The sequence below is a fragment of the Chamaea fasciata genome, unplaced genomic scaffold (assembly GCF_029207755.1).
Source record: "Chamaea fasciata isolate MVZ Bird 193981 ecotype frontalis unplaced genomic scaffold, bChaFas1.0.hap1 SCAF_3, whole genome shotgun sequence".
NCBI classification, from domain to species: Eukaryota; Metazoa; Chordata; class Aves; order Passeriformes; family Sylviidae; genus Chamaea; species Chamaea fasciata.
In genome coordinates this window covers 27739698-28028055 of record NW_027094088.1, presented here as the reverse complement: position 1 = coordinate 28028055, position 288358 = coordinate 27739698, and the positions used below count along the sequence as shown (strand labels likewise).

Below are 288358 nucleotides of genomic sequence, written 5' to 3'. Positions count from 1 at the left end.
AGCTGGGAATTGATGAGCTGGACCTTGGCCTCCTGCAGGCGACCACGTGAACCTTGAGCTGTGAGCAGAGAAAGCAATAAGCCCTCAGCACCCCCATGTCAGTTCTCCTTCCCCGTCTGAGGGGAATCCCTGTCCCTTGGGCACGGCTTTCCCTCCGCAGAGGCGCTAGGGCACGGTGTCCCTGCTTCCCGCCTTTGGGGAGCAGGCCAGGCCCATCTCTGCACCGGGCTACGTCCTTCAGCCTGGCTTTGGACTCTGCTGTGAGGAAGCCCAAACCCTCTCCCCACTGCACTTAGCTGGAACTCACATCTTGCAGTGGTGGAACCCCAGCCAGCGATCCAGCAGTTGTTGAGCTTTGAGACTTCTAGGGCGGGGTCAGCCAGACAGGCCAGCTGGATGTAGGCGCTGCACTGGACAGAACCGTCCAGTTGCAGCAGGGCAATGTCGTAGCTGAAGTCGGCACGCTTGTAGTAGGGGTGAACCACCACCTGCTTCACGTTGCGAACTACGGCCCCAGGGCCCGGCTGAGTGAACTTGGTAGCTCCAAGCACCACATACAGCATGCTGATGTCACTGGAAAGAAGATGGAGAGAGGGCTGAGAGGGAGCAGAGCCATGTACCACAGCAGCCCAGCAGCTGCCTCTCTTCTGCTTGGCAAGGCAGAGAGGGAGCAGTGCTCTGGCAGGTGTGAGTGCCCTCACACACATGAGGCTGGGGGAATGTCGAGCTGGAGGCCGCTAGGAAGCCTTGGCACAAGCCCAGGCTTCTCCTGAGCAGTGTGGCAGCTGGACTGCCTGAGAGGAAAGGGGACGGGAGTAGCAGGTGGTGGCTGCTGACAGGGCACCTGCTGGTGTAGCGAGGGTGTCCCCATTCCCTGGTCTGCCTTACTCAAACTTGTCGAAGCAGTGGGCCGCCGTGAGGACCCAATCTGCAGTGATGAGGGACCCTCCACACCAATGACCCAGGTTCGGTGAAAGGGGATGTTGGATGCTGACGATCCAGGGCCAGGATGCTTCCAGAGCGCCTACTCCACCCACAATGCGTGTCATGCCGAAGTCGTAAGCTTCGTTGCCGGTGGAATAAGTCATGGGGTAGTAGTCAGGTTGCGGAGCGCGGAGGCCGCAGGAACCTCTGCAAGCAGAAAGTCATTTCCATGCTGCTGCGTGGCCTGCTGTGGCTCAGGCTGAAGCTCAGCCCTGTGCCCTCCCCACAAGCGTTTGCAGGCCCAGCAGGCCAGGGAAGCCCATGGGATGTTTGTCTGTCCAAGGAACGGAGGCTTCCCCATGGTGGGTAGGAAGCTGTGGCCCAGCCACGGGGGACAGGCGGGTCCCCTCCAGGGAAGGCCCCAAGTGTTGCCACGGCTCCCTCCCAGGGCCTGGGGCCACTTACCCGCAGGGGTACTGTATGCCGTGGGCCAGCGCGGCCACGGTCAGCAGGACGAGGAGGCCGAGCCGATTCATGGCTGCCAGAGGCACGTGTCAGCTGCAAGCACTGAGGGCTCCGTGCAGCAGCACAGCCACAGCCGCAGTGCCCGGCAGCAGCCGCGCTGCCCGTGGTGGCCCCGGCCCCGGGGCTGATGTCACTGAGGGCTGGGTTCCGTGTTTGGGGCGCTGTGGGGGCCTGTGCAACCGGGGCCCACTGGGGGAGGGGCAACACCGAATCCATGGGCCGTGGAATGGTTTGGGGTGGAAGGGACCTTGGAAATCACATAGCTCCGACTTCCTGCCATTGGTAGGGATGGATAGTTTGTACTGGAGAAGTTTGCTCAGAGCCTGGCTCAGAAGCTGTCGTTGGACAATTTGAGGGAGGATGGGACATTGAAGTACAAAGTCTTTATCAACAGGACCTGACTGAGGCAGGAACCAGAGCTCTTGATCAAAGGTTGGCCTCTGCGTGAACCTTCCAACCAAATGTTGTCGAGATCCGCTCATCGGCAAAACGTGGATTTGCCTTTCGCTAATCAGAAACTGGACAAGGCCACATCTGGCCTTCTTTTGGGATGTAGGATCACAGACAACTTCCTTGGTTCCTCCTGGAGTCCTCCAAGGCCTGGGGAGCATCCCAAGAGGAGAAAAAAACCAGATGATCCTGCACTAGAAGTTCTGGTAGCTTGTTTATTCAACAGCATAAAGATGGGCCTCTCTCGCAGCCCAGTCAGAAACCTCATTGCCTGGAGGGGAAGGCACCTGCAGGATTTCCCAGTTGCTGGCAGTGGTTCTCCAGTCCTTCACTGTGACTGACACTGGCTTCCCCCCCCGTTGATGGGCAGACCTGCATGATGGTCAAGGATTAGGGTAACTTGTGATGTGTCTCCCTTCATCACTGTAGGCAGTCTTTTACAGTAACGATTAGATGCATTGCTTAGCTTATCCTTTTCCCATTCTTTGCGGTTTTGAATTACAGTAAGTTGCATTTATTCCTGAAGTTGGTGTCTGTGTCTTCTGTGCTGACTTTGCCTACATGAAAAACAGGCATCCGCAGCTGCTCTGGGCAACCCGTGCCAGTATGTCTGCAGCCTGACAGTCAAGAATTTCTTCCCAGTATCTCATACGAAGCTACCCTCTGTCACTGTAAAGCCATTGCCCTTGTCCTTTGAGGACCTGCCCTTGTAAGAAGGGCTGCTCTCTGCTGCTTTCTTTAGGCCCCTCTTCTTGCAGGATGAGGCTGTGCAGTCTCTGAGGCCAGCAGCTGCTGAGGAATCCATTTGGGGCAGGGAGCTGGTTGTGCAGCTGCAGTGCCAGCTGCAGATTGAGCTCTGGCTGGTGGGAGTCTGGGACCAGAGACTGCCACCCTTTGCATGACAGAGGGCACAGGGAGCTGTGGCACAGGCCAGGGATTTGAACGGACCCTGAGTGCTGCAGCAGGAGCCGGTGGCTCTTTCTGGAATGTGACATCTGCGAGTCTGCTGGGGGAATGAATCCTGAGGTTGAATGGGTACGGATACCCGCTCTGACTGGCTGAGAGTGGTGTGGGTAGGGAACCAAACGGGTCACCCATCAGCTTGTTGGAGTCACCTGTGCCTCTGGAATGGTCACACAGGGGAGATTCCTCAGCATTTTGGCAGCCCAGATGGGACCTAAGGACAGTACTGCTGGAGCCTCCGTCCTGAAGAGCAGCTACTGGTGAGTTCACCTGGGACCTTTAGAGCAGGAAGGAGCCACGGGAGGAGTGTTATAATTCCATGTGCAGAGTCTGTGTAAATTATAAGCGTGGAATTGAGCCTCTCTATTGCTGTGGCATTTGCCGCAGATTCGGTGAAGTCGTGGGTAGTGGGTGGAGAAGGTGTGCGCAGCACGAGCGGTGTGAGGTGGCCACAGAGGAGTTGTGGAGGCCCCCGTAAGTTGTGAGGTAGAGGGGCTCGAGTCTCTGCTTGAAGGCTTTTGCACACAGGCACAGGGAGAACCTTGTGTCCCTCATGCCGCACAATGGGTGCCAGAGCACACACAGAAGGGGGTGGAAATCCCTTCTTGGCACGCAGAAGAGGGCTTCACATGCACCAAGGTGTTTGACGTGGTGGGAAATATCCCTGTTTTAGGTGAGGACGTGTCTGTGGCCAAAGTTGTAGAGAACTGGGAGAACTTCTTAATGGGCAGCAGAATTTTGCACACTAAGGTTGTGCCAGGATGATGGGGCAGCTCGAAGCTTGTCTCCCCTCTGGGCAGGGTAATGACCATCCCCAACCCTGAGTGACACTCTTGGACTCAGTGTCTTTAGTGAGCGGGCAGCCCCTGAAATTTACTTCAGTAAATATTTGAAGAAGCTTATGCCAGGCTGGCAGGGGCAAGTACAGATGTGGGATGATTGCTCTCAGCACAGCCCACCTTGATTAATACAAAGGGAAGAATGCCACATGCCGTGAGACAGGACTCCATTTGCCTGGAACCCAAGAAGAATATCCAGAAGCAGACGGAGTGACACCTAGCCCAAGGCATTTTGAAGCCTTCCATTAATGCGGGCGTTCAGAGCTGCAACGGCTAGCTCGGTCCTGAACACGCATTAATTGGTACAGCTCCGGTTCCTTCTTGCTGTGTGAGCCCTGGCCCTCAGGTAGAAGTGTGGCTCCGGCGTGGAAGACAGGCAGACTCTCACGTGGGTGACAAGATAGGTTGATTGCTGCCAGCTGGCCAGGTGAAAAATGACTTCTCTGGGCTCTCCTTGACCTTAAGTACCAGGGGTGTGGAGAGGGGCAGGGATTAGCCCAGGACCAATACCATGGGGGGTGGGAGTTACCAGGACAAAAAGACAGTAAGCAGGGCATCTGATACACGCTACAGGGCGGAGAAGTCATAGGCTCTGCCAATCACCCCAGCCCCCCACCAGAGTCTGGGCAGGGTTGCAGGGAGATGGACAGGAGCCACAACTAGGGAAAAACCAAAGGGGTTGGAACACGGGGTAATCTGGAACAAACCATTCTACGTAAAGTTGCAAAGTAATAATTTTCACACCGCAACATTCCAGTATATTTAGAAAGTCAGTGTTCACTTGCCTTCACCTGGAAAAGACAGCAACTGCCTTCAACAACTGTCTTCCCCGTGGCATTAGGCTGTCATTTTTTTCTTTGCCCGTCCCACCGCCCCAAATATTGAGGTTTGATTGAAAAGAGTATAAATTCTGGGGCAAATTTGTACAGTTTGTAGAGGATTTGTTAATTAGTGAGTCGAGATAAGAAGGTTCTTGCCCATCCTGTGGTGCTTATGTGCAGCACTCAGACAAGGAAGCACGGCAAGCTGCAGTTTGTGTCTGTGCAGCTGGATCTTTGACTGCTCCTTCTCTCCATTTGCCAGACTTACACAGCAACCTCATCTTCCTTGACTCCTCCCTGTCTCTGCCTTTGTCTCCTCCCAAATTTGGAGCCAAGCCCAGGGATCTTTTTCCCATGGCTCCCAGGCTTGGCCCTCCCTGCCTGTGAACAGCCTCGGTGTTGCAGCTGCTGTTGGCCCACTCACTTTGGCCTTCCATGGCATTCCCGGTGTGCTCTCCTACTGTTTCTGCCAGGTTCCTCTCCCCAGAATGAGCCCAGCTCTTCCTTTGAGTATCTGTGAAGTGTGACCGCCCAGCACATCAGTCCCCCTTTACTACCTGTGAACTCTGGCCCTGCCTTAGGGCACTGGTGACGGGCCTTAAGCTTTAGCTTTCCTAGTTTCAGATTCTGTGCTGCTTAGGGGTGTAGTTCTGAGCCTCGCATTAAGTGCTAGTAGGCTCTTTTCATAGAGTAAGTAGACAAACAAATCCTTTTCCTGCTGAGGACCAAGGACAACTTTCAGGCCAACAGCATAAACAACAGCGGACTGAAGAGAGAAAACAAGAAGGATGAGACCCCACAACCCGAAGCTGCAATTGGACAATTAAACCCCAATATGCAAATGGACCAAAACTTAATAAAAACTTAAGATCTTGTGACCCGGCAGCCATTTTGTGGCCATTATTTGTCCAACTTGTGGATAGCCCTGATCAGGCTCCTGTCCTGGCCAAGGTGGATTCTGGAGGCCTTTCAAAAAATACCTACTTCCTTTTTTATCTCTGTCCAATCTCTGTTTCAGGTCAGCCCTCCCAAGCCATCACTGGCAGTCCACTCAGGAGGCAGGAGCTTCCCTTGTCATGCTTGGGACTGTCTCTGGTCTGTTCTCTTTGCCCAAGCCTACACCAGGCCCTAAATCATCAGCCCACGGGCATTTGAGCACTGTCCCCAAGGTGTCTGCTTTTGTCCTATCCCCTTCCTAGGCTTGGTGTACCGGGTTCCTCCAGCCCATGGTGGCTCAGGGCACTCTCCTCTCTGACCAGGCACACTGGTGCTCTCTGGAGCCACTCTGTCCCTTTGTGCCTCAGGCTCATTCTGCAGGTGCCGAAGGTGGCACTTGTTGCCCTTCCCAGGAATTGGAATTACACCGAAAAGATGGTTCCCTGTGAACAAAGCTAGCTTTATTTCAACAATTAGATCAACTCCAGTGTTTGCCTGCACACCGGAGAGAAATGTGGGTGGGACAGAGCAGGGTTTTGACACTGAGGCTGCCTTTGGATCAGCAGGCATTGCCCCAGCAGGAAAGGGCTGTGGTGCACTGCAGCCTGCCCTGGATCCTGCCTGTCCTGCTGCTCAGGAAGCACTTTCAGCGGTGTGGTATGCACGCATGTTGTAGTCAATCCAGTGATAGAAGTGCCGAGTGGAGATGTAGATTCCAGGCTGCTTTGGTCTGGCGCAGCCTTCTCCCCAGCTGGTTATGCCGACAACCCACCAGTACTCGGCGGTGTTGTCCTTGCACATGAGAGGACCACCACTGTCGCCCTGCAATAGAGCAGAGAGGATTAAGGTGGTGTTGAGTGGCCCCTGCCAGCACCGGGGCTGTCTCCTCTTCTCTCACAGCCCCTGCCAGAACTGTATTCCAGGCAGAGGAAGGCTCTCCTCAGAGGCTGGAGCCTCCAGAGCCTTGGCTGTGAATGGCTTGGGGTCCTGTAGGGTAGGGCTCTCTGTGTCCTCTCTGCACAAGGCAGGAGTCCTGGATGTGCAGAGCATGGATGTTTGGCACCCGGATCTCTGCGCTGCCGAGAGCGCTAGCTGGGCTTTCTGGGCTTTCTGGCACAAGGGGGGCACTGGGCAAGTAGGAGTGGATGGGGAGTGTGTAGGAAGCCCCCCCCCCCCCCCCCTCCCAGCAGCTGGGGGGGAGCTGGGGCTGGGAGGGTGACCGGGAGAACTGGCCGGGGCAAAGCAGACCCTGGGCTGTGTTTGGGCAGCGCTGCCAGGGCTGCTGGTGCTGCTGGGGGCTGAGAGGCTCGTGACACATTCATACCTGGCAGGCGTCGATGGCGCCCTGTGGGTAACCAGCACACAAGTTGTAGGGGTGGACTTTCCCTGCATACCAGTCACTGCTGTTGCAGAGCTGGGAATTGATGAGCTGGACCTTGGCCTCCTGCAGGCGACCACGTGAACCTTGAGCTGTGAGCAGAGAAAGCAATAAGCCCTCAGCACCCCCATGTCAGTTCTCCTTCCCCGTCTGAGGGGAATCCCTGTCCCTTGGGCACGGCTTTCCCTCCGCAGAGGCGCTAGGGCACGGTGTCCCTGCTTCCCGCCTTTGGGGAGCAGGCCAGGCCCATCTCTGCACCGGGCTACGTCCTTCAGCCTGGCTTTGGACTCTGCTGTGAGGAAGCCCAAACCCTCTCCCCACTGCACTTAGCTGGAACTCACATCTTGCAGTGGTGGAACCCCAGCCAGCGATCCAGCAGTTGTTGAGCTTTGAGACTTCTAGGGCGGGGTCAGCCAGACAGGCCAGCTGGATGTAGGCGCTGCACTGGACAGAACCGTCCAGTTGCAGCAGGGCAATGTCGTAGCTGAAGTCGGCACGCTTGTAGTAGGGGTGAACCACCACCTGCTTCACGTTGCGAACTACGGCCCCAGGGCCCGGCTGAGTGAACTTGGTAGCTCCAAGCACCACATACAGCATGCTGATGTCACTGGAAAGAAGATGGAGAGAGGGCTGAGAGGGAGCAGAGCCATGTACCACAGCAGCCCAGCAGCTGCCTCTCTTCTGCTTGGCAAGGCAGAGAGGGAGCAGTGCTCTGGCAGGTGTGAGTGCCCTCACACACATGAGGCTGGGGGAATGTCGAGCTGGAGGCCGCTAGGAAGCCTTGGCACAAGCCCAGGCTTCTCCTGAGCAGTGTGGCAGCTGGACTGCCTGAGAGGAAAGGGGACGGGAGTAGCAGGTGGTGGCTGCTGACAGGGCACCTGCTGGTGTAGCGAGGGTGTCCCCATTCCCTGGTCTGCCTTACTCAAACTTGTCGAAGCAGTGGGCCGCCGTGAGGACCCAATCTGCAGTGATGAGGGACCCTCCACACCAATGACCCAGGTTCGGTGAAAGGGGATGTTGGATGCTGACGATCCAGGGCCAGGATGCTTCCAGAGCGCCTACTCCACCCACAATGCGTGTCATGCCGAAGTCGTAAGCTTCGTTGCCGGTGGAATAAGTCATGGGGTAGTAGTCAGGTTGCGGAGCGCGGAGGCCGCAGGAACCTCTGCAAGTAGAAAGTCATTTCCATGCTGCTGCGTGGCCTGCTGTGGCTCAGGCTGAAGCTCAGCCCTGTGCCCTCCCCACAAGCGTTTGCAGGCCCAGCAGGCCAGGGAAGCCCATGGGATGTTTGTCTGTCCAAGGAACGGAGGCTTCCCCATGGTGGGTAGGAAGCTGTGGCCCAGACACAGGGGACAGGCGGGTCCCCTCCAGGGAAGGCCCCAAGTGTTGCCACGGCTCCCTCCCAGGGCCTGGGGCCACTTACCCGCAGGGGTACTGTATGCCGTGGGCCAGCGCGGCCACGGTCAGCAGGACGAGGAGGCCGAGCCGATTCATGGCTGCCAGAGGCACGTGTCAGCTGCAAGCACTGAGGGCTCCGTGCAGCAGCACAGCCACAGCCGCAGTGCCCGGCAGCAGCCGCGCTGCCCGTGGTGGCCCCGGCCCCGGGGCTGATGTCACTGAGGGCTGGGTTCCGTGTTTGGGGCGCTGTGGGGGCCTGTGCAACCGGGGCCCACTGGGGGAGGGGCAACACCGAATCCATGGGCCGTGGAATGGTTTGGGGTGGAAGGGACCTTGGAAATCACATAGCTCCGACTTCCTGCCATTGGTAGGGATGGATAGTTTGTACTGGAGAAGTTTGCTCAGAGCCTGGCTCAGAAGCTGTCGTTGGACAATTTGAGGGAGGATGGGACATTGAAGTACAAAGTCTTTATCAACAGGACCTGACTGAGGCAGGAACCAGAGCTCTTGATCAAAGGTTGGCCTCTGCGTGAACCTTCCAACCAAATGTTGTCGAGATCCGCTCATCGGCAAAACGTGGATTTGCCTTTCGCTAATCAGAAACTGGACAAGGCCACATCTGGCCTTCTTTTGGGATGTAGGATCACAGACAACTTCCTTGGTTCCTCCTGGAGTCCTCCAAGGCCTGGGGAGCATCCCAAGAGGAGAAAAAAACCAGATGATCCTGCACTAGAAGTTCTGGTAGCTTGTTTATTCAACAGCATAAAGATGGGCCTCTCTCGCAGCCCAGTCAGAAACCTCATTGCCTGGAGGGGAAGGCACCTGCAGGATTTCCCAGTTGCTGGCAGTGGTTCTCCAGTCCTTCACTGTGACTGACACTGGCTTCCCCCCCCGTTGATGGGCAGACCTGCATGATGGTCAAGGATTAGGGTAACTTGTGATGTGTCTCCCTTCATCACTGTAGGCAGTCTTTTACAGTAACGATTAGATGCATTGCTTAGCTTATCCTTTTCCCATTCTTTGCGGTTTTGAATTACAGTAAGTTGCATTTATTCCTGAAGTTGGTGTCTGTGTCTTCTGTGCTGACTTTGCCTACATGAAAAACAGGCATCCGCAGCTGCTCTGGGCAACCCGTGCCAGTATGTCTGCAGCCTGACAGTCAAGAATTTCTTCCCAGTATCTCATACGAAGCTACCCTCTGTCGCTGTAAAGCCATTGCCCTTGTCCTTTGAGGACCTGCCCTTGTAAGAAGGGCTGCTCTCTGCTGCTTTCTTTAGGCCCCTCTTCTTGCAGGATGAGGCTGTGCAGTCTCTGAGGCCAGCAGCTGCTGAGGAATCCATTTGGGGCAGGGAGCTGGTTGTGCAGCTGCAGTGCCAGCTGCAGATTGAGCTCTGGCTGGTGGGAGTCTGGGACCAGAGACTGCCACCCTTTGCATGACAGAGGGCACAGGGAGCTGTGGCACAGGCCAGGGATTTGAACGGACCCTGAGTGCTGCAGCAGGAGCCGGTGGCTCTTTCTGGAATGTGACATCTGCGAGTCTGCTGGGGGAATGAATCCTGAGGTTGAATGGGTACGGATACCCGCTCTGACTGGCTGAGAGTGGTGTGGGTAGGGAATCAAACGGGTCACCCATCAGCTTGTTGGAGTCACCTGTGCCTCTGGAATGGTCACACAGGGGAGATTCCTCAGCATTTTGGCAGCCCAGATGGGACCTAAGGACAGTACTGCTGGAGCCTCCGTCCTGAAGAGCAGCTACTGGTGAGTTCACCTGGGACCTTTAGAGCAGGAAGGAGCCACGGGAGGAGTGTTATAATTCCATGTGCAGAGTCTGTGTAAATTATAAGCGTGGAATTGAGCCTCTCTATTGCTGTGGCATTTGCCGCAGATTCGGTGAAGTCGTGGGTAGTGGGTGGAGAAGGTGTGCGCAGCACGAGCGGTGTGAGGTGGCCACAGAGGAGTTGTGGAGGCCCCCGTAAGTTGTGAGGTAGAGGGGCTCGAGTCTCTGCTTGAAGGCTTTTGCACACAGGCACAGGGAGAACCTTGTGTCCCTCATGCCGCACAATGGGTGCCAGAGCACACACAGAAGGGGGTGGAAATCCCTTCTTGGCACGCAGAAGAGGGCTTCACATGCACCAAGGTGTTTGACGTGGTGGGAAATATCCCTGTTTTAGGTGAGGACGTGTCTGTGGCCAAAGTTGTAGAGAACTGGGAGAACTTCTTAATGGGCAGCAGAATTTTGCACACTAAGGTTGTGCCAGGATGATGGGGCAGCTCGAAGCTTGTCTCCCCTCTGGGCAGGGTAATGACCATCCCCAACCCTGAGTGACACTCTTGGACTCAGTGTCTTTAGTGAGCGGGCAGCCCCTGAAATTTACTTCAGTAAATATTTGAAGAAGCTTATGCCAGGCTGGCAGGGGCAAGTACAGATGTGGGATGATTGCTCTCAGCACAGCCCACCTTGATTAATACAAAGGGAAGAATGCCACATGCCGTGAGACAGGACTCCATTTGCCTGGAACCCAAGAAGAATATCCAGAAGCAGACGGAGTGACACCTAGCCCAAGGCATTTTGAAGCCTTCCATTAATGCGGGCGTTCAGAGCTGCAACGGCTAGCTCGGTCCTGAACACGCATTAATTGGTACAGCTCCGGTTCCTTCTTGCTGTGTGAGCCCTGGCCCTCAGGTAGAAGTGTGGCTCCGGCGTGGAAGACAGGCAGACTCTCACGTGGGTGACAAGATAGGTTGATTGCTGCCAGCTGGCCAGGTGAAAAATGACTTCTCTGGGCTCTCCTTGACCTTAAGTACCAGGGGTGTGGAGAGGGGCAGGGATTAGCCCAGGACCAATACCATGGGGGGTGGGAGTTACCAGGACAAAAAGACAGTACGCAGGGCATCTGATACACGCTACAGGGCGGAGAAGTCATAGGCTCTGCCAATCACCCCAGCCCCCCACCAGAGTCTGGGCAGGGTTGCAGGGAGATGGACAGGAGCCACAACTAGGGAAAAACCAAAGGGGTTGGAACACGGGGTAATCTGGAACAAACCATTCTACGTAAAGTTGCAAAGTAATAATTTTCACACCGCAACATTCCAGTATATTTAGAAAGTCAGTGTTCACTTGCCTTCACCTGGAAAAGACAGCAACTGCCTTCAACAACTGTCTTCCCCGTGGCATTAGGCTGTCATTTTTTTCTTTGCCCGTCCCACCGCCCCAAATATTGAGGTTTGATTGAAAAGAGTATAAATTCTGGGGCAAATTTGTACAGTTTGTAGAGGATTTGTTAATTAGTGAGTCGAGATAAGAAGGTTCTTGCCCATCCTGTGGTGCTTATGTGCAGCACTCAGACAAGGAAGCACGGCAAGCTGCAGTTTGTGTCTGTGCAGCTGGATCTTTGACTGCTCCTTCTCTCCATTTGCCAGACTTACACAGCAACCTCATCTTCCTTGACTCCTCCCTGTCTCTGCCTTTGTCTCCTCCCAAATTTGGAGCCAAGCCCAGGGATCTTTTTCCCATGGCTCCCAGGCTTGGCCCTCCCTGCCTGTGAACAGCCTCGGTGTTGCAGCTGCTGTTGGCCCACTCACTTTGGCCTTCCATGGCATTCCCGGTGTGCTCTCCTACTGTTTCTGCCAGGTTCCTCTCCCCAGAATGAGCCCAGCTCTTCCTTTGAGTATCTGTGAAGTGTGACCGCCCAGCACATCAGTCCCCCTTTACTACCTGTGAACTCTGGCCCTGCCTTAGGGCACTGGTGACGGGCCTTAAGCTTTAGCTTTCCTAGTTTCAGATTCTGTGCTGCTTAGGGGTGTAGTTCTGAGCCTCGCATTAAGTGCTAGTAGGCTCTTTTCATAGAGTAAGTAGACAAACAAATCCTTTTCCTGCTGAGGACCAAGGACAACTTTCAGGCCAACAGCATAAACAACAGCGGACTGAAGAGAGAAAACAAGAAGGATGAGACCCCACAACCCGAAGCTGCAATTGGACAATTAAACCCCAATATGCAAATGGACCAAAACTTAATAAAAACTTAAGATCTTGTGACCCGGCAGCCATTTTGTGGCCATTATTTGTCCAACTTGTGGATAGCCCTGATCAGGCTCCTGTCCTGGCCAAGGTGGATTCTGGAGGCCTTTCAAGAAATACCTACTTCCTTTTTTATCTCTGTCCAATCTCTGTTTCAGGTCAGCCCTCCCAAGCCATCACTGGCAGTCCACTCAGGAGGCAGGAGCTTCCCTTGTCATGCTTGGGACTGTCTCTGGTCTGTTCTCTTTGCCCAAGCCTACACCAGGCCCTAAATCATCAGCCCACGGGCATTTGAGCACTGTCCCCAAGGTGTCTGCTTTTGTCCTATCCCCTTCCTAGGCTTGGTGTACCGGGTTCCTCCAGCCCATGGTGGCTCAGGGCACTCTCCTCTCTGACCAGGCACACTGGTGCTCTCTGGAGCCACTCTGTCCCTTTGTGCCTCAGGCTCATTCTGCAGGTGCCGAAGGTGGCACTTGTTGCCCTTCCCAGGAATTGGAATTACACCGAAAAGATGGTTCCCTGTGAACAAAGCTAGCTTTATTTCAACAATTAGATCAACTCCAGTGTTTGCCTGCACACCGGAGAGAAATGTGGGTGGGACAGAGCAGGGTTTTGACACTGAGGCTGCCTTTGGATCAGCAGGCATTGCCCCAGCAGGAAAGGGCTGTGGTGCACTGCAGCCTGCCCTGGATCCTGCCTGTCCTGCTGCTCAGGAAGCACTTTCAGCGGTGTGGTATGCACGCATGTTGTAGTCAATCCAGTGATAGAAGTGCCGAGTGGAGATGTAGATTCCAGGCTGCTTTGGTCTGGCGCAGCCTTCTCCCCAGCTGGTTATGCCGACAACCCACCAGTACTCGGCGGTGTTGTCCTTGCACATGAGAGGACCACCACTGTCGCCCTGCAATAGAGCAGAGAGGATTAAGGTGGTGTTGAGTGGCCCCTGCCAGCACCGGGGCTGTCTCCTCTTCTCTCACAGCCCCTGCCAGAACTGTATTCCAGGCAGAGGAAGGCTCTCCTCAGAGGCTGGAGCCTCCAGAGCCTTGGCTGTGAATGGCTTGGGGTCCTGTAGGGTAGGGCTCTCTGTGTCCTCTCTGCACAAGGCAGGAGTCCTGGATGTGCAGAGCATGGATGTTTGGCACCCGGATCTCTGCGCTGCCGAGAGCGCTAGCTGGGCTTTCTGGGCTTTCTGGCACAAGGGGGGCACTGGGCAAGTAGGAGTGGATGGGGAGTGTGTAGGAAGCCCCCCCCCCCCCCCCCTCCCAGCAGCTGGGGGGGAGCTGGGGCTGGGAGGGTGACCGGGAGAACTGGCCGGGGCAAAGCAGACCCTGGGCTGTGTTTGGGCAGCGCTGCCAGGGCTGCTGGTGCTGCTGGGGGCTGAGAGGCTCGTGACACATTCATACCTGGCAGGCGTCGATGGCGCCCTGTGGGTAACCAGCACACAAGTTGTAGGGGTGGACTTTCCCTGCATACCAGTCACTGCTGTTGCAGAGCTGGGAATTGATGAGCTGGACCTTGGCCTCCTGCAGGCGACCACGTGAACCTTGAGCTGTGAGCAGAGAAAGCAATAAGCCCTCAGCACCCCCATGTCAGTTCTCCTTCCCCGTCTGAGGGGAATCCCTGTCCCTTGGGCACGGCTTTCCCTCCGCAGAGGCGCTAGGGCACGGTGTCCCTGCTTCCCGCCTTTGGGGAGCAGGCCAGGCCCATCTCTGCACCGGGCTACGTCCTTCAGCCTGGCTTTGGACTCTGCTGTGAGGAAGCCCAAACCCTCTCCCCACTGCACTTAGCTGGAACTCACATCTTGCAGTGGTGGAACCCCAGCCAGCGATCCAGCAGTTGTTGAGCTTTGAGACTTCTAGGGCGGGGTCAGCCAGACAGGCCAGCTGGATGTAGGCGCTGCACTGGACAGAACCGTCCAGTTGCAGCAGGGCAATGTCGTAGCTGAAGTCGGCACGCTTGTAGTAGGGGTGAACCACCACCTGCTTCACGTTGCGAACTACGGCCCCAGGGCCCGGCTGAGTGAACTTGGTAGCTCCAAGCACCACATACAGCATGCTGATGTCACTGGAAAGAAGATGGAGAGAGGGCTGAGAGGGAGCAGAGCCATGTACCACAGCAGCCCAGCAGCTGCCTCTCTTCTGCTTGGCAAGGCAGAGAGGGAGCAGTGCTCTGGCAGGTGTGAGTGCCCTCACACACATGAGGCTGGGGGAATGTCGAGCTGGAGGCCGCTAGGAAGCCTTGGCACAAGCCCAGGCTTCTCCTGAGCAGTGTGGCAGCTGGACTGCCTGAGAGGAAAGGGGACGGGAGTAGCAGGTGGTGGCTGCTGACAGGGCACCTGCTGGTGTAGCGAGGGTGTCCCCATTCCCTGGTCTGCCTTACTCAAACTTGTCGAAGCAGTGGGCCGCCGTGAGGACCCAATCTGCAGTGATGAGGGACCCTCCACACCAATGACCCAGGTTCGGTGAAAGGGGATGTTGGATGCTGACGATCCAGGGCCAGGATGCTTCCAGAGCGCCTACTCCACCCACAATGCGTGTCATGCCGAAGTCGTAAGCTTCGTTGCCGGTGGAATAAGTCATGGGGTAGTAGTCAGGTTGCGGAGCGCGGAGGCCGCAGGAACCTCTGCAAGTAGAAAGTCATTTCCATGCTGCTGCGTGGCCTGCTGTGGCTCAGGCTGAAGCTCAGCCCTGTGCCCTCCCCACAAGCGTTTGCAGGCCCAGCAGGCCAGGGAAGCCCATGGGATGTTTGTCTGTCCAAGGAACGGAGGCTTCCCCATGGTGGGTAGGAAGCTGTGGCCCAGACACAGGGGACAGGCGGGTCCCCTCCAGGGAAGGCCCCAAGTGTTGCCACGGCTCCCTCCCAGGGCCTGGGGCCACTTACCCGCAGGGGTACTGTATGCCGTGGGCCAGCGCGGCCACGGTCAGCAGGACGAGGAGGCCGAGCCGATTCATGGCTGCCAGAGGCACGTGTCAGCTGCAAGCACTGAGGGCTCCGTGCAGCAGCACAGCCACAGCCGCAGTGCCCGGCAGCAGCCGCGCTGCCCGTGGTGGCCCCGGCCCCGGGGCTGATGTCACTGAGGGCTGGGTTCCGTGTTTGGGGCGCTGTGGGGGCCTGTGCAACCGGGGCCCACTGGGGGAGGGGCAACACCGAATCCATGGGCCGTGGAATGGTTTGGGGTGGAAGGGACCTTGGAAATCACATAGCTCCGACTTCCTGCCATTGGTAGGGATGGATAGTTTGTACTGGAGAAGTTTGCTCAGAGCCTGGCTCAGAAGCTGTCGTTGGACAATTTGAGGGAGGATGGGACATTGAAGTACAAAGTCTTTATCAACAGGACCTGACTGAGGCAGGAACCAGAGCTCTTGATCAAAGGTTGGCCTCTGCGTGAACCTTCCAACCAAATGTTGTCGAGATCCGCTCATCGGCAAAACGTGGATTTGCCTTTCGCTAATCAGAAACTGGACAAGGCCACATCTGGCCTTCTTTTGGGATGTAGGATCACAGACAACTTCCTTGGTTCCTCCTGGAGTCCTCCAAGGCCTGGGGAGCATCCCAAGAGGAGAAAAAAACCAGATGATCCTGCACTAGAAGTTCTGGTAGCTTGTTTATTCAACAGCATAAAGATGGGCCTCTCTCGCAGCCCAGTCAGAAACCTCATTGCCTGGAGGGGAAGGCACCTGCAGGATTTCCCAGTTGCTGGCAGTGGTTCTCCAGTCCTTCACTGTGACTGACACTGGCTTCCCCCCCCGTTGATGGGCAGACCTGCATGATGGTCAAGGATTAGGGTAACTTGTGATGTGTCTCCCTTCATCACTGTAGGCAGTCTTTTACAGTAACGATTAGATGCATTGCTTAGCTTATCCTTTTCCCATTCTTTGCGGTTTTGAATTACAGTAAGTTGCATTTATTCCTGAAGTTGGTGTCTGTGTCTTCTGTGCTGACTTTGCCTACATGAAAAACAGGCATCCGCAGCTGCTCTGGGCAACCCGTGCCAGTATGTCTGCAGCCTGACAGTCAAGAATTTCTTCCCAGTATCTCATACGAAGCTACCCTCTGTCGCTGTAAAGCCATTGCCCTTGTCCTTTGAGGACCTGCCCTTGTAAGAAGGGCTGCTCTCTGCTGCTTTCTTTAGGCCCCTCTTCTTGCAGGATGAGGCTGTGCAGTCTCTGAGGCCAGCAGCTGCTGAGGAATCCATTTGGGGCAGGGAGCTGGTTGTGCAGCTGCAGTGCCAGCTGCAGATTGAGCTCTGGCTGGTGGGAGTCTGGGACCAGAGACTGCCACCCTTTGCATGACAGAGGGCACAGGGAGCTGTGGCACAGGCCAGGGATTTGAACGGACCCTGAGTGCTGCAGCAGGAGCCGGTGGCTCTTTCTGGAATGTGACATCTGCGAGTCTGCTGGGGGAATGAATCCTGAGGTTGAATGGGTACGGATACCCGCTCTGACTGGCTGAGAGTGGTGTGGGTAGGGAATCAAACGGGTCACCCATCAGCTTGTTGGAGTCACCTGTGCCTCTGGAATGGTCACACAGGGGAGATTCCTCAGCATTTTGGCAGCCCAGATGGGACCTAAGGACAGTACTGCTGGAGCCTCCGTCCTGAAGAGCAGCTACTGGTGAGTTCACCTGGGACCTTTAGAGCAGGAAGGAGCCACGGGAGGAGTGTTATAATTCCATGTGCAGAGTCTGTGTAAATTATAAGCGTGGAATTGAGCCTCTCTATTGCTGTGGCATTTGCCGCAGATTCGGTGAAGTCGTGGGTAGTGGGTGGAGAAGGTGTGCGCAGCACGAGCGGTGTGAGGTGGCCACAGAGGAGTTGTGGAGGCCCCCGTAAGTTGTGAGGTAGAGGGGCTCGAGTCTCTGCTTGAAGGCTTTTGCACACAGGCACAGGGAGAACCTTGTGTCCCTCATGCCGCACAATGGGTGCCAGAGCACACACAGAAGGGGGTGGAAATCCCTTCTTGGCACGCAGAAGAGGGCTTCACATGCACCAAGGTGTTTGACGTGGTGGGAAATATCCCTGTTTTAGGTGAGGACGTGTCTGTGGCCAAAGTTGTAGAGAACTGGGAGAACTTCTTAATGGGCAGCAGAATTTTGCACACTAAGGTTGTGCCAGGATGATGGGGCAGCTCGAAGCTTGTCTCCCCTCTGGGCAGGGTAATGACCATCCCCAACCCTGAGTGACACTCTTGGACTCAGTGTCTTTAGTGAGCGGGCAGCCCCTGAAATTTACTTCAGTAAATATTTGAAGAAGCTTATGCCAGGCTGGCAGGGGCAAGTACAGATGTGGGATGATTGCTCTCAGCACAGCCCACCTTGATTAATACAAAGGGAAGAATGCCACATGCCGTGAGACAGGACTCCATTTGCCTGGAACCCAAGAAGAATATCCAGAAGCAGACGGAGTGACACCTAGCCCAAGGCATTTTGAAGCCTTCCATTAATGCGGGCGTTCAGAGCTGCAACGGCTAGCTCGGTCCTGAACACGCATTAATTGGTACAGCTCCGGTTCCTTCTTGCTGTGTGAGCCCTGGCCCTCAGGTAGAAGTGTGGCTCCGGCGTGGAAGACAGGCAGACTCTCACGTGGGTGACAAGATAGGTTGATTGCTGCCAGCTGGCCAGGTGAAAAATGACTTCTCTGGGCTCTCCTTGACCTTAAGTACCAGGGGTGTGGAGAGGGGCAGGGATTAGCCCAGGACCAATACCATGGGGGGTGGGAGTTACCAGGACAAAAAGACAGTACGCAGGGCATCTGATACACACTACAGGGCGGAGAAGTCATAGGCTCTGCCAATCACCCCAGCCCCCCACCAGAGTCTGGGCAGGGTTGCAGGGAGATGGACAGGAGCCACAACTAGGGAAAAACCAAAGGGGTTGGAACACGGGGTAATCTGGAACAAACCATTCTACGTAAAGTTGCAAAGTAATAATTTTCACACCGCAACATTCCAGTATATTTAGAAAGTCAGTGTTCACTTGCCTTCACCTGGAAAAGACAGCAACTGCCTTCAACAACTGTCTTCCCCGTGGCATTAGGCTGTCATTTTTTTCTTTGCCCGTCCCACCGCCCCAAATATTGAGGTTTGATTGAAAAGAGTATAAATTCTGGGGCAAATTTGTACAGTTTGTAGAGGATTTGTTAATTAGTGAGTCGAGATAAGAAGGTTCTTGCCCATCCTGTGGTGCTTATGTGCAGCACTCAGACAAGGAAGCACGGCAAGCTGCAGTTTGTGTCTGTGCAGCTGGATCTTTGACTGCTCCTTCTCTCCATTTGCCAGACTTACACAGCAACCTCATCTTCCTTGACTCCTCCCTGTCTCTGCCTTTGTCTCCTCCCAAATTTGGAGCCAAGCCCAGGGATCTTTTTCCCATGGCTCCCAGGCTTGGCCCTCCCTGCCTGTGAACAGCCTCGGTGTTGCAGCTGCTGTTGGCCCACTCACTTTGGCCTTCCATGGCATTCCCGGTGTGCTCTCCTACTGTTTCTGCCAGGTTCCTCTCCCCAGAATGAGCCCAGCTCTTCCTTTGAGTATCTGTGAAGTGTGACCGCCCAGCACATCAGTCCCCCTTTACTACCTGTGAACTCTGGCCCTGCCTTAGGGCACTGGTGACGGGCCTTAAGCTTTAGCTTTCCTAGTTTCAGATTCTGTGCTGCTTAGGGGTGTAGTTCTGAGCCTCGCATTAAGTGCTAGTAGGCTCTTTTCATAGAGTAAGTAGACAAACAAATCCTTTTCCTGCTGAGGACCAAGGACAACTTTCAGGCCAACAGCATAAACAACAGCGGACTGAAGAGAGAAAACAAGAAGGATGAGACCCCACAACCCGAAGCTGCAATTGGACAATTAAACCCCAATATGCAAATGGACCAAAACTTAATAAAAACTTAAGATCTTGTGACCCGGCAGCCATTTTGTGGCCATTATTTGTCCAACTTGTGGATAGCCCTGATCAGGCTCCTGTCCTGGCCAAGGTGGATTCTGGAGGCCTTTCAAGAAATACCTACTTCCTTTTTTATCTCTGTCCAATCTCTGTTTCAGGTCAGCCCTCCCAAGCCATCACTGGCAGTCCACTCAGGAGGCAGGAGCTTCCCTTGTCATGCTTGGGACTGTCTCTGGTCTGTTCTCTTTGCCCAAGCCTACACCAGGCCCTAAATCATCAGCCCACGGGCATTTGAGCACTGTCCCCAAGGTGTCTGCTTTTGTCCTATCCCCTTCCTAGGCTTGGTGTACCGGGTTCCTCCAGCCCATGGTGGCTCAGGGCACTCTCCTCTCTGACCAGGCACACTGGTGCTCTCTGGAGCCACTCTGTCCCTTTGTGCCTCAGGCTCATTCTGCAGGTGCCGAAGGTGGCACTTGTTGCCCTTCCCAGGAATTGGAATTACACCGAAAAGATGGTTCCCTGTGAACAAAGCTAGCTTTATTTCAACAATTAGATCAACTCCAGTGTTTGCCTGCACACCGGAGAGAAATGTGGGTGGGACAGAGCAGGGTTTTGACACTGAGGCTGCCTTTGGATCAGCAGGCATTGCCCCAGCAGGAAAGGGCTGTGGTGCACTGCAGCCTGCCCTGGATCCTGCCTGTCCTGCTGCTCAGGAAGCACTTTCAGCGGTGTGGTATGCACGCATGTTGTAGTCAATCCAGTGATAGAAGTGCCGAGTGGAGATGTAGATTCCAGGCTGCTTTGGTCTGGCGCAGCCTTCTCCCCAGCTGGTTATGCCGACAACCCACCAGTACTCGGCGGTGTTGTCCTTGCACATGAGAGGACCACCACTGTCGCCCTGCAACAGAGCAGAGAGGATTAAGGTGGTGTTGAGTGGCCCCTGCCAGCACCGGGGCTGTCTCCTCTTCTCTCACAGCCCCTGCCAGAACTGTATTCCAGGCAGAGGAAGGCTCTCCTCAGAGGCTGGAGCCTCCAGAGCCTTGGCTGTGAATGGCTTGGGGTCCTGTAGGGTAGGGCTCTCTGTGTCCTCTCTGCACAAGGCAGGAGTCCTGGATGTGCAGAGCATGGATGTTTGGCACCCGGATCTCTGCGCTGCCGAGAGCGCTAGCTGGGCTTTCTGGGCTTTCTGGCACAAGGGGGGCACTGGGCAAGTAGGAGTGGATGGGGAGTGTGTAGGAAGCCCCCCCCCCCCCCCCCCCCCAGCAGCTGGGGGGGAGCTGGGGCTGGGAGGGTGACCGGGAGAACTGGCCGGGGCAAAGCAGACCCTGGGCTGTGTTTGGGCAGCGCTGCCAGGGCTGCTGGTGCTGCTGGGGGCTGAGAGGCTCGTGACACATTCATACCTGGCAGGCGTCGATGGCGCCCTGTGGGTAACCAGCACACAAGTTGTAGGGGTGGACTTTCCCTGCATACCAGTCACTGCTGTTGCAGAGCTGGGAATTGATGAGCTGGACCTTGGCCTCCTGCAGGCGACCACGTGAACCTTGAGCTGTGAGCAGAGAAAGCAATAAGCCCTCAGCACCCCCATGTCAGTTCTCCTTCCCCGTCTGAGGGGAATCCCTGTCCCTTGGCACGGCTTTCCCTCCGCAGAGGCGCTAGGGCACGGTGTCCCTGCTTCCCCGCCTTTGGGGAGCAGGCCAGGCCCATCTCTGCACCGGGCTACGTCCTTCAGCCTGGCTTTGGACTCTGCTGTGAGGAAGCCCAAACCCTCTCCCCACTGCACTTAGCTGGAACTCACATCTTGCAGTGGTGGAACCCCAGCCAGCGATCCAGCAGTTGTTGAGCTTTGAGACTTCTAGGGCGGGGTCAGCCAGACAGGCCAGCTGGATGTAGGCGCTGCACTGGACAGAACCGTCCAGTTGCAGCAGGGCAATGTCGTAGCTGAAGTCGGCACGCTTGTAGTAGGGGTGAACCACCACCTGCTTCACGTTGCGAACTACGGCCCCAGGGCCCGGCTGAGTGAACTTGGTAGCTCCAAGCACCACATACAGCATGCTGATGTCACTGGAAAGAAGATGGAGAGAAGGGCTGAGAGGGAGCAGAGCCATGTACCACAGCAGCCCAGCAGCTGCCTCTCTTCTGCTTGGCAAGGCAGAGAGGGAGCAGTGCTCTGGCAGGTGTGAGTGCCCTCACACACATGAGGCTGGGGGAATGTCGAGCTGGAGGCCGCTAGGAAGCCTTGGCACAAGCCCAGGCTTCTCCTGAGCAGTGTGGCAGCTGGACTGCCTGAGAGGAAAGGGGACGGGAGTAGCAGGTGGTGGCTGCTGACAGGGCACCTGCTGGTGTAGCGAGGGTGTCCCCATTCCCTGGTCTGCCTTACTCAAACTTGTCGAAGCAGTGGGCCGCCGTGAGGACCCAATCTGCAGTGATGAGGGACCCTCCACACCAATGACCCAGGTTCGGTGAAAGGGGATGTTGGATGCTGACGATCCAGGGCCAGGATGCTTCCAGAGCGCCTACTCCACCCACAATGCGTGTCATGCCAAAGTCGTAAGCTTCGTTGCCGGTGGAATAAGTCATGGGGTAGTAGTCAGGTTGCGGAGCGCGGAGGCCGCAGGAACCTCTGCAAGTAGAAAGTCATTTCCATGCTGCTGCGTGGCCTGCTGTGGCTCAGGCTGAAGCTCAGCCCTGTGCCCTCCCCACAAGCGTTTGCAGGCCCAGCAGGCCAGGGAAGCCCATGGGATGTTTGTCTGTCCAAGGAACGGAGGCTTCCCCATGGTGGGTAGGAAGCTGTGGCCCAGACACAGGGGACAGGCGGGTCCCCTCCAGGGAAGGCCCCAAGTGTTGCCACGGCTCCCTCCCAGGGCCTGGGGCCACTTACCCGCAGGGGTACTGTATGCCGTGGGCCAGCGCGGCCACGGTCAGCAGGACGAGGAGGCCGAGCCGATTCATGGCTGCCAGAGGCACGTGTCAGCTGCAAGCACTGAGGGCTCCGTGCAGCAGCACAGCCACAGCCGCAGTGCCCGGCAGCAGCCGCGCTGCCCGTGGTGGCCCCGGCCCCGGGGCTGATGTCACTGAGGGCTGGGTTCCGTGTTTGGGGCGCTGTGGGGGCCTGTGCAACCGGGGCCCACTGGGGGAGGGGCAACACCGAATCCATGGGCCGTGGAATGGTTTGGGGTGGAAGGGACCTTGGAAATCACATAGCTCCGACTTCCTGCCATTGGTAGGGATGGATAGTTTGTACTGGAGAAGTTTGCTCAGAGCCTGGCTCAGAAGCTGTCGTTGGACAATTTGAGGGAGGATGGGACATTGAAGTACAAAGTCTTTATCAACAGGACCTGACTGAGGCAGGAACCAGAGCTCTTGATCAAAGGTTGGCCTCTGCGTGAACCTTCCAACCAAATGTTGTCGAGATCCGCTCATCGGCAAAACGTGGATTTGCCTTTCGCTAATCAGAAACTGGACAAGGCCACATCTGGCCTTCTTTTGGGATGTAGGATCACAGACAACTTCCTTGGTTCCTCCTGGAGTCCTCCAAGGCCTGGGGAGCATCCCAAGAGGAGAAAAAAACCAGATGATCCTGCACTAGAAGTTCTGGTAGCTTGTTTATTCAACAGCATAAAGATGGGCCTCTCTCGCAGCCCAGTCAGAAACCTCATTGCCTGGAGGGGAAGGCACCTGCAGGATTTCCCAGTTGCTGGCAGTGGTTCTCCAGTCCTTCACTGTGACTGACACTGGCTTCCCCCCCCGTTGATGGGCAGACCTGCATGATGGTCAAGGATTAGGGTAACTTGTGATGTGTCTCCCTTCATCACTGTAGGCAGTCTTTTACAGTAACGATTAGATGCATTGCTTAGCTTATCCTTTTCCCATTCTTTGCGGTTTTGAATTACAGTAAGTTGCATTTATTCCTGAAGTTGGTGTCTGTGTCTTCTGTGCTGACTTTGCCTACATGAAAAACAGGCATCCGCAGCTGCTCTGGGCAACCCGTGCCAGTATGTCTGCAGCCTGACAGTCAAGAATTTCTTCCCAGTATCTCATACGAAGCTACCCTCTGTCGCTGTAAAGCCATTGCCCTTGTCCTTTGAGGACCTGCCCTTGTAAGAAGGGCTGCTCTCTGCTGCTTTCTTTAGGCCCCTCTTCTTGCAGGATGAGGCTGTCCAGTCTCTGAGGCCAGCAGCTGCTGAGGAATCCATTTGGGGCAGGGAGCTGGTTGTGCAGCTGCAGTGCCAGCTGCAGATTGAGCTCTGGCTGGTGGGAGTCTGGGACCAGAGACTGCCACCCTTTGCATGACAGAGGGCACAGGGAGCTGTGGCACAGGCCAGGGATTTGAACGGACCCTGAGTGCTGCAGCAGGAGCCGGTGGCTCTTTCTGGAATGTGACATCTGCGAGTCTGCTGGGGGAATGAATCCTGAGGTTGAATGGGTACGGATACCCGCTCTGACTGGCTGAGAGTGGTGTGGGTAGGGAATCAAACGGGTCACCCATCAGCTTGTTGGAGTCACCTGTGCCTCTGGAATGGTCACACAGGGGAGATTCCTCAGCATTTTGGCAGCCCAGATGGGACCTAAGGACAGTACTGCTGGAGCCTCCGTCCTGAAGAGCAGCTACTGGTGAGTTCACCTGGGACCTTTAGAGCAGGAAGGAGCCACGGGAGGAGTGTTATAATTCCATGTGCAGAGTCTGTGTAAATTATAAGCGTGGAATTGAGCCTCTCTATTGCTGTGGCATTTGCCGCAGATTCGGTGAAGTCGTGGGTAGTGGGTGGAGAAGGTGTGCGCAGCACGAGCGGTGTGAGGTGGCCACAGAGGAGTTGTGGAGGCCCCCGTAAGTTGTGAGGTAGAGGGGCTCGAGTCTCTGCTTGAAGGCTTTTGCACACAGGCACAGGGAGAACCTTGTGTCCCTCATGCCGCACAATGGGTGCCAGAGCACACACAGAAGGGGGTGGAAATCCCTTCTTGGCACGCAGAAGAGGGCTTCACATGCACCAAGGTGTTTGACGTGGTGGGAAATATCCCTGTTTTAGGTGAGGACGTGTCTGTGGCCAAAGTTGTAGAGAACTGGGAGAACTTCTTAATGGGCAGCAGAATTTTGCACACTAAGGTTGTGCCAGGATGATGGGGCAGCTCGAAGCTTGTCTCCCCTCTGGGCAGGGTAATGACCATCCCCAACCCTGAGTGACACTCTTGGACTCAGTGTCTTTAGTGAGCGGGCAGCCCCTGAAATTTACTTCAGTAAATATTTGAAGAAGCTTATGCCAGGCTGGCAGGGGCAAGTACAGATGTGGGATGATTGCTCTCAGCACAGCCCACCTTGATTAATACAAAGGGAAGAATGCCACATGCCGTGAGACAGGACTCCATTTGCCTGGAACCCAAGAAGAATATCCAGAAGCAGACGGAGTGACACCTAGCCCAAGGCATTTTGAAGCCTTCCATTAATGCGGGCGTTCAGAGCTGCAACGGCTAGCTCGGTCCTGAACACGCATTAATTGGTACAGCTCCGGTTCCTTCTTGCTGTGTGAGCCCTGGCCCTCAGGTAGAAGTGTGGCTCTGGCGTGGAAGACAGGCAGACTCTCACGTGGGTGACAAGATAGGTTGATTGCTGCCAGCTGGCCAGGTGAAAAATGACTTCTCTGGGCTCTCCTTGACCTTAAGTACCAGGGGTGTCGAGAGGGGCAGGGATTAGCCCAGGACCAATACCATGGGGGGTGGGAGTTACCAGGACAAAAAGACAGTACGCAGGGCATCTGATACACACTACAGGGCGGAGAAGTCATAGGCTCTGCCAATCACCCCAGCCCCCCACCAGAGTCTGGGCAGGGTTGCAGGGAGATGGACAGGAGCCACAACTAGGGAAAAACCAAAGGGGTTGGAACACGGGGTAATCTGGAACAAACCATTCTACGTAAAGTTGCAAAGTAATAATTTTCACACCGCAACATTCCAGTATATTTAGAAAGTCAGTGTTCACTTGCCTTCACCTGGAAAAGACAGCAACTGCCTTCAACAACTGTCTTCCCCGTGGCATTAGGCTGTCATTTTTTTCTTTGCCCGTCCCACCGCCCCAAATATTGAGGTTTGATTGAAAAGAGTATAAATTCTGGGGCAAATTTGTACAGTTTGTAGAGGATTTGTTAATTAGTGAGTCGAGATAAGAAGGTTCTTGCCCATCCTGTGGTGCTTATGTGCAGCACTCAGACAAGGAAGCACGGCAAGCTGCAGTTTGTGTCTGTGCAGCTGGATCTTTGACTGCTCCTTCTCTCCATTTGCCAGACTTACACAGCAACCTCATCTTCCTTGACTCCTCCCTGTCTCTGCCTTTGTCTCCTCCCAAATTTGGAGCCAAGCCCAGGGATCTTTTCCCCATGGCTCCCAGGCTTGGCCCTCCCTGCCTGGGAACAGCCTCGGTGTTGCAGCTGCTGTTGGCCCACTCACTTTGGCCTTCCATGGCATTCCCGGTGTGCTCTCCTACTGTTTCTGCCAGGTTCCTCTCCCCAGAATGAGCCCAGCTCTTCCTTTGAGTATCTGTGAAGTGTGACCGCCCAGCACATCAGTCCCCCTTTACTACCTGTGAACTCTGGCTCTGCCTTAGGGCACTGGTGACGGGCCTTAAGCTTTAGCTTTCCTAGTTTCAGATTCTGTGCTGCTTAGGGGTGTAGTTCTGAGCCTCGCATTAAGTGCTAGTAGGCTCTTTTCATAGAGTAAGTAGACAAACAAATCCTTTTCCTGCTGAGGACCAAGGACAACTTTCAGGCCAACAGCATAAACAACAGCGGACTGAAGAGAGAAAACAAGAAGGATGAGACCCCACAACCCGAAGCTGCAATTGGACAATTAAACCCCAATATGCAAATGGACTAAAACTTAATAAAAACTTAAGATCTTGTGACCCGGCAGCCATTTTGTGGCCATTATTTGTCCAACTTGTGGATAGCCCTGATCAGGCTCCTGTCCTGGCCAAGGTGGATTCTGGAGGCCTTTCAAGAAATACCTACTTCCTTTTTTATCTCTGTCCAATCTCTGTTTCAGGTCAGCCCTCCCAAGCCATCACTGGCAGTCCACTCAGGAGGCAGGAGCTTCCCTTGTCATGCTTGGGACTGTCTCTGGTCTGTTCTCTTTGCCCAAGCCTACACCAGGCCCTAAATCATCAGCCCACGGGCATTTGAGCACTGTCCCCAAGGTGTCTGCTTTTGTCCTATCCCCTTCCTAGGCTTGGTGTACCGGGTTCCTCCAGCCCATGGTGGCTCAGGGCACTCTCCTCTCTGACCAGGCACACTGGTGCTCTCTGGAGCCACTCTGTCCCTTTGTGCCTCAGGCTCATTCTGCAGGTGCCGAAGGTGGCACTTGTTGCCCTTCCCAGGAATTGGAATTACACCGAAAAGATGGTTCCCTGTGAACAAAGCTAGCTTTATTTCAACAATTAGATCAACTCCAGTGTTTGCCTGCACACCGGAGAGAAATGTGGGCGGGACAGAGCAGGGTTTTGACACTGAGGCTGCCTTTGGATCAGCAGGCATTGCCCCAGCAGGAAAGGGCTGTGGTGCACTGCAGCCTGCCCTGGATCCTGCCTGTCCTGCTGCTCAGGAAGCACTTTCAGCGGTGTGGTATGCACGCATGTTGTAGTCAATCCAGTGATAGAAGTGCCGAGTGGAGATGTAGATTCCAGGCTGCTTTGGTCTGGCGCAGCCTTCTCCCCAGCTGGTTATGCCGACAACCCACCAGTACTCGGCGGTGTTGTCCTTGCACATGAGAGGACCACCACTGTCGCCCTGCAATAGAGCAGAGAGGATTAAGGTGGTGTTGAGTGGCCCCTGCCAGCACCGGGGCTGTCTCCTCTTCTCTCACAGCCCCTGCCAGAACTGTATTCCAGGCAGAGGAAGGCTCTCCTCAGAGGCTGGAGCCTCCAGAGCCTTGGCTGTGAATGGCTTGGGGTCCTGTAGGGTAGGGCTCTCTGTGTCCTCTCTGCACAAGGCAGGAGTCCTGGATGTGCAGAGCATGGATGTTTGGCACCCGGATCTCTGCGCTGCCGAGAGCGCTAGCTGGGCTTTCTGGGCTTTCTGGCACAAGGGGGGCACTGGGCAAGTAGGAGTGGATGGGGAGTGTGTAGGAAGCCCCCCCCCCCCCCCCCCCCCCCAGCAGCTGGGGGGGAGCTGGGGCTGGGAGGGTGACCGGGAGAACTGGCCGGGGCAAAGCAGACCCTGGGCTGTGTTTGGGCAGCGCTGCCAGGGCTGCTGGTGCTGCTGGGGGCTGAGAGGCTCGTGACACATTCATACCTGGCAGGCGTCGATGGCGCCCTGTGGGTAACCAGCACACAAGTTGTAGGGGTGGACTTTCCCTGCATACCAGTCACTGCTGTTGCAGAGCTGGGAATTGATGAGCTGGACCTTGGCCTCCTGCAGGCGACCACGTGAACCTTGAGCTGTGAGCAGAGAAAGCAATAAGCCCTCAGCACCCCCATGTCAGTTCTCCTTCCCCGTCTGAGGGGAATCCCTGTCCCTTGGGCACGGCTTTCCCTCCGCAGAGGCGCTAGGGCACGGTGTCCCTGCTTCCCGCCTTTGGGGAGCAGGCCAGGCCCATCTCTGCACCGGGCTACGTCCTTCAGCCTGGCTTTGGACTCTGCTGTGAGGAAGCCCAAACCCTCTCCCCACTGCACTTAGCTGGAACTCACATCTTGCAGTGGTGGAACCCCAGCCAGCGATCCAGCAGTTGTTGAGCTTTGAGACTTCTAGGGCGGGGTCAGCCAGACAGGCCAGCTGGATGTAGGCGCTGCACTGGACAGAACCGTCCAGTTGCAGCAGGGCAATGTCGTAGCTGAAGTCGGCACGCTTGTAGTAGGGGTGAACCACCACCTGCTTCACGTTGCGAACTACGGCCCCAGGGCCCGGCTGAGTGAACTTGGTAGCTCCAAGCACCACATACAGCATGCTGATGTTACTGGAAAGAAGATGGAGAGAGGGCTGAGAGGGAGCAGAGCCATGTACCACAGCAGCCCAGCAGCTGCCTCTCTTCTGCTTGGCAAGGCAGAGAGGGAGCAGTGCTCTGGCAGGTGTGAGTGCCCTCACACACATGAGGCTGGGGGAATGTCGAGCTGGAGGCCGCTAGGAAGCCTTGGCACAAGCCCAGGCTTCTCCTGAGCAGTGTGGCAGCTGGACTGCCTGAGAGGAAAGGGGACGGGAGTAGCAGGTGGTGGCTGCTGACAGGGCACCTGCTGGTGTAGCGAGGGTGTCCCCATTCCCTGGTCTGCCTTACTCAAACTTGTCGAAGCAGTGGGCCGCCGTGAGGACCCAATCTGCAGTGATGAGGGACCCTCCACACCAATGACCCAGGTTCGGTGAAAGGGGATGTTGGATGCTGACGATCCAGGGCCAGGATGCTTCCAGAGCGCCTACTCCACCCACAATGCGTGTCATGCCAAAGTCGTAAGCTTCGTTGCCGGTGGAATAAGTCATGGGGTAGTAGTCAGGTTGCGGAGCGCGGAGGCCGCAGGAACCTCTGCAAGCAGAAAGTCATTTCCATGCTGCTGCGTGGCCTGCTGTGGCTCAGGCTGAAGCTCAGCCCTGTGCCCTCCCCACAAGCGTTTGCAGGCCCAGCAGGCCAGGGAAGCCCATGGGATGTTTGTCTGTCCAAGGAACGGAGGCTTCCCCATGGTGGGTAGGAAGCTGTGGCCCAGCCACGGGGGACAGGCGGGTCCCCTCCAGGGAAGGCCCCAAGTGTTGCCACGGCTCCCTCCCAGGGCCTGGGGCCACTTACCCGCAGGGGTACTGTATGCCGTGGGCCAGCGCGGCCACGGTCAGCAGGACGAGGAGGCCGAGCCGATTCATGGCTGCCAGAGGCACGTGTCAGCTGCAAGCACTGAGGGCTCCGTGCAGCAGCACAGCCACAGCCGCAGTGCCCGGCAGCAGCCGCGCTGCCCGTGGTGGCCCCGGCCCCGGGGCTGATGTCACTGAGGGCTGGGTTCCGTGTTTGGGGCGCTGTGGGGGCCTGTGCAACCGGGGCCCACTGGGGGAGGGGCAACACCGAATCCATGGGCCGTGGAATGGTTTGGGGTGGAAGGGACCTTGGAAATCACATAGCTCCGACTTCCTGCCATTGGTAGGGATGGATAGTTTGTACTGGAGAAGTTTGCTCAGAGCCTGGCTCAGAAGCTGTCGTTGGACAATTTGAGGGAGGATGGGACATTGAAGTACAAAGTCTTTATCAACAGGACCTGACTGAGGCAGGAACCAGAGCTCTTGATCAAAGGTTGGCCTCTGCGTGAACCTTCCAACCAAATGTTGTCGAGATCCGCTCATCGGCAAAACGTGGATTTGCCTTTCGCTAATCAGAAACTGGACAAGGCCACATCTGGCCTTCTTTTGGGATGTAGGATCACAGACAACTTCCTTGGTTCCTCCTGGAGTCCTCCAAGGCCTGGGGAGCATCCCAAGAGGAGAAAAAAACCAGATGATCCTGCACTAGAAGTTCTGGTAGCTTGTTTATTCAACAGCATAAAGATGGGCCTCTCTCGCAGCCCAGTCAGAAACCTCATTGCCTGGAGGGGAAGGCACCTGCAGGATTTCCCAGTTGCTGGCAGTGGTTCTCCAGTCCTTCACTGTGACTGACACTGGCTTCCCCCCCCGTTGATGGGCAGACCTGCATGATGGTCAAGGATTAGGGTAACTTGTGATGTGTCTCCCTTCATCACTGTAGGCAGTCTTTTACAGTAACGATTAGATGCATTGCTTAGCTTATCCTTTTCCCATTCTTTGCGGTTTTGAATTACAGTAAGTTGCATTTATTCCTGAAGTTGGTGTCTGTGTCTTCTGTGCTGACTTTGCCTACATGAAAAACAGGCATCCGCAGCTGCTCTGGGCAACCCGTGCCAGTATGTCTGCAGCCTGACAGTCAAGAATTTCTTCCCAGTATCTCATACGAAGCTACCCTCTGTCGCTGTAAAGCCATTGCCCTTGTCCTTTGAGGACCTGCCCTTGTAAGAAGGGCTGCTCTCTGCTGCTTTCTTTAGGCCCCTCTTCTTGCAGGATGAGGCTGTCCAGTCTCTGAGGCCAGCAGCTGCTGAGGAATCCATTTGGGGCAGGGAGCTGGTTGTGCAGCTGCAGTGCCAGCTGCAGATTGAGCTCTGGCTGGTGGGAGTCTGGGACCAGAGACTGCCACCCTTTGCATGACAGAGGGCACAGGGAGCTGTGGCACAGGCCAGGGATTTGAACGGACCCTGAGTGCTGCAGCAGGAGCCGGTGGCTCTTTCTGGAATGTGACATCTGCGAGTCTGCTGGGGGAATGAATCCTGAGGTTGAATGGGTACGGATACCCGCTCTGACTGGCTGAGAGTGGTGTGGGTAGGGAATCAAACGGGTCACCCATCAGCTTGTTGGAGTCACCTGTGCCTCTGGAATGGTCACACAGGGGAGATTCCTCAGCATTTTGGCAGCCCAGATGGGACCTAAGGACAGTACTGCTGGAGCCTCCGTCCTGAAGAGCAGCTACTGGTGAGTTCACCTGGGACCTTTAGAGCAGGAAGGAGCCACGGGAGGAGTGTTATAATTCCATGTGCAGAGTCTGTGTAAATTATAAGCGTGGAATTGAGCCTCTCTATTGCTGTGGCATTTGCCGCAGATTCGGTGAAGTCGTGGGTAGTGGGTGGAGAAGGTGTGCGCAGCACGAGCGGTGTGAGGTGGCCACAGAGGAGTTGTGGAGGCCCCCGTAAGTTGTGAGGTAGAGGGGCTCGAGTCTCTGCTTGAAGGCTTTTGCACACAGGCACAGGGAGAACCTTGTGTCCCTCATGCCGCACAATGGGTGCCAGAGCACACACAGAAGGGGGTGGAAATCCCTTCTTGGCACGCAGAAGAGGGCTTCACATGCACCAAGGTGTTTGACGTGGTGGGAAATATCCCTGTTTTAGGTGAGGACGTGTCTGTGGCCAAAGTTGTAGAGAACTGGGAGAACTTCTTAATGGGCAGCAGAATTTTGCACACTAAGGTTGTGCCAGGATGATGGGGCAGCTCGAAGCTTGTCTCCCCTCTGGGCAGGGTAATGACCATCCCCAACCCTGAGTGACACTCTTGGACTCAGTGTCTTTAGTGAGCGGGCAGCCCCTGAAATTTACTTCAGTAAATATTTGAAGAAGCTTATGCCAGGCTGGCAGGGGCAAGTACAGATGTGGGATGATTGCTCTCAGCACAGCCCACCTTGATTAATACAAAGGGAAGAATGCCACATGCCGTGAGACAGGACTCCATTTGCCTGGAACCCAAGAAGAATATCCAGAAGCAGACGGAGTGACACCTAGCCCAAGGCATTTTGAAGCCTTCCATTAATGCGGGCGTTCAGAGCTGCAACGGCTAGCTCGGTCCTGAACACGCATTAATTGGTACAGCTCCGGTTCCTTCTTGCTGTGTGAGCCCTGGCCCTCAGGTAGAAGTGTGGCTCTGGCGTGGAAGACAGGCAGACTCTCACGTGGGTGACAAGATAGGTTGATTGCTGCCAGCTGGCCAGGTGAAAAATGACTTCTCTGGGCTCTCCTTGACCTTAAGTACCAGGGGTGTCGAGAGGGGCAGGGATTAGCCCAGGACCAATACCATGGGGGGTGGGAGTTACCAGGACAAAAAGACAGTACGCAGGGCATCTGATACACACTACAGGGCGGAGAAGTCATAGGCTCTGCCAATCACCCCAGCCCCCCACCAGAGTCTGGGCAGGGTTGCAGGGAGATGGACAGGAGCCACAACTAGGGAAAAACCAAAGGGGTTGGAACACGGGGTAATCTGGAACAAACCATTCTACGTAAAGTTGCAAAGTAATAATTTTCACACCGCAACATTCCAGTATATTTAGAAAGTCAGTGTTCACTTGCCTTCACCTGGAAAAGACAGCAACTGCCTTCAACAACTGTCTTCCCCGTGGCATTAGGCTGTCATTTTTTTCTTTGCCCGTCCCACCGCCCCAAATATTGAGGTTTGATTGAAAAGAGTATAAATTCTGGGGCAAATTTGTACAGTTTGTAGAGGATTTGTTAATTAGTGAGTCGAGATAAGAAGGTTCTTGCCCATCCTGTGGTGCTTATGTGCAGCACTCAGACAAGGAAGCACGGCAAGCTGCAGTTTGTGTCTGTGCAGCTGGATCTTTGACTGCTCCTTCTCTCCATTTGCCAGACTTACACAGCAACCTCATCTTCCTTGACTCCTCCCTGTCTCTGCCTTTGTCTCCTCCCAAATTTGGAGCCAAGCCCAGGGATCTTTTCCCCATGGCTCCCAGGCTTGGCCCTCCCTGCCTGGGAACAGCCTCGGTGTTGCAGCTGCTGTTGGCCCACTCACTTTGGCCTTCCATGGCATTCCCGGTGTGCTCTCCTACTGTTTCTGCCAGGTTCCTCTCCCCAGAATGAGCCCAGCTCTTCCTTTGAGTATCTGTGAAGTGTGACCGCCCAGCACATCAGTCCCCCTTTACTACCTGTGAACTCTGGCTCTGCCTTAGGGCACTGGTGACGGGCCTTAAGCTTTAGCTTTCCTAGTTTCAGATTCTGTGCTGCTTAGGGGTGTAGTTCTGAGCCTCGCATTAAGTGCTAGTAGGCTCTTTTCATAGAGTAAGTAGACAAACAAATCCTTTTCCTGCTGAGGACCAAGGACAACTTTCAGGCCAACAGCATAAACAACAGCGGACTGAAGAGAGAAAACAAGAAGGATGAGACCCCACAACCCGAAGCTGCAATTGGACAATTAAACCCCAATATGCAAATGGACTAAAACTTAATAAAAACTTAAGATCTTGTGACCCGGCAGCCATTTTGTGGCCATTATTTGTCCAACTTGTGGATAGCCCTGATCAGGCTCCTGTCCTGGCCAAGGTGGATTCTGGAGGCCTTTCAAGAAATACCTACTTCCTTTTTTATCTCTGTCCAATCTCTGTTTCAGGTCAGCCCTCCCAAGCCATCACTGGCAGTCCACTCAGGAGGCAGGAGCTTCCCTTGTCATGCTTGGGACTGTCTCTGGTCTGTTCTCTTTGCCCAAGCCTACACCAGGCCCTAAATCATCAGCCCACGGGCATTTGAGCACTGTCCCCAAGGTGTCTGCTTTTGTCCTATCCCCTTCCTAGGCTTGGTGTACCGGGTTCCTCCAGCCCATGGTGGCTCAGGGCACTCTCCTCTCTGACCAGGCACACTGGTGCTCTTTGGAGCCACTCTAATCCTTTATTCACATTCCTAATGCAGGAAGGGAAGGATGCAGACACTGACGTTCTGTTCCCTGCCCTGGACTCTCACATATCCTGCTGTTGAAGCAGTGAAGCATTAGGATACACCTTGACTCTGTGACAGTCCTTTGGCATTTTCTCTTCAACATTACTTATTTATCACCCCTAGGAGTTAAATAAATGAATGGCATACAGAACAAGTGGGCTAGGGACTGGGGGATCCCACATGCCCGGTCATAAAGATGAGAGAAGACAGCAGCAAGCACCACAGTAAAATTAAGCAAGTATTCGTACTTCACGTGCTTAATGAGGGTAGTTTGCTCTATGTTACAGGTATCTTGTCACTCCTTCCAAAACTGTCCTAGCAGCACATAAGCACAACTCAAGAATTCCTGGGCTAGCAGTTAAGTGGTAGCTCCAGAAGCTGAATTATTTAATCAATGTATTGCTGCAAGCACACCAATTATCTTTGTTAGGATGCAGGTGCTGTGGCATTATGTCTGTGCTTCTCTTGATCTCATCTGATCCAGTATCTCTGCAGATCTAGGCAGTGTACCCTGTGATTTTATCTGCTGCATTACTTGAGCTTAGCAGAGTCTAGGCCCTGCTGTGTTGTGCAGCAGAGATAGTTCTCCAGCTTGTAAAGAGGAGAGTTACTCCTTGGAAACCCTGCTGACACCACAAGCTGCTTTTCAAACCAGTTATCTTTCTTAAGATTTGTAAACTGAAAAGGAGTTCCTCTGGACTGCTGAGAAATGCTGGATAGAACTCTATTCTGCTCTTTTGTATTTGTCTCAAAGACACATATTGTTGAAAATTCAGTACTGAATAGTTCAGGAGTAATCTGAACTAAGTAAGTTTCATATTCTTCATTAATTTGTTAAATTTTTAAAAAAGTATAATGAATGAAACTCATACAAGTGAGTGAATATAAAAGAAATTAGGTTACTATAATGAAATGTGAGAATTCAATCAGACTGTTTAAATCATGATACCTGAGAAAACTTCGGGTAAAGAAGGGAACTCGCAAGGAAGATATTGTGTTCAGTAGCAGTCCTGTTACTAACTGTCATTGAGACTGGTCTACATATTCTAAAAAAGATATGACAGGGAAAGTCAAATTTCCAGACTGGAATTAATGTTCCAAGTGCAGTCTTCTGAAATTACAGGTAATGAGGTTATAAACAATCCCTTTTGCCAGAGACAGGGTTGCACATAAGTGAAAAATCCAGTTAGAAGAGATATCACTTTTTCAGGTGACAGTAGTGGGACATCACAGGATTGCAATTAGAGTTCCTAAGCAGTGAAATGCATTAATCTTTCATACAGCAAGGCTGAGCTGCAGATATTTGCAGTGGGTTTTAATTTTTTTCTGTGACTACAACTATCTGTTTCTGCTCACTAATAGATCCCCACATGATAATGCATTTCTCTCATTCCCCCCATTTCAGATGCAAATCAAGTAGATGTGAGGGAAGGAATTTAAAGGAGGGAATTAGAAAATTAGAAATAAGGAGGCTAGAAAAGGAGATGGACAGCAGGACAAGTGGACAAGAAGTCCTAAGAGGAATTTAAGAGAATGGAAAAGATAAGAAAACACATACACATTGAGAAATACATGTATGTAAGGGAATGATTTAAGAGTGTGCAGAGATAGATGCCAAAACGGGAGCTATTTGTTCTAAGTACTGGGTTTTGCAACTTTAACATAGGGATTTGTTGTGAGGGGAATACCCTACAATTCTGTTATTAAAAATAAAATAAAAGGGAATATTATTATTCTAGAAGATAGATTTGCATGTCCAGTGTTGGGAATTTCAGCTAATTCCCACTGTACCTTGTCACTGATGGTCTTTCTTGTACCTGTCACATTTCCTTTGTGTCTTAAGTCAGTGTATTTCACAAGGGACTATGTTGCACTGCAGAAACAGCTGAAGTTATATGGAGAAATCAATCTCTTGTTAAAACACACTGAAAGTTTAATAGAAAAATTACAATTAATTGAAATTGTGCAAAATCATTTTAGAAACTTCAAGGTCAGGTTTAGGAATATTTGGCTCCAGGTTTCTTGACTTCAGTTGTCTTTTTCAGCTATATCTGAAGTTCAAAGCAAATATTGAAATTAGATATTTCAGTCCCATTTCTCTGCCTTGGCCTTTTTTCCTCCTTCTTCTTTTCATTTTCTGCCATTCTGTGTTCAATCAGAGGGCTCAGCTTTCCTCATGGGTATCTCATGAGTGCTGCATGTGGAGATGAAAGACTTACACAACAGCAAGATGCATACTGTCAGACCAGTACTGACCAGTACTTTGTTGGATACTTTTTGGAACAGGAAGATTTCATCAAGATAAAGCTATTTTCTTCTTTTAAAGGAAAAAAACAAACTTGCAAAGAACAGCAACAGAAAACCCCTTGAATCAAAGTGTCAAGCTTTAAAAAAAAAAGTGAAGATGTTCCACTGGCTAAGACAGAAAGACTTCTCAACAAAAAAGAGCCCATTCAGGTCAGCACCAAATCGGCCTGTTCCACTTTTGTGCTCTGTTTTATAATTAATTTTCTTTACACACACAGCATTTGAAGTTGAAATAACTGGGTCAGTAGACCAGATTTCCAAGTCTGGGATTGCAATGAATACTTCACTATCCACGAGGAAATAAAAGGCCAGTAGAGTGTTCTGTGTGCCTTTTTCCCATGATATAAATAACCCATGCTCATTTCCCCACAACAGAGTATTTCAGAGGCCCAGTGGTCAGCCAGTCACAAGGGCTGAGCAGTGACCACTGTAGTGAAAGGCTTTAGAAGAACAACTACGACAGAAAATAAAGCCTACCCCTCTCTAATGCACTGGGGAATAGCTGTCATAACCTTTGAAACCTCCTTAATGACGGCTTCTCTGAGGTTAGTTCGAGTGCCATTATTCAGACAGCTACATCTACCTCTCAAGGGCTTGATTTTCTGTTATCTTAGAGGTTATTTGTAATCACTGATGTGAAAGTGAGAGGCAAGAATCAGGAGAGCAGAATTCTCTTCTTCTCCAGGCCCACTTTTCTGCCACCTAAGTGACTAAACAGTGCATAACAAAGTAACAATCCCCTCTCCAAAAACTCAAATTAAATTATTCCAAGGCATTGTCACATTTTCACCTTTTTTTTGGAAACAGTTTAGAATCTGGCAATACAGAAAACACTGGGAAGAGGAGATGAGAGAACAGAGTGAATACACAAACAGCTCCTTTCTATTTTCTTCTACAGTATCATAGCCAAAGATGTAAAAGAGGGAAATAGTGAGATTTGGTTTATAGAATCACAATTCTTTATTGTGATTTGCAAGAACTCAAAAGAACTGAAGTGCTTAAGGAATCTGAAATGACAAATAACAGCGTGATGCTAAATCTGGAAGTGACTTAACGGTATCTGGAAAAGTCAAGTCCTTGATATAAGCATTTAGAAAAAAAATGCCAACAGCCCCAAAAGATGTCCTGATATTTTTTGTCTTGTTGTTTTGTTTTGTTTGTTTGTTTGTTTGTTTTGTGTTGGTTTTTTTGTGGCTTGTTTTGTTTTATTTTTTCTTTGTTGTTGGTTTTGGTTGGCTTGGCTTGGTTTTGGGGGTTCTTTGGTGTGTTGGTTTTTTGTTTGTTTGTTTGTTTTTTGTTTGTTTTTGTTTTTGTTTTTGTTTTTTTTTTTAATTTTGTTTTGTTCCAGTTTTCTGACTTGATTTTGTAACATGGTAAGTCTCTTTGGGTAAAAAATAACTTTCTCAGAGTGATTTTTGTTACAGATTCACTTACATTGATTAGATGCTTAGCAGACTGGAAATTGACCTTTTTTACAGCAATAGAAGCCAAGAAATAAGCAGAAAAAAAAAGTCCTCTCCTAGGTAAACTAAAAGCCTGGCTATAAACACTACCACCTAGTTCTGAAAGGCACAATGCAAGGCAAGTATACTTCAGAGCCTTAATGGAACTTAATTGATTTCCAAGTCACATAAAACTTTTCCAGCACAAGAAAGTCTTGAATGTCTGTGATCTTGCTTATTGTTTTGTTGGGATTTGGAGAAGATTTCTTGTTATTATTGATAAAACTTCTTGCTTTGATGTAAATTAAATGAGAAATGCTGAGCCCATTTCATCAGATAATATGTCCAGCTGTTTAACTAAATTAATTGCTCTTCCAAATACAGGGACTAGCTTCAAGAGAGCAAGACAATACCAGTATTGGAAAAGATTTTTTTTCTTTTTTTTTTTCCCATAATGCTTAAGGACCAGTATGTTTCTTTTGGAGCAGTGAGGGCATAATTCCTTCTCTTAGAGTAGATGATGACCAAAAGCTGGATTTGCACTTCAAGGAAGACGGAGGACCATGATTTTTTTTTGTCCAAAATACCATAGAATTCTCAGTATTGTGAATCATCTTTCTGACCCTGTGCCTGACTACTGGAGTGTCAGTTGTGCTACTTCATGGGTGAGCATCACATATAACCAGTAGAGTTAACTTCGGTCCATAAAGTTAAGTAGGATTTCTTTAACATGAAGGGAGCAATGGGAGTTACTCGTGTGGTAAGAGGGTAGAGCATCAGAAGTAAAGGTCATCTGCAGGAAAGGAAAGTGTCTCCTGGTGTTTTCTAACTCAGCTACCTCCTTTTGCTATGCCCTTAAATTCAGTCAACTACAAAAAAAATGTAAGCATGCTAGCGGATTAAACACAGTTCTACACCTGGAGCTGCCTGGGGCAGAAGTAGTCCACCCAGAGTAAGGCTAAAACAATGTATGACTTTGTCTAAACTTTCCTTTGGTTATGTCGATGTCAATCTGATTGGATGGGTGTCTACCTCAATCTGATCAGTTGTCCTGTGACCCGCCATTCATTCTTCTCACAGTTCTCAGGCATTAAACGCAGTAAGCACACAGTTAGACCAGGAAATGTGTTATCAGCCCATGGACAGCCTGTTTACAAGGAATGTTGTGTAAGGGTGGAACTGTATAATCCTGCTCCAGATAAACAGAAGTTTTGCAGCTGTCCTGCACAGAACTCCCAGATTTAAAAAAACAAAACAAAACAAAAAAAAACAAAACAAAAAAAAAACAAAAAAAAAAAGGCAAACAAAGTGCTAACTTATGTAATACTGAAGGTGGGATGATGATATGTCATGTAAAGGAAGGAAGCCAAAAGAGAAGGTATGGTCATGCATAAATGATAAGGTCAAACTCACATCAAAAATCCTTCCCTTCCTCCCTTCCTCTTTCTCTCTCCCTTTCTCTCTCTCTCCCTCCCTTCTTCCCTTTCTCTCTCTCCCTCCCTCCTTCCCTCTCTCTCTCTCAAAAATCTTTCCCTCCCTCCCTCCCTCCCTCCCTCCCTCCCTCCCTCTCTTCTCCCCTCAAAAATCTTTTCCTCCCTCCTTCCCTTCTTTCCTCTGTCTTTTCCTCTTTCCTCTTCTCCCTTTCTGCCCTTTTTTTTCTTTCCTTTTCTCTCCTTTTCTAATTATATCAACCTCTGCTTTTTATGCATTTCTTAATTCCCTTAATCCCCTTATTGTGTGGCTTTGCAAAAGCAAGGAAGAGTAAACATATTCTTTGCTTTTATGTGTCGGATCAGTTGGATTTCTCAGTATTTATACAGCCGTTTACTCTGGATACCACTAGATACCGCTCAAACAGAGAATGCAAACAATCTCAACACTAGGTTTAGTAATATTAAATTTATTTCACTTTTCTCATGGTTGTGAGCAGAAAAGATGAATGATATCAAAGGAAATGCAGCAAAGAAGGAGGGTAATAAGATGAGGGAAGAGAGGGTTTCTCCAGCACATGGAAGGTAAGGATGGAAAGGAGAAGACACCATTGACACATATTTTCTAACCAGCATGGCTGGTTCCATACCAATTATTTTCAATTTGTTCTGATTTCTTCTGCATCTGTGGGAGTGCACCTGTTTTTGTGGCAGCCTTGGCAGTGGGATTTACAAAATCCCTGTTTGTATGTCTGTGTGGTTTGCGACACATGCTTTTTAATTCCATGGAAGCAGCATGTTCTAGAGAACTACAGATGTCATTTTGTGTCAGCTACCAGGAGGAAGCACTAGGAAGGCTCTCATGCCTCTTTGCAATGAGGAAAGCAAACTATAATGGAAGCCTCTGCTGTATCAGCTCCCTAGGATTTCTCAAGTGTAGACATGAGAATCAATATGCAGTGGTGTGCTTTGGACTAAAAAATGCAATGATGATCCTGAGAAACTCTGAGATATTCTAAGGTAGTCATTTGTAGCTCACATGTGACCTGAAGTTTGACAGTGAATCTCTTCGTAGTAGTTTCTTGTAAGAAGGGCCTATGCTGTTCACAAGCAACAAATGTGAAGAGGGATATGTTCTGCTCTTCTGCTCTTGCAAGAGACAGCCAAAACAGTGAGTGTGTCTTGCAAGTTTTGTTATTTCAGGCTCAGTTTGCAGGAGGCTGGACATGGAGGCTTTCCCTTGGCTTACACTCATACGGTTTTTCCTAACAGCAGTCCCAGCATGAGTCCTGACTATGTTCCAGCTCCTCGTGAGGACATGATCAGGTCTTCCACTTTGCCCTGGTTTCTGTTCAGGCATGTAGCCCAAAGTTTCAGAAAGGTGTTGAGTAACTCTTGATGGATGCCTTGTTTCGACAATGAGGCAATTGTGATTCAGTGTGGCAGATGCATCCAGCTCACAGCCTGAACTCTCTCTTGAGACTTTTAAGTCATAATTATTTTATTAGTAACATATCTCTAAAACTTGTTCAGTGCTTATTTCAAGCATGAATAACACTGGAAATAGTCCAACACTTTGCATTTTTATATCGTTTTGGCATATGCTCCCAGAGGATATGGACAGGACTCTGCCCTTCAATTGCCCATGTGGGTTTAACACCCCTTGGCAGGCACACAGACCTTTACAGATGGCACAGTGCAGAGTCTTTTGGGGAAAGTTAGCTAAACCCTGGATGTGCTGAGAGAGACCCACCCCTTAGGCACCACAGGTGAATTCAGCAAAATCTTGAAATAAATAAGACAGGGCTAATCTAGGGTCCCTGGAAGTCAGATAGGAAGGCAGCAGCAGGACGGGCAAAAAATATCTTTCTTTGGAATTTGGACTAAATAATTACCCTGTGCCAAAGACAAGTGAATGTCTTCACAATGTCTAGAAACACCAGAGGCAAGACTTTCCTTCGACTAAATGTCTCGAGTTTCACTAGAGTGAAGTGGTCTTTGCAGTTAGAAGCAGATAGGCATTATTTTGCCAGGATAGAATGTCCCATCCAACTTTGGTTACAACACAAGGGTGACACTGCACAGCATCTTAGGGGAGATACACAAACCTCAAAGCCTTAATTATTTTCTGACTACTAGTCCTTTGGATTGCTGCTGAAAAAAACAAAGAAATCAAACCTTCAGCTGCTGTCTCAGATGCTTACCCTTCATGACCCATGACATGTCATGACACAACATTACCTGACATGACATGACAGTACCCCAGTGAAGTTAAACAAAATCAACTCTTATGCAGATGCTCTTATTTCATCACACTTATTTCATGGCTTCATTTAATGCTGGGCAAGTGTTTCTGAAAACCAGCTGTAGATATTTCTGAGTAAAAGTTTGCCTTTGGAGGTGTAAAAGCTAATTTTATGCTGGTTTAATGAAACATGGCTATATTTGTACAAGCTGAAAGCTAAAAAAATATACGGCTGCAAGTATGCAAAGACAATTAATTTCTTACCTTTCCAGATATGCTGAGCACCACCATATACAACTAGACTGCAGATGCTGATGAAGCAACCAATAGGGTTTTTTTTACTCTTGATGATTTTATAACAATTTTTCATCTTTATTCATTGCACATCTAATTAAACCTCTTTTGCAAGTGAGAAGTTCACTGAATTGAACAATTATTATATTTAATATGAAACTTAAATGCCTTCTGTATTTCAACTGTCAATATCACTTGCTCTTCAAATAAATCCAGAAAATCCTTTAACTACAGTTATTCCAGTTCTAGAGGGAGAAGTGATGCTTGCTAAAGCTACTGTAAATGTCAACAGCGAACTTGTTTCTGCACCTTTTGAAAATTGCAATTTGAACCAATATTTTGTCATTTGTTTTTGGTCTGTGTACATGTTACCTTGACATCACACTGGTGGACATGACTTCAGACTGGATATTTAGCCACACTGTAGATCAGTCAAGTCAGTATTTCTTTTCAAATGGCTTAAGCTTTGGGGGAAAAAACAGCAATATGGCATTAAGTTTTCCTGATAGTCTGTAAGCAGTCTAAAGACTGAATAAAGTCTGAAGTCTAGAGTGAATTGGACAGAAGAAGAGATTTTGCTACAGAGCAAAGATTTAAGTATAACCTGACTAAACAACTGAATCTGTACCAGCACACATAACTTCATCTGGAAATAATGGCTGACACAAGCAATAGTAAGGCCCGGTTAGTTACTGTTGGGGGTTAGGTTTGTTCCTTCTTTCTCTAAAGAATTTTTTCCCCATAAGTTACCAAGGAGACCAAGTGTTGGATACTTGAGAGTACTTAACCGAAACAAAGAGGTGGACAAAGTTGGAAGGGGGAGATAAAGCAGGTAAAAGACAGAGCTTGAGGCAGCTGTGGGCTCTTCTTTTTTCAGCCTTCGGGGAGAGAGAGAACGGCTGTTGCTGGCTGGAAGAGTTTCACTGTGGCCAAAGGGATCCAGTCCTGGGAAATCTACTATCACCGGTTCGGCCTGAATCCTGAGTTTTCTCTGTCACCCGCGGGAGCTGGGCTGGCTCTGCCTCGCCTTCGGCTTCTTCGGCGCTGCTCGTCTTGCTACAGCGTGACCCTGCACCCCCTGCGCTGCCGGGACATCCTGCCCCTGCCTGCCAGGACACCCTGCCATCCCAGCTACCAGCCCGGGACTTTTCCACTGTTTCAGCTTGGTGCTCTTGAGGATCCTGCAGGGACACCGAAACCAAACTGCCCTGGGTTTTCTGAAACAAAGCCCTCAAGGTTCTTGGTACTGTTTTCGTTTGTTATTAACGCTGTAGTTGTTTGGTGGGGTTTTTTTGTGTGTTTGTTTGCTTTGTAATACATACTAGTAAAGAACTGCTATTCCTATTTTCCAAATCTTTGCCTAAGAGCCTCTGATTGTAAATTTATAATTGAAAAAAAAAAGGGGGGGGGGGGGTTTACACTCTCCATTCCAAAGGAAACTCCAGTTGGGTTTTTTTTTTTTTTATTATTACCTGGCAGATACCTGTCTTCCCAAACCAAGACAGTTATTTAAATATTAACAAGTAATGCACAGGTCAAACACTAAAGGATTAAGACTGTGCAGAGAATTGCTAATGTGTTTTCTATCAGTAGTTGCAAATGAAATACCCCTGACAAAGCAATTTTGTAATGGAAAACAAAATTCTTTTAGAATGGAAGTGTGATCATAGAGTAGCATGGCATATAAAATTGTGAGTTTTACTCTTAACAGCTGCACAACTCTCAGTCTAAGAGCAATCAGAGTAATTAAGGGAATCACATGTCTTTTTAAAGAATAGCTGACACGATTCAGGGAAGGAGATGCAGGGAAAATTTGGGCACCCAGCCAAGCACTCCTTTCATGTTTAGAGCATGATCCGAACAAGTGCCTCCAGCTCAGCTTGGCAATGGGCAACCATGCTCTGCAGACCCTCATCTGGAGGTGGACAGCAGGGTATTGGACTTTTCACCATGAGCCTCTCATCTGTGAAACACTGAGAGCATGGGAAAAACTATATAAGACACAAAAACTGAAATACTGCATTCTTATTACCTGTCAGATCCTTTATGCCTCATTTAGTCCCTGTACCTGTCTTCTGACAAGGTTGTACAGATTTTACTTGAGCCTGGTGCTGGACTAGAGTTGCTGTTTCCACCAGAAATGTTTCCCAACTAATGATATTCATGACTCCAAATCATCTGGCAGCCTTGCTGGGATATATACCCTGCGTGCAAGTCCTTCAATGCCCACGTTTCCCTTGAAGGCATCCAGCAGTCATAGCTCAGGCTCTACACCTGGCTCTTGGAGGGCTGAGGTGAGGGTGGGGAAAGGCAGAGAGCAAAAGCTGCGCATGCAGGTTTTCCCCTTGCTGCTGAGGGTCATGGGGCTTGTGTCACCAACAAAGATGGTGAAGGGCCTTTGAGGGGAAACTTTACGAGGAGACTGAGGGGAGACCTCATCACCTTCCTCGTGAGGGGAGGCAGGGAAGCAGGGCAGTCACCAGTCTCAGGTGACCAGTCTCAGACTTGAGGGAATGGCATTGAGTTGTGTCAGGGGAGGTTTAGGCTGGATATTAGAGAAAGGTTCTTCACCCAGAGGGTGGTTGGGCACTGGAACAGCCTCCCCGAGGAAGTGGCCATGGCACCAAGCCTGTCAGAATTCTAGAGGCAATACGCTTGGGCACATGGAGCGACTCTTGGGGATGATCCTATGCAGGGCTAAGAGTCCAACTCCATGGTCCTTGTGGGTCCCTTTCAACTCAGGATATGCCGTGATTCTGTGAATCGCCCGAGACCGCCGCCCCGGGGATACACGGCGGTGACGACGAATCTGCAGGAAACCTCCCTCCTTCCCCCGACCCGCTCGCCGGAGGGGAGCGAACTACAACTCCCGGCGTGCATCACGGCGCCGGCCGCCGCTCCGATTGGCTGCCTCCCCTCGCCCTGCCCGAGTGACGGCGCGGGGCTGGCGGCGGCGCCCCCCGCGCGCTGGGGCAGGGGAGCCGCATGGCGGCGGCGGCGGCGTGGGGGCGGCTCCTGCGGGGGGCGCGCGGGGCGGCCTCGCGCCGCGCCTGCAGCTCCGGGGCGCGCGCCAGGGCCGCCGCGGCCGCCGCGCAGGTGAGGGGGCCCGGGGGATCGGCGGCGCCGCGGGGCGGGGAGGGCTCGGCGCCGGCAGCGGGCGGGGGGCGCCGGGGAGGTGAGCCGCGCGGTGCCTCCCGAGGTCGCGCTTGGGACTTTGAGTGCCGCGCCGGTGCTTCGTCCGTAAGAAGATGTGTTTCGTGGAGGGGCGCTCTGGTAACCGTGGCGGCGCCTGGCGGGGTGACCAGGGGGCTTGGGCACCGCGGGCGGGGGCTGCCAGCGCGTTCCAGAGAAATGCAACATGTCCACAGAATTTTGCAACGTATCCCGGACCTACCGGTGATCTTTGCGATAACCGTGACCTGATTATGTATAGGGGGGAGGGTAGAGTCAAGAAAACATAAAGTAATGCATAATGCTATGTCCTTCCTTTATTGAAATGTCACCCTTACTTTGGAAGTACGTGGGACACCCGGTCTCATGGACCGAGCCGGTTCTGTGCTCCTCCTGCCCAGCCAAAGGAAAGATTACACAACGCTCTTTGATCAGCTTGGGTCGAAACCCGAGTGGTTTGGCAGCTTTCCGTGGTTGTGCTCCGATGGTCATGCGAACTTCGCGCTGAACCTGTTTGTTCTGATGATGGCGCCAAGTCATCTCAAGTGTTGCCCTGATACAGCTTCTCCCGCTTTAACTTCTGGTCCCTCGGGTGGGTTCGGTCTCTTGCTGTCCAAAAGCAGGAGAAAAAGCTACATAGATGGGCAAAGGTTCTGTAACTGACTAGCAGAAATAGGGCATGGCACACAGAGGAGTCCCAGCTGGGACATGATTTATTGAGTTACTTGCAATTGCATGGCTGGCTTTAACAAACAGAAAATAAGCTAAAGCTACTAGTCACAGACTCCGTGTCGCCGGAATTGAATGCATTCACTGCCACTTACTTATTTACAGGAAACCAAATGGATTTGTGCGTTGCTTTATCGAATGCTTACTTGACTCAGAAAACTAGAAACGTTATTGAATTTGTTTTGTTTGTTTGTTTTCCTTGGCCGTGAACATTTTTATAAATTCTGATCAGAATTACTTTTCACTGCTCTTTACATCGGGCGGCTTTAGCAAACATACAGGAATACTTTTGAGAGTGCTTGATTACAGCATCCATCTGAAAGCCCTACCTCCCTTAGGGGCAAAAAGCCACGGTAGCAGGAAGAATGGGATGGGGGATACGCATTTATGGCATAGTAAATATGAGAAGTGTGCCAGGGCACTGGCTCATATCCCGCAGGGCTTGAGAAGAAGGCTAGTGTAAAAGCAAAGGCACTGCAGACTTAGCAATTATACAGTGATAATATACACATTGCTCCTTTCTGTTCTCAGTCTCTCCTAGGACTCATCTGTAGAGAGAAGCAATTAGCGTTACAGCCGTAGGGGACAATGAAGTGTGCTTTCAAATGAGAGAACATTGAACATTCAAACATTCAAAACAGTTGCGAACACTGCTTGATTGTCTTCTGTGCTGGAGCTGCAAGTATTCATGGGTTCTGTTTAGTTTCCTGAGGTTTCGGGGAGGAGGTGTGTGCAAAGGGGAGAAGAGAGCACTAGACTGTATTTCAGTCCCCTTTAAAATGGTCGTTCCAGCTATGGAAGGCAGAACTCTTTAACTCGGGCGGTTCAGCTCAGCCTCCCACAACTGGGAGGCTGTGTCCAAGGCCATCCACTGTAAGCCTTTTGGTTAGGTTGCAAACAGTGGGATTGGCACAGATGCTGTACTAACAGTGTGTGGTGAGTAATTTACTTGTTTGAATATTGATTTTTGGAGATACAGTTTTCAGTCCCAGAGGTGTGCACAGAGTGGAGTTCACAGAGTCTCTTTCTCTGAGACTAGAACAGGGCATGAAGCTACAGGCACTCTGGAAACAACATTTTCACAGTTGTTCAATTGTGTCTAAGCGTTTCTTTGGAATATTTTTTTACTAGTTCACAGTTACAAAGTTTGATATCATCCTGCCATCTTGTACCCATGATAATATATGTCCAGATTCTTTTCTTGAATTAAAACAATCAGATCGGTTGACCTATTTCTACTACAAAACCGGAAATCAGCTTTTTTTTTTTTTTTTTTTTTTTTTTTTTTTTTTTTTTTTTTAAATTCTGCTATGGATGTATCATGTCCAGTAAGGGTCTTGATACAAAGTTTCACTTCATCTTTCTGCATCTGCTCTTGTAGATCCTGTAATCCAAACACAACCACCTGAAAATTTCTGTGGCTGCAATGAAGCCTTCATTGCTGGGATAAAGTGGAGAGTCCAGCTTGCCCAGAAAGACCTCACATGGCCCTCATTCTCAGCCAGTTGTGTCTGAAACTTTCTGTGTACTGCTGCTCTGTTTTGTGGGTTGCTGGTGGCAGTCCCTGGGCAGTGCTCTCTGTGCCAGTACCCACAAGTGGAGCCTGCTGTTCGGGGTCAGCTCTTGGGCAGCAGCTGCTGAGCCCTCACAAAAACATTTGTCTTGGACTTCTCAGCTCAGACCTCATTCTGGCACTTGGCCTACTTAGACCCATTTCAGCCTCTGCGGTTGTCTGATTTCCAGGTTGAACCAAGGACATTATGTCAGCACTTCCCTACAGACTTAAGATGCTAAAGGTGAGGCGTGAAAGAGAAGAGCTCTTGCTGAGTTGTGTCTGAGGCTGCTGCAGTGTTGGATACTGCACTGAGACAGGAGTGCTGTGCACAAACCCAGCAGGATTGCAGGAGCTTGAAGAGCTAGTGGAAGCAGCTAGAGGAGCAGCACTAACAGTGTCATGGGTTACACAGGCTGTGGTACTCCCTGAGGCCTGTGCAGAAGTCTTTGCCAGCTTTACTCTTTTACAGTGCACAAATATCACTGGGAATGAAGTGAAGGTGGAAGAGTAGAGCAAGGGTAGTGCTTGATTAGTAGATAAGAATTCTGTTGTCTGCCCCCTTGTGTTTAACTGAGCCTTTCTAGTATCTGTCAGTTTCTGGTGTTCTTGGTAGTTATTGATACCGCTGCTGACAGCTTCCAATTTTGCTGCATTGTTAGAAGAGTTCTCCTGGAAATCACAGGTGAATTGTCAGGTCTGAACGGTTGACAGCTTGTCAAAATATATCTGCTAGGTGCAGTCATCTAAGCTCTCATTCTTTCAGTACTAGTATAGAACATGTGATTGACAGCCCAGAGAATGAACCTGTTTCTTTCATGGATCAGATAAAGCACACTGTGACATGACAGGGCATACTCCTCCCATGTGCAGAAGTGTCTTCTGTCGACTATGGAGAGAGGGGACTGGGGACTTGTGGGTTATAGACATCCCTTTTGAGTGGAAAAAATTATATAATTGGGCACTGATATGTTAAAATACCAGTAACCATCCACCTCGTCCTGCTTCAGGGAACTGAAGGAACTGAATAACCCTTTTCCTGTAGCCTGGGAACTGTAGCAGGCTTTTGCTTTCTTCTGTTTCAGTAGCTCTCACAGAGGCTGCTGGTGACGAGGTTCAGCCTCAACCTGTTCTTCCCCTTCAGAGAATCCTACTTACACAACAACCTGAGAGAATGCTTCATCCTTGCCCTAAGTTACCAGGAAGGCAGCTGAGTTTTCATTCATTCTGATAATTGGCCTTTTTTGTGGTATTGATAAAAATACGAGTCAGTGCTGGGTGCAGTAGCAGTTTTGGTAGTAGGGATCCACCTCTGCTGGAGTTCCAGCTGATGGTACTGGCTTATGGGTATCTCCTAATTCCTCTGTGCTGAAATCTAATTGCTCAGAAACTGAATAGCTTAAAAATTCCATCTCCTGTCATTCTTCCCTCCCAGGCAAACCCATTTCTGTACACAACAAGAAAATGATGGAAAGAAGTTCTAGTAGCTGTGTAAAACATTTTTCTTTGCCCCATTCTAAAACGTACTACTTTGCAGCAAGAGTTAGTTATTTCAAATAGAAACTTTAAAGTTGACTGACGGACGCCAATTTATTGCTGTGTGCCTGTTCTTTTAATGCTGCTTCTTTACAGTTCACTTTAGGGTGATTAATGAAGGGCAGTGTTATTCCTCTTACTTTAGCTACCTTACCTATAGCAGCCATGTAGCTGGATGACAGACCAGCAACAGAACTGGTCTCCTGTGTCTTACTCCAGTGGTGACTCCTTCCTGAAAACAGGAAATTATTTTAAGCCTATTTCTATCTTTGAAAGTATGCAGTTTTGTCTTTCATTACATAAAAGCATTAAAGTGCCTCTCATTTGCCCCCACCTTTCTTCCAGGGAGGACAACTTTTCCCTTTTTTCCCTCCCTGTAATGCACACTCTGAAACTGGGAGGCAGGAGGTTTATCCTGTTCTGTCTTCAGGTGGAGTGTTAAGAAAGCTCAGTCCTGAAAAAGATGCAAAAAAGAGTTACTGGGAAAAAAACAGCAGACAAGGGCTCCCACAAGAGGGGCTCAGATAATTTTAATAAACCTGGGAGTGCTTTCCGTCTCAAATGTGAACACCTTTCCAAAATAATAGGAAGGAGAACATGAGATATCCAACCAGGCCAGAAAGCAGCATAGTTTTCAAGAAAAAACCCACTTTTTTGTGTTGTGTTTTTTCTGAGTTTGGCAGATTTAAAATATCCTTAGATTTAGTCTGTTCAGGGGTGAATATTCTGACTGGGGAAGATGAAGAAATAAAGTTTGGAAATTTACCTGGGTTCTTTGAGTTAACCTGGCTAGTAGTTGGAGAAGCACTTAAAATAAGTGGAACAGAGCCAGCATTTCTACCAAAACAAGAGATTCTCAGCTTGGGATTTTTTTTGGTAACCTAAAGCTGTGCAGAGCTCTACAGCAACCGGCACCCCCCTAGGCTGGAGCATTCTCTCGGGGTGTTTAGAAACCACATGACTTGTTTGGCATTCTGCAGGAAGGGGAGGTGAAGGGAAGTGTGTGAGCAGCGGGTGTGGCTGTAGAGTGGTTGCTAATTACACTTTGGTGTTGCAGGAAGGGAAGGCCAAGTCTTGGCAGGTCTGGCCTTGCACCTCATCCGCCTCTGCTGTAACAGCCCCTGAAACTGAAAGGGATTGCTTTCTTCCGGCAGAAAAGCAATTCCGTGGAAACTACTATTGCAGTTTTATCAGGGGTAAACAGATGTTTTCTGAGCTTTGAAACGGCCACTTTGTATCTCTTTTGTCTCCTCTAGCTCCTTACTGCTATGGATATTAGTAGAGTAAGGTCTTCTTATCTTACCACAAAGCTGTTTGGATCAAGTGTAGTGGATTGTTTCAAGGTTAGGGAAAAGATTGTGCTGCCAAGAACGCCTGCTCCTGCTTGAAAGTTTAGCAGGAGCCTGGTGTTAGCACAGCTGGAAACAAAATTGCTGCAACTCCTGGTGGCTGAAGTTGAGTCTCTCCCCAGATGACCTTTGCTGTCTGGCTGATTTGATCGCTGAGGATCCTCTATGACTTCCACCCACCCACAAATGTTTCTTACAAATGTTTTCAGAATAAAGTGTTTTGAGGAAGTATACCTGGCTGGTTCAACATTTTAGCTGGCCATTTCTAGATTTCTTGCAAGGGCTGTGGGGAAATCCTGTGCAGGATTACATCCTTTCATTACTAATGATGCCCAGAGCCAGGGAGCTGATGGCTGTGGCTATGTGTGTTCCTGCCCTGTCCCTTGGCATCATCCCATACATGCTGGTTTTAGTATGTCTGGAGACTACAGAGGTCTCTTTTTCACTGGATGTGAGTCATGACTTTTGCTTAGGTAAGCAGTTTAAATACCCACTAATGTGTCATTTTGCCTGGTTCCTAATTCTACATCTTAAATTTATGTCAAAACTTTATTTAGTCCTTTACCTGTTGCAGTCTATTGAGACTAGTCAGCACAATTTGAACTTGAGGCACAATTCTGCAGCTCATTCATACATACACACACACAAACTTAGTGTACACCATGTGTACAGAAATGGTTTTGTATGTGTCTTCTCAGTAGATATGAAATTCACTGTGTATCCAGGAATCCTTTATTTGTCTTCTGGTTTCCATGGCTGACTCTTAAATGTCTGTATGTGGTTAACTAATGAGGATCCAGTGAAGGTGGTTCCCCTAATTATTTTGGTTTCTCTGGTTTATTTTGTGATGCTAGGCAGCTGGCCTCATTCATGAGTTTCTAAATTGACCTCCTGTAAATTGTTAATTTAGCTCTGATGTAGTAGATGAAAATACTTAGCAGAGTTTGAATTATGTTGGTTTTGGATATTTTGTATGTAGTGCCTGAACCAAGTATCCACCAGGTGATAAAAGTATGTTGGTGAACTCTTGCTTTTCTGCAGTACTGTGATAAGAGTTTATTCAGTCACTCTAAGTTTCACTTGAGGTACCCAAATATTTTCCAAAAGTAGCAGAGTGGTTTCAGCTGTGCTTTACAGGTATAGTAAAAGAGAGCTGTAACATTGTAATTGGAAAGTCACAAGCTAAAGACGGTAGGATTCCCTGCATTTAGACTTTGCTATACTTAACCATTCTGGCATTGATGGTACTGATATTTTTAAGTTACTTGGTATAAACTTGAACTGTTATGCATTTGCAGCTACTATTTGGGATATTTATTTTGATACCTAATGTGGTCATAGAAGTCTAGAAGGGTTTAGGTTGGATGGGGCCTTAAAGATCATCTAGTTCCAACCCCCTGCCATGGGCAAGGATGCCTTGCACTAGACCAGCTTGCTACACTTGTGTTGCTTCCAACACTTACAGGGGTGCGGCGTGCACAGCTTCTCTACTCTTTTTCAGTTTAAAACTATTCCTCTTAGTCCTATCACTACAGGCCCTTGTAAGAAACCCCTCTCCATCTCTCCTGTAGTCCTCTTTAGGTACTGGAAAGTGTAAAAATGTCACCCCAAAGCCATCTCCTCCCCAGGCTGAGCAAATCCAGTTCTCTCAGCCTGTTTTGTTAGGAGAGGTGCTCTAGCCATCTGAGCAGCTTTGTGGTCGGTTCACCTGGTCTTGCTCCAGCAGGTCCTCATCCTTCTTATGCCCTCATTCTAGATGGCAAATACTCATACTTCCTAAAAATCATGTTGCTCTAGATTATATTATGTTGTGCTTAAAAAACCTTAAACTGTAAGTAGAAATCGCTTGTAATATTCACTTCATGACAGTTAATTAAGAAATCTAAAAAAATCTGATCTTTTTTTATTCTGTTTGAACAGGTGTTCAGAATCACACATTTCTTATCCAGTTCTCCCATGCCCTGCATTATTTGTCATCTTTTAACTGAGACAAGCCTTTTGGAAATATTCTGTTATATGGGTGTAGGCAGGAAGACTTTGTTGGAAATGAAGACAGGTGTCACGAAACATAATTGTATTTAGCAATAATTCAGTTTTGCTCTTAGCAAGAAGTTAATGTTGCACATGGAATATGGTAGGAACACAAGCAGAGATGCAGTGTTTCATCAACTTCAGGTTCTCTTGTGCTGAAGTGTGGGACAGGCCCCTTCTCTATAATTTCATTTACCCAGGGGCTGTAGTGAGCATAGGTGATCCTGGATCATTGATTCTGGGAAGAGACAGGCAGTTGAACAAAGACACCTTCTATTCTGCACAAAAAGCTGGAAGCACCTGTGGCAGAGACATGTATCTTAAAATGCACAGGGAAAATTGTAGAAATGGATTAAGGTAGGTTGAGAAACTTAATAAATGGCCATTTTTGACAATGGTTTTCCTTGGGCAGCTGTCTATATGGGGAAGAATGGAATAATAATTGTCAGTTGAGTTCAAAGTTGATATTTCTACATCAAGTTGACAGGGTAACTATTCAAATATTTAACACTTGCTTGTTTTTGTTACAGGAATTACAAAGCTCAGGAAGAGGACGCTTTGTACTAGAACATGCTGCTCCATTCTCTGCTTTTTTGACGGACAGCTTTGGGCGGCAGCACAATTACCTGCGAATTTCACTGACTGAGAAATGCAACCTCAGGTGTAAGTGTCTGCTCTTTCCTTGCACAAAACTCTGCACATACTGTGCAAAGGCCAAGGTTTGGGTTAGGGTATTATTGCTGTGTTGGCCCTCTGCTGTTTCTTGTCTTCACAAAGTAACGATAGAGAACAGGTAGAGACTAATGGGGGCTGAGCTACTGATGGGATGGGAAAGATGGAGCAAGCCTAAGGATCTACCAGAGACAGGTGGAAGTGACAGATCTTTTATCAGACTTGGTGTGGTTCAGATAATGATGCTTGTGTGCCCAAAGTCTCAGTGAGCAGGAGAGCTCATACCTAAGCATTCCCACAATTATATCTGGAAAGTGTGTGGTGATGTCCCAGTGCTTGCTGGTTGAACTTGGTGTCTCTGTTTGAATGCAGGTTAGATAGAAGGTCATCTTTTTCTTCAAAGTGGCTCTATTGTAATTTTGAGGCATATCAAATTAGTCTTGGGTTTTCCTCTAAAGTAAACCAGGAAATTGTTGGGAGATTGTAAAATTTTTGCACAGTTGGTGTCATTTGACATCCATTAAAGACAGCTGCCCTTGGTGCATTTTGCTCATCAATATTAGATTAATTGTTGCAGGTTGTGTTTTCCCTTATGTATTTCTGTAATCTTTGTTTCAGGTCAGTACTGTATGCCAGAGGAAGGTGTTCAGCTGACTCCAAAATCAGAGCTCCTGACTACCCAGGAGATAATCACCTTAGCCAGACTGTTTGTAAAAGAAGGTGTGGAGAAGATCCGGCTGACAGGTGGAGAGCCGCTTATCCGTCCCGATGTGGTGGATATTGTGGGTGAGTTCCAAATAGAGTCAGTCTGGTTTTCTAGGTTGTTTTGGAGAAGCTAGCTACAATATCTCAGGTGCTGAATTGGGCTGAGGTTTAAGTTAGGTTTACTTTCAGCAATCTGTGAAATAGCAGTAAAGCTCAAAAATGTTAATGCTGGATTTCTGTTACCAATTTTTTAATACACGAATTCAAGTTTTTTAGTTGTTTCAATGAACAGATGTCATTTGAGGCTACTGTAGAAGACCATGCTATTCAGAGACCTGCTACAGTTCTTCAGATTTTTAAAAATCTTTTAGCAGATGCATGTACATAAACTATGAGTCAGCATCTAACACTTGTTGAAAGCTAAATTATGTCCTGGGGACTGCTGAAAACATATGCTTGAGACTTTTCTGAAGCAGCTGATAGTGGAATATAGAATCCATCTCCTTTGAGGTACTCAAAGTTTAAATAAGCACCAGATATAAACTCTGTGATAGCTGTTTATTTTTAGTAGTCTGAGGAGTGCACATCTGCACTGACAAAATCATTTTCCATGGGGTGGAGGATGGAATATTGGATGACTTTTTATAGCAAGCTTTTATACCCATTTCAAGAGTGAAGTGGTGTAGGATAGAGTTGTTAGTTAATGTGTAAGGAAGTATACACACCTTGACATACAAGTTTTAGCTTCATGCTGTGGACTTACAGCATCTGTTCTGTTTCCTTTTCTGGTTGTTTGTTTTTGTCAGTTCCCTTTGCTTGTGCTGATTGGTGCCAAAGCAGTGACCAAAGGTCAGCAAACAAGTTCAATACAGGTACCAGGAGCATTACAAAGTTATGGAGTCTTTTTCATCCCTTTTAATTTTAGAGGTCAACAAGCCAAGACACTGTGAAGGTTGCACCTGGTAGAGTGTTCTGACTGGTCCTTCTTAACTTGCTGGTGTTAGTGTTAAGCTTCCATCTCTAACTTCTCACAATTGTCTACTGTACAGTCTTTACTACGGGTGATTCCATGTATTAGTGTTTTTCCAGTACCTCATACTGTATCTTGCCCTGTCTGATGAGGAGAAAGATGCATGGACATCAACTGCTGGCTCTGCTGACCTAATCAACTGGTGCTACTTTTCAATTTTTTTTTCATTTTAGGCTGCAGAATGACATTAGTGTTATTCAGTACCTTTATGCATTTTACATTCCTAGCAATGAAACCTGTGTGGCATCTAGACTTTTTTTTTCCACTTGTTCGACAGTTGAGCATTTTGTGAGTTCTGAGGCTATAAATGAAAGTAGTGATGTTCCCAAAGTATCTTCTGGCTTCAGCATGTATGCTTTACTCTCACAAAGATTAGGCTGCTAGTGATAGCTAGTGTTAAATAATCTTTGGCAAAATTGAGCCAGTAGCACTTATCCTCTAGGAAGAGGTTATTCTTGGTCATTTGGGAGGACTTTGAGAGCTGAAGGCCAGGAAAAAAAATCTCTCTTAGTAAAGATTGCTCTTTCCCTACAATCTCTTGTCTTTATGGAGCTCTTAATCATGTTCCAAAATGCTGCTGCTGTAAACTTCAACATCTTTGCTGTGACCTAGCTTGACCCATTCCAGAATTCTGGACTCAGCTTAGGGTGAATATTTTGAAAAGAGCTAGGAAGTGAGATAAAGCAAAAATAAAGCCCTTATCAACATGAATAAATAGAGGTAAAATAGTGAGGGAGGAAGGGACTATGAAATATTTGTGCTGTAATTACAGCTGCCTCAAGCGTAAGGGTTCTTCAAATATTTCTTAAATAATTAGGGTGGAGGCTATGAGGCAGGGAGATAAAACCAAAGTAAATTGCTTTGCTGTGGCTCTGCTTCTGCATGTTGTTTATTAGAGGGTTTTTTTTCTTATTTGTTATTGTACTGATAACTGGAGGTTTGAAAGCTTGGTCTCTGGAGATCTGATATGCTGAGGATTTCTGCATTTGGCTTATGAGGAGGCAGCTATTTTCTGAATCTTAATCTCCTGATATTAACTGTTTCTTACACTGTTTTCTTTTGTTAGCCATTTTTTAGCATCTTGCGTAAGCACTCTCCAGTCAGCCAGCTACCACTGGTAATGGAAATATTTCAGTTGTCAAGTGCAAATGTTTTGTCCCTTTGGATGTTGTTGCCTTGGATTCTCTGTAATAGTCTAGTGTGTTGACCTTTTTCTGTTTAGTTAGGACTGCATGTGGTATTTCTTTCATAAGTTTAAAGTTCTACTGCTGGCAGCTACCTCTGGTTTAGAACTGGTTTTTGGTAAAGCACTGTAGGACAAATGTTGCTAAATAAACAGTTAGGTCAGGTGTCAGTTATGGAAGGGATGGCTTGCTGCTTATTATTATTGCAGAACATAAAATTCAGTTTGCAAAAAGGTGGATGAGGAAAAGAAAGTACACAAAATCAGGGGTTGCCTTTCAAAAATAAAGCAGGTATTTAAGAAATTAAGAACAAAATGAGTGTACATTTTAATAAAACAAAACTTTACCACCAGTTTCACTTGCAATAAACTGCTCTCTCATACCTTTTGAAATGGATTTGTGCTAAAATCAGTCCCTTAAACCAATACAGGTGGAAGAAGGTGGAGGCACTGAAGTGTCCAGGTTTTCTTTGCACCTTGAGTGATACTTTTTTCTTTGTTTCACAAATCTTTTGGGTTTTCTGTGTAACTTATAGTTTAACTACTTCTTTAAAGTGTTCTTTTTCCTTCTTATTTCCTAGGTCAGCTGTACAAGCTAGAAGGGCTGAAAACCATTGCTGTCACAACCAATGGGATCAACTTAACCAGGCTGCTGCCCCGGCTGAAGGAGGCAGGACTGAATGCCATTAACATTAGCCTGGATACTTTGGTGCCAGCTAAATTTGAGTTTATTGTGCGAAGGAAAGGTACAAACTTGTCTTCTAAAGCAACTGTGTTAGTACTTGCAGCAATGTCCTGAGTTGCTTACTCTATCTTTCACAGTCAGTTACTTTGGGAGGGAAGTGAATTCTAAGGCTGGGAAAAAGTGGCATGTACTAGATTATGCAGTAGTGACTCTTTTTCCTTCTTTCTGTAATTCTTAGCAGCTAGAGCCCCTTTTATTGGGGCTGGTGAAATAGAAGATGCTCAACTCACCACAGTTAGTCATGTGGTTATTCATATAATCTATAATTGGTTAGTCATAGCTCTCAAGAGGACTCTCCAAATCTTGTTTTGGTCTTGTATGCTGCGCTTCTTTAATACTGTTCAAAAAACTCAGATGCTACTGCTATACCATCTGGGGACAAGGAGCCAGAAGAACTGAACTTCTTGTCATGAATAGTGGCAGTTTCTGGAAGTTATATTTGGGGTGTGCTAGCACTGGTCTCACTTGTGGTTAGTGATCATCTGTATACTTTTTAATAGGAATAAACATGCCTGAGGTAATTTGAGGAGGGCTGTTGGCTTTGTAATTTCTCTCCTACTGAGCAAGTAATTGCAAGTAAAATTTAAAAAATGCTTGGATGTGCCCAGTGTTACAGATTCTGGTTTAAATGAATCCTAAAGCTGATCATGAATCTCAGCTTCATGGTTGGGCTTCCTTCCAAACTAAAACTGATTTGATTTTGTATCATTCTCTTCCTGTCCAGCAATGTAACTTCAGTAGTCAGTGAACTTCTAATTCTGACAAAACCTCTAAGTAGCCACCAGATGGTGCAACAGCCTCAGATAGATGTAGGGAAAGGATTGTAGAAATCTGGAATGCTGTGAGAAGTAAGGTCAGCATTTGAATCACTGCTAGCAAACCAAAGTTCTGCCGGCAGGTGCAGAAAGGTGTCCTTGTCAACAGTCTCTATGGGAGCACTACTTCAGGTTCGTGTGTCATGGTGCAGAAATCAGTTCCTGTCATAAAGCTGTCTGGAGCATTATCCTTCCAGTGTAGGCTATGGCATTGATCTGGTTGTGTCATGGCACAGTTGGCTCCCAGAGTGGTATCTGGGGGTATCTAATAAAAAACAGGTGTTGACTGTGCTCTTTCCTTCTGCTCTCTGTGTTTGAGTATTACCTGGTTTGTGGCATCCATTAGGAACAAGCCCTTCTTTTTGCCACTGAAGGGGCAAACCTGAGCCTCCAGCTTCCTGAATTACAAGCCTAGAGATCCTCATATATGATTAGAAGCTGTTAGGAATGTACTCCTTACAAAGTAAACTAAAAGTTATTAGGGGATGAGGGTAATTTTTATTTATATAAGTGTTCTCTTCCACTCTTAAAGAAAACGTTTTGTTTTACCAACAAAGAGAGAAATTGCTCAACTGAATGGCACAGGCAATGAACAAGGAAATTTCTATGACTGAGTATTTTTTAAGAGGAGAAAAAGTCTCCAAATCACACATATTTTTTCTAAGGAGAGATCAGGTGAAAATAGTAAAATAGTAACATTGAGTTCTATTGCTTTGGGATTTTTTCCTTTTTTTTTGCTTTTGTTAAGGTTAAAGGCTGAGATTATGTAAAATGCTCCGCCTCCTTTTTTTTTTTTTTTTTTTTTTTTTGGGGGGCGTGTTATTTAATAGATTTCCAAGTATGGAATAAGCAGAGAACAGAGTCCCTGCCCTACTGAGCTACCCTGTCTCCCGTGGCAGTTCCAGAGGCAACAAGATAGCTCTGTTAAGGGAGGGATATCAGAGGGATTCCTGGCCTTGGACTCCGACAGGCTGATAACTTCTCTGGAAAGTAAAGGTGGCATCTGGTTATGGAGCTTACCAGGAACTTAAAAAAACTTGGAATAATTTCTCTGTTTTGCTGGAAAGTTGCTGTAGGGTTTTAAGTAGATGTAGAAAATGTGTATCTTTGGTGCAGATGCCCTGTATCACAGCTGCTTCTACTTGCAGATGGTTGGGATAGACAAAATGACTGTGAGATCATCAGAGATTTCACTGATGTGTTGAAGCACTTCAGAATACCACAATATTTCTACTTTTTCCAATCTACCACATTCTAAGAGATGAACAAATGAATAATGCTTTCATGCAGGTAGCCAGTCTGACCTGTTTCATGGCCTGTCCCTTTCTTTTTGTGTGTTTCATACAAGAAAAGTGAGGTAATGATATACTTTAATTGTATTATTAAAAGTACGCCTGAAGCCTTTTTTCCTGTAAGGATTAAATGCTGGGGAGTTTGTTCCATATAGGGTTTTTCTGGATGGCTCTAAGGTTCTCTGTACTATAAAGCTGGCAAAAGTTCTGACCAGAAGAAATCAAATATGATGAAAGTATTGAAGTTTTTCATTGGGTGAAAGAGGAGAAGTGGTTGCTTCCTGGTCTTTTTAGTTATGTTGAGTTTCTGCTTTCTGTAATCCTGTGGTCACAGATTAGGTTTCCTGAGCAGTACAGAGATTTTTGATCCCATTCATGGCTCTGGATTGTGCTTACAGCAATGTATCATTATCTCTGTTGCCTCAATCTGCCTGCAATCTTGCTTAGTTGGAATGAGATCTACCACAGGTGCTGGAAACTTCCTGGGCACATGCACAAGTAGGTGGTGATTGCGAAGGGTGACGAGACATAACTTCAAAGAGTTGCTTGCTAGAGTTATTTATTTCACTGTGTGAAATAACTTTGCTCTTCACCATTCTTTGCAGCCAGGATTAGCATTAGAACTGGCTTATTAAATATTTGTGTTTCCTGCTTTCCTATGTCCATGCTCTGTGATGCCTTTACTAGCCAGAGAGCTGTGAAATGAGATTTTTGTCTCTTTAGTTTTATTTTTTTCTGATTTTGAATGCATCCCATATTAAGTGTACACAGAATACTACTGAGTTATTGTTTTTTTCTGCTGAAGCACCTACAGAGTAATGAAGGTATGATCTGTTCACTAGAGAATCTGAGTTTCCCGTAGATCACAGATAAGGAAAGGAAGGTGACGGACCTGTGCAGAAAAACATATGACTAGGAGCAGCATGGGGATTGTCATCAAAACTTCTGAGACATGCTGTCTCTGAGCTTCTGACTAATGGGTAGTGAGCAGCTTCAGGAAGCCAATTACATCAGTAGCCAGGGTTGAACAGAGAATCAAGGGGCTTTTTGTTGCTAAAACCCATTCCACTCCAAATATACTTTAGAAAAATCCTTTTAAAATTCACTTAGCAACATTGCTATCTGATTCATAACAGAGAAATTCTGTCATTGTAGAAAAGGCACAAGCCATTACTATAAAATAAATATTAATTTATTATTCTTTTTTCATTGCATCTGGAGGCAGTTCATAAATTCTTTCCACTCCCTTTAAGAAGAATGTAACACAAGTAAAGCTGACTTCCAGGGAACTGCAGAATCATATGCTAATAATACATGGATATCCAAAGATGTAAAAAACCATACCAGTATTGTTGATTACTCAAATACCAATTAAATATTGATCTCAATGACCTGAGCCCAGTAACTTGATAGGCTTTGGGGGTTGTGAGCAGGGATATAATTAAAGTCTCTTTATTTGCAGTTCTTGCAGCCCTGCCTACTGAATCAGATTGGTTTTTATTTGTCATCTCTTTGTCTTGTACTAAATAACCACCTTTTGCATTCTGCTTTCAAACAGTAAAAATTATTTTTCACTCTTTTTGTATCTTAGGCTTTCACAAGGTAATGGAAGGAATCCACAAAGCCACTGAACTTGGCTACCATCCTGTTAAGGTAAAGCCAGTGTTTATTTACTCTGAAACTGTTGTGTTTTACCATACCTACAGATCACCTGACAAAGAATCTATTATATTCCATCTCCCCTCCCACCCCATGAATAATTTTTAGTAAAACTGAAGAAAAACTTAAAGATCACATCAAGAAGTAATGAGGAGAATTCATACCTCCCCGTGTAGCTGGGGGTGCAGGTCATGCTCTGCTCCCAAGTTTCAGGTGTCTGCTTTACCTGCAGGTGAACTGTGTGGTGATGCGAGGCTTCAATGAGGATGAGGTGCTGGACTTTGTGGATTTCACAAAGGATCTGCCCGTGGATGTGCGGTTCATAGAGTACATGCCCTTTGATGGTAAGTACTGCTGCTTTGAGATTCTTCTTGGACAGAAGGGAGCTGATTGTTGGATATTCACCCTGTAGACTTTTCTCCAGAGGTTTTGATAAGCTCTTTTAGGGAATTAGGAATTGCCTGAAGTTTTTTGCAGCTTCTCTTCTTCCCTCCATATGCTGTAGAAGGAGTGGTTGGGGCTGGGACACCTACTGCTAAAGTGACACTTACAGAAAATGTGAAGGTGGTTCTCTGCTAATTAAAAAAATAAAATTCACAGTCTAAGGTTAGGCTGGTTATGTTAATTCTAGGCAATAAATGGAACTTCAAGAAGATGGTGAGCTACAAAGAAATGCTTGATACAATTAAACAGCGATGGCCGGAATTGAAGAAATTACCCTGTGAGACATCCAGCACAGCCAAGGTGGGATTGGACAGAGAGCATGTGAAAAGTGCCCCCGTTCCTTCCCTGCCCCAAATCCCCATATTCTCCCAAGTTCAGCATTGACATTTGACAACCAAAGTAATAAATACTCAGCGTGGTAACTCTTGGGTTTTGGTCAAGCAGCTTGCATGAGACTTGATGCTTATGAAGTCCTAGTCATAATCTATACCTTTATAAATACAATGTGTTTTCTAGGTTTATTTTCGGTTAGATATAAAGAATTCCAGGCCTGTATCCTGTATTTACAGCTTTTAAATCTTTTGTCAGTCTATGTCTGCACATTAACAATCCTGATGGAAGAGTTGTTCAGTGAAAAAAATATTGCTTTAAAGTGTGCAGTGCCAGATGGGGAATTTCTAGCTCATGCTCCCTGCAGGCATCACCTGTTAGTTGATAACTACAAGAGTAAGCATTTAACAAGTTTGAGAATTTCTAGAAACAGGGCAGAATAGACTGGAACACCTGAGTAAACTGATTTTGCTTTTATTTTTTATTTGATATGATCTTTGGGCTGAAGAAAATCTACGTTAAAATAGATTTTCTGGTCTTCAGGCAAGTGGAGCTATAAAAGCTAGGAGTCTGTATTTGACTCTTTTTTTTTTTCCTCTGCATTTCTTTAGAGTTACAAGGTGCCACATTTCCAAGGACAAATCAGCTTTATCACCTCCATGTCAGAGCACTTCTGTGGATCCTGCAATCGGCTGAGAATAACAGCAGATGGGAACCTAAAGGTAGGTTGGTAGTGAAACAGGATTCTCCTCGATTTCATGCAGTGAAAATAGTGTTGAAATTCTTGCCCTAAAAGTAGCTGGGATGTAAAGACACATAATTATTACCAGCTAGCTCCTGTTATTTATCCTGCATGTATTCTTGTTCCATCTTGTCAGGCTGTTAGGGAGATGTTACATCACCTTTTTTTTGGTTTCTCTGTTTTGCTGCCATAGTTAATTTCGGTTGTAAAATATGGTTGCAAGGCCAGTAAATATAAACATTTATTCTAATCTTTGATTCAAAATCATCTTAAACATGTGACAGGCAGATGATTTCCCATTAAAAAAGGGTCCAAGCAGCTGTGAGGGCTTGGCTTTTGCACTCCACAAGGATCCTGTCTTGTTTCCCAAACAACTTGTAACTCTTCTCCTTCAAGAGCAGCCTGTACATTTGCTCAATGACTGTAGATCAAGGAGGGATAACCATTTCCTGCCACATTGATACTGGCAGTTTCTGGGGGAAAATTAAAGTTTTCAATTAAAAATTGGAACTTACTCATTGTCACCTGATATTGACAACAGCTGTGCGGCTGCCTGACGTCAGATGACTGAGGCAGCCTGAAGGCCCAATGAGCTTAGGCTGCATAAACATCCCAGGCTGTCTGCGTGTACATGGGGAGAGATAAAGAAAACAATCTCCATAAATGTTCCCTTTAATAGGGTAGGCCTCTTCAAAGCTTTTCACTCTGAGGTTAGTACAAAACACTTGTAAAAGTAATTTATTCTATATAATTTCTCCTCCTGGTTCCCTCGGTTGGCTGTAGGTGTGCCTTTTTGGGAATTCAGAAGTGTCCTTGAGGGATCACCTACGGTCGGGTGCCTCAGAGGAGGAGTTGATTCAAATCATTGGAGCAGCCGTGGGCAGAAAAAAGAAACAGCATGCTGGTATGTTTGTTGTACTCGAGAAATAACAGCAGTGGTAGGGAAAACAAAGTCCTGGTACTTGTAACCTTCTATGAGAGTTAGAATCCAAGCTGTCTGAAAGACTTTCAGACTGATTTTGTTCTCAGATAGGTGCAAATAGCACAGCTCATGACAACAACAGCAAAGTGTAAAGCTAAGTAATTGTACTGGGTCCCTTTTTTTTTAAATTAGTTTGCTGTAAAAGAAGGACTAAATTGAGCTGTTGATCCAAGTACTGCATTAACATATTTCTAGAAGTGACAAATCTCTTTTTTGCCATGCAGGACTTCATGGATACTCATCTAGTGCACTGCCTAAGGTCATGACACAGGGTCCATGATGATGCGGTCACATTCTCGGGCTATATTCATCTTTTCTGAATTTATATTGGTATAAACATTCACATCTGAACCTAACTGAATTTTTGTAATCTGGCTCCAGCTGGGAATGCTGACCTCTTGTACATGAACTGGCTTTATAATCATGGATTAGTCCCCCATACACTAAAAATATGCTTTGGCCCTTTTGTTTTCTTGCAGATAACAGTAGGTTTTCCCTTTTTTTTTCCTAACATGTGAAACAAACTTAAAGGTAGCTTTTAAATCTAGGCATAGACTAAGTTGCAAAGGACATTGTTCTGACCCAGATAAAATAGTGCCTTATAAACCTAAGGGAAGGCATGGAGGGATTGGTTCCTTTATTTGTAGACCCTTTATTTATGAATTCTGGTTTGGGAAGGCAGGGGGTGGTTGGGGAACAGCCTACCGAGGTCATTTTGCCATCAGCGTTAACCTGACGTTCTTCTCCCACTTCATGTTAATCTTGTTATTGTCCCTGGGACTTTCTGTGATTGAATTTCTTTGAACTGGAACAATTGTTAACAGCTTATCTGTAGAACTAGAACAGTCAAATACTATTGTTCGAGACAAGATAGTCTAAAAGGTTCTGCAGTGTGATAGACCCATGGCAGCTGGATGCCTGGAGACTCAGGCAGCTATAGTTTCAAATAATACTGTGCTGGATTCCCCTTCTTCCAGTTCCCTTGGTCTTTACTGAGCTTTGTTTTTCCTAGTTTTATGCAGGTTGCACTGTGAAGAGCAAAAACCTAAGTATGTAAACCAGATGCATGACTTAACACCTAAAAAGTCAGGATTTTTATGTGTTCCTTATTTTATTTCTAGGCATGTTTAACATTTCCCAGATGAAAAACCGGCCAATGGTCCTGATTGGTGGGTGACAAATCAGTACGTAAAAAACATACAATGATTTTGTTCGGTTTCTGTCTTTGGGGGAGCAGAGTAGATTTGGCTTCTAAGTCTAGCTTCTGTTCTGCCTTAGGTTTAGGCAAAGAAAGGGGCTTCTTAATTAGCCAGTCATAGTTAACACACTAAAGTGGAAGAGGAGTAAAGGTTTAGTGTCCCTACCAAGCCTTACCCGGTTTTCCAGTTGAAAGCTCTGGGTTTGTTTTCTCTCATTATGACAGTTCATTACATTTTCCAAAAAAAAAAAAAAAAAGAGTAAAATCAACTTTCCTACTGTATTTCCTGTCAGCTTTCTTTGTACTTAAGTAGAACAGTATAGTTACTTATAAGACAGTTTGAGGTGAGTTTTGACCATATTGCCATATAAAGGATGCAGAATGGAGTTTTATCCATGGATCAAGAAATTCAGCTTTGTTTATGACATACATAGAGCCATCAAGCTGGCAGAAATGCAAGTGTTCCTACCTCACTACTACTTCAGAGTCTGAGATGTGGGGCTTCATTCTTTTGAAGTTGCCTGTTATTGCTGCTAAGTCTCAGAACGTGACCATGAAAGACCTATGAACCAAGAGCCTTTCCTTCTAGTGTCTATTGAAGCTATTTGCTAGCTCCCCCTTCTGCCTGAAACTCTGTTCATGAGTGATGTTGCACTGCTGTGGTTCTCTTACTGATTTTTAACATCTCCTTCAGTGTGATTTTACCTCATCCATGCCTATGTTTACCTGTTCTGTAAGACAGCTGTCTTTCCAAAGACCTTCGGAAATGGTTACAAGACTTAGCTTTGTGAGATTAATTGCAAGATGTTTTCTTGTTCCTTATCAACAAGGTGTGGGAAAAGAAAAAACAAACAAGGGCAAAAGACATGAATATTATGTTTCAAATCCAAACTCTCATCCTCCTATTGATGTTTTGGAGCAGGTTAGCTGCTGGGCAGCTTAAAGTACAGATTTTAAAACAGGTACCCTTGGGGAGGAGAACATGCATTAATTTGCACGTCTTTGCAACAGGTGATATAATAACAACTACTCTATTTTGAAACCAGACTCCTAGGGCTTGTACTTTGGTTGCCTTTATTAGGAAATAGGATTCACCGAGATCTTTAACATAGGTCTTCTCTGGAAATGTTTTTCACTTGGTGCCCCACTTTAAAGGGCCATCATTTTCCATGTTGACTGGTGCAAGACTGTGCTTTTGCTTTCTTGTATTTGGCCACTGCTGGATTGTGTTCCAGAAAAAGGGTAAGGAGGACCTTTTGTTTAAAATGTGTATTGACTTGCTGCATGAGGAAAAAAAATTATTAGGTTTTTTTTTGTTAACATGAAAAATACTATATTAAACTCTTGACTGCTCACTGGGACCTACATAATTTTTCAAGTTGCCTTTGAAAGAATTCCCACACTCCAAAGTTAGCATTCATAGCAATGTTTGGATTTCTACAGAGCAGATCAATCCAACTTCCTTTTGAAAAGTGCTTTAACATTGTGTTACATGCAGTGAAAGAGGCAGCCTGTCCAGGTCCTCCTCCTTCAGCTGTTCCATCTCCCTTTGAGACTGACTGCTGGCAGTCATCGCATCAATGAAGAGACTGGAGATGAGTGGAGAGTATCCCACTGTGACACATGGGGAATCATTAGGAGATCTCCTAATTGTGTTTTGAATGAGTTACAAATTTCAAATAATGCTGGCGTGCAAGCAGTCAGTGGGGGAGTGTGTGTTTGGAATTAATTTAATGAAAATTAATGAATGCTGTGGAAATCACTGATTGGTTTTGCTAGACCCAGTAAGCCAAACCTGGCATCTTCCCTGCGCTGCTGTTGTCTAATCCTTTGCTATACGGTTTGTATCTTATTTCCCTTAATCAAAATATTCCTTTCGGCAGGTTTTTCTTCTCCTGGGTTCACTTCAGTTACAGGAATTTCCTCATTAACTTAACTATCTCCGGCCTTCTTTTCTCCCCTTGAGATAGTCCTAGTTGGTAGCTGACACAATTAAACTTGAGGTGCAGTAGTAGGATATAAGGAGATGGAATTTGTCAGATGGTTTCAATATATGGTGCCATAGAAAACTGTTTCAGTTTTTTGTTTGTTTGTTTTGGGTTTGTTTGTTTGTTTTGTGTAGGTATATGAGCAATTTGGGTGCAAATAGAGATGACTAGGTACAACTTCAAGAAGTGTAGGTTGCTCAGAAAAGCAAAGTTGCTTTGCACTCATTACTGTCTCTTGCTGCCTGTTTACTTCCCACATTACTTGAGCAGACTTTTCTCCCTGCTCCCACCCACATGTGTTTACCCTGTGGAAAGAAGTACTTGTCTGCCTTTGCAGTCTGGCTTCTCCTGCAAACAAGACACTTTCACAGGGGTTTAGCTTCAGCTTTAAAGCTAATCAAGGAATCCAGAAGAGCAGAGTGCTTTGAGTTCCTGGATTTTGAAAGGAATATTCAGGTTAGGCCCTACTATGAAAAGAGCTAGCAAAAGACGAATAAGAAAAATATTTTCCTGTGCTCTTCTACAGCAGAGCAATGTAGCACTCAGTACATTTGTGTCCATTTAATCCCATTCTTCTGAGGTAAACACATGCCTTCAAATTTGCAGGAATCCTAATTTTAGTGGATAGGCCATCAGCTGTAGATGAAAAAAGGCCTTTGCCTGAATTTAGGTTATTGTAGTGATTATAATAATGAAATCTGTGGTTGATTAAAGCTTCAGGAATGGGTACTTTCAGACCAGTGTCTGGATGAAAATGATGCTAAGTGCATCAGTCTTGTTTTAATAGAGGCTGGGACTAACAAGGAAGAGTTTGGTGGGTTTGTTTTTTAAAAAAAATGGAGGAGCACAATGAGACCTTTGTCCACAGGCTCTGTCTGTTACTATCATGTGGACAGTCCCTGGGCAGCAGAGGTAGCTCAGCAATTTGCAGAGGGTCAGGAAGCTGCTTTGATGCACCTGTGGATAGACTGAAAAGGGAGTCCTTGGATACCAAAGCTACCAAAGGAGGTTTTTGAGCACAACCTAATTCCACATTTCTCAGAGCAGAGAGAGGAGGAGCTTCAGAAAAAGAGAACTGTGCTTATTAGTGATGCTGTTAAACCAGGGCTTAGCCACTTACCTCTATACTGCTTTCTTTTCTTAGAAAATATTTTGTTCACTTTTATGTGAAAGAGACTCCTTCTGTCTTCACGCTTGGCATTTAGCCCAGTGCAAATGCCAAAACCAAAGGATTAAATGGTGAAAAGGGACAGGATGGCTTACTACCTCTCTGCCAGCTGGGAGCTCTGCCAGCTCTACTTGGAACATGCTTCTGAGTAGATAAAAAATCTGTCTGTCAGTGAGGGAACTGTGTGGTTTTTCCAGTGCTTAAACTTCAGCTGTCATTAATGTGTTAAGAGCTGGCAATAATATGAGATGTTCCCATCACCCTCTGAGCTTGTAGACAGTGTAGTTGCAGTGCTTCTGGTCCCCGCTGTCCTCAAGTGCTGGCATGACCCTTCCCTGCAGAAAGAGATGAAAGGAGGAAGTGCAGCCGCCTGTGCTGGCCAGGAGGTGTTGGAAAGGCAGAGTTGAGAATCTGTAAGAATTTCCTATTAACCCTGCCAGGCTTTTGAAAGAAGGCTGGTGTTGGGCTGGTCCCAAATGGATGCTGAGATGCTGTGATTCACTTTCCTTCAGATCAGAACTGATGCTCCGATAAGCTTTTTTGGCTGCTGTTTCCCAAAAGGTGTTGATACTTTCAGAAAGTTGTTTCTTTTTGTTAGGGACCTTGAAATGAGTCTTCTGAGTCTTGACATCTGTAATAGCAAACCAGGAAATGCAGGGAACTGATGAGAGAGAAGGAGCTTGAGGAAGAAAGTGGATGTTTGCAGGCTTATTGAGGTTTTTGCAACACAGGAAGTCCCAAGCAGTGCTCTGACAGGGTTCTCAGCAGCTACAGGCAGCTTAGCTTTCCAGTTAGTAAGATATTCCTCTCATGTTACTTTTTGTTTTTTTCCCCAGAGCCTGCATTGATGTCATTCCCACTATGCCAGGATGGCCTACAGAATCCCCTAAATACAAAACAGCAGGCCCACACATTTAGCCACTGGCTGACTTTGACAGCAAGTTTACCCAAACAAAAGGGAAAAGCATCAATGAAAAATAAACCCACAGGACAACTTCTCCTGCCAGAATCTCACCCAGAGAAACAGTGGCACATAGCAACAGGAATTCTACAAACTCAGCTCCGAGGCTACTGTGTCTTCCAGAAGGACCCAAGCTCCATATTTGATACAAAGTGCCTTGATGCTTCTTTTGGCCAAGTTTCTGTGGACTGTCAGTCCAAAGAGGCATGTTCAGGATCTGAATTCCCTACCAGGGGTTTAGGATCTTGCACCAAGGTACCTCGTGCCTCTGACAACTTGACTCACACTGATGAGGAAGGACGGGCCACAATGGTTGATGTTGGAGGAAAGCCAGATTCCAGAAGAAGTGCTGTTGCTGGTGCCGTGGTTCTCCTGGGTGAGAAGGCATTCAGCATGGTGAGGCAAAACCAGGTGAAGAAAGGGGATGTGCTGGCAGTTGCCCAAATTGCAGGAATTCAGGGAGCCAAGCTGACCAGCCAGTTGATCCCATTGTGTCACAACATCCCTCTATACCATGTTGAGGTGTCTCTGAGCCTGGATGAAGCCAGACATGCAGTGGTGATTCGCAGCTCATGTCATACCTGGGGGAGGACAGGTGTGGAGATGGAGGCTCTCACAGCTGCCAGCCTGGCTGCGCTGACAGTGTACGACATGTGCAAAGCAGTCACACATGACATCGTCATCCAAGACCTGAAGCTGCTTAGTAAGACAGGTGGACAGAGGGGAGACTTCTCAAGGGTCTAGATAATACTCAGATACCTCCAGCCCTCCAAGAGACCACTGCTTCTGTTCAGCCTCTTCCAGAAGTCCTTCTGCTCAGCTGGTGGGCTTGGAGACCTCAGCAGTGTGTACAGTATAGCAACCCCATGCCTCCAGCATTGCCTTACTCTGTCAGCTCACTGCTGGGTGAACAGTGGAGCCACTTATCCCTGTTGAAAACTGTGTGTATTTTCTAGAGGACCGACTTCTCCACTCTGCCAGTACCTTCATTTCAGTGTCCTCATAAGAGACTGAGAAAAGATTCCTGCTTATACCACAGAGGTTTTTGGTTTATGATTTTTTTTTCCTTTATGCTGTGAAACACACCTGCTGTCATCATACCATGCAACTGTGAGCTCTGGGAATGAAGCCACTGCTGAAAGTGCTTTTATTTGGCAACTATTTTAAGTCAAGGATTAAGATTTTAGAATTGTTTCTGTCCATCTTTCCCTAAGACCTCCTTCATTGAATTTAGAGAGTGACAGTGAGAACATAGCTGGGGAACTTCACCATACAGCAGAGATTATAAACATGGAACAGTCAGAGTCAAGGGGAGCTCCCATCCCTTTGCAGTGCTACTGCTTCCCTTCACAGAATCCCTGAATGGATGGGTGAGGTTGAACAGGACAACAATGGGTCACCTGGTCCAACCTCCCTGCTCAGGCACCTAGAGCACATGGCACAGGGTTGTGTCCAGACTGGAATATCTCCTGTGAAGGAGCCTCTGTAACTTCTCTCAGCAATCTGTTTCAGTGCTGAGTCACCTGCAGAGTAAAGGAGTTCAGGTGGAACTTCCTGTGCATCAGTTTCTGCCCCTTGCCTCTCATTCTATTGCACAGCACCACCAAGAGGAGCCTGACTCCATATTCTTGGCATCCCCCCATTAGACATTGATATACATTGAGACATCAGTCATCTCTTTTGGATGCTGAACAGGCCCAGCTCCCTCAGCCTTTCCTCATAAGAGAGACACCTGCAAATGGGAAATACCCACCTATCAGTTTCAAAAGAAAAAAAAATGAATGGCAGGTGCCCAGTTTTCTGCCTTGTGCTCTGTAAAACATGATGCAGAAAGAGGATTTTTGGGTCTGGAAATATTATTTTTCTGATCTGAAAGTATGTTTTACAATGTTAGAAGCATGTGCCAGCATTTTGACCTTAGCACTGAAAAACATGGATGCCCTGTTTGCATGCTTAAGGGATTAATTTTGCCATGCATGGAAAGTAAGTATGAAGCTCTTCCTGACTTTAGAAAGAGATGTCGCACTAAGCCCTAGAAGACTCCAAATTGTTAATGTTATGGTGCAGCTCCTAGCAACCAGCAACCTGCACATTCCTGACAGGTAAAACAGACTTTAATACTAGTGGCCACTTGGAAAATTAAGGTAGTTACTGTTGCCTCTGCCAGAGTGTTTTCCTGCATGTTTCTCTGATTTGCTTTTCATGAAGTCTTCCAGCCTTAGAGCACTTAAATGTCCCCCTGAATGTAGCAGTGGCTACAGTCATGTAGGAATAATTTGCTTTGGTAATTAACTGTCCTAGATAAGAAATTACTCAACATTCTTGTTAATATTAATAGCTGCTTTTCAAATGTTAGTTTAAGTGCTCTAAACAGGGTGTTACTGATTGCTTGTGTCCAATGAGAAGCTGCACATGATTCAGGGTGCTCCCTCCATACACACAGGGTTGAAGACAACTCTAGTAAGGTCAAAGACACGACCAGAAAATCATTTTAAGCTTAAGAGGTTAAAGTAATGTGAGCACACCACACTGCCATGCACATCCTGCTCACGTAAAGTAAGCACAGGTCTCATGACTGTTTTACTACAGATTCGTCACTAATCTCATACACCAGCTACCAGAAAAGGCACTCTTTCCATTGCAGGTGAATTGATTTGATTCTTTGTTGTCACTGTGAGATAAGATAGATAGAATGACAGACATAGTAGCTATAGCTGAAAGGGAAAGAAATCTGGAAAGCTTGGTGCCCAAAATCCATAAACATTTGTACATCAATGATGTGGTTTAGGAATGATATTCCCCAGTTTAGTGTTCCACTCTCGCTCACTCCTCCCTCCCTGTGGTGGGCTGGAGAGGAGAATTGGAGGCACAGTAGGTAAAGATCATGGCTTCAGACAAGAACAATTCTCTGGAAACAGCAATGGAATAAGAAAATAAGCAGCAACACCTTCAATAATAGAGGGAACAGGCACTATGTGACCGCTCCTTTACTGGAAGAGACCCCTTCCCTGGTCCCCATAATGATCCCCAATGCTGTTAGCCATGCTCCCTACTTGGCTCCTCCAAAAATTACCCATTTCGTGGCCAGAACCAGGACAATTTACATTCCCTGTTAGAGTCTTGACTCCCTGTTATTCCCAGGACTGTAGCTAGCACTGCCATACTGACACAAACAATCCCATCCAATCCTGCAAATATAACGATTGCATTCGTCTGTGGAACTGCTGTGCCCATAGCATGAAAGTTTCCTTAGCTCAGCATGGAAACAAAATGCCAGGAAAAGGAAGCACACGTGTAACCTGCTAAGTCAGCTGACTGACGCAAGCACTTACCTCCCCTCACCACGCACAGCACACCCTGCCCTCCTGGCCTGCCCCCAGGCTCTAGCTAATTTTGAAAATGAAAAAGAAACTCAATGTACTCAGTAGTAATAAAACAATGCTTTGGGCATATGATTCTTTGTGAGAAGTGTGCTGTCATGCTGTATAGCTCACACAAAGGACTCAGGGCCAAACCAGGGACTACTGAGCATACACATGACCACCACGCACATTTCACTACTTCCCTGGTCTGAGAGTAGCTGGAAGTGCAGGGCAAACCAACTTAGTGCCATTTTATGCTCATGTTACATTATCAAGTCTTTAAACTATGCACATTTATAGGTAATGAACCAAACATGAGTCAGCATTTTGCGAGAGAAATGGGTTGAGGGCACTCTTGTGTTTCTGTGGTGCTGGCTGGGCCATGGTGTAATGTATGTTGATGAACTGACTGCTTTTTGGAGGCTTGCTTTTTTTGTCCAGTGTATTTTTAATAAATACTAGTTGCAATGGAGTGTGGTTTGCATTACTTTGAATGTCTTTTTTATTTATCTTTCTATGTTTTAACCCAAAAGCTTCTATGAATAGTTACCTTGGGACAAGCAACAAGACAGCCTTTGCAAATTGCATGACTAGTCAGCAATTAGCAAGGGATCAGTCATAATAACTTATTACTATAAAGAATCTATTTTTTTTGCTGTTGAGTGAAACTCATTTTAATCTGTCTATTCTTAAACTGTGTAATCCTGTGGGTTTAACATAATTTATCATCTCTTTTCATTATCCCAGCTTCTCCCACATGTCTGTTCTGAGCCAGTGCCTGTAGATAACATCACTGCTTTTTGTTGCAGAACTGGGGCCTCCAGAGCTCTTCCTTCTAGTCTGAGTGACCACAACTGAGACTAACATTCAGAGAAGTGCATGTATAAAAGTCCATCGCTCCTGAATCACAAATAAGCTTAAGGGAAATCCCCCTTCTCATCCATCTGAACTTCCAGGAAAGCTCTCAGGTCTCCTGCTACCAAGAAGGCATCAATGATCTTAGGGGTCTTTTCCAACCTAAAGGATTCCAAAGGTTCCAAATGCTGTCAATCCTAAAATAAGCACATCATTTTTCTAAAAAGAGTAAAGCACAAAGCCCACCACCTCCTTCTCTTGAAGGTTGCCATAAGAGTTCAAGTTGCACTTTTGTGCACGTTAAACAACACTCAAATACTGCAGATCATGGCAACCCTTACAGTGCACACACAGTAGAGCTTTTGCCTGCTGGGAACTGATCTGTCCCAGCTCATGGCCCATTTGTGTGTGTGACAGTCTGTTCGCTGGTAATCCAGACTGAAATCGTTTGGAGCATTTCAGCCTGGCTTTCCTTCATGCCTACCATGACACTAAGTTACTCCACCCTCACACTGTCCTCTTAAAAACTGGATGCAGCATATAAGGGAGAAGCTGGCAGAAGCTGGTCATTAAGAATTCTTAAAGAGATTAAATCTATCAAAAGACCAGTGATTTCAGGAAGTTCTGGGGGAAGGAAAATGGGCCATGGGGGGACTACTTGAAATACCTCAGGGAGGGACTTGTTTTTTCTGAATGGGAACTGCTCAAAACCAGATTTCAAAAGCAACAATAGCTGAGCAGTAAAAAGAGCAATGAATTTTGTTAGCTATTTTCAGCCCCTGGTGACCTGCAGTGATTCCCTGTAAATTCCCCGTTACTCAGCTTTACATAGGATTTGACTGAACAGGCCCTTGGTCCTGCCCCTTCCTTGGCACTTTGCTGGTTCTCTTTGCTCCCTCTGGCTGCCTCAGCAGAGTCAGGCAAGCTTTGAACAGCTGAAAAATGGCTGGTGCATCATATGTGCTTTGGCCAAGACAGAGCTGCTAATTAGTTAAACAGCAACACAGTTAGTTCACTTCCCTCCACGCACCAGAGCCTCACTCCAAGAGCAACTCAGCATTTCAGGGAATCTAAAATCGGTTGGAGGAATTGCTGGTTGCAGTGGGCTGACCATGTTTTCAGGTATATGAGATGTCAGGTAAAAGCCTCAAACTTAAGTCTCAAAACCGGTGGATGTGAGGAACTCTGCAAAGTCATGATGATGGCAGGCAACACCCTGACATGCCTGGCATGGTGCCAGAAAGGCACAGGATGGAAGGGCTGAATCCTTTGTCACAGGCTGTGCCTGAAGGGCTTTGGGTGAGCTCAGTACACTCTGTCATAAGAGCAGATTCTCACTTTGGGCACAGCAAGCTTAAACAATGGGTGGCTGAGACACAAATCCATCTGTCTGTACCTTCCCCTGTCCCTCCATGCTGCCAGTGCCATGTTTAGAAACCTTCCAGTTTAGCATCTCTATCTTTGTACTTACCCTGTTTGCTCCTTTGGGGAGTAAAGGGTACTCAAAATAGTAGCAGTAAAGTGCAGCTGAGTGCAAGTTCACAGGAAGGGATGGGATGGATGCCCTGAGACACTGATGAGTTTTCCTCCAAGCAAAGAAGCACAACAACCCAGGCACTGCTCAGCTGCCTGTGCACAACCCAACTGCAATGGCACAGCCATGGCCATCAGGCAAGCTGGCTCCTACCCGTGGCTCTCCAAAGTGCCATCCACACAACACTGCTCCACAGAACAAAGTTTCATGATTGCTTAAGGTTTGCTTCCAGAACCCCGAATTAGCAGCAGAGACAATTGCTTCATCAATGACTCCATCAACAGAGCAAGCACAATCTCAAATTCTGGACAGCCCACTCAAAACCAGAAACTCTCGCTACTACTAAGTTCTTCCTGCATTAATTTAGCCTTAAAATTAAGTTCAACAGAAACACTGTTTTCTATATGCGTGATACTTTCAGGGTGCACAGCTGAAAGGATATGAGGCCAGCAAAAGCAGAGTTTGTGTTTGCAAAGTCAAGGGCAACTTGGCTGCAATGGGACAGGAGGTAGGGGAGGAAGAGGAGGAGATAGGAGGGCCAGGCAGCTGTAAAGTTGTGTTAATATTATGCTTGGAAGATAACACAGGCTATCAGATACACAGCTGCTCCATAGGTAGTGCCCTAGGCCAGTTACCTGCTGGTGCAGGTTGTGGCAAAGCTCTGTCAACACCAGCAGAACTGTGCGGTGCCACAGCAGGCAGCATCTGCTGCTGGGAGCTGGGAGAGAGGGGTTCAGCTGCACAGCCCTGGCCTGCCACTACTGCAGCCTTAGCAAACTTAGGTTTCATTATTGAGATAATTTCGGCACTCAAGGTTCCCCATGCGCGCAGTTGCAGCAAGGCTGGAATTGCTGTTGTGTGAGGCAGTGCCTGGAGTTACACCACCAGTCCATCCCTCTCTCCCTCCATCCCCCCCCAGCTGCCACCCACAGTCTCAGTGCTTCAGAGAGCTGCGCTTCCCCACCCTGGGCCTGATGCTAAATGGAAATGTTTTAGCTCTGTGTGGCTCATTTGGCTTCTGCAGATCAACCCTTGAGGCCATCCTCAGCCCAGATCCAAGAAATGAGCTGAGCTGAGGGAAGGGAATAATTTCTGCTGCCCCTGAAGCCTCATCTCTCCTATTGCAGCTGGCAGCTCAAAAGGCTCCATTCTGCCAAGACCGAATCTTAATTGGGATCAGTGGAAAAGACAAGCTGCTGCCAGGGCCGCCCTGATCCTGGGCTCACAGAGAACATGGGCAGAGCTTGCCCAGCCCCCCAAGAGAAAGCCTTCACTAGGGTTTACAAAAAATAAAATTCCCTTCAGAGTATCAGTGGAAGCAGCAGGAGGAGGCTAAGGAGAGGACATGGCTTAGCTGGGTAGTTTGCAGTGGAAGAGCAGGCAGAACCACATCACATGGAAAATCCTCCTGTCTCTGTAGCCTGCTGGGAAGGGAAGCCACCAGCAAAGGCTGAGGGGTACAACTAGTAATCCCCAGGCTCTGCAGTGAATTCAAATACTATAACCATCTCTGAACAAACACACAAAACCATCACAGTCATGCCCAGAACTGCTCTTGCCAAGAACTATAGAAAGAAGGACAAGGTAAGTTTTTCATCTTAGAAGACTAGAGCAAAACCTCTTCAGGCATCCCATCTGCACGTGGCACCAGGATGCTACATGACACTTTTTCCAAGCCACAGCTGCTGAATTCAAGCCCACTCGCTTCAAAGACCCTGGCAGAGCTCACTCATACCTCCCTGATTAGGCACAGTCTAGCCACCCCTTTGGCCTTGTGGAGGCAACCAGAATCAACACTGCCAACTCCTAATGCACCCAAGATGGGTGCCCCTGACCCAGTTTCCTTACAAACACAGAGTCCTGTCATCTCAGCACTGTCTTGTCCCAGCAGCAGCAATGTGCAGCAGGAGTGGAGCAGAGCGAGTAACTGTCAGCCTGGGTTATTTTTACACCATTTGTTCCACCTTACATATTTAGGTGCATTTCCAAGTCCCTGCATCAGAGGAAAGCCACCGTGGCAAGTCTTGCTCAGACTGGGAGCTTTAGAAGAGCCTCCTTTGCTGACTCAGGGGAACAGAGTTACCAGCAGCTCATGCAGCAGATGCCATGTCAGAGCTGCTGGATCTGAGCAATGAAAATGGGCTCTTGCTCTGGTAAAATGGTTTTAATGGGATTTTCCAGCCAGCAAACATGCTTTGAGGGACACACCCAGGACATTCACCCATCAGCAACACGACTACATGCAGAAGGGTCTTGGCCAGCCAGACTTAGAAGGGCATTTAAACACAAGTTTCTTGCCTTCACCTTTATAGCCTGCTATTTCTCTCCTGGGTTGCTAAGGATGCCCCAGAGCACATCCCTCTGGGATGTCCCTGATACAGCACAGGCACAGTCAGTAACAGCCCATCACCAGTAAACTGTAGCTTTAGCAAACCTGTGCCAGAGAACTCCAGCTGAACCCCAGCAGCTGGAGGGGTTTTCATTTCCACTTCTCCAAGGCCGGTATTTCAAGGTGTTTTGATTTCTTTTTAATCAATGCACATGGCCAGCTCTGGAGGGGGCTGAACTAAGGGAGGGAGGCAGTGCAGCCACTGTTTCTGTACAAAGTATTTCCACATGCAAGTGAAACGGGGCTCAACTCGCTCGGTGCGTGTTTTGCAGTGCGGTTATGGGCTGCCGTTCCGCCTCCACAAAGCTGTTATTTATTTACTTAAAGACTTGCATTCCATGGAAAAAGATGCCCCAAGATAGCACTGTGTTTCTAAAATTAAACCCAGCTGGATGGAGTGGGGAGCAAGCGAGCACTCCTGTGCTCTCAACAGCAGCGGGAACAGGGTTCCCCATGTCCTGGACTCCCCCGCCCTCACTGAGCAGCGGGAGAGCCTGGCAAAATGCCTGCCATGTCCTCAGCCATGGAGGAGGCAGCTCTCTGGGAAGTCAGACCAAGTGCCTTACTCAACAGCAGGAGTGCCACTTCTTCCCATGTCAGGGGATCAGGGTTTAAGAGCAGTGCTAGCCCTTCCTGCCCCAGCAGCTCTGCAAAGCCCCCACTCTGCTACAGGACAGCAGACACCTCACCATGTGCCTGACACAGGTTTGAGTGTGGCCAGAAGTCCTTTAACAGAATTTGTGAAGAAGGCTGCATTCATGAGGCTCATCTCCTACCTAACCCAGACAATATTTTCATCTAGTTTATGTGTCACTGATAGCATCCTGCTCACAGTAAAGCTCAATTAGCCCTTGCTGTTGTAACCTAAGTTAAGAAACCTGTTCTCACCAAAGCCATTTATAGAAGGGAAGAGGAAAACCCAAGTATTCCTCCAACCTCGCATGGCACCAGCAAGAAATCCCTCTCAGACACACTCTCAGCACCTGTTCCTCTGTCCACATGAGCACAGGGACTGCCTCTACATCTACAAGTGGCTCTGCTCAGAAATTAGCACATCAGCTCATCAGAGCAGCTGTGCCAGAGTTGCTGCTCAAGGGCTTTACCATGGCCTGCATTTAGCCTCATCCCTCAGACAAAATGTCTCCTCACACACACAGCTGAAGATTTCCAAAGGACAAGTTGGGCACTGGTGGAGGCCCCTGCACCCAAGAGGGCTAGGAGTGCTTTGGAGGCTCTAGGGAAGCAAAGCTCCAGCAATGGCAGAGGTGGCTCTGCAAGGACCATGGGAAGGAAAGTGAACTACAGCCCCAGACCTTGCTTCCCTGCACCAGAAGGTTCACACAAGGGTGGGACGAGAAAAACTGGTAAAGAGTTTTAAGCCAGACCCAGAATGAACAGGAAAAGAAACAAGGATGATAGCTAATGGGAATGACTGAGCATCAGGAAAAATGGTGAAAGCAGTGGCAAAGTCAGGGTGCCCATGCAGCTGCTGTGTCCAGGCTCATGTGCCAGCTCTCCCAAGGCCTCAGGACCATGTCCTGAGTACATGGTCTGAGTACAGACAGAAGCTGCTGCTCCTTCCCCTATAGGCAAAGAGGCAGTCCCTGGCATCACATGAAGCTTGTTTCATCAGAGGCAAAAAGGACAGTCCCACCACTACTGGCCTGGACTGTCGTCCAAAAGAACCTGACCACACATATGTGGGCCAGACCAACATGTCATGCTTGGTAAGTCACTCAAATTATTGTTTGCAGATGGGGACACTAACCTGGCATTCCCATTGATCTGTGCACTCTGCAGTGAGCACCTAGAGACAGATTTCCAAGCTTGAGGGCTCCTCATGCCTGATGTGCAATTGGAGAAAATGATGTTTGCTACCAGATTGACAAATCTGTTTTTAGCAGATAGGCTTTTGTCCCTTGATTTCTCCTAAATATTAGAGGAAGATTTCACCTTGCTTGCTCCCAAGGGAAAACCTTCACATGTGTTGGTGATGGCCCAGTCCCTGTTCTAATGAGAGTGAGGTGCAGACTTTCAGGGTTCATTGCAGAGCTGAGGGAAAGGGTGAGGAGGAGTAAGAAGAGAAGCGAGCTAGCCACCAGAGAAGATCTCAGGAAAGAGCCTGCCCCTCATCAAAGCTCAGCTATTTCTGCAACTATGCCCAGCTTCCCATAATTATATTGGTTCTGCTCTGCACAGCACTAAGTCAGGTCTACTGATCCTTGTCCAAACTCCTGCTGCCTTCCTGTCTGTGTTAGGGTGCCAGCATGGGTTAAAAATTAGAGAGTGAGATTGCCTCAGTATCTGATTTATCCCCTTTTTTCCTTCCATCTTGATTTGGGATGTGCTGGTCAGCATCCCCCAAAGAGAGGATTAATCAGGAACAGAGAGAGAGCTGGCAGCTGCCTGACAAGGACAAGACCATGGCTATGGGACAAGTTGCAATTTGGACTCTCTTGCTTTGACCCTGGTACAAGTCCAAGACGTTCTTGCTGATGCATCCCAGCACTGACACCCCAGGAGCTGGCACAAGATCAGCACCCCCAAGGCCACAGCTAGTTCTGATCCCGATGTCACATTGCCTCAGTGCTGGAATTGCCTCTGCAGTGGAAGGCTGCCCATCCCTGTGACTCCAGAGGCAGCTCCAGCTCCTCTCCACTTACAGAGAAGCTTTCATTTCAGGGACCAGAACAAAGGAAGGTGTTACTGCCATTCCAAAAGGGCAATACTTATTTAACATTTGGCCCCTGGATGAAAAACAGCTGCACCACAAGGAGGACAATAGGAAAGTAGGACAAAGCACCCGATCTACCTGGCCACTCCCACCCCATGTGAAGCCCAGCTGACTGCAGAGCAACAGCACTTGTGCCAGGGTCAGTCCTCTGCCAGGGGCTTCACCTGGAGCCTGAGGTGCCCGAGCTCCTGCAGCTGTTAATATCACAGAGAAAGGGCAGCAGATCTTCCTGAGATGGGCAAGCTAAGGGTCATAGCAACAGAAAGGAATTGTGAGGTCACAAGAGGGAGGTAAACAGGGCTCAGATCTTGAAGGAAATGAGGAGTAGAAGCAAGGGGTACTTTACAGCAGAATGGGGCATGACTCTAAAGAGTTATTTTCTGCTTGGGAGCTCAACAGGAAAGAACACACTGGATTGCACAACTCTGGGAAAAATCTGCACTTTGGGGTTACCCAACAACTTCTACAAAGTAAGAGCAGATCCAGACTTGTTCAGGAGCACAAACATAGTGTGTGCTACCCAAGGAAACTCTTACCCAGTCATAACACCTTACCGTGAGCCCAGAGATAGGCAAGTACTGGGCTGATTTGTACTTCTGCCCCTGGAAACACCTCGTGACTATGTAGGGGATAAGATCACAGCTATCATTGCCCCCAAAGGCCATCACACCCAGACGGCACTCAGCCAGGCAGAGCCTGATCACAGGAATATCCAATGAGATGCTGCAGAATGCCATTTCTTACCTTTCAAATGCAGGGACCATCTAACTTTTGGGGGGGGTGTGGAATCCATCTTTGTTCTTTTACAGTATTGCCACAACCAAATGAAAAATAGCTTAAGCCTGAAGTAGATGGACACTCATTTTCCTCCTATTTTGTTTACTTCCTTCTGTGGACAACAGAGCATGCGCAAGCTTTTGATAGTTGTTTTGGTTTGTTTTGTTTTGTTGTTTTTTTTTTTTTTTTTTTTTCCCCCATTCCTCAGCACCATTCCTCAACAACTGTGCACAAAGCACCTTCTGACATCTTTACAGACCACTGGTTTACCAGGAACCACCACTGGCAAAACAGTGGCAGTCTGACAATCAACATGAGCTATGGATTCACCACAGACAAGTTCTTGTCTCTCATGAGGCATCCAGGCCAATTCTTACAACACTCATGGTATTTTGGGGGATAATAATACACAAGCTTTGCCCCTGCAGACCTACTGGTAAGGGAGAGTCTTTACTTACAAACAGATGAATAAAGCGTATTTGTCAGATTTCTTAAGGCAAGCACAGTTCTCCCCCCACCAATGTTTTAAAACCTCTACAAAGAACATGCAGAGACAGGAGCCCTCCTCCTCCTCTCTGCAGGGTCAGGCAGCAACATCACACAGTGCCCAGCACACCCACCTCCCTGTCTGCCCCGTAAGGAGTGTCCAGGGCTGATGTCAGCCCTGATCCCCAGGTCCCTGCAGCCTCTGCATGACCATTGTGCTTTCCTTGGTTATCAGCTGCCTCACTCCTTGCTGGAAGTGCTCTGAACAGGCCTTCTGTGAAAGGAGAGTATGGCAAAGGTCTTGCTCTAACACGACAGACCCAACCACTACTGGTCATAGACACTTCTGGCAAACAAAAGCCTTTTTCCACATCTCACAGCCATAAATTATGAAAGTCTTTTCCCAGATCACAGAATCACAGGCTATTATGAGTTGGAAGGGACCCACAGGAATCAAGTCCAACTCCTATGCGAATGGCCCAAACAGGGATTGAACCCACAATCTTGGTGTTTTTAGCACCATACTCTGACCGACTGAGCTAATCTTCCCTCCTCCTATTTTCTGATTTTTTCAATTAATGTAATTAGAGATATAGTCTCCTTCCATGAGCATTCAAGAAATTGGCTCAACACAATTGTGCCCCACATTTAAGACAAAGTGGGCAAAGAACAATTCCTGGATTCCCATGTTAAACTATTCACAGCATTTCAGACCCTTCTGGGACCCTGAGGTTCAATGCTGCCACATGGTAGGAAAGATGCAGCAACTCACTCAAAGCAAGCCTCCACCACACTGCTGAGTCTGTGGTGGGGAGAATTAGGGAAAAAACAGCAAAAAAGGCAAAAGGGAGGGAAGAAAAGAAGCAAACGAGATGAAAAACAGCAAAAAGAGAGGAAAGACAAAAAAAAAAGGACCTTACCTCCTGGTGACCGTAAGCAAAGTAGAGATAAATAGCAACTAGGCCTCAGAGCAAACAGCAAGAAGCCCATTAACTACAGGAATATCAAACAAACAAAATCTATCACAATAATGATGAAAACCAAAACTTTTGGGCTTTGAGAGGGGGAAAAATCCCCAAACTTTATTTTTTTTTATTTCCTAGTGGTGCAAATCTAGGGCCAAGCAGATTTCTCCCAGAAAGCTCCATGTCCACTATGGCAGAGATAAACACCACCTTTGTTTAATCAGAAGCCAAAAGTTAAAGACAGAGAAAACTGGTAAATGATAGACTCAGCCCTTCCCAGCAAGAGCAGAAAGCTCCCTTTACACTCCTCTTCACTCCCAGTCATTCAGCTACACCCCAACCCTAGTTTTGCTCAGAAAAAGTCATGAGGCACCTACCTTGCTCTGTGCAGTGATGACAAGGACAGGGAGGTCCACAATCATGGTGACGACCAGGAAGATGGAAGGAGGCTTCTGTGATGTACCCATGCTGCAGGGCAGAACACCAGCTCCTCACTGTGTGCTCCAACCCCAAACAAAATATTAAAAAAAAGTCTTCTTACAATTCAGGCAGGATGTCTTTCTTGTTCAAAGCAGATAATTCAAATGCCACTGGGTTTCACCTCTAATAAGAGGAGAAGCAATGGTTTGACTTCCTCTACCAAACCCCAGCTGCCAGGATAGACAACTCAGGGGGGTCTCTGCATTTTCATCCTGCCTCTACCACTCACATGATGCAGATGTTTCAGAAACATCCCTTTGCCTCTGCCCTTACATCTGTACAGCAAGAACCTAAAAGTCAGAATTATAGGAAAGTATGAACCAAATAGATCAAAACAGAGAAACTAAAAGCCTTTGTAAGGACTAAAAGCCAAGAACCCTCCCACAGAGCACTCAGACTCCCATTTGCTGCCTGTTTATCCTCAGCCTGTGCAAGCAATTACACCCTAATTACTTTTGCTTATTTCCACAATTCTTCCCACCTGAGAGCCAGAGCCAACAGCTGGGACTTTGTCTGGGGTCCCTGGGAACTTTAGTGCTGCAGGAATGTGCTGCATAGCCAGCAAGGCTCCCACTGGAAGCCACATATGATCTTCTCAGGAGCTCAAGGTTAAAGCATTGCCCTTTGATAGGTTGAAGATAAGAATGAAATGTTGTGGCTTAAGGATAATTTTGTCAGAGGGCTCTTTCCATTAACAGAAATGGCGAGATCTGTGTATGAATGGAACAGCTGCACACATTGCCTCCATGATGCCCCTGAGCTCCAAGGAATTCCTCAGCACACCCTTCAATCCAGAAACAAATAAGTCCTAAACCTTGTGTGCATCTTGCTCACCCCTCTGTTCTGTGTCTAACTTCTCTCCAGATTCACCACCTTGCTTTTCCGAAGTCTTCACTCCTGATGTTGGATTTCCTGCTTTCTTTTCAGCTGGCCTTATTTAACTCCTTCCTTGGCAGCAATGCTGTCCTGCCCACTCCTCCTCCGAGTCAATGCTCTTGCTGTCGGGACGTTGCTCAATTACGTGAGTTCAGGATCAGTGCTACCGCCCTGCACTCCCTTCCTTGTTCAGAATAGTCATGTCCAGCCATGGATTATGAACTCCTAGATATCAGGACTGTCTTAACTTTTCCTTTAAGTGAACTCCTGTGTACCATATGTAGTTCTGAAAGTGGAACGAGTAAGAGCTTTTCAGGAGGACCCTTGGATATGGTGACCTGCCGACTCCGTGATCAGCTCTCACCATTGCACAGCCTGGGGAGGATGTGCTTTTGCTCCATGGTGTTGCTTGTTCCTCCAGAACAACCTGTGGAGTTTCTCACCAGCTCTCCAGTGACGGTGTCACCTAAAGAGCTGCACACTCTTGACCAAAAACCCAGAGCTTAACAAAAAACTGCACTCAGACCCCAATTTGCCTATCGGACTTTGCGGCAAAATGCACACAAAATGAAACTACAAAGAAATGTACAGAGACGCAGTGGGGGAAATATATCTTTAATTTTTTTTGCTTTTGTTTTTTTAGTATTACAGTATATTCTTATAAAAAGATACAGATAAAAAGGACACTACAGGATTTGTACATTTAATTCACTATAGCCTTAAACTGACTAAGAAATGAGGATAGGCCAAGGCATTACAACAGCACACAACCTCCCACTTCAGTAAGCAGCACTGTACTTTCTAGCTTGGCAGGCAGGGCCACCTCCTAAAGTGACCTGCGAGTTTCAATCTGAGCAGGCTTGCAGGGGAGCAGAACGGCTGCAGGTGGGGATGACTTAGAAGGGAGGCATTGAGCACAGAGTCGCTCAGGTACCGAACATTCCTTCACAATTCTAAAAACTGCAAAGCTTTAAAGAGCCTGTTCAAAGGCAAGCAGGAAGGGGGCAAATGGCTTTTCGAGAGGCTTTTCTAGATCAACTGGCTCAGAGCTCCTAGTGGGGGAGGCTGAAAGGACCAAGCCCTATATGAGCTGTGGCAGAACATCTTGGAAATAGAGAAAACTGCCTTAAGGAGAGTGTTAATCCAGATCCTACTTTAAATTATGCTGATGTAAAACCAGAGCAACATGAACTGGTTACTGTGGATCAATTCTACATTACCACCCATAACAGAAGATTCCGGTTTGGAACCATCCAGACTCTTTCATGAAATGAGGTGCCAAAACACCACGCTAGACTCATGGCATCCCTCTCAGCAGGCACTGAGTGAGTAAATCTGGCCATTTTCAGGAAATACTGGTCATCAGAACTACTACTTGGATTAATAGATACATTTTTTTATACATTATGTAAATAAATATATAAATTCCATATTTTCAGTTGGCCAAATTGTATTATCCAGGTTGGTCTGTTCTACCTTTATAAGAGAAATTAGGGTGGCCAATGGAGAGTACCTCTGGATGGCAGGCAATCAGAAATCTCCTGTGTCAAGTGCAGAAGCCAAGGAGCAATGGCCAAACACCTTATGATTGCCAGAGACTCCACGGGTAACAAATCAACGAGTAGAAAGATTTTGCTTACCTGGGGTAAACCTGGGGAAGTGGGCTGGAGGAGAAAAGACATAATGTAGGTGAAATCTTTCTTTGGCCATGAAGATAGGGAGGAATATTAGCTCTGAGGAAGAAGAACTCTCCCAGTTTGTCTCACTAGTGTGTTAAATCTGGTGAGAAGTTACAGGGCATGAACCACTTGTGGCCATCTAGCCAAGCTTCTCTGGAATTATGGACCAAATTCATGTGGAACGGTAAAGTTTGAGTGAGCAACTGTGCACCTTAACTCTTCTCATTGTGATAAAAAACAAACATCTTTTGTAGAAAGTGTTCTAAAATAACCAGCCTCCATCAGTTCACTACAAGCTTTAAAATGAGTGCTTTCCCAGAACCAGGATCACCAGGGGCAGAGTAATTATGACAAAAGTCAATAGTTTTATTTTCTTCCTTCCCACACCAAGACTGCTCACCTACATCCCCTGGCCTGGCTCAGCTGGCACAGGAGCCAAGCCAGCTCTCCAGCTGGTGTAATGCCCTGGCACGGTCTCAATAGTCTTTGCTGTAATGCAGCGTATACATACAAACATAGCAAACTAAAATAAGGCAAAATAAATAGAGGTGTCAGATTTACAGGTTCCCCTTAGTGATTCCTAAAACCTTTTTTTTTTAAAAAAATCATTTAACCCCCAAACAAACAGACAAACAAAACCCAAAACAACCAACCTAGAAACAAAACTGCATATATCATGTACATCATCTACTGTACAACAGATCTCCTTTCCCCTCATGGAAACTCCTGACACAAGCTTCTCCCATGCAACCCAGCTCAAAGCGTGATCTTTCCCAAAGAAAAGGAAAGATTTAGCCAGTGGGGCTGATAATTATAGAAACACCTGCCCCACAGTCTCCCACCAGGATCCTTTGCAATTCCTTTCCCTTCCTCAGACATTGTGAACACATTACAGAAATGCTTCTGAAGGACATCCAGGTAGTTTCCCTAGTGAGGAAGTCTCTCATCCCTGAACACTAGCTCTACTTCTGCTCTTGTAGGGAACTGGTGCCTGGACAATGGCTGTGCTATAGAGCATGGAAGGGTCTTGCTCCTTGAAGTCACTTTACCTTGTAGCATTTCTAGAGACGATAGACTGAGAAGAATGACTCAGTTCAAAGCAAGTGAATGGGGGAGGGAGTCTTTTCTGGGATCATCCTAATGCAACCTATGCAGCAACAGTGCAGAGACACAGAGGTGAGTGAGCTCTAGACCTCTAGGGACAAATTCTGGAGAGTTAGAAAGTACCTCTTCTAGGTGTGAGGAACTTCATCATGAAGTCAGCAATTACTGTATTTCTGCAGGAAGCAGAACAAGTCCTCAATTATGCCTTTCTTTCTCACATCTCCCTCTTCTCCACTTACTTCCAATGACAGAATGACTTCTCTTACAATGCTGGTTCTAGGCACAGGTGCAAAGACAACAGCAGACCCTAGCTCTACTCCAGTTTCTCCAGTGAGGTTAGACCTCAGACTACTTCCTAAACCTACTCAGGAATATGATTTTCTTTCTCCTTCAGCACCTGGCAACTCAATCACAACTGCTGAAGAAGAGAGTATTATATGCACTCACGGTACCCAAGAGATGAGAAATTTGGCTTCAGCAAGAATCTGATGCCAGGTTCTACAGCAAAGCCAAGTTTTTCCTTATCTTCTGTGCGGGTAACCTCATCTCATACAGTAGATAAGTTAATGGGCCTCTCTGCTTGTCAACACTCGTATGAAAACACTGCTTGCCTCAGTGTGAAACTGAACTTTTCCAAAACCTTCTTTATGAACTTTCACCATAGAGTCAAGAGCCTGGGGGACCGTCCAGCACACTGTATGAAGCTTTTGGCCACCATCGCTGATTCAAAACAGGGGGAGCCTGGGGCGCTGGAGTGCTGAGAAAGTTGAGTTGCATTGAATCAGGGCATGACTCTGAGCTTTCTGTCCATCCCCTTAAGGATCCCACAGCTGATTTATAGGAGTTGCACAATCTCTCATTATTAATGTATGAGTCAAAGAAGTGGCAAAATTAAAGCAGCTTTCTTTGACTCTCAGTGTGGCTGGACTGTTCTTGCGTACCATCATATAGAACCTCTTTAAATCAGGGCTGAATTGTGTACAGAAAGGGACAGAGGATTTATCACTCTCTCTGCTTTTGCTACATTTGTGGCCTGGCAAAGTGACTTCAGTTTCAGAAAGCACAGTACAAACCTGGTTTGACAAATACTGAGGCAGGTGAAATGCTGTATTTATATTCAAAAGGTTTGCCCTGAGGTGTTTCTTCTCTGGCAGCTGCCATGCTGACAGTCTACTTTATCAAACAAGTACCTGGGGAGCAAGCAAGCGGCTGTACTTGCACATCATCTTGCACCAGGACTGACCTTGGCACTACACGTGAAGTTCTGGGTGAGTCCTAAGCCCAGGGAGAACAAAGAGGGAGGGAAAACACCCTACAATGTTCTAATCCCCAAAAGCATAATCTTTGGAATTCAGGGATTATTCAAATCTAAACTCAACTGTATACCAATTTGGCACATATTACCACCTCTCATATGGCTTACATGGCATAGGTTACATGGCATGCTTTAAAACAAGACAAACAAAAGGGCTGGGATATATAGCAAGTCTACTTCAGGGAGCAGCAAGGAGCTTGTTAATATAATTTACAAGAGACATTTCTAAAAATCCATTTGTAATTTAAAATAAAAATGCTTAAAAAAGTGAGATTTTTTCTTAAACTTTCAAAAACCTTTATGAAATAGTCTTTCTTCTACAAGGTGCTTGTGTCCACTGCAATAGGCATTGCTGTTAATAGCTAATCCCAGAAGGGGAGTGGGATAGTAAGGGAGGAGAATGCACCCAGCTCTTGTAAGATACCAGCTCTTTACGATGAGTATTATACAGAGGCGCGGCAGTCTGGAATGTCCTAAATAGGGAAATTCTGGGGTGGGAGACTCAAAATTCAGTAAACAATGAAACATCAGAGTTTAACAATTCTGACTTTTTTGCTTCTCTTCATAGATTACATAATTATTTAACTCTCAAAGTGTTCAGAAAACCACCAGAGTTTGCTTCTCTGACATTGTAATGTGTAATACTGATCAGGCAGCGTGCATTGCAGAGGAAGTTCTGTTCTGCAGACTCAGTGCAGAGCCTGAGGTTAAGTGACATTCAGAGAAAAATCAAACCAAATGATTAAACTTCCCTGGAATTCCTTGACAGTTTGTGCTGTTGACTAATGCAGCAATTTGTAGATGGTGGGTCCCTCTTCTCAAATGTTCTCTCTTTTCTCCTGTCTAGGAGGAAGAATCCATCACCATTCTTTCTTTTCCTCTTTTCCTTCTCCAGGGAAGATAATAAAAAAGAAGACAAGTTTGAAACAAAAGGTTAAAAAAAAAAAGGCCATGACAGCCCACACAATCCAATCCCTTTCCTAGAACCATGAAGACACGCATGAAGAATTCAAGCCTCTTCTTGGGTTCTTTGCTTTTCTACTTATAGATTTAATTCATGTAAAATAACTACAAATTTATTTGTTTCTTCTGAATTAACCCAACTCCAAAGCCTGCTTGGCTTATACAGTTCTGTGTCCTCCTCAAAAAACTCTCAGTTTTAATTATGGGGCTCTCCCTTGGTTCATCCCAAGTGATTTCTTCAAAATGAAAAAGTCAGCATGCTCCAAGGCTCTCCTTTGACACCATTCATATCTTACAGAGCGACACGGTTCCCCTTGGCAGGAGTGGGGTGTGTGCAGTGGAGGTCAGGCTGTTAGACAGAAAGACCAGTTCATGCCAACAGAAATCACAGCTAGAATCAAGTGGAAAAGAAATCTCACTTCTGGCAGGCAGCAAACCCATTTGCTTTTTGCTACTGGAGACCTGTGGATGATACAAGGGAGCTCCCAATTTCCAATTTTGCACAAACAGATAAGAAATTTTCCACTGATTCTCTGCCAGCCTCCAGCAATGACAACAGGCTCTACAGTCATCTACTTGTAATCCCAACCTGGCAGTGACTTAGTTTTCTAAAGGAAAACCAGAGTTTCTTTCCAAGAAGATGCATTTCATAGCTTTGAGACTCAACCACCAAGAAATTCCAGAAAACTCTTTCTAGCAAAGCAGAATCCAAAAGACTTTTGGAAGTTATTATATGTTGATCCTGATTCTTGAATTTCATTTTGTTACAGAATCTGAAGACTTCTTTCTAAGCTTCACTTGCTTTGGACAGTGTAGGCCACACAAAAATTCTATACAGGACATGAGCTTTTTCAGGTGCATTTTTCAGGTGCTAATCAATGGCTTATAAAATCCAAATCTAGAAGGGAATTGGAAACTTGAGAACCACATCCCAACAAACTCCTGAAGGCCAGTCTAGATCCTGAAGAAGTGATAGTTGTTTACAGAGTTGTTCTGAAATTAGTCTTCCTTGTTATCAGCAAACTGGAGATCGTGACTAGTTTTTACTTTGGCACACAGAAAATTATCTTGTTCCAACTGTGAGGTCGTCTGCAAGGCCCAAGTACTTTCTGTCATCACCATGAGGCCTTTGATGACACAACAAACTCCCAGAAGCAAATCTGTCAGCTCTGCATGGCCCAGTCACAGGCCCTGCTGGATCCACAGAGGCACTTTTATAATGGTTCAAATTAGGAGCACAGAAGAGGGATGAGAGGAAAGCTGGTCATGGAAAGGTAATGTCTCTAGCTACAGACCAAGGAAAACCTTTGTGGCAGCTGTCAGCCAGGCGCCATCACACACATTCATCTTCCTTGTTTTGCACTTTTTCATCACCTTCTTTTGGTTGATTATTTTTCTTCCTCTTGTAATTAATAATTTAGCTTTGTCACCACCCGCTCACGGCTTGTCTCTAAGCCTTGGTTCCCCGAACGCTTGCGGTTACGCTTGAGCTTGGATAAGTCTTTGTCAAAGACTTCACCCGACCTTAATGCTGACACTAGGTCATCAAACTCCCCACTCTCTTCAGAGATGCTTCCAGCTTTTGCTTTCTTTTGTCGCCTCTCTTTTTCCCTCTGTTCTTTTAGCTGTGGAGAAGGACACAGAATCTTAGGATTAGCTAACCAACATGCCAGATCACTAGGCACACTGCCAAGAAGCAGCTAAAATGCATCAGCAAAGATTAGGGAAAAAAAAGAGTAGGAGCTTATGCACAAGGCCCTCTCCTGTGCCAAGAGCAACAAGATGCCATGCTGGGCTTCTCTTCTACACAGGCAAGAAGAAAGCAGGAGAAATGAGGAATGAATAGCAGCACATGTCTGCCTCACAAAGCACAACTGGCCTGCAGCAAGAGGACACACAGGATCTGTCCATGCTGCTGCTGTTGTTTTGCACTAATTTTACAGCAGGATAGTGCCAACTCAGCTCTCACTTTCCACTGCTCAGCTCCAGGATCAGTAAAACTGGCAACGGATGGTGGTGGCTATCAGGAAGGTAACAGATCGCTTGCTCTGCAAATGATAGCCCCACATTGCAGGAAAACTCTTTCCATAAGGCCTCCTTCATGGCATATTAGGCCTATGAAACCATCCTACTGTGCTTTAACTGTGGGCCCTGAACTTTCCAGGCTGGCTGAGAGGAAACTTGAGTCTATGTCCTGGCATTTTATCCTTGTGTCTAACAGTAAGGCTGCTGGCATCCTGGTGTTTTACCTCTCTCCTCTTCTGAAAGGCACAAACCACTGCTTTTGGCTCAGCAAACATTTAAATCAGCAACACCCTGCAGCGCGGCCTGGGGCCATGGCAGCAGCCAAGCCTAAGGCGCCAGCAGGGGGGAAGGAGGCAAGGGACTGCCGAGTTCTCAGGCAGCACAGAGGCTGAGGTTAGAGAGGGAGGCTGGTTCACACAAACCCCTGGGGACACACACGTCTGTCTCCCAGCAGCAGAACCCACAGAAAGTTCTCCTGCCACATCAAGGCCAGACGCAGCCCCAGTAATCAGGCATTGAGGCTGGCCAGAGAGAAATACTGCCGGTGTGGGCTGCAGCAGGTGCCAGGGCATTTGCTGTGTCACTGTGCACTGTCAGATGACAGGCACACAGCAGATGATGATGGAGTCTGACTGGAAGCTGACCAGCTTGGCAGGACTGAGGGAAATCTGGCTTCTTTGCTTACAGCCCAAAAGCAGTATAGTCAGGCATGGGGTGATGGCAACCCCATCCTGCAAAGTGCCAGGGCAGAAATGCCTGGGCTAGATTTGGTATCTGAATCCAAAACAGGGTAATTTGGGAGTCAAACAGTACGTCCTTGAGAGCTGAAAAGACAGACAGCAGGGAAAATGTCATTATGTGAGAACAGAATGATGACAAAGAGAGGTGTCAGGGAGAAGAACATAAAACAGTGACAGGACATGAGCACAGGAATTTCTCTCAAGACATGTAAAGGTGAGTGAAGGAAACATCTTCCTGTGCCCAGATCCTCACCATGGCCTCCATGCGTGCCCTGCGCTCCTCCTCTTCCTTTTTCTTCCTCATGTTCTCCAGATCTTGCTTGGCCTCTGCAAATGACTGTAAGAAAGTGTCGAAGATGCCAAAAAATTCATCTGGCTGCATCTTGCCCTCGGTCTCTCCAAAATGCTTCAGTGCCTTGGCATACTGTCAAGGGGGCAGAAAACACAAGAGCCATAATTAGGTAGGTAGTTTGGTGAAGGCAGCAAATAACCACAAGAAACCACACCATGTAATTCAATACCCTCTGAGCATTCATGTGGCAAGAGTAGAAACTACCCCCAGCAACAGAAGTGCTTCTCCTTAAGGCAGGTGCCTCTATCCCTGAAGAGTATGCTCTCCTGAATTTCCTTAGGGCAACATGCAGCAATACTGCTGGAGAACACTACCTGTCCACTGATACAAAAAATTGTGTTTAGCTCCTGAGGGCAACAGAGTAATTTCAGAAGATGACACTGTGGCCACATCTCAGCTGCAGCTGCAGGACAGCCAAGGCACAGAAGATAGTGAGCTAGCTGGGGAAACAAGTAGTTTTAGTCCATACTTTCTCCTTCCATCATCCCTTCAAATCCACTTTTAAAATGCCTGGAGGTAAAAGTTTTTTGCAATAAAGCTACAGTCTGTCCTCTCAGAAACCTTCTGCCATGTCATCCATCTCCCTGGAGTCCTCTGAGTCAGGGCGTTGCCCGGGAGAGAGGAGACTATAGACAGACAAGGCATGAGAGAGCGGCAGAGAAAGCAGCCAGGGCTCCCGGGCAGACTTAAAAGAGAATGAATACATCACAAGTGGTTTTTATTTTAAAAAACAAATTTTGAGGCTGTAGGACATATATGGAGGCAGCCAACTGGCAGGACTTCAGTCACAGGGCAGCCCTGATGGGGATATGGTAAATTCACAGCAACCCCCGGCTCTTGGACATCAGTCCTGCTGTAGTTGTACTCTCTCCTTTTCACTCTCACACTCCTGAGCATATCTCACGGCTCACCAAAATGCACTCAAATGCAAGCTCATATAGCCTGTCAACAGCATGTACACACGTACAGTAAGTGCTGTGTAAGGATACACGTGCACTGCCCAGCTGCCCTCCCTCACACACCTCCATGCCACAGCAGGCAGCCCCAGGAACACGCTCCTGACAGTGCTTGTGCCCTGACGCACAGCTTCCCTAGCATTCCCTGCTTGCACTTTTAGCACACAACCACAGAGCAGCAGAGCATCCTTACAAACCTCAACATTTACCAGGCCAGGCTATGGACTGTCTTCAAGCTCTCTCATGCATGTATTCAGCTCATACTAACACAGCCCAGTCTCCCTTTCCTTATGTGGGTGCTCTTGCAGAATGGGAAAGACAGTAAGAACAGTTCAGGCTCTGATCCCAGCACAAAATGAGTTTGGAAGCAGGTCTCATAAACCCCTCTGGCCCTGTACCAGGTAAAGCATAAACAATGTCTCCCAGTCAACTGCAGGAGGAAGAAATCTCCAAGGAAAGCAACTTCCTTCTGGCACAGCCTGAGAGATTTAGCATCTCCCTTTCTCTGCTATCCCTGCCAGGCCCACAAAGCAGTTTGAAGCAATAGATTCTTTTTTCTTTCTTTAAAAAGGCTGTGTTCTCAGCCAGAAACAAACAAAGAAACCCAAAGAATCTTGGAAAAAAAGTGTTGGAAGAAATGCAAGTTGCTTTGAGCTACCAAACATGGCAGGAGTTGAAGGAAACACTACATAGAAACAGCAACAGATTACTTCTCCGTTTAGCTCCTTTCCTCTGAAGCCTCTGAAGACATACACGCAAGTATGCACACCTACACCCTCTCCCCACCCCTCTCTGTAATTTTATCTGTATATAATATACACATAGGCTCTTTGAATATTAGGGAAGTGCAGCAGTCTACAGTAACCCACAGTGAACCAGCACCAGCTCTTTGGCAAAGAGAATACTGGCTGTAAATATCACAGAGGGAGATAAAGCATCTCCATATGCTCTATTTTCTTGTCTTGCTTGCTCCAGTGTGACAATCAGCCAGGGAGGCAGGGAAATGCCAGAGAAAGACTTCAGCACAGGCACTGCCACCACTCCTTGAACACGCAGAGCACCTGAAGCTCATTGCTCACAGTGAATGTGCTACCTAGAATCTCTGCCCACTTAATTTGCATTAACTGTGAAAATTGAAAGTAAAGCTTAATTTAAGAGCAGTGACTAGAGCTGCCAGCTAGAAGGAAGGCTTGTCTAACTGCTGCAAAGCCTGATGGCCTGACATCAGGGGCAGCCCACAGGAGACGACTGTTGCACCTTGCAATGCACTGCCTCCACCCTGTGTTCCTCCTGCGCTCAGAAAGGTGAGCAAGGGGGCACACAGACATGAGCTGGTTGACTCCATGAATTTCCTAGTCACTTAAAGAAGCAGAAGTTGAAAAGGCAGGGGTTCCTTGCCTGGGGCTCTTGGATCCTACATGCATGGAAGTCTCCTTTAGAGGGTGGTGTTGTCTGCAAATGTTCAGCACGAGGCCTGTCACCCAACTACTAGCACCAGGTAGTTCGTGTCACACTGGCAAGAGGGGCTTTTGCCACTGCCTCCTCACTGCCACTCCAAGGAGGAACAGTGTTGCTGTGCTGGAAAGACTCAGCAGCCTGGGACCCTTCCAGACACACTCATGAGTCTAAGTTATTGTGGTCTCTAAGCAGCAGCAAGGAGGCTGAGAACAGCCTGTCTTTGGTGCCCTGTAACACAGGGCTTAGGAGGTCACAATCACTTATTGTAAAGTAGTGAAAGACGAAAAGCAAAAAATCTGTGAGCTGGATGACCTAAAATAACTACAAAAGGAAAAATCTGGAGTTCACTGAAATAAACATTCTCCTTCTTTCTCTACCCTCTCTGGAAAAAAAAGCTGACTGAGCAAAAAAGCTGACTGAAGGCAAGTCAGGAGATCCAGCTTCAGCTGCCAGCTCAGCCCATGATGTGGCTTGGGAACTCATGCTTCCTTTCTGAGCCTTGTGTCCTCCATTCGTTACAGAACAGAAAGTGTCGTCCCCCTAATCAGATATAGCCAATGGCAAAAAACCAGTTGTTCACATCTGTAGAGCACTGCACAAATGTAATGCACTATTGTAAAGAGACACATGCTGTCTTTTCACTGTTTAAACTACAACAGACCCCTCTGGCTTTATTACTTCTTCTACTTCTCTGTAATTCTGGTTCTGTGACCATGTGCTTTTCCAAAGCACTGGTGCTGGAATGAGGGGCGGTGAGCTGCTGCAGACAACCTTCACAAAGCTGTTTACAAAGCCCAGGCTTCTGCCTACCCACGGTGGCTAAAATGACACTGCTTCCCTCACTCAGGGTAGCCCTCTCTTCTGCTCTCATGGGATTTGTGTCACTGTGTAGAGATCGCTTGACTGTTCCATGGACAGATTCCCTGCCAAAAAACACCAGCTCTTGTGCACAGTTGTGAAACCTGTAGCTGAGTCCTCACGCATGAAAAATGCTTCCCAGAATTTTGTGATGTGCTCTAATATTGTGGAACAAGGGCTGAAACTTGCTTATTCCTGAAGTCATTTGGGGACAGATGACATGGGTAAAAGCAAAATGGAAAACTCTGTTTCAGCAGGTTTTTCACTGTAACACAGAACAGTATATCTTTTTTCATTAAAAAATTCATTTCTGCACCATAAGGGCCCCCAAGCTCCATGATATAACAGGTTCACGAGCTCAGTGCCAGTTCTGCTTCCTCTGCCAAACTTTCCACTGAATTTACCCCCTTGCCAAAGCAAATCGTTTAGACAGTTGTTTATTTTAAAAAGCCATTTTAGCAAGGAGAGGGAAAGCAGGACAGCAGCACACACAAACTCTGCTGTGCTTGCCAATGAAATGTTAAACAGTGGCAGAAGACCTCTGGAAAAGGCAGGAATGGGGCTCTATGAGGAGGAAAAACAGCCATGATAAAAATTTCCTGCTGTCTGTGCTGTCTGCTGTTGTGGGAGGAGCCAATATGCAACTGAATTATACCATGTAGCCATGGAACATGAACTGTATCTGCCAGACAAGTACTCTTGATTGTGCTCTTATGAAGACACCAATTCAGTACTGAGGCAGATCAAATAAATGTCTTTTCTCTTTACGGGACAAATTCAGATCAGTTAATGGAAAGGGGCCTGCCAATTTCACGGAGGGCTGGGCCCAGCTCTTCTTGTGCCTAAATGCTCCTAAAGGATTCTCCCAGGAGTTTAACAGTTACATCGAGTTACAGGCGCTTTAAACATTTCTCATACATAAGATGCCAACCTGCACTGCAGCATCTGAAGTTCTAAGTTACTGTAGAGCAGCCATGTGATTTTTTTACCAAATGGCTGGCAGTGTCTTTTGTAGGCTACTTCATCTTGACTCTCTCAGTCTCTGTCCTGATACATTCCTTATTAATTTCCCCTAGTCGCTTACAGAAAACCAGTCCCCAAAATGCACAACTGCAAGGCACAGCCTATAACTGGCACTTGGACTGTAACATTTCTTTGTGCTTCACAGCATTCTGCCATTAATGACTATTTCCTTAAATGGTTTTCACTCAGCAAGCTTTCATTTCCTGTTTTCTGTTCTTCAAAACAGGAGGTTACTCTTCCTCTGCTTGGGCATTTTCATTGCCTCCCCACAGGAAACAGAGAAAAAAAATTCATTAATAAAATTCAACCTCTTCTTTCTTACATTAAAAAAAAAAATCAATTTTCATCTGTTCAAACACATAAAAACTGGTGAAGGATTCCAGGGCAGAGTTTCACTTTCTCCTTCCCCAACCGTCCAGTTTATGGGAAATGGCAGAAAACATTATCCCTTGATCTAATCTATATACTCCCTTATAAAGTGGTATTGAAAGTGAGAAAAACACTATAAGAACAAGAACCAGCTGTGCTAGAAAGCCTGTTTAGAGAGTTGGTCTAAGTTTTCAATCAGTTCTTAACCAAGCCATCTGTTTACTGCATGGAGATAAGTACAGTTACAAGGCTTCCTCTTCAAACATGGATGCCTGCATCTGACAACCTGGCTCTTTAAATTTAAAATATCACTTCCTTCCCATGGCCACTGACTTTGAATGGTTCTCTTTAAGCAAAAAGGCCAAAAAGGTACTGCATGGGATTGTGAAAAATACTGTCTGCTGAGAAGGTCAGTGCCACACCTTGGTAATGGATTGTTTCCATAACTAAAGAAATTACTTCTGCTAATATTGAAAAAGTTTAAAAAAATATAAAAACTTCCCCAATTTGAAAAGATAATTTATATTGTTTTAAGTCCCAGCTGAGGAAACATGGCTCTGATTAACTCATGGTAATCAATTAGCCACATCTATATTTAGGATACCAACTCCAGCTGTTAAAACTAGAGCTTCATTATTATTAATAAATCTGTGAGTCAAACCTGTTCTTCCTAGGCTCATTTGGATATTTTTCAAAGTCCTCCCTGCCCCACTACGTTTTTTGCTCAATTTGGTTTGAGAAATCAAAAAAATAACAGGATAATCAGATGTCTTGGTCCTTCTCTTCCTTTAATTGGCTAGTTCCATTATGTTTCCATGGTAAGAAAAAAGCTTGTGATTCAACAAGCACAGAGAGCCCATTGAGGTTGGAAGATGTTATAAGCTTTGCAAAGCACATCTGGTTTGTTGAGAATTTCCAGCTTTTTCCTTTTTTTTTTTTTTTTTTTTCTTTTTTAAGAAAGAAAAGAGGGAAAAGAGGAAGAAGAGAGGGCCAAAATAATATGAAGCAAACATGAGAAATAGCTCAACACTGGTAAGGACAGACAGTTCCCTTACTGGAGTCCAAAAGCAGCTCTTTGCCAATGGAAGAACCAAAGCCATAGGTTAAGCAGAAGTTGGAATGGTGTGTGTTCAAACATAGCAAGGGTGTGTGAGGAGAAGGTAGAGTAACGTTTCCTAAGCATGTTATAGTCATTAAAATAAAACATCTCTTTATGTTGAGTGCTTTATGTTGGCTATGTCTAAAAAAGCATGCAACAACTTCCAGACATAGTGGTCTGTCTGCAGGGAGTTTCTCTGGTTATTTTTAAAGCAAAAAGAATGGCATTTTTCCTGCAAGTGTCTGATCAAGTAAAGTTGCATTGCTGTGCTGGACATGTACCACTTGCTGGTTTTTAACCCCCAGCTGAACTTATAAAGAATCTGCATTGGGTTTTTGTCCTGAGGTGCCAAAAACAAAGGAGTACCACCATCTTTGACACCAAACCAAAACTGTGCACTCTAAGCTATGGACATAGTGAATATCCTTCCAGAAATGTGCGCCTAACTATAATGAAGTTGAAAATTTTACCCAGTCATAATACAGAAGCCCCCAAACCATAGAAAACCAAGTTTTTCTCTGTAAATTTAGTGGGGTCACAAGATGTAAAAAATTTTTTTTGCGCTTAGAAAGGTAGTATGGTGTGAATCTTACTATACTGGAAGTAGTTTGAATTTTCTCAAGCAACATGACAACAGTGAAAAATGGAAATGTTCAAGGCCAGGCTGGAGGGGGCTCGGAGAAACCCAGTCTAGTGGGAGGTGTCCCTGCCCATGGCTGGGGGAAGAGGCTGGAACTAGATGATCTTAAAGGTCCCTTCCAATCCAAACCATTCAATGATACTATTAAAAAATAAGTCATGTTATTCTCCACAGATTTTTTTTTTTTTCCACAGCCTTAGTGGTTGGACTGGCCAACTTTGCCCTCTGAGTGTTGCAATAGCTCCTGCCCCACTGGTGTTTGCCAGGACAACCCTCACTGACAGCCGGTGGCTCCTGCATTTGCAGCTGCAAGTCACTGTTACCAAGTTTATCTTCACACTAAGGAAATGTTTTTGAATCACAAAATAATACTACTGCAGGTGATCTGGATGAATTAGGAGTCTTACTGTCAAGAGCCTCAGCCTATATTTTCAAAATCTAAGGCCTACTGATCCAACAGCACAGCTTTGATTAGTAGTGCAATAGGTCCTTTAACACTGAAAGGACTGACACCAGAGTGGAAACAATTGAATCCAAAAGAATTAACACATTTGCTTCACATAGCCAAGCACTTTTAAGATGCCAGCCAACAAGGGCAGATTTGCCATTACATTTAATTTACTTTAAAACTTGCTCTTCTCTAAACATTTTCATATGCTTATGATCTTTTCATATAAATTCTTCTTCATCCAGCTGAGAGATAGAGGGATTAGTTCCCAACTCCAGACATCAGCAAAGAACGAGCACCTCCATAGGTGTACCAATCTGGTAATGGAGATGCAGACAGCGAAAGGACAAAATTATGGTAGCAGCACCTGAAGAGTAACACGCACATGGTTCTGGTTGTGTAAGAAGAATCCAAGAACTTCAGACAAACCACACATGTTTGGGATTTCTATCTTTGTATTGAAATACACCCAGTAACAGAGAAGTGGAAAAGATCAAGTATAGCTGGTCTAGCACTTTAGCAACCACTAAGAAGAAAATTAACTCTATCCCAGCTCAAACCAGGACACCAAACTACCAGGTATATTTTTAAAGGAAAGTGAGAAAGCACAGATGTCCCCAGCTGAATGAGCAGAGTGGAATGCAGTCAGAAGGAGAAGGTAAAAAGATACGAACTCACCATCACTAACAAAGGACCCCTTTTTCAGCAATGGCTTAAAAGGCATTCCCTTCCACACCTTGGCAAGGTGTGGTATCCTGTTACGGATACTGCCATTGCAATTCTATGCCACACAAGAATAATGTTAAGGAAGATTAGAAAGAAGTGGGTAAGAGCATTGGTCCTTCTTTTAATCCTAAAATATGTTCTAAATGGAAATAGACCACATTAGAAAAAATAAGAAACTTCAGCCTAAACAATTTTCAGTGTCTATTAAGGTTTCACTGCAGCCCCAGCACCTCAAATCACTGTTTTCATTTTAATTCAGGCTTTTGACCGAGCTGGTGAAACTCTAATCACTTCAGAAGGAATTCTTACCTTGTCTCTAGCCTCGTTGAGAAGGTCTTCTAGCTCTGAGAAGCTGAAACTGGCCACAGTGATGAAATCACTCATCACAGGAACAAACCTGTCCCCTGATTCTCGCATGCGTCTCTTCTGATAATCCAGTTCCTGGAGAGAAGTAAGAGACAGAGACAGGCAAGTGTCAAAGATTCCTCAGTGATGAGCAAGGGAGCAGGAAGGTCCACCTGTTTCACTCACTGCAGAGCATGCTCTGCTGCCACATTCATCCACAGCTCTAACTTAGAAACCACTTTCTCACGAAGTCAGAAGTTTTTAGGTGAGAGAGGGGAGGTCACCGTGAGATGAAGGAAGGTCCTGGTTACAGTTTCACTTATCCTCAAACAACAACTACTCCCAAGAAAGCCATCAACATGCTAAGTTTGTAAAGTGACTTTATAATTTAAGCATCAACTACATGTAGTGCTGCAGGTTTTTTCCTATGTAAAATGACAAATGATAAAGAGTTCTGTGTAGCAAGTGGCTTTAGGATTTTAATACAGAGTTTTGTTCCATCATTTCTTCCCATGGTCAATCAAAATGCTGTATTATTGGGAAAATGTACTCTAAATCTCCTCTTTATTTCTCTGAAAATAACCAGGTGAACAGCAAAAGGACATCAAATTTGGTTTTCCCACTGAAGGATGAGTAGACAGATGCCAGGTGCAACATTTGTTAGCCCCTGCTAAGCATTAGCTTGGATGTCATAAAAGTGACAGAGTTATAAACTGGGACTATTGTGCTAACAAGAGTCATGGTAAAAGAAAAAAGAATACGTAAAACCATGGGAAACAAAGATCTATTTGTCTGCTACCTACAAAAAGAAAAAATTTGATTGCATGATTCTTTCTTTCTGGCTCAAGCTTTTTTGTTTTAAGCCAAGATTACCCATAGCTATCTCTTCCCTTACTTTAATCATCACGCTTGAAACATGGAGAGAGCTAGAGAGCGCCTCAAACTTATTAATTTATAGTGAGACTGGATGTCTCCCATGCCTGTGCTTGGCTTGTGTGCTGTTGACAGTCTCATGGGGACAATGAAATTGTAATCTGGGCCTCATCTTTATTCTCAGCTGAATAATCAGTGGGAATGATAAAGCCTGACTTTCTCTGTAGAGAAAGCAGCATGAAGCAGCAGGTCAAGTTACGATCTGACCCTCTGTTCCCTTTGGAAAAAAATATTTTTGTGCGGGCTGCAATTCTAGCTCCATGCATATTAGGTGCTTTCTGTTACTGGTCGTCAAAATAGTGGTTCAGAGCCAAATGGGTAGGTTTATAAGCACCTCTGCCCAGGTTTATAAGCATTTATGCTGAGAAACATCTTGGGATTTGCTCCACATGGTGCTGCTGAATGCCAAGAATTACTTTGGCCATCAACTATCTAAAATCTGACATGATATATCTTTTGGTCTGGTGTGAGTTGGAAAGAGAATGTAACCACCACAAGGAAAGACCACAAATCACAAAAGGGGAAGGAAAAGCAATGAGGAGGTAGCCAGAGAAAGCCCACAATAAAGAAGTGCTACTTCCCCTGCTTTGTATTACATCCTCTTCTCCACTGGTTTTCCTAACACATCACAAGGGACAATCCTGGGAGCGCTGCTCAGAACTTTGCAGTGAATTTTGTCTGTTACAATCACTTTGAAATGAACCTTACAAGAATACAAGAAATGTCACTTCACATGCTTCTAAGCATTATGCATACTTTTTTCAGCTACTCTCTTCCATTCTAATCTTGAAGCTTATTTTAGCTGAAAGTTGCTCCACTCTCTCCTTCCCCCTTTCTCTGGAAAGTGAATCGTACAATTCTGTCATCTTACTCACTGTTGAAAGCTATGGCATTTGGGACTCTTACTGGAGAGCAGTATTTTTCTAAGTAAAATTAAGATTAGGTGGTTGGCTCTTCAATTTCAAATTCATTTCTTCCCTGCAGAATAATTATCTCAAAATGCAAAAAAACCCCCAAAACTTCAAACCCACACAAGTAACCAGTACGACTATGTAATAAGCCAGAGAGTGACACCACAGAATAACAAATTCCTCTGCATCTTCTAGAAATGGTCTCTACTAATCATAGTAGCACAACAGAGGCTGGAACTGGCCCTGGTGGGCTGGGCTGCTGGTTCTCTAGGGGGATGAAATGATTCAGCCACAGTAATCATTTCTCAAGTGGTGGTTATGATCTCCTTGCTGTGTGAGAGAAGGGCTCTGCTGACAAAATTCCCTTCAATTACTTATCTGTCCTTCTGGAAGCATCCTACACAAATGCAATAGCTGCATGAATGTCTCAAAAATGAATGTATCTTATTTTCACAAAGAAGTGAGCTGCAAATCCAGGAAGCCAAACGGCTCATAGTACCTTTAAGAACATCTGACTGTGAAACTATTTTTAGCTTTCTATTCTTAAGGGGCCTTGAAGAAACACCAGTCACTGGAGCCAAGGCTGTGGTGAGAACACACTGGAATAGAATCAAGAATCACACCTTCCCCTCCTCCCCCGTCCACCTGACAGTGATCTTCTATTGTTGCTATAGTGCTGCTTTTTACACGCCAGAAAACCACAAACTGAGCAAGCAGACTGGGAGGTGCTGGCAGCCTCAGAAGAAAAATACCATGGCAGGAAGAAGACTGAGGCAGGAAGATGGTGATTGTTTGGGAAGGAGAGGTTGCCCATGGAACCCATGTACAGAAATGAGAAGAAAAATCAGCTGTTAAGGCAAAAGGACAAATAATCTGATGAAAGAAAGCAAAACAGAATTAGCTACTCACATTTCAGAGGGGGGGAATTGTCTGTCCCAGCCAAAAACTGGGCCTCTCTTCATGTCATGAACTCCATGTCAGCCCTCCCTTTACAGGTGCTTTTAATTCCCAAACACTGTACTCCATGTATAGAGCAGTATTTCTTTTCATTTCTGTATTGTCCCTTACCCCAACAATCCAGAAATACGGTTGGGAATTTTGTTGGGTTTTTTGTGTTTGTTTTTTTTCCTCAGGAAGATCACTGGTTAATAGCCAGTGCAATAGCCAGACACCCTGGGAGCTGCTGACAGGACAAAGATACCTTCCTCTACCCAAGAGGCAAAAGCAAATTCAGGTCATGTGAAAGAAAAATGAACTCATCACTGTCTTGTCTCATGGGGAATGAGAACGACTGGAAGGCCCTGTGTTAGTCCCTTGTAAATAGGTAATCCTTACACAGAAATCACCCAATGCAATTTCCAGCAACTGGCCTTCATTAGTAGCAGGAAAAACTCCACCATTGTTGCTTGGTTGCCAGTTCAGCTGCTTCATCTTTAACTAGTTTCTATCCTTCTCTTTGCCTTCCCAAGGAGTGCTTAGGATAGAGGTTAGGGTTGCTTATAACAGAGCACTACCTGCTTACTACCACTCCAAGAGGCATGTGAAACACTTGCTCAGCAGCCATGCATCCCTCAGTAAGAAAGAGCATGAATTTTATTTCTTCTTTCAATCCATGCCATTTGTCAAACTGTCCTTTTACTTTCCAGGTTGAGATCAAACAAGCTTTTCATTAGCCTTAACTCTGCTAAGATCATCAGCAGGAGCTTCACATGAGAAGCTTTTATTTGTTTTTTCTTGGTTAATGCATTCTGGAATGGAATGGAAAGGAATGAAAAAAGAAAGCCCACTCCATCTTATCATAAAATATATAGGGCCCCTGATTCTGAGAGAGATTGTAAGTGTGGCACTTCAGAAACCTTCAGATACTTACAGTTTCAACAGCTTTCAATCCAGTCTTTATGTTGTTGACTTCCTTCTCCAGCTCTACCAGGCTGCACAGGAGACAGACACAGAGCAGACAAAACAAAAAGAGCAGTGTTACACAGGGGCACAGGAACTGTGCAGCAGCACAGACCACTGGCCTATCATGTCTGGTATCCGGCCTCTGGCACCAGCCATGCCAGATGACTCCAAACCAGGGGAAGGGCATCTGCTGATGCTCTGTGCTACTCTTTGTATGAGATGTAAGATGAGGCAGACCCTGCTTGCCTGTGGTCACTCTGGAGACTGGGATTTTCCTGGGAAGGGAAGGGGCGCTTGCCCTCAGAACATCTGCCCTGCAAGCTGAGCCTGACCCTTCAACCAGGAGCGCATGCCACACAGCCAGCCTGCAGTGATCAGCTGACACATAAACAAGGAGCACAGCTTCAGCACACACATCACTGGAGTCTCAGATTATTTCTACATTTGATTCTTACACCACATAACTACTAAATCCCATTAGCAGTACATTTACATGTGATTTTTTTTTCTCCCTCACAGTCCAAACATTGTTTTTTCCATCTGCACTTCTACCATATGGTAGTCTGGGCTAGCTTACACTGTAACTGAGCATAGAAATGTACTGTTAATGTTTATACATGCTTCCCTAGACACAAATGTTACACTGAATTTCTGTTCATCATATATAAACATAAGTTGTTTTTTTTCCTAAGACTTGTGAGCAAAGTAAGTCTTTAATTTCCAGATAACTAGCAAGTACGTGAGTCAACAGGCATCCCCTCCAAACATCTGGGGAGTAGTAGCTTACATCTCAAAAACACCACTAAAGCTTTAATAAATGCCTTTTAAGTGTGAAAATACATTCATTTTTCACTTGTCTTTTGTTAGTTGGACTAGTTCCTTACACACTGGGTCATATCTGGGTGAATAATATGCATAATATTTTTTGAGCAGTTCTTTGGAAAGAGATAAAAAAGTTAGTATTTTGGGGGATGCTTCTGTATTCATTTTTCACAAACACTTCCAGAAATGGACTGTTTTTGCAGAAAGTATGATGCTTTCCATATTTCTGCGCCAGACTGATCTCTGCAAAAGTTTGAACAATCTTCCTGAAAAAGACTTACTGTAGCCTCTGTGTCTAATTGACCCTATCTTAGAAACAAACCTGCAATTACCCAGAAAAAATAGCACACTCAGATGAACAACCATAGAATATGGTGAGTGAATTACAAACAAGAGCCAGCCTAGTTAGAATGTCTGATTCAGAAATAAAGTACATACAGGCATATCTGAATAAAGCTATCAATTCAGTTATCTACAACAAAGGCATTACAATTGTAAGGCTGGCCATGTGTTTAGAAGACAGAAATGAAGAAAAATGATGATAACTAAGTTAACAAAAATTGCTGGGAAATCCAGCTCTGAGAAGTAATAGCACTAGACTTACTTGACTTTTGCTGCTTCTGGGAGATGCTGCAACTCAGATTGGATATCTAGGATATCTGGATAATTCTTTTCAAAGATCATAATTAAGTAGTGCAAGAGTGTAATGTTCCTAAAGAAAACAAAAACAGAAGGTAGAAATGAGAAGGAAGATGGTCACAAGAAGGAAAGGACGATGAAAGAATTGTCACAAATCATTGAAAAATATTTGGGTAGGAATTGTGCTTGTTTGAACAAAATAAACAATGTACCAGTAGTTAGCAGCTGTGCTACTGAAAGAAAAGTACAAAGGACTGAAATGGTCCTTTACAAACCATCCTTCATAAAACCTCAAGCAGTACTGTATCCTAATTGATTCTGGAAACACCAGCATGCTTCCATCCGTGTAGATGGTGTAATAGAAGAGAAAAATTGCGTAACACAGTATAATATTTTTCACCAGATACTTCAGAGAATAAACAACTAATAGTACTAATGAAACATAACTTTTAAGGGAGAAGCAAGCTGTCTTTAGGGGCAATGTGGGGGAAAAAAACCCCCGAGAGGTGACTAAGAATAGAAAAAAGTTCCTGAAGATTGGAAAAGCTGCTAAGAAAACTACTGCAGTAATGAAACAGCTGAGCTTATGTGTAATAGTCAGGCTCACTAAGACAAAACCAATGGCAGCCCAAGTAGGAGCAGACAGAATTGAGATGCAGGAGAAGCTTTAAGGAAATTTGTAAACTAAATGAGGATTTCTACATCTCTGTAAAGAGAACAGACAGCCACAACAGGTGCTTTAGGTGGGTGTTATGCGGTTAACTGACAGGGAAGATGGCACATGGCCACTGCTTCACCTGGGAGCTGGGAAATGGTGAGAGAACAGAATCTGCACAGGACATTTAATATATGGAAAAATCAAGCCAAGCTACATTAAGGCAAAAAAAGAGTTCAACATTAGCTATACAAGTGTTAGCCTTGGAATACAGAAAAGGACATTTTGGTAGTCAGAACAGTACTCTTTTAGTTCAAACTCTATTAGGTAGGGATGAATTTCTTATGATATTTTACTGCCATCATTTATTCTGTCACAGCCTGAAGTAATTTAACCACAACTATGGTCTCAGCATAAAATTAAAATTCAAGGAAGGTGCAAGTTAGTGAGACCCTGCATAAGAGATCTCCAAGGAAAACCTTAATGTTGCTGGAGTCCAAAAGTCATACTCCCTGCCCAGTCCCAGCTGGATTAATTTCCAGAACTAGTATGGGGATATGGGGCAAAAAATAGAGTGACTATAAGGACCTGCAGTCCATGTCAATGCTCCACATTCCCAAACCAGCTGTTTTCCTTATCTGCCCTAGATACAACCAGGATCAGTCTCTCTGAGTTATGTCTTGTGGTTTCATTAGTGGTGTTTGTGGAGAAAAAGTTTGTGAAAGTTCCTGCATCAGAAACATGCCATGTTTCACAGGAGATGAAAAATTGTGCTCAGATTTTTTGTGTGTGTGTGTGTGCTCTTTCTTTTTGCAAAACCATGGCCATGAAACTTTGGTAGAAAGAGCAAATTCCATAGAAATCCTTCTGCTCCTCAAACTTATTTCAGTTTTTGTGAAATATGTTTTGTCATCTATGCATACGGTTGCAGAAATGCAATCCAACAACAGACGTGCATTATCCAGAGAAACAGCAAAATTTGATTGCTGTGTTAGTAGCTGGTCTTAATTGCTGAAGAATCTTTAAGAGTTTAAAACACTACTTAAATGCCTAACAAGACCTTATTTTCAATTGCCTAAAGAGCAAAAACCAAACAAAACCCCATTTTCACTGCTATGCTGAGAGATGCAGCAGCACAGTAACTGACATATTTGAGGCCTTTTACCCTACCTGTCTATGCTGGATTTGGTGTCCGCAATTTTGTTCAGGCTGGAGACTTTGAAGCCATAAGCACTTCCCCTTTGGCCCTTGTTCATGTAATTCCCAAAGGCAAGAACTACCTCCAAGAGCTGCCTCAAACGCTTGCTCCGGATGAGTTCTTTGGATGCCAGAAGAATGGCTTGAAGAGAGAGAAAAAAGAACAAGAAGTTATTGCACAGTGGCTGTTTTTAACATGCTTGAGCCCATAATTTGAAATACCCTGAATACCATTTGCACAGTAAATGCTGCAACACTGTGTACTGTCCTTCCTGCACCCACACAGCCCCAGAATGAGGATAACTGGAAGGAAAATGCACTGCATCAAACTTGTGGAAAGCTCCTCTGAACATAGGACCAAGGCTGTACTGCTGTTACCTCACACTCTAAAACCACAGCCAGTGAGAACAGAGGGACAGCTTGAGGGAAGGCTCTTCTGAAAATGCAGAGTAGAATACACTCACTTCTTCTCTGCAATAACTATGGATGTGGTACAGAAGCCATACACCTCCCCTGCTTCTCGGTTACACATTCCCAGAGTATCAGTGTCCTGAAGTATCTGTTCTAAGTTCCCCTGGAAGAGGGAAGGTGCAAGGACTTGAGGGTGAGAAGAGAACACTGACCTGCACAGAAAGGCTGTGAAAGTTTCTGGCAGCTCAGCACAGCATGCTGTCATATTTGTCAGGTCATATTTACAGTGTAACAATCATGAAACTGACTTTATTAAGCCAATGGGTGAAAGAAGAGTGTCAGACAGAACTAATGTCTTAGGATGTGACATGCCTTGGGCTCACATACATAGCATGCATGTAACAGCATCTCCTTTGAAGACAAGCCTCTCTTCACCTTCCCTGCCCCTCTGCCCAACTCTTAGGAAAAGCTTTATTAACCATACCTTCCACTTTTGGTTTTGCTTCTGCCAGCCTCTCTGGAAACTTCTTCTTAAAGAATAATGCTTGCAGCCGCTGCTGATAGTGGTCAATCCTGCATGAAGGGCAGAGGAAAGACAACACTGAATTGGAGCTCTTGAAGCCCAGGGCCAGTACGCTCCCTACCTAATCTAATGGTTGAATGTTCAGTCCCACAAAGTCAAGGCACGGGATATGGACATAGTTCAAACATAAAACACCACATAATCAACCTTGTTATGAAAATGGTGGACCTCAAGTCATGTTTTGCTCTCAACTGAAAAGGAGCTGGAAGAATTCCCACTACATTCAAAATATAGGAGTCACGGGAGATGCCAGCTACACCTCAATTAGCAGAACAAAATGTTAATCCTCATCAGGGGTGTAGCAAAGCTGGAACAAGGAAGAGGGTCGGAGGATGAGGGGATGAGATAGCTTAACAGAAAAAGGGATCGATATGAAATCCTGACCCCTGGCTACACTACATCTGGTACTTGGATCTGCATTCCTTTTTGTGAACAAAGTTAGGCAGAGGAGGCAGATTTCTGCTTGTCGTCAGGGCACAGGCCCTTATGCACGGAGAGTGCTTCTTGTCAATAAAGTTTGTGTCATGAACAGAAATATTTGTAACAATTACAGGCTTCTGGCAAACACAGGGTATAATGCTGGCCCACAATCTTGCACATTCCCCCGTAAGTGCCAGATGATCCATTTTCAATAACAATTACAGCTGCTTCCAAGAAGTCCTGTATGCACTCTCCCACAACGTATCAAACAGACCTGCTCATTTCAAAGAGGAACCGATCCGCCCGGGCCATGCGCTCGATTTCGTGTTTGTGCTCCTCCAACAGGTCAGTATCGCTCTTTTCAGGAACGAACTTCAGTAGCTAGAGTGAGAGACACAAACCAAACACTGAGATGTGAGATCCAAGGAAAATGAGAGACGGTCAGAGGGGTACAAACAAACCCTGGTGGAGAGAGAGCCCTCAGATTTCTCTGCTACCACTGGGAAGCATTACATTGACTCAGCCGTGTGACCATAACTTCAAAAAAGTGCAGCTGTGTCTACAAAATTGACCTCTTCTAAACCTTTGCTTGCTGTTCTGTCTTTATCCTTCACTGACCCCATTAGAATTAATTTTTAATTCTGTGGGGAATTTCCCATTTCAAAATCCTAAAGGCCAAGCTGCTACTGCAACTCACCCAAGGGGAAGTACAGAGAGAACTTGATTCCCAGAGCACTACTTGGAGTTTAGATTGGTGCAAACAAGAGCAGGATGTGTCCCAAACAGAGTGAAGTACCCATCGTGCCTATCGTAGAGTACACACAAAGCCTCATCTATCTCTCTCGGGTATGTCCTACACTGCTGAAACAATAAACAATAACCAAGCAACTGCATATGCATCTGACACTGGCTGCTATTCATATGCTGACCTTAAAAGCTCATACTTTGACAGATTTTTGACATATCTGGTGGTAGTTGTGCTTTAGTAAGGTTATAAATACTGCCCTGCACACAGCCTCAGCTCACACCCACAAGAGTGGCTCACAAGGCATATCAAGCACTCTGCCTTTTACCACTTGTTAATACTTTATTGCACTCCCCAAATATGTGATATTCAAAGGTGTGGAGCATCAGAAGTTTGCAGTGACTTCTGGAGCAGCTGTAGTCAGCCACATAACATGACAAGTAGGCTATAAATTTCCAAGATGGAAAAGCTTTTTGTGCATGATTAAATACTATGACTGCACAGAAATAAGGAATCACATTTATTAGACAGTTTATGATTATAAATGCTTTGCACACACCTAAGGAACTTTATCATGTGACTCTTTGGTCAAAGTATCATCTGTCACCTTCTATAAGTTGAAATTTGGCAATGGTGGTGTAATTGTGGGGGTTTTTTCTTCACAAGTTATACAGTCAACCAGGTGTTGGGGATGGAAGTCCCTGGCTCCCCTTCTAATGTTCCTGCGAGATCCCTTCTAGTCCTGGCTCTAACCATTGACCTACATGGCCTGGTTCCTGGCACTTCCCAACAGAAAAGGCAGGTAAAGAAGGGAGATGAAGAAAAAGAAAAGAGAAAATGACAACAACAGCAACAAAAAATAATCACTAGGAAAAAGCAGCGATGGGGAACATCATGGAAAAGAGAGAACATAAAAAGAAACCTCATACTACCTGTAATCATGCAAATTTTGCACCAGAAGAGAAACAGTTACATGACAGAGGTATAGCTGACAACATTGGGAAAAATACTTTTCTCATGCTCTCATGTGCAGCTCCATTGACATGACAGGACCAAGTTCTGATCTGCAGAAAAGCCGGCAGTGCCAGTACACATATGCACTTGAGAAAAGGCAGAGAAGGATCTAAAAGTAAGTTATATCTGACTTTCGTCTTTCTCACCTGCTCGAGCATATCTTTCGCTAGGTCTTCTTGTTCATCCATCTTCAAGATTGCTTGTCTGATTTCTTCATTAGACAGCTTCAACCTTTCAAAAGTATCAACATTGTACCATTAGTGCAAAGTTTAAGCGACTCCGACAATTCAGAAAGTAGGAAGCCTGAAACGCTGCACTAAACAGGCATGAAACAACCACAGCAAGCTCTGCTGTGAAGTTGCTATTCTAGAATATTCAGTAAGAAGAACAAATCAGTTCTAAAGACAGGGGTTTTATGGATAATATATTTTTATCCTCTTCAGATAATCAAACACACATCAAAAATTAGATGGTGATTAATAACAATCAAATCCTCACAGATTAAAAGTGCTTCCAAGTTCCCCCATACCGGATACCTCCCTCATTAAGGTCTTTTGCTATAGTAAAACCCTTCATGTCCATGTGACTTCTGACTGTGAGCTCATGTAGCACTCTGACTTGTGAATATTAAAGCATCTCCCAGAGTAAAAAATAATGGGACTGAAAACTGCCTTACAGAGAAAGGGTTTTCTTGCAAGAAAACTGCTTGTGCTAGGTAAGTTCACACTGTCAGCAATGGCAGAGGAACAGACAGCATCTGCATATCCATGTTTCATATCCAGTGTGAAACAAGGTCTAACAACAAGAGCTTTTTAATGTTATCTGAGGTACTAAGATTAAACTCTCCTTACCACCTCCTCCTGTCATTCTGTGTACAATGAGTAGGAGTCATCAGCTACAACTGAACACAGAATCAATAAAGAAAAATCTCAAAGTCTCCCCTTGAAATCCAGGGCAGATTAGGAGGAGTCAAGATTTTTGATTATGAAGATGTTGCTTGATGGATACTTGAAATGAACTTGGTGGTTCTCAGAAAAGATGTCAACAAAGAAATATACCAACCCCAATCCATGATACTCAGTCATTTCAGGAGAGTAAGGAATACTGAAGTGAACCATAAAGGAAAAGCTATCCACAAGAAAACCTCAGTTTTGGGACTGAAACAGTAGAGTGTAAAAAGAAATATTTGAAGAGTTAAGTCTACAGTCTCCATGGGCCTTCTACTATCAATATAATTAATTAACAGTAGAATGAGAAAATGCAAATTTAAATAAGAGACAGACTGATGCATGAGACAAAATGTTTTAATCTTCAATGCTAGGAAGTTCCATGTTGAAATTTCACATTGCCATTTGGATAGAATATTCTTGGAACTAGGTAAAAGCAAAAGAAAAAGCTTTATTTTTACAGACAGGAAATATTACTACATCTAAGAAACTTTAAATATTTTAATATTGCTCAATATAACCAACAGCTGGAAACTAAAATATGAATCAACAGACATTTGAAATCTTGTAAGTATTACATCTCTGAACTAATTGCTCTTATTGTGCTCCAAGTTGGTCATAATGTCACCCTTCCACAAGGAGGGACTACTGATACCTGCTAAGCAAGATAAAGTACTGAATTTCCAGAAAAGTTACATAATTGGGTCATGCTCAGATGAGATATAAGGATTAATAGTTTTACAATTATAAAGGTTGGAAACTTTTTATTTCAGGTCATTAGTTTGACTCTGGGTCAAAAAACCAAACTTCAGTACATGAGGTTCTGCATAAAGCTCTACAGCCTCAATCAGAAAATGCAAGGGTTACTTTTGGCTTAAATAGTGAATTGTAAAGTCCATGGGTACACGACCCTGAACTGATCAAACACTGTGACCAGAGAAGGGCTGAAACTGGTGGCTGTGGGCCTGGTCCCTAGGAGACACATACACACACGTCCAAACAATTCAGTGCCTGAAGTTTTTAAAGTGCTACATTTTGTTGATTATTTTTTCTTTAGAAAGCACCTTTGCATTTTCCAGAATCTGCAGTCTTCAGATTAGACTTAACTTGTAACACAGGCACACAGAGGGAATGAAATAAAGCAACCCATTAACACCAGGTTGGAGGGGGTTTGTTGCTACTTTCACTGAATTTAAAAATAATGAGGATGCATTTCATGTGCTTTCCATGCAAATAACTCGAGCAATTACTCACTGACCACCCCTTACATGGTGGAAGTACCTCTGTGTGTGTTTGGGGATACCGTAAACAGGACCAAATAAGCAGGTTTGAGGTACATCAACACAACAGTGTTGCATATATTACCACTGATCTTGCTGTTCTGTCCAGAAGCCCAAGGATTCCAAGCTCCTCTGCTGCAATTCATCAGCACTATATACACTTGAAAACATCTTCTGCACAAAAATAATTGAGAGCCCCAAGGACAGAGAGTTATACAAATACTTTGATTTCTTGGATGATTCTGTGCCCTGCCAGCCACCAGCAGGAAAACATCTGGTTTGAATGGTCTAGCCCACAGTAGAGAAAAGCAGAAAGCTTGCCAGTCCCCTGCTGAGAAGCAGTTTAGCTTGGTCACTTACAGGACTGCAGCAGGGTCATGGTGCCTGCAGGTGTGCATCCTAGATTATTACCAACCTCATTACTAGTATGGAAGGATTTACAGCAGAACAATCTTACATTCCCAAAATGGGCTTGTTCTTCTTCTAGGACAGGATGCCTTTCAAAAGCAACAATGAAACAAAACACAGATCTTCCCACTTAAAAACTGTCTGAATAACTGGCCAAAGAATTGTTAATCAAGTGATTCTTCTTGTATTTTCAAAACTCATGCCCAGCCATGCAGCAGATCTTAAAGATGGCCAGCAGTAATGTGAAACAGATGTGCTGCTTTTAAACAGAAACAGGTGAACTGATTAAAGAAGAACCTAAAGCAGATGCGTAAAATCTTTCCATTTAAAACTGAAAAGAGGCATCCCCCAGAGCCTAAAACTCATATAATAGAGACAGCAAAATTAAAGTGGAATTATGGCCCAAAAATTTACACTATGGAAACTACATTTTGGTATCAATTGGAAAGCTGCGATGACTTTCTTACAAGCTTTGCAGATCCAGGCACTCTTCCTCCAGCTTCTGGAGGAAACTCAATTTGGAACAGCATACAATTCAAGTCGTATTCCCTCTGCCTTAGACTTCTTGAAATCATGTATCCTGGGATCACGACACAGGAAGTAAATGCGACCAGAAGAAAATACAGTGCCCCTTTCCTCAGCTGCAGCACATTCATTCATAGCACAGATACTGCCTGTTTTTGTTCAACAGGAGCCTTACACTGGTCAGATGAGGAAGGAAAAGGATCTTTACTGAGAATACTCCCTCCTTCTTCCCTCACCCGTACATCTGGTGGCAGTGTATGGAAATCCAACTGCTTGAGTCATCTTCAAGCAATGTTAAAGCTCAACAAGTACCAAATAACTTCTGATATGGTACTTAGCCTGCTTCCCTCTATCCCCTCTGGCGTCATAAATAATCTCTATTGACTCTGCAGAGTAATTCATCACTAATCTCCCCAGGACACCTCGACTGATTTAACACCAGCTTCACTTGCAGACATCAAGTGGTTTATTGTTTCGTCCTCTTCGAGAACGCCGGCAGCCTGACTCGGAACATGCCTGGGAGACATGTTGCAGTTTTACATCAACTTCCCTTACAGACATCCAGTGCTGGCTCATTTTTTCTCCTTAAATATACCCATTGATTTAACTCACAGTAACCTCCCCCCTCCATTTCTCCCTCCCATGAATCAAAGCAAAATGCTTGCCACTCATTAACCATCTCCCCCTCCAAGGAAAAAGTGAGTTACTTTACGGACTTGTTCCTTGGATCTTTCTTAGCTTTTGAAAGCAAGCATACTTTCGCACTAACAGAGAAATGGAGTTTTGTTGCAGCTATGTTAAGCTCCCATACCACAGGGATCACAGACCTATTGTTCCTTTTACCTTGGAGAAGAGGACTAATTATCATGTATCAAGGACATTTTATACGTCCTACTGAACTACGGTGCTTCCAACAGATGCCAACAGTTGTAGCTGTGACAGTGACAGGCACTGATTGATACTTAGCTACGTCCTAAGGCCAGTTTGTACAGCTCACCCAAATCTTAGCTTTTATTGATTTCAGAATACTCCATCTCCACAAGTCATTTCACACAGGCTACTAGTTAGTTCATTCCTGAACTTTGTGACTGAGACACAAGCCTTCTCTAACTCCTGAGCTCTCCTAAGGCTCTGTACAACTCCCAAACTGCAGGCTTTTCAATATCTACCTTTTGGGAATACTGATTGTCACTATCCCATAAAGGTCTCCTCTCAGAAGCAGCATTCAGGAGTCAGGCTGGTCAAACTGCACATTCAGCCAGAAGACAGAAAGATGCAGCCACTCTTTCCACATCCTCTTATCACAGTTGCCCACTCATCAGTGAAGACAGCAGTGCTTTAACCTTTGTAGTACAGCTGCTGGGACATTTTACCAGGTAAATTTTACACCATTATATCAACATGTTTGGAAAAAAAAATCCACTAGTGCCTTTTCAGATCATCATTGTGAAAGTATTCGGGCAAGTACAGAAAGAAACAGGCTTTTCTTTTCTTGTTCTCCTTCAGCAAAAGCTCATGAGTAACCAAGCAACTTTGCATTCCAACACTCTCAATTACCTTTCAAAAAGGATATGGGGATGACTATCTTTCTGAGCCAAGAGAAGCAAAGCAGGACCAAATATGGGAATCCCCAAATTGCCACGAGATATCCATTCATCAGTGGTTCATCTTTTATCACAACTCTACCTTTGGGTTCCTAGCTGTGATCTCAGACAGGATGGCACTGACTAACATGTTCAGTTTGTCTTGGAGTATCATCCTGAGCATAGCAGGTAAAGCCATTTATTGTGGACTTTTATTTAAACACAAAAAATCTCTCCAGGACCCCAGCAGGCACTGGTTATTGACCAATGTTTTTCAATACAGCACACTGAGGAACAGGAATGCTGAGTCCAACCAGCTGTTTCTGTATCAAGATATGATCTGTATCCCAGAATATCACACTACTTCAAATTTACCTTAAAACAAGGGTGAACACTGAATTGTCACATGGCAGAAAGGCACACAGGGACTGGGGCAGGTACACGGAGACTGACATTGGCTGAATAGCTTGTCCCCTTAATGTGTCAATTGAAAGAGTTTAAAAGCACTGAGGAGGTACAGTGATGTGAGAAAAATACTTCATCTCTTCCGTATTCTCATTGGAAATTCTGCCCAAGCCTTTTTATTTTTCCCTTACTGATGTTTGAATTGACAAAGCCACAAACACTTGGTAAATGGCTAGTACCTGTCTACTGTCACATTCGCACTTAAAACTGTTATTGTGTAGTCAGATTCTGCCTTCTGCTACTATGACATTTTGCTAACACTCCTACTGTTTCCAGCCTCTTGAGAAGGTTACTGCTGACTCACTGAGCCAAAGGAACAACAAACACATCACATTATTCAGAAGAACACTGACATAATTATTTTGCTGGAATTCATGCAAAATAATGTCCATAAGTATACATTCAGCCGTCTTCCAAGCAAGATGTCTCAAAGAACTGAATCTCTCCAGAGCATTTCACAGAGCAAGACAGTAAACAATACAAATCTTGGGCATGTTCTGCAAGAATTCTTTTTTAAAGAAATGGCACTACAAGAACAAAGCATCAAAAATATTATCCATTTCTTAAGTAATGCAGGCAGGGAGAAGCCATAGTGGTGAGAGAGGTCAGAGAAATTTCCAGCTGCCAGGTGAAAGCAGGGAAACATGGGGATCTGGGATGACTCTTCCAGATCACAAAAGTCTGACAACAAAACTCCAGCCTGGTGGAAACTGAAAACATCAGGAAACTCATGAGAGACAGCAGATTTCCAGCGTGACAAAAATAACTGTATGTTTTAACCGCCATTAAGAGAGCTAAATTTGAAGCTGGTGGGTGCCTGAACTCACCACAAGCGTGTGGTTCCATGTCCTGATTGAACTATGGCCTACTGGCAGTACTGTGAGATAAACTCATCTTACGTTTTTTCAAGCCTTTGAAGATGGCCTATGGAACAGAGCTTTGTTTTAGATCTATCAAACAAAGACAATTAAATCCTTTCTGTGCAGGAAAACTAAAAGATGCTACTATCAAGTAGTTGAAAGAGATATCTTTTTATGGAAATAGAGATGAGATGGAGGAGGAAGGTTTATGAATTTGTAAGATGTCGGCAAAAATCCACTAGCAATTCAATTTTCATCTCTTTTCCGCCTGCCATGCGGCAGTCTCTCTGCAAAAGCAAGCAAGAGACATCTATTTCTCATTCTTGCTAGGTTTTGGCTTGTTGGACCATATGAAATATGAGCTCTGCCTGACCCCTTCTAACACAGTGTTAGTAAAACAAAAACATTTGAGTAGGGGAGGGAAAGAAAACCCAACCCATGCAGCTATTTTACTTTAAAGGACATGACGGTTTAGTGTAAACAAAGGGGGAATAAACTACAGGGATATATGCACAGTAAGAGTCAATTGGAAACAGCTGTTGGCAGATACTATGACAACCTGAAAGCTGGGGCTGCAGCTCCGGGTTGCACAAACTCCTTTTGTTTGACACCAGCTTTAAATCCCCTCTCATTGCACGTGTGTGCAAACCCCCACGGACGTGTGTGAGGTGTGCTGCAGGAGCAGCAAGTGCATGGCAGCAAGCAGGGATGATTTGGCTGGGAGTGTCTCTCCTTCAGGGTCTAACCTCAAGGAGGAAGATGTGGGATAATGAAAAAACCTGCAAAGGGGTTATAAAGCCCTTTCAACTATTGTCTGCAGCCATTCCTCCCAATCCCTGTCTTTAATATTAGAACCATATAATGACAAACTGTAAAAAGAGAGGCAAGAATGTAAAGGTGCTGTTTTAGTTCCCAAAGATTTTTCTTTTCTGGTTGCATTTAAAAGGGAAGTTTGGGGAGGAATACCAATCCTGGGCCAACCTGTACAATATTTCTGATATTCTGGGTGTAACACTATCTGTTACAAATATTAAATTATCTAAGCCAGTGGGATTGCCCTGGCAGGTGGTGTTTCCAATACCACAGCAGCAAAGTTAACAGAGCACAGTGCAAACTTGCAGGCTCCATAGGGACACTTCAGTCTCCAAATCTCTATCCCCCCATGTTAGATCTGCTGACAATAAGAGCAGGATATTTCCTAGTGAAGAAGCTGACAGTCACAAAACACAGCTTTTCACCTCTGGTTTGAGTCCAGACTAGCAGTTCAAGGTGCACTAACTTCATGGCACACCTGGAGTGAACACATGCCACGTATCTTGAAGTGCAAGGTTCATGCCCCAATGACCTTGCTGCTGGAGGCAGCAAAAAGAAAGACAAAACACAGAAACTGTCCCTTCTCTCTTTCTGTATGGAGAGGTTTCTTCTCAGGTAAGATTGCCCAGATTTGCACAGCAGAGGAGGTGAATGTTGAAAAATACGCGTTGCTGCTGTCCACATTGCTTCTGTTTTAGAGACAGAAGATTTTTACAAATAAATATCTAGTGCCCTACCAAGTCATGGACCACCTTCCTGGATCCTCCTCACCCAGCCAACTGAACACATGATGTTACCACTTCTAGGAAATGTCCCACCTGCTTACAGAGTTAATCTGAAACCCAGACACAGTTCAGTAGGTCTGTCAAACAGCATGAAAATCCTGTTGTCCTTGTGCCTCCCCACCCCTCTGCCCCAGACTCAGCCAGCTGCCAACACCAGCAAAGACATGTGTTGGCAACTGCTGCAGAGAGAGAAATGTAAGCCTTTCCTCACTGAAGATTTGGATGGTGGGGATCCTGCTGACATGCAGACTAATGCCACATAAGTAGCATAATGAGAGCCTCTATGGGTTTCACTAAGCAAGGGAAAGAATTCGCTCCAGTCCTGGTGGTCTGGCTGCAACCTTGCTTTAACTGTTAGCTTGCTAGAGCAGATAAGCATCACAACCATATGAACCCATATTTTCTACTGCCCAATGAAACAGCTTGGCTGCTCAGTACTACCACAGCTTTGCCAGGTTTTGTTTCCAGCCTTGCTGTCCCTCCTCTGGTAGGAAAGGCAACTTTCTCAGTTTGATCAGTGTCTGCACAAATCTGATAGTGACAGACCTCAAACCCTCATGCTGGTAGAAAGACATGAAAAAATATAGAGGGCCCTGATGTCACTACATTTGAATGCATTAGCCATTGCAGGAATACCCAAAGGAAACTCTTGACTTCAAAAACCTAATTTACAAATAGAAGACTTAATTCTTCACAGAATATTCTGATTTGGAAGGGACCCACAAGGATCATTGAGTCCAACTCTTTAGTAAATGGCCCATACAGGGATTTAAACCACGACCTTGATGTTGTTAGCACCATGCTCTAATCAGCTGAACTCATCTCAGGGTCTTGAATATGAATGCCTGTGTTTACCACTGTTCACACCACAAGTCAAAAATGAACATCACACTCAGCTCTGCTGTATTGCAGGGAGATAATCAGATCAATATTTAGAGAGAAACACACAGAACAGACAAAAACAACAGACGCAGAATATGGGGATACATTACTTAGAGTGAAGTGCAAGCACTGCCAAAGTGCTGCTTTCATCTACCAATGAGCAGTGATCACTTTCTGATGATGAGTCTTCAGATAGAAGCTGATGCCCACCTGTTTGACACACAAAATGTGTGTGTGTGTGTATTTTTATTAAGTGAGATAACATGTATGAGAAACGTTCTTTTATGACACTGTAAGAGAGGTTTAGCTGAGGGTCTGCAGGTATTAAACAGCAAGTCTAGTTGGGAAAAGAAACACACCCATTTGCTTAATTTCATCCCCTCTTGCCTCGGCATTGATCATGGCACACCCTGTGAGCTCAGGCTTAGTACACTTACTTGGAAAGGAGAATGACACAGTTCTGGGCCCTCCGGCCATCAATCACAGAGAGTTCTTTCACCTTTCTTGTGGAGAGGTAAAGGTCTTCTGTTGAGCCCATCTCTTTCTGCATGTATTTCAAAAGGGAGGGAAAACAATCAGAATTATGTTTCTCACTCAAGACTGATAGATTTATCTCAGCGTAATGAACAAACCCAACCCAACCTAGAAAAATCCTCCCACACGATAAGAAAAGAAGACAAAGCCAGGAAGCATGGGGGTAGATCCTGGGTTACTAGAAATACAGAAATCATTCATTAACACCTATAAGCTCATCTTTGATTCCAAATACTGGACCTGATTCTAACCTACTGGACTCACTCTGCCAACAATTAGGTTATGTAAATGTGAAAAACAGGCATGATAGGAGAATTGGGCACATTATGATGAAGCCCACTGGTGTCACAGCATATCCTTCAGCAGATGCCTCCTCCAGGGGTTACACAGCATTCTTGAAAGGCTCTAGCACAACCAATAAAAACCCTTCTGTTATGTCTTATGTCTGCTGTTGGACCTGACTAATCCATATTATATGAGAGATGCAAACAGTAGGGCACAATGGCATTTATCTTACTAAATGGTAAAATTTAGATTTAAAATATCTTCTCTTTTAAAAACTAATTAACACATTTAATCATACAGAAATCACCCTTTTCCAAAGTTGTCTGAATATCCCCACTGCCATACTCATCACCTGAAAAGAACTTGAAAATCCAGTACAGAACATTTGTCATAGCATACAGAGATAAAATATTTGCAAACTCAGTCTGACCATCCAGTTTTTATTTTCCCAGCTAACTGCTGCAGGAACCATTTAAAAATGTCTTTTCATGACATCCATATTGTCAGGACTTGAGATTTACCAATATAATATAGCTTTGAATGCACCCATCAAATAAGCAACATAACTTCTTTTTTCGCCTATAACTTCAAGCATGCTGAGTCAGATCAAAAGGTCCATCTACACCAGCATCCTGTCCCTGGGACTGGTCAATAGCAGATACTCAGTGAAACATGTCAGATCATGCACACACTAACCTCTAAAGAGATTTTGACACCCAAGCATTTGAGAGTTCAGTGCAAATCATAGGTTCATACTGCTAGTTGTCTTTTCAGTATTGCTACAGTCAGCTACCACAAATCTGTGTTGCCCCTGGATATACAAAGGACTCCTGCAGCCACATCCACAAGTGCTGCAGTGAGCCACCACCAATAGAAAACGGCATTTTAAAGCAGGTACAATGCACCAGCTAAAGACATGCACTCAGTAAGTTCTTCTAGATGTGCCCAAAGCATCTAGCTTGGCAAACAGAAAATGGCAATGTTACGCAATATATCAAACAGTGTTTCCAAAAAAAGCAAAATTGGCATTGGGTATGTTTATTATTTCTGAGAGAATAACTAACAATACCAACAAGAGGAGTGCTCGCTGTATAATCTGGCATGTAGAGATTTCAAGGTTTTCCTAAGTTTTCTGAGTTTGTGGGGAGGAAGACGGGGGAATATGGAGATGGGCAGCTGTTGAAAGGAAGAAAGCAACTTTCTGGTCTGTGCTCTTGGCTTAAAAGCTCCACTGTTCCTCACTAGCTAATATATGCAGACAAGGATGCCTGGATAGAGACAACCAGCACCCATCCCAAGGGAAAAAAAGAGTTTCAGCCTTTGGCTATGTATATGAAGTGATTTAGCCAGCTTTCCTTAAAGCCATCCAGAAGGAATTGATATAATAGTCTCCATACCATTTCCAATTCCCCAAGCCACAGGGTTCAACACAGATGAATAACTTGAACTATTCAGACACGGCCCACTCCTTGGTCATAAGGGCTAAACTCATCTAAAAATATATCCTCTTCAACTCATATTGAGGAGAGAGGTATTTATAGCTACTTGGAGCCATGTGTAAGCAAAAGCAGATGAAGCCTCAGGTTTTACCAAAGCCAGATTCTAAGCTTAGCTGAAGGAAAGCAGATTGCACATGGAGTATCCATATTTTCTCAGACACAGAAAAAAGAGGAGCAAGGGGCAGTGGCAACTAGCTTTTGTGAGAGAGCCCAGGCAAGCCCTGAATGTAAGGACAGCTAGAGATGGCATCAGTCAACCTGACAGACAAGATGACTGAAGTGTTAGGCCATCACCATTTACTGACTTCTCATCTGGGATAATATTATGTTATGGGCTTCAAAGAGTATGTCAGATCTGATATTTTAGTTCCAAATTTAAAACTCAGCTAAAATCTCAGTGCTGAAATGACTATACGTGCGGAATGTGTTCATCACATTGGTGCCCTGCTTCAAATACAATTTGATTTTGGTTAGCTGAAGACTCGTACCATGGCAGCACCCCAGCTTCTGGCAATTATCAGTACTTCAGAGAACTACATCTACCATATTGACTTGTTTTGATATACAGCCATGTTAGCCGCTCCCATGTGGCTTTCCAAATACAGTTCCCTGAGCACTAATAGTAAGAACTACTTTCTTCTGAAACCACCATAGACACTTATGATCCTATCTTAACAATTCTTTCCTGATAGCATCACTCTTACCAAAATTGTTGCCAAGAATTTTGCTTGACAGGTAGCCAGTTTAGACACATACATAATCCAATATCCCTGTCTGAACACCATTTTAATATTTTGCTGAACTTTCTGAGAGTTTCAGCTGTCCATTTGAACTCTTCTGCTCCTCAGATGGCACAAATCCTTCTGCCAAAGTGCCCAGTTCTATGCAAAGAAATATTCCCTTTATCAGAAAGTCTATGGCTAGCAAGTGCATCTGAAAACTTCAATACTGTACAAAGCAGACAGAACACAGATGGGAACAGTGGGAGAGAAGGCTCCCTGAGAGCCCCTTTTGTTCTTCTCAAGAGAGGGTATTACTTTGGTTAAGGAAGAGTTCATACTGGCATTCTTCTTTCTCTCTGGTCTTTTTTTCCTCAGGATCATAGAAAAAAGGGACTACAGACACCAGCAGTGAGATGTAAGCAAGTGAAAGAACAAGAACTACCTCCTATCACAGAGATAATACAACTAAAAGAATTATTTGTACCACCTTCCCCATCCAGAAGGCAGAGTCCAAGGGCATATGAAAGAGTAGCATGAGCTGTGACCCCAGAATGGCATGGTCCAGAACTTCACCTTCACTCACACACATGGCAAGAGGATCAGGAAGCAGACAATGATACTCACCTGCTTACAGGAGGAGGGGTTAGTTAGCAGGTCCTATGCAGGCAGCAGTCGCAAATAACGGAGAAGAAACATGCCAAAATTAGCACAGAGAAAGATACCAAGTTTAACAAGGCAGCTGAATTTAGATACACACTGTTTTCTAAGAGCATATACTGCTTAGCAAGTAATACTGGTCCAGACGGTTCAAAGGTATTACAGCATTTCTTTGAATATTTTAAATCAGCAGATGTCACGGAACTAAGAGTACAAGGTCTTTTATGAAAATAATAAATTTGGTCTCCAAAGCATAAATCTTTTAGGTCTTTAAATATTAACTAGGATAATGCTTAAATACCTTTACAAATCCAGTCCAGAGCCTTACTGAAAGAATTGCCAAGGTTATAACTTGAGGGTCAGTTCTCCTCTCCTGATGCACAGGCACTGTTTGTGGGTATTAACAAGTATAACAAGCAACAACTTTTTTCAATGGCACATTATACCCTTTAGCAACTCATAGCCAAGTATTTTGAAAGCACTCAGTAACTGCCAAGGATGCCTTACAGCACTTCTGGAAGACAGACTCAAACGATTTCATTACATACTCAGTACTACAGGAAAACACCAGCTATACTGAATCAAAAGGTCAATATTACGCAGTAAGATTAGAGCAAGGTCAAAAGACAAGTGTAAGAATACTTGTTCCAGCATTTTGTACACTGGACAGTTTCGCTTTCTCTCATGGCCACCAAAAAGGACTCACTGGGCTTGAGAGAGGAGAAGAGACCCTCTGTCATTAACAAAATCCGGAAAATAGAAAAATTGTTTAATGTAAATGAAACTGGAAAAAACCCATGAAGATCATGTTAATAACAGCAAAGAAAGAAATGCCTTTATCTCTACTCATTCAACATTTCAGATGCAAAAGAGCAAGGCTTTGCACTGACATTTTTTTTACAGACATTTGGATGAAGTTTAAAAGTCTCAAACCCAGAGTAAACACATACTTGGTCAGAGTGGAATATTTCTGAAAGTAGAAGAGGAAAAAAGACTAAGTGTGAACTGAAAAAATTCTCATAAATTTTTAATTCAAAAGCAGTTGGTTCCCTGGTCTTTAAAAAAAAGAAAATCGATGTGGACTTGTTGATTGGAATCCAGTTCGCACTGGAGCAAGTATGGATGAAAAGGAAAGTATCACGTAAAGTAATAAGACCAAAATATTTAAGGAGAAAAAACCTCCCAGAATAATGTAAAAACCTCAACAAAAGCTGTAAGGGCAGCAAAATGTCTAACTGCACAAAAATACAAGTAGCTTACATAAGTGTTACTCTAGTGTCTGGAGCCACTGTCATAAAGTGTGTTTAATGAGGACGGAAGAGTACTGTTCAGAGACCCATAGAGGCAGGGGTAAGGGTCAGGTTAGTTTATGGCTGAATAGCTCAGGCTACTTTCCAGTGATTGGTAACATAGCCATAAATATTATGATTCTAACTGAGACCAGGACAGCTTTGGCTTTGGATTTTGGGGACAAAAGGAAGCAAAACTTTGCAAGGTCATTTCTAGTGAGGAAGCTGCAATGTTTGCACCTGAAACATTGGAACAAAAGCTCTTGGGACAGGGTCTAAATCCAATCTCTTAACAGCACTGAAATTTCATGTGCCTTTCTTCCCCTCTGTGAATAAAGATCTTGTTTCAAGGAATGTGATTTACAGAAAGAGAGAGGGGCCTGTTGAAACAGCACCAGCTATTTGCAGAAGCAGAATGAGAAATGAAATCTCATCATGCAACAGTTAACATCACATCCTTCACAGCTTATCCATGTGGCTGTGAGCTAGTAAATAAGAAGAGTTATTCATTATGTTTATTTGATTAGATACAAAAATAAAAGAGAGAAGGGAGCAGATAGAAAATCCAAAGACAAGGGGTTGGATTGTTAATTTTAAGCTACTAAGTCAGTTAATGAAGTAGTTATGATCACTGTAAGGAATAATCATAAAGGTTGTTTATGGCAGTTGGGTCTGTGTCTTTTCCTAAAACTTCAGAGTAATGATCCAGTTCTGCAGCATACAAAACATTGAAAATATTCCAAAAGCAAAGGAAAGCTGTGGGAGTTCAAGGAGTGAAAGTAAAATGCATCTGCTGCTAAATCTCATTCAGTGGAAATAGACAGATTGAAAGTGATTCACTTTCCAAGAAAAAGAGGGAGAAGACATTCTAATAAATGGCCACTTTTAAAGTACGCTGTTTGCTCTATAATCTGTAATTCAGACAGTTTCTGTCATCTAGCTAGTTCAGGCAGCTGGCTGTTTAAGAAAAAATAGACAAAATGAAAGACAGCTAATACAGTCAGCTTGCTCAGTACTCAGGGATCTACAGCCTTTTTTCTCTGGATAAATGGGAGAAATAGAAAGTTTGATATGTAAATATAAATGTAAAGCTCCAAAGCTTTTGGAAGTCAGTGACCACTTACATTAATTAGAGCATTAGCAGTTGGTAGGTGCTGTCTCTGAGAGCTGCCCATGAGTATGAAGCATGTCCAGAAGTTTAGACCCTCCCCTGTGTGTCCCAACTTCTTTTGGTCTTCAGATTTTTTTGAACAGTGGCAGAGCATCAAGTGATGCAGCCTGACTTCAGGTGGCCAAAGGCTCAGGACACTGTCATGTGGTCCACTTCTCCTCCAGAAATTCAAGACAGAAAAGGTATGGAAGAGTTCACTCCTACCTGGTGTCTCTGATACGCGGAGAACATCTTTTCAAAATCTTCTAGATCCAGCACCTTGAATGCCTTTAAATCATCAATCTCATTCCATATCGTGCCATGGATCCTCTCCTAAAAGAAAAGGACACATTTTAACAAGATAGCAAAAGTATTTAGCTAAGAACATCCAATTCCATTTAGATAGATCATTCTCTTCTAATCACTGGTCACATTGCTACGTATTACTACTGTAATTTTACAGGACACACTTTGTTTTAAGAGACAAAGGAGAAAAACAGTGTTTGTTGGCACTTTTTAAATTTTTTTTTTTTTTTTTTGTTTTTTTTTTTTTTTTTGTTTTTAAACATACTATTTTGTATTTTTCATCATAGCAAGCCTCTAATGAAAAAGGCACATTCCAAGACTAGCAGACCACATCTCAAGCATTATCCATGATCCCACAGTATATTTCCTTTCAAGAGTGGCCATCTGTCTAACACAATGATTGTGGTCATGCTGAAAGGACTGTTACCATCAGGAGGAAAATGTTTAGGAAAAGCACTGAGGCATGACAAACCCCAGACAAATCTTCCCTTTTGCAAATTTTTCCAGGTTCTTTTGTAAAGTCTAAAGGGTGTGTGGTTTTCATTATGTCTGCCTGTGAAAGTAGTTTAAATTATTATTTTATTTTACTTTTAAGCTTTTGAGTCTTTGAAGTCTAATTGTTTCCTATTACATGAACTCCTTTGTCTACGTGAGGTCTTTGTCAAGCCAGATAGACACTAAGCCCAGATCCCTGAAACAGCATCATTCACAGTAACTGGAAATGTTCACAACCCTTGTGATGATACATTATCCTGAATGCCAGGAATCCTAGATGTTTGGCAGATAATTAGCATGGAGGGACACAGGCACAGACTTCTAGTCTTACTTGCTGTCCACCCAACCCAGAACAAACAGGCTCCTGTGGTACATGAATTAACTAATCAGCAGTCATCCTAAACTAAGTGAAGGTCTTGGGTCTCCTGCTGACATTCTCAGGACAGATATCCTTTTGTGGCAGAGGACACAAAGATCAAACTACCTTCTCCTTCCTACTGATTCTTAAGGTGCATGTTGTGTGGGAAAAGCTTCGGGTGCTCTTCACACCACTGACACCACTATTCTTCAGTTAATTTAGTCTATGAAGTGTATATTTGTTAACTGCAAAAATAATGAAAATGCTGACTAAAAGAAAAAAAGAAATGGACAAAAGGAATTTTAAAAATTGACCTAAGCAAATCGCAGGAGATGAAGAGCCAGCAGAACACCGATCTAGAGAAAGCCAAGAACCACAAGCAATAGCAATGAAACCCTCACACAGGTTCCAGCTCTGAAGTATCTGACTTGTACCTACACAGCAAAGTGCGTTAACACTTCATTATCAGAATTAATTAGGAACAGGCTCTACTTCCCATTCAGAGTCATCAAAAGGAACGAGGGAAATGTGCTAAGCCACAAGGCTCAGGGAGCAAGGAAAAAAACCTGACAAGGATAAAATGAGGGGGAAATAAAAGTGTGAAGTGTTCTGGAGGAAATTCCTGGCAGGGCAGACACGGTGGAGGAAAACCAACACCCTTTCTCCAGAGGCAGCCTGTGAGTGCCTGAGGGTAAGGAGGGATGTCTATAGTGCTATTCACAGTGAGAGCATACCCTGGATGGGAGCAGCACCCACCCGTGAACAGGCTTACCAATATCATTTTATCATCCCTTGGAATCAGCGTGGCTCTTCTTTCCATAGCAGGAAGAACATGTGACTGTAACATGGCAAACAAGTCTGGGAGGCTCATCTCAGCCAAAGCAATAGAAGACAAAATTAATTTTCTTTTTATCCTAACCCTGAACTCCACTGCCAGTCTTGGCCAGAAGTATCCAGGCAGAGTGATCCTTCTCATTCAATTTCCAGGCTGGCTTTGTAAACCATGAATTATAAATCCTGAGGGATATATTTGAACAGCAGAGCAGTTCACTAAGTGCCTCACTTTTTCAGACTGTCCAATCAAACCCTGGAATGGTAAAATATTTCTTGACAGGAGCCCTTAGAGTCATCACTGGGATAGAGCCCTAAGGATGTCAAGAAGTTGTACACTGTGTTTGGTAGAGGCTGGATGTGACTCAAGACAGCTACTCATGAGTCTTGCCCATCTACCTGTCCAGCTGCAAAAATCTCATGGGAGTTAGGTTTCCTCACTAATGGCAAGAACAGTGAAAATGTCCTACAGAACAGTCTAGTCTGAATGAATTGCAAAGGTGCCAAAACAGGAAGTTCTGGGACTCAGAAAAGGACTACAGAGAGTAGTTCTTCCCCTACTTTACCAGGAAAACAACCCAGTGAAAATGACTCCAATTCAGATTCATTTTAAGAGCCAGGTTGAATCTGGTCCTGTACAGGATGGTTTGTACGCTACTTGCAGCAGGAAGACAAATTCCAAAGCAGCACCCATTGCAATGGTGTGCACAAACAGAACTTCAACTAAAGTAGTCCAACTTTAGGGCTAAGGCAGTCAAAGAAAAATCAAGGCAGGCAGAGGTATAAACAACCTTTATTACATATAACACTTGCAATGGGCCTGTCTGTCCCTTCTGTTTCTACTATAAGCTCTGTCCTTGAAAATTTTCATGTTGCTGCCAGATAACTTCCTAGACTGAACTCTTGATACACAGTTTACACAGTTATGGATTAACTGGCTGATAGTTCCTTGTCATCAGCCAGAGAAGACAGAGCATTTTAAGAGAAACAGACTTGCATAATGTGGTTGCTATGATAAATGATTCCCTCAGCACCATAAAAATATTTATGGTCCCTAAATAACAATTTAAAAATAAATTATTCCTTCTTTTCTTTTTTTCTTCTCTGCCCTTATAAAGAAAAAAAAAAAAAAAGACCAAAAAAAAAGAGCAGTCATCTTATCTGTAATGTTTTTCCCCCCATCTTCATTTATTTTTTTATTCATTCATTTATTCATTCTACAAGTCTTCCAAGATCTGTGGTTCCTGTGCTTTGGAAAGTCTTGGCCCATTTGGAGAAGGAAACCCTGTGAACTGAACTTCCCAGCATCCTCTAAAAAAATGGTGTGACATACCAGATCAGAAAACACCCTATTATGAGAACAAGTATTAACAAGGCATTTGCTTCATCAAGCTGAGTTTTTGGTATGTTGTATTTAACAATTCACTTGCTGTAGCAGTTGCATCATTCCACCTTTACAGTGAATCCCAGTTTGCTGACAGATCTAATGACGTTAGAAAATGACAGTGTTTCATGGCACTACAAATCATATCGAGCTGTCCTCTGCTACATCTAAAGGATGATTTTATTTACCCTGATAGATAAACAATGATATTCTGGAAGACATCAAAGTCCATCATGCCTCAGTAACCTCACAGCAAGAGTGAAAACCTACAGTACTTCCATCTGACCTGCAGGTTCAGAGAAACCATGGAAACAATGAGTGTTCTGTGAATACTGGAGCAGGCAATCCTGCCTATTAATAGGTTAATATTTGTAGAATATTAACCAGAGAAGTGGAAGCAACTTAAAATTTTAATATGGATTAATAGTTACATATTTTATAAACATACTGATTTGAATTCCATTATGAATCTGAAAAGTGATATGAACAAAGCACATTTTTCAAACTTTTCTCTTGATATTAGATCCTTTCTTCAATGTGAGAAAAATCCACTTGAAGAAAAAGCCGTATTTTTTGCCTGTTTTTTTTAATCAAGACAGCTGTTTTATCTCACTGTAGGCCTAGGCACTACCACAGCTATTATGAGTGGCTTCACAATAAGATTTTGGAGAACTCTTCCCATTACCTTTGTATCTCTAGTGCCAGCCCTTCATTATTTTATGCTTTAAACCTCAGTCTGCTTTTAGGAAGAAAGTTCCAGAAATCAGAGCCATTGATAAAATTACAGAAACATTTTTTTAAAAATTAGTGTCAAAATGAACATTTTCTGTTTATGTGAGTGGCTGTTTTGGGGGGGAGCTTGATGGTTTTGATTTGTTTTTATGTGTGTGTATGTGTGTGTGTTTTGGGTTTTTTAAAAAGCTCCTATATGGTATGTAGAACAAATACCTTATGAAATTATTTCAGTCAGTTCTATTTAGGGCTGGCTAAAGAAAGCTTCTTTGACATCACTAATGAGAGTCATTACCAGGACATTTGATGGGAAGCTGCTTCTCCAGCCATGAGACAAGAAGCAGAGTGGTTGAAGGTTGACTTGATTTACTCTGAGAACTTCAAATCAGTATGTTTATATTTATTAAATATGTAACTACTAGTCCATACTTCCAATGTTCTTTAAACTAGTCCATTGTTTGGATAAACCATAAATGTTTGGTCCCTGATTGACCTTTGGTGTTGTGTAAAACTCAGAGTGAGAGAGAATTGCTGTCCATAAACAAAGAAAGGAATATTTCCAGGATATTACAGTGGTTATATTGCAATATCTTTTTCTTAAAAAACAGAGATCCTTGGCACCAGCACTACTGTAGTGCTGGATGAATGGAATTCACAGACAATGCTACAGTGCTGTATGAATGGAGCTGTGGTGTGGAAGGGCTTCATCAGAACTTGGCCCATCCAGGCATCTAAATGTCTTTGCCACTGATCATTAGCTCACATCAAAGCTAGCACAAAGCCCTTAATTCTCAATGGAAATTAGTGGGCTGTTGTAGTTTCCTTGTTAGAAGCAAAGATCCTTTCCAGTCAAACCTTTTTTGTGGTGCTCATGGGAACTGTGGACAATCTGTTATTGTCAACTGCGACGAGCTTGACTACATTTGATATTTCTCCTAACACCCAACAGCTCAGTTCTTTCCTTCCAAAGACAAAATCAGCATTGGAAAAAAAAAAGGTGTCATATGAATTGCCCTGGAGAACAGCTTTGATTCCACTACTGAGAAAGTATATCGCAGACAAATCGCTCTCAGCCAGCCCTGTCCACACTCCTGTTGGCCTCTGTTGGCTTTCCCTCACTCCCTCGAGGCAGGCGGCATAGACAGAGAGAAGTTTGGTCTCATGTGGGCTGCCATCATCTTCATACTTACCTGAAAAATCACCTGAGGGAGACTGTGTACTAATTGCTTAGAGAAAGGTGGTCTAAACAGTATGTAGAGGTAACTAAGAGCTGAATATTTGACCTACGTGCAGCCCTAACTTTATGTACAGCTGTTTCCAACATTGTGTCCCCTCACCTTGCTGTGTTTCATGTATTGTTCCTCAAAATGTTTTTGTGGGGAAAAGTTGTATTCTCATGAACTGGAACTTAAATCCTACCACAAAAATACTGTGCACACTTCCAAGCCTCAGTTTCCCAGGCTCAAAAACTTGAGATGTGTTGCTCCCAGAATGTGTTTGTTTTGAGCCCCCACTCATTCCAGTCTGGCTACTCTGACAGCTCAGTTCAGGAAAACACCACAGAAGTGCTGCAAAGGTAACAAAAGGCATGACAAGGCCCATCCAACCTACTCATGACTTTTTGCTCAGAGGATTAATATCCATGCGAATAGAAAGATGCTGAAGCAGGAAATCTAGGATAACTGAGGAAGATGGCAAAAACATATCAGCTTCTCTGGCAGCCAGTGAAATAAATAATTCCATAACAAAGTGCAACCCAAGTAACAGCATGACCCACCTGTATCGACACAACAACCTCTGCCATTTTGCAGAGACCATACCAGGTTCAAAACACTAACACTGGCAGACATGCCAAAATGAAGGCCCCATCCTCTAATGCCCCTTTTGCCAACTATTTTGCCTTCCTCAAAATAGTGTCTTTTAGCTATCTCACCACCCAGGTCTTCAATTTTATTAGCACAGCTGCCTTCACTCTTATCCAGAGGGCAGGATAAGCCTACGGTTACTGTACACTAAATAGAAACACCTGTGACTCTCTCTTTTTCATATAAATTCATGTATATACCTATATTAGTTATTATTTCTTTTCTTCAGAGCACTATGTTCCATGTTCTGCAAAGGAAAATAAATCCTCGTCCTTACGTTCTCTCCCACACCCCCCACGTGGCCTTGACAGACAAGCACAGATGGTGCAGCAAATATTTCACTTCACTTTATTTTAAAGAAAAGGGGAGAGGGGGAGAGAGAATTCTTGTGGCATTCCAGAAGTCCCTGGACACTCATTCCAAATGCCGGAGTTGGGCCCTGGGTGAGTTTCAGTCTAAAAGAGAACCTGGGTTTCTAGGCAGCAATCCAAACTCAACACAGACACTTTTTTCTTTCTAAATCAGTTAAAAAAAATTAAGACCTAAAGAGAAGAGGAGGGAAAAGAAGAAGGGATAAAGAGAGAGAAGGAAGAGAGAGAAGTGAAGGGGAAGGAGACAAAACCAAGGTAGAAGAAAATGAGTGGAACAGGAAGAATCCAAGTCCTCTGGGGTTCTTTTTTTTTTTGACAGCCTGGAGTTTTATCACCAACAGACAGAGTTCTAACCATTGAAGGAGAAAAGTAGCTTCCCTCACGGCCATGAACAAACAGTGAGGAGAATCAGGACACCTTTCTCTCCATGGTGATGATGGCTCCTGCCAGAGTAGAGTAGGCTGGTTTTCCAGATGGTTCTCACCATGTTTTGCCCACATTGGCTCTGGTCACCCTTTTCCCTGGTGCACAAGTGAGGGCAGCTCCAGCACACCAGTCCTGGAGATGTCCAGCTCTCACTTATGCATCCAGCCCCACTACAGCTTTGCTTAACCAGATTATTTGCATGCCCAGATCTATGCAGCTCAATCTATCCAGCACCTTGCTCATCACAGGGGATGTGCTGCACTGCTGGAGAACTGGGGAAACTCCCTCAATACAATTAATGACTCCTACTGACCACGGCCCACAGAAAGCCTCTTGCTTCTACGACACTTTTCATTTCATGGCATTAATCAACACTGGGGTATACTCATAAAGTAAATCAGTTAGTAATGCAGTTTCTCACCTCACTCAGCTTAGCCCAGTTGAAGGATTTCAGTGGATGTGAAGGCTGCGGGATGGATTTCTTCTTCAGAGTGGGGCCACCGGTGCTGAAGCTGGTTGTTGAAGGGGGTGGCACCCCCATACTGAAGAAAGGTGGTGCTCCTGGTGGAGGAGGAGGTCCTCCTGGTGGAGGTGGTGGGGCAGGAGGAGGGGGACAGCTGGAGAAAGGCAGAGGAGGTGGCAGTGGTGGCAAATTCTCAGACATGTGAGAAGAGGACAAAGCTAATGGGCCACCTGGAGGAGGGGGTGGTGGGGGTGGGAAGGAAATGCTGCCCCCTTGCTGGAAAATAAAAAACACAGAGAAAAAGAAAGCAAACAGTTTAAAAGGCACAATAACTCCATGTTGCCAGCTGATGTGATTTTATTACGACTCTCAAAATATTTGATGTTTTCTTTAAAGCCTCCTGTATTCAAAGCCATCCAATAAAGGGAGGAATCTCAGCTTTCAGAAAGTTTCAAGCCCATGGAGTTGTGGAGAAGAGCTTGAAAAAAGGAACCATAAATGGCTCAGAAAAACAGAAAGCTAGCAAAAGAAGCCAAAATGTATTATTTTCTCCTTATGTATGGAAAAAGAGAAAAGTTCAATCTTATGAACTTTTGAACTCCTGGGTTTAAAAGCTAAGGGTTTGAAACACCAAATACCTGTCATTAGGCCTCACTAATGCAAAGTGGGAGAGGGGAGGAGGGAATGAATCTGCTTTCTGCAATGTCTGACTTCTCAGGGCTGTGTTCTGGAGAGTTCTGGTGGCTCAGGCACACTGCTGGGATAGAAAGAACACCGAACAGGAGGGAGCATCTGCAAACATCACTTTTGCAGAACTCCGAGGCAGTTCAGATGCTCTTGCAGCACGATAGAAATCCTGTTTCTTATATACTTTTGAATCAGGAAGGTTTCCCTCTATACCACTGAAATAACAGCCAGGGCCACCCCACTCAGCAGTGAAAATTATGGCTGGAGGAGGACATGTGTGCCTCAGCAGCTCCTGCAAGGAAGGTGGCTGAGGAGAAGGAATGGAGCAGCCCATGCATTAACCATTCTATACCACTAGCTCAGGGATTTTGGTCTCAGCTAAAAGCTGAGCAGCTTCTAAGTAATCTCTATTATGACCACAGATGTGCTTCATGCATAATATGCTTTTGTTCATCATTCACTAGTTAGCAGCCTTTAAACAAAGATGGGGAAGACTCCCAGTCTCATACCGAGAACTCATTAAGTTGAGCCACCAGATCATTCATCTGGTCTCGGGTCTGGCGCAGCTCCAAGGATTCCTTCTGCAGCTTGTCCTTCATTTTGTTCAGTGTCTTCATCATTTCATCCTTCTCCTGGGTCTTTGTTTCACATTCCCGCTCCTTCTTCTCTAGCCTGCTCATCAGCTCAGTATGGTCTAGGGGGAACATGCAAAAGGGACTGATGAAATAAAATAAAGCTCGTGAACAGTCCCTGAGGAGATGTAGGTTAGGCTGAAATAAAGCTGACAATTCTGTCAGCTCAAGCAGGGATGTATAATGAGAGCAAGAAAAAGAAGATAGAGTCTGACTGTCTTGACAATGACCTTCAGTGATCAAGACAGCAATGCCTAAGTTTCAGTTAGACTGTAAAATCACTTCATGTGAGGACTGAAGGAACCCCCATCCTGTGAAACACATAAAAAAATGTCTGCAAAAGGGAATGCTGTGCCCAGCTCTGCTGCTCTGTGAATGAATTTGGACCAGTTTCTGCCTAGGCAAGCACAGAGGATGGCACTCACCTTTCCGGAACTTCTCTGCCTGATCCCTCCACTGCTTCACCTCATTTTCATTCACCAGCCTGAAAGATGAAATGAGATCATTTAAACTTTTCCTGAGCTACACATGTTGAAAGGCAACTGGCCATTATGCATAGTGATCAGCAAAAGGTAACCTGGTGAGTGTACAAGTTTCTACAGGATCATGCCAGTGGTCCTTCTGGATCCAGATTCTGCTCCCTAGCCTATAGCTAATATAAAAATGATGCCTTTTTACTACTCAATGTCATAAAAAGGGCTAAAGAAATGGCTGGGGAAGAAAGTCCTGATACATTCCTGTCTTTAGATAATGCCCTCAAAGTGCCAAGTCTACTTATTTTGAAAGAGAGAAGTCATCACTAAAATAATCACAGCTGCTACAGGTTACAGATTACCCCATCCTTAATATAAAACCAGACTGCCATTGGGTTTTTTCTACTTTCTGTGGTTCTGCTTTTTCTTTCTTACAAGCAGGAAGAACACTTCTCTACTGTGTAATACATCAGTAACAAGGCAATTCTCATATCTCTTATTGGCACAGCTATTTCCTATTACTGACAGAAAATATGCAGGGCATGCTGGGAATTGATTAGATATGCAGAATGAGGAGTAGCTATGGAAGTAGAAAGGGAAGATCAGGCATGATATCTACAATGAAGTCTGGTATCCAGCAACACTGTATTTTTCCATGACAAGAAATCAGTTTCAATTTTGGCTCACACCTATACAAGAGGAACTGTAAAATTTTTAGTGTAGGAGAATTTGGTTTCATATAGGACTTATGTTCTATAAATGTTCTTTTCAGTGGATAATTCAGAAGGGTAATGGGCCATGAATTACCTGCAGAGGCAGTTGGATGAAATGAAGAGTCCAAAAGTTTGGCTAAAAAAGGACTGAGAACAGGGAAGTTGAGAAGAGAGCCAGCTCATGTAGCTAGACTTCTCAAATGATGCATCCTATGGGAAAAAATAATGGTAATGCCCTCAACCAAGTCTGTGGGTGAGAGCAAACAGACATTTTATGAAGAGCTAAGAGGTTTTGTGTGCCAAGTGGGGACTACTTTCCCCTGTTTACAGTCTTTCTAAACCATGTGCTCATTAGTGAGAAATGGGGTCTACACAGAGATGATGACATTATTTTTACTTTTTAGTATCAAGGAAAGCTTTCATGAGCATCCTGAATGAAAAAAGTGCACATGAGGAAGCCTTGTTATAAAATCATGAGCATTCTTTTCTGTTCTTCTAACCAGAATAACATTTACTAGAAGTCAAATACAAGCACTTTGCTAGAAAATACTGCCAAGTTAGGATGTCAGTAGAAAGAAACTACCTAGAAGACTTACTACTTAACAAGACAACAAGAAGCTGTAAGTTAGAATAAGAAAGTCCTCACATACGGTGTTTTATTCCTTAAGCACCTGTGTATTGATCATATCCTTATATCTGCATAACAGAAATAATAATAATGCAGCTTACATTTTAATGATATTTTTGACATTGAAGTTTTCCAGTGGAGCTATATCTGGATCATCTCCTCGTTCATCCTGGAGAACAATTTGTTGGAGTATTCTGTCCAACAGCTGCCACTGCTGGAAGTTTCCTCCATTCCTCTTATCTGTATTGAAAAAAGACCAACCCATGAAAACTTCCAATTCCACGCCAAAGTGTCCAGACCTGCCAACAAACTGGCATTCTTTTCTCCCCACCTTTCATCTCAGTCCTGTGTGTGTTGAATTGCAGAACATAAAGACTAACTCTGAACAGTTGCTAGCAGATTATTTACAAATACCTAGCACACTGGGAAAGCACATAACAGGCATGGGCAACTTTGTGCCTGATGTGCACGTTCAGGCTATGCAACCCTTTTGACAGGTTAGCTATAAGTTGTACTTTAAATGTCTATAAAAAGGATTTCTATGTGATAATACCCAGTGTTTTCTGGGCCTTGATGTTGAGGTCACTGTAAAAACAATGAGATGTTCTATCTGCATGCTTGGTTATCTGCAGGTCAGTGAAACTCAGCTGGCATGAAAAATTTGTACAAACGTGACTGGAAAGTGCAGAGATAAAGAGCAGAAATCGAACCAAAGGGACTGATCCCACGGATATCAAAACAGAAGAGCCAGAGCAACATCAAGTCCACCCCAGCTCTGTAAGTTATATAACCTAGATCTTTAGATTCTTTAAAACTGCTCCAGTACAATCCTGGCCTGGCCTAACAGGATTTAGTCCTTCTGCCACCAAAAATCCCGGTTGGTCAACACATAAAGTTAAAGGTCTGTTCTAAAGAGTAGTATTAAAGAGGCCACAGAAATGAAATATTGCTTGAATTTGCACATGGAAGTACTTGAATCTAATGGGAGCCTGAGAACATACCACATTACTTGCTGAAGAACACACCACAGTGCATCTCCCTTGTGTTCCCTTCTCAGTTTGACTGCTCAAATATGGATTAAAGTAATGGAAGACCATCACCTCACACCAAACAGGATCAAGGCAGGCAGTTTTTCAGTGACCTGGCTGTTACACTCTGGATGCATAACTGAATTATTTTATCGCCGTTAACAAGAAGATTCTTATCGTTCCTTTGGAAAAAAATTCCAATATTATTTTCCACTTTCTACTTGGGAGCTCTCCACTGATACACTGCCATGAGATAGCAGCCTGAAGACTTGCTGTGGAATTTCCCAGTGACAGAACAGCTTTCAGCACTGTACTGTTACACCAGAAAAATATCAGTGTCTTTTTTTAATATTCAAAATGCTATCTATTTCTGGGAATTCCCTGATCTATAGCACAAGGACTCTTTTTTCAAACTTCTGACTTAAAATCATTGAAAGCTCTATCAGTGACTAACTGGAATGTCTCAGCTACTCAATTTTATTTGCAAATGCAGAGAGGTCAGACTGCTGCCCCAAGTATTGGTGACAAGAATTTTGCTGGGTGTAAGATGCCAAGTTCATTAGCCACAGCCAAGTTCTGAATGGGAGACAAGGGCAGTGTGTGCCCTGGTATCTGTGAACTTATACTTACACCAAAGCTTCACCCAGTTCTCCAGTACCCCTTGCTTAGGAAATCTGTAAATATACTCACATGGCATCTGCAAGCAGTGCTGGAGGATGGATAACAAATAGGGATAGGCGTCGGTATGCTTCAATCTCTTCTTGATCAACTCAAACATCTGAGAGGCACTTTTTGTATCAATGTGGATCTGAAGTGAGAGAAGAAAAAAACCATCCACAGTAAAATCCTGATTAACTGTGAAAGATCCAAGCAATACAAAGGCAAATATCTAGCAAATGGACCTCTACAAACTCTCCTGCCATGTCCAGCTGCAGGTTCCAGGGACAGGCCACATGGGTCTTTGACACCACCACTGTCATCCAGTATGGAAAAGATCCCCAAAGTAAAGGGCTAGAAAGGCAGGACGCATGCAAAGCCACCAAGAACTGTTCTGGAGCAAGCAAAACATTTGGGTCCTAGAAAGCTGTGGCACAAATACCAGAAACTAAGCAAGAAAGGATCAGCTGTTCTGCATCAGTGTGCAGCAAGAGCTGTTCACGAAGAAGGAGGGACTAAACCATTCAGGACCCTACAGCTTTTTATTGATGCTAGAGGTTGTTTTTGTTTAATGCTAGTCTTTAAAATCCACGTATTCTAGAATGCTGAGCCCCTCCACAGGTTCTGAGGCAACAGTCGTCAGCACAGTTACATATAATCTTGGGAAGAATATCAGAAAATAGCCCAAACTTCACCCATAGTCCTGTAAAGGGGATGTCTGAAAGTAGAAGGCATCCAGATCATCAGGACTGAGAACCAGAGAGCACGGCTGGGAGCCTCCTTCACTCATGAATATTCAGGCAAACCAAAGAAAGAAGTTTTTATCAAGGATACTCATAAGAAGCCATTTGTGTGGCCACTGTTTTCATTGTTCACACACTGCAAACCTCCTGCTTGCTAAATGAGGAACAGTGAAAACAAGTGCATCAGCCACTCTCAGCATCAAAGTCAAACATTAGTTTTAGGGAGCACAAAGGAAAGGTGTACCAAGCATCCCAAGTGGATGCAAGTTCAGCTTTGGCAAGTTCAGGAACTCCAAAGAAAACCTTACCAGGTCAAATCGCTTGGCAAGCTCCAGGTCATCTTCATTTCTGACCATCTCAAAGAAATCTAAATGTCTAAGAGGAAACAGAAAAACAAAACATCTGCCAGTGTTCATGGCATGATTCAGACTTAAACTAAGTGTGTCACAAGAGAAGCAGCAATATCTCGGTTCAGCTAGAACATGGAAATGGCAAGCCTTTCTTACATGAAGTGCTGTCACAGATATTCAATGCAAGGGGTTCAGTGACAGGCCAAAAGAAAGGCTGGCAGAGGCGTATACATTCTGTAACTCCTGTGCTAAGACACTGGGTTGAGGTAAGGTGCAAAAAAGAAATATAAAATACAAAAGGGATACTCTGTTTTTGCTGAATGCAATGCCTGCAGTGATGATACATTTCTAAAAAGTCCAAACCATGCTTGCTAGACAGCCACTGGATCATTAACAAGTTGTTTCTTTTAAACAATGGAGCAGAAATGCATTCAGTGGATCAGTTCGCAACAGCCTCTCAATATACCTATTGATAAGCACAGCAGCATGACTACATTTGGATCTAGGTGACCTGGTAAGTGACACATTTGACCATCTGGACTTGTCTTACACAGGGGCTAGAGCACAGCAGATGATGTGGAGAAAGGCTGTGGCACATTCCCCTGTACAGATCTGGTACAAGAGTCTATGTAATCCAGGCATCTGAGATCCTCTCAAACCTTAGTTATTCTCCTGACGAACTTGTAAAATCCAAAACTGCCCTAAATCCCTCCCAAACACTCCTAGCTACTCTCCTAAGGAATACAGATTGCCTATAGGACAGATTCTCTTACTCTTGTTTACAATGCTGCAGATCAAAAGTAACATTCCTGGTTCCAGCTTTGCAGCACTGTAGACATGCAACTTGGAAACTCAGAACACCTGCACTTAGACCACACATACTCAGTCACAATGAAGTCAGTGAACTACTGACTTCCCTCCTACCTACCAGGACAGGCTTTTGTTCCAGTTTTGCTTCAAGAGAAAATAATTAGAATATTTTTTGTGTTTGTCATTCTGACTGCCATCCTTAGCTGAGAAGAAAAGCAATTGAGGAACTCCTTTGCCACAGCCTCTGCCAATGGAGTATGTATGTTTCCTAATTCCTCCACTGATGTTAATTTTAGGATAAATGTTTTTATTTTCTTTTTGTTGTTTTAGGGAGTCAGTTTCAAGAAGAGACAGAGGCAGCTGTCTCAGAGAGGAGTTTCTAATAAGTCTTTCTGTTCATTAGTAGCTGTTGTCAGAAATTAAGTCTTACCTGTCCAGTGTGGCATTCTCATGTCCTCTGAGCTTGTCAATGACAGGTTGAATTCCCAGCATTAGAAACTCATATCGGAGATGCAATCGGAACTCCAAATTGTCCTTAAAAATGGGGGGAAACCAAGTTATTTGTTTTCAAAAGCTGTTAATCACATTTTTTTTTAAATTACTTAAAACTTCAGTTCTTCCATTTTTAATATTCTCTATCCTGAGAGAGTTCTTCCATTTTTAATATTCTCATCCTATTCATAGGATGAATAATTCCAGTAAAGTGAGTAAAAAAGTAATTAATGCCTTTGCCTCCATTTCACTTAAATGTACGTTTATATACTATGAACTTTGCATATGCAGTCATAAGGACAGCACACTCCATGTTGTTCCATAAGGAACAGAAGCTCCTGGCATTTTTCCTGCTAGTCCATGAGAGGTTCCCCTCCTGGTTACAGATGAACAGCATTGCAGTCTTCCTCCTATTTTTCTGTTTATTTGTCATAAAACCATATGTATAAACCCACATACTCTGACAAATCCTCAGACATCTATTCAGTGGGATGCTACAGGATTCCCACAGACAGAGACAAATACATTGTCAGATAGCTCTCATAAGCTTGCTGTCTTTTGTGGTTTAACAAAAAAAAAATTTTAAAAAAGGAAAGAAAAAGCCAATGTCACAAAAGTAACACTTTTAATGAAATAAATTCTATCCTTCAGACTCCAAAGGAAGTCTTATTAGTAAAAGTAAAACAACTGGGCTATTTTCCGAATTGTTTCCCTTTAATATTTCAAAATTAAAATGCTTTGACTTTGGCTTTGAGTCAAAATAACTTAACATTTCAAAACATTTCTGAAGGTAACCCAAAATATTTTCTAAAAAGGCTGGAATAAAAAGGTAAATGCTTTGCAGTTCTTAAAACAAACAAACAAACAAAACACAAACCCACAACCAAAACAGCAAAAACCAACCAACCAACCAGCCAACCAAGCAAAAAAAACCAACTCAAAGTAATAACTTCAGTGTAAGTAGTCTCTTCTATACTGAAGAAGCTCAAAATGAAATAATATTTAAGACATTATAAGACTGACCTTAACAATTAAGCATTATTTTCCACAGAATATATCCACTTACTACCACAAGATATGTGACTTAATCTACTGACTATTTCCAAGGTAAACTAATTTAAACATAACATTTTAGAAGGAATTTCCAGGGCAGTGACTCACCTCACCAGCACCTGCATTCAGAACAGCATTGATAAAGGACATGATGGCTGTTTTGAGGTTTACTTCATCTCGGTATCGCCCCATGCTCCGGTCCAGCTCATTTAACAAGGACTGAAACAGAACAGCAAGCTGGGTTAGAGGACATAATCCAATCTCTTGCAGGATAGATTCCACTGCTGTATACAGGGGAGATAATTGTAAAAAGAAGCTGTCTTTTGAGGAATAAAGGCTATGCCTGAACCTTGAAAGATTTATCCTTGTTCCTTCACTCACCACCTTTCAACATGAAGCAGACAATTATTACCTCTTGGTAAGCCCCCTTAAGGGATTTTCAAAAAACAGGGATATCCCCTGCGCACACAGCTACAAAGCTCAAAGGTGAATTACTCATCTCCACTGGAAGTGCAGTTAAGCCCCAGTTTCCATGTTGCAGACTCATGGAATGATTTGGATCGAAAATGATCTTTAAAGATCATCTAGTCCTGACCCCCCCTGCCATGGGCAGGAACATCCTTCTGCCAGACCAGGCTCTTCAAAGCCCCATCCAGCCTGGCCTCAAACACTTCAAGGGATGAGGCATCTGCAACTTCTCTGGCCAACATGCTCCATTGCCTTTCCATCCTCACCATAAAAAACCCTCTTCCTTTTACCCATTCCATGTCTAGCCTCTTACAGGTTAAACCCTTTAGCCCTTGTCCTGTCACCACAGACTGTGTCAAAATGCCTTTCTCTATCTTATAAGCTCTGTTTATTGAAAGGCTGCTGGAAGTTCTCTCCCAGAGGCTGCACATCCCCCTGTCAACCAACCCACAGGGGGTGCTCAGCACAGGAATGCTTTTGGTCTAATTTCTGCATACATATTGATATTTTACCATGATCTTGTGAACATCAGGAGACAAAGGAGAAAAAGACTAGACAAGTAACATTGGTGGCATTTGCCTTATTTAGGATTAATTCCATTTGAACATTTACCAAAGAGGTTATATGCAGAACCTGATTAGCCATGAATGCAACTCTACTTTTAGCTTTGTGCTGATCAGCATTAATATTCTCTTCAGGATCTTCTCTGATCAGTTCATAATTCCAAAGATAACTTTCCTTACTGAAAGAGTTATGAATGCCACTTAAGATCTGCCAGTTCAGCTGTATGAGTCTCACTCCAGCATTAATTATAAATGCCTCACACTCATATATTTGTTTTGCTGTAGCACTAAAAAAGAGAGAATTCTTTTTTGTCTCCCTGAGAAGTTTTGACCATAAAGGGATAACAAAGACAAGAATAATTTTTAGTGTTTGGCTCAGCAGACCATCTAAATAATATTTTGAAGCTATGATGCTGAGTAAGGAAGTTCATTTTCCTCTAGTCCATCTTTTGTCCCTGGTTACTGAAAGTGCTCATTCATAGAAAAATCTTTCCTTGGCTAGTCACCATAGGTCTATCCTGTTTTCCTTTAGAAAGCCACAGAGATATGTCTCAAGAAACAGGAGGAATATCATCCTGTGCATTCTTCAGGGGAAAGAATAACCTCTTGGCTTCATGCTTGTTTTTGTGCAAAAATATTTTGACCTATCATACACTGCTACTGACAGCTGTTTCTACATCTGAGCATAGTATGTTCATTATCAAACAAGCTTGATTTCATAAACTCCTCTCTCTTCCTGCTTCTAAATTTCCCATCTGGAATTTTCAAATTTCCCTATTCCAGGTGTTTGAGCCTCAATCTCATCCAACGCCCCAGTAACTGTGCTATGACTAAATAATATTTTGCCAGAAATGGGAACGACTCTTACGTAAAAGCACATGAAATGCACTACTGAGCCAGACTGGTGGTCAGCTCAATCCAGCATCCTATCTCTAACAGTGACAATCAGAAACTATCTGAGAAGTCTTCATATTCACCAACAAAACCAACTGTTCAACTTGAAAAACAAGCAGAAGTGAAATAAATGAGAGAATTTTATTTTGTTACTGCCAGATTTGACACTGAAATCCAAAACACATGTGCCTTCTTGGAATAACTGAATCAGCCATCACTACAGAAGCAGCAAAACCAAGGATGGTTTTGCTGGTTTTCTTCAGAGGCTTCATTCCCATCATATTTTCTCACAGACTTTTAGGAACAGGCTAGAATCTATGAAACAGCATATCAGGTACAGCATCCAGACAGGCTGAAGGATGCTAATGAAAGTTTTCTATCCCCCATTTCAGAACACTGAACTAGGAGCAGAATGCAATGGGAGGCAAACCAAATTCAGGGCAAGAAAACCCAAAAGTCTGTGCTGCACTAATCCAATTGAAGACAAGCACATTACACTACACATGTAATTGTTCAGCTTGAGAAGGAAACACTGTAAGTTCAAGCAATTTCTAAGCATTAGAGTCTACACCCACATACTGCAGTCAAACTCCAATATCTCCAACTCTTTGCAAATGGCTGAGGTTCAAATCTTCACTTGAACATTTCCTGTGAAAAAGATTTCACCACACCTCTTGGCAGCCACTTCTTGTGGCCCAATTGATCTTACAGTTATAAAGGTTTTTCCTACTATTTATGCAAAACTTTCCTCACTTAATCCAATTATTCCTCATCACTGACAACCAGTAGGGTTTCATTCAATCTGCAGCAAACCTCAAAAGGCTTTGGTTGAGCCCTAAAGGGAAGAAAGAAATGAAGGGTGAAAACAGCCTTTTAATTTGTTCCCTGTTAGATCCTTTACTACAACTCCAAATTGATCAGATTTCCCTTTACAAATTATGGTCTGTACTGACAGTGTTTAATACAAACCAGGCAAGGGGGCTCTGGAAGGAATGCTCCTGGCCTCCACATTTTCAACTTACAATATCAAACTTTCTTTATTCATTCACCTCAAGCTTCAGAATTTCTAGCAGCATTAAGGAGGAAAACAGGAGTCTTCTGCCCAAAGCAGCCCAGTTAATATTTCCATTGGCAAGTGAAATCAGCTTCTTTCAGACAGTATCTAACACTTAGGATTTCTCAAGACTGAAAGGAAAATTCTTTCTCCCCACAGGGATCCACAGCTAGACAAGTGCTTTAAATAGCAAGCTATTCTGGAAGAGCATCATGGTAAACTTTTTGGGCCAATAGAGCATTATGACTTTGCAATGCTAGTTTTGTCTCAAAATATGGTATTTTAAAAAGCATAGTGTGCTACAATGTCATGACACCGAGAAAAGGAGGGGAAGCAGCAAGGATAACAATATACAGAATGCAACAGCTTAGGGAAGAGGAAGACTCTGCCCCTTTCACAAGGGAAACCAGCCATAAATAGGATTATTCAGACATGAATGACTTTAAAATCAGAGACTCTTCCTTCTCAGTTTTCATAGCATTTTATAAAACTCCATCTTCACAAGAAAAAGATAAAAAGACAAAGTAACGTTTTTATGATCACACAGTGAGCCAGTGACAGGATTACACTGAATGCATGGAAAAAAAATCCCAGCAAGGACAACAAGGACTCATCTTCCTAATTCCACATTTCTGCTATGAGGATTTATTGTTTGGATTTCAAGTGTTTTCTTTCATCTCTGTTCTTTAAGGGGCAGAGTAGGATTTGTAGGCAAAGTAGCATGTTTCAAACAACTGGATGAAGACAGAGCTTTCCAGATTGCCTCATGAAGGAGATTGAAGGCATGCCCTAATACTACTGTGGTATTTGAGTATGGAAAGAGTATTGCTCTGAAGAGGACAATTTTCAAGGAGTATTTTAAGATTAATTACAGACTGCCCTGTTGGATAATAAAGTCAGAATCATTCCATCTAGAAGGGCATTATAAAAGAAGGGTCAATAATTAAAGCAAGCAAAGGGAAAAGCTCAGGCGAGAAGATGTGGCAAATGTGAGAAAATAGGAATACTGACTATATAAATTGAGACACAAACATAGTATATAACCTTGTTGCAAGTGCCAAGACAAGGATGACCCTTCTAGACCTATTAACACATTGAATATCAAAGACACAGGGTGAAGCTGCAGCATGAAAAGGCAAGAGTGAAGACTGGAACCTCAATAAAAAAAGGAGTAAGTTCTGGAGAATCTCCCCAGGGCTTTAAAGGGAATCCTGACTGAAGTTAGGGACTGACAATTGTAGTCAGTAGATGAAATGCTGGAAATTTAGAAAGAAATAATAAGTTTCAATTCAGAGTAACATCTGAAATTTTTTTTTTGCTAAAGAAATAGTCCTTCATATTCATATAAGTTCTATTGATATTTTCCATTAACTTCATTAAAAAAAAATTAAAAAGAAAGAACACCTAAAGAAGAAAAGACATCCTTTTTGAAGCCTTTCTGCACTGTTTGATTAATAGTCTTCAGCTGGTATTACTTGGTGCAATTTAGTTAAGCTTATTGGGACTAAAAGCATTTATAATGCTCAGGAATTTCACTGTCATTTGAATTTTGACTTCAGATACAGTAGTATAAAGCTGTAAGTTTTCTATTCAAGTAATAGGAGCTGTTGCAGGACAGAGTTAATATAAGTTTAGTAAGAACCATATGCTAAATCACAGCTTTCCTTCTTCACTAATTCACCAGTTGCTGAGTCTTCTGACAACTTTTGGCATCTGTGCCAGATAGCAGGAGTTGTGTTTAGAACGTTGACTAGCAATAACTACTTACATTCAACAAAATGTGCCATGTTTTATGTTGCTGTGTTAAATGCATGATCTCTACTCCACCAGACTTGTGAAAACTAGAAATAATCACTGTTTCAATCTAAAGTTGTCAGCAGCAAGTTATTTAGGATCTCAGGTTTTAGATAGTTGTCAGTAAATCATTCTGAACCTCTCTCTTCCTTTTTACAAGTAAGAGTGGAGGCAGAACCATGTATCCCAAATTATTATGCATCACAACAATATTCCTTTTCAAAAGGAAAAAAAAATTGTTTTGGGGAAAAGTAGATCTGTATTAGTGTTAATTACATTAATCTCCTGATTCCCCAGTGGACACAGTGCTGGTCACCACAAATGACATGAGGGTGAATGGGACACCTAGGTTTACTGTTAGAGTTGAAAAAGCTGCTAGAGTTGAAAATGAATCCAAACAGATAGTATACGAAGTGCCAGCTTTCACAGATGAGGAGGAATAAATTGACAGCAAGATGGCTGAATTGGATGACAAATATTTTCTACCACTATAGTCAGGAAGGCAACTTAAGGAAAAGCAGCACTGGCATTGATATTGTCAGAGGTCAGCATCACCTGTAAATTATTTGTTGGACATTCCAATAAAAGTGAGCTCAGTACAATTTCCAGAAAGCACGGCACATTTACTTCACAAGAACTGAGTTGATTTCCAAAATTTGAGATTATTTTCCTCCTATGTATTGTGTCTCTAATTTGGCCCTTGTCTTGGAGAGCTAGATATAAAGAGACTGAGCAGTGCCTCTACAGTTCCCAGCTTTCCTTCCCTCCACTGATTAGAATCAGTCTGCAATGATGGACCATAGAGGCAAAGGAATAAATTTCTACTCTGCATAGTTTCTCCTGTTCCTACAGTTTAGTTCACAGTTTTATTACTTTCACAGAAAGAATTCTTGTTTGTGGGTTCTGCCAGATTCCCCACTTGTGGTGGATAGTTTTCAACATAACAGTGTTTAGGTGTGGCTAGTCAAAGTCAAGCTGCGAAGTATAAAGTTTGCTGCAAGCTCCACATTTTTTGAACACTTCAATACACCAAAAGATGCTGCTAAATACTGAAGCTCCAGAAAACATAGCCCCCAAAGGCAGTTTCACACCTAAAGGATCTCTTCAGATACTTGCAAACTCCAGGTTACAAAGATTACATTCAGGACTAGGATTAAAAGAGCATTAAAAAAAGGCTTTCATTGTACACTACATCTTTGAAGCTTACAGGAAAGGTACAATACAAGCATTTTTAGCTCATCCCTCTTTTAAAATGGCTTCCTATATTCAAGTTACAGTGGATGTGTTTCTTGACAATAAGCTGCAAGACTGTTCTGAAACAGAGAGGTGCAGGAGGGCAAGAGGCAAAGAGATGGAGCACTCTTAATTTCATGTGCTAGACTTTCAGAGAAACTTCCTCTAAAATGTAAGAAAGACCATGACCACATTTGTTTCTTTGGGATTTAAAAAATCCCCAGCCTCTCTCTTAGAAGAACAACTGGAGATGGATGAGGAATGTCTTTGGATGAGCACTTACCTCCTCAAAATTAAACTCAAGCTATTGCTGAGTGTAGCGGAAAATCCCATTTCAGTCTCTAAACACAAGTATTAGTAATTGCAAACAAGAACACATTCTTTCTGCTGAATCATTTTGGGGATTGGGTGGGGTTTTTTTTTTTTTTTGTTTTTTTGTTTTTTTTTTTTTTTTTTTGTTTTTTTTTTTTTTTTGTTTTGTTTTGTTTTGTTTTGTTTTGTTTTGTTTTTTTTTTAAACTTGAGAAATAAGAGAGAGTATTCATTTATCTTTCATTTTTTTTCCCTGAATGGAAATGTATTTTGACAAGTGCAGCATTTATGCAGAGTACTTTTCATGAATGTAGGAGACTGGTAAGCACCTGCAAATCATTCCACCAGATTCCTCAAAAGCTACCACATTTTACCCAGTAATGACTTACCTCAGTTATTCAGTAACTTTTAAATCGAGAGAGAAAGAGAGAGAGAGAGAGAGAGCCCTCACCTTGGGTAAACTCAACATCTATCCCTTATTATATGGGCCTATTGAGCAGAGTCAATTGGTCTGGTAAGGGCAAGTTAACATGGGACCACAAGTGTAGTCAGACTTGTGAGTTACTACTTTTTGCTAAGCAGCTCAAGTTATCTCCACCTGTCTCCGAGGTATAAAAGAATGTCATATAAATTCAGGAAGGATTCTTTATTTCAGCTAATTACTAGAGAACAAGTAGACTTTAAACTTTTTCCTTCTCCTCAGGCAGTACCAAAAAACCTATACATCGTAGCTCATGTATATGGCTTACTTCCTGCATCTGCACTGCTCATTCCTATCCTACTCCTGTACTAATGAATGGTGACACATTCTGTAACAGTGACTGCAGCTGTAATCTCTTCACCTTCCAAGGTTTACTGTAATTGTGAATTTCTCTATTGAAATAGCCTCAAGAGCTTCCAACTGAGGCTGAAAGGCCCCCACCTCTGGAGGACATCGAAGACACACACCAAGTCTGAATAAACAAGTAATGCAAATGGGGCAGTGCACACAGAGGGATGGACCTGTCAATGCCAAATATTAATACCAAATCAAGATCTCCTGCATCCCTGTCCCAGGTCTGAGTCACAGTCACTGAATCCCACAGTGCATTTGACTCTAACACAAACATTGGCAGCTACTGTCTATCAGCACAGACGACTTCCCCATTCACTTTTACAGTAATAAATTAATTGTAGCCTAAAATCCATTAGCTGAGAAGGAAGTAGGAGATAATTACTATCAGGCATTAGGATCCAGTGCCTGTTGGCACAACACCACTCTAATAATTTCATCTAAGAAAGAACAGTAAATGGGTGATATTATCCCAAAGTTAAGGAGCCACAGCTTCACACACCACAACAGATTGTCCACTATCTTTTTGTAAAGGTGCTCAGTTCACTGGGAAGAGGAACATTATAGTAGCAGCCAGTAGTTTCCACAGTAAAAGCCTGTCATTGACCTTCTTCAAGGTCTCTGAGAATGCATTTCTCTTCTATGGTCTGAATGGGAGTTACTTGAGCCAAAAATTGCTAAGTGACAATGATTCACAAGTTGATTGCTAAGGGGCAAGTGAAGTGCCTCCACGATACATAATTTAATTCATTGTCTGCATTATTTAATCCACAATTCTTTTATTCCTAAATTAAGGATTTAAAATCAGGACAGAGGCTCCTGGAATTCTGTGGTTTCAGCTTCTAGGACAGAACAAATAATTACCACCCCAGAAATGCCATCAAGCTAGAGTATGAGCAGATAATGAGCTTTCATTTAGCACAGCAAACCTCCATTTTCAGGCAAAATATATGGAATTTTAAGTTAGCATGAATGACAAGCACTATGTCTTGAAATATAAATATATAAATAATCTATTTGAGGAATTTCCCTTCCTAAAACAAAATGATAGATATTGTTTTTTTACTACTTAGCAAGCTGGCAATATATGCACTGTAAAAATCACTCCTGCAGAGATTCCTGATTCTGGGTATTTCTGTCAAAGTATCCTCTTTTTACCTGGAATCTTGTCCTTTCTGCAGCATAGACTTGGTAGTGAAGCATGGCTTGCAAGACTTTTTTGTGACCATCTGGTACCAAGCAGACAGCCCCTAGGATCTCCAGCACAGCAATCTTGGTCTTAATGTTCTCAGTCCGTAAGCTCTGGGATATGATGTTGATACTTTCTGGATGGGCCAGGACATGAGCCCTTCCTTGGGAGTTGTTCATCAGTGCCTTGATACACCCTATAACGGATGTGTGGATGCGGCTCTCCGAGGTCTCATAGTCCATGCTCTTCAGGAAGTTCAGCAAACAGCTCAGGCCATCCAGCTCTATAAACCTGGTCACAAACCTGGAAAGAGAAAAACCAAAAAAAAAAAAAAAAAAAAAACCAAGTAGGAAAAACAAGGAAAGCAAACCAAACAAACGCACTTCATTCAAAAGACACCGTATTATTCAACCACAGATCTTCTAAAACCTGGCTAGTTTTCAGCCTAAATTCACAGAACAATTCCCAGGTGTTTAAGAAAAACAAACCAAACAAGCCAAGAGAGAAAACATTCCAGCTAATAATGGTGTGTTACATAGTTTCAGGGTAATTATATGCTATCATCTTACACTGCTGTTTGGTCTCTGTGTCCTTTGTTGCACTTACCACCAAACACTGTCGTGGTTCACCTCAACAGCTGCTGCATTTTCAGGGCTGAAGTGATTCTTTCGAATTGTTCCATCTTACAAACCCAAGACACAGATGTCTCACCGCACTTTTAGTTATGGGTTCAGTTTATCTTGAAAACCATTTTTAGGCTTAGCTCTAACTTTCAGCCAACACTGCTTATAGGTTCTACCTCCTGGATTTGGGCACACTGACAGAGGCTCATTCCCACTCTGTCCGTCAGCCACACTGCCTTCCCACTCCAACCCCATGACATATGTGTAGGAACATGTTATATTTAAAAGGGGCATGTTCTTCTGTAAATGCTAATGTTCCTCTGCTTTTGTTGGAAACCAGGGTTAAAAAGTCCAGATGGGTCAATTTAGACCATACAAATAGCCCCCTAGACAAATCAGCAGAAAAGGATAGAATTAGATAATTCAGTTCAAACCAATCATTCTAGCAATGATTGTTTGGTTTCATTTGAAGTTCCCAGCATTAAAAGTGGAGATTCAAAGACACGCAAAAGGCTGCAAATAATTTCCCCAGATCTCATTGTTTACCTCCTGTCTCCACTAACATGTTGCTCAGGTAGGTACACTTTTTGGATTGTCTGAATGCAAAACCATGTGCATCACACTTGAATTTTCAGTCGACAAAAATGTACACCAGCAATGATTTGTCCATGGCCACACTTTGAACAGCATAATATAGTCACTTCAAGCAATTTAAAAGGTTGTTAACAATTGCCACCTGTGTAACAAATTAAAAATACCAAAATTCTGTGTCATTGTGCTTTTACCCAGCTCCTCTTCTTCCCTCATGTACCGTCTTTCTTTTTCTGTCCACAAGATGCTGTTACTTATAAGCAGTAATAATGGAAGCACCATACTGAAAGAGCAGATTTCACTGGTCTCTGTTCATGTCCCTGTACCGGTGAGAGAAACCCAAGTCATATTTATATTTCCCTGGATAATATGGATTTGACACATGTATGGTCTTTTGGTGGTTACACTCCACACCACACAGGAATTTTCAGAGTCCACCTGAAATTTACTCTCACTATGCTGATAGATTTGCCAACTTTCAGCTTATGTGGGCCAGCAATTCGACCAAAAATACGAAAAAGCCTGGTGCATTCAACAAATGGTTGAATGGTTTTGGTCTGAGGTTTGGGTTTTGCTCAAAACTGAATTTCAAAGTGACATCAGAGTAAGGGCAACACACAGGAACATGTGCACACCAAAAACAAAAACATGGTTTTACTGAACCCTGCTAAGACAATCTGCCAAGTTTCACACAGGTCTGATTACACATTCTCTGGATGCATCACTTTGTCTACTCTAAAAAATCATAGGAGCAAAAGCCCCTCTTTCTCCAGGCCCAAGAGCAGCACTGACATTGTGCACCAAGAGTCAGCCAAAGCAGTTTGTTATTCAAACTGATTACAGAAAGATTCAGACTTGGTTAAGTTTCTATAATGCATTTAGCTGCTAGCTTGACAAAGAGGACTGAAACAAGTGCATTCATAGCTAGAAGAGTTGCTGCAAAGGATTTATTTTGGGGGAAAAAAAAGCACAAACTCAGCATGTTACTAAATGATGCCAATGAATTGTGATCAATTCCCTGGATATGTAAAGAGTGGATTTGCTGTTGTCTCTGCTGTGGAGGGGCTACTTTAAATTCTCCTTTTCCTCCTTACCTTCACAGTTCCATTCTATACTTTATCTGTTCCCTCTGTCTTTTGGGGGTTGGGGGAAAGAGAATTTTTTTTTCCTGTTCTTTGAACTTCCAGGGCTGAGGGAAGACTGAAGATGAGTATGTTTCTGAAGTTACAGAGCAATACTGATGGAAGCATCCTAAGAAGCAGCAGTGCAAAGCGTGCCCTAAATGCACTTTTGGATAGAACACACAATCTTATGACAAGACAAGCAAGGCTCTACAATTTTCATGTACTTTAGCCTGCTCTGATGACCATGTGAAAAAAAAAAATGGTAAATGCACAAAAGTCACATTGTCCCAGTTAAGTACAAACTCTCACTAAATCCACTGGCAGTGCAATTTTTCTAGGACTGTTAGGATGAGGTCATGCCAAAAAAAAAGGCATGTGCTGGAAAGAGGTGCGTGTCACAAAACTTGATTAATGACATAATTTAAAACAATGTTGGGACTTTCCTGTACTATTCCTAGCCCAGAGAGCAAACAGTGAGTTGTGTTACTCAACAGCAAGCAAAGCCAAATACCTTTCAATTTCAGCTGCAATCAGAAGCAGGAATCAAATTATGATTTTCACCTTCTTTTTTCTAAACACTTAGTTCCTTATTCTCCAGAAAAACCAGAAACCATGCTGGGACAGGTAAAGAAATGGCAAAAGCAGCTTCTGGCCCAACAAATACCCTCAGTACGAGGATTTGCTTGGTGTGAGGAGGTGTGTGAGTAAATGTCTGTAGAGGGCAGAAAAAGAAGTGGGAGTTTAGCTGACAGCCTGAGAGCCACAATCCTCACACACTGTTGGTGTTTGTGCATCTGTCTGCCTCTGTGCAGATGTCTGTGTGCATGTGCAAAAGCAAAGTCAGCTTACACAAGCAAAGAACCTTCTTGGACACAGCACATGTGTAACTAACTCCTGTCTACACAGCCTCTGTGGTGCAAAGTAAAGTCTTATTCTAGACTGGGAGGTGTAAAGTTAAACATATTTGCCAATGCATTCTGGCTAACACATTCAAATACTTAAATGTAAATAAAGCAGAGTGTGTTTTAATAGGTGCTAAACAAGCAAATTAAAGCCTAACCTCACCTCAGACTCTCACTTGACCAGTTTAGCACACTTCAAAAGGCAGGGCACCTCTTTGCCTTTCAAGTTTTAGAGAGTGCTGATCAGAATGAGTTAGCTAACTCTAATAATAAACTTTTCATCCAAATACAGATGTGGTGGCCTAAAAGGAACTGACCCAGTGATGGATTTCAAGTGTTGGGGGTACAGCTTCCCTGTAAGACTTGATCCAGCGCAGGAAAGACAAAAAGATCATATGCTGTGAGTGTGCAGAGAGCAGGATATTCCCACCCTGTCAACAGGCAAGGCTATACTTCCCTGCAGCATTAGTTTTTGAACCAGGGGGCACACATAATCCTGATACTACTGAACTGCTGAAAAATTCAGCATAATAGATTTTGCTTAAATTGTATAAATGATCCTCTTCAGTATGCACTTGGATGCAACCCTGCTAAATCAAACAAAAAATACCAGGAGAAATGCAGACAGTGAAGGGAATGGGTGATGATTCAGACTAAAGGAGGTATTTTTCAAGGGCTCCAGAAAGCAATTTCTTTCCCAGTCACTTTTAAGTTTTTGCTTTTGCTGCACTTCTGAACCTCCATTTTGGGGCATTAAAACACCAAAGGAAAAGCTCCCCTCTCACTGGTTCTGTCCAACAGTTTGTCATCACCATTGTTTATAGTTTTACATTTTTACAAACCTGAGAGCTAATGCGTTTCTTTACAAGATGCAGATGGGGCATTTTTGTTCTTTGTGACTGGGATCATTCCCTTGTGTTAGGAGATAACCTGGCTTTATTATTGTAGGGAAGCTCCTAAATACCAAACAAGGTGCACTTGCTCAAAGGGGACCACAAACTGCCTCAGGCATACTCCTATCCCATTTTCTACAAAGAGGAGAGGAACTTGAGTTTGGATAGGTCTGCTCTACTTTTTACTGCTAGAACTGGAGGGTTGGAATAGAGACAGAGATTAGTAATTACTCTGCATTATCTATTAGAAGAGACACAGTTTACAGTGAAATAAAACAGAGAGCCAAATGCATGTGTACCCTGCTATCACAAAGGGATTCCAGACAGTTCATCCTGTGTGAATTTAGGTTTCTATTTTCTTCAGAGGCCTGATGAACAGAAGTGGCAAAGAAAATAGGATTTGATATCCAAATTAAACTAGAAATACTAGTATTTTTAAGGCTTAGGTATCATACTGCTTATGAGAGGGATTTGATGGAGCTGAGGGCCTCTCTACTGCAACCTTTCCATCAAGAAGAAACTGGCTTGTTGATCAGGCACTGGCATGCAGCCCATTTGGCAGCTAACAAATTGAGTCGCTGGAAATTAGTTGAGACATGGGACTTAACTCAAAATTTCGCTTGGCTTAACTGTTTTTTTCTTAAAAAGCCCCACAACCATCGCCAGTGATTTAGAAGACTTTATAGGGCAGCCTATAGATGCTTGTACTGACGCTTGTGCTTGTCAGGGTTATTACAAACAGATGAAGCAACAGGCTCTTGTCAAGGGGATCCAGCAGATGCAATACAGGTTGGAGAAGAAAAATCTTGAAAGGCTTTGAGCAAAAGAATTTACTCAAATGCTCATTGCTCTTTCTTCTTCTCTATTGCCTTGCCCTCAACAAGGAGTTTGGGCTGTCTCTTCAAAATGAGGGAGTAGAACAACCAATAGTGGCCACTGAAGTGTTTCAGCTGGACAAAGCAAAGAGGCCTTGCTGCTGTGGATACATTCAGTGAAAGCTGTCACCTTCAGAGAGTAAGTATAAACCCAGCTCTGCATTAATGTAATAATTGTGCTGTATCAAGTTCAACACCACAGGAGCTTTGTTGAAAAGCCTGGTGAGAGTTGGAAGCTTGACAGTTGCCCTAGCTTCCATTTTAACATAGAGTCCAGCAACATTTTACTGTGTTCTCTGCTTTAGGACAGTGATAGACAACATCAAACAGTCACTCTTGACTTGGGTCTCAGTAGAGGATACAACTTCTCTGTTTCCACATTAAAAGCACTCACTCTACCCACATGTAAAATTACCAAAGCCTGAGGAGCACCAGAACATGATTTAGTGCTCTCTTAAAGCCCATCACAACAGGAAATAAAGAGGAGGTAAAAACCAGAGAAGCTGCATGAAGTCAATTTTTTGAAGACTATGAAAGGGAGAAGCACAATCAGCACTTAGCTCTGCAAGAAGTCCCAAAAAAATCTTCACTTCAAGTCAAAGTAATTGCAATGAAAATTCTTGGAGATAATTTTCTGGATTGTTTTTATTTATTTATTTCATTTGTTTGGTTTGGTTAGGATCCCTGCCCCAAAATATAACTGCATTTGGTTAGGCATTACTGAAGCTCTCTGAAACTATGACTTCAGCATGGCATGGGTGCAAAAGTGTTTGACCAATTTCAAAAACATTCAGAATTTTTTGATTGTTTTCTGAAATCATATAAATGTTATTGTTTCTCCACACTGCTCTTCTAAGTGTTAGATTGAAAAGGTTTCTATACTAGTTAGTTTGCTATTGTTCAGAGCTTTGTTACCAGAAAAAGAAAGATGACCTTACCTTCCAAGACAGTACACAATAAAGACCCTTTACATTTTTCTATGCCACAGTTACAACATAGAATGGGAAGAATGCCAAACCAGGTGATGTCAGATAGATTAGCTGCTTTGTACTAAACAGTTCACATTACTAAAGATAAGGGGAAGATTAAATTCAAAGTTCAGAGCAGAGGCCAAGACTTTGCCCTAAGTGAATCAAATTACATGGGATGTGCAGGGAGCTGTGAAGACTAAAATCTGATCTTCATAGTCATTACCTGTGTTTGCAAATATCTGCCACAGATTTTTCACAGTAGACTTTGTCTTTTATTTTCCTGGAACTACATGTTTCAGCATTAGTGTGAAATTAGTTAGACTCCCAACAAGGCAGGCTCAGAGCAGGGACTGTAGGGCTCTCTGAGGATTGTCTGAAATCTCAGAGAGGCTTGTGTGAGGTGAGACAATGAGGTTTCTGTCCTTGCCACTCTCGGCGGTGTCACATCTGACCATTGGGAGACAGCAAACTGCGATGAAAGGCAAACAACATTACCTCATGGGCTGAGTCCGCAGAGCTGTCTTCAAGTCTTCAACTATTTTATTTTTCATTTCTGTTTCTTCTTCATCGAAAGCATACAGAGTCTGCATCTGTTCACAAAGAAGGTGGCAATTAGGAAAGCCTGAGCTGCGTGGAAGTTAAGAGACAGGCCAGGAGTTATGAAAAACAACTATCCCATCAACACATGCAGAGGTGCCTGCTGACCTCTCACTAGGAAAGCAGTGCCTCAGCTACAAAACTGAATCCAGATGAGGCTGCTCATGTGGACTGGCAGCAGCATATCACTTTGCCACACTGGCTAAACTAGTGTTCTCAGATTACCCCCCAAAAATCAGTTGCCAGTATGCCCGCAGAAAACTGTACCTAATTCGGAACAGCAATCTGCTGTGGTGACCTATGGATGTGTGAGGCAAAGTTTGTAGGGAGAGGCAATATCTTTTATTAGAGTGACATGACTGGAGGGATTTGGGGTGGAGGGGAAAAAAAAAAAACGGAACCAGATTTATGTGTCAGGTTTCAAAGCATAAAATCTTCTTCAAGTGGATAGGAAGCCTGAAAGTACCCTGAATTAAATTTTTTGTACATACGAGTTTGACTTTTCTTCCCCATGCAAAGTATATCACCTGTTTTAAGATACTGGTGTTTCCTATAGACTTTTTTGCCCTTACTAATTAGGAACATTTACTGAAAAAAGCTGGAGCATCATAAAAATCCCTGTCCCTTTTTTTTAACAAGTAAACTAAAACACATGAAGCCTAGACTTCCCCCCATGTGCAGCTTGCAATTACTAGAGCTTGCACTGAACTGGAACTGAAGTTGCTGTGGGAGACTGTAAATTAAGGTGAGAGACAATGAATAGAATAAGCACAAAAAATTATCGTTCTCCAAGTCAGACAAAGGCCTTAAAAAAGTGTTGTATCAGAAAATTAGGGTTCCAGATCTACACTCAGCACCACTGCAACCTTGTCATGTGAAGCAAAACTCTTCACTGCCCTTTGCATATATCATTCAGGCTCACAAGTCCCATGTGTGCCTTTTGAAAAAGTCAAGACTTAATGCTGGAAATTCTTAGCCTATAGCTATGTCTTCTTAGTCACTTAAACTGTAAAATGAGAGGATAAATGACTCTCTTTTTGGCAGGACTTCTTGTGGATATCACTCAGTGGTATCTGGAAACCAGCTCTGAACCCATTCTCAAATGAGTAACCCAATTAAACTAGTATCATCTATCAGGGATCTGATATTGTACCTCTCTGTGGTGGAATCTGAGTAGCTACAATTATGGCTCATTACAGCAAAATATTTCAGCTTTTATTTTACTGTTTAGCAAGCACCAAAGAAAACCTTCCCCTCACCGGAACCTCCTTTAACCTTCTCCCTCCTTGCCACCAGCCCAACACCTCACTTCCCTTAGAAGGGCTCCCACTGCCTGTATTTGTGAGTCACGTGATGCCAACACACGCGGGATCCTGAGGGTGGTCATTTGGCTGCATGCTGTTGCTGTCTTATGCTGAACGGCTGGCATGGGGAGATGTGTTTAACTCTAGGAGTCCTCCCTCTGATCCACGCTAAAGTCAAATTCACTCAGCAGCAGAGCAAGCTATTTCCTGCCCTAATGGAATGACAGAGCGCTACTGATGGAAAATGAGCTGATAATGTTTTATCTTTTGCCAGCATCCCCCGACAGCCAGAAACATAAATTGAAATTCTTAAGCCAAGCCATATATGATCCCACTCTTCGAAAAATAAACAGAAATCCTGAACAGGCATTATGGATGGCAAAGTCCTCGGGTGTGATTTGGGGCTTGATTTGAATTTTCTTGGGTAACAACCCATCTGGTCATCTTTCCTTTGGTCCGTAAATGCTCCTTTGAAAAGTTCCCATTCCTCCAATGGCTTAATTTCTCCTCTGAGCCATTGTGGGGGGAAAGCAAATGGATGGTAGGAAGGTGCTCAACAGTGCTTCGTTCAGAGTGAAAAAGGCCCATTTCCAAACGAAACAAATACAAATAATCTTGCCTTTACAACAGAGGGTGATTATGGAAAACCCCTTTTCTAAAGCTGCAGGCAGCCAAGAGCCCTTCATTTCTCACTCTTGTGAATGGCCAGGAATTCAAATCTGCATGCCCTCACTAAAGACAGACTGGGTTTGCATTGTGAAATGGCTTTCTCGGCAAGAGTTATAAAAAACATAACTGTCCCTGGGAGACAGAGGGGAGGGAACCGTCATTATTTGAGGTTGGATTTCATTCATGTGGCTGACTGATGAATTGCTTTCCTGAAGTACAAACTGCACTCGAGGACTAATGTCTGCTGGGCTCAGGAGGCAGATAGTTACCATCAGTCAACCAAAATACTAGGAAGGGGAAGCAAAATAGTGCCAGGTCCTTTTCTGGTGCCTAAAAGGTAGTGTAAATATAGGGCTCTTTTTATAAGCACTTTTTGTATATTTGAAGTTTTCCAGATCAAGTGTATCACCTCGGAAAGTGCAGCATCTGTTTACTTGATTTGCCAGTTTAAAAAATTCAAGGATTTATGAAAGCAATCATTCATGTGCAATTTTATATGTAAAACTTCAGGTAGTACAAGAAATTATTTTGAAATTTTGGCTCCACTTAAAGTGAAATATTTTAGTTTTTTTAAAAGCACAGATTTATTCCCACACCTTATCCTAATGGCTGATCATTCCCCAAAACTACTGGAAAGGAAAATACAAAGACCATGATGATAGCATGTGGGGAAAGGAGAGAGAGAAAAAGAAAGAAAGGGCATAAACCAGCATCAACAATACACTGTGTAACAGACCTAATTTTACTTAATAACCTCACACCTGTGAAATGACGAAGCTAAGTAACAAAAAGAATGAAAAGCAAAAAAGCAACCTGGATATTCTGACTTCTCATTATAGTCAGTTGAAATTCAAGGGGCACCACATCTCTAACTACATTAAGGCTGAACTATTAGAATATATTATTTTTATAACAAATTTTTTTGAAGAAATTATAAATCATAAACTATGAATAGATGTAATTTAAAAAAAATCCTGAACTTTTAAGCAAGCAAGTTTAAAGTAACATAGATGTCATCCAACTTGGAGGAGAGAGTTATCATCTACCTGCTAAATTCTGCTGAAAGATATACCTATTTTTAACCTCCTGTGAAGCTGCTCTGCCTTAAACACATGTTTTCTGAGTCAAGGAAAAGGGCCTGGTTACAGCTGTATTTATTAATCTTTACCCATCTCACACTCTCGACTGAGCCACCTCTCCAGAAAAGCTGGATTTTCAACTACTGCTCACCTGAAAGTCTCTCTGTGAAAATGCATCCACAGCCAAGATGATAAAAGCAACACAATGTTTCCTCCCCAGGAAAGCATGAGCTGTGTTTATTTGTGCTGTCAAGCAGTGTAGCAGGGCAAGGAGGGTAGGGGGAGCACAGGGACATTTCTTTATATTTGATATTAACTGGGCAGCTGCTCTATTTTTAAGAAAAGAACCTGCTGTGTTTTGATGAATCAGTAGATGACAATGACATTGATAATGGAACCAGTCTTCTATTGTGGGCATGCACTGTGTCCCCATCCCCAGTATCATTTATAGCATGTAGAGATCAGGGGACTAGACAAATTTGGAGGCTTTGCTTTCTAAATTAAACATGATTAGCAGCTGTCCCTTTGTCTTAATGACAGGTCCAGAAGACAGTGTACCAATGTTCTACTTCCTTCCAGTCAGGCTACCTGGAGCCTTGGACAGTGCCTCCACATGCTTGTGAATTGCACACTAGTAAGGAGATACAATTTTAGACATTTTCTTTGTGAGAATTTAGTTTAAAATATGTAAAAATCTGAGAAGTCATAGCAACAGAAACAATTGTGGGAAGAGAACAGTGCATAAAATGCATGGTTTTTTTGAACTGGATCAGGAATCTGTGACCTGAAGTGCTTCCTAACATAGTGGTCTAAGGTTACAAGTAGGGAATGTCAAACACGTCAGGAATCACCACATTGGTCTCAAACATATCTGTGAAGGGCAGATGCAGCGGGTGACACTGCAGCAGAGCTTCTGAGAAAGGGATCCTCGAGCACAGGAGCCCCGGCCCGCTGAAATCCACAGAAAGATACCTAACGGGATCAGCATGAAAAAGGTGCCACTCCCACTCAATCAGTGAGCAGGAGGAACATATTTGCCAAGCTAATATATATGAAAAAAGAACTTCATAATTAAACAAAAGGACATAAAAAAGGATGTAAAAGACAAATATAAAAAGATTGTGATGCAATGAATTCGAAGGAGATGCAAAGATAAAATTTCATTAAAAGCAGGATTTAAGGCATTTTAAAATAACACTTCAGTGATTATTACTACCACTTCAATACTTTTTGCAATATTTCTAATTAAAATATTGCGATATCTAATAGTGCCCACGAGACACAAATTGAAATCCACTGGATATTGTCAGGAAGCAACATGAAACATGTTTTTCTTTCACAGCTTCAAAGTCAACTCCACTTGGATGAAGTTAAAAAAAAAATATCCAAAAAACCCACCACTAAATTTAGAACTGAAATTATATGGAACCCAAAAATAACTGTTTGAAAGTTAGAAATCTCAGAGGTCTAAATAATAATGAACAGAACATGTCTTTTAAAGTGTGTTGGAGCTGGTTCTTAGCTGGATTACTCCAGTTTTCCACTGATACAATTTCTGCAAAATCAAGTCAACTTGGTTTTACCTGCTGAACAATGAAGCAACCAAACGGTAAATCAGAAGCAGGGGTTTTAACCCCAGTGTGTCTTCTCAACACCTCAAGCGTAAGAGTGAATCATGAGTCTTGAAGCCAAATAAAAGGTTATCAATCATTCAGGCATTGGCATTCAGGCATGCAAACAACATTACCAGGGCTGGTGTTTATTGGTGCTCTTAAAACATGCTTAAAATTAGAAACATAGGCCAAAATGTAGTCTCATTCCATGGAGCCGTTCCAGATTTACAACAGTGGTGTATACATATTCACTCCAAGTTTACTTCAAGATCATTTAAAGACTAACCCAAAAGTCACTGAAATCAATGGAAAAACTTCAGTAGATTCAAGAGGCCTTGGATCAAATCCTACCAGAAGTATTTGGCTCAGTAACACTGCAAGGTTTCATACTATTTTTTTTTCTTTAATGGCCCTTGTAGAGTAAATTTGTTCAGTCAGGAAATCAAAGCAGAGTGTCATGCCAGTCACTAAAGCTCAATGTCTTTTCTAAAAATAAGTCCATATTCTTTCTATTCCCTTACTCTGCCCCATGAAAATATGGCATGAAGGAAGGTGATAGTTTCGTTTATTCATGACTCTCAGTAGAAAGCAGCTTTTCTTTTATCCTCTTAAATGAGTTATTATAGCTTGTGAATCTTAGGTTGTTTTACTCAGCAAGACATATTTCACCATGAGAAATACATCATTACTGCCACATTTAGCATTCATTAAGACATTGGATTTATGAAATTATTTTATAGCTCATAACTACAATACAAAAGGTGCAGAAAAGCCTTTAAAAATCTAAAATAAAAGCATAAGTAAACAAGCAAGGTGTACTACCTAAGATTCTAGGAACAGAACTCTATCATCATTTTTGCACAACCATCATCTAAAGCTGAGTAGACCCTGCCCATGAGTAATTGGAGGAAAAATTTGACTATAAATTCAGTAAAACAATCAGATTTCAAAATGTAAAATCTACCATATCAAAGGAGGTCAGTGAACACTACACGCAGATGTTCTGATTCTGCTGGTGACCAGCTCTACTGGATGTTTCAGAGAAAGAGACACACTATACAACTATTGAACAAGGACAATTGAAAAAGGTTTTCCTCAAATACCTTCTTGGCTTGTATCTTATGTCCAAGATGTTACAGCCTTATGCTCTTTTATTTATGTGCCGTTATACTACTGGATATTATCTTATGTAAACAATTATCTTTTCTTTAGTTCTTCTACTAAAATAAGAACCCAAGTGTTATTTTGTAGACTGGTTGCAAATCAACTTGAAACCTTACAACCAAAAAAAACTTCATCTAGTTTTTAGATAGTTGCTTTTCTGATTCATCAAATACTCTCTTCAATTTTCATTTCAGACTCCAATATGGTTGCCTTCAGTACTCAGTATTGTAGAAATGAAAAATGGAAATGCTTTCAGTGCTTCCCAATCTACTATTCTGCAAGAGCAGGGCTCTTCTTAATCCCCATACTCTTCTTTTGTAAGCCCTATTTTAAATCAATTATGCCTTTGGGCTAATATTCTTCTCCTTTGAGAATTTCTTCCTAAAAGAACATACCCCTATGGTAGGAAATCTTCCCTGTTTAGTGGGAGAGGTAACTTACTGCTGCCATGGAATTGATGCGGTCAATGTAGTAGTCTGGCCAGCTCGTAGCAAGCTTATTAGGATCTTCTTGTTCCTGAAACAGAAAGTTAGGCAAGGTTACTCAAGATGACTTTAAAGCATGAAAGCCACTCAGGAACCACCTGGGATTCTTCATTGCCCTGCTCTTTATTGTTTTATCTCCCCCATATTCTTGTACAATGCACATGGACGTGTGGCATTTATTACAAACATTTCTGAAAGTGTAAAGTTATCACCATCACCATGGTATGTCCGATAAAAAGAATCCTTTTCAGCTCAGATTACTGAACACAGAATAATAAAGTCTGAAGGAGATACAGTTATCTTTGGCATCTAAGCAGCAAACCTCAGTCCCTTAAATGTTTCCAAGTAGAAGGATAGATCATCTACAGATAGCAAGTTTACGTTTTGTATCTTTATACTGACAGATCTTATAAATTATTTGGTCTCTCTACTGTTATGGTGATGGTGGAATATATCTGCTATGCAGAAAAAAAAAAAAGAAAAAAAAAAAAGAAATAAAAAAAGAAAAAAGGAACCTGAAAAGAAGAATAAAGACCGCATCATTTTGATGTGATAAACCCAAAGAGATTCAGCCTGGACATTAGGAAGAATTGCTTTACCACTAGGTTGTTCAGACACTGGAAAAGGCACCCTAGACAGCTGGCTGATGCTCCAAGGTTGTTGATTATTTAAGAAGCATCTGGACATTGTCCTTGGCAACCTGCTTTAATTTGATCAGTCCTGAACTGGTCAGGCAGTTGTACTAGGTGAATGTTGTCGGTCCCTCCAACTGAAATATTCTGTTCTATCCCACCCTAATCCTATCATATCCTGTAAAGTCAAGCAAAATCTCAGAACATCCAAATGACCACCAAAGCATCCTCTCAGTTACAGCAGGAGCAGTATTAATCCTTTTCTCCTTACCTCCCATGTAATCCACCTGAAATCATCTTCAGTAAGTTAATCTCAACCAACCTTCTAAAAGAAGACCTAACTGACTCAGGAACCAATTCTTTTTTATTCCTTGACTGCTTAAAGAAAATTAGATTTCCTTCTTACACCTATTTCTACATAGGTGTAAGAGTCACTAGTAACATGAGGAATGCTTTCCAGGATCCTCATCTTGCATCATAAACTGTGAATAACTAATACTAACATTCCCTAGCATATGGTAAGAGACTGAACCACTTGACGGATCCTAAGGATGACCAAAGCTGTATGAAGACTGTGTGGATCTTGCCAATATTGTCTGAGCATGAAAACTTACTTGCACTAGAAAAGCTACCCTGGAAGATATACATAACAAAATTTAAAGTGTAGGTCTATCAGAGTACCTCAGCTATTCCACTATTATTTGGTTTAGAGATGAGAAGTAGCTCTACGGGCCTCCTGTGGAGCCACATTCAGAAAACACCTTGCTGCCTGACTATTTCCTGCCAGGGTACATACCAACACACGAAAATAATTCTGCACAACTCAAAATCTTTGTATTTTGAATTGAAAACAAACTCGGGACCGAGATTTGGATCTTTCCCTCTCTTTTTCCCACTGGATTTTCAACACGTAAACTAAAGGAGCATCTCCATTCATGGCACTGACAAAACAGCTTTGTCCTCATCTAGAGAAGGACTGCAGTGCAGACCCATGTCAGGTCAGTGTCAGGTCACACAGTACAGGTCATAAGTAGTTATTAATGCCTTGCACCCAACTGAAGAAGAGCAGAAGAATTAAACAAAGCATCATACAGATGAATATCACTGTACAAAAAAATATGAAAGGCTGGGAAAGTAGTAAGATACCAAATATATCGGCCTTACACACACCATGTACCACCCCTCGATAATAGATGGTGCAATTAATAACAAGGTGATGTTTCTTAAATTAATTGAGAAATTCTGCTGATTTTCCTTACTTCTCTTTCCTGGCCACAATAATCTGACAGACCCATATCTATGTCAAATAGCACATTGCAGAAATATGCAACTCCCAACCAACAGCCAGTTAGAATGGCCACACCACATGTTTCTGGTAGACTGCCTTTGGCTGCCCTTTTCTGTGCAGAATAATACCTACTGGCAGCCACAACCCTGACAACAGTTTCACACTTGGCAGACACTAAGCTCCATTGCAAAAATCAATATATGACCTTGACAATGGAAAAATAAATTAAAACATAAAATAGATAAACACAGCATTACTTTTATATGATAATCTTATCATCCTCAAAGAGAACAACAGAAATAGGGAGCTTATCTAGAAGTACGAAGTAAAGTCATTCTGCAGGGAACCCAGCTAAGACACCCATCTGAAGCGCAACATGTTTTATGTGACCTTCTGAAATTTTTCTCTGCAGAAAATTACGAAAGTCCTAATGACAACTATAATAGTTTGCATAGTACACCTGACAAGAACACTGTCAAGACACCCAATACATGTTATTCTCTATATTTCTCCTGCCTCCATTCTGAATTCCAAATAAAGAAACACACACACACAAATTAAGGAATGCCTGAACTCATCCTTTATATTCCAAACTAAGCTACAATACTTTTTGTCCTTAAGGTTCTTTAGGAGGAAAACTAAGTATAAATGCTCGAATGCTACAACTAACATTTCCAGATGTCTTTGTTAAACACACAGACTGAAAACCATCAGGATAGATACACTAGAAAAAAAATCAGAATTCTGAATAATTTCCTACCTGAACCCAAACCACTGGAAATCCCAAAATCAGAACCAATGACAAGAAGATTCTGTTACCCTAAAGTATATCCATATATATGATTAGCTTGACAAAGAGGCAAGGTCCTTGGTATATACTGCTTTTGACCATTCTCCATTTGTTACAAGTTAGTCTTAACTCTTAGTCTTTAAGTCTTATTTTTTTAATTGAAACTGGGAAAAAAATTGTTCCAGCGGAACACAAAGTGCAAGATTTTTTCCTGAACTAAAGCCCAGACAGAAGATGTGCATTGCTGAGGTTAAAAAAGTTTTAGCAGATACCCCACTAAGCAATTCTCACTTTCTGAAGTTGTTTTGGTGCAGAAGCAAGAGTCCATTCAATCTCAGTGGTCTTGCACACTCCCTGCTCACATCAGAATTTCATGGTTGTCAAGGTGTGTTTCAGAATAAATGATAATGGAGTTAAAACCTGGCATTCTATTTCAATATGAAGTCCCAGAAATCTATTTATACTCAGGATGAGCATGTAGATTTTTATCTAGCCCATTAAGTCATTAGACTTATTTACAGCAATCTCCTGAGTGGCACGTTTAACAGAGTGTCACATTCACATCTGTAATATCAGAGCAATTGGGGGAAAAAAAAAATCCAAACATTTAATTGCCTAAATTATGTGAGTTCTGTCCATGCTACAAGATTGTTGTACCAGGTTTTCTCTCAAGAAGGGGAAGATAAGTTAAAAATAAAAAGCAATTAAGTCTGTGGTATGGGGTGCAACAACAGGGTGCTGGGGGTTTTTCTGGTTTGTTTTTAATATATTCAGAGAAAATTGCAAGGCAACTTGAAGATAATGGCAAAATCCTTCCCTTGCTCCAGGAGCACAGAGAAGGGCAAAAAACCCCAACCAACAGAAAAAAAAAAATGAGGCTTTAATATATAAAGCTGCCTAGGTATCAAAAGCTGGAAACAATAACCCATCTGTATAAGGAAAAACATTAGCTGAAGGAATCTATTAAAGCAAAGCCTTCTTTTAGCTCCTTGAATAGTGTAAATATTACATTAGAAAACAGGCGTCAGCTTGTGGACTTTATAAGGGGCCATATCATTCTTCACTGAAGTAACAACTATGTAACTGCTGTGGAAACAGGATCTTGATACTATACAAGCCTGCAATATAGCCAAGGTATTATATAGGCTTTGACACTAATTTGGACAGGCTCCACGACTTGGTGGAAAGTGGAACTTATGACTTCATCCCAACTAGGAATTAATGGAGTTCTGCAAATATTTGGACCATCTGAACCAATCAAAAATGAAAGAAAATAAAGCAAAGTGTGCACAGCTCAGCTGATCCTGAAAGCCTTTTCTGCAAATCCTGGGAGACCTGATCCATTGGGCAAGCTGTTCTCTAGAGACCAGAGACTTTTACAGGATGCCATGTCAGTGGGACAAGCATTTGCAATCCAAAGAATGCCATAACACACTCAAGCATTATAAACCACTGCCTTTGCTGCAAGACTTTCTAAAAAGGAGTATCTAACACTAGTGTTACAAAGATCATGCAGAAATGCCAGATATTCATCACTGAGTGGATCATGAAAATGAGACACTATTTATATGGTATTTTTTCAAGATTATTTCAAACAGCACAGGCAAAGCCTGTGGAGTAACTGCCTGCATTGAAGCTCTTTTGGGGCAAGCACTGGGTTTCAGTTTCCAGTGATGGCACATTGCTATTTTACTCTGCACCAAGTCACCTCCAAAAATATTGAGCAGCTCTCCAGAGCATGTCCTGAAATTCTGAGCATGTCAAAACATTAATAAATACATCCACAAAATTAGCAGCTTTAGAAGGCTTCTTTCCTACAGAAGAAGACAGAGAGGTATGTATTCTGACATGACAATTAAAACTCATTTTCAGAGTTAGGAACAGACTGGCACACTCTGACACTAAACCCAATACTCCTTTATTTCAACCATCATTTATGCCAGGTTATTTTTATGCAATGTCAACAAGTATTAACTCCCTTGGATCAGCAGGTGCTTGCCATCCCTTGGGTGTCCAACCATTACATGGACTATGCCACTACCTGCCACACACACACACACACACACACCCCTGTGATAAATCACTGATGACTCATGAAGTCTTTCTAACAGGCAAACTGTAACATAAAACTTCCTCCTCGAACAGATGGATCAGGAAACATATGATCTGTTACAGATGTCACAGGACAAGCATGGGTACTCTTGGGATGACATCTGTTCATTGGCAACATGACTTCCCTCTCAAACCTGTCTCTTCAGTAGGGCAGACAGCTGACCTTACTGTTGTGCACTGCTTAGAACAGGATGGGAACAAGCCACACACCTGATCCTAGAAAATGTGGGTTTAAAACCTTTCTTGGACAGGAAGTCATGATACTCTTCTCTGAGCTCCTCTCTGTATCAATAAAAACAATGTGCAAACACAGATGAAGAATATAACATGAGGTTAGTGTGATAAAAATTCCTGTCTAAGCTTGTTCACTGCATGGCACTGCATGCTCAAGTTTATGCCTGGGTCACAAAGAATTGCATTTCCTTGAAACAGCCACATTGAGGTTAGTGTGGTTTCTCCTCCCAACAGCCTTCACACACCATTTGAGTACATCACAGAGCTGAAAGGTGAGTTATTTCACCTGGTCTTAAAGGTCAGCATCATCACATACAGCTCAGAAAATATAAAGAATGGAGTTCAAGTCATTACAGGACACATATAAAATTTAAGAAAAAGTGAAATATATAATTTATCATAGCCCCTGTAGATTTTTTTTTTTTCAAATTTCCTATTGAAAAGCAATAGGAATTGGAATCCTGATAAAAAATAGCTGGGCATTTTTCAGAGGGTGTTTGGATTTTTTTAATGACAGTTGACTGAAATTTTAACGTGATTTACATCAATTAAGATGAAAGCTTTGCTGGATAAAGATTCTCAGTTTCTTGTTGAAGCCCTCTCACACTTCACAGTAACAGTTTATCTAGTAAAATGTTCATCTGGGATGCACAGGATTCAGACTCATGTCCATGTCCTGTTTCAAAGTGAATGGCATGACCCTTGCTTGTCGCATGAATATTCTGGCCACTAAAATCAAGGTGGGGTTTTTGTTTACTTGAAGGGTGAAAGATGGTTATTACTGGTTCTTCATTTCCCACAAGCACAACTCTTTTCCCTTCAGAGATGCAAAGACTCATCACAAAATCTGCTATTAATGCTGAATCAATCTTGCACCGCACACCAACAAAGGTCCTTCAAGAAATTAACGTATTGGGTTTTTCAGTGTCTCTATCAGTGAGATCAGCAGAAACAGAAAAAATGGGATGCAGACAACTACACAGGACCCAGTTACACAGGAGATCTGTAGTACAGCCAAGAATCAATCCACATAAGTCGTACTGCACTCATTCAAATCACCATTCTCCCTTTTTTCATGTCTGACCTACTGACTTTCCTTCACTTTAAGAAGTTCAGCTTTCAAAGAAACATTTACTTGTTTATTACCACACCATCCATTCTATTGGTTATGTCTCAGTTCAGAGTAGCCAAAGTTTCACAAATAAAAAGTGCTTTCATTAAAAAACACAAAATGTGTTTGATCTGCTGTGGGACAAAATGCTAATTCAGAAATGGAGCTAAAACACTTCTAAGCTTTTCAGACAGTTTATGCCTCCAAAAAGCCAACCATGTCCCAAGAGATGCTAATTTTGAAACAGCACAGACCATAGGACTGAGCCATTCACCAGACAGATGTGGTCACCGCTCCATTTCTCAGACTTCATGACTAGCATTTACACAAATAGTCTCAGAGTTTTGGGAAGGAAGCTATATCCAAGCCTTTTAAGCACAATTTATCCAGATTGAGAAAAACAAACATTACTTCTCTCCCTGGAATTAAGTTATTGATGTGCAGATAATAATCCTTCTGCCACAAAAGCAGTCTACTGTGTAACTTATTAAAAGAGAATATTCATTAATGACCAGTTGAAGCAGGCAACTGAGGAGTTCTAATTGCCTCCCACAAAGGTCAGGTTTATCCATACATACTAACAGTTCACTGCATTATGACACAGGGGCATTTTCCTTAACGGATCACAGGGTGGGTTTTTTTCTTGCTTCATTTAGCCTGAGCTCTGCCCTGTTGCCAGTAACTTGACAAACCTAATTATGACTTCTGATGCTGCTTACTAACCATTCTTTCAAAGGAAGAATCAAAGGCTTCAGATTATTATTTATATTACAAAATACCTAATACTGTCAAACTGTCACTGTCAAAGAAATACAATAAAGTATAAAGGCAAAAAAGGGATACATCTATGAACAGTGAGGATTCCTGCTTAGAAAGCATTTTCTAATATTGAGAGAAGCTTCAGTGCTGCAGAAATTCACCAGCCTTTAGAAATTAAAGTGGCTTATCAGTCATTTGTGACAGTTGGCTCTACCAGGGATGAAAACTTTCCAGTCAAATTAAATACATGATTTTTTTGGAACTAATTATGCCACCTCTTGCTTTTTATTTTTGCTTTCAAAAAGCATTCAAAGATACAGATTCTCAAAAAGTTGTACCTTATATACACGACGTGTCATTTCCAACTTCCTCTAAAACTCAAAGCCATTTCAAATTAATTATTACTAATTGATCAATCTAAAGTGATGAAGGCCATACTTTTTTTTTTTGTCCTCCAGAAAACACAGGACATCCACTGCATATACACATGGGAGAGTTTCTCACAGAAAATAGACTAGAGTGGCATAACTGGCAGGTCGGTGCATTGCTTTGAGCCAAAGACAAGAATTAGTGTTGTTTGAAACCTCAGAATTCTCAACCAGTGATTTTAATGCATAACTGTAGTGCTTAAACCAAGATTAAGTTTACAAGGAGCATATCTGACATAAGACTAACAATAGATTACTGATGGAGAGAGTCTGTTTTAAGGAACTTGATATTTTAATGGGATTGCATAATATATGTCAGTTTCAAGAATCCATCTTCTCTTATCTTTCCTCTTCTTTTGGTGTTTTATCCTTCTCCTTGATACAGACAAATGTAAACTTGCTGCCAGCTCTGACTGCAGTAGCCTCTTCTTATCACTTACAGATCATACAAGCCTGCTTGTCCTTCTTCAAACATATTCAGCGCTGCTATAGGATGGGAATCCCACCATCACCAGGCATTAATTTAGGGGTATAGTGTGGGATGTGACCAGGAAGATAACTTGCCCCCTATGTTTACAGAACTACTTAATTGTACAGCTGAGGCCACACTGAATTTTTAGTGATTTCTGCCCTAAGGACAAAGCTTTCTTGCAAAATTGAAGTGTAACAATATTAAAGATTGTTCCTCTGCTGAATGTTTAGTCTCTGCCATGGATGTTGGTCTCTTGCTGAGTAAGTTCTCCTGACTCTGTTGCTGCATAAAGATCCTTCTGTACTATTACCTGAAGTCCATATTCATGTTTAATACCTTTAACGTGCTCTACTTTTCACAAGTCACAAAACAACCAGCTGATATTTTGCTGTTGATAAATGTATAATCTAAATAATGAGCTGCCAAATAAGGGGATCCATGGATTCCCTGCACTTTCAATAAACACATACTCAGGAGCCTACCTTTCCTCAGCCCATCCACTCCTTCTGGATGTGAAGGAAAATGTCCACTAGGGAGACTCCTACCAGTCAGAAGATTGAATCATGAATATTCTACCCAGAGGGGCTTCAGAAGACAAAACGTTCCTCATGGACATGGCCTGCTCAGCAGGTGTGTGGCCATGGACTTAGGCTGCACTGCTGAAACACAGCTCTGTTCCCACAAACCTGCAGCAAGCTTGAGACCACATCCTGCAGCAATGTGTATAATCTGTGGCAGGTGAAGCCAACAATCTGTCACTGTCCCAACAAGCCCTAAGCAGAAGTAGCAAGGCATATTCTATTGCATTGCTAACAACCAAACTCTTCATTGTCCTTACCACTGTTTACTTTGTGTTTATACAGGTATTGTGTGTACATTTCCATTAACCTCATTCAGCTCAGTCAATGTCCCATGGATAAGGAAAGGGACTTTTTCCTTACCCAACCAGCTTACCTTGCCTCCTTTCCAACAGCACTCTTTTAAAATGTATTCCTACCACATTAGAATGTCACTTGAACTGTCTCCTTCTTCACTTCCTTTCCTCCTCCTGCCCCTGACATACTTTAAGCAATGTGAAAAGCCACAGAAGGGTCCAGACTGTGCAACAGAGCTTCTAAGTTTATCTTTTTGTCCTACTGTTTATCTCCAACAAGCAATGACTTTCTTTTGTAAATAAAATGAAGTCACCTACGACTCATGGCAAACACCCTGCAAGTTGCTTGATGATGGGAATGAAATGCCACTTACTGTGTTCAGAGACACACCTGGAGACAGAACACCAACCTGGAGAACGAGACACCTACCTGGAGCCAGCAGAGATATTTAGGACAAGTCCTTCTGGAAGCATTCAAGAGAATTTTTTAGTAGCAAATTCTAAAAGGTGTTTGTAATGTGTCCTCTGTCTGTTTTTCCAGTGGCACTGCTTGTTTTAGTTCACTTCTGCTCCGGGCCCTTTTTTAAGCATGATGACAGTAAGATGGCCAGGGCAGCCAATATATTTTCCATTTTTCTCTATCATTTAACCCTTCACTATTGAAAAAAAAAATGTTAGGAGTTGTTGGACCGGTGAACAAATGAAATAAAAACAGTCTGAGAGACTCACAGCTCTTAAGCTGCTAGCCTAGTATTTGAGTATATCACTTGATTGCTTTATCTCCGTCCTTTCCATAAACTTGGGTAAAACTCCTTCTCCCAGCCTTCATTTCTCTCACTTAGTACATCTGCAGAGTGTTTGGGATACCAAGTGCCTTTCAACAGATGACTGAATTATCACAGAGGACTGTGATTTTCACCTCAATTAAGTAGCTGAAACTGTCACATCTGACTGCGATGAAAACTAAACAACTCTCCAGAAAGTAGAAGGCAATCCCTTTCTTTCTCTTCATGGCTGTCACTATATTCTGACAACAACTCTTTACTGTACCCATTTCTAAACTCCTCACTAAAAAGATAGGAGTTTGGCAACTCTTCTTGATCAGTGTTCACTAGCTTTTTTAAGGCTCATGAACACTCAGAGAAATTCAGAGTGAGCCCTAATCTCTGCCAGATTTGCTTCTCAGGCACCACAGAAGCACGTTCATTATTTACATATTCTTTGCTCTTGCTTATGCACCAAAGACTAATCTGAATGGTGAGAACGGCCTTGTACAGAGTATATGTTGCTATCATTATTATGATTACATGCCATTAACAGGATGGGCTCATACTTGGATGGTGAAGACTCAGAACTTTTGTAAGAGGACAGACAAAGACAGAACAGATAATCCAGTGGCCTAAGCATTTCCATGTACTTCCCATGCAGAAGAACTGGACTGCTCACCATTATTTTTGTTCTTAAGTACATCAAATTACACCATGATAGTAGGATGACAGCTGAATAAATGGGCTTTTTTTTCTTTTTTTTCTATTTTGCATGCTAGGGTCAAATCTGCTTCCACTGAATCCTCCCAAAACTCCCACAGAAGGCAAGTCAAATGCAAAACACAGCATTAGGCATGACAATGACAATTTTCTAACTCGGGATTATTTTGGGCCTGATTTTGATTAGCGTTGAATTATAACTTCAACTGATCACTAGTAGCTCACCTGAAGACCTGCAAGATGGACACACAAATTCTGCATACTCAGAATAGCTACAGCAAATACCATGACAAGTTTACGGCATTTATGTCTTCAGCAGTCTGAACTAAGGAGGTAAGAAGGCATTTTTTAAGGAACAACTAAACTTTTTTTGTTGGACAGTGAGAGGAGAGGGAGGAAGAAACTAAAAATATTCTGCGCTGTTCCCATGGGGGGCAGGGAAGAAAATACTTTTCAATTATACATAAATAACTATATAATTTCAAGCCCCTGACCCAAGGTAACCTCTTATGCTAGGATAAATAAATGAGTCTGCAACTGTTGGCATTGCAATGTGGAAAACATAAAGCAAATAAAGCAGACAACTTGGAAAAACTTATTATCTCTTCTTACGTCTTCTACAACGTGGTCTTTTAGGTGTCACAATTCCAAGCTGTAATAATGGTATATCATCTGAATTGTGCATGCATTTTTGCCCTCTTGACACTAAACTTACACTTTAAACCATTACAAGAGTGACTTCAGGAAAAAAAGTTAAGAGGAATCTCTAACATCATTAAGCCTACTATATTGTTTCTTCAAGTACATACCTTGAGGTCTTTACTATAGAAGCAAAAAAAAAACCAAGTAAAAGACATGAAGAAACAATTACACGAGCTCCAAGAGAAACCATAAAAACCAGGCAATGATTCTTCTCAAGTATGCTGATCCGCTTAAAAAATAATTGGGCAACATCAACAAAGTTGTATTATGAGTAAGTGAAATAAAATTACTAAATTCATTATATGGAACTATAAAAGGATGAGATGGTGTCCTTCACGAATCCCAAGTTTTATTTTTCCAGTGAGAACACATTCTCTGCATTCAATGATGTAGAAGGAGATGTATGTCATTTTAGGCTTTACTTTATAATTGTATTACTGGTGCTGCCCAAATTTGGGAGCTTCAGCCGATTGCACACGTTAAGAGGTACCATCAATCACACAGCTCTTTCACACTGAAAAGACCCAAGTACATCACTAATCAGGAAATGTGTGTTTTTGCTGCATTAGTGACACTTCTGCAGCATTCTGGTGTTATCTGTTACATCCTGTACTTGTCATAGGTCAGAGTTTCTCAATTTGATTTTCTTAAGCCTACTCGCATTGATAGCAAAGTAATTTTTGAAGTCATGTGCCTGTCTTCCATACTAAAGATACTGAAATGACCCAATGTCAGCATCAAGCTAACAAATCATTCCAAACATCTGAGCATGAAGTCATTCTGCTAACAGAAAAAGGAACAGATGCTGGTGGGAAAAAAGGAAGTTAACTCCACAATTGCTGGCATTTTCCAAACATCAAGCTGAAGGAATGCCGTGGTTTGCAAAGGGCAACATCCTCCCACTGTGACATCCCAGCGTTATGAGATTTCCAGTGAGCCCTAGGCAAACTGAAAGCAAGTCTATTTTCAGGGAATTAATTTGAGAGATTCCACATTTCAGACTGTTTCACCAGCAGTGTTCTGAGCTAAGGAAGTCATGCAGTCTTCCCAGACAAAAAGCAACCATGGATCCCAGGCATTGGGAGAGAACCAAATAACATCTGCTACTGCCTGTTTCAAGGAGTTGGACTCATAGCAATAATACAGGACAGTATACAGGAGGTTGCCTGAAGCCTTATTGATGTTCCCTTTCTTTATAAGACCATACAGCTGCTTTCCTAGTTTGAATTATGAATAGTTTAGAGAATCACAAATCAATTTAGGATGGAAGGGGCCTTGAGAAGGAACCTGCTCAGAGCTAATGGCAAAGTTAGATCAAGTTGTTCAGGTCATTGTCAAGGTTTGAATATTGAGTTAAATGAAAATGTTGACTGAAGCTGAACTTCAGCCATGAACTTCCAAAGCACTGGTAGGAAGAGAAATAATAATTTTCTGATGTACCAAAGACTTCAGATAAAATATAATTCTTCATATCCGGTGTGGCTTTGCTGGCCTTTGCCCTGTGGCCATGAGACGTGGTCATCGATTAGCCATCAATACTGCTAATTGTGGGATTGCTTAGACTAAATCCCACTTCTTCAGCCTCCTACTGCCCACCAACTGCTTTTGTTGTTAAACTATCACACGTGCTGTGAGGGTTACCCAGTGCTTTCCAAACTTCCCAGGGAAGACAGAGTAAAAGTACCCAACACCACATCCACCCACACTCCCCTTCCACACTCCCTGCAGAGCTGCAAGAAAATCTCTCATGAAGTAACATCCAAGACTCATCAAACTGCGAGTCCTTACAAATGGCTTCTCAAATACTGCAGCAAACTATCTTGTGTGTTGAGGTCTGCTGCTCCCAGATACAGCATATGGAACAACAGCTCTAAAGAAAGGAACTTATAAGGGACACATTAAATGCTCATTAAAGCTATAAATCCATAACCAAAACAGTTTAATATTCCAAATCAATAACAGACTCTAAAAGTATTTCAAAGAGGAAAAAATAATGCAAGAAGATAGAATTGAAAACAATACAACTTCAAACCACCCACTTCATTTATTATGGGACAACCACGTGCTTGGCAGTCTTCATACAGAAAGGATGAACCCCAAAGTGCTTTCAAAGCTCAGAACAGACAATACAAAACCAAAAACCCACACTCAGACAACACAATAGTGTGATTTTCATCTGGCATATTGTATCACTAAATGAGACCAGATGAAGATCCATTTTCTCTCTTCTGTAGGGAAAATGTATCATCTCCTGAATACCTCAGAACTGGCAGAATGGCTGATCCCAGAGGGATCTAGTGGCCCAGCATGTAGTTCCAGGCTCTTCACTAGTGATGTCTCCCAAGGTTCAGTACTGGGCCCAGTATTGTTCCATAAGTTCATCAATGACTTGGATGGAGGAGCAGATGCCTCCTCTGCGAGTTCACAGATGAAACAAAGCTGGGAGGAGTGGCTGATACCCCAGAAGGCTGTGCAGCCCTTCAGAAGGACCTCGACAGCTTGGAGAGATGGGCAGATGGAACTGTCTGAAATTCAACAAAGATAAGTGCAGGGTCCTCCACCTCAGGATGAATAACCCCATGGACCAGTGCAGGGCTGACAACTGGGGCTTGACCTGCTAGAAAGAAGCTCTGTGGAAAAGGACCAGGGGGTCCTGGTGGACAACAAGCCATCCATGAGTTAGCAGCGTGTCCTGTGGCCAAGGAGACCAGTGGTATCCTGGGGTACATTAGGAAGAGTTCTGCCAGCAGGTAAAGGGAGGTGATCTTGCCCCCCTACTCAGCCCTGGTGAGGTGCACTTTGAGTGCTGTGTCCTGTTCTGGGCTCCTCAGGACAAGAGAGACATGGAGCTCCTGCGTGGGTCCAGTGGAGGGTAACAAAGATGATTAAGGGACTGGAGCATCTCTCTTTCTAGGAAAGGCTGAAGGAGCTGGGCCTGGTCAGCCTGGAGAAGGAACAATGGAGAGAGGATCTTATCAAAGCCTATCAGTATCTGAAGGGAGGATTCAAGAAGATGGAGCCAGGCTCTTTGTGGTGCTGAGCAGGACAGGAGGCAATGGGCAGAAACTGATGCACAGAAAGTTCACCTAAATATAAGGCAGAAGTTCTTTTACTTTGTGGGTGACAAAGCACTGGAATAGATTGTCCAGAGAGGTTGTGGAGTTTCCCCCAACAGAGATATTCAAGAATGGTCCAGATTGCAATGCTGTGCCATGTGTTCTAGAATGACCCTGCTTGCCACAGATGATCCTACGGGTGGTCCCTTACCCGTTTTCTGATTCTGTGATCTCAATATGTATCCCCTACTTTAAAGCAGGAACCTGAAGAAGTGAACTTTTATCTAAATGCATCAAGTGTAATGCAACATAGGAAGCCTTAAATGCAAAAAAAAAAAAACCCCAAACCCAAACAACAACCAACCAACCAAACAAACAAAAAAACCCAAACACCCTTAGGGTTTGGAATAAAAGACCTGCCAGTTCATTTTAGCATAGAAGTATTTCACAGAAGTAACTGTCCCTCCATCTTAACCAATCTGAAACTATGCTTCACAGTGGCAGCCCTAGAACAAACAGAAAGTGCAGAAATTTTCACTTATTTCTGAAAGCTTTCCCTAAAGGCAAGGAGGACTCCAGGTTTTATATTTGCATCCATCTTGTCATTCATCCCTGGTAGGTTACGGTAATTATATAAAAAGCTGCAAAAGCAACTCACATCTCTCCAGCAGATTTCAAAGTATCTTACTCTATATCCAGCTGCACAATATCAGGCTATACTTTTTATGGTGACATTGTGCTGACAATCCAAACCTCAAGGGCAAAACTCAAACAGACACTCCTAAAGAAAGAAAAAAATCCAAACCAGACATGTAGACATTATCTTCATTAATGCTAGACAGGCAGCAGGGGACCAAAGTGGGAGTCTGTGAAAATGAGCTGTAAATGGTATAAAAAGATGGTAGTAAAATTACTAAAAGTTGACGTCCCACTAAGGCTAGGATTCTCAAGATTATTTCAAACCCTATGAGGATGCAGCCCTGACATTAGGAAAAGAGAACTGAATTCAAAGTGATGTTGCTTCTTTGTGAGAGAGGTGTAAATCTTCTCTAGGAAGACATCTGGGGCACTCTGCACCTGGACTGCAGCTTCAGTCGTTCAACATTGATCTCTAACCTCAGTCCAAAGGACCTGGACTCCTTAATGATTGTGTAATGCACAAAAGTACCTTTTACTCTGTCCTTCATGCTCCTGACAGTGAGCTCACCCAAACCCAGAAACTTCACCACAAAAATATTGTGGAAGACAGATGAGCGCAGTAAAGAAAAAGAATGAACAGTGCTTGAACTGAAAATATATTCAGAAATTTCAGAATGTATCTTAAAATAAAGGAAAGGAAAAGAGGAAAGTGGAAAAAAAGGAATGCTGTATGCAGCCAAGGCATGTGTAAATAGTGCAGGAAAAAGGTATAAAATGATGGCATGGTCAAAATGTTTCCAAAAAGTTTCCTAACTACCTATTCCTTCCTTCAGGTAGAGAGAAATGCATTTATGCATAAATATAACAATGTCAGTTCTTTGAAAGTATAAAATAATTTAAATCAAGGACTTTTTGGAACCAAGGACTTTCCTGACTCCAGTTCATTAGTTTTTTAGTCATTGGGTAGATGAAGAACATAATTAATAAATATTTTGAAAATAATTGCAGAGGATGGTGTCATGATGTTCTTTTATCTTCTGCATATTGGCAGTTACAGACTATGGTTCAGGTAAACTTTCTTCAGAATTTTTATATCCTATTTTGCTATTGTGGAGAATCTCTTTCCCATAATAGAAAAAGCAGAATAAAATTATGGATTATAAGTACGTTCTTTTCCTCGGATGCCATGAATGTCTACTTCCAGAAAGTTTCAGTGTGCTGCTTATTACCTCTCTACTTGAGTTTAAATAACCTCACTTGAGTAGATAAAGCACAATCAACTCAAAGCAACTGCTCTAAGATACCACTAAAATCACAAGAGTACAAGATAACACTGAGATATTTCAGAGATCTCAACATATTATTAGGATTGAAGGATCGAGATTTTTGTTGGGTTTCTTTTGTTTTGTTTTGTTTTTTGTTTGATTGGAAAGAACCCGTATGACACAGCTGGTCCAGTCTGACTCTACTTTGGAAAAAAGAATTCCTACCATTTTTTTTCTCCAAAGAAAGACAGAAATGAAAAAAAACCTAACTTGTTTAACTTTGCAAAATGTGTGTGCTCACTACTAAAACCTGCTCAGACAAAGGCTTACAAATTAGTCTCTGGAGGCAGTAAAGGCCATAAAAAGAAAACAACTTGACTTGCTTTCCAATAGCAATAAGTCTAACAGCTTGTAGGGTTGTTCAGAAGGCAATGAGCTATGGCCCGCACAATGAGGCCTCATTCTTAGAAACACAGGCTGCATCCAAGGCAATGCGTGCTGAAGCAGTGCAATACCTGCATTTTCTACACTTTTTGTGTTCCAATAGGAGCTTGTTTATAGATGAGGCAAATGAGCTAGCAATTTCTCTTTCCATATAATTATTTGATTGGTATTTAATGTGATTATGTATGTTAGTATCAGCTCCTGGTAAAACAGCACTGAGGAACACTGGTTTGCTAAAGTTTGACGCCGGAAATTTGCAAAGAAATACATTTGAAATCATGGTCTAGTGCTTGATTTAATTCCTGCAAAAACTTATATCTGGTAGGAAATCTAAAAAGAGGAGTTACAGAGGTGTTTTTATGTAAGTCTAAATTTCAGCTTATGGTGAGACATGAAGATTATTCTAAACGAAATCAGAATAAAGTACCTGAACTTAAGGAGGATATTATAATTTGTATTTTCTACATATGGCTTTGCTTAACAATATCAGTGGAAGCTCCTTCTACAGAGGAAGAGGCAATTTAAAACATGTACTGGTGGTTTGAGTAGAGGGTCAGGGTGCCATCAGTGGTGACTGATCAATGATTCCTCTGATGTAAATCAAGCCAACTGCATTTCTCACTGTCCATCCTGTACTGATTAATGTCAAGGTAGAGAACAGCTGAGATTGACACGACATTAACATTTTCCAACAGACCAGCCTTTACTCCTTGCAAATAGCCATTCCACAAATGAGAGAACAGCATCGACTAGAGCTGCTAGCTAGAGCTACACTTCTAGGGTCAAATAATTGGTGATTTGTTTTTAATACTAACCATTTCATATATAAACCCAGAATAGCCAAAAGTGACCAAAGCAAGCATGGCTGTGTAATCCTGTGTGTATGCTACTCTGTAGGTATCACTCACAATCATGAAATTTCAGTTCAGAATTCAGCTTCCTTTGATTACTACGGACTGCTGACTGGCAAGCTGTGCCCCTGCCATACAATTTTCAGTGTACAGACCTACCTGTCTTCCTCCATTTCTTCAGAAAGGCTTGAAATCAGGAACAGGTGGAATGAGGTTTTTAATACAATAGTGACTTTATACCACCACATTGGAATCAAGTACCATAGAAGATTACATCTAACATCCGACTGCCAAGATAAATGTGTGTCCACAACAATGACTTATCTTCATTTTTGCAAGTGACATTTGTTTATTTAAGGCAGCCCACTAATCTCACCACCTTTAGAGCAAATCAGGAAGCTCTGACTTTCCATTACTTTTAGACTAGAAAAGGCACCTAAGATCAACAACTGTGAACAGTTGCCTCAGTCTGCACTTCTTGACCTTCTGGTTTGTAATGTTTCCACTTGGCATATCTCAAAGCATAGGGCCCCTGCTTGCCAAGAAACTCCAAGAACCCACTATCAGCAAGACAGAGCCCTCTGGGAGCTTGTCCTGGGTAGCTGGAAGTGTTCTGCCAAGTAAGAAATTGGACCCTTTGTGGCTAAAATTGGATTGCAAATTCTTCAGGGAAAAGTGGGCTTTGCTTTAATGCAAAGCCTGGAACAGGATTCTCTGTCACTGCAAAGCAATGAAGATAGGTGGATTAGATAGTAGGCTAGAGAGAGATGTCATCACCAATCATCTGACTGCCTGGGAGGGAAACAATGAATAACACTGGACAGCTAAGTTTTCAAGTAATTGAAAGTATCAACAATGTAATGAAAAGACATCTGGCAATGGTATCCCATCCCAGTTAGCACATCATTTTGGATAGCTGGAGTTCAGCTAACTGACATTGCACTATAAATACATTATGAAGATTTTCTAATATGCAGCTTCTTTAACTTTGGAAGTCTTTAAGATTCTTACAGCAAATCCACTGCTGTAGAACAAGGGAAACCAAACAAACAAACAAAAATCCCCAACAAAAACAAAATCCCCCATGTAATGACTGAATCCAACCAACATATTAAGTACATTAAAGTACAAATCTTCCTGCCAAGGCTGACTGGTCTGGGAGGTGAGGTGTCTTTAAGACAGCTACAAATAGATCCTTTCCCACCAGAGCTGAAAAACCCAGCTGAGCTGGCCAGCAAAAATGTAAAGCAGACATTGATCAGAGCAGCCTGCACCTTCCCTCCACTTGCAAGCACTGTGTACCAACAGGAAAAAGGAATGGAGATAGCACTGAAGACAATGGAGACTAGACTGCTTTTGTGCAGTGTTGCTAGCTCAGAGCCACTGTAATTAATTGATTTCTATTAACTTCCCTGTGAAGTTAAAAAGAAACCCCAACTAACCAACAAAAAATCCCTGAAGGCAAAACACCCTGATCGGACTAAAATTTTCTTTAATTACATGGTAAAAAAGCTCACCACCCCCACTTGGAGGAAAAAAGGCAGCAAACACAGACTCCAGAAGGACCACGAGCGGGATTTAAATCTGCCAGGTTCAGTCTAAACCTCCTTTTCCACCTTCTGTTATGCAGACTTATGTTTAAAGAGTGATGCTCTCATAGCATGACTTGCACACTTGGGAAATAAAATTAACCAGCAAACCCACCACATCTTTTTCCTCCTAACATGTATGGCTAATAAACACATGCTATTGGGGTTATTTTCATTTCTGAACATGTGTTTCCTAGAGCAGCAAAACTTTTCCAATGTCACATTACTGTAGAAATTCCTTGTTTAGAAGTTTCACAGCAATGACACAACTTATCTGCTCCCTAGGCCATCATTCTGCCAGCAACAAAATATTGGTGCAATTGATCAGCCTCTGATTTGTTGCCCCTTTACTGGTTTGTCAGAATTTTGAAGACCTTGAAGGGAGAAGTATTACATGGAAAGTGATACAAACAGGCGCTCCTCACGTTCCAGTGCCCTGTGGAACATTTCCTACAAACGTTTCCTTCCTTCCTAATCTCTGGAAGACCTTGAACTACCAAGTTTTAAGACATCACTATTGCTGTGTACTTTACAGATATTTGAAGACATTCTGAAAGACTTCAGCAACACATATTTCTATTTTAAGCAACCTACAAAAGTTTTTAAAAATTCCTTAATGCATTTCTATAATAGTTGTTCTTTCAACTCAAAGAAAAAACAAACCCCCCGCCCCCCCCCCCCCCCCAAGCCCCAAACAAACAATAAAACAAAAGAAACCCCAAACACGTAAACGATTCAAACTGGGACAGTGCACTATTTTAAGATGTTAATGTCCTCTTCAGAAATCAGAAGTGCATACATTACTTATCAGAAAATTGTGCCATATCCTTGCTGATAAAAATCCTTCCATCACTTATTCACGTTGTTGTGTAAACTGATAAACAGCTCGAATCATGATTCAGTTATGAACATGCACACAGAATGTATTGGTGAGCTACTCCAATGAGGACAACAGTAGTACCTTCTTTTTGCTGCAGTAAATCTGCCATTTCTTCTCTGGAGGGAGTGCAAACATAGCCTCTCTGTTCTTGTCTGTGAGATCCAATTCATCCTAGAGATTGAGAAAAAGAAAAACAGAAAAAACGGTCAACAGCTGCATTGGTAGCTTCTAATAAGTTGAGAGGTTTCTGGACCAGGCATGTTTGACTAGCCTTCAATCAAGAGGACTTAGTGGCTCCCAAAGACTCCAAAGATTATCAGTTTTGTGATGATTTCCTTGCTACCTTCATCTCTCCCAATGAAGAGAGGCAGCCTGAACAACTCCCATGTCAAACTTCCATTACTAATGATCAGTGAAGGATGGGAAGGATCACATGAAAGGGATGAAGTGAAAAACTCAAAGCACAGAATTATGTGACACAAACATCCCCTATGACATTTAGAGAAAGGCTGAAAGTTTGATACATTTTTTTTTTCCTGGCCAGCAACACCAAATTGCTCTTCCATAGAAAGAAAATAGTACAGTTTCTCTATCTTTCAAGTAAAGGCCATGAGACAGTTGTCATGTCATCAGCAACCTACAGGTTGAAATGTTTTTCCAGATGTTTGTTCTCTAAACTACACAGTCCCCATCAAAGACACCCATCATTTCAGAAATAAAGGACATAACTCCACAGTGTCACATCGGGTTGATCAGAGCAGAATATTCAGTCTCTGTTAAAAAAAGTGAGCTCAGTAGAACATACCCTCTTAGGGCTGAGCCAAGCTTACAATAGCAAAATGAAGGATAATGCTGTGATCTGGAACTGACTGCCAAATTCCATAGCTTCAATTACTCCTCGGTAAAAGGTGAATAAGAATAGACTCTTTTCCAATGCATGTCTCTAAAACTATCAAACAAGAGATTGTTACTTCATCTGTGTTAATTCAGTACTGACCAGAACAGGGCTCCAATCAAAGCTGCCTGTTTTAGGTGCTAATAAAGAGAATTTAAAAAAAAAAAAAAAAAAAAAAAAAAAGGTTCTTTAGGACAAGCAGACTGCATGAGCAGGGACAGATGAAGATGTCTAAATCAGAGTTTCAGTAATACAAAGAAAATCTTCCAGTAATGTTTCGATGAATCAGTTTTGGCAGGGGGTTGAATTTTTTCCCTATGTATTTGAAATATTTGGAAAAGGAAGTGTCCAGGGGTCCAATATCAAGATGACACTGTGGCACTAAAATGCTGCACACACAGATTCTGGCACCCACCCTAACCTTGTCCAAGCAGAGACAATACCTCTTTAACTCAGCCCAACAATGGTTCATTTGGAAAGCGTTCAGGGCTAGGAAACTTGTGCAAACAGTGAGCAAAATTGCACACTGAGCCTGGTAGCGGCTGCTGACAGATTTAAAAGCCCACAGAGATTTAAGCTGCAAAAAGGTACAAAAGAAATGCAAACAGTAACAAGGCAAGGTCAGTGCCAGCAGCCCAAGGTAGAAGAAGCTGGAGGGTTATTTTAAACAAGAAAAAGTTTAAAGGGAAAAAAAATTAGCTGTGCAAAAAGAGTGCAAACCATGTGGAAATGTTTAGTGTGAGTTTCCAAATAAGGGCGCAGCCAAGCGAGGCAAGGAGTTTTATCCTTGCTATACACAATTAGAAAACTCAGGCCAGGATCACATTCTTGGGGGGAGAGGGAGAGTGAAACTACATGTAAGGCCTTAAGACAAGCAAAGGAATGCTGTTAGAGGTCAAGTGTGTGGAAGAGAAAGGAGGGGCAGATAGGGAATCAGAAATGCCAGGTTTGGAAGAACCACTGTAGAAGCCAGAATATACATGAACTGTCTGGGCTCAGCTGAATTCTTAGAAAAAAAAGTGACTGTTTTTAGTGACCTGCTTAATGAATGCTCTTACTTTTTTTTTTTCTTTTTCTTTTTTTTTTTTTTTTCTTTCTTTTTTTTTTTTTTTAATGCAATGCCGCTTACTTGATTTTCTAATCCATAGTGCCTTCTCTGGAGTCTGCTGGCAGATTAGGCAAGCAGCAGAAGCCCTGCACAGAAGCTGTGCACTAAACTAAATGAAGATCTCAATCAATACAGTTCAAGACAACCATTTCATTAAAAGAATGTACCTATTCACCAAAACCACCCTGAGGACAGGACTCTGACACCAGTTTCTAGACACTGCCCTGGATACTGGCAGTATTCAGGGATATAAAGATAAATCTGCTTTCAATGGGACAATAAGAATATGCAACTTCCAGTCACATAATTTTGCACCATGACATGCTTTTCAGGACAAAGGCCTAGAAAGTTAGTTCAAAAGCATGGAAGATCCAGAGGGAAAATAGTGCATCCCACATTATTGTGACTCAGGAGGGGAGAGGAAGCCAAAAGAACTTTAGAAGTCATCACATTAGCTCAGGTACCATAGCAACAAGGAAACTGTTCAGGGTTTCCAGGCATAAGGGGATCACCAGAGGTGGACCCAAACACACCTGCCTGGAAAATAGCACATGAAAAATGCTTTACCCTTAATTTTCAAAGTTAGTGTTTGTCTTTGTTAGGAGGTAAAATGCTGAGTTCTAACACCCAGGTCAGGTGGGCAGGGAGCAATCAGGAATATTCAGCAGGGAAAGAAACATCTTCAGAATACAAAGCAGCAGTCCAGCTCATTAACTCCCTTTCCTGAAGTTAAGTGTCCAGCAAGTGTGCTTCTTCACTGAGAAGAAGAAAGGAGTGGGAAGAACTGAAGAGGCCTGCATGTTCTCATCTACCTACACCATCAATCAAAATCTACTCTATAAAGAAACCCAAGAAAACCCTACAAACTACAAGAGTCATGAGACCTTCTTCTGGAACTCTCCAAATCATTTTACCTCTCCCATTCCCATTTTATGAAAGATGAACAAAAGATCACTGTGACTGCACAGGAAAAGCATGGATCTAGCTAAGAAAGAAGACCCTGAATTAGGCAGGCTATTTTTTTATTCTGACTTGGGATACTAACAGACATGAGACACCTAAGGAAATCTGCTGCCTTGAAGGGAAGCAGGAGGAGCAACAGAAAGAATAAATTTCAGGAGGGTAATTTGGTTCACGAACAGGTCATTCTGACCCAGTGACAGAAGCAGGTCTGTCAGCATATAGAAAGACCATAGAGTTAGCTCAGTGATGGCAAGTAGCTATTAAAAAGAGAAAGGAATTGCCAAAATTGGCAGGGAAGGGGAAGAACGACAAACTGAATGTCGTCAAGACGGGGGTTGGAGCCAGACTAAGGAAGCCAAAATGGTTGAATGCCCAGACAGCAAATGTAAAGGGCAAGAAAAAAAAGGGTTGGTCAGAACAAAGCAGGGAAAACTCCCTTCCTCCAGCACCTGTGCAAGTTTCCCAACAGAAACATAGTAAGTCCCCTTCTACACCTTGGATGGGCAGCTTGGTTCCAGCAATTCATGCCAGCACAACCCTGCTCAATAGAACTCAAGAGCCTCCTGGCTCTTAAAAATGCTTGAAGTTGCATGAAACACAGATTAAAAGGATATTTGCCAGGTTGGACTGAGGAAGATAAAAAGCATTTTGAGTTAATAGTGCCTACATTTCTCTTCTTCATACATTTCCTATTAATTTTATCTAGTGGTAGTTAGTTCAATTAATTTTACTTTCTTGTGGGCATTTTATTTACCTACGTAGATTGAATTACAATGATAAAACTTTTAAAAAGAACTGGAATTGTATTTGAGGTTCAAATACTTCCAGTCCAGTTCTCAGGCCAAAAGAGAAGATGGCCTCCATTCAAAATGGCTACAACCCAAGGAAATAAGAGACAGAGAGAAAGAAACTGATCAAGAAGGAAGAATGGGTAGAAAACATAAGTCCAGCATTTTGCAGGAGTTAAAACCACAACAGATGCCTTGTTTTTGGGAACGTTCATCAAAGAATGAAAACTGGATTTGATGCTGGGCAGCCATCAGTTCAGTAATAATACTCAAAGCTCCAGAAAAGCTCCAAAAATCTCTCTCCAAGATCCACTACAGGAGAACACCTACCAACATGCCTGCCTCTCTAAAGGAGAAACCTCAAGGCCATAAGTAAACAGAGAACCACAGCTTCTGGCCTCCAGCATCCCCTGATTTGAAGCCAGAATCATGGACGCCAAGAGCCCCAGACTTAGTTCTCCAGGGATATTCAGACACTCATGGGAGGAGACATCCTCAGTTTCACTTTCTCATCGTACTTGTCCCAGATCCATTGGCTGCTGGAATTACTGGTCATGGGGAGCTTCACACTGACTTAAGGCCAGACAGCTGCTTTGTTTTGTAAAGTACAAAAACCAACAAACTGAAACAACCAAGCAACCAACCTTTACAGGCTGGTGGGTTGTTTTGTTGTTGTTGATGCTTTGTTTTGTCCTCATAAATGTTTAATGAGTCATTTCCAGCATTATGAAACCAAGAATCCTAATATGATACATTTACTGCAGGCAATAACTTCATTAATGTGGGCATAACAAATATTTTGCCAGAAGGAAGAGGACATTTTGCTTATTTTCTTATGTTCAGTTGAGTAACTGTCTTATTTAATCAATTTCTTATAATTTCAGCTACAGAGTTGCATTATGCTTTAAATTTTTACCTGTAGGTCACAGTTTCTTTTACTTACAGGGCTCCTGGGAGAATATCATGTCTATAAGGATCCTCCCCAAGCCTGTGTTACACATTTAATTGCTATTTTTATGACTGAGAAAGGTTAATGATATGTAAAAGCATATTCTGATTTTTTTAACTTTATTTCTGCCTACAAACATATTTAGGCAACTATCAAAGCATTATTTAAAAATAAAATGCTTTTATGATCCTCAAAAGGAATAGCTTTGACATGAAATCAATCTTTATTTTACACCACAGAATCCAACATTAAGACATAACACATAGGCAAATAGGTTTCAACACTTCCACTGTTCAGAGATGGCTATTTTGACAGTCTGATTACAGTTCTATTTGCATTGATTGGTTCTTTAACAGCAGATATGTACTCAAGGAAAAGGACAGCCAGGTCTTGGTATTAACAGGTTCCTTGGGAACCAGATCTTCAGATGGCACAAACTGGCAAAGCTCCCCAGAAACTCTAGTCTTCTTTTTTGAATTCAAAATGGAAACTTTAGAACTTCCACAAGAGATGAGGGCAGCAGTCACTTGACCTGTGACCAGCACCAAAAGTTTCAGAAGGCTGTGTGAAACTCTGTAAAATACAAAGCCACAGAGACAGCTCTGTAGATGTTCAAACACCTCCCTGCCTCAAATAGCCTGGCTGATTTTGTGTTACAGGTGAGTTAATGTCTCTTTCAAGATAGTGATAACAATGCTATTTGCAATATTTTTTGTGCAGTTTGCTCCATCACACCTGCATTACCTTTGATTCTTTGTGAGTCATTCAATAAAGAAAACTGAGACAGTGGGAATTATCTCCAGATGCCTTTACACACTCTAGGACAGGCTTCACAATTTGAAGACTATTTTTAATAACTTGTTTGCAATGCTCACTTCAAAAATTTAGGTTCCAAGGGTATATTCATTTTCACATTATACCTACTGTATGAATTTTATTTTAATGCACTGCTCTTACCTTGCTTGCTGTTCACATTCCCATATGCCTTTCACTCCCATGTTCATTTTCAGACCCTTTTTTCTTTCTCTCGTACACACCTACCATTTCTTTTTTTCCCTCACTAATCTTTTTCTCATTCCCCTTGACCTTTTTCACCTGTCAAGTACAAATGCACTCTCCCTCATCCACCTCATTAATCATTCTTTCTCAGTCTCTTAACAGCACCAAATCCACTCAAGTTACAAAATCAATTCTAATGCTCTGCTGCCATACAAATTCCCTGTACAGTATGATACCTGTTACTTCAGGTTCCCCAAGGTCATTTATACAGATGTCTGTCACTCTCTCCCCAAAGAGGCCACATCCCTGTTCCACCAATGCTCCCAAGTGCCTTAGCACAGCTGATGGCCTTATGCTCTGAACAAATTTGTTTAAATCTTGTACACAGTAAACAAGGACTATGACACACCATGGAATCCTATCCAGCATCCACTGGCAGGCCCCGGAGAAGGTTCATGTTCATGTGCAACTACTTCAAGGGGATTGTAGATGGTGGGTTAATCAGTGCTGAGATGCAACTCAGACAAACATGAGATAAAAGGCACTGACATGCCTGAGACTTGAGAAGAAAGAGAAGCAATGGGAAGAGATTGCGGTAAGATTGTCAGCAGCACACTACAAGCTTTTGGAATAGAGAGTCCTATCCAGCATAACTATTACCACTTTAAAAAAATGGATCGAGTAGGACCATGCTGCTAACTCATGACTGAAAGCTACATTTTCACATTAACAACGGCCCCAGGAAGAGTTATATTTCTGTTCATGCTGCCTATGTCAGATTCCATTGGCAAATAACAAGCAGGTTAGTCTGGTGGCTCATATCCAACTGTGCCCACCAAAAAGGGAGTAGCAGAAATGCTCTCGTCATAAGTCCAGAGGCAGTTGTCCAAAAAGCTGCTTCAGAGATAAGTGCAGTGAATGAAACAAAGTAATGAACCCAAACAATCTTACTCAGATCACAGTCTCTTTGCAAAGAGCTTATGAATCCTCAAATAGAAGAGATAAACCTTCCCTATTTAATCACTGTGTCTACCTCCAGGGGACAGTATAGGCTTGCTCCCCTACAGTTTTCCTTCCACTGCTTTGTTCATTCCCACTCCCCAGGCCAACATATAAGAGGTAGCCTGCTGGAAGAATGCTTATTTCCAATGCTGAGGAGGTCGAGGAGGCATTCTGAATGACTGCCTGATTGAACTATCAGTGAATGAGGTTAATTTGACTGCACAGACAATCTACACTCCAGTACAAACTGGAGCAATGAACAGTGCAAAGTTTTTGATCAGTCAACAGCATTACCACCCATACAGCCAGAACACCTCCAGGTGAAACACACTGGTCGAAAACTCCCACTGGGGCACCAGATATATGTAGTAAGTCCACAGATAACCCATGAAGAAAAAGCAAAATGAACCCCAAAACAAGCCAGTCCCTCCCCTCAAGCTCTTCTATCTCATCATAACCCTTTGAATCAAAAGCAGAGCCTTGGTAAAGCATACAAGCAGCACACTGTGAGAGAGACATGGGAGTAACATTTTTGATCAGTTTTACAATTGGTAAGAATTAGGTTCATGAATTAGGTTCATCATAGTTAAACATCATTGGATTCCATGTATTTGCATACACAGAGTATGTGTATATGCAGATATGTATGCCACTCACACCTTACACAAACAAGAACTATATACATGAGGCATATCACATAACATCTGCCCATACCCACAATGTTTTATCATCACATTTGTGCATTAGGAAACCACTGTGCACACATGAATTGCTAACACAGCCTACTGGCAGAGGAAGCAATGTTTACATTTCAACTACTGCCATGGATCTGACTGTAAAGCAGAGAAGCAGACAAACAAAAGGCTGCGATTCCCATTACATTCTTTTTTCCTCCTTGCTTTTTCAAAAAGTTGCAACTTTAAAACCCCTTCAGTACTAGGGGCCCAAATCTCTTGATTTTCAGTCATAACACTACAAGACAGAAAGCACCTGATGTTTACATACTGAAAGATATGTTTCTCCTCTACCCTGCCAACACAGAAGTTACTCATTCTTAAGGCTTAGCAGCAGTGTAAGACTTTCATCCATCAAGGGCACTGCTTTATGGTAGGGAAATTGTTCACACAGAAAGTCAGCTAACAGGACTTCCTCTCACCCCCAAATGCACCCCTCATTATACTGCTTTCTTTTTCCCTTCTTAATCACGGGTTAATTGCTTCCTTGTTTCCTGGAGAAGAGCTAAATCCTGCCTCTCCTCTAAGTCTCTGTGACTTGACAGCACACAAGTACACATTACCAGCATGGCCTGTTGTGGCAATCCCCTCTCATAGGCCACTTGAAACAGCATCTGCCATTCATTTTTCAGCCCTTCACAGGCAAACCACATGCATGAGACTACAGTCTGCTGGGCCAAACAGAAAGAGGAAGAACAAGGAAAACCAGTACATCTTCATGAAACAATACCCACAGGTGTTTAGAGAGAGAAAAAGATCAAGACCCAGACATGCACTCTCACATGCAGGAGTATAATACAGGTAGAGCAAGAGGGACATTCCATGGATGTGGATGGGCATATGAGAACAATAATGTAAAACAGCTGTCTATCATCACAGCTTTTTCTGTTAAGGTGGGCTGCATCATGTCAGTGAATTTAAATGAGCCCAATGAGACGGACAGGGATGAAAACTGAATAGTCAGGCTCACGTCTAATCTAAATCCCTGCTGCTGCAATTTAAGCCTATTACTTCCGGCCCTATCAACCACTAATGTGGTGAGCAGATTTTTTGACTTCCTCTTGATAACAGTTTTTGAAGCTGTTAGAGACTGTTGCCATGTTCTCAGTCTCCTCTTTTGAGGCTAAACAAACCCATCTCTTTCAGTCTTTCTTAGAGCCCATGTCCTCTGCATCTCTCATTCCTCTTCTAATTGACTTCTGGCCTTTATCCGGTCAAAGTACATCTCTCTTGAATTGCACTGTTCAAAAGTGAGGACAGTGTTCCAGCTGAGACCTTACCAAGGCTGAGTGCAAAGTTTATTTCATCCATCTTCCAGACTGCCCTTCTGGTTATATACTGCACATATTCCATACGGTTAATGATCTTTTATTTTTTTATAAAAAACCTCAAAACCTGCATGAGTTATGTCCACTCATGCTCAACTATGGTTTTTTTCTCTGAAGAATTGTACCTGGCTGCTTTCCATCCTGAATTACCAGACTTGCTAATAAAAGTAGTTTTAGCTGTCAGCATTGAATGCCATCCTTCTTTCACACAATTTTTCCACCTTATTTTAAGCTTATCTTTTAACATACCCACAGTATGGATATGTGCCCAGCGACACACTCTAGAGAGATGTGCTGCTCACTGAGGGCTCATATTGGGGATATCACTGAGAGACTACTAAGCCTCACGTGGTCTACTGACTACTATCCACTGCTCTTGTTTCAAGTGGGCATGGGTGATATGAGCAGGAGGAGTATCCAGAGGAGTATCCAGAGCTCTGGGAGCTGTGGTAAGGGACTCCGGAGGGCAGGTAGCTTTTCCATCAATTCTCCTGGTCAAAGGAAGGAGGTTTGAAAGGGTCAGTTCAATCTGGTAAATCAGCTAATGGCTACAGGACTGGTGCCACAGCCTTGTGTTTGCAATTTATACCATGGGATTCATTTTGAGAAACCTGGTCTGCTAGGGCTGACAGGTCCATCTGTCAGAGAAGGGAAAGAGCACCTTGAGTTATCAGACAAGATGGTGAAGAAGGCTTTAAACTAAAGTTTCTGGGGAAGAGGATCTTCAATCTGTCCACTCCTACCAATTTGATGTCAGTGCCAGCAATAGATGCCCAGGTACTAGACAGGGATTACATGTCAGCAGGAGAGCACCTGGAAAGCAGCAAAAAGAAATTCCAAGCACTGCTTCCAGTAACTCAGAGTCATCAGAGACCCTACTAAAATGCCTTCACCATCATGTAGCATGGGGAATAAACAAGAGGAGTTTGAGATGTGCACACACCTGCAGGGGTTTGATCTCACTGGCATCATAGAGGTGTGGTAGGATGGCTCCCATTAGTTGGAATGGAAGACACTTTAGCAAGGTCAAGTAGGTCACTTTAGCAAGATGATGAGGAAGCAGTGGTGCCCTCTATGCCAGTAAACCAGCAGGAGTGCATGGAGTTCCACCTGGGAATGGATTAGGAGCTGACAAGGAGCTTATGGGTCAGGTTAAAGTGACATTATAGGGGAGTCTGCTGTAGGTTGCCTGACCAGGAAGCCCTTCTGTAGACAGACAAGTGCAGCCTCACAGCCACAAACCCTGGTCCTCCTGAGAGACTTCAACCACTCAGATATCTCCTGGAGGGATAGTACAGCAGGTCATAAGCAATCCAGGAGTTTCCTGGATCACACTGATGATAATTTTCTAATAGATGTGCTCTGTATTTCACCATCCAGTCAATTAAATGAAAACACCAAACAGAACTCAAGCTTTTATACCTCTCCTTGATACATTTTTCCACCCTGACAGGTTGCAAGTCCTCTGGTACAAGTACCAAATTTACCTCCACATTCTGGTACCAAATACCCCTCTCAAAGAGAGCTTCTAGTATCAGCATATGTAACACTAAATAAAAATAAATCTGCTGTTTCAGCACAGTGCCCATTTTCCATCCCTTATTTCCTTTCCCTTCCCTCATTTCCTCCCTCCCTTCTCCCTCCCTGTGCCAGGGTTTGTTTTTCATGCCAAGGTCCTCTAGCTGAGACCCTGTATGGGAAGGTAGTTGTGGGAAAGGTTATTAGGAAACTGCCATCTAAACTGCTACCTTTCCGGCTTCCACGCCCTCTCCCTCCCTACAAAGTCCCCTCTGTTCAGGTTTAATACTAATGAGTTCAGAGGAGGTTCCTAGGCTGGAGCAATTCACAGTCTAGACTGTGCCAAAGCACACAGGCACACACCTCTCTGATCGCTTCCTGCCCAAACACAGTCCTGCTGGCTCAACCTTCAAAATGCGGGCTGGGGATTGCTGCTGCTGTGCCAAAGGCTGAATTTCCAGGGGCGTCAGTGCCACCTACTCCTCCCCACACAGCTTTATCCTCTTGTGTGCATGCTATTTGCCATATGCCCCTATACAGGAAAACAAGGGTAAGTCAGAGCTTGGCTGACCTTTAAATCTCTGATAAAATATTACGTAAAAGGGCAGGAGGAACTGAGAGGTTGGTTACGAATTTAATGAGCAAAATTAACATCTTGTTGAGCTTTAGCTGTGCAGCTTAGAAACACATGCTCAAACTTATACACAGGGTAAACTCAAAGGAACTCCAGTAAACCAACATCTTTTTTTGGCAGAAGTTCAGGTTTACACAGACAAAAGCAAAATCAGAAGCTAGCTTTAGGTCTTGGTCTCTGAGTTATTATTCCAAATTTGGTAGTGCAAACCAGAAACCAGAATGCCCCAAACTCCATTAAATTGAGTGGAGTTACTCTGCATTTACACCAGTGGAAAATATTAATTCAATAACCTCTAATAAATTGCAACAGATGAAACCTTTGAGCTTAACCACCTCAAACAGTGGCTCACTCTATAATCTACAGCAGAGATTTCTGACATAGAATAGCCTGAGAAGTTTATCAATCTCCTTTTCACTAATTGTTAACTTCTACTTCAATAAATAGAGATGATCTGTATTTACTACTGATCAGTCCAGACCAGCTAGAATATCATCCACATATGAGGCTTCTGTTATCTCCTCTGGGTTGAAGAGGAGGGAAATTCCACAATTCTCTTCCCTCACATAAACAGAGTATCTCCATAGACAAACAGTGAATTGAAGGCATGACAGTATATTTAGTTATTCACTCACACCCTGTCCTGTCTCATTGCTCAAGTATTCTGATAAGCAGAACAGAAACTACTGCACTGACATCACTGGGCTTAAGAAAACACCAGCTAAGATGCTTTTCTCTCAATGTTTCTACTAAAGAAATCATCAAAACTTTTCAGAAAAAACAGCAAAAAAGAATAAGAGAAGAATGAGCATGTGACTTGCATTGTCTCCTAACAACAAATGAAAATTCCATTTATTATCTGGTTAAGCATTTGTAATCCAAAGTTGTTCCACATCATTAATGTATAAGCCAACAACTTCACACCAACCCACAAACTCGTGCAGCTGTTCCTCTCTATTCAAGATGTAATGCTGAAACACAGCCACTAAAGCAATCCCAATGGATTTTCCATGACTCAGGGATCTCCCTGGACACCTTCCAAACTGCGAAACTGCAATCTGCTTTCCCCTTGTAATTTCCTTTGGAGAAGTTATTCTTCAAGCCTCCACCTAGTAAACTATTGCATAACACTGTTGTGCACACTGCTACCCTTTTCCAAAGGTTGTGAATTGTGGGCAGACTTTCCCTTCATGTGGTCAACAAATGATGGGAAACTGCAAAATTAAAAGACGCCCTTAAGTGTTTTTAATGTAAAAGTGAATAGAATATACAAATGTTGAGTAGGGCCTTTTTGCATACACCACTGGGTCTACAGGAAGGCAGTGAAGTCTTGCATCAGATTCTCCCTAAAAAGAGAATAAGTAGGTAAGAGCAGGGCAATGTCTATGACAGTAAGCAGTAATAGAGATCTGCTCCCAAGTTCTTCAAATACAATACATTTGCCATTGGAAGACTTCTGTACTGCCTATAATCTACACATGCTTGATTTTTTCAGCACCTTTTCAATCTGGCTGCAATTATATATTAAAACTGGCCTAAGAAGCATTACAATTCCCTGTTTCACACAAGGGGAAAAACCCCACAAATGCATGAATTTATTTGTGTAAATTTGTAGGGGTAGATAGGAAAATGCAATGTTCTTGAAAATTTTTCCTCCCATCAAGATTACAAACAACAAGGTTCCTAATTTTAAAAGCTCTGGGTTAGTGCTGTTACAGTGCCAGGTGGAAGGCATCTGTCTGTGCTTCCTGAGAATAAAAAACATCGAAACAGAGCAGCTGTGGAGGCAGTCTGGTGTGATGAGTGACAGAAAAACCACTTTCTGACACTTGATTTCCATGTGCTGCTCCCACCTGGTGCTGAAGGATGAACAGAAGGACCTCTGCTGTATTTAGTGACACCAAAAGCTTCTACTTACTTAGTGTGGAGGAAGGTGCCAGAAAACTGCTGACCTGAAAACCTTATGTCCTAAAAAGATGCTACTCCATCCACATCACCTTTAGCACCTTGTGCTCCCCACTTTGGAGCCTTGCACACCAGGCAAAGAAGAGGCCATTTGCCTGCAACACTGCAAGAGGAATCTCAAATCACTTTAACAGCTCCCCTGAATGATAAACAACCTTGAGTACTGTTTGAAGATAGAAATCACCTATAGAAGGGCACAGAGACATGACATAATTACAAACCCTTTTCACCCACTCTCCTTCAGGCTGTTTGATACACTATCTGAGCCATGATTTTATCTGACATAAATTGTTACTAGGTGAGCAACTACAGAAACAAATCTTAGTCAACATATTAAACAGATGAGACTTCATGATTGTCATCTTCTTCTCCATTCACTTATTTTGTTAACAGTTCCTCTCAAATCCCAGCTACAGTCTACCTCCCTAAGGATAACTACTACCTGGCAAGACACTTACCTCCCATCCTGTTTCTTGACCTTTTTTATTCACTGGAAAATGTCAGTGCTTCCCCAGCTTCAGGTGAGAAATTATTAAAAATTATTACAAATTTATAAGGTCTTCATTGTCAGAGGGATCTGGCTTCCCCTTTCTTGCTGACATCAGACCAAGTATCAAAACATACCTCCTACAGAATCTCAGATCTGACCCTTCCTCTATAAGCTGCAGAAGAAATAGACATCTGTCATTCAACCTCCCTTCGTCACCATGCATTCACTCCAAAAGCACAGCCAAAAGATAATCTTGGCCTAGCATTCATTCCATATCACTTCCATCTTTGCAATCAGTCTTCACTCTCCCTTCAGCACCACAGCTACTTCATTTGTTGTGCTTTTTTCTTCAACACTCTGGAAGACACTTTTCCTTCTTATCACAATCTCCTGTCCAGTTACAATCTAGTGAACATGATCTTTGCAACACATATTTCCTATTGTTATTTCTCGCAGATGCATTTCTGGGTGGCACCTTCTCATCCCATATTACCTTTCTTATCTGATTTATAATAATCTCTCACCTTTCCTTAGCAGACCAAGTCTAGATTCAAATATTCTCTCCAGAAGGTGAGGGATGAGGTCCTAGTAATAGATTTCTAAGCCATCAAATACAATCTGAAAAACATAAGACACTAATAAAGAGAATTAAAGGATAGAAACCTCAGAAGGGCAGGAATCGTACTCAGAGAAGCCATTCCAAAATGTTGGGGCAATAGGACATCCCTGTACTGATGCTGTTTATGCTCTTTCTACTGAAGAGAGCCCCCTCTCTGAGTAACAGGCAAAGAGGCAGGAAATATATGAGAATGCTGGTGCAATTCTAGGAGGAGGGTAGAAAACTGTCTATACTGTATCCATCAAAGTATAGCTGGAAAAGTTCCAGAAAGATGAAAGAGAGATAAGTTAATTTGATCCTTCCAGCTAGCACATATGACTCCTACTTTCAATATCATCTCAGTGATGAGATGATATTTATCACTTCAGCAGCCTTCAGGCTCAATTCAGAAAGTTGCTAATACTCTGTTATAGCCATAGTGGAACACAAAAACCATTCAACTATTAATTATGCCATAGTAAGGAAAAAGGCCAGAGTAGAGCTTCGTGTTGTTTTTTTTCTTCTTATGTAATGCTGCCTAACACTTGCAGCTATGCCAAAACAAGATAGTATTAGCAAATCAGGTGATAAAGGTGTTAGAAACACATGGACACAAGATTTCTGAACATCAGGCATATCCACCTTATCCATGATTTCAGGGTTAGGATATCATGACAGTGCCTGAGCATTCAACAGAGGGAACACTTAAGATTGATAACTTAGCACTTCCATCCTCTAGTGGTAGATCTGTTCTTTCCCCTCCTTCTGTATCCCAAGCTATGTATCTATTGTGCTCTCAAAATCCAGTACCTCTCCTCTTTTGCCCTAGATGTACTACATGCATTTCCCTGCATGTTCCCATGGAACAACAGCATTGCTCTGTTAAAAACATGCGGTCCTGTGAGAGCTTCCCCAGGTGTTTCATGTCTACTGTAAGTAAATCATTCTCAAAACACACTCAGACATTCCCTTCAGGTATTCCACCCATGACCATGACCCTTCCACTTTTCAGAAAGGCAGTGTGCTCTTCTTCGGATATTCAGAAGCCAACAACCGCCACAGACACAGAAAATACCACACAGGCCGAATTTCAGTCAGTGGAGAATGATGTAACTCCACTGCTGTCTTCAGTGAAACTGAGCTGGCTTCCATAGCGTACATCTGTCCATAAGCTTTATAGTAAAGCAACAAGATCTAAAACACAGTGTAGGCCTGGACAAAATCCTTAAAACTGCACAGGTACTTTGGTAACACCCCCAGTTTCTTCATACCCAAAATCTAACACGTAAGACCAGATCTGGATTTATATTTGTTTACACAACCCTATTGCTTCTCAGACACAGAGTGTGAGACCTGACTCCCATCTCATGCTCCTCTCCCAGCATCTGTGTCTCTCACATTTGCAGCATAGTGACTGCTGCTTCCTACACAGCTGGTCAGGGAGCTGCCAACCAGCTGCACCTACTGGAAGGGAGCCTAAAGTGAGAAAGTGCTGGTGCTGCACTCGGGGCCATAAGCCTGTGCCTATCACAGGAATCCATATGCAGGGGAGCACCTGGAAGGGGAAGCTGTCTCTGCCACAAAGCCCAAAACACAATACCTCCTCTGGATTTGGACTTGAATAACTACAGAAAGCTTCTTGTAGTGATATGTGCATTAAAATCAGGGACTTATGCACATGTATTGTGTAAGGACACATGTAAAGCTGACCCAAAATTATGTAAAAGACTCTCTCTAGAGCAGTAAGAAAAAGAAGAAACATTTCCCTTGTGTGGGAAATGTGTAAAAAAAAAAAAATTTGGACTACACTGGACATAAAGGAATTTTGTGCACAACTAGACAGACTTTGATACCATGAAGAGCTTTTGCCTCCTGAGCCTCAGTACCCTTTGCTTCAGAAATTTTAAACCACCCAGTTCTTTTGCCATTATTATAATAGAAGACAAGTGCATCTGAGTGCATGAAAAATATTGATCTGACAACTAACCCAAGAGATAGGGAAGTTTTTGTGGCCTGGCCACCATCAGTGAAGAAAGTGATTTGCTGAAAGTTATACTTTTTTCCTGCTTTCAGATTCAGCATCTTCTACTCAGAGGGCAATGACAAGGCTTCTTCCTGGATATGAGCCTCTTGTCAGGAAAATTCTGCCTTGGTCTCACCAGTAGCATTTTCTTACAACTTCCACTGGTTCACCCTCATAAAGTGCAAGAAAGGAAGTAATAACTGGGGTGGGGAGTCTCCACTGTGCCAAAGCCTCCTCGTTTGCTGAAGTCAGAACTCATCAAATACAAATAAAAATGAAGGACCTCTCCAGCTGTTGATTGCATTTGGCATTACACTTCCTGACAGATTAGGTAGATTAATTAATTGAAGTGAAGCACAGAAGGGATGAGGGATGGGCACAGGGAATTAAATAACTTCCTCTTATGGGCAAAACAGAATAGAGGGACTTTTAAATTATGGTTGCATAGAAAATTGCATTTAGCAACAACTTAAAGCTGCAGACCGATCAGAGGCATAGTCTGAAATGATGATTTACATGCGAGGCAAGTGACATGGAAAGTAAATGCCTGTATTCAAATTAATCCAGCATTAGGACAGAATGACCCAAAAGACTAATAATTTGAAATTAAACACTCAGATCTTGGTAGCATGCCTGAAGTTAAATGAGAGTAAACACAGTTATCAATACACATGACAAGTGTTTGGGGGTTGAAGCAAGGAGTTAACACACATGTCCTTCTAAGTCACAACCTTTCAGTTAGAAACCAAGGACTTAGGTAAGCTTCAGACACAGAGGATACTTTTCTGGAAAGGTGTTGCTCCATACTGAGAGCCAAGAGACAGAATAGGCAACTCTGATTCCCAGAAATATTACAAGAGAGCTGGAGGAGAAATAAGTAATTTTTTCTTCAAGCCCAGCAGCAAACACATAGAAACACAGCTGATCCCTTCTTGTTCCTGTGTACATTGACATATATTGTCTATATTCACATGAAAAATCACAGTGAAAGCATTTCTTGTACTTTATACCACATAAATACTCTTGCAGGTTGCAGAGCCAAAAAAGGGGACTCACGAACACTGCCACAGTTAGGACTTGGCAAGCTTGAGTGGGACTGGTGATACATGGGAGGACTTACTCAATGTGGTGAAGCCTAGTTTTCATCTGAGCTTTATGTTGTATCCATTACACTAAATGGTCTGCAAGAGAGAACTCAGCATGAAGGGAACTTGCTACTCCAAAGTCAGCTGTTTGCAGTGGAAACTACTACTACAGTTATCTAGGTTTGGATCTCATCTCCCTGTAGCTGCTGAAGGTAAGTTATCCAGTGTGTGCCAAACTGATGCCTTGCTCAGAAATGGCTTTGCTTCCTTTGATGAAATAATTAGACAAATTGTCAGATACTTCCATGCTTTACCTTACTTTCTTTCAATATAAAACTCTTTTGCTTCCTTTTATCAACTTTCTCTCCTCTGAGAAATGAGACAATAACCACAGAATTTTACTCCCTTTTAAGGCAGAGAAGGAACAGATGTGGAGAAATCTCAGAGAGTAAGCAAAGATCAGAATTTTCCCAAACTTTATGCTACTGATCACTTCATCCAATGATAATAGAAGCATGTCTAAGGTGACCCCACTGTTCCTTTGCCTCAGTGCTAAGAGAATTAGCATATACCAGTTATGTGGATGGCTCATGTACCCAGAGAACAATAATCAACTCCTTTCAGCATTCTGGCACTAAAGTGCTCAAAAATGCTAGACTGGTGTGTTGAGAAATCAATAGAGCACAATAACATACAGAACAGGAGCAAACTTCACACTACTTCCATAGTTCTATTTCAGGAGAAGATGAAGACACTGATTTACTTAGGAAGTGATTAGTTCACTGCCATTTTTTTCCAGCTAGATACCTTGGCTAGTTCATCTTTAATTCAGAAAGTGAAACAACAAAAGAACAAGATTTTCACACCACTCTTTCCTCTGTGCTATCATTCTTTATATTTTTCTGTTTTTCTGAAATGCCAGAATTTAAGTCATCCTTCTTGATGCGGTCTGAGTTCCAATCTGGGATCAAGCTGCTTTTATAAGAGATCTAGATGGCAAAATCTTTAGTGTCAAGCAGCACACCACTTTTAGCCACCAAGAAGAGTCCAGGTTTACAACAATGAGCAGAAAGTATCAGAATCCACTGTGACAAGAATACACTGCTGCTAACAAATATGAACAAGGACATGGAGAAACTGTTCCATGAAAAAAAGTTATTTTCCTTTGCCTTACAATAGTTCTTCCAGATTTTTCTGCCCAGTCAATAAATCTGTACAAGGAAAAACATGGGTCTAGCATGAATATTTTTGCCAGCAGGCACAAAATCATTTTGGAGCCTGCCAACAGACCACCATCTGCAGCAGTACTTTACCACTATACGGCAGTATGAAAGCAGAAGTGATGCTGGTCATACCAGTCTCAATGGTCAGGTAGGGCCAGTTTTACCATTTTCTAAGTACAGGACCAGTCCACACACCCTGCTGCCTAGAGTTTCTCTCTCTGCTTGTTCATTGAAGGGAATATGCTAAAGCCAGCTGTTCTGTCCTCTTTCACAAAAGCAGCCTTTGGAGGGCGAAACTTTTGGTCCCAAATATTTTTGTTTGCTTTTTATTTTGTGCATCTAGACTTCAATAAGGACTTACCTGTACAGTTACCACTGCATTAATCCCAAGGCAGTCACTGCCAGCAGATGGCCTGAGAGCTGGTACATCACCTCCTGTCTTAACCCAAACCAAATCATTCAAAATCACCATAAGCCACCGTCTTCATTCAGACCTACTCTCTGCACATGTTCCCAATGGAATAAATCAAGATAGAATTTAGGACCTATCAGGAGGAACTATTTTCTCTTTTCATTTTCTAATTGATCAGACAAGGCATAAACAGAGCATCCAGCTTCAAGTAACACATAAGCCTAGGATTCATCCTAGAAATGTTTTTCTGGTTGAGTGGCAATGAGAGCAGGTGTTTCAGCTGAAATCAGTATCAGCTTAACATATCACAGTCACTGCCTTGCTCAGAGTCCAGTCAGGCAGCTGCCATTACACAGCTGGATGGTCTGGGTACATCTCCCAAACAGAGCAGTGTACACACAGGTGTGTCTGCCTGAGTCTGGAGACTACAGAAGCAAGTTTGAAACCTTGGAATGGGTCATGTGAGCTCATCACAAATAAAGAATCCAAACACATTCCTAATTTCTTTCCCTTGAAAAAATGGACATTTCCAAATTCGCTTTTCATGGTACTAGTTTAAGTAGTACAACAACAGCAGAAGAAGACATGTTCCTGGTCCTCAAAATGCCAGTTTTTCTCAGAAAGGGAGGTGGAAACATATTGAATATTTATTGGATTGGAAAATCCACCACAAGGGAGACTTCTCCAGCACAGATATGCTCAGCTTTTCTTGTTGTTAACTCCTCCCTGGGAAAATGCCCCAGATTTTAACTACAACAAGGGAAAAAATAAGGCTTTTAAAAATTCATTCAACCACACCAATGTTTCATTATACCCTTTGCAGAGCAGATGGCAAGATGATGCTATACCCCCTGGGCCTGTTTCAGGGGGCTAACACAAATGCTCTTCTTACTACAGATCTCAGATGATGTTGGTGTCATCATTTCACTTGGGGATTTGGGTCAAAAGGCTTTACGCTCAAATCTGATTTTTATATAGTACAAGTGCACCCAGACTAGACCCTAACGGATAAGCAGCAGGGAGCTCACACACAGCACAGAGCTCTCTCAGGCACTTCCAGGTCACTGATTTACACTGGTGCATTTACAGACTGAATCTTTCTAATCCAATTAAAATCTCATCTGAGCTGTCAATACAGACGTAGCCTGTTTTATTTTAGTGTCTCATAGAACATGCATTAATCCAGACCTGTGGACAAACTAGCCCTTCTAGGCAAAGTCTGTATTTTGCCAGTCCAGTTTCCAGCCCAGGTTCTCTTGCACATAAAGCCCTTAACTGCTCTCATGTTACCTGTCTAATCAGGAACTCCTATGGACATGCACTGCCATCCTATCTGGCTGCTTTATAAAAATGTGTGATGTACACCATTACCCTGCTGAAAAATAGCACTTTTCTCTCCCAGCTAACTTCTCATGCAATGATGGCTGGGGTGCTATCATTAAATGTAAGAACTGAATATGATCTGTTTTCATATCAATGGCTTCATTTGTTTGAAATGCATATGCCAGTTACAAGCTGTCAGCACATTTAATAAGTTATAGCATAAACCAACAACTCTCAAACTACTGGGGCCAAAAATTTTTACAGATCATCACATATACTTGTCATTAAATTTTGCACCAGAAACATTATAAATTATACTTTTTAATAGACTTCCATAAGGCAGCTGTGAGCTGTTTTGCCACAAGCAAGCACACGGAACACCAGTATTTGCCAGACATAAAACTAGAAGTTAAAAGCATCATTAATACTACCACAAACTCTCAAACTCCTCATAAAACTGATACCCTTCTCAGTAAGCAAAAGCCCAGCAGCAACTCAAGCAGGTCTTTCACTATGACCTGAAGGTAAACAAGTTCAAGGTTCAGCAAGCCAAGTTCAGGAGCAAAGCACATCTGTGGGTGACGTCTCCAGGAAGGCTAGATTGAATGCTTCAATGGATATTGGTACTGGAGAGAGATGAACTTTGATACAGCAGTTCGAGCTTTGCATGTGAAAATCAACAGTCAAGCAGCGTCCAGAAATAAATTGTCAGCAGAGCAGATTACAGGTTACACTCCTACTCTAGGGAGATACCTGTCACCATGTGGAATTCTCTAGTCAGACAGCTGCATTTTCTAAGAGGAACTCAAGTAGTCTCACATAAAAAAACCTAAATATAGACCAGAATTTTGTGAAGTGTTTCCATAAGAGGAAATTAGCATCCATTTACAAATTAGTTCAAAGTAAGTAGACTCTTCCGCTGGACACATTATTCTTCCTGAAACAGCCACAAATCCTATTGACTCCTTTCTATGCCCTTGCCACAGAATGCTAAAAATGCTAATGGGTACTGGGGAAGTGTAAAGTTAAAGGAAAAGAAATCCATACCAATTGACTATGTACACAGAACGCAACTTTTGACTGAGGAAGTCCTTGAGCTGAAAACTGCTAGAGGGTTGGAGGGTATCCTGGAAAAGACCAGGATATGGCCACACCTTACAGTCTCTAACACATTATATTTTTCTCTAGCCATCTGCTTTGGACCCCATCTTGAACCTGAAGCCCAGGCTAGGTTGTCAGACCACTGATCTGGCAAACTACAGCTGTCCCTGTATTTGATATGATATACTACAGTTGCCTATATACTAACCTCCAATTGCATATGCAAATTATATGATTCTTTTCATTGCTATAGCATTTCAAAGCAATGGTCATGGACAAGAATTTATTTGGCTAATGTTATAAGTGTAAAGTAGAAAGACTACTGGCAATACCTCTAGTGCTGAGATCCAGTATTTTCTGTTCCATTCCTCACCTCAGCTGCACTCCTTAGGCATATACAGACTTACAGATATCTCCCTTTACATAAGCTCCAATCTCAGAATGGTAATAAGAAACCTAATCAGCTGCATCAAATGGGCATCACCTTTACAACACAGTTTGCAAAACAATCCAGTCCTATGACCTCTGCTTGTGTTTTGCATTCAGGCTGAACAAGAAGACAAAGACAGTGAAGTCATTTGATGCCAGGCATGAAAAGCAAGTGTCTGGCTCCTGGAGTCTGCAACATTTACCACAAAAGCAAACAACAAAGTTAATCTGAAATAATTCCTTCTCTTCCTGTTTATGGCTGTTGCTGCAACAGCACCATTCCATGGTTCAAAGGCAGCTGTGTGATGAAACATAATTAGCATGGTCACCTGATTCATACACCTCACCAGCAGAATGCTAGTCATCAACAAAACCCAATAGTCCTCATTTTATAGATCTGCAAACCCTAAGATTTTCCACTGCATCACATTATATAGCAGATTTTATCCCAAACTTTTAAACAAGAAATGGACTGTAAGCTCTCTCTAGAGAACTTGAGAGGGTCTTTCCAATATGCTCAATCCTACATAGTGCTATGAGAATATATAATCACATCTAAATATTTTGTTGTACTTATACCCAGTGCCACAATTATCCATCCTGTTGCTTGCCACCTTTCTCCTACCAAGTAACTAGTCATGAAAGAATGACAAAGTTTTTTTTAAAAGCTTCAATAGCAGCTCTCTAATAAATCCCTTAAGTCCTCTTACTCATTTAAGGGGAAGAGTGGATGAACTCATAAATGTATCAATCTGTCATTAGAAACTTACCACGAGTTCGGCAAATCTGGCATTGAGCTCTTCTGCTGGTGGGATTGGGACAGAAAACTCAAGGAATTGGAGGGGATTATTGTCCTTGAGGTTGATTTCAGGGAGGTCGCTACCTCCAAAACAACAAAGAAACCCCAACGCATGACGATTCCTCTTCCGGGGGGCCATGATCATGGTGTATGGTGCTATCTTCTGATCATGTTCTGTAGGAAAAAATAAAAACAAAAAACCAACAGACATTAGGTGATAAAAAAGACTGTTGAATCTGTGCAGCTCTGTGTAGTTACAATGGCTGTCACTGAAGTAACAGATGGAAGAGGACAGAAGGATCTGATACCCAAAAGAGCAAAATAAACACTCAAGTTAGATAAGGTAGGTAGACCTTTGTATGGTATTCAAGTGTTCTTCCATGGCAGTGTAGAATTGCTTCTCCCAGTTTTTCTGAAAAGGTTTAACAAACTCAGTGTGGAATTCCCCAGCAGGTATATTTATCAGCAATGCTCAGCAGCCAAGGCTCAATGCTACCACAGAATGCTGGTATTGGCCTTTCTGTCACTACCACAATAAAGGAAAGAAACTATCAGAAGGAAAAAAGCATGTATGGGAGAATTTACCCGGAACACATGGAAGAAACTTCCAAAGGTATCCCATTTGACCAAAATAAAATGAACAATGGAGCAGATCTTCCACCACCACCAATCTTCCACCACTGCAGAGCCAAACCACCATTCACTTACTCCTTCACAGCCAGGACTATCACTGTAGGACCATTTTGTCCATCCCATTTTCAAACACATGTAAGCAGCTTTGGCTGCTTTATATGCTCAGGAAAGAAACAGCACAGTACTAATGCATGCCTTCAGATTTACATTTGAGCTGCCAGATGCCATCTTGACAGGACCCTGCCTTGAGGAGCTTTGGTATCAGGAGTATAAAGGGAGGCAGAAGGAGGCCTGAAGGAGAAGCTGGGAAGTGACTGATTTCACCACCACACAACACCGTTTGTGAGCAGCCCATCCAAACAGGAAGTCTCCTGCCAGCAGTTTGAAAGGAGGGATCTGTGCAGTGCAGAGAGCCACATATTTTGCCCTTTTAAGGGACTTGTTGTTTGACAGCTCAGGGGCTTATTTGTGTTATATTTTTAAGGACTTCACTTTTTCACCTAATCTGCAGAGCAAGCCATATCCTTAGAGAGTAAATAATTAAAGCTTGTTGTGAAGCTGGTCTCCCTGGGCACAGGGCAGGGGAGCAGGAGGGGGGTGGCAGGTGAACCAAACCACAGGATGCTGGGTGCTGTATCAGCAACAACACAGCTGAGCTTTGTCATCAGAGCAGCTGCTGCCCTAACCTGCCCTACAATGCTTAGGTCTGTTTGCTTGCCAGAACAAGGCTGCTTTGAGCTTTCATAGAGACTGAGTAGCTTGGAAAAGTAGCAAGGAGAAAAGCACCTTCAGGACCGCAGTTGCATAGTGGGATTTCACATAGAGAGCACAGCCAGCTCTCCAGGGACGTTTTGTGCAGAAACTGGTACGCTCACTTAAGAAAAACCTAAGTAACAAACAGCAACCAAAAAGATGCCCACACCACCCAAACCTCTATCCTTATGGCACCATGTGCTTGGCAGGAATCACCTGCCCTACTCTGTGCTGGGATTAATTTATCTAGCACATTCTCTTATGGATTGGAGGGGCATCAGCTGCAACTCTCATGCAGCTGAAAGGAAAGCAGGCTGGTAAAAAGTACTGTCTTCTGGCATACCCACTTTGCTTTGCTCTCCATGCCAGCTCTGCAAGGGGTGGTAAGTCCCAGCAGGATTCACTAGGGCAGGATGCTGCTGGCTTCAAAAGCCCATTCATAAAAACATCAGGTTCTCGCTAGGAGATGCCAAAGGTCAACTTAAAACTGAACTGGTCTTTGACACAGCTTCAGTCAGGAAAACCAAAATGCTCCCAAATCTATCACAATGATGAGCATGGCAATTTCTGTTTCCTCTCAATAGTGGACACTTAAAAGATTCAGCTGCTAAAAGATTTCACAATGGAACCTCAGAAATTAAACTTGTACACTACAGACCATCCTCTCAAGTATTATTATTCCAAGTGCAATGCCCTTTACGGCAATCTGCTCATGACTGAGATTAAAACCAATTAGTTTGACAAAACTCTCTTTTGGAAAGAACTCATTTCAATGAGACAAATCTGATTTACATGCAATACAACTACATTTGCATCAGTTCAGTTGTAACCAAGCTCTGGCCCACTGTCTAAAGGCTTCCCCAGCAACCAAAGGACCAGCATTCTCTGGGGCATGGACAATGAATCCTCCTTGGAAAAACTGGCTGAGCCATTGGAGTGATAGGACAGTAATATCCTCCTTTATGAGCTCAGGTCAAGACTCTGGTATAAACTTTGCCAAAAGTACCAGGAAATGAGCACTGTGTGAATGGATGTGAAGCTCAACATTTTCTACAGGGTAAGTACAGCCCCGGTCTGGCTACCACAGGTTGTCCTGCCCTGGAATTTCATTACTTGTCTTTCATCTTAAGCAGGTTCATCTAAGAGGTTTTCAGTCTTCAGGCCTTCTTCATCCATAATGCTGAGAAATACACAAGCCAATGTTTGTTACTGTGATTTTCTTTGCAGAACCTGCAGTTTATTGGGATCCACACTTGTGAAACTCAAGGCTACTTTTACTCCCCTGCAAAAGTGTGCAGAGCTCACATGAACAGTAAGCTTGCTTTTAGAAAGCATCATTCCATTGCACAACTCATAACACTGGTATTTTCCAGGTCCACCTATAGGCAGCAGGCATGAAATTCATACTAACATAGAGGGGTAAAATAACACTTCTGTATTGCTTCCACATTGTAATTGCATGGATAGGTAAGTTATCTAGAAGCTTTCAAAATAAGAACAATTTAGGACTGCTACAGAGGAATCCAGCACAGGTGGAATGGAATGGAAATTTCTAAGTTGGAGCACTGCCTCTATACAGATTAAGCCTGACAGTTAAGCAGATATCCTTCAGAATTCTGTAAATTACACTGTTTATGCTATTTAATAACTAATTAAAACTTTTTGATTTTTGTTGGTGATCAATAAAATAAACATTTTTAAATTACCTCCAAGTCAATAAAATTTTACTTTCTTTTCTCTCTCTTTTGCCTTTCCTTTGTCAAGAATCAAATCTGGGAAATATGTGCTTCCAAATAATGAGGGTGGGACATGGGAAAGAAAATGAAGAAAAGAGCAACTTTCATTTTTCAGAGCAGTAATTGATAGCAAAGCTGACATTAAAATTTATGAAAATAACAAAAGGTAGGGGGTTTTCTTCTAATAAAAGTTCTATTGCCTCTCAACTTTAGGCAACTAAAAATGAAACATGGAATTATGTATTTCTATATATATACCCCCAGTGTGAATCAATAGGAAATCTTCTGGAGAGAATCCCACTATTACACATAACTCCCTCCCACAGCTCTTCTGAGTTCTACTTCTTTGCACAACACAAACAAGTCGCTGTCATTTCAACAGCTAACCACATACCCACTCCTCATGGCAATCCCTCTCCTGCTTCCCAGCCCCATCTGTGGTTCAGCTCAGGTCAGGAGTCACAGCCTGGAACTTTGCCCAAGGTCTAATTATAACAACGTCCTCTTCCTCTGACAGGGCGTACGTGTTCATTTCTAAACCACTTGGCCCAGTGACCAAACATAATTTAGCTAATGCAATTTTTCCAACCCTTATCAGAAGTTTTAGCCACATGGGATCAGATCTATGCTAACTGTACACGAGGATCCTCTTTCAATTCCTTTCTAAATCACTTCATAAGTCTCACTCTTCTCTTCATTCTCATCTCAGAGATTGTAATTTTCATGCCAACATACACTAAATAAGCAACTTTCCACTAACTGTAAGACAACTGAAACAACTGCTCTGTCAGCAGCTCTCCTGTGCAAGAGAGCTGATTATTGTATATCTTACTGCTCTGTCCTTCAACACACTTAACAGCCAGAGCATAAGTGTAACTAAAATAGAGAAAATTACTTCTGTATCACCACCTTTGGAAAAAGGGAAGAAAGAGAACTCAACGGGTAACTAAACACACACAGTCATGCAAAGACAGTTCACAACATAGGAAAGCATTAATGGTATACACATTCAGAGCTTTACCTCTGGTGCTCATCAACAGACACACAATGCCAGTGGATGTAGCCATAGTTCTCGCCTGAGCGGGGAGCATGGGACTAAGTGTATGATAAAGAATCACTGCCCACACGAGCTTATGCTAACAGGAAAGGAATTAAAGCTAGTAATTTCCATTTCCCTGTAATTTATCTATCTTTGCCTGTGGCAGGATAAAACATATACATGTAATGTGTGATCACTGATGTAGAAAGAAATCTGAATTCAGACTTGTTTAGAACACAAACCAACTCACCCACAACCCCCAAATCCAAGTTAAAACTCTGTATTATTCAACTATTAAGTAATAAACCATGAGAATTGGTATTAAAATAGCTCCTTAAATCACCATTTATTGATGATGAAATGGAAAAAATAAGCACCATACTCAAAACTGCCTGAATATAGACACTGGATAAAGGGAAAGAGCTTCGTATTGATTCTATGCTCAGTTCCCTGGACCATGTTGCTTCTTCAGTACACAGATGGTGAAATGATGAGCTTCGTGGCACAATTTAATTACCATGGGAATTTTCCATGTATGTCGCATGCAATGTGACAGATGTCACATGCACTATATGGCAATTGCAGCATGGGGGATGGGGAAAGGCAGCAGACAAACAATCCATTTGTTGCATGTGTAATAATAACCCAACTCTTTTGGTTTGTATTTGTCACCTTACTAAGGAGCCTCCTGGTCACCAGCGCACAAAACAGCAACAAAAAAACCCCAACCACTTTAAATGCACAAAGTTAAAACCTTGTTTTTCAGGGAAGTTTCCTGAAGATCCATGGACACCTGCCTGCTATGTTGGACAGGAAGGCATCAGACCCAAAACAAATCAACAGATCATTGGATGTGATCTGAAAATGAGCAGGGTCCTGTGCAACAATGGCTACTCAATCCCAATCAACCATGGACCACAGTTAACAGTTTCCACCGCAGGAGAGAGGGCAGCTCAAATAATGCTGTGCATTTTAAAGCCAGTTCACAGATTTTCCTTCCCCCAACACATTGAAACAAGAGTGCAGATCTCTTGGTGTTTATAAGGACTTTGCAAGACAGAGACTCACTTCTGGTTTGTTTTACAGACCTTCCCGTTAAAACTGAGATGGTTGATAATTTCAAAGCATTCCACAGACCTAAGGATTTTCTCCTATTATACATATATATCAATATTTATTTCATTTTTATTCATTTATTGGCCTCAGAAATAAGTCCTGAGGTAAGATAAAAGGCAAGGACTATTTGAAGGGTGTCAGGTGTAACTATATCCATGAACATACTTACTGCAACGTGTCTGTCAAAAATCTCTTTGATACTTTAAGAATGCTCAGGATATGCTGGGTGACTAATGACCACTAATGTTAGTCTGTTAATACCCACAAATCCACTGCGTCTCACCTGATACCAACTTCTAACACACACTAACAAAAAAAAAAAAAAAAAAGAAAGCTAAAGAACTGTAAGAAACTCCTCTTCTGAAATATTAATTTGCAATTCACCTAAAAATGAGGGAAAAAAATAACTCTACAGAAAAATAAACAAAGAAAACCAATAACCAAACAAAAGAAAACAGAAAAAAATATACCTGCAGGTTCCTTGTGTTCCTCCTAATCATTAATCTATCCAAATTATATTCAAAGGAAAACCATTTTAAAAGAACTGTCAAGATTCAAAATACAAAGCAAAGAGAGCTACAAAACAGTTAAAGTCAGTGTCATGAATCTGGCTAGTAATGACTAAGTATTTCTTTACACCTTTTTCCCCACCTTTCAATGAAGTACAGATTAATAATTTTCTATGCTTAACTGAGCTGACCAAAGAATACATTCCCTCTTTTACCTGATAAGAAGTTACTTTATTTTTGCAAAGGTACTATAACTATGTCATAGTTTCCTATAACTATGACTTCACGCAGAAATGTACACGATAAAAACTAATCTGTCCTCCTAGACACCAGATGCTGAGTCTTAATTACATTCTTGCATCTCGTTTATATACAAGTAAATCTACGCATCTTTAACATTTCTGAATAGTGATATGACCACCACAGCTTAATCTGCAAATAAAACAAGTAAAATTCACAGCCTAACTTTTTATCCAGGATAAGTATGTCCTTCATTTCCTCAGTGTCTGATTCTACCACATATTTGCATCCTAATTTATCAATTCCTCCCTGAGGCATGCTTGCCAGCAATTAAACCACCATGGTGGTGGAATGAACAGGATTGCATACTGCCTAAAAATATGATCAACCTTTCTGGTTTGCATGAACTAGTGTGGAGTCCTGTCCTTCTCTCCTTATCCCACCCCATATGACTTCCAAGTTCTCTGGTGTTGCAGCACTGCAGTTTCAGCAATATTTACACATACCCTCCACTTCCTTCTCAATCAGAAAGTCATTCTTACCAAGATAATTTTTTTTGTCTGAACCACAGTTTTTGTATTCATATACCTCATCAAAGATTACCCATTCCATTCTATTAAGAAAAAAAGCTGCTCCTTTCTAGTCTTAGTTCTCCCTTTCTTTCTTTCCTACTAGTTTTAGTTTAATTCTCTACTTTTTCTGTTTCATTGCAATATCCTCATTTTTTTCATGATAACTGTTAAAATTGAAATGGCTTCCTGTAGCCGCTTCCTATGTTCACACTATAAAACCATTTTGTTAAAGAAGATATTGAAGAGAAAAATACTTCTAAAGAGACACAAGCTGCAAAGACTGCATCACAATTAATGTATGTTTTATTTTGGCTGTATTTTATTTTATTGTCCTAGCTGTGACACTGAGGTTGTAGCTTCTCCAGTATAGGGTTTTATTCATCTGTTTAAACCAGTTATTATACAGTGTCAAATAGACTGTGGTACCATACAAACAGAAATAAAAGCAGTAGGCCAGCAGAAAGGCAATCACCTGGCTGGAATCTGGCCAGGACACAACAGGTTCACCCCCCAGTAACGATGCTGCTTTAGAGACAGCATTTAGCAGTGGTCACAAATCCAGCATGGATAGATTTATCCTTTATGAAATAATGGAATTTATGCAGTGATTTCCCCTACCACAGCATTAGCTTCGCTACATGGGTTGGTTTATAATGTCCCTGTCATCAAACTGCTGTGGCTGTAAGAGCCAATGGGAAATACACTGCATAAAAGAAAACATAAGGAAAAAATCCCACAAGCCCTAGAGACCATGAAGCAGCAAGTATTTTCAAACTCTCTCTACAATTCCCAGATTTTACGTTTGAAATAATTCAGATCTAAAAATATTCTTTTTAAGACTTGACAAAATTATACTGTAATTCTTGGGCCATGAATTCAGGACAAGGCTATAATCCCAGTTTGTGTCTGTGCTACTCAACAGAGTGGGTCTGAACTTGCTTTTCCAGAAGCTACAGACCTAGACAGCAGATCCCAAGTTTGACTCTCAATTTTCTTTACTTTCTTTTGGTGATTGGTACAATGCAGTGATGCAATTTCACAGAAAAAAGTGCTGTGGAAGTTGGAGTGCAAGATGAAGCTTTTATTCAATATAAGAAATCATAGACTGAAGATTAAATAGGTCATGGTGACATCAGTTAAGCAGACACACACACACACACACACAGAGACAACCAGAACCAGCACATCACTTTTTCAGCTTCAATGTAGAAAATTACTATTTTCCTCTACAGGAAAATAGTAAAGGCCTTTTTCATTTCATACCATAAGGCCTTTTACAGGTCTTATGGTATGAAATACCTTTAAAGTCACGGTATGACATTGACTCTAATCAGTAATGTCTTTCAGTTCCATCCAATAAGACCAGGTCCCCAAGGACGAAACATCCATAACCCAGAGCAACATTTTTGATCACCTAAGGAAAGAAGCCAAGGATTGTGGATCTGTAGAACAAGGTGTCCCACTCTATCCTCTGTTCCGTAAGATCAGGAATACTACTAGCAAAGTACATCAGCACTTCAGATTAGTACTAAAGCTTGATCTAGGAACTTAAAATCTCTACAATACTTCTATTGGGAAGAGTGGGGTTTAGTTACAAAGGAAGTCAATCCAGAGTTTCCCAGTAGCATTAATCACTGCCATGCTCAGAAGAATGAACACACAAAACCCCATTACTAACAGCGTCCCTGTCTTGTTTGAGTCATTGTAATTTTTCCATTCTGTCATTGCCCAGTTATTTCCAGACATGATGTAACTATTTTGCCAAGGGATTTGGGAGTCAAAATGTTGCCGCTGTTGTCATCATTATCCTGGGTGCTTGAATTTTCCAGACAAAATAAGCAGCTGAGGGCATTAGAGTGCCTCTACTGAGAGAGAAATACTCTGTAAGAACTGCCAGGGTGCTCCAAGAAAAACAAACAGATGGCAAAGGTCCAATTATATCCCCCCAAACTTCTTATTTCCATGTGAAATGCTGTTTTCTTTTTCAGACAATTAGTAGAATAAAATTCCATCTGTTGTCCGATGTCATATAAAAAATTATTTCCATTCTAACACTCTGATCAGGGCCACTATGGGACATTAAGATTCAACTTCACTAGAAATATGCCTTGATTATAACCACTGGAAAATAATTACAGAGGTAGGCGTACACAAGTGCTGTCTTCATTATTGACAGGTAAATCAATTACCTGCACTGGTAAATTTTTCCTAAACATCACACACTGGAAAAAGCAATTCAGTCTTTACAGCAAATGGGTACAACTGGGGAAAAACTCAACACAGAGGCCATTTGTACTTTTACCTGTTTTTTGTGGATGGCACTGAATCTCTTCAAAACTAGTGTTCATCCATGCCACCTGGGAAAGCCAGGTTCCAGGCTGCAGAGCTGCCACTTTCCTGCTTCGTGCCCTAGCTAAAGCACTTCTAGCTTCTATGGGCCCCTGAAAACCCATACATAATAAAGATAGTGGCTTCCAGTTCAGTTCCATAGACAGAAAAGCCACCGATGTGGATAATGGTTAAAAGCCTTCTTTAGTGATCCACTAATGGAAGAAACAGCTACTAGATGCATTCACAAAGGGAAGAGGCCTCAGGGTTTTTATGCTCACTCCAGCTTGGAGATGGGTCTCATAGGTCAAGACACAGACAAGGTCAAAATGTCATTGATTCTATATACCTACTTTTTAAACTACTCAAATTGCAGAGTTGTCAATCTGGCACCAAAAATAAATTCCCTGTAGAAAATGAAGTTAAGAAAAGGTCATGTGGAGCATTTTATTCCAGCATTTTTATTTTTCTTCAACATTCTGACCAGGGATACTCTGGGTTCAATGCCCTGAAACCTCAACATTACGCAAGTAGGTTTGATCTCCAAGCCAGAAGCTTGGTGAAACTGCTGAACTTTTAACCTAACGTGTCTTCATGAAGAATGGACATTTGGAAAGAGTTTTGCCCAAAGATTTTGGGTTGTTTTCGGTGTGTATTTTTAAGTGACATCCAGATAAAATATATTTTCTGGCTGCTGCAATATTTTCAGGAGGAGACTTTACACCAACACTGAAGGCTGGTTTCAGAGGCGTGACATACTGCTTTAGGTTTTCGGATTGCCAAGTGTTTCATTGCAATTAAGTGAACAAGGCTTCCTTTACATTTCAGTCAAATTCTACAGAACTGATGCTCTGAGTGACACAGGTAGTGATCAGCTACGAGGGTCTGAGAAGAAAGTGCTACCTAAAAACCAGCCACGTTCCTTACATGGTCAGTGGGTGCTCTGGCCGAGAGCATTATGTGGAAAAGAGTGCAGTAAAAGGAGGGACAGGAGGGACAAAACCTCCCTTATAATGCACAAATGTGAGGTTCTTATCTACAAAGCAATGCCTATCCATGTGGTCTAAAGCATTTGGTACATGAGAGTGTAGTGGCTGTGCCAACTGTTAAGCCTCCCTCCTTCCATCCTTGAACTGCCAAAAGCTCATTCTAGTCACCCAGACTCTCATGGCAAGAGGTCATGTGCACATCAAGGCCCTTTAAGGTTCATGATTAAGAAAAGTTTAAGTTCTGAAGTGTATCTAGGGAAGACTTCCTAGAACTGTAACTGACCTCTAACACACTGTCCTTTCACAAGGACAGGTCATTTTTAAATGTATGCTCAGATACCCAAAGAAAACTGCTGAGAAGCTGCAGCAAATGTTTGGGTAGTCATCTCCGGACTTTTAAGTGTCTACAGCAAGTCAACAGCCTGCCTGAAAATACAGCAAGTTCTTTCAGCTTCTGAGCCCAACCTACTTGTAGCTTGTTGACAAAGCTTGGAGCACACTCCATAGAAAAACAGATTGCAGTATAAAATTCCCTCAGCTCCCCACCACAGCTGCACACAACTGGAAAAAAAATCTCTAAAAATTCAACAAAACAACCAACCCTGCTTCAAAACCACCACTTCATTTGGATTCATAGTCCTCAGACATGATTCATAAAGAAGGCCCATTGTATACAAACAGAAGAGAAACCTACTCTCTACCAGAGAAGGAACATGTTCATCCCCTGAGGGCTGCAAATATTATGTCCAGTGATCTATGTCTTTGCAGAACATGTACCAATATCACTGCTTGTTGTCTCTAGTTTTGTACAGCACTGACTCATTCGATAGCTTGTACAGTGTTTTATCAAATCATCATCTGCTGCAGGTTTTTTTGTCTCACCCCTTGGAAAGTATTTATTTAAAACTTACTTATATCAGTAATTTTTGTTTATTTTATATCTTAAATTTGTGGATGGAATACATGCAAATAAACACAGTAAGCAGTCATATATTGCCTTGTACAAGTTGAGGTCTTGGCTCTGCTGCCCTGGTCATATGCAAGAATATGTCCCACTGCAAGAAAGGCTGAAATTGCTGTTATCCCCATTTTCTACTAATTGAAGAAGAGCCACAGCCAACAAGTACCAATGTCTTTCCAGTAACAAGAAGCAGCAGCATTTGTCCCTTTTCCTGCCCAGAAACCCATTTGAACAAGAAAGAAATCTCAATTTTCATAAAACCTTTGCCAGCATAATAAGAGGGAACTGCAAAATGTCAGAAGCTCTGAAAAATCAAGACCAACTATGTATTTTGTCTGGGTGGCAAATCCAAAAATAAAAACTTTATTCGTAACCCAACAATTTGCACAGAAGCTGACAGCCTATCACTAAATTTTAACTATTGGCTGTTGTACCAGTAAATTTGAGATTAAAATGGCACTAATACTATGGAATCCTCATGTCTTATTTCCTCCCCTTCTCCCAGTCATTCATGTTACAAGCAAAGGGCCTATCACACTACAGTAGTGAATGCTTAAAACAGATAAAATTGTACAGAAAAGTGTTTCTATCTCCAAATCCCTGAAAAGATAAACTAGCAGATGTATAAAGCAAACGCAGAGTCCATACCAATGGGATACTCTTCTGGGTGAACTCTTCCCTAGTGCTTGTTCTGTCCATACCCTAACAACAGTGAAACGCAGCCTGTAAGGAGCATGGCTACTGCCCACAAAATGTTCTTACTGCTGGGTTGACAGTGTCATCAGCTATTAATCATAAAAAGCTCCATTGGGATAACCCCAGAATCAAACAAATTAAGAAATGCATGTCTAGAGAGGGGAGTTGGTGTGGGAAGTAATTTTAAAGAACGTTGTTTTGTTTGCAAGAAAAAGAAAAACAACAAAAAAACCCAAAAAAACCCCACAAAAACAAAAACAAAACAAAATGAAAAAAACCCCATTTCTTTAGACAGGAGCAAGTCCACAAGGTCTTACACTCTCCTGTTCATGCTGAGATCTCAAACACAGGCAAAAATTTTCTACATTTTTTGGAGGTCATGCATGATAAGGAAACAATTCATCTCCTACAGGGCCTACCAATAGCAGCATTAACTCTTCTTAATTCCCACAGCACATTTCATATCCACATCAATATTTTGGAACATTTCCTGTATCTACCAGAATACTCCTATGGTTAGAGTTCACCTCCACTTAAATTGCAATATTGTGATGACACAGTGACTTCGCAATCATCAGATCCCAGCATGTGACCACCAAGTCATCCATGTCCCTAAAAGCTGTTCATAGTAGAAGTGCCCTTTAAGGGAGTGATTTTCATAGCACCAAAGAAAACTCTGTGTGAAAGAGGATGCTCAAGTGAAAACAAAACAAAACCCTAAACCCTAACTTTAATGGTGTGACTGCATTCACCTAGAGAAGGAGTTATGTCTTGTTCATTTGATAGAGAGAAACCAACACTTAGAGTATCTTGGAAATGAGCTCTCTCTGCACCTTCGAACCAACCACTCCAGACCAAAGAAAGCATTTCTCTTAAGTTGGAGGGAGTGACTCTGAGGACCAAAATCTGAGCTTGAGTTACTAAATAACTAAAGAGAGAGAAAACCACTTATCACGAGAAATAAAGCAAAAGGCAAGAGGAAAGATCAGCTTTCTAGCTGGAAGGATGCTGTGCTCTGTGGGTGTACTATAGCAAATCTCATGCTGTGGACGGACTTTGGTGTGGAGGTAATGCCAACAGATCAACAAGCCAATAGTTCAGTCAAGAAAATAAATTCATGTCTTTGTACTTAGTTCTTCAAATATTTAGGCTGAGGTTACTCTGGAGGAAATCTCTTTCTTATCAGATACTAAGGGGTTTATATTGTGTAAAGCAAAGTATTTCAGACATTTTTTTTGCTAGGGAATCCCCCAAAAATCATATTTATGTAGGCAAAGTCAGCAGAAAAAGAAAGAAAAAGTAAAAGAAAAAAACTAAAACAGAGAAGTATTTTATCCTTCTCTTCAGGGGACTTTGGAAGGCATACTCAAAAATCTGTTCATCTTATCAAGGCAGTAATTTCAGGGTGAACATACTATTCAAATTAGGTTACAGAGACTTTAGAAGAGCCTTTCATTCCCCAGATGAGTGAGCAACATACACTCCCTACATCGTTTCCTCTTCATGGGTGTAACAGACTCCTATTAATTCTGAAGGAAACACATAACCTCATAGAACAAGAGATCGACTCTTCCAAGCAGACCTCAGACTCTGTTAATTTCTGGTGAAACAGCCCCTATTGAAATTGTGCCAGATGGGCACCCGAGATTTTTTTTTTAAGCCTCCCAAAATATTTTATTTCTTCCAAAGCCCTTTTGAGCTGAATTTAGTAAAGTCAATCAAAAGCATCCAGAGCATCTAAATCATCCTTTCCTGACTCCTGGGGAATGTACTTATTCCAAGTCATATACACACATCAGTAAATTTGGCCAGTTTTTAACCTTAGTCCTAACCCTGAAAGTCTTCTGACTACAGATTCAGAAAAGCAATGTATTCTGTATGTAAGTAGTAGTTTTATGTTTCCATGTTTTCCCTTAAATTTTCCTTATCCAGGAATACTTTTCCATCTGTGTAACAGCTCAACCAGTTTGCTTCAAATTAGAAAGAGATTGAGAGCAGAATTGTCACAGCTTCTGACATCACTAAGCAGAAGTTGCTCTAGAGCTGTGCACAAAGTCAAAGGTTTTCTCTCTCTTGGCTCTGAGCAGAGCTGCTGCACCCCTACCAACCAGTTCCAGAGTGCACAACTGAGCATCAGGGACTGCTCTGCAACAGCCCTCAGCTCCCTCCATTCTGCACTCCCATCACCACTGCCAGCAAAGATCTAGACGTGGTTCCCTATGTTATCATAGAGCAGCAGTAGGTAAGCAGCACTGGCCCTGGAGGGGATAATTAACACAAGACACATAGGAGAAGCAGACTTTCCCCCATCCCCATGATGGAAAGAGTTGTTGGGATATGTCACTGTTCTGCACACCTCTTAGCTGGCTTCAAAGAAACATTTTATATTATTTTCTTTCTTCTATTTGTAGGTTGTCTTCACTAGCCAAAGCTTTGGATCTCAGCTGCCTGTCACTTCTCAGACAACCCTGTGGAAGTAAGATAATGCCAGCACACTAACACTCAGAAGCTGCTCAACAACCACATCAGATGTTTAGCATCAGCCATCCACAAACACTACCCAGGCATTCCTATCCCAAGGCACTGTCAAACTATTGGTGAATAGTAGAACAATGTCCTCCTATTCTGCTGGTCAGTTGAGGTCTCACAAGTAACTCATGAATAACCATGTTAAAAATGGATAGCACTTTTGGGTAGTAGAACATATACTTCAACTAGTGAAATGAGTCAAAAGCTTCTTTCACTCTTTTGGTAACATATCCCTACTTTTCAGTACAAGATATTTCTTCACAGTAAATGTGTCCAGGCTTTCAAAACCAAACATACATCACCTCCAATGCAGTTCTAAAAGAGTAAAATACACAACTTCCATGGAAATCATCCTTTGCTAGCTGGAAATAACCAGTCAGCCTCAGTCCAGACTCCTGTCCCCTCTGTCAAACTTCACTGACTATCACTGTAGCAAAATATTCTACCTTAGTTCAAGTTCTCTGTCCCCTCTAGATGAAGCAAAAGAGTTTGCATTCCAGCTTGAAAATATTCAGACAGAAGAAATTCCCCTCCTCTAGTTTTATTAGAACATTGAGAGGATAGGTTTTTTTTGCAACACTTCTTTCCTATCTTCTTCTAACCAAGGAAGTACCTCAGGAAGGAGATTTAAAGACTTAAAGCTTTATTATAGTCTATATATATAAATATATATTTCTCTCACTTGTTCTCGTTCCCACCATCAGGCAGACCTAAAATCCCACAATATTTTGATAAACACACCAAAAGTAGCCTGAGATGTAAGTATGAAAATATGTTCAGCAAGTTTATTTTATGCCCATTTGTTTTATGGCTCTCCTCCAGCATTTTGGATGCACAACTCCACTAGGGTCAGAGTGCTAAAATTTTCTTTAAACAAGCCCATCTCAAAGGTCCAGGACTCTTTTTTCCCTTTCCATACCACCTGCATCTCAACACTCCTTAAAGAAAATAAAATTTATCCCGTGCAGAAAAGAATAATGATGTGTATGTACATCCCTCTCTACTGAATCCTCTCCTGCTTGGCTGTGTTCCACCTTCCTTCATCAGTGTAGTTTCCCAAATACTCCCAAGTGGGGATGGGATCTGTACAAGGCTCTTAAGGTGACTAACTGCTTTAGCTCATAAGCTCCAAAAAATGGTGAAATTGAAACTTGAGAATTTGGAAACAAGCTCAGCAGTGTTGCTGGAGCATCTTGGAGTCCTCAAAGGCTGAGTTAGATGTAACAAAGCTCAGGGTTCTTTACAGTATTACATCCCCCACAGAGCCCCATCTCACAAGGCTCCAGCACTTCAATCCATGTTTTTCCATTAACAGGACATTAAAAACCCAAACATTTTATTTTGTCCATATCTGAAAGGTATTAAAATTTACACATCCACATTCTTTTACCAGGTAGTAGAGGCCAATCTCTAATAAATACATGGAAGAAATGGGGTTGGGGGAGGGAAGGCAAAGGTTGAAGAGAAGATAAAATAATTAAACATTGCCTTAACCTCACTGAAGGAAATTTATGGGTCTGTCTTTCTTAAGAAACAGTGCTTCTTTCCCACACTTACGAAGTTTTGGTTTTTTTTTCTTGGCAAACTACTTTCAAATTAACAATAAAGATCTGACAAGTTTTCTTTAAGATGGCAGGTTTTCTTTAGGAGGCAAACCAAACAACTCTTGGAGCAGGGCAGCAGTTGGGTGAGCCATGACCCACCTTTGATTCAGAAGCAGATAAATGAGTTCTGATCAAATGGTAGAGGGAAAAAAAGGAGAGGAAGAGACAGAAAACGTGAAATAACCAGGCAAAATATCTCATTTTAGAAAAAGATTAAGTTGTCATCTGCAAGAGGGATTAAAGAGGAAACTCAGAACCAATGTGTACTACCAGGAATCCTTTTGAAGGAAGATCCAACTTCCTGGCCCCAAAAGCCACACACTGAAAACTTTCACATGGTCAAAAGCCAAGAGACACACACCACACACCTTGTGAAGTTGAGGAAAGGGAAAGCACCAGGAAGTGGTTCACAGTCTAGATATAGCAATACATACTCCTGACTCCTGCTGCTCCTTTTGATATAAGGCTGGGCCAGCCAGGTAGCCAGTTCCTAAGAAAATGCTGCAGTACTGATCTCAGCAGCTGAAAGGAACCTCTCAAGATGTCTTACCCAGTCTCCCTGCTCCAGCAGGGTCAGCTGGGACAAATTTCTCAGGACCACCATTCAGACACCTTTTTTCCACAGGAAAAAAGTTCCTTGTGATGGAGTTCCCAGGGCTTCAATTTATGCTCATTGCCTCATCCTGTCACTGGGCACCACTGAAAAGAGTGCACCTTTCTAAAGCAAAGAGCCAGATTTCCCAAAAGGCCTTTTACCAGATAAACCCTCTTATCAACATTTACAGCACTATGCAATTGTTTAGGAAATTTACTCCTGTGTACAGATGTAGACTGCTTGCATGACAACAGAATATTGCAGAAATTCTCCCTTGTGCCAATGTCTGCTATTGACAGACACGAACAAGCTGCAGAACAAAGAACCATGCATAGAAGAGATGTGTTAGAAATAAAAATACCAGTACATTTTCCCATAGGCAAACTCATTATATGTTCTCACAGCACAAAAATTCACAGACAGGGTGTCAGTCAGCCAAAAAAAAGACTCCTCATATTTGTAGAAGGTCTTCACAAGTTGTTACTGCACTGCCCCAACCTTCCTCAAAATGCAGTATTAATGACAGCACAATTTTGTCATTAACATTAGAAGCTGTGAATCCCCAAACAATTTAATACCACTAGAAGCGGCCTTAAAGAAAAGCTCTTGACTGGTAATGCTTATCCAACTACTGTTTCCCAGTTCTAGTCCCATCCACAACATAGACCCTGTCCCTGCATAAACACAGGTGGCGACAGTGACGGACAGAGTGGACTTGTACATCTACTGGTTCCCATACCAGGTAAGGTAATAGACATTGCTGCTGCACTGGCTTGCTCCAAGACATTCCCTGGACATTCTAGTCTACAATCTTATTACTACTTCCCTGCTTGAGAATAAGTCTTTGTAACTGGTGATGATCCAAACAAAACAAACAAAAACAAATCAAATCAAAACAAAACAAAATCTTCTGTTTGATTTGAATTCTCCAGAAGTTTTGGGCTTTACAGATTTTTTCCCTTTGCATGTCTCAGCTGCTTCCAATGAAGTCAGAGGATGTTTGACCACTGATTTCTGTGGGAATGGCATGGGATTTAAGCCACAGCAGGACTGCTAACCACTACCATCTAGTATTTGCCCTTCAGGAGCTTTTCACGGCAAGTGCTTAGAAAGTAGCTGAATTCAATTTTTGCAAGCAAAGCCCCAGAAAACCCCTTTCTCAGAGGTGAAACCCTGTTCCCTGAGGCCTTGGTGCAAGCTGTCTTGGCAGATTTCTCCCGAGCCTGTTGTGTGGAAGATAAGGAATTTGAATGATTTCCTGCTCTGCAGCATATAGCTCTCCAAACATCTGACAGTTTATGTCCCAGGGACTGTCTCCACAGAAACCTGGCTGGAGAGGCCATGTTGCTGAAAGTGAGAGCTATCCAGTAGCCAGCAGCTCATCTTCATCTTTCACACTCCCCATTCTGTACTACCTTCTAACTACATCCTCTTGCCTGTGGCTCTCCCACAGCACACCAGGTACTGCACACCTCCTCCCAGCCAGGTCTGAAGGAAAGGTTATTAACTCCCACAGTAACACACCAATGCTACAGGTAAAGCTCCTCCACTGAAATCAAACACACTCTCCTGTTCACCAAAATACCATGGGCCAAGTGGGGGTACGCTTGGCCCTGACTTGCTGCCCTCCAGCACTGCACACATTATCTATCAGATAAGCCACCAGCAGAGTCCTTGTGTGAGGTCTTTTTCACACTGTTTCAAAATCAGAAGGGTTTCCCCTCAAGACAGCTTGATTTTTATCTGAGAAGACTGGAAAAAAACAGGGAAAAACCAAAAACAACCCTCACATTTGAGGTTGTCCTAAACTAGAACTGTGTGCCAACCCCACACCAGAAAAACAATGCAGCTCCCAGGGTTCTCTCTCTTCAGGCAATCTTTACCACACAGCTGCTTGGTCTCCTCAGGACACTCACCTGCTAGAATATACCCAGGAGATGCTGTGGGTGAGATTATTTCCAGCAAAATTGCCCAACATCCGTTGGGGCGAGGCCTATCACATGTGGTAACTGAGCTTATCCAGCCATGGCCATGTTTTATAGAGTTACTCTTTGAGTACTAAGAAAAATTTAGTGTAACAGTTCTAAAGGCTGACCTGCAGTGATGCCTGCAAAGACAGCTAGCCTGACCTCTTAAAGGCATATGTGGCCCTTCAAGGCATTCATTCAAAACGGGGATTAATTGAAGAGAACATCTCAATTAGTTGATACTTCTTCCGTTCAACTGTATGCCATAAAAGGAACATTTTACTATTTAGAGAACATGCAGGAAATCCTCTGTCTAAATGCACTTATCAGTCTGCTCTGCAGCCTAGCACTCTTCACCACTGGTGCCTGCAAAAAGAGAATTATACATACAATCTTCAAACTTCACTTGCCATATGTGCACAAGACATACTGAATGTCTATAATTAGAATTTAAAGAGACTTTGGCTCTTGCCTCAAGAGCAAATTTTCACAAAACTAACCAGCTTCCATTTCAGTGAAAAACAGGAAGCAAAAAGCCAAAGTACTGCAGCTTATTAAACAGACCTGGTTAAAAAGGAAAAGAACTGGCTTGAAAAAGAAATAAAAAAGTAATTTTGAAAGAAAGTGCAAGCTATTCTAGTGTTGGGAATGCCTCTTAAGGTATTTTTTTAAAGAGAAGGAACAACAAAGACATTTCCCCTTTCACCAATATTCTCCCCTTCTACTGAAAAGAAATATTAATACAATAAGGAAAAAGAATTTAGAAAAATCAATCAACATTGATTGCATAGCATTCAACAGCATTAAAAAAAAAAAGACAAAGAAATAGTTACAAATAGATAGACATTTCTGGCATGATTTATCACACATTTTGAAATATCCAGCTCTCACAAAAATGTGGAAACATTTGAGAAAATCTGTGTTTGCTTCAAAATTTGGCAATTCTGAGTACAGAACTTTTCAATGGGAAAATCTCAGTGGAAGAATTTGCATGAGACAGACTGAGCTCTTTAGAAAGTCTAACCACCAGTGTTAGTAAGGGAGATGAACAGTTACTAAGACTTTGTCTTTTGAGAACAATCACTCAGGCAAATCCTCTCCAAAACCTAAGGCTACCACCAGGCACAATCCTTCAGCAATAGCAATAATTGAGCTGCTAATCTGGTCAAGGACATGGAAGTTCTTCTTTACCCCTGAGCTGTGTCCTCCACTCTCGACAGGTAGTATAGCACACAGAAGGAGACAGAATAAACAAAACTCACTGGGCTCACTGCCTTGTGCCATAAGATACAGGTGGGAAATTAAAAGCAAATCTCTCTCTCTGACATAACATGGGGAGCAACTCAGTAGCCAAGAATCCTTTCTTTTGCTGAGCAGAGCAGTTTTGTACGGTACAGTGCTTGGGGAGAAAAACTAAAACAATGTAAATGAAAATACAAATTAATGCTCGATATCAATGATTGCCAAAGGGATAGCAAAGCAGGAATTACCAGTTGTGTCTATAACGTGATGTGCTGCTTTTTAGATCTGCTCAAACTTTATCACTTCTCAAATCCCATTTCAAGAAAACAAACAAAACAAAAAAAGAAACGTCCCACAATTTTAAGATTTGTTTGGAAAGTACTGCAGATTGGTAGCAAGCTAAGTTACAACCATGCAATGCTAAGGAGATAAAAGCAAAAAAGGAAGATATTTCTGTATGTTAGATGGGCAACAAGTGAATACAGGCTGGAAGCATGAAGGATGTGAAAGGCAACAGTGTAAAACCCTGGCCTCAGGTTTATTTGGCTTCCACTGGCCTCCATGAGACTTACACTCACCAATCTGATAAAAAATCTTATGAACTATAAAGCTGAAAGGGTTTTACCAATCAGCTAGTCTGACCTCATACATAGCACAAGCCACAACATTGCTACAAATTAATTCCTGCCTGAAGTAGAATATAACTTTTCAATAGGCATCTCATTTGATTTAAAGATTTCCAGCTGTAGAAAATCTACCACAACTCTCAGTAAACTCCCTCTCACTTCAGAAATTGTTTCATCTGCCAAGTTTCAATTCCCAGAGTCTGGGCCATGACTTACTTTTTCTACATTGAAAACGCTATCACCAAATGTTCTCTGTATAGTTAATTATAAATAGTGATCAACAAGTCACCTTTTAAGCACCTCTATAAATAATTAGAGGATAAGCTTTTGAGTCTCATCCAGCAATATGTGGGATTAATCAATGTTAAATTCTGTAATGTTCCATTTATAACCTCTGCAGCAGTCTGTCACATATACAATGGTCACTTGAAATACAGTTCGTTCTTGGATCAAAGGAGTTAGTCAAGTTTAAAACAGAAGTTATTTCTCACAGCAACCAGGCAGGATACAAGGATATCACAATACAGGTATGAAGAAAATTGTAGTCCGTGTAAGGTCATTCAGCAAGTATGTGGTAGAGCCTAAAGTAATGCCAGTTAATTCAGATTTTAAATCTTCATCCTTGCTCACATTGCCATCTTCCTACACAGCACAAGACAGAAACTATTCTAAAAACAAATCAAAAAACCACATCCTGGAATCTCTCCAGACTTGGAGCAAGGCTTTTGAGCTATTTGAATGCAACTGAAAGCAATATAGAAAAAAATCCTGGTATCTGCATAATAATATCTTTCCTGATTACTCTGAGGCAGAGAAATCATACCAAGTAAATGAAACTCATAGGCCTGCACCCACAGTAGGCCCACTGATACATTCTTGTTCTCTTGCATCTGCAGAGGTGCTTGTCAAGACCAGTTCCAGCAGCCTACAGAGGCTTTACTATCAATTTGATTTCTAGGAACTAAGTAGTCAACAAAAAAAAAAAGTCTGTCTCACAAATTCCAGTTTGCTAATGTAAACATCATAAAAAAACCACAACAACTTTAAAAACAAAATATTTGAAAGTCAGTTTCCCTTCTTTACTAGCTGCCAAGAGCAGAGTTCAGGGCGCCCTGCTTCTTGAGTTGATGAAACCATTAACACCTACAGCAGCGTCAGGAATGTTAGTCTGCCCTCAGGACTTGGTAAGTAATAAGAAACTGGTGTCAGATTGACATTTAAAAACCAGTTCCAAGTAATAAATTTCCAATTTCTGATCCGGATGGAAGCCCAGCCCAAGCAGCATAGCAGAGGCTCAAAGCCCTTCACTAAAAAGGTATCAACACTGGCAACTGACCCAGTTAGATGCTCATGAAAACAGTTGGAAGATACCTAACACAAAAATATGCATTGCTGAAAAATGCATCCAGCAGAGTGTGTGGAGAGTTATTACAAAAAACCCAGTGAACAACACTGGCAGCACAGAATACTTGGGTCTCTCTTTAGTCAGTGCTTTTGTTGCTACAGATGCCAGACCAAGACTTAGGGAGACCTTGTGTGGCAACATCAGGCAGCCAGTCTGGAAGCCAGAGCCAGTGTGAATTACAGGGTCTGTATGCATTTAGCAACTTCCATAAGGAACCCCCTTTATATTCATTACAACACAGCTCTGTCTTCACTGCTGCAAGGGCTGCTACAGAGGAGGCATTAGCAGCTGGTCCTTGCAAGACTCACAGTCTTCTAAAAGGATAAAGGTAGGGTGCAACCCTCTTCCCAGTAACATCAGTCTCAAGTGCCTCACAGCACATGGTGATAGCTTTGTCATGGCTCTTCTCACCCCTCTCCAAACACAGCCCAGCAGGCACCATCCTACACAAGTTGTATGTGCCCATTTCCATTTCATGGGGGAGGGAGCCATGACTGGAATTCAATATCCATTCATTTATTTCGGTCCGCCTAAGAGAAGCACAGCCAACTTTCTCGTGCATTAAGCCACTTAAACCAACACTTCCCATACTGTGCTACCTTCTATCCATGCCCTCTGGGCTCTAGAGCTGAAGCAAGAGATGTAACTTGGCCACCTCTCTTCTACTTTCTTATTCCTCAGGTGAATTCACTATTGCATTATAAGGTACACAAGAAAATAAATCCCACAATAATAACCTGCCATTCATTCTCTATCTATTTCAAGCTGAAGACAAACTCTCTGCATATTTTGATGGACTTCTTTAGACACTACTGTTGTGTTTTGTTCCTCCCCACAAACATACGTCAGATACCCTTCCTGAAAACACCTCCTCTGACACGTGGTCCCATGCACTGCTGGTGCCATTTGCCAATCCTCCCATAAAATTCACTTCCTCGTGTCCTACCAATAGCCCAGTAGTCCAGGATTCTCAGTCATTTCCAGTCCCTTGAATTAGCATCCAACGATGTCCTGTTTACATTTCAGGGCTGTGGTAGAAATAAACACCATAATGTCAGGACATTCCATCAGCAGGATTCCAGCACAGCCATGCTGGGCTGTGACCAGGATGCTGGACCAAGTATGGTCTGACTTTTTACTTTATCTTATTTCCTCTTCCTTATACTTCCATTACCTTCCAGAGGACGCCTTCTATTGAGACAGTCCCTGCAAGCAGTGAGCACACTGGACGGGTCTTTGCAATTGTTAAGTTACTTAACAAGGAATTAACCAGTAAGGAAATAAACACAACAAGCAGGGAAAGGGTACTGGATCACAGAAAAGGAGTTTATGTTTTGTTAAACTGAAGTTCAAAGTAACAAAATCATCCCTTTATCTGCCAGATGATGAAACTGAGATGTGGACAAGCCATTTCCTGGTTAGATGGTTGCAAGGACTAAATTCTGCTGTCAACCATGGTGGCAGTAAAACCAAAGATGAGTCAAAACTAATTCATTTCAATTATTCTTAATTATATTTCACCTACTTAAGTAGCAATACTTGAATAATCAGAGGAGACATCACAAATGCATCTGCTATTAAACCTCAGCCAAGAGACACTTATTTCTAAGTAGGTTATAAAATTTCCAGACTAGAAACCAGCCTGTTAGTAAAAAGGCTGTCCTGCGGTATGACTAAAAACTCGCTACTTCTCACCCCAGAAATGTACAAACAAATGCTGTCTTCTTCATTCCAATTAGAATATCAAATGTAAATATTATGAAGAAGGATCTCTCAAGACACATGAATTGGACGGCTACCAAGGACAGGCTGAATGCTTTGAAAGCAACATTTTCTATGATGCCCCGGATCTCTCAGAATCAGAGAAAACAAAGAACGAAAAGATATACCAAGATTTCATACTCTTTTTGTCCCAGTGTAAAAAAAAACTCTACTGAATTTTTCATTGAAGTGTCTGTTCAATCCAGATTTCAACTGTTGCCATTCTATGCAGAGCAGAGTTTCTGTTTCCGTACTGATTCTTGGGGGAATATAACTGGAAACCAGAAGATTGTGCTGTTGGAATGACTGCTTGCTCTTTGGGATTGAATTAGCATGGAAATGGCTCACTAGCACATGTGTAAGATTCTCATCTTCAAGTCGCAACCCAGGCCAGAGCTGTCTTTAACATAATTTTGTACAATGCTTTAGTCCCACAGGTATCTCATTTACAAAGACTGATAGCTCTGAAGACTATTTGGAAACTCCAGAAAGTGTGTTAAGAACTGCAATCTACTCCCTAAATAAAGCAAGGGAGATAAGACCCATGTTCCAGGCTGGCAGTGATCTCCTTCCACACTTCTGGGTATCAGTTATTAGCCACCATTCACCAAGGGGACCAGACTTGACAGATTCCTTAGTATGACGACAGCTTTGAGAATCTGCCTCAGGTCCCACTGCTACTGCAAAGACTTTCTGTTCTAAGAAATTTGTTCCAGAAGAATTGTGTGGAAGCCTAAGCTTCACCACATTTAGACCATGATGCAAGACTCACCTCTTTGTCCAAAGCATAGTGTGAACTGCAGACTCAGAACCTCCTGGCACTTTTCCACGATCTGTATTTTTCTTTCTCCCTGTCCCCAAAGTTTACAAGCACATTGTTGGAGGCAGGTAGGGAGTTCTGGCACTTTTGCTCCCCCTGTTTGGGAAGCTGTTGATTTAAACCATGTGCACACAGTGAAGTCTCGACAAGGACATCATAAATGCATGTAATGATGTGATGGCTGCTGGCAATCAATGGAAAAAAAAGGGAGGGAGGAGGGGTTTACTGGGTCTTGGGCCAGCTCCTAATGGACAAGCTTCCACATCACAAAACCAAGCACTGCAGCTGCTACAAATCACATCAATCAGCCCTCTCCCCAGAACAGCAAATGGACAGGCCTTGACCGAGCTGCTCTCTCCTAACGAGGTTTCACAAGACTCTGGAGTGCACTGGCAAGACAGGCTGTGAGCAAATTTGATGTATATTGCCCACACTTTGCCTGCCACTTTAGCATCTTTAACAAATACTACACTAACTTTAAAAGTAATCAGTGGGCCCAAGTTAAAAATAAATTGCAAGTTGGCTTCCATGAGAAAGCAACCGAGCCAATACCATTTATAGTAATTTGACGTGTCACTGAATAGCATCATTTTTATAAATACACTGAAAGCCGGACATGAAATAACTGGTTAACAGCTCCCTAATCACAAGGGCTTCCTCTGCTACACATTTTTCCTATTTATCCAATGGCTTCTGTTTTATATCTAGTTTGCTAATGGAAAGAGGGGCAGGGGGAGGGGGGGAAATTGGCCTTAAACTGATCCAGCAGATGCACAGAGCTGGGGCCTCAAACACTGACTTCTTTTCTGCAGCCACCAAAGGGCAGTGGGGGAGAGACATTTCAGCAAAATTCTTTCTCTGCAGTAACTACCACAGAAACACATTTCCCTCTGTTTGTAGCTACTCAAAATAACTGCAGCTCAAATGCCAGAAGAATATTTTGTGCTCCCTGCATTTAGAAGAGAAAGAAATGGGAAAATACTAAAGTTCCTAGTATGGTGGTCTCAAAACAGCAGTAAAAGGCTTCCAAAAAAGTACACTCTCATAAAGAAAGCAAAACAATCTGGCCCAAAAATATTTGTTATTTAATGATCCTAAAGTGTTTTACAATCATGCATAGGAAATACATCATTTTATAAGACTGTTCATCTTCCAGGCTGTGCAAACCATTCAGAGTTTAAGAATAACTGTATCAAATTTCTTCCAGGTGCCAGGAATGCCTTTGCAAGCATGACTGTGTGCAGCACAAGCAGCTATCATCATTTATAAATGTATTAAAATAATTAAACAAAATTTCCTCAGATGTGTTGATTTCTATCTGCACTGCTTAAAGTTAGGATGCACATTAAAGCCTGTATACTTTCACAGTGAACACCCTGCCTTGTGTTATTAAATGGGTGGGAGGATGCCTCACACCACATAAGACCATAAGGCCAGGAAAAAGGTGAGGGATTCACCATCTACTCAAAACTGCACCTACCTTTGCTCTGTCCATTTTAATTTTAAGGTGCTTGATAAATACTTTAATCTACAAAATGTTTTTAATCTACAAAGGTGAATGAGGGGGACACTATACATGCATGCAGAATGTGACTGCAAAAGTTGTCTAAAACTCAAGTCATAGCAGAGGCAAGAAGCAAACACCTCCCTTGGGTTCTTGTACCCTTGAGGCCCATAGCTCCCATGAATAAAGTTTCACTGCATGCCCTATTTCTGTAGTGCAGTATTAGCCCCAGAAACACGTATGCAAATCTCCTAACTAAACTAAGTCTCTTAATATCAAAACTATGCTTAGGCTACTTGCATGTCCTTGCAGTTTTCCCTCAGCATCTAAAGGGACAGTTTGCTCTGTTGTGATGACTTATTTCCCAATCATTTGTCAACAGTTTGTCTGTCCAGAGCAGAAGGAAAGAGAGTGGTGACAAACATGAGAAGCCTAGTGGCACTGAAACAATCTTCTGTACTCACACCAGTGTGGGAAAGTTCTGGTCTCTAACTTACATTTCTCATTGCTTAGGGTAGCCCGTGCTTAATGCACTTCCAGGTCTGGCTGAAAGGCACTTCTCTTTGTGAATGAGTGAATTTGGGAAAAACTTAATAATGAATTAGTAGGAACTTAGCGCTCAAGATCACCTCAGATGCAAAAAACAAACAAAGTTTATTCACATGGTAAATTTGATCTTGACTTTTTGAAGCAGGCCATTTATGGCTAAGTTTTATAATTTCCCCCATAAGATGTCCTGGTACAATGGGAAACAACAGAACTAGCTACAGCTTTAGGAGCGACTGTCTGCAACGCATGACCTTTGCCACCAGTACATTAGGCAAAGGAGAAAGAAAAGCAACAAGCAACTTTCAGTGTAACCACGGACACGTGTGAGCCAGGGAGACCATGAGATCTGTTCCTTCTTCCCCTTGGGTCTCTTGATCTCCTTTCCCAACTTGCAGTCAGGACACAGTGTTCACAGGAACAACCCAGCAGGTTTGATTCTGTAATAAACAATGCAGTACTTCCAAAAACAGAGTACTTCCTCTCCTCTTGCTAAAGGCTGAAGAGAAAGGTGCTACCTGAAGTGGTCAGTATTTCCAGTCCAAGACCAGACGCCCTGCCTTGTGTTAGATAAAGTCAGAGAAGACGGCGGCCCACAGCTAATGCCTTGACGTGCTGAGTGGGATTACAAATCAAGGCCTGCATTTTGTATGAAAAAGCAGCAAGCAGACGGCCAGGACCCCTCTCTAAATACATTTCAAAGTGGGTTATTGTGAGGAGTGTGAGCATTATGATCTCAGCTGCCAACAAGTACTTCTGTGGGAAGCAGTTTGCAAGCGGGAACGCATTCTCCCAACAATTCATGCTTTGACCCATATTTGTGCTGTGCAGTTAATCTAAGTGGAATTAGTGCTGATGAAAGGGGCCATATGGACAGCCCTTGAGACAGAAATCTTATTTACCCACAGAAATTTCCATGGCCAGCAGCACTGTAAGATACATCTTACATGCATGTGCCAAAGCCACGTGCACTTCTCTCCAGCTGCCTAAACAAGTACTATCCAACCCCAACTTTCTGTAAGATGGAAAGGAAAAAATTTGTGATTCCTAGGTTCAAGCAAAGTAACTAGAAGAGTTATTCTGATGCATTTTTATATAGCACACAGAACATCTACCAGGGCTTTCCAGTTAATGCCATGTTTGTCTGGGTCTGAAACAGAGGACATCCAAGAACACACACATTGGTAGTCTCAAATTATTTTCTTCAAATTTCAAAACAAACTCAGTGTGTTAAAACCAAAATGTGTTTTTCCCTACTACCACATATTTGCCTCCCTCTCTTCTCAGTCTACAACTCCTTTAGTGGTACCCCAGAACTGCTTAGACCAAAACTTCCAGTTAACAACTCCTTCAGTTATTATGAGAGTGTAAGTCAGAGAGGAGTATAAATCCAGCAAAACAGAAGTTATGACTGGACTTAGATCCTACTTTTCATGGAAAGCGAGGCTTATAACATAATTCCCTTGCGTCCTCACAAGGCACAAGAATTGTGTCTACAAAAACTTTGGAGGACACCATGCATATTCTTCACATACAAGATAGCAGCATATCACACAGCTGTCAGAGAAGCATCCCTTGTTAACATTCTTCAGCTTGTTTTATGAACTGATATTTTGCAGAGAAGAGCAAATCGAATGCTGTCCAAAAAGCAGTGCTAAATGACGGTATAAGAGTAGAGAAACAGGCAAAGATAGGTGCACCAGGAGTCCATGCACTGACTGAGTAAATAGGAATTATTTTTCCTCTCAGTTAGATTACATGTGCTGAAAGAACTATGGTAGTCCAGGACCCTTTAATTTCTTAAAATGCAATGGCAGATGGCATTAGCAAAGCTGCAGTTGGATTCACTGTTGTTCAGCATGTGTTAGCAGAAACAACATCTGGTGCCCTTCCTTATATTTCTTTAAGTTTTCAAATGGGAACATGCCTTATTTAATTACTTTTTAGCCACTCTATGCAAGGCATCCCACACTCCTCTGGTAGATTCCTCTGCACGAGTGGAAGCTGAAGTATTACAGCAGTTCCTTGCCTTTCATATGCTTTTATGCTAACCACTGAAGGCTATGCTTGACCACTATTGCCAGATACACAGACAAATCAAAAGCTCATTGCTGCAGATATCCTAAAACTACCAGGCAAGCTCAGAGCAAGCACATAATGTCACCAGCAGAATGGGTACATTTTCAAAGACAAGCAGAAAATCTCACCTTTTTCCTGTATCCTGTCATCCCTGACCACCATTTTTGCCTGATGGAAGAACATTAGTCTTTCAAAAGAACATGCAGATAAAGCAGAGGCAACATTACATTTTGAGTTATCCCTGTGTGTATCCCACTGCCCTTTTGCACATTTCAGAGCCACACTGCTCAGGCTTCATTTGTCCCTGGCTTCCAGTCAGAGAGAGGGCTGTATGTTTGAGGATACAGGGTAGGGATCCATTTGTGGCATGTCTGCCTTCAGCCCTGAGAAAAGAGACTGACACTAAATTCACTTCCATTTTTCTCCTGAGCTTAGGGGTAAATTGCAATTCAGTAATCAATGAAACACATTTTTCCCAAGAAACAAAGCTCAAGTGTTTACATTGGAGCTTAACCCTCTCTTCCACCAAAGCAGTGCACTGGAACAGTTACACACCAGGACAGCTAGCTCTTTCCTAGCCAAGAAGTGCTTGGGGAATTCCCAGTTTGGGGAATGTCCAGCCTGAATTCCCACTTGGACAAGGGTCCAAGCACTAGACCTTTTCCCCTCCAAGCAGTAAAATAGTGGCAATATCTCATGCATTAAAAAAAAAAAAACAAACAAAACAAACAAACAAACAAACAAAAAAACCCACCAAAAACAAACAAACAAAAAACCCCAACAATCCCAGTCCTGCTTTTGCTTCTTAAGTTAGTACTGTTTCCACAAACTCTGTATCAGATCCTCAGTTTGTTTATACTGAAAGGTCCTTGGAGCAGTGGCAGCTTCTCCTTGAGCTCCTCACTGGAGCTTAGCTACAAAGAATAATAGTCAAATCAGCATTGGCAACATCTGCCATGACCATGCATGAGGCCCAGAGAAAGTATCAAAAATTCTCTCACCCCAAATATTATCCTATGCTTGCTCTGCATTCTCAGTTGTACCATATTCCTCTCAGAGGGGATGAGTTTGCCTTTGAATCCATTGATTACAATCACACAGTCATAGCAACACCTTCCCAAAACACTGCTAATATTGGACCACCCAGAATGGTATCAGAATGAACTAATGGACAATAGGATGAACTATCTCAAACCATACAAAGTACAGTTTGATAGTTCATCCCATTATCCACTGAATTCACCCCACCAGATTAGCACTGCTATTTATTGGTTACATTATCTATACAGACAGGGGGTTATGCCATAAGGTCATCCATTCCAAGAATTTAAGCACTCAAAAAAATGGCAGAGAAAAACCAGGTACAGAAAAATGGCTGTACTTCCCTCTTCTGCATAAGACCTCCTTGTAAAAGGTCATTCTCCCTCCCCACATCAGTACCAAAAGCCTCCTGAAAGTATTGTTGCCCTTAGTGTTCAGGTGATGACTGGCTTCATACACAAATTCGGCTCTAAATTTCATGCTTTGTGGATAAATGTACAGTTCACGTGACCCAGCACATGACAGAAAGATATTCCTGTTAGGTGGAGGTCATAATGGACCATTACAATCATCAAAAATGACCTCTTGAAGAGAACAAACTGCAGAATCTCACCTAGTAACTTCTTATTCACTCTCTTTCATAGAAGTAGAAACAGTTGTCACTGCATGGTATTATGTATTTCTTTTTCTGACTCCCATTTACAAGAGGCAGGAGATGTCTCAACAGCTAAAGACATTCATCAATTCACGTTTGATAACCATTCAAATTACCTTACTCCTTGACTGCTCCTTACCAAGAAGCAGTAAATGCTCTACTAATATCAATGAATTTAGTCTCAGGTCATGATTAAAGGAGTCTTCTTTCTCCTAACTCCAAATAAAGAATGAGAATTAGAAACCATAAAACTACACCTATACAGAACAGTATTGGAAGAGTCACAAAGAGAACCTAAGTGTTCTGTTTTCAAGATCAACTTGATTTTTGGACCAACAGTTTCCTTTAAAGTAACCAGGTTATGCAGAAACTAGGGGTTTATTTTCACTGTTTAATTGTCTTGCATAAGAGAGATTCTAGAAGCAATAATAATTACATCCTGTGACTCCACTATATTGAACAGCAGCAAAGAAAGTTTGATCTCCAAGAACTTTTTCATGTCCTCCTCCAAAATCCAGTATTCCTCCATCAATGAAAGCATTACAGAATTTCATATGTATAGTGATATGGTAGGACTGCTCAGTTATAGAGAAAGCAGCAATTCTTTTAGTGTGGGGCACTACAGACTACAAATGGGAAAGAAGAAACAAGATTCAAGAGGAGAAGACAGGTTTGATTTAGGTTTTTTGTGGTTTTTTTCAGGGGCATAGGATTGGGGTGAAGCAGTGAGCTGAAAGAAAAAAAAAAAAAAAAGAACAACAAAAAAAATTCCAACAAAAACCCCATCAAACTACAACAAAATTTGTTGGGCTTCTAAATGTCTCCTGCCTTTGTGTGAATGTAGCACAATATTGAACCTGAAAAATACAAGTTTCACCACAGGAGTTCTTTCTGCACCTTAGAAAACATCCACAGGTAGATCCAGCTTACTGGTAGATGATCAAATTGTAGTTGATCAGGCATAGATAGCATTGACTCTCAGATGTTGCAGGCAAAACATTTAGGAATACTCCTCAAATGTAATTTTCTTTCTAGTGTAGTATGTATTTGTGACTGAGGCAACCAAGAAACATTTACAGCACCACAAAGCTGAGAAATATAAGTTTTCTGCCTCTGGCCAAATTCTTTGCTTACTCGTAGTAAAACATGTCTAACTTCAGTAGGATTTTCTTAGCATTTCAAAGGTGCCCTTGGACTCCAAGGGGATGCAAGGTGTAAACAAACCAAGAACTTGACCCAAATTTGCTTACTCTTCAAGACAACTACAAGTTACAATTCCCAGCAATTTTTATGATGCCGTTATTTTGTTCCCATCAACACCGCTTGAACTCAGTGGTTTTGCTTTTGACCTGTTCAGCTGATTTTTTTATTTTTATTTTCCAGGCTGATCATAATGTTCTGAAAAAGATATATTCTCTTCCAACAATTTGCTTTTGAACAAATTAAAGCATTCTGGTTCTACTCTTCCAAATCTCACTAAGTTCTGCTTAATAATGATGTAGCTTCTTCCCTCAGAAACAGCAAGTAGGCTCCTCCATTCTGCTTGGCACAAACTTTGTGATCTTCACTGTAGACAAGTGTTTCCAGGGATAAAGAATTCCTGTATGTACGAAGGCTATACCATGGATAAAAAAAATATCTAGAGATGTAAGATAGACAGTTTAACTAGCAAAAAAAAAAAAAAAAAAAAGAAAAAAAAAAAAGAAAAAAAAAAGGCTATGAAAAACTGTATTTGTAACCTTCAGATTTCAAGTGCACCTTGAACGGGAGTCAGAAAGAAAATGTCCTCTCCACCACCCTGTTAATTTGAGAAAAAAAAAAGAAAAAAGAAAAAAGAAAAAAGAAAAAAGAAAAAGAAAAAAAAAAGCTAAAGAAGGGAGATATTTTCTTTAAATTCTAGCTATGCCAAATGGCTCCAGGACAATGGAGAAGACTATCTCTACTAGTAAGTAGGAAATATGGGAATCTTAAACTGTGTGATTTGTATAGGATGACTAGGATGTAACACCATGACGTCTAGCTCATCTTTTCCTCAGCATAATGCTTTTCTATTTTCCTTGCCAAAATCATTATTCTTCAAGATGTAAGTTGACTAGAAGTTGAGAGCAGGGATGCTGGCAAGTAACTTGCAGGGGAATATACATTGGCTTCCATTAAAGACAAGACTCCAGCTAAAATGATTACTCAGTCCCCCTTGGCAGGGTTGTTAAAGTGCTACATTTTGCTACTGTAACAGGACTGTCTAACCTTACTATTTCTATACAAATTTAACATTGATTTCTGCTGCAGTTGCTGCCAATGCGAGGTCCTGAAATATGGGGCCCCACCGCAGTCAGAAGGAAAACGATGTACAATGGAACCAGGGATGGGTTAAAGAAAACACAGAGAAGAACATTGTACTTGGCTCTACAAATAACTCATGAATACATCTTGAGAAATGTCCTGGATTATCAACTGCAATAAAACTCTCTCAATGAGGAAAACAGGGATGTCCTGGAGAACTACGAGTTCTGGTTTTCTGTGTTCACTTCATGCACATTTTGAAAATATTCCAGAGAGAGAGAGAGAGAGACAGGAGAGTGGCAGAGAGAGAGAGTGGCAGAGAGATGGAGAGAGACGGAGAAAGAACACAGCCACAGAAAGCTCATTTTTCCTGGTACCTAGAGACAGATTTAAGCACTACGCCTGTAAGGAGAAAGACAGCAAAACATCCTTTGGAACATGGATGGGAGAGCAGGGATACAGAAATAAAGAAGGGTTTTATCTGCTTCTTATTCAGTCAAACTTAAGTGAGAGACTGAGAGCCCAGTTGTTAGTTTGGGGGCAGCAGTTCATCCATAAAGACTGTATTTGAAGAAAAGAAAATTAAGTAAAGCTGAAATAATGATCAAAGAATGAAACGGTCAATAATTACACAGGTGTATGCTTAAAGAAGGCAACAATTTAAAAGTTATAAATCAAAAGACTTTAGAAACAGCCATAAAGAATTCAGATCTTTTCCTCTCAGTGTTGGTACATAGTATGATCCTCTCTATCATCTGCTATGGAGTAGTCCTTTGGCCTGTCTTTAAGCAACAGTTGGCAACATCTGTAAGATACAAGCCAGAAACAGCCTTCGGCACCATTACAGTAGTAATTACTTCCCCTGAATTGAGTATGACTCTCCAAGTTTCCACATAAATTCCCCATTTCCTATTGAAACATAATGGCTTAGAAGGTGAACATTTCACTCCCTCCAGAACCTGGATGTGTTTGAGTAGGAAGAAGTAACTACCCAAATTATTCCTTTACACCTAAAGCAATAGAAGCTCATAATTTTCATGTTGATATCCTAGGAATGCTGCACAGAAACATAGGATGAGTGCCTGCACACACTTGGATGGAAGACTATTTGGGGTTTTTTTTATATTTGCTTTAGCCCCATCTTGATATGGTTGAAAACTACTTCAGTCTTCAACTTCTTACCCGTTGGTAAGTTTGGCTAGTATGTTTGCTATTAATTTTTTTTTCTTTTTTTAGAAATAGCCAAGATGCTAAAATTAGTCCTTCTAAACTTTGAAAGAGCAATCTAATAGTCTGTTGCAAGCGCTTGTTAAGGGGATGAATTCTGCTTTATCTCAGGCATCTTTTAGGATGCCTCAACTATAGGCAGAGACAAAACACAGTAAGAGTTTTAACAAAGAAAAAAGAGTAAGCAAAAAACCCTATCTTCCCATCTTCATCATAAAAATGCAAAGCTACCCATATGGCCCACTGCAAAAGAATGCATTTCCTGGAGGCACTGTGCTGTCTCACTAATGAACATATACAAGATGTACTGTACAGATATAGGCTGGAGGTCACAAAATCCCACTGCTGACCAGCAAAAAAAAAAAAAAAAAATCCTCATATTTCACAGTCAGGAGATTCTCACAGAGCCACATTTCACAACACAGCAGCTGAGTAAGGATTTTTAAAAACAGCAAAACATCAAAGCATGTTTAAGGTCCCAGATACATGATTTCTGCTCAAAATAAAAACTGTCTGTTCTCACTGTTTAAAGGAAGAGAGAGTTGGATGTGGTTGTGTGTTTGTCCACTGACGTGCATGCACAGCATCATAGTAGGAAGTTGGCAGATCCAAGAGGCAGAGCACGAGCACATGTCCATACATCCAAGAACTGAAGTGACTGGGTGCCTGTTCACACACTCAGGCACACACATGTTAACCAGGCAGGATGAAGGCGGAAACACAAGTTCATACACATGCAATTCTCACCTCTTCTCTGTATACAAAACAGATTTAGAGTCTGAGCGAAATAGCTTGCCAGTCAGAAAAGAGTGATATTTCTCATGCAGAAAATACCACCCAAGTTGCAGAAGACATTTTTCTTGCTACTCTTCCATTCCACGTGCATGTTGGCACTTTATGCCGACATGAAGTCACAGTATATTCCAGGAACAGCACTAGCCCTTTCTTTTTTTTTTTTTTCTATTTTTTTAGAAGGAGAAGCAGAAAGTTTACCAAAATCAGCTTAAACCATGAAGACCAAGCCCCTGAAAGATATGTAGATGCTTTAATCGTGGGACAACCATCCCCCAAGAGAAAACTTGGGAATTTGTGTTCCTCTGAACACCAGCAGAGTCAAAACCACAGTGAGGTCAGTGCATGACTGTGGAAGACAGAGGCTTCTGCAGGCTCTTAACCAGTTTGCCTGCAACTGTATTAATAACCTGGAATTTCTGACATTCATAAAGCAATCCAATAATTTCTGATAGAAAGAGTGGAGGATTATATACATTTTGCTGTATATGACAGCATCAATTGAGGTTTTGAAGTGACCCTGTGGGTTTTGGATGCCTTCTCCGTGCTTTTAAGCCACTGTTACTTCAACAGGAACCCAAACAGTGCTTTTCAGTGATGTGGCTTTCTTTAGAGACATTAATTATTTTCTACAGCATTCTAATGAAAAAAAGGACTGAAAATGTGAACATATACTCTGCCTGCTGATTGCTGCTACCAATATAATATTTTCAATGACCCTAAAACCACAGAATCTAATCTCCAGCTTTCCAAAACTGTGCCACAGGATCTATATCCTGTCCCTCCAACTTCTAACCCACTAACAGAATGACAGGAGCCTCAGGCATTAAAGCAGTTTTTAGCAGGCACCACTGGAATCCTAGGCATAGATTAAAAGCTGGTTTTGCTTTGTAGTGACAAGAAATGATTCCAGCTAAAAAATAATCTGTAGCAGGAAGACACAATGACTTGGTCATCTCTATGAACTCTGAAGAGGGAAGAAACTCCTGGCAGAAATCAAATGTTACAGAAACCTACCACTGAGAAATATTGATACATCTTAAGCCCAATGGCCTGACTGAGCTGGGAAGAAATGGTTCTCTGAAGCAACAAAGCCTCATTGATAAATAGCTATCATCCATTAACTGTTTTGACAATCTGTTTCCAGTCACACAGCTCTGGGGGACTGGTTATTTTTGGTGAGTTTTTTGGGCCTAGTCTGAAAGCAAAAAGAAACACTATGCATTGCTTAAAACACTGAGAAATTAAATGCACCAAATAATATCTATGCCAATCTTGCAGATCTGCTACTGGAAATTTCTGATTTATTAGCAGGGTTAAAATGACACCAAAACATCCCGATCAATGTGCAAAACTGAGGACAGATATTCTTTCCTAAATACATTTAACCACATGTACCATGAGGAAAAGTATACTTTATCAAGGACTTGAGAGCAAGTCCAAATAGAAGAACAGTTTTATCAGATTTTCCAACTTGCTGCACTGGTCTCAGTCACACAAGCAGCAGTTTAATTTGCTTTGTCCTCTAAGCAAAACTCGGTTAAACAGCACAACATCCTTTTACTCTGAAGCCTGCAGACTGCAAGTAATCTGGACAATTTTTCCAAGCTCAGACACCACAGGAGGAGGCAAATGATTCCTGGGTCATGCTATTTTTAATGCCTGTCTCTGCCATGCCATCACTTCTATGCTGCTTCTACAGAGGATGACAGTTTTGGAACAGCTTCAGTGAAGATATGAAAGCCATATATATATATATAAAAAAAAAAAAAAAAAAAAAGGTATTAAATATGGTCTTACTGGGAAACGTGCGAAGTTGTAGCTTTTTCTTAAGACCTTTGTGTTTACAGGCATTATATAAAGGTGATGGTCAAAATTTTCACTGTTACTCTTAAGCACCCCAAGGATCACGGGCAATCAACACAGCAAAATTTCCAAAACTTTAAAGTCCTGCAGGTGGGCACCAGGTTTCAGGATCAAAGGAATGTTTGCAGAGCAGTCAATTCCAAAAGTATCCTTTGCTGTTCAAGGAGAAGGAATGTGCACTGCATAATTGTTCCACTTTCCCTCAGTTCAGTTACAAGCTGTTTGCGATCTTTGCTACAATGGGAAATGGAGGGAAGGAAGAGAGAGAAGAAAAGGGTGGAAAATTGTAGTTTCTGACCATCCAAGAGTTTGGTAAAGGTGAAAGGAGTTTTTAGGAAAGGAAGTTTTAGGAAAGGAAAAGGAAAAATCTATGCAGGATTATCCTTAAGGTTTAGCAGAATCAGCCATTAAATACAAAAAACCCCTGTTCATCTTGATATAAGAATTATATAGAACAGTATTTTTTACAGTGAGAACAGTCAATCACAGGAACAACCTTCAGAGGGATTTGCTAAAGACTCCATCACTGGAGGTTTTCAAGATGCAACTGGACAGGGAGCTAGATAATCTCATTTAGATTTCCTTTTCCATAAAATGTTGGATCAGATAATTTTTCAAGGTCTCTTTCAACCTGGGTTTTTTCATGAGCCTAGGACCACTAAACAGAGGATTTGGTTAAACCACGTGAGGTTTAACATCCAGCTGAGTGCATAGTAGATTCTACTTCCTCAAGAAGTACCAAGATTGCAAAAAAAACTACATGCAATTTTGTACCATTGTTAAAATTTCAATGTATCATCTGTCCAGACTGGTGGGCGTTTACATCTGTGCTCATGTCCACGCTTTTTCAGCTTTGTCACTATTGATTTTGGATTCTCTGTTTGCAGTACAACAGTATTTACATTACTATGATTTTTAACTGTACATCTGGAGCCAAGAGAACAGATTATGTTTTTCATCTATTGCTTTCCAGTTGCCAGTCTTTAAGTCTAGACCACTGAAGTTTACACAGGACACCCCTTTGCTCTGCCAGCCTCTAAAGATTAACTTCCAACTCTCCTCCATGCATTTCCTGCTCTGTCCATAAAGAAGCTGAGACAGCTAGAGTCATTAGTTGAAGGGGTCAAGTGTTGGAGAATGCTAATGAGGCTATTGCAAAGGGGTTATGACACATTTGGCCATAGACTCACATCTCTGAAACTTCAAGTTACAAAGAGGTGCACAGATTCAGGCACAAAGTGGAACTGAGGTGTAGGAAGAGCAAGAGACTTTTCCTGCAGAGGGAAAATAAGGAAACATGAAAACAAATGTAAGAGAGTGAGGTATTTTTAAATCCACTTGGTATAAGAGAAACTACAGTTATTTCTAGCTTTAACAAAAGGTCTGATTGTGCTGCATTAAGTCATGGAATTCTAACTTTAATTTAGGCTACTTGGATAAAACAGCACTGAGGGATCACAGCAGAGCCTTTTGTAAAAGTTAAGCCTGCTTAGAACTCAGGTTACTTATACAGGTGGCTAACATGTTTTCAAGCTCAAGGCACCACAGGTTTGCTGCCACTGATCTCTAAGCTCTCCAGACTAAAGTTAGCTCAGATCTGTCTGTGCATCCCGCACTTCCCGTCCTAAACCGTGGTGCCAAGACACTACACTGATGAGTTGACGCTGCTTTCCATAACTTCATTTCAGCATCATCTAACATGCATACTGATGGTCAGAGACAGAAGGAGAATAAAAGGCATTCAATACCACACCTGTCATGACACAGAATGAACTGGCATTGCCTCTGCACAGCAATATCATTTCACAGAGACATGGCATGTCACCAAAAAAGCTACTTGTTTCTAAGTACTTCAGGATCAAAACTTATTGGCCAAGAGTAAGCTTACTGTTTATGTCTTGATGATGTTCTCTAGAGCAAGTACCTGTTTAAACATCAAGCTTTGTAAATTCATCCACTCCAGTGATGCTCTGTGAAGCAGGACAGCAAAGCAGTGATATTTCCCAGCTATTTTATCACAGACTGTCTTAGATTGTCTCAAAAGGTGACATGTGAAGTGTTATTTTCTTCCCGGGGAAGAATAAACTTCTGGCATATCTATATCATTTATGCCATTCTTCTACATGGAAGGTTGAGATAGGAGGCCTGAACGCACAGAGATAAGCATAATCTGGGGGAAATGTCAAATGAAGAAGAAAGGTGATAATGTAAAAGTAACCAGAGCCAAAAATTCTGGGAGGACAAATATTTCAAGAGGTTCCAATCAGAACATTAAACATGGATAACCAAAACCAGTAGCTGTTCAATTTCAGTAGAATGACAAACCCTGAAAAGAACAGACAGCTGAAAGTAAAGAATGAGACAGAAGAAAAACCATGAGGCAATGATAGACAGTCATTCAGGCCCAGATAAATAAGGAACTTAAGAGATAACAGTCCATGGGAAAAAAAAACTACATGAGATGAATATGAATTTTAAGGCTGTAAAATTCAGCCAAGCCATGTAATGTGGAAAGGCTGTGGTACTGCTCAGAGGCAGAGCTCTCAGAAACTCTTCTTTCACTCCTTGGCAAGGAATCTGATGCATGTTAGTCTTCAGCAGAGCATAGCTCAAGACAAAAATATCATAGAGACAAGACAATATCTCTAACATGAAAAGAGAAAAATTTATTTCAAGATTTTTGGAAGCAACAGAGAAGGAGAGGATCCTTCAAATGAAACTTAAGTCCATGGAAATGGGAATATATGAAGACAACAAAGATGTGAAAAGTCTGCTTGGGTCACTTCTACATACTCCATGAAGCAATTTCATCAATGTCACAGATGTAAAAATAAAAAAGTGAAGGAGGTAAAAAGAACATTGAGACATCTAGGGTTTATGGAAGCTTTTCTGATTTGTTTTTTAGATAAAAGTTATTAAAAACGAAAGAGTATATTTTAAGTACCCTAAATTTTCATTTCTGACAACTCAGACATCTAAGTTCTAGCTAAGCTGGACAGAAAAAGGTAGGAGAAAAACATTCCTGTACAGCATGATTTGAAGAGGTGAGGTACTTGTACATGAACTGTCCAGAGGTCATGTATCTCTCTCTCTGTGTATATATGTGCATGCGCATATGTGTAGCCACCCAAGATAAAAGTAAAGACTAGTGAAAGTTTTTCATGGAACAATTTGAATCTTCTAACCTAAACAAAGAATCTTACACTCACACAAAAGAATGTGAGAGATGAATTTCATCTCTTTTAATTAGGAAGGGAGCTTCCAAACTAATTAACCACTTTTATTGCTCTATTATATGTTTTTCATCCTAAAAATTCCCTAATTCAATGGAGTCTACCAGTTTTAGGCCACCGACTCTTGTAGGGAGAGAAGATATAACAGATTGTCAAATTTTGGAAAATGCCACATGCATCTGCAACACACAGGGCAAATATGATTAAAAAAATAGCCCCAAAAAGATGATTATACAGAAATCAATCACATGGACTGTGACAGAATAGACTTTCAGAGAAGCCAAAGAGTGCAGGCACCAACTTTGATGAGGTCTGGATCCCACCCAGGATAGATAGATGATTCAAAGTTGGGCAGGAAGCCAGTCTTCAGAATCACACCCTGCTATTCCACACCACACCAACAAACCCAAAATATACTTAATGAATCAGAAATCCAAGTAACCCATCCTCTGACCTACTGGTGAACTATTTTCCCTCCTACCTTATCCCAAATCCAAATATAGAGTCAGAAAGGCAGGAGTCCCAAGGCCCTCTACCATTCTCTTGAAGAGTAACTAAAGAGTGCAGCAGTGCATAACTTCTTCAAGTTCTATTGGAAAGGTAGACTGGTGTACCATCAGTTACTAATCACTATCTCTGTCTGCATAAGAGAACATGTTCCTAATTAAATTATAATGATGTTTGAAGTTAAAACAAGAGAAGGAAGAAGACCTGCTTTTGGGTTGTTCAAAGGAATTAGGATAAGAAAGATTTATTTTTTTTTTCAGGTTGGTGGTTATCTCAGGATGCCACTTAGAGATATTTACTCATTAAAATAAAATAAAATAAAATAAAATTAAAAAAAAAGGGGGGTTAAGTGGCATCAATTTTCATTTTCACTTCTCTGGTTACAGAACCGGAACCAGACTGTGTTCAGACAGGTTGGACAGGGTGCAGCTAGTGTTGATAAAGAAAAGACTCAGTAAACAGTGCCCAGAAAGTGTCACTGAAGCCTGCCTCGGGAAAGCTGACCTCCATTTAAAACCACGTAAAAAGGAAACTCTCTACAAATTAAGACTTGGTAATGAATAAAAGAAGATCAGAGGCAGAACTACATGCTGATTGCGAGAAAACTCAATTAAGGAAATTGTACCCATCTGCAGTCTTGAAATGACAACATATTCATTTCGAGAAAACCAACATTCCTACTTCACAAGAAGAATCAGAACAGTTACCAAGTTAAAGCCATTTTCATAAACTGACAGTTCTATCTACATTTATTCCTCATCTCTGTCTTCTATCTGCTGCTATATGAAGCACATATAACAAAGAGAAAGGTTCCTTGTAGAAATATTTTCAAGCAAAGACAAGGTCTGAATGTTAGACTCTATTGGGTATATGTGGCAAGGTTTTGGCAGTACTGGCAAGGGTGTGGCAGTACCGTGGCAGCTTCTCACAGGACGTTCCAGAAGCTTCCTCTGTGTCTGATAGAGCCAATGACAGCTGGCTCCAAGTCAGATCCGCTGCTGACCAAGGCCAACCCCTTCAGCCATGGTAGTGGTGGCTCTGGGATAACGTATCAGAGAATAGGATAAAAATTGTGAAACAGCAATTTCAGCTGCAACAAGGAATGAGGATATGCACAAGAAACAGCAGTGAAGACACCAAAGGCAGTAGGGGTAGAACTGCTTCAGGTGTAGGATCAAAGATTCCCCGGCAGACCATGGTGCAGGCGGTGGTGAGGCAGCTGTGCCCCTCAGCCCAAGGTAGTCCATGGGGGAGCAGAGATCCACCTGCAGCCTGTGGAGGTTCATGGTGGAGTAAATATCTGCCTGCAGCCTGTGGAAGACCCCACGTCAGAGCAGTTGGTGCCCAGAGGAGACTGTGACCCCATAGGAAGCCCACACTGGAAGAAGATCCCAGCAGGACCTGTAGGCCCATGGAGAGAGGAGCACACACTGGGGTAGTCTGCTGGCAGGACCTATGACACTCATAGGACCTGTGCTAGAGCAATTCACAAAGAACAGCAGCCCATGGGAAGGATTCACACTGGAGAAGTTCATGGAGAATTGTCTCCCATGTGTGAGACCCCACATGGGAGCAGGGGAAGAGTGTGAGGAGTCCCTCCCTTCAGGAGGAAGAAGCAGCAGAGACAATGTGTCCTGAATGTCACCCTGTGCTGCTTGAAGGCAGAATGTAGAGAAACTCAAGTAAAGTCCAAGAAGAGAGGGGTGGGAGGAAGGTATTTTTAAGGTTTGGTTTTACTTCTCATTATCATCCTCTGATTTGATTTGTATTAAGCTAATTTCTCTAAGTTGAGTCTGCTTTGCCCATGATGGTAATTGGCAAGTTATCTGCCCCTGACTTTATCTCAATCCATAAGCCATTCATTATATTCTCTCTCCTGTGGCCAGCTGAGGACAGTGACAGTGCAGATGAGGTGGGCATCTGGCCTGCAGCCAGGGTCACCCCAGCACATACTCACATAAATGATCAAGGAGATAATAATCTTGAAACAGCTAAACTTCTGTCTTGCATAACAAATTGTCTGAACAAAGCTCTAAACCATACCAGTAGAACCAGATTTGGGCCAGCTTTGTTTGACAGCCAACTCTACTCAGCCACCATAAAAAGATCCGGTCTATTTCCCACATAACTGTGAAATTCAGTTGTGTTTCAAAGGCATAATCTTTATATAGCACACATTAAATATAGTCCTGCATGATACCTACCACGAGATTTTTCCTACCTCCTTACCTGACAACAGGTGTGGCCATTCTGACTCCGTACTTGGCATTGGCTGCTGTCCATATATCAAGGGCAATCCAGCCTTTTACAAACATTAAATGCCTTTGGTGTTGTCACCAGGAAGCACGTCAGAAGTGACCAAGGAGTCAGCTGTGCACAAAGTTCCCATGAACATATCTCAAACACACAATGGGAAAAGATAACAAAAAGGGCATGGACAAGAAGGTCCTCACTGAGAATGAAAAATTTTCCCACTGAACATCAGGACAAAACTCACCTGGAAATTAAATCTCAGGTTGCTAATACCAGAGAACCAAAAAATTCCCAAACTAGTCTAAAAACAGTGCTACTAAAAAGATTATTGTAACTGAAAGCCTCTTTAGCAATGAAACCTCCATAATACTCTCTTTTGATAATTTAACTAGCTTTTCAAGTTAAAGCACTATATCATGATTTGATAAATGGAGATGCTGTTTTTTTTAAAACAAACCATCAGGTTGTTGTTCAGGCTATGTCCAGGTTATATATGAAGTGCTAGATGGTAAAAAAAAAAAAAAAAAAAAAAAAACCAAACCAAACCAACAAACAAACAAAAAAAAACAACAACAACAAAAAAACAAGCACCCACCCAAACATAAACAAACCCTAACCCCAAAATAAACACAACAGAATGCTTTCATTATATGCAGACCTCTTTAATTAAAAAGCATTTCTTTTCCACTAAGACCATGCTACCCATTGTTCCTCATATCACAGCAAAGCTATTGCATGATTTTCAAAAGAGACTCTCCTTTCAGCAGCATTAGTGCTGCTGTATGCTTACACATTGCTCACGTACTGACAGCTAAAGCTTTCACATGTCTTTTCCTAAAATCATATCATATCCTGAGTTTGAAGGGACCCACCAGGATCACTAAGCCCGACTTTTAGCCCTGCACAGGACACCCCAAGAGTGACACCATGTGCCTGAGAGCATTGTCCAAATGCCTCTTGAACTCTGTCAGGCTGGTGCTGTGACCGTTCCCTGGGGTGACTGTGCCAGCGCCCAACAACCCTCTCAAGGTGAAGAACTTTGTCCTGATATCCAGCCTAACCCTCCCCTGACACAGCTTCAGGCCATTCCCTCAGGTCCTGTCACTGGTCACCGCAGAGAAGAGCTCAGTGCCCAGTCTGCTTCTTCCTCAAAATGACCCACTGGAAATGGATTGTTTTGGCCATTTGCCTTGCACTTATGAATGAATGGCAATTGCAAGATTTAGACAAACAACTGAGCTGTATTTGCAAGCAAGGCTTACAGTACCATGCACAGTACACTCAGTGTATCACAAATGTATACATTTACTAAGAAATTAAAGAAAACACAGCAGGAATGTTCATCATCAGGCCCTCAGAGTTCAAACGTGTTAAACATATTCAATAACACATTTGCCAGGAGGGTGTTGACAGGTGGAAGGTAATAGCAAAGAATTTTGTCATTCCTATAAGCTGAATGAAGTCATTTGTTTCCTTCTATGGACATTATTTGGCCTTTTAAAAGCATATTTATTTCTGGTTCTGCCTGTCCTGTATGAACCTTCTCCCCAGGATTACACACTGAGAAAGTACAACTAATCCTGACCTAAGAGCTCTAACAAGACTTACCAGCAGAACTCAGACTCATGACTCTCTTCCTCCATTTCTGTGCAACAAGTGAGGAGCCAGAAAGAGAGAACAGTGAGGGACTGTTTATTAACGTTTGATTAGAGTCCTCAGGAAGCCACATCTTAGTGTATGGCTGAACGTCAGCCACCTAGGTCCCTGCAAGTATTGACCACGCATCAACAGCATAATCACCCTTCACTTTTTTAGTGTCCTTGCAACTCCTTCAGCATCCATTGCCTGCACACACGGCTCAGAGCCCTCACTGCACCTCCTGAACTGAGCCATGGGAGCTGCCAAAACTTGTGTCACCTCCATGGGAGAAGGAGTGCCTGGATAGCACAGGGAGCATAGCCAGGCATCCTTTCCCAATTCTGTCACATACTTCCAATGAGAGAATAGAGGTGCACATATAGTAAATTAATGTCACTTCTTCATCTTGGGAGACAATCACAAAATGCAATCAAAGCATAAGGATATATGAGCTAAAAAATGGAAAGATTTTCAACCAGACTGATTTTTCACATAAGCAGGGCCAATCATTGCCATTCCTATTTATAAACTAACAAAGAACCAGTTAGTGACTTCTGTTTTTGTAAAACAAAAGAGTATGCTGGGTTCTGAAAAGGCACAGGGCATCTCCACACTGTTTTACTCAGTCTATGCTGGCACTGATTAGAGACATTCTTCACCTGTAAATTTAGATTCTTCCTGCTGAAGTTCATTAGGATGGATGAGAAAAGAAAGATGCTAGTTCTGCTTCTTTGAATACAGTCAAAGTCAATTTACATGTATCTAATTATGGTCATCACAGCATAAGCACTTCATGTGATGAATTATTAAGACTGTTTAAATACATCTGTTGGAGAAGAGAAACGGTAATTATTTTAAATTAGTGATCAGGAAACAAGTCCCAAATCTTATTTTGCACCAGTCCCAGGAACTAAGGAGGATTCCAGAGTTATCTTACTTGGAAAAATCCCAGCAGTGGGGCAATACAAGGAGTGCAGGATACAGCAAGCTCTGGTGCATACCTCTTAGCTACAGGAGCACCAGAGACAATAAAAGAGAGTATATTTGAACACTTGCTCTTGGAAAAAATAATGAAAAAATGCCGATGAAAAAATTGCTCTGGTAATCAAAAACCTCAATATACACAGAAAAAATACATACAACAACTGCAAAAGAGCTCTGAACCACTATACTCTCCTTAAGGCAATAGATCTGAACAGAAGTCCCACTACTCTCACACCATCTGCTCTGCCTACCAACTATCTACCATGTGCTTTGATACAGGAAGCTGTTTTGGCTTTCCCTCATCTCAGTCTTTTGGCCTGTAAAAAAAAAAAACAACCAAAAAAAAAACCAAAAACAAAAACACAACAACAACAACAACAACAACAAACAACTTCAGACATCTTGCCTGAGATTTCCCTGCAAAAAGTCCTGGTTTTAATACACTCTACTAAATAAAAAGTTGTCTTGTAAGAGACATCCATCATATTGCTTTAAGATCAGTAGCATCATAGTAAGGATAGTATAGAGCAGCATGCTGAATGGAATATAGTTTTTTCTACTGAGTTTAAGGGCATTTGAAGAATCTTGTAAACGATGCCATCAAGTACTGCCCAGAGAGGGAAGCTGCATGGGAATACACTGAGGTCACAGCAAGCCTTACTCAGCTTTCTCTCTCCCCTCCATGCCCGCCCTCAAGTGCAGCTTAGCGTGGGATCCTGACAGCAGGAGGTTCCCACTGCAGGCCTTTGGCTTCATTTCTCCATCAGCCTCCAGCCTCTCAGTTCTTGTCAGGGACTCCCCATGCACTCTGAAGAAGAAAGATCCCAGGCATTTGTCTGGGGCTCTGGGAGCTGCTTGCCTCATTCCTTCTGAGGAAACAGCTGGAAAGTTGCCCTCCAGAACTCATTTGTGAGCTGCCTCCCCTCCAGAAGTTTTATCAGCTACTCATTTCAAGCAGGTTTTTATAGAGTAATGGGAGAGCTGGACTGGATGAAAAGAACTGGATCAATGCCTTTGCCTATCCCAGGCACCAGATCCTCAAATCTGAATCATGCTTCAAAAAGTCCCCAGTTAAAGTTTTTTGCAGATGCAGAAACATGCAGGCCACTTGCTTACTCTTCCCATCTCATCCTCCTGGCCTCAGAGTTAACAAGAAGTTACACATACTGTCTGTCTAGGAAAATGCTAACAGCCATCTTTTCTTGCTTCTGTCTGAGAACTGACTGGAAGGGCTAAAAAGCTCTCAAGTCTAAAGGATTTATCAAAGCAAGAGACACTCACACTGAAAATGAAGAAAAAAATGAAGAGATGCACAATTTTAATTACCTTCCCTCTTAGGGAAAATCAGAAGGAGAGAAAGACAAGAATTCTCTTAGATCACAGGAGGATTGTAAGAAAGAGGAAGGACTATTGGAGAGCAGTGTTGGCATAAAACCAAATGGGCATGAAAGGGCTATGAACAAATTTAGTTTGGAAATTAGAAGCAGATTTATAAACATCAGAGGAGTGAGGTTCTTGAATGGCTTCCCAATAGGAAGCAACAGGAACAAAAGCCATTTGAGACAGAGACTGATAAATGAACTAAGGGAATCCTGCAACATAATTTCCTGCAATTACAGAAATGGTGTACTCTGTGACTCAGGAGGTCTCTTTCAGTCTTGCACACCTCATCCTCTGCTGAGCCAAAACAGGATAGAAAAATAAATAAAACCAAAGACAAGGTACATTGAAACTGGAATATTATCAGGGCAGCTAGAATTAAGGGTGAGTCTGCTTTCTTTATTAAGCAAATTTATGGAAGTTTTTTGAGTGACATTTATTCACCCATATGTACTTATGTATTTTCAGGTAAAAATTGGGTTGTAAGGGAAGACTGAAACAGGAGTAAAGTTCCATGATATCCATGATCACCTGCAAGGAGCAGGATGAAGATGATCCCTCCCGCCTACCATGCAATCAGTAGACTACATTGTTAGAAGTTATCTTCACTGACCTGCTTCCGGGGGTTAAAGCTGTCAAAGGAACTGTAAAAAGAGGTAACTAAGTGAGAAAATTAACAAAGAAAATCATGCAGGAAGAATTCCAGTGAAACAAAGAAGTTTTATAGCTGAGAAACGTGTGGATGGGTATAGAAATGATCACCTGTCTTTTTCAGACTTGACCAAAGTTTTGCTGGAAGGAAGTCTCTGAAAACATTATAAAGAGTCAGCAGGGAGAAATCTCTTTACATTCTATTTCTATCCTGAAAAGCCCACAATAATACAACCCTACTCTACACACAGGAAAACACTAAACACATGAAGCTGAAAAAGCATGAAAAATATAGCACTGTAATGTAAGAAATCATCTGTGAACTCTCCTGCAGCACATCAAACATGAGGTGTTCACTCATTCCCAGAAATGGAGTCAGTGTTGATCTATAAGCTGCAGCACAATACTACACATTTCGGTTTCATGATAAGCTGCAGCTCTGTATTACACATTTCAGTTTCTTGCATTTAAGCCAGACAAACATTCCCAGGGGATTGAAAGAACCCGCTACAGTGAGTTGTGGTTCTATTTCGGATCATATCATAGCATAACAAATCAGAGTTTCAGACGCTGGGATAAGGGGCTCAATAAAGCAAGTAGCATGATAACTTCATGTATACCCCTTCCACACATGCAACCATGTGTAGAATCAAATCCACCTCAGGCCCTTCAAACTATACAACCACAAAGTAACGATCACTCTCCTACCTGCATGTATCCATTATTCATCAACATATATATTCTTAAATACGCATCATTTATTACATACTGCTGTACACCAATAGCTATCTAACCCTGTCCCCACACATCAACACTGTTTGCCATATCTGATCTCTCCTATCTGAAAAAAAAAAAAAAAAAAAAAAAAAAAAAAAAAAAAAAAAAAAGAAGAGAACAGAAATGTTTAATGCAGAAGTTCTTTTGGTGGTTCTTCTGCTTTATTCTGCTGGTTTTTCATTCATGTCCCATACAAAGTGGCCCTCAAAAGCAGAGTCCCTGTATGTATTTGGTAACCCAACAGCTCCCTGTGACTGCTGTCCCACAAGAAATTCTGAGGGCTGAGAATGGTCCCTTGTTGGTTTAGCAGATTTTTGGTGCCAAAGAGCTTTGTAAATTAAGTAAGGACAGAAAAAAAGGAAGGGAAAAAAGTGCCATAACCTAAAGACTGAACAGGAAAACCAGCCATATTGCAAGTACCTCGTACTAGAACCCTGCTCCTGTTGATCTTTACTATGGTTCCCAAAGAAGTCATGTTGAAACGTGAAAGAGCATTGAAAAGAAGTTTTTCTTATTAAAACACCTCACAGCACCCTGTGCAGATTAGCAAATTCTTCTGAAATATGAAAAGATTTCTGTTAATCATTGGGTAAAGATAAGAGACAAGACTTCCAAGAGAGTGCAAATATTTCTGAGGTACGAGATGCTATACTTTCCTAAAGAATTTTGCACATTAGATGCCTGACTATTCATGTCATTTTGTTCTCAGGCTGAGAAACTGAAAATTTCTCCCTAAGTTGTTTTGATTGACTGGGCTTTGGGATATGAAGTCAAAGTAGCAAGCATGAGCATACGTCTCCAAACTTTCACAGCCACTTTCTTGTTCTCCCTATTGTGCTCAAAGTTGGAGCACCGTAGTAGTTTCATTCCCTCCACCTAATTAAGTTGCATTGAAAAGGTAAATGAAACAGGGAAAAAACAGCTTGTCTAGAGTACGTTTTCATTTTTCCATTTTAATTTCACTTACAAATCAGCCACCTTAAACATGACATTGGATGTTTGGCAAAAGCATAACATTATTGCTTAAACCTAACATCACTAGAATGCCTTGTTTGTTCTTGGGTATTTTCTTAAATGAAAAAAAGGGAAAAAATAAAAGGTTGTTCAATATAAATAAATCCTTGAAGGGCTTCCAACCCAAATGCTTATAGTATTAGACGATGAAAGAACTGTTAGGGAAGTGAACAAGAAACAGGAAGTTGGAACTACCTGGCCAAGTTTCACTGTATAACCTGAGTAGTGTGCCATTAAAAAATAACTAGCACAAAGAGTGAAAAACAGTTTCCAGTACAAATATATACTTTTATGATCAAGTTCTCCATAGACAGGAATTTATTTTCTTCCTAGAAAATATGATTAAAAGACAGTCCTTGTCTCAGGGAAAAGGGGATGCAGACATCTATACAAACACAAAAGTATAAAGTTTGCATAATATTTGAAAACAGTATCTCTTTTTAAAAAATATAATATCCTGTCAAAAGGTTTAGTCTACACTACAGTTATTACACGTCCTTGCAGGTATTGCAACAAATGCTGAGACACTGTCACACACAGTCCCTCTGTCCCACCCTGAAAGAAACCATCTGTAGTTCAGAGTCTTTGATTTCTAGATGAGCTTAATGCAAAAGCCCACATGAAACTTTCCAAAGGGCCTCTGAATCAGGAAAAGAACACAGAGCCTAAAAACACAAGGCTTGTGTAATGCAAGTAGAGCACTGAAAAACCACATTCAATTGGAAGCTCAAGTGATTCACAGGGCTGGTAATGGAATATAATACGTCCTTCTACCGGGTCACTAGGCTGAATCTATTCTGGATGATCAAAAAACCATTCCCATTTGATTACTGCTCATGTGAAAAGAATTGATCAAGGCTGTCCTGATAAGCAAGCTAGTTTGTCACTTGAAACAAAAGATCCACACGGATTTTTGTCAGCAAAACCTAATGAGATTCAACAAGAAGCCATCTCAAAATCTAAACAGTCAGCTCATTGTCAGCAATCTGAAAATGCTGGCCAAAAAAGAAAAAAAAAAAAAAAAGAAAAAAAAAAAAGAAGAAGAAGAAGAAAAGAAAAAAGTTGAACAGAAAGATGCTAAACATTGGGTTTGATCCACTGACTGACCAAAACATGCAACTAGAGAGCAGCACTGGGGAAGGTGACTCAACCATGGTCCAAGGCACCCCTTATTCTGTGACTGAACAAAGAGACTGCAGTCTTCCAGATCTCTCAGTTTACCAGCTTTCACCCAAAAGAAATTAGTTTTACCTTCTTAAAAGGAAAGCAAAAGAAATCTAGCTCACCAATGAAGTTGTCCAAGATTTTTTGAAGATAATAATCCTTCAGCTTACTGGGATCTGCACTTAATAGACAGATAGGGTGCCAAGAGGTAGTTCAGCCCCAGCTGCCAGTGCACCTTTCTATTCCAGCAAACCCAGCTTCCTGCCTTTTAGCACACACAAATTTGGCACATTTAATCAAGTAAGTGCTCATTTTAATAAAGTACCATATTGCCAGAAAAAAAATTTTGCTTGCTCACCAGAAAATTGAGCCTTTAGCATGTTTTCTTAAAAAAAAAAAAAAAAAAAAAAAAAAAAAAAAGTTTGCCATCTTAAGGCAAACACTAAAGCTTTTACTTTATTTTGGGTCTGTTTCAGCTACTGTAAGATGTATTCAAACAAACAAACTCCTCCATTGGCATCTGTATCCGTGCATCAAGTCCCGAACCTAAAACTGTATGATCATTTCCAGTGTGCTGTCAAAGGCACATGAGTGAAGAGAGTGAAGTACTGGTGTAGGCATGCACATACATGCACACATACACAGACAATATTTATAAACTAACTGCTGTAAGGGATTTGGCATTTATTTTTGCAATTAACTGAAAATGATAACACCAAAGCTTTTCATCTGGCATGAGCTTGGATTTCATCTGCTGCTGGAAAAGATTTTCTTGGAGAAATAGTTACAGTGTTTCTTCATGTATTCTCCATGGATTTCAAAATAAACAGAAGTGTATGGTCATGCCAGTTAATAAAGGAATGTAGGTAAAGTTTCAGGTGTATCTTGATACTCATCCAGACAGAGGCTGCAGAGCTAGACACACACTGGTAACACATCATATTGGCTAAATGACAAAACACCCACGTGAGAAAAAAAGTGAAGCACAAGTGAAAAGAACTGGGAAGGGCAGTCGCAAAGAGTACCATTAGCCTTCCTGCTGCCCCTAGATATTGCATTATACACAACGAGGCATAAAAGAGTTCATCATTTGATGCTCCTTCTGCCCGTCCACATTTCTCACCATGTCACATTTCTCAAAGGGAACAATGTGTGACAGCAGGAAAATAAAAGTGATGCAGACGAAGACTTCAGAACTGCTTTTAATCTCTGCTCCAGTTCAACAGTCAGAAGCTGCACTGTGAATCACACCACCCCATTCCCTCCCCAAAGGGACAATTTGACAAGATGGTAAAAAGCAGCCCTGAGTATAAAACTTACTCTTTCCAGTGAAGGCACTGAGAAGTGCAGCCCTTACTAAATAACAGCACTGCCAGCTGCCACCTTGTTTTTTCTTCTCAGATGGAACCTTTACAATCCATGGTCTCTTGAATTTGTGAAAAAAGAGGAGGGGGGAACCTCAGCAGTACCTTTTTTGATCCCTAGAAAGCTAAAAATTCCTATCTCTTTTCCTCATTTCATGCTACAAAACACATCAAGTTGATACATACTTTTGCCAAAAGCTCAGAAGATTATTTCGCAGGTTTCAGGGTGTAGCAAAAAGAACAAAAGGGATTTCACCACTGCTTGATTTACTGGCTGGCAAGGTCAATGCAGTATTTAAATGTGATAATTTAATGATGTTAGGTCACTACCATGTTTTTGAAAGCATAATTAAACTGGTAGAGTGCCTAAAATTTTTTAAAGACTTCTTGTTCATCATTTTTACATTTAAGAAATATTACTGTCAACAATAGATTGAGGTTAAAGAGAGATGGAAATTTTCAAGGATCCTGATAAATCTGGCTAAGAAGGAAAGAACTTTGAAACTACATACAATAAAAGGAAAAGCTCAGTCATCAATTGTCTCAGACACAAAACAACAAATGTACATATGTGAAGATGAAAATAAATTAATTCTTTAGAGGATGCTTATCCACATGAGTATTGACAGATCTGACATAGTCTCCCTGGGAGAGTCAGGACTAGCTACATAGAGGTATCTACTTCACTGAAAATATTCTTTGAGGAACACATTCCTGCATTAATTCCTTTCTATATCCACTTTCAGAGCCATTATATCTTATTTACTTTCCTTCGTATTCTGTGCAAGTTAACATGTTTTGATCTTGCACAGGACAACATCTTGAGAGGTCTCCACTTATACAGATAAACTTGTCCCATGTGTAATGGAAAATGTGGCATTCCAAACGCTAAAGTAAAGACAGGCAAATAAATCAGACATAAAACCACACCTATCACTGTTCAGTATAAAAAAACTACAAAATATCTTATGGAAGAAGAAAGCAAGTTACTATGCTACCAGCACAGTCAGCCTTTGATATGAAACTGAGGTTTTAAGTTGGGACGCTGGTTCTGTTATATAAAGAAGAAAGACGCTTTACCTACAACAAAGAACAAGGCCAGGTCCACTACAGCTGTGTGAGCACCAGCAAGCCTTAATAACCTGTGGTAACATCCAGCACTGCATAGTGCTGGAAACATTCTAAGAGAAAGGACTTTGCAGTAGGCTTCATCAAGTAAACTATTGTAAGATGCTCAAAGATTAATTAACCTGAAGCTCTGGGAAACAATGACAAAAAAAATTATGTTAGAAACCAAGCTGACAGTAATTAGTTGAGTAATCATGAGTCTTGTTCTGGCTAAACTCACTTAGCAGAATTACTGTCAGTGGAAGCAAGTAGCAGACAAGTGCTCCAGTGGCAGTCACAGAATTTATAGCACCGCCAACACACTAAGTATCAACTGGCAGGTAAAAAGATTAGTGGTCTCTAATGAAAAAGCTACTCAAGGAAGCTCCATTTCCTTCATTTAGCATAAATACAGATTGAGGATCCCTTTACATTTTAAATATCACATGCATATGTCATATCAAGCTAATGTTTTTGGGAACTCTGCAGGAGTTAACGATGACCTCAGCATCAGCCACAGACAGACTTTCAGTGTTTACTCCCAGGTACAAAGTAACTGAAAGCAAAACACCTGGGAACAAAATAAAACAAATACTAAAGTGAATTTCCAAACAACACAGTAAAAATCAGACCTGGTACATCACACTATCTTCTTCATTTGTGAAGAAAAGATTTTAATTTGAAATATAGGCAAGTAGGAGAATTAAGCTGAAACAACTACAGCTACCACATTAAACACATAATGCAGACAAATAGTGGGGAGATGCAAGTTTTAAGACCTTAGCTGGACATCAGTGACAGTGGAGGACACACTGTGAATGCATAAATTAGCCTCCTAGGAAGGCAAGCATCTGCCAGGTTCAAATGTGTCTCAGAGTGTCTGATAGCTCTATCATTTTCAATGAACTTGCAATCTGCTTGAAGGGAAGTGAAATAGATTCCTCACTAAGCTACTGAGGCAGTAGTCAGACACCTGACTAATGCCTGCTAGTTCAGAGAGGAACTGAAGAGGAAAATCTTTCCTCTGATCCAGGGCCATTCATACCTGGATGTCGAATGAAGCACTAGGAACATAAAGAAATGGCTGTTTTTTTTCTTGAAAAACTGCTAACATCACAAGGATGCACTGCTGCACAATAAGTGTTTTACTGTCTCTTGCAGGTAAGAAAGTTGTCTTCTCTTCACAAACTCCACTGATTCAGCAGAGACAGTAGAACTCTAAACTTTTCAATGAGGCATAATAATTGGTAGTCAGAATGACTGCGTTCCATATGGTCATTCAGTTCTTTTAATCTGCTTTGCCCAGCATGTCTCACATTAAGGACTCAAAACCTGCAAATCTTTCCACTCCACTGCAAGTGATTTGTAAGTAACGGGAATACAGTCAGACAGAAAAGTCTTGTTCAAGGCACAAAGCCCCAGATCACATAGAAACATCAAGTTCTAGCGGAGGTTGGATCAGAGGGGAAATTGACAGCTCTGGTCCTTCTCTACTCACAAGACAGCTACATTAGTTAAAATAATATCTTCAGTCCTTTTAAAGCCTTTGATTTAAGTAAACCCAAATTCCTACTTCACAAAGAAGAATATTTTACACCCCAGGTGATACTTAAGCAAGTATCCACACACAAAGGTAAGAAGAGATTATTGCTGCATTTTCTAACTCTTTGTTTATATGGGTGAAATATGGCACAATTGTCAGCTTCTTGTAGCGGCATTGAGATTCCTGTGAGGAAATCTGTAGACCTGGACATGACCCTTCCCCTTTCCCCAAACTACTTGACAGTATGCTATTCAGTCATTAGGGTTTACAGGTCTTAGTCACTTGTAGATCTCTAACCTCTGCTGTACATCTGTACTGGATACAAAGGTTATGTTCCCATGTCAGACGTCCAATTCAGCCTGCAACTTGATCAACAGTGAGTGACAGTTCTTCCTCATCTTCCACGCCACTACAGAAGTAACATTTCTGTCAAGAGATTTCACACTTTCCCCACTCCTTCTTGATCCAGGATGACGCCACAACACACTCCAGAAAAGATAACAAGGTCATAACCAGGCTCTAATGTATTTCTTTTTGTATTTCAGATTCTCTCATATAAAACAACCAACGAACAAAAAAACCCAAAAAAAACAAAAAAAACCCAAACAAAAACCAAAAAACAAACAAACAAAAAAACACACAAAAAAACCCAACCAAAACTTAAGGGAATGAAAAGAACACTGTCTGCTCCAGCTGGATGCTACGTACTATAGCTTTGCGCTCGGCTGAACAATTGCTGGTTTAATAGTTAGAAACATCTCGCCCCCAGTCGACTTTCCCCTCGGATTTTTACCAGCGCCCCGTTTCAGGGAGGCCGATGCCGGGTGCAGCAACACCGCCCTCTGTCCACCGCGGGGGAAATGGCATCTCTTGCCTCTGCCCTCCCAGAGCTGACGATGGATTTACTTATATTTAAACAAATATATGCAACGTTTGCCCGGCAATGCTTTGGGACCCAGATTTACACTGACAACAAAGTTTCTAAAAGTTCCTTCTCATTGCTGTACAAATCTCAGTGCGTTTAAGACTTCAACACGAGACTTGCGTTTACTCTGGAAAAGTAAATGACAAGTCATTTCAAGCTTCTTGAAAGTTGGGGTTTGTTTTGCTGGCTTTTTTGGTTGGTTGGTTGGTTTTTGAAATCTTTAATGATGTTCTAAGGAAAAGCCAATTACAACTCTTACAAGCTTTCTGTCCCCTCACATACAAAAGCACTTGCTGGTTTCTCGTTCCTCACTCCTGCAGCAAAGCTTCTATGTGGAAAGAGGATTTCAAATATAGGAGCACAAACACTGACAAATCATCACAGTTTTTTTACACTTACATTTTACCTCCATGTTTTCCCAGCTGCTCTGCCTAAAAGTTTTTTTTAAAAAAAAAAAAAAAAAAAAAAAAAAAAAAAAAAAAAAAAAGCAGCTTGCAAAGAACATTACAGATTAAGAGACTGGAAAAGTGCAGTCCAAGGAAGAGGATGTGACTCTAGTTTGACTTACCAATTTTATCCAGATGTATATTTTCCTACTTGCTTTTTACAGCGGCTGAGCTCAGTGCTCAGGAACGTCCATCCCGTGTCAGGGAGCCAGGCAGAACGCTGATCCCCACGCTGGATGCTGCTGAGCGAGCGGAGCTGGGGTGCCTGCTGCTGCCGCTCCTGCTGCTGTTCCTGCTGCAGCGGCGGCTGCTGCTGCTACGTGCACTCTCTCGGACCCAGACCAGGAACTGCTTCCCATTCCCCAGCGCCGCTCCAGCGCTGCGGGCTGCGGGAGGCAGGGCCGTCCCCTGCTACTGTGCTGCGCTTTCTTAAAGGGCCCCGCGCCGGCCTGGCGGCAGCGCAGGGCTCCGGGAGCCGCCGGCGCTGCTCGGGCGGCGCTGCGGGCGGGAGCGCCGGGGGCAGCCGGGGGGGTTCGCCGCCGCGATAACCATCGCCGCGAGTGTGGGACGCTCTCCTGCACGCCTCGGGAACAGGAACGCTCTCCCACACGGCTTTCCGCTCAAGATGTGTGATCTTGGCTCCGCGAGGCCGGTGGGGCAGAAGGCGGCGGGGCCCGCTCGGTTCCCGGGGCAGTGGGCGCAGGGTCCCGGCTGCGGCAGGGACCCCGTGGGGAGCAGCGCGCCCTCGCCAGCCTCCTGCTCCGACTTACACCGCCGGACACTGTCCCCAAAACATGGTCTGCAGCGGCACGGGGATGAGGGATTTCCCCTGGTACTCAGCTCAGTCTGATCTTAAGAGATTGTATTCCCTGCAATGGAGAGGATATAACTTAACTAAGTAAAACGCCCTCATTTCCTAGTTTTTCCTCTCCATTCATTCTCCAGATAGCTCTAATCCAGTGTCAACCACTGTTTCTACCATGTTTGCTGTTTTCTGACTTCACTTTTAACTGTATCTGATTTTAATAGCTGGATTAATGTGGGGGAGTTATCTGCCTAGTATGTGCTGCTGTCTGCAGTGAAAGAAACCGCATTATCTGTTAAATAGAAACACTGAAATTCAGAGATAGCAACACCATCTGCAAAATCTCTCTTTTTTTAACTCATGGAAATATATGGTTGCCTCTTTGTATGTGTAAGACATTCATTTTCAGTTGCAATAACTGAACTCTCATGATGACAATACCAATCAGCACATATCACAAGGGAAAGTCATATATGTACACATACAAAAATGTGTATCTTTAATGACACATCCAGAGGAAGCAAGTTACAGGGGGAAAATGCTGCCAAAACCAAACAGGATGAGGCCAAGTCACCACTGTCCTGTCCTCTCTGCCTTCACTTAAACCAATGCATAATAAGCACAGAACATGTACAAACTGCTTGCAAGCCATGATGTCTTTCTTTCTGTTTCTTTGGCCCTATGGAGAAGAATATGGGTACAAACCAAAAACTGAATGCAGCCCTTTTAATGAATGATAATGGCCCATCACAAACAGCTCAGTAGGTACCTGCTAACTACTGGCATGTATACCTTCTGCCCTGTAAGCAAAGTAGCCATTTGGCCACATGACTACAATATTCAGCACTATGAGCCTTGTATGAAACCAGAGACCCATCAGAGTTCCTCTAGTATGAGCTGTACTGTGCACTTGCCTTTCCCAGCATAAAGCCTGAGAAAGTTTTCATATTATTTACACATGCAAACTACATGTGATGCATGGTAAAAGAGATCTTAAAATTCCATCAGCCCTCCCCTCTGTTCACACATTCCCATTGTCTATTAATCCTCACTTCCCACTCACATCTCTAGCTACCACTTTTTTCATCTCTTCCTCTAAGTCCTTCCCCATTTACTCCCTCTTTCCCGTTCTGCATGCCAGGTATTCTCTAGCTGATTTCCAGCTTTTGAGCTCATCTAACTGCCTTGGCCGCCTTCCTCACCTCTAAATTCACAGTTTCCCATTGGAAGAGGAAGGAAGGCCTGAAAGAAGACCTGGGAATGATTAACCGATTCCTTCTCTTGCATCCCCCTCCTGTCTACAGCAAAGGTTCTGGAGCCAGAGACTTGTATCCAGCCCTAGAAACTAAGCTGCAGCAGCAGGCCAAGGCACAAGGATTAGGCATGCTCACGTTACCAAGGCTATCTTCCTGCTCACAGTTCCACACTGAACCATTTTATTATGATAAAATGTAACAACGATAAATGGCCCTTGTCCATTAGTTAAAAGTTAACAAAACACCCATCTTTAAGACAAAGCTGGTCATCCATTTTGTGCCTTAGCTAAAGTTATTCTGATATGTTCAAAGCAGGCAGAGCCTGTCTACAAGACAATAGGGTAAGGTGCTGCAGTGGATGGGAAATTGAATGGCAAAGATACCAATGATGGAAAGTGGGAGCTGGGGGGAAGCTAAAGTGATGCTCCACTGCTCCACACACACAAAACAAGAACATGGAAAACACCAGAAAGTGCCAGCAGGAAATAGGCTTCTGCCACTGGAAGAATGATCTAATCACTATAAATGTTAAGACAAAAAAGGAATAACTACATATGTTGCTCCTTACTCTTCTCATAATCCCATGTGAGAGCTGGCCCCCTCTCACCACAGCATCTGGATGTTCCATTGATAGTGCATTGTCTCATGGCTGCAGCACAAGTCCTGTTTTCTATTACTGGCTGTAGGAGAAATGTGTGGTATATTAAACAAGGACATAGAATTTTAATTCTGCTGCATGCTTCAGTATTTAGTCACCAGTAAATGAAACTAGATAATAACTGATTCTTTCTGTGACTCTGTTCGCTCAATTAATTACAACAAAGCACATTAAACTCTGGTGTTACATAATTCAATACTTGCATTAGTAACAGCTTGGAATAGAAGCTGACGGAGAAGCCAAATTTTTATTACAAAAAACTGAACTGGAGATACCTCAGAAAAAAACTGAAAAGTGTTGCAGTTTGCAAAATTGTTTGATTCAGTGGCACACTCCCCTTGCACAAGATGTGACATTTAATATGAGGTATTTTTGTGCCTTAGTTTCTTGGGGACAGCAAAACCAAAAGTCCTGCCAAAGGTGCCAAAAAGAAAAAGGTGTGTTTGTCTCTCTGAACGGTGTATCACATAATGTCTACTTCGCAAAGCAACACAAACATACCTACAAAGGCAGCTCCTTCTGAATTTAGGAATAAAACTATTAAAGGAATCACCTATTTTCACAAGAATTTTTAGGTTCTGAAGACCAAGGTCAAAACCAAAAACGCTGTAGTATTATTTGTGTATAAGGGCCCAGAATAGTAAGGAGTGAAAAGGGGCAATGGACATACAAAGTCAAATAATTTGCTGCTCAAAACCGTATTCCTTTCAGAAGAGAGAAGCAAAAGCTTCTCGGAGATGTTGCTCCACCTCTGGAGATATGAAGTGTTTGTTAGATCCCTCATCAAAACAAAAGGACACGGGTATATTAATCTAACCACAACAGTGTCCATTGTGAGAAGGAACCCAGTGCCAGGCTGCTTGCTCCCTCTGACAGTGAGAGTAAACACCACAGCTCTGTGCGCTTGGCTGCATGCCTTGCCTGACACCACCACCCCGTGCAGCCACAGGGTCAGCAGCTCAGTCACCACAGGGTACAGGACTAACAGGGCTTTTCTACCCTCCTGTCATTTCTGCATGTCTCCCAGTCTCTGAAATGGCACACAATGTTTAGAGAATCCCTCCAGTCTGAAGTACAGAGCAGTATTACTGCTATACACTGACATTGGATGCAATGTGGTGGTGGATCCATCACTATCATCACTTATCAATGAACCACACAAAATTCTGTCCCCTATTGCTGAGGGGCTGAAATGAGGCATATATAGTCAATGTAACAGAAATGCATGTACATTAATTTCATTTAAATAGTCCTCCTAAAATTACTTTTATCTTTAGGCTGAAGCCACACCATCAGATGTAAAGGCTGGATTTCACTCTCACTGACTGCCAGATGAATAAGGACGCCTCAATTCAGAGATACGTGTATATATAAATATGCGTTTTTCAGACTGAAGATTTTCAATTCTAACCTAACCAACATCTTTAATGTTGTTCATACATCATTTTGAGAACCTGCCTTGAATTTTTAAAAAGTAAAAATCTGGACAAAGTTCATCTGAAATAGCATTTGTTATTATTTAAAATTTAAACTTGGAATGGCACAAGATGTTTTTTTGTACTTGATGAGCCATAATGCATATACACACTTGTGCGTGCATGTATGCATTTACACATGAGTATATTCATGCAGATGTTTGAGTGAAAGTGTGACAAAACTTACTGCTGGTAGGATTACCTTGCATCTGAGTTATTGCTGGTATCGATATTTTCCTGCAGCATTCTTGACACTGTGGAATAATATGGTTTTGTAAGACACCACTACAAATCCAGCACAAACTTTTTTTTTTTTTTTGGTGGGTTTATTTTCTCAATTAAAAAAATGGTTAGGAATAAATAAATAAATTTGTTTTTAGAAATTAAACCTTATCAGATCTGTAAGAGTTGTGTAGTTAATGAAAATTATGGCATTCAGGATGAAATTAATTTCTTGACAATGCCTGAAATCAATGTACTAGCTATCAAGCTACTTCTACCAATTGTTCTTAAATGAAAAAATTGGGTTTCCATTTCATAAAACGGCCCACACCACAAAATTTAGGTCAACTAAAACTGCATTTAAATCTGTGCCCATCATAGTAATTTGTAAGATGTTGGACCTTCCTGGAGGCAGCATATTTCAATTTTCACCCTTTTCCCTGTGTTTTTCCTGTGTTGTTCACAGCTTCTTGTCTTTTACTGGCTTCTCAAGTCCATTAAATACTTGCCCCTGTACTGGTTAAGATTTAGCGAGTGGTCTGCACAAGCTGTGTGCTGGCAGGGAAACATGCCAGCCTGAAAAAAAGAAAGAACATCAATATTTGCTGCATCTTGGATAGTAGCTATGTAAAGAGGAAAGGCATTTACTTTTCAAAAAGAAGCAGCTTAGGAGCTTTTGGAAAGTGAGTCGTCTTTACCTCAACTGGAAGTAAAAATATAAAAAAAATTAAACTTCTACAGGAGTTGTTTTTTTTCTCTCTTTAGTTTTGCTTGGTATTTCTCAAATATCTTCAAAGTGAACCTCTGTTTTCAGATAACAGCCCAACTCAAACCCACATCCCTGGAGGCAAGAGAGACAGAATCAGACACAATCAGATTAAATTCCCTGCCACTAAAACTCTTATCATCTGTAGGCAATTAAAGGTAGTTACCAGTCCCTGACAACCGTGAGTACTTGTAGTCAGCAACTTCGTCATGGCTTCATTTTCCTCCCTTGAAAAAATTTGTGTTTTGTTCACACCTAACACCTTATGACCATTTTGAACTTCTTCATGATATTTTGCACAGAAATATACTGAACCAGAACTTTAGACAAACAGTTGTTCAGCTGAATTTCATTTAGCAAACAAGAGTGCACTGGTTTGTAAAACGGAATCTTCCTCTGCCTTCCCCATAATTTTTGAATGCTTTCTTCTATTCTGTATATATTTTCCCATGTTCCAAAGGAATCATTTTTATTTTAAAAATCTCTGTTCTAATAAATGGTCACCTTACAGACAGATGCAGTATGCAGACAGGTGATCTGTATCACAAGTATTATTATGCACATGTTGTTGTCTAAATTTACTAAATATGTGAACTAAGGTGGCTGGCATGAGCTTGTCCCATGGCGGCTGTTCCAGTAATGGTCTGCTTAATGACATTCTTCAATATTTTTCATTTGAAGGATTTTTTTGCCTTTTTGAAAAAGAATCCAAGCTGATTGAGCTGCACTTCAACAAAACTTCCACTAACAGTAATTTAAAAATTAGTTTGAGTTCTGAATGATCAGGGGTTGTTTTCCTTTTTTTTCCCCTGATATATGCACAGCATAGAGGGGAGGGGCTTGGGGACCTTTTTAAGTTTTGGAAGTGATTAGGGAATACCTGATGTTGTATTGACCAGCATTTAATTAGCAATGATCTACATCAATATGTCTTGTTCCAACCCAGAAAAGGACATTAATACAGTCAGAGGCAAAGTCAGTCCCCAGCTGTGAAGACGGAGGTCTCAGTGACTCCCAGAAAAATCAAAGCATTATCTCTCAAAGGAACAGAGAAATGGAAAGGGAAAGGCTATTTCTACTTCTTATTCTGATACAGGATCTAGGCCAGATCCTTTACTCCGGTTGACTACTGGTTGACGCAAACCCAAAGTGAAACAGTAATGTCTGTTTTTAAACTGGCCTTGAAACTTTGTGGTCTATAAGCTGGCGGAGGTATGTTAAGACCCTAGTGCCAATAGGACAGCCTTGGGATTTTTTTTTTGAATGATACTTGGCTACTATTGGATCCTGAAACAGGTGCTCAGCAGGCAGGGAACTCCAGCTAAATATCCTCCTTTTTGCAGAATTGGTGACTGAGCTGTCCCACTGCTCCTATTCTACCAAGAAAACTTACTTCCTTTGAAAATTATTTCAATACAGCCAGTTCTGTGTGCTTTCAAGTGCTTTGTAGCACCTCAGTGGAAAAAAAGTAACTGGAGCAAAAAGTCCTGGCTCTATTAGTAATGCTGCACAGGGGACAGCATTTGCTTACTGTGTATTCTTTGCAGAAGACCTAGAAGAATTAGTTTCAGTTGGTGTGTCCTGCTAAACTCTGATTATTCATATTCTTGGAAGTTTACATGCAAACTAATCAGCAGCACTGTTTCCCCTAGTAAGAAGCAATTAGGAAGGCAGTTGACCTTATTATATTAATTGCAAATGACATTTAGTTTCAGTATTTGGTAGCCAAGCTCTTTATTCTGGCTGTGGGGGCTTTGGTGTTTTAGTCTAGTTTGGGTTTGGTTTTCTCTTTGTTTGTTTTGCTTTGGGGTTTTTTGCCTTCCCTCTAATACACCACTCTTAACCTGCTCTGATTTTTCTTAGACATAATTTTCATCCCATGAAATCTGTCCTATTTTGTGACACACACTTTCCTGAAAGAAACTTGACCTTCTTTACAGGAATTCCTGTACACTTAGGAGTCCTGGAAATGGGACAATGTTCCTACGGAAAGGTGGCTCCTTACTTCTAGGCCAATGATGCTGACTTGCTTTCTTGGAAATCTGCTTGACTGTGAGGGTGAGGGCAGGAGAGAAGAAAACCATCTTTGTTGTACTTGGCAAGAGGGTTCATTTTACAGAGAATGCAGAGCACCCATGCTCCAGTGAGGTGCTAAGTAGTATGCTCATGATTACCAGAAGGCAGAGTTGCTCTGGAGACAAAAAATACATTGCTTTCTCTGTGAATCAGTTGAGTGAAGAGGGGCACACCCAAGTTCTGCAAGCTTTAATTCCATCCTGGCAGTCTGAGCCAGGGGGAAACCTGGTGCATGCCAGGAGAGCAGTACATATTTAACTAGGTAGTGGCCCTGATTCTGTGTAAGATGTTCATGCACAAAGACTGGGTTCCTCAAACCATTGTTTGCTTCTGGACCACTGCACATGCCAGAGCAGAAACTGGTCACCTAGAGGGATGTAGCTAATCAGGAATGAATAAGTCAGTTTTTCAAAAGATTTCAAAGATGTAAAATAATAATGTTTTTTAATTATGGGGAGTAAATCTGTACCTTATGAATACATAACCATACACATATAGAAAACTGGAACTGTGAGCCAAACATCCTGTTTTGTTTCACATGACAGAATCTGAATTTAGCACTTGTATTTTTTTGTACTGGTGTCTGTGAGGTTCTAACAGCTGTGGAAACTATTCAGGATATTGACAGAGAAACAGTATCATGCCTATGGAGACAACCATAGGAAACTTACTGCTCAGTTCATCAGAAGGACGACAGAGCTTGAGCCCTGAGCACTGATTTACCACTGTCCTGCTCATTCACATCAGGCACCTTCTTAACTCAGCCATACTCCACACTCACATTACACTCATGTAAATACTGCTGCAGAGTTGGTGTCAGTAGGGAACTGGGTCACAAGACTTCACAGCACTGCTTCAGAGAAAGTGCAAATACCACGGGAAGAAAAGGTTTCACATTATTTTGTCTCTGTAAATGTCTATTGCAAGTCTACAAGAATAGAAAGGACACTGAAAATCATGAGACACTAGGTGTAATTAGGCTTCATGAACTAATTGGATGCACAAATTTTTATTAGACCGAAACACTGAAGTATTCTAAATTGCACCAAGGAGGAAGATGGATGGATGAATGGATGGAAGGAAGGAAAGATAAAATCAAGAACATTACTAAAATATCATTTCCAATAAGTCTATTTACTAACTTACAAGGAATGTCTCCAGTTTAGACTATAATTATAATCAAAATCAAGTTAATATGTTGGCACTCAGACAGAGTAATGGTATGACTAACATTTGTAGTACAGCCTAGAAACAAGTTCTGTTCTGCTGAAATGGTGATGGGGTAAAGACTCCAGATGGGGTTGGAGGTTACAATTTTTATGCCGTTAGGATGTGTGCTGCTTCTAAACACACCTTGTTTTTCAGTTACTGGGGCTTGTGAGGCCCTGTTTGCCATAACTTTGCTCTAAAGTTGAAAAACCATCTTACCACCTAGCAGTATGCAGAAGGTTCCTCTTGCCTGGTGAATTTAGGTAACATCATACATGTTTAAGAAAACAAAATGATAGCTAAAATTATTTTCCCTGGTGTTCTGTTCCTTTCCCATTCCCCATATGCAAATCAGAATTAACCTGGATGATCTGTGTAGTTTCTGACTTGCTCTTCTCTCTATCTCTTTGTAGGTCTCTGTTCAGTTCAGGTCCTCACTGAGTAGGCAGAGCCCCTCTTCAGATGAATTAGTACAGCTTCTTTGACTGCAGAGATGGTCGTCTGGAGAAACAATTGCAAATAAATAGGTCATTTTAGCTTTCTCACAATATAAAAGGCATCTCCAATGTTTTTTTTCACTTTCAAATGAAACTACAGAAGAAATACGTACAGAGGTTCCAATATGATCTCTTTTAATTTCAATGCAGGGCTAGTCTTCTTCACTGAAGCACTCAGCAGTGCTCCTAATATACTCTACAATCAAATTCAATATGAAGACCTCACATGTACCACTATAACTTCAACACTGATTGCATCTGCACTGCAGACGAATTGTTGATTTGTTACTCTATACATTAACTTTGAGTATAGGGATCATAAGTGATCATTGATAAAGAAAAAGAAACATATTTTTTTCTGCATAGAGTGTGATTAACATACAAAAGATGGTTTTCAGATGGTACAGAACTATTGGCTTTGTCTTCTATCAGATGCTCTAGACAGATGATTTCCAGGATTTATAAGGAAATCTGTTTTGAATTATTTGCTTTTATCATTCAGCTAATTTTCTTGTTGTTGGGTTTTTTCATTATTTTTTATTAAAGCCAAATGAGTGTGCTCCAGGACATTCCACAAATGCTGCTGTACTGTCACTTTAGGAAATACCATTAAGGTGACCTTTTCCTTGTTTGCTTCCCATGGTATTTAACTAAACTGTTTTAAGAGAAACATTATTAGAATTATCAATTTCTCCATGTGTGCCTTAAGGTTATTCATAGAAACTGTAGTCTTAGGGGTAACAGAAAAACATGGCTTTGTTTTCCCTCATTAACCCCATGAAGTAACAGTATCAACTTTAACACTGGTCTGTCAACATTAGCCAAATTCAGGCCTCTTTCTTTCTCTCCTCCCCACCCCCCGTAAGTATTTTATACTGGTGAAAGGGACCACAATAAAATCACGAGAGAGTGAAGTCCTCTACCTAACCTCAAACTATATATAGCACAGGAAGCAATTCCACTTCTCCTCACTCCCCAAAAACTTTCCACCACAGTTCCTGATTTTTGTTCTAGTGTCACTTATTTTAAGAAGGTGTGGGACAGTACATCCCAAACAGTACTTGGACCCAAATAGTAAGTGCCAACTATGATCACAGTTCTTGAACTGCTTTGATTCAGCCATGAGAAAAAAATAATTGGTATCACAGAATGCAGAACACAGTTAAGGCTGGATGAGACCTCTGGCAATCATCGCCTCCAAACCTTGAGGTCAAAGAGGGGTCAACTAGAGAAGGTTGCCTGGAGGCCCAGTCAGGTTTTTAGTATATCCACATATGGAGCCTCCATAATGTCTTTTAGCAACTTGTTTCAGTGTTTTGATCACACGCACGATAAATTATTTTTCTTATGTTTAAATGCAATTTCTTATGTTTCAGTTTGTGCCTATCAACCCTCATCCTGGCACTGGGCACCACAGAGAAGTGTTTGGCTCCTTCTTCTTTACTCCCCACATCAACAAGTACTCATATATATTGATAAGCAGTCCCAGGTCTCTCAGTCTCTCCTAATATGTCAGATATACCAGTCCTTTAACCATATTTGCAGCCCATTATTGCATTCTATCCATCTCTTTCCTGTCCTGCAGAACCCCAGAATGGGACACACCACTTCAGATGTGTCCCACCAAGGTTGAGCTGAGAGGAAAGCTCATTTGTTTTTCTTAATACTGTCCAAGGCTGTTGTCTGCCACAATCAATATAGTTCAGACTCATGTTCAAATTGTTGTCTACCAGAACTCCGGGTCCTTTTGCACAAGGCTGTTTTTCAACTGGTTCGCCCCAGCCTGTACTGATGCATGAGGCTTTTCCTTCTCAGGAGAAGGACTTGTTTTTCCGTTAGTTGAATTCCATGAGATTCCTATTGAGATGCCCCCAAACAGCAGTATAACCATCTGATCTATCAATTTTCTTCCCAGTTTTATGTTGTCAGCAAACTAGCTTAAGGTACAGTCAGTCCCATCATCCAGGCCATTAATGAAGATGTTAAACAGTTTTGTATCCCAGAACTAAACCTTGGATAATCTGTGTGGCCTGCAGCTGATCTCTTTGCTGCTGACCACAGCCTTTCTAGCCCAGCAGCTCAGTTAGCTACTAACCCATGTCGCTTATCACTTATCTAGCCCACAGTTCATCAGTTTGTCAATAAGGACATTACGTAAAAGTGTCAAAAGCTTTACTAAATTCAAGATAAACAGCATCTACCACTCTCTCCCTGTCTCATTATAGAAGGCTATTAGGATGGTCAGGAATGATTTCTCCTTATGGATTTGTGCTGAGTACTTCTGGTCATATGCTTGTCCTTCATATGTTTGGAATTGGTTTCTAGGACGGTGTATTTTTTCACCTTTCTAGGAATTGAGATGAGGCTTCCCACCCTGTCCAAACAACCTTTCTTGTCCCTCTTGAAGTTAAAAATAACAACTGCCTTCTTCCTGTCCTCAGGGATCTGCCCCAGTGGCTATAACCTTTCAAAGCTAATCAAGAGTGGCTTCACATTGACATTAAACAGCTCCTTCAGCATTTTTGGGTGGTTCCCATTAGATACCAGGGACTTACTTGTTTAGTTGTACAGTTCAGATACAAACTCAATTCTCATTAACTGAGGGTGAGTCTTCCTGACTCCATACGTTGTAGCTGACAGATAGGCATAGGATTTCTCAAGGTGAGTACTTCCAGTGAAGATCACAGTGAAGAAGACTTTAGCATCTCATCCTTTTTTGTGTCCTTTGCCACCAGCTTCCCTAGACTATTCAACAGTGGGTCTATTTTTTCTTTTTTCCCTCTTCTTTCTTTTGCAATCGATCTCCCTTTAGACACTTTTTTTTTTTTTTTTTTTTTTTTTTTTTTTTTTTTTTTTTTTTGTCCTGTATGTCCTTTAGCAGACTCAAGTCCAGGTTGGACTTGGTTTTCCTTGTCCCATCCCCACAGATTCAGATAGTGACTCTATATTTCTTCCAAGTCAGATGACCATACTGCCACCTCTTGTAAACTTCCTTTTATGTTTAGAAGCTCTTTGCTTACCTACAGGTGCCTCCTGACACCTTTGTTTCATTCCCTGCTCATCACGATGAACTTGAGTTTAAAAGAGGTGATCCTTGAAAATCACTTGACTCTAACGGGCCTCTCTTCTTGCCAGGGCCATGTCTTATGGAATTCTTTCAAGGAGGTCTCTGATCAGCCCACAGTCTGCTCTCCTGAATTCTAAGGTTATGATCCTGTTTTTTGTACAGCTCCCTCCTCTCACAATCCTAACTCTTACCATTCCATGGTCACTGCAGACAAAGCTACCCTTGATTTTCACACCTCCAGTGCATTCTTCCTTGTTTGTAAACACCAGGTTCAATAGAGTGACTCTTCACTTCAGCGCAACCATTATCTGTGTTAGGAAGTTGACATCACTCCAAAAATCTCCTGGATTTCTTGTGCTCTGCGGTATTGCTCTTCCAGCAGACATTGAGGTGGTCATGAACCTCCTCCAGTTGCCTGAAGAAGGTCTCCTTTATTCATTCTTTTGATCTCTAACAGACATCCACCAAAGCATTGCTCTGGTTTATTTCCCAAAAGCTCTCAATTGGCTTGTGGTCCATCACCACAACATGGTAGTGTCAAATAGATGCCATAATTGGAGAAACATTTCACAGAAACATCAGGCTCCTCCTCTGCTGCAGCTTTCCTTCCTATGTATTTAGGGAACACTCAGAAATTCAAATATATCCTGTTTTGGGAGACCTCATGCCCATTCAAATCAATACCACAGCTCAGGGTCAATTTAAATCTGTTTCCCTGTGTACCACAATTCCTTCCCAGTTGGCTGGTGTTGATATTTCTTTCTTAGTCTCCAGTCTTGCTGCCTGAGACTTCACCACACTAACACATGGTAGACTTGTACCTCTACTGTTGCCTTGGACTGGCTAAAACCTAAGGCATCACTACCTTCTGAGAAAGAAGTTTCAACAGAACCTTTTCATTTCATTAATGTACAGAAACCCTCACATGGTCCTGATTACCCTAGGGCTCTCTACTAGAGGTTATCTCCATTCACGTCCTTGTTACCACTTCATGATTCAGTCTGTCCTTATATTCCCTGAAGAGCTATCCTTAGTCATGCAATTCACATGGCATTATATCTTCTCATCCCTGAGTCTAAAAGGAAGGTAGCTTGTCCTACATTTGCAATTGTAACAATTTTTCATTCTGAAGAAAAAACTGAATTTGAATAGGTGACCATATCTTTGTTCAGCCACATTTAGTAACTCTAATCTTACTTATCAAGCAGGCCTGCTTCTTTTTATAATATTACTTTTGGTATGGGCATTGTTTGATTCTGCATTCACATCTACATCTGTAAGTGCCACAGCATCTCACTATGCAATGAAGTGATCCCCGTCTCCACCTTTCCGATGCACCATGTAAAAGAACTAGGATGTTGCATCTGACAAGAAGCAACAGTCATACTTCTGTGTAATGTTCATTCATCTCAAAGGAAGTTCCTGCCCCAGCTGACACTAAGGCAGTGAATGCATGGAATTCTAAGAAATATTGCCTGGCAAGCTTTCTATATGCAGTCCTAAGTGGATTTTTTAAAAGAGCTGGCAGGTCTGAAGCAGGGGAAGAGAGGTTTAATGCCAAATTTCTTTACTTAATGCAAATATCAACCCCCTTGAGTAATAATTTGACATTCTTCAGCACAGACACGCTCTACTTTTGAAATATTTACCATTCCTTTATTTTTTATAACCTTAAGAAAATTTGGGAGGAATGTGAACTGTTTTGGTTTTTGTCTTCTTATGATGGCAGAGATTTATTTATAGCCAAGAACTGCAGGACAGTTCTCACGTGGCTGCTGAAAATTAAAACAGCATGCAGAGTTTAGTTTTGTTTTGTTTTGATTTTATGCCTTTGCCGCTACAATCTCTCACTGCCTTCCCTAAACGCTTGTTATTGTAACCAGAGCCACATTTTGCATTGCTACAATTGCAGGGTTATGTAAATTCCAAAGGCTTTAAAGCAAAGGGCCTGCAAATTCTGCTCTGGGACACAGGGAAGTTGACACAAACAGATATGCCCAACATCAAGAGAGAGACAAAGGTATTCATAAATTGTCAAGAGACAGGAAACCTAAGTCTCAGCCTCAGCATCAACCTGAGGTTTTCTAAACCTTTAGAACATACTGGTTTCATTTAAATTGACTGCCCTCTCATTCTCAGTGTTGTGCTTTGCTAGGGCCAGGAAAATTTCCTTCAATCACTTCTGAAAATCTTCATACATTCTCTCTCACTTTTCACCAGTGGGTACTGGTTTACCCAGAAGAGCCAACAAATGAAAGTTCTACAGGTACAAATATTTTCAGATCCAAGGAACTTCACAATGATGATGAAAACATTCATGTTGAAATACTTCACTTTATTCATGATTATTTTTATATTAAAATGAAAATCACAATGAAAGAGAAAACCCATACTCACAAAAGTTGTCAAGATAAAGAGTGTGTGCCTGATCACTTGCAGGCAGTCTTCAGGGCACTTAGGGTGGGAAGAAGTGTGATACATGTTGCACTTCTGTGCCCTTCTGAGTAACCAAGTTGTAATGCAGACATTACCTGTGCATTTCTGTGTGGGCATGGGCAAGCCAATTCATGTCTCTGACTCTGTACTCTGTGAAAGAGGGATAATCATGCCTGACTCAGCCTCAGTGTTAGAAGGTTCTGCATAAACTCATCTTAGTCCCCAGTGTTTAGACAACTCAGCTAAATGAGAAAAATATTCAGCCCACTTCTCCAGACTTGCTTCTTTTTAAGTTCTAAATCACCATTAGATAAATCATGTTTAGACCTCAGACAAAAAAAACTAGATTACATTAATCCTGAACTATGTGGAGGTTTTGCTCAGCATGCTGCACCCCAGTCACTGGAGTGTGCTAATTAGAGCTCATGGACTTTGTGAAAAGGTGAAGTCAGAACTCTCTAGCCAATTCAGCTGACATAAGGAAGAATGAGGCTGTGATGACACTCCAACATGTTGATATCTATAGCTGTGAAATTTTCTAGTAAACATTAAACTTACAGCTGTGGATATGAAAAAAACCCCAAACAAACAAACAACAAAACCAACAACAATAAAAACCCAGCACCTTGCTCACTGTTCACACACATCTTTGGGGCAAAGCCAGTCATGGTAAGTGAGATAGAAAATGAAGCACTGGCTCACACTTTGCAACCAGGTAGGTCAAGCCAACACAGAAGGAGCATTCCAAACAACTCCCAAACTGTGACATTTCAAAAACAATCATTACAGTTGAAAAGATGTTTTCAATAGTGTACAAAAGTTCCCACTCACCTGGTAGTTACTGTCACTGCACAGGTGGCAATAGCTATTATCATTATAAAAGTGTAGCTGTTTAAATCTGATCATGAAAGACAAGACCCACTTCTTAAGGTGCAGCTACACAAGAGCCCTGCACAGCTTAGAAGTTTCTATTGGTCTGGCATGTGTGTTTATTTGCTTGGAGCCAGGAACTGCCCTGTGGAGCTCTGATCCTGACCATCATTGTGACCTTGGGCAAATGACTGAATACCTCTGCACCTACAACTTTTGAAGTCAACTGATGATGTGTATGCTCACCAGTTCTGAAGAAAAACCCAAGCCCTACAGCCAAAGCCAAAATCTGTTACAGCTGAGGTGTTTTGGGCCACGTCATAATTATATAAAATTTTAACACAAAAATGGAAGCATCAACAGATAAATATTTTTGTAAATGTTGTCATGTAATTGTACCAGTAGAACCCAACTCCCAGACACAAAGCAGTGGAGTCCAAGCAACCATCTATATTAACAATTTTTGGAAGAGGACAGTTTGTTCAGAATCTGTGTTGAGTCAGAAACAAACAACCGCAAGACAAAGAGAAACTAGAAATCAAAGTCAGCTATATGAGGCTGTGTCCCATTCTTAGTGTACGTATCATAACTATCTGAGAACTATGTATATTGTTGAACCAAATAAAGTACTGACCAAAATTGTTACTTTATTTCATTATTTGTGCTTTCTGATAGTCTAAACTGTTGTATTTTTTTCTTAAAAATTACTAGTTTAGTGCTCAAAAGCACTGTGGAGCACAGACAAGAAACTCTGATATCCTACAATAAATATCAAATTCCCCAGATTTTGTTCTTAGACCTGATTCAAAATTGATACATGCCTCTAAGTGATCAGCACTGCTTCATAATACCTTTCAATATTTCATCAAAGTATTAAGCAAGATGGAGTTTGCTTAGCTTTTGGGACTTGTGAATCTGCATCCTGTAATTATTGGCCAAACCAGCATCATAGCTCTTACCTACGACTCATTTGTTTCCTTGAGTTGACAAAGCCCTTCCTTACCCTCCATGCTTGCATACCCAACAGATACTTCCTGGCTCAGCACAATTAGCAAAGCAGGCAGGACAAGGAGCCACTTAGTCACCTCTGACACATTTTACAGCAGAGAGCCTTCAGTAGCTGACATATGTCAAACAAGGCAAAAAAAGTTATAAAATACTGATAAACATAACCACACAAACTTCTGACACATCAGAAAGTCCACTTAAAGAAGAAGTCTAAAAAAATCCTTGTACTGATACCAAACGACAGTAAGAAAATAAAAGGCTTCTGTTGACCCAGTGGTTCAGTGTGGTGAGGTTTAGTTAGGCCCATCTTAGATCCTCAGTGCTATGGTATTCCTCTGCTGCTTAAAGAAAGGAGGACAAAAAGAATGAACAGTGGCAAATACATGGGTAGAAGCCACATAGATAAAAAAAAAAAAAACAATTAAAAAAAGCAAACCAAGCCTAACAACAACAACAACAACAACAACCACCCTTCCATAAGCAGGAGTAGAATAAAAGTAAAATTAGGACAGTTCAGTTGGAAGGCAGCTTTACAGTAATCAGTCCAGCTGCCTGATTGCTTTAATGCTCTCTAAGGGTGCAACACAGGTGAGCTTCAAAAAGCAGACTTGTGTTGTCCTCTCGACCTGCTGCAGTCAGCTGCACCCAAAAATATCTGGAGGGAAAAAGATACCTGACACAGACATGGTAAAAATGACCCAAACTGAAAAGTAGCAACTCCGAGGGTGTGGGAAAGTCTGCAAACAAATCACTGGGTGTGTCAGATCCACAGACGCTCATATAATGCGTTGATTACTGTGTCTCAGGGAGTATGTAAAAGTGAGCTTGGTGTTTTAAGAGCCAGGCACAATGACCGCTGAACAAACTCCAGTCTGGTTGCATTTGCCTAGGAGCAGTACAACGTTTGCTGTGACCCTTAATGGGATGTTCAGAGATAACTGAAGCCTGGAGCTACTAAACAAATCCAGCATGGCATCTAATTCTACATGAAGATTTTCTAGACTAAATATCACAGAACTAGGAAAACTGCTTCTGTGACACCCATGAGTGAATTTCTCCATGAGCTTCACTGAGGCTACAGGGCCCATTATTTCCCACCCTGATAGCATCACAAGATGCAGCATGTGTGATCCACATCCAATGGCAAAATTCAGCCCTAGAAACAGGCCTCCAAAGTGTTTGTGAGAAGCTTTAAAATTCCAAATGCAACAAATATAGAGACCTAGAGAACTTGTAGATTTAAGTTCACACAGTCTGTACAGAAAACCTAAGAAATAAAACATAGCTCTGTGCAGCCTTGGTTGTTCCATTGCAAGCAAGCAAGCAAGCAAGCAAAGAGATAGATAACACACTGAAAAGCACATACCCCAAGTTAATGGCAGTGGTCAGCCAGGAGAAGCAAGCCCAAGATTTACAATGAAAGAATTCCTAATGGAAGTCAAAGAGTTTTTCCGATTTCTCTGGAGGCGTTGCCCCTCCAGACTGGCACCAAACTGTCCAGCTCCCTCTAGCTTCTTTGTGGATTAGGTTTATTCCTGAAGGAGCTCAAGAATCCCCAGAGACCATGACTAAAAAAGGCTCAAAGAAAAAATGAAAGTTGCCTATCTCTCTCCTCCACTGTGTAACCACTTAGCACTGAATACCCAGAACTGAAGACAGTTTTTCCAGTGTTGTTTCAACCTAGCTCAGAGACATGTCTCCTCAGCAGGCTATTTGGATCAAAGACTTCAGGCAACATCCCTCAAAGAAAAGACAAGACAAAACACAGAGGGTACTTTTTCACCATCTGCTTCCATTTTAATTTGCTGCACTCCCACATATCACCAGAGCCTTTAGGGTGGTCAGTTGGATTCTGGGTCATGTGTATTCATGGCAGTATAAGACTACAAGGTCATCACATCCTGTTTCCTACAATCATAGACAATTGTGTAACAGACACACAGTCCAGCAGTCTCCATAGAACATTTATTCCAAAACTATCACACATTAACATAAGCCTTTTCAGGTGACGAGTGGGAAACAATTAGATAAGTTTTCCAGTCTGAAGTGAGGAGGCCATTTTCATTCTTAGTTTCAAGCAGCTGACAATGACAAATTAGATATTTCATTGTACAGAGGTATAATATCATCACCCTGACCTCTGTTAACTGATCCTACAGATTATAAAATTCAGTCCTCTCTGTGGATAAAAACACATAAAGCTAGAGATAGCTTTTTATTTATGTTGAAATTGGAAAAAAACCCCAAAATATTTATATGCATGTAATCTGAATTGTATGTTGACATGTCTTGCAGAAATCAAAGCCAGTAAGTGAAAAGTTGATTCTCAAAACTAATGAAGTGGCAATCTTATATTGCTTTTTGATAAAAGTACAGTGATACCATATGAAAATATTAGTACATTATGATAGGTCAATTGTAATTTGTATTTACAGTATTTCCTTAGATAAGGCTCCCATTCCACAGTAGCTTTGCTACACTAACAGATGTGTAAATCAGAAGGAGTAGGGGCCCCTGAAAATGTCCCAATAGATGTGAACATACTAAACATCACCACTGAAAGTAAGCAGGGGATGAGACAGTGAGGAGTCACTTGCTAAATTTTGCCTCTGATAAAACAGAAAATGTGTCATGAAGAGCACAGTAGGGCATTTATAGCGTAACACATGTCCCTCAGCAGGTACATGAAGCTATTCTGGATAAGTCCAGACACAGCTGGAAAACAATTCATGGGTCTCCCAAGGAAAATTTCAAAAATTTTCAGTCAGAAAATGCATCTGGTTTTCTCCCTATAACTTAGTAATGGTGAGTGCCAAAGACTTTGTAACATTCACACAGACTGCCTGAATCCTGCTGATGATGAAAGGCTAAGGTCAAGCTTTGTACTTCTGGCACTGGCGACACATTTCAGGGCCTCTACCACAGAGCCAGAGAGATTCACTCATTGGGACGCCTGACCCACAGGGCAGTAAAAGTATGAAACATGCAATGAGGGCAAGTTCATATCTCAGTAGGGCACAGTTGGAAGACAGTTCATATTGGCAGGGCCCTAGCATGGTTATTACTCTATCTCTGCATAACAGTGCAGGAGGATGCTGACACATCAGAGCGCAAGCGAGAACAAAACCAACTGTCTCTCTGTGCACTCAGCTGTTAGAAACATTTAATTGGTTCCCCCTGTATACACGGCTGCAAAAGTAGCAAAGGACTGAAGTCCCCTCATGTTTGGTCAAGATCTTGCTTTCTTTCATCTGTTGTGCAGATGCTGATGGGGGTCACCTGCCTGGAGGGGGTCAGGATTCTGCCAAATGGATTTTAGGAGGGTACTCACAGTCCAGGCATCCCAGCTTAATGGTCAGTGACTCAGTAAGAAAACCAAGACTGTCTGCACTAGTGGATGGCTCCATTCCTAAAGTTTGTAAGGAAGAATGATGTCCTGCGAAATTTTCTCTACAGATCTATGCTGTTTCAGCTAACAAATAGTAGGAAAATTCTCTAACAACAATTCTCTTCCACCTAGTACGAAAATTCTCTTACAACCATTATCAGCAGGACCTAAGTTCTATCCTCTCAGTGCAGGCAAAAACCCGCAGTGTGGAGTATAGGAAGAACTGGAGATTGTAACTAAAAGCTCTGGGAAGATATGAGGAAGGGAGTAAAAAAGGAGAGAAGTATCCACTCTGCAATAGGGTGACAATCTTGCATTCTGGGAGGAGTATGATTTTGGTGAATATATGGCTTCTCTGTAGACAGGAGACTAAAAGCAACATGATGATTATGTTATAATATTTTAATTATCAACTATAGCTTTGCTACACTTACACTTCAGAAGACATAAAGATATCTGAAAAAAATGGACCTAACCTAGCTGCAGTGAGAGTACATACGTTATAGTACAGACTCCCATTAGTTTGCAGGCATCTGAGAAAGTTGTGCCTCAGTTTCCCAAAATGCTAAATCCACTAATATTTGTAATGTGCTTGGAAATTTTTCAGAGGAAAATGCTGAATGCAAACCATAAATTGCTGACTTTATCTGCTATATATATATATATATATATATATATATATATATATATATATGTGATTTATCCTCACATTTTTATACAGTGTATGATTGCAGACAAGAAAATATTCTCAGCATTTAACTTCTGGTCAAATAGGAACAGTCGATTGATATGACCCAGCTCTATCAGAAACAATCTGACTAATGGTCATGCAATACCCACAGCATTCAGGGTTTGATCTTAAACCAATGGAAAGTACAGAACTTGCTGTATTGTAGGCTGATGATTTATTGACTACATGTTTTCAGAGGGAACAGACTGTTGTAAAACACTTGGGGGAAAACAGTGGATTTATGTTAAAGGGAAATCATGTTACACCTCTAGAAGAGTCCAGGAAACTTCTACGCAAGGATCAGCAGAGACAAAGATGCTTAAACAGTTCCCCAGTTGTTTAATTCCTTCTTAAAAAGGTTGTTTGCTTTGACCTGACAAGCAAAGGAGCAGAATTGGCAGGCTGATGCAGAATAACATGGATTCCCACGTATTTCTGTCACAGCCTTCTGGAGATTTGAAAGAAAACAGATGGCAGTGCAGGACCAAAAGCGTGCAAAGAGATTAATGATTTTTAAAGACCAGAATGATTTACTTAAAAATATCCTAATTTTTTATTATTCCTTTAAAGCACTGAGTTTTCCTGGAAAATGGAAGAACTGAAAATATTTGTTACTTACGAAAGTATCAGCAAGAATATGCTACTGATGAGCATGCCTGTTTGAAAAGTTTTAAGAAATACTCAAATGCGAAAGAAAATACAAAACATCTCTAAAAAAATAGCTAAAGAAAGGTTAGCAAGTTTAATCTTTTCTGAAAAATTGTCACTCTTTGTAATCCACTTTTCAATTCAGGAACCAGCAGAGATGCTGATCCCTTTTTCAATGTCAAGAAGACACAGACAGTGCTAAAAATGAATGTATAGTTTCTTCACATGCATTCTTGACACTTAAAGGGGTCCAAAATATGAATAAGTTTGTGGAGGTTTGTGATGTGTCTGGTCAGCTTCTTCAGTCAACATCTTACAGATATGACTTCTTCTGCCCTGGAAAGCTGAAACATCAGAGGATCTTCACATCTCTTTCTCTCACAAAGATCACAGGAATATAAAATTGACCACACAGAGTCAGAAGTCCATCTAAACCAGTACCATATTTCTAAGTAAAGGCTGCAGATGTTTAGGGAAAACGTATAAAAATACCGGATATAGCCTGATTCTACCCCTGCTTAATCCTTTCAGTTGTTCAGGACTTGCAGATGGGAGTATAGCCAGATTATCATGTTTAATAGCCACCAGTGGACCCATCCTCCAAGATTTTTCACCTCTTCCCACAGCTTTGTCTTAGGAGAAGAGACTATTGCCACATGCTCTTAAAACTTCAAATGTATTCTTGCATGATTTCTTCACAATAAATCCAACCTGGATTGTGCTCCTTGGCAGAAATGTTCCTTCTCTTTCATGTGTCTGTGTTTGTGTATTTATTTTATGAAGCTGTCTTGGGAACACATCTTCACATCAGATGTTACAATGTTAAATTGGACCTGATCATAGTCTTCAAAGAGGAACAGGGGATTGTACAAGTTTCTATCTCTAAAGACTTCACAGCTCATTAATCAAATTCTTCAAGCAGCTAAAAAGATTGCCCCCCCAAACAGCAAACAAAATGGAAAGCCCCCCAAATCAGGCTTGTTCACTGTCTTGAATAATAAAAGCTTTAAAACAGTAGAAATCAGTTCTTGTTTATGCCTCCTTTATAAAAGTACTATACCAAGGAGACAGAATATACTTGTTGCGTCTCACAAATCAGCTTTGTCCCCATTTCAAAGAGCTAAGCTGGCACATATATTGCCTGGATTTTAGTCATTTTGGGACACAGTGAAGAGAAAAATGCCCTCCAACAAAAACAAATGTGAACTTCAAAATTCATGAGCAGAAATATCAGCTTCAGTACTTATTACTGGGAAGTCAGCAAGCACTTGTTATTCAGGAGGAAGCCTATTTCTTTCTTCTTGCCAAAGTTTTTTTCAGCTCCTCAAGGTTACCTCTATTTCCATTTTCACACAGTCTAAACACATCCCTCTGATAGCTTCCCTTTCTTCTCTAGCTCCCGTTCCTTGAATTCCAGCAAGTCTTCTGATCTTTTTCTTATCTACTTCCTTCATTTTACCTTAAGTCCCTAATTTTTAACTCCAGAAATGCCTTATCACTGGTATAAGCCTGCCATACTATCAGAATAACTTTTCTACTAAATCAAAAAAAACCCGAGCTTCTCCTGGTCAGTTCTGTTACTCCATGTTACAGAATCACAGAACATCCTGAGTTGAATGGACCCACAAGGATCATCAAGTCCAGCTCCTGGCCCTGCACAAGGCCATCCCCAAGAGCCACACCACATGCCTGAGAGTATTGTCCAAATGCTTCTTGAACTCTGTCAGGCTTGGTGCTGTGACCACTGCCCTGGGGACCCTGTTCCAGTGCCCAACCACTCTCTGGCTGAAGAACCTTTCTTTAATATCCAACTTAAACCTCCCCTGATACAACTTCAGGCCATTCCCTCAGGTCCTGTCACTGGTCACCACAGATTTTTGTCCTGTGTCTAGTAAACTCCTACTATCAGAAGACATTATCTGTCACCATAGAGATGATCAGAGAATCCAAAATCTCAAGTGTTGAAATTCCATGTAGAAAACTTAACAGGGAGCATGAACTTTGAGCAACATACAAACCAGACACAAAGCCTCAGGGAAGGAAAAGCTTGTTTGACCAACACCAGGTAGCCATTTAACTCACAGAACTAAGGTAGGTTGAGGCTACTCTGCCAATAGCACTCCTCAGGGTGTGATGTATTCATGTGCATGTGCCTACGTGGTTCACAGCAAACCACAGCTGGGTACATCGTGTCAAGAGAAACAGACCACGAGGACAGGACTGACACACCAAAGCTCATGGGAGCCTCCAGCAACATGGGATGCATTTCTCTGTGGCTTCCACTGCTGTAAACCAGCAGTAGTTTCACAGACCTTCAGAGAGTTACTCTGATGCAAGAAGTATGTGAGCAGAATCAAACACACTCTGTAGATTTGCCCAAGTCCCTCGGCTAGCATTTCAAAAACAGCTTATAATTTTGGTTGCCTCAATTTTTGAGTGTCTTGATGTCTTAAAGGATACTAAAAATATAGAGCCAAAATTACAGGTTACTTTGCACAACTTGGGCCTCAGTTTCTCTGTACTATGTTCTGATGTAACTTGGACTTACTTAGAACTGAAGTATGGAGTAAGTTTCTTGAACAAGACAAAGCTACAGGAAATTTTCACTACATGAGAGCTGACATGCACTCTCTGTGTCTCAGGTCACTCAGGTTGGAAGATAACAATTCCTTGGCCTGATAATGACACAGACTTGTGCCAAACAGAAGTAATGTCACTGTTAAGTGGAATCGCAGAAATATGATAAATTATTCAAACCTACTGCATGTTAGTATGTATACTGAAAACTACCAGTTTTCTGCACATGCCTGAGTTCAAAGGAATGTGATATTAGGGATCACAACCGGCAAATGGAAAAGCCACATGAGACACTACTGTCAATAATCAACAAACCAAAAAGCATGGGAAAATACACATAAACTATTTCATCCAATGAAAATAAGAGCAGTCAGCTTTCTTTTTATTTAGGAACATGCTGTGCTTGCCTGGGGGTTGTAAGGGCAGGGAAGGGAGAGAGGTTCAGCTCTCCATAGGACTGACCCAGGTTTGAAAATTCACAGCAACTAAAGTGCTGGAAGCCAAGCCTCCCACACATCCTTCCCCTAAGTGTCAGGAAACAGTGTCCCCTGATTGCTCAATCTCTAAGTCAGATGGCTGGCCTGGAGGGACTGGATGGGTTTCTCGGATACCATCAGACCTTGGGGAAATTCTGTATCAACTAAAGCAGATGGAGCAAACACAAACAATTTTGGAGATCCCTTCAAGATGCTATTCAACTCTTGATGAACCTCCTTGTCAATGAAGTACAGTAATTTCACCCCATATCTGTACTTGGTAAGAAAAATTTTTGTGATTGATTTTCAGGATGAACAGAGCTACCCGTAAGAAGCACAGCTAAAACAAACAGCAGTGATAGCAGTAGACAAGTGATATAGTGTGGTAAAGCCACTAGGATACCCAGGGAATTTGCTTACTCAGCTCTGTGAAACCATGAGACCTCACTTCGTAACACATAATATAGACTTTTAAAACCTCAGGGTTACATTGACCATCATAAGTTGCAACAGGCAATAGCTTTCTGTTCCACAAAACAAAACTGAAAAGATGCCTGCCTTGTCCATATTGTGTTTTTTTTTTTTTTTTTTTTTTTAATCTTGCTTCCAGGGTAAGTCCATCCATAGACAAACTAGCAATTTCCTGGCTGGTATAATCTCATCCAAATTCAAGGAAGCTAAAACCCATGCATTCTCATTGGAACTGAATTTATGTTCTGCCAGATCAATATCTTCCATACCATTTTTTTTCCCAGCCTTCCACTCAGTGTGCAACTTTCCTGTTGAACCACAGCTGACAGCCTACAGGGAATTTCCAGGCTTGCAAACCCCTGCAGGTAGTATTGCTAACCTGTTGGATGCTGAGCTGAAGGAAAGAGAGAGGAATAATGAGACAGATGGGTAGCAGCCAGATGAAAACACCCTAAATATGGAACTATCTCCTCCTTAGTTCCTCTTCTTACCCACTCAGCTTTCAGCAGTTCTGAATATATTAGTACTCTATTGCCTAAAGTACTACAGAGAGACTAACTGTTGAACCAGGTAAAAAGTGTTTGTGCCTCCAAACACTTGCCTTGAGTTGATTGCTCTCAATTTTTTATTAGCTGTCAATTGACAGCTCTCAGTTTTTATTGGGGCATAAAGGTTTCTAACAAGTTTCTACATTCCTTAAGATTTTATTTTTTTTTTTATATTGCTGGCCAGTGTGATTAGGCTTTAATAAAGAAAAACAGCAGCTTCTTGAAAAAGGAGCTGATGGGCCCACTGGAAATAAAATCTAGCAAGAACTAAATGGAGTAAAGGAAAAATTTCTGATACTTCACAGTAAAGTATCTTAGATCCCAATATGATTCCTTCCAAGTCTGAAGACTTCACTTCCAAAGTATGTCCCTGCAGGATCTGCTTTTGAGAATGCATCAGTACAGTTGCTTATTCTCCAGCTCATGATTTGCATAGCATGGCATAGCATGGCATCCCTTAGTGGGGATTAGACCTCGACCACCTGCAGTAAAGGCTATCCCCATTACATTAGCCAGCACGATGATTACATCAACCCGCAGTTGTTTTGAGCACAGCTAACTACACTTGCTCAATTTTGTTATGCAGTGGACATCTCAGTAACACTCCCTCCTCCCAGTCCTCAATTTTCCTCCTTTATTTCCTTCTCCCTGCCCCAATAACCCACTCTGCCACCCTCAAGAGGAAAAGTACTTGCAGACTTTTCCCATTATCAAAACAGCCTGATGCAGGGAATGCTGACTTGCAACAGCCTTTCTTGTGACTGCTTGTTGGCTGAAGCCAATTGCTAACAGCATGGGGCATCACATTGTGCAATTCACATGGCTTCTGCTCCTCAGCCCAGCTTTATGTTTATGCTCAAGGGCATCATCTCTCCTTCCAGCAACTGCACAGGCCAACAATGCTCCTGCTGGCCAAGAGTTTTCTACAGTTACAAGTGCTTGCAAAGTGTGTCATCTTCATGCAGGAGGCCTCAAACTGTTCCTGGGGATGCAAGCTGCATCTGTCATGGGTCTTATTAGAGAAGATGCCAATGAAGAGGACAGCTGCCTATACAGCTGTCCCCAGAAGTGCTCTCTTCTCCACTTGAAGAATGAATAGACACCCAGGTGTGAGGTTGGGGAGGTAAGGTTAATTAAATACAGTGTTGAATTTTAATTGCAAATAGATACAGCAGTGTGCCCCACTGAAAACATCATCTTATGAAGTAGGCTTGGGAATCTCTGGACTGCAGAGGTATAAAAAATAATTATTAAGAATCACTAGTTTCAGTTTGGACTTCGACCAGATGTCTGTATCAGTATCTGCAGGGAGATTCTTCTTGTAGTATGTTCATGTATGACCCTGTTACATCTCTGTTTTAGATGTGAGACTCACCTCTTTTCTGCAGAAGCAGAGGGTTCTTTGGAGAGTCCTTAGTAACAAGCAAGTACAGGCTCAAGGTGCTAAATATGGCAGTTTTAGCCAAGTGACTCCCCTTACGTGTTAGTATTTTTTATCACCAGTAGCCTGGCACAGCAGGACAGGACTTCATTGTCAGGGGCCAAGGAATTGCCTGTCAATCTCATAAGGAAAGAGAAACTGCCTGCTGCACAATATGACAAGGGATTAAAGAGTTAAAAAAGAAATCCTACATTGTGGAGTTGCCTAAGGAAGTTGATTTTTGCCCATGGCTTATTTGGGATTTTCCTTTCCTGCTACCAGAACATGAACTAGCTGAATTTCAGTTAATTTTGTAACCTTCTAAAGATATGACCGTCCCCTCCTCAGTATCCTCAGACCTCCCTTATCCCCTCTCACCCCCATCCACATACAGAAGAGTGCAAAAGCCTGCACAGTCAGCCCCTCTGCATACCTTTGGGAGAAGCAATCAAGCTAAACCTGAATTGTGTGTGCTGCCAAGCTGGCTCCAGGATATTTCAGAGGACGAAAAAAAAAAAAAAAAGAAGAAGGAGGAAGAAAGAAAGAAAGACGATCAGTACTTGCAGGGATTTGTTCTTGAAAACAAGCAAAAACATGAGAAGCTTTGCTGCTGCAGCTGCACTTACACTGTAGTAGCCGTGTCTCTGCGTGGATCCCCCCTGTTCTGCAGTCCCATAATCCACACAGAGAAATGCCTGTACTGCTCCTCTCGCTGGCACTGCTGTTAGAGTGAGACTGGAACTGCTGCTGTTTTCACTTTCAGACCAGCCTTTCTCTCCAAATCCTCTGACGTCAGACAGCCTGCAAGAGATATTTATGGAATGAACAATCTAAAAGTTTCTCTAGGTAGATTTAAAACTGCAGTCTGGCGGGGTGGGGGTGGGGGGGGGAATTTGTAATTTTTGCTCTCTTGGATAGAAGACCCTTCCAAGGGGTTCAGGGAGGAAAAGGAAACAGAGGGGAACTGTGGTTGTATAAGATGTGGTTGTATAAGTCCCTGGCAAAAGACAATACCTGTACTTTTCCATCCATGGTATATTATATCCACACCCAAGATGTAACTATCTGTCATGTAAGTCCCCATTTGGAAAGTGGTTTTCCAGTCTCTCAGCTGTATTTAAACAGGGTTTGAATCAAGCATGACATAGAGGTCTTTCACAGACACACTCTAAGCCCACAGCACTCTGCTGTGTCCAGGCTTTGACTGGATTTAACTAAAACAGGACTGAAAGAGGCCTTCCAGGCATCTTGTCCACATCCTCTTTAAGTTTGGAACTAACCCCTTTTAGCTGGATAGTTTTCTCAACAATGTGGGCTATTTTGGCCATCTTCCCTCCTGACTTCAAAATACCTTCTCTAGAAGTGTGGTATCTCAGATAAATATCAGCTCAGAAAATTAATTTATTCTTTGATCTCTATTATGCTCTGTCTATTTGCATCTTTCCATTATTCCTTTGCCACTGTACACTATGACACTTTTCACCTGCTGTGAAAGCCACTTAGGTGTTATGTGGAAGAGAAGAGAGGCTAGAGCAAAAACCAAAACAGTATTAGCATTAACGTTAATCAGTACTGGAAGATTGAAATGCTCTCGTGGTATAATCCTGCTGAGTGATGATAAATTTGGACTGATAAGACCTCTTTGTTTTTATTTAGAAGCTGAGCTTGGCTGTAAGCCTGTATCGGTAGTCCCACCTAAGAGATGAAACAGGGTTTCATAGGTTTCAGGGTTTCTGAAAGTGAAGCGATATATGGTGAAAGTCCTTGAGTGAGCTTTGCTTGATTACAGACAAACTGTTTTAAGAAGTTCAAAACTTATTCAACATTTTCTGCAGGAGTGTACAAATGTGCTGCTATTATAAGAAACTGGGGTTGGTGTTTTTTTTATACCACATCATTCGCATTTTTAAGCAGTTTAGAAGTATATGTCTTGGTACCACTTTTGGAGATGCAAATGCTATTTCAAAATGTGCCAAGGTTCTTTTCTGTGCAACTTACTAGCAGAGCAAATTTAGCATTTAGAGCTATGTGGATAAGGCTTTTTCATGTATATATATATATATATATGTATATATATATATATATATATATATATATATATGCATACTTTCTCTTTTCTACTCTACCCTTATCAGGGACATGAGCCAGGGCTCCTTCAAATCAATAAATTTCATCTGATCAACTTCAAAAGGCTTAAAATCAAATTTTCACTGATAACTTTCTAATGGCAGCTTTCCCCATGCACTGTAATATCATCACTGTGAGGAAGAGCTTTGAGATACATTCCAGAATAAAATGGTATCTCTTTGAAGAGGTTTCCACTTTTATACTTACAAGATGGGTCTAAGAATCTGGCAGATGGAGGAACAAGAAAATTATCCCAGTTCCAAAGCAGTATTCAGTCAAGTAAAGGAAGTGAAATGTTTTTATATGTAAAGGAAAAAATTAAAAGGAACCCAGTGCAATCTAAGCATTGAACAAGTGGTGGTGTTGCCCCCTCTGGCTATGAGATTTGCCACTTGTCTACTAAGCATCAACAAGGATCACTCAGGGCATGAGTCCCTGCCTTGCTATTCTGCATGCTACTTTTAATAAAGATCAACTTTGGAGTTACATTGGTACCTGTTGGCAGTTTGTCCCATGGACATCCAACAAGAACTCTGAAGGGCAGAGTAATTCAGGACTTTTCTGTAGGATACCAGAGCTGTTCCTTGCAGGGAGTTCCACATCCCACCAGATTTCATTGACTCAGCTCCTCTAAAGCTCAGTAGAGGCTCCTGGTGTTTGCTAAAGATGAGAATCCATGATTCCTCTTTCCTCTGTTTAGTTTATAAGATTATATCTTCTCCCTGGAGAGTGGAGTAGGAGGAACATGGAAATCCTGACCATCACACAGAAGTAAGGCATGAATAACCACAGCCCGTCTTACAAGCTGAGCCAAGAACAAATGGTACTCCTATATTTCGAAAGATTTTGCAGCAAGATTGAAATGCCAAGAGACTGAAATGCTCTGTTTACTCATACATGACATGGACAGTGACAGTTAACCTGTGTCCAGTAGCACATTTCATTTCTGTCCTAAAGGGATGTGCCCCTTATCATGTAGTTGTTAAAACAGAAACATTCATCCCATCAGAAATGCTATAACATTCCAGCTACCGTGGACTAAGATGGTATCTCTGTGAACCTATTGCATTCCTATATGAAAATGAAAGATAGAATAGCCAGTTGTATGGTTGTATAGTCATAACCTCTGCACTGAATCCCACAGGAGTCAATCCCACTCAATGCCATAGAAGCCCTTTCTGGAACAGAACACCATGGTATGAAGAGCACAAAAAAATCATCTGTGGGCAATCTGTACTCCTGTTTCCTATACTTGAGAACTCTCTCCATTAGATTGGGAATGTGCATGCAAGAGCAAAAATTGTTTCATTTTAATCAGAATTTATTTAAAACAGTAATTCTCCCAGAAGACACTAGATACAGGCATTTTTGGAGTATGAGGAGAATCAACTCTGGGCATTGGACCAACACAAGCATAGGCACTACTCAGCCCTAAAACACAGAGAAAATACAGTGAACCAAGTGAGATACTCTGCATCACTTCCACATGACTGAAACAAGACAGCAAGTGCTCCTCAGATCCAAACCAGTCTAATGCATGTTCACACGAGCACCATAAAAGTCCAGTTGTCATTCCGTTAGTGCTACATAGCAAAATAATAAACCAAAGGAAATGAAACCCTATTAAAATATTATTCTTGCTGCCATAGTGGAACAGGCCATTCAGCTCACTAGTCTAGTACACTGCCTCAAGCAGTGGTTAGATACCTGATGATTCAGAGCATGAGGAATGGAAAACACACTACATCCAGCCAGTAGTGGGCTGGAATATTATGTAAGGATGAGTGGTTAAAGACGGAAGAAAAATTCTTTCTTGAACTCCATAGTTGATCAGTTTACACATTTAAGTATGAGGTTATTTCAGATGCTGGGTTTTTTCCCTTGCACTGGTATTGCTATGTATGTTATTTCTGCATATATTTCAGTTTGGGAACCTGCCAGGTTTTTTTACAATCCACTGAAGTTAGGAAATGCAAAGTTATGGCGTATGTTCAAAGAATAGCACACACCAAAGCATGCAGAGAGCTCTATCTTTGTCCTCAGATGCACACAGTCTCGGCCCTACTTTTTAAATCCACCCAGTGATTTTCCTTTCATTTTGAATGATGGAATTCTATTCACTGTGTACTCTTGGCCCCTGGAATTGCACTGACAAGAGGGAAACCACCTACAGGTCTCATAGATATCTTCATTTCCAAGGCCAAGATAAGTTCTTGACTAGTGTTTCTTAGTCCAAAATATCATAGCCTTTTCAAGGACAGTAACTGTTAAAAATGTTATCTGTTGTTTTAAAAGTGTCTATGTGCTAGTCATTTGCAAGAAAAAATATGTTCTGAGGAAAGTCTGAGAAAGGCCTGAAGCAGTATCATGGCTTACCAAGGATTAGTAAATAGTTTAAGTGATTGGAAGGAAAGCTGTTGATGTGTTGCAGATAAACATGTGCCAGCAAGGAAGATTGTTCTAAGACACTGCCACAGCTACCTCTGAACCGTGTAAGGGATCATACTCTAATCAGGAAAGGGGGAAGAAAGCACTTTCTGGAGCTATACAGTGCACTTGAGGTGTTCGTTTAGCCACAAAAATCATGCAGAGCACAGGAAGTGTCTGAGTATCATAATCAATGTACAGCATTGAACTGACAGCATTTTAGACTCAGTTTCCTCCATTATCAGGGTCAACAGAAAGTAAGAATCAGTGGAAAATAAGGCTCACACAACAGAAGGAACACTTCAAATTTAAAGCAATGCAGTGTTACACAGAGTAAGACTTACAAAGCCATCATCTCTGCAGTACCTTGTGACTGAACTCAGAGCCTGAGGCACAGACTGGACTTCTCAAACTAAATCAGCAACTTAGATGGACAGCATCCATACATGAGAGTAGACAGAAGACAGCACTAGCTGAGAACACCCTGCCTCCACCACCAGCAGAAGAGGAGGCAGGAAAGAGTGAGCTTTGTCCCACACAGGGAGTTGTGGCTAGGCTCTGACTCGTTTGCAGCAGC

General features: G+C 42.7%; 5 protein-coding genes and 1 pseudogene across 12 annotated transcripts; 1 reads left to right on the top strand and 5 right to left on the bottom strand.

The window, feature by feature from the left end:
- The window catches only part of LOC136287487 (acrosin-like), a 5735-nt pseudogene extending 776 nt beyond the window's left edge, over positions 1-4959 (bottom strand).
- A 1132-nt stretch (positions 4960-6091) lies between these two features.
- On the bottom strand, positions 6092-8330 carry LOC136287486 (acrosin-like). Its single transcript, XM_066180278.1, has 5 exons — positions 8260-8330; positions 7759-8001; positions 7178-7443; positions 6783-6928; positions 6092-6280 (listed from the first exon to the last, which is right to left on the bottom strand). The coding sequence occupies exons 1-5, from the start codon at positions 8328-8330 to the stop codon at positions 6092-6094; spliced, it is 915 nt and encodes a 304-aa protein (XP_066036375.1).
- A 4631-nt stretch (positions 8331-12961) lies between these two features.
- Positions 12962-15200, bottom strand: LOC136287485 (acrosin-like). Its single transcript, XM_066180277.1, has 5 exons — positions 15130-15200; positions 14629-14871; positions 14048-14313; positions 13653-13798; positions 12962-13150 (listed from the first exon to the last, which is right to left on the bottom strand). The coding sequence occupies exons 1-5, from the start codon at positions 15198-15200 to the stop codon at positions 12962-12964; spliced, it is 915 nt and encodes a 304-aa protein (XP_066036374.1).
- Positions 15201-26702: 11502 nt separating this feature from the next.
- LOC136287483 (acrosin-like) lies at positions 26703-28943 on the bottom strand. Its single transcript, XM_066180276.1, has 5 exons — positions 28873-28943; positions 28372-28614; positions 27791-28056; positions 27396-27541; positions 26703-26891 (listed from the first exon to the last, which is right to left on the bottom strand). Exons 1-5 carry the CDS (start codon positions 28941-28943, stop codon positions 26703-26705), a joined length of 915 nt encoding a protein of 304 aa, XP_066036373.1.
- A 15103-nt stretch (positions 28944-44046) lies between these two features.
- Positions 44047-71192, top strand: MOCS1 (molybdenum cofactor synthesis 1). Of its 3 annotated transcripts, none has more exons than XM_066178444.1 (11): positions 44047-44160; positions 51963-52095; positions 52723-52890; positions 55604-55768; positions 59466-59527; positions 59766-59877; positions 60165-60277; positions 60919-61029; positions 61833-61953; positions 63153-63200; positions 67222-71192. In XM_066178444.1, exons 1-11 carry the CDS (start codon positions 44050-44052, stop codon positions 68088-68090), a joined length of 2013 nt encoding a protein of 670 aa, XP_066034541.1. In that variant the 5' UTR covers positions 44047-44049; the 3' UTR covers positions 68091-71192. The 3 variants fall into 3 exon arrangements, with proteins under 3 accessions (XP_066034541.1, XP_066034543.1, XP_066034542.1); XM_066178446.1 differs by having other exon boundaries at positions 63153-63215; positions 67222-67311; XM_066178445.1 differs by lacking the exon at positions 63153-63200.
- Positions 71193-86058: 14866 nt separating this feature from the next.
- Positions 86059-283992, bottom strand: DAAM2 (dishevelled associated activator of morphogenesis 2). Of its 6 annotated transcripts, XM_066178440.1 has the most exons (28): positions 283854-283992; positions 283661-283708; positions 265454-265592; positions 201496-201698; positions 179240-179329; positions 159502-159576; positions 153130-153224; positions 146625-146958; positions 138426-138536; positions 137203-137306; positions 135921-135987; positions 134903-135020; positions 133286-133424; positions 131796-131854; positions 131248-131432; positions 130010-130327; positions 123046-123153; positions 120349-120381; positions 117122-117228; positions 108283-108367; positions 106652-106758; positions 105859-105947; positions 104937-105105; positions 103077-103184; positions 101619-101679; positions 97869-98000; positions 89884-90054; positions 86059-88490 (listed from the first exon to the last, which is right to left on the bottom strand). In XM_066178440.1, the coding sequence occupies exons 4-28, from the start codon at positions 201667-201669 to the stop codon at positions 88275-88277; spliced, it is 3255 nt and encodes a 1084-aa protein (XP_066034537.1). In that variant the 5' UTR covers positions 201670-201698; positions 265454-265592; positions 283661-283708; positions 283854-283992; the 3' UTR covers positions 86059-88274. The 6 variants fall into 6 exon arrangements, with proteins under 6 accessions (XP_066034537.1, XP_066034535.1, XP_066034540.1 ...); XM_066178438.1 differs by lacking the exon at positions 283661-283708; XM_066178443.1 differs by lacking the exons at positions 120349-120381; positions 283661-283708.
- Positions 283993-288358: the final 4366 nt, after the last annotated feature.

What these genes read in the sequence shown, in the direction of transcription:
- LOC136287486 (XM_066180278.1), bottom strand. Translation starts at nt 8,330, where the DNA reads ATGAATCGGCTCGGCCTCCTCGTCCTGCTGACCGTGGCCGCGCTGGCC. An exon ending in GGCATACAGTACCCCTGCGG is followed by an intron (nt 8,002 to 8,259) that starts GTAAGTGGCCCC and finishes TTCTACTTGCAG; the next exon opens with AGGTTCCTGCGGCCTCCGCG. An exon ending in CACTGCTTCGACAAGTTTGA is followed by an intron (nt 7,444 to 7,758) that starts GTAAGGCAGACC and finishes TCTTCTTTCCAG; the next exon opens with TGACATCAGCATGCTGTATG.
- LOC136287485 (XM_066180277.1), bottom strand. Translation starts at nt 15,200, where the DNA reads ATGAATCGGCTCGGCCTCCTCGTCCTGCTGACCGTGGCCGCGCTGGCC. An exon ending in CACTGCTTCGACAAGTTTGA is followed by an intron (nt 14,314 to 14,628) that starts GTAAGGCAGACC and finishes TCTTCTTTCCAG; the next exon opens with TGACATCAGCATGCTGTATG. An exon ending in GCGCCATCGACGCCTGCCAG is followed by an intron (nt 13,151 to 13,652) that starts GTATGAATGTGT and finishes GCTCTATTGCAG; the next exon opens with GGCGACAGTGGTGGTCCTCT.
- LOC136287483 (XM_066180276.1), bottom strand. Translation starts at nt 28,943, where the DNA reads ATGAATCGGCTCGGCCTCCTCGTCCTGCTGACCGTGGCCGCGCTGGCC. An exon ending in GGGTTCCACCACTGCAAGAT is followed by an intron (nt 27,542 to 27,790) that starts GTGAGTTCCAGC and finishes CTCTGCTCACAG; the next exon opens with CTCAAGGTTCACGTGGTCGC. An exon ending in GCGCCATCGACGCCTGCCAG is followed by an intron (nt 26,892 to 27,395) that starts GTATGAATGTGT and finishes GCTCTATTGCAG; the next exon opens with GGCGACAGTGGTGGTCCTCT.
- MOCS1 (XM_066178444.1), top strand. Translation starts at nt 44,050, where the DNA reads ATGGCGGCGGCGGCGGCGTGGGGGCGGCTCCTGCGGGGGGCGCGCGGG. An exon ending in TTGGCTACCATCCTGTTAAG is followed by an intron (nt 59,528 to 59,765) that starts GTAAAGCCAGTG and finishes CTTTACCTGCAG; the next exon opens with GTGAACTGTGTGGTGATGCG. An exon ending in AGACATCCAGCACAGCCAAG is followed by an intron (nt 60,278 to 60,918) that starts GTGGGATTGGAC and finishes GCATTTCTTTAG; the next exon opens with AGTTACAAGGTGCCACATTT.
- DAAM2 (XM_066178440.1), bottom strand. Translation starts at nt 201,669, where the DNA reads ATGATCATGGCCCCCCGGAAGAGGAATCGTCATGCGTTGGGGTTTCTT. An exon ending in CTGCGGACTCAGCCCATGAG is followed by an intron (nt 146,959 to 153,129) that starts GTAATGTTGTTT and finishes TTCTCTTTCCAG; the next exon opens with GTTTGTGACCAGGTTTATAG. An exon ending in CCAGAAGCAGCAAAAGTCAA is followed by an intron (nt 101,680 to 103,076) that starts GTAAGTCTAGTG and finishes TCTCCTGTGCAG; the next exon opens with CCTGGTAGAGCTGGAGAAGG.